Genomic DNA, 288,358 nt, shown 5'->3' on the forward strand with positions numbered 1-288,358 from the left:
GAACATATTCTAACAGTCTTCAAAACTCATTGGGAACTAAAATCCATTCCTTCTTCTTATCTTTCACTTATTTTTCCCTCATTATTGTGAAAGGCAGAATAAAGCTCATGTCCTAATCCCTGAAACCTGTCAATATGCTATCTTACATGGCAAAAGGAACTTTGCAGATGTAATTACATTAAAGACCTTATAATTGTGAGATTATTCTCGATCATCTGAGTGGGCTGAACAGAAACAGAAGGGTTCTTAAAAGTGGAAGAGAGAAGCAGAAGAAGGTGTCAGTTATGAGACATGAGACAGACTGGTCATCACTGGACTTGAAAATGGAAGAAAGGGTTCAATAGCTAAGGAATGTGAGCAATCTCTAAAAACTAAAAGTCACAAAGAAGTGTTTTCTATGAGCCTCCTAGAGAGGACCTCAGCCTTTCTGACACTTGATTAGAGACCTGAGTCTGACTTTTCACCTCCAGAACTGTAAGATAATAATCTTGTGATGCTATTTAAGACAGCAGCAAAGGGAAACTAATATAAACATGCTCTCTTTCTTATTTATCTTGAATCCCTTTACTCATTATTATACTAATCACATTTCCTTTCTCTTACTTTATTATACTCACTTGCTTATTCTAACTCTCCACCTACTTCAGGTCTGTACCCATGCTGTATAATACAGTCACAAAAATTATCTACCTTACTGACTGGTCTTAGGGTTTTAACTGTCAATTTTGGGGAATCCCTAGCTCTATATAACATCCTACTACATTTGTGTAGTCTCCATACCGCCTTACCATTCCAAAGGACGACGTCACATCTCTACAGTCTCCTCAAACCTCTAGGAATTTCTATCCCATCTCCAGGCTCAACCAACTTCCCAGTGTTTTATTTTGCTAAGAAAAAAAAAAACCCAGAAGATAATTTCTACATGCTTTCACAACCACTGTTACACACCTACCAGCTGCAGAACTCATTGACTCTGTTACTATGAGTGAACTCTTTGTCCTGCTAGTAAAAGCCAGCTCTTTACTTGACCCCTAGACCCCAGCCACTGTTATCACTCAGTCATTGCTCCATCTTTGTTGTTAATTCTCCCCCTCTCTTTTTTTGTGGTATGCGGGCCTCTCACTGTTGTGGCCCCTCCCGTTGCGGAGCACAGGCTCAGCGGCCATGGCTCCTGGGCCCAGCCGCTCCGTGGCACGTGGGATCTTCCCGGACCGGGGCACGAACCCGTGTCCCCTGCATCGGCAGGTGGACTCTCAATGACTGCGCCACCAGGGAAGCCCTCTCCCCCTCTCTTTGATCATTTCCATCAGGCAGAAATCCTGCTGAATTGCTCATTTTAAGTAAAACCCTTTTTTGACTTCACATTTAGCTCCACCCAGTTTCTAAAAGATATCTAGATAGATATAAACATAGATATAGATTTTATGTAGTTGATTGTATTTTGTGTAGTTGATCATTCTCCCATTCCTGAAACACCTTTTTTTCCCCCTGACATTGTCTCCAAGAGATCACTATCCCTTTATTATTTTTTCATCTCACTGGCAGTTTGGCAGCTGCTTCTCAGTCCTTTTGCTGATGTCCTTTGATCTTCCTGACTAAATTTTAGAGTACCCCTGGAATTAATCTTTTGATATCTTTTCTTCCCGATACACCCTAACTTCTGGATAATTTCATTCAAATGCATTGCTGTAAATATTGGTTTGATAGTTTCCAAATATATATCTCTACTTCTGAATCTCAGACTTATATATCCAAGTATCTATCTGATACCTCCAAATGGATGTCTAGTATAGGTTACAAATTCATATGTCCAAAATTTAATTGCTGATCTTCTCCAAAACTCCCAATGCACTTCTTTCTCATCTCAGAACAGCAACCCTCTTCTTCGAGTTGCTAAGGCCAAAAAATTTGAAGCCATGATCCTTGGCACCTCATTTCCTCTCACATCCCATGTCAGATATATTAAAAAACCTTGCTCCACAATTTTCAACTTTTTTCCAGAATACCAGAATTACAGACAACATAATCATTACTTTGCCTCCTAGATTGGATCCTAACTGGCCTTATGGTTTTGCAATTATATCACTCTGATCTATTTCCAGCACAAAGCAAAAGTCAGATTATGTTATTTCAGTTTTAAAACTTTTTAACAGCTTCCAATTTCATTCAGAGTAAAAACCAAAGTCCATACAATAGCCTTAAAAAACACCCTAAATATAAAAACAATAAACTGAACTCAAAGCAAGCAGAAGAAAGGGAATGATAAAGATTAGAGATTGAGAATAGAAAAATATTAGAGAAAGTCAACAAAACCACAAGTTGGTTCTTCAAAAAGATCAATAAAATTGATAAATTTTAGCTAGATTGGATAAGAAAAAAAGAAAGAAGATACAAATTATTAAAATTAGAAATAAAACTGAGGACATTACTATTAACTCTACAGAAATAAAGAGGATTATGAGAGTACAATGGACAACTGTCCACAAACAAATTGGATGACCTAGATGAAATTGACAAATTCCTAGAAAAACAAAACTGAATCACAAAACACAAAACTGAAGAAATGAAAAAATAGGAATAAAACTATAATTAGTAAGGACATTGAGTCAGCAATAAAAATCCTCCCCCGAAAGAAAAGCTTTGCACCAGATGGCTTCATTGGTATGGGTGAGTTCTACCAAACAGTTAAAGAAGAACTATTCACCAATATTTCCGTAACTCTTCCAAAAATTGAAGAGGAAGAAACACTTCCTAACTCATTCTATGAAAACAGTATTACCCTGATATTGATATTGTAACTGGACAAAGGCACTACAGGATAAAACAAAGCAAAATAAAACTACAGACCAAATATTCACTATGAATATTGATATAAAAATCATTAACAAAGTACTAGCAAACCAAACTCAGCTACATGTTAAAAGGATTATATTTCATGCCCAAGTCAGATGCTTATTTTTTTTACCATATATGAAAATTAACTCAAAGTAGATAATAAAACTAAATGTAAGAGCTAAAACTATACCTCATGTAAGAATACAGTGGAAGAGCTTCATGACATTAGATTTGGCATAATTCCTTGGCATGATTTCTTGGCTATGACACCAAATGCACAACCAAACAAAAAAATAGATAAATTGGACTTCATCAAAATTAAAAACTTTTGTGCATCACATAATATTATCAACAGAGTAAAAAGCATCCTATAGAATGGAAGAAAATATTTTCACATATATCTGATTCAGGATTTATATCCAAAATATATAAATAACTCCTACAACTTGACAACAAAACTACCCCAAACAACCTGATTAAAAAATGATCAATGAATTTGATTAAACATTTCTCCAAAGAAATTTACAAACAGCCAAAAACACATGAAAAGATGCTCTACATCACTAATCATTAGGGAATGCAAATCAAAATCAAATACCTCTTCACACACATTAGGATGGCTACTATCAAAAAACCACAAAATTGCAGAAACTGACACACCATTGTAAATCACTTATACTCTAATAAAGATGTTAAAAAAAAAAAGCAAGCAATTGGGAAAGAAAAAAAACCCCACAAAACATCAAGTGTTGGCAAGGTTGTGGAAAAATTGGAGCACTTTTGCACTGTTGTTGGGGAAATAAAATTAGGCAACTTCTATGGAAAACAATATAGCAGTTCTTAAAATAATTGAACATAGAATTACCATATGATTCAACAGTTCCACTTCTGGATATAAGCAGGGACCTGAGTAGATATTTGTACACCAGTGTTCATAGCAGCATTATTTACAATAGCCAAAAAAATGGAAACAACCTAATTTTCCACTGACTGATAAATGAAATTTGTTATATATATATGATGGAATATTATTCATTCTCAAAAGTGAATGAAATTCTGACACGTACTAAAATATGGGACAAAATTGGAAGACATGCCATGTGAAATAAATCAGTCAGTAAAGGACAACTGTTGTATGACTCCACTTATATGAGGTACCTAGGATAGTCATTCATAGACACAAAGTACAGTGGGTTACCAAGGGCTAAGGGCGGAACAATGGTTAATAATTATTTATTGGATAGAGAGTTTTAGTTTGGAATGATGACAAAGTTTTGGCAATTGATAGTGACGATGATTCCACAGCAATGTGAATAAACCTAATGCCACTGAATGGTACACTTAAAAATGGTTAAAATTGTAAATTTTATCTTATGTATATTTTTCCACAATTAAAAAACCCTGAACAACATGCACCTCCCTAATTTTACCCAGTATAATTCTAACCTCTACATTATATTCCATGTTTTTTCTCCAACATGCGAGACACTTTTCCATCTCAGAACATGGGAACTTCGTGTTCCCTCTCCCAGAATCTCCCCCTGATATCTTCCTTCCACTTACCTACTTTTATGCTCCATAGTGTGTAATATTATCTGAAAAAGAATGTATTTATTTGTGAATTTATCTACTTCTATCTTTGTCCACTAGCTGTTAAGCTTTATTTACTAATACATATTTTAGTTCCTGCAAGAGCACTTGGTACAAAATACGTACTCAATAATGTTAGTTGAATGGATAATTGAAAAATTAAGGCATAAAACTTTTACTATGTGGGATTTCCATTCCTATCATGCATCTTAACATGTCATTAAGGATATTTTTCTGGCTTGCTTAAGGAAGATTGACTAAACTTTCATTCATACAGTTAGCAGTGTTATTACATTATAGAAAATGATAAAAGTGCTTTGCCCCTCCAGCTCTTCCATTTTATTTTATTTATCTTTGCATTGTTGTATTAACTTCTTTTTCTAATTAAAGAATTACAGTTGATTTGAAAACTGTTCATCTATTCAAGCAGCTTGTGTCACTGTTACTCTGGGAAAAAAGAAAAAATGACCAATATGTTGGAGCAGCACACACATACACACAAAGCACAGAGAGAACAGATTATGTATAATGTTTTTTCATGCAATTTTTTTTCTGGGGCAGTAGGAGAATCATTGCCAAGAAATCAATATTTGGAATTTGTTTAGATCATTATATTTGAGTGACTGCTACCTGAAAATGCACAGAAAAATAGGTCTACCAACTATAATCGTGAGAAGAAAGGAAATATTTTTACTTGCATTACTCCAGGATAAAATTAAGTAGCATTACGGATTAGTAGACAGAATAAGTGCTCTGTCAGTCCTTAACATATTGTCCAAGTAGTACACAAACTCTGTCCCAAGCAAGGCAATTGAACCTGCAAGAATACTTCTAATATGTGTTTGCTTTTTTTTTTTCATTTTAACATCTTTATTGGAGTATAATTGCTTTACAATGGTATGTTAGTTTCAGCTTCACAACAAAATGAATCAGTTATATATATACATATGTTCCCATATCTCTTCCCGCTTGCGTCTCCCTCCCTCCCACCCTCCCTATCCCACCCCTCCAGGCGGTCACAAAGCACCGAGCTGATCTCCCTGTGCTATGCGGCTGCTTCCCACTAGCTATCTACCTTACGTTTGGTAGTGTATATATGTCCATGCCTCTCTCTTGCTTTGTCACCGTTTACCCTTCCCCCTCCCCATAGCCTCAAGTCCATTCTCTAGTAAGTCTGTGTCTTTATTCCTGTTTCACCCCTAGGTTTTTCATGACTTTTTTTTTCTTAAATTCCATATATATGTGTTAGCATACGGTATTTGTCTCTCTCTTTCTGACTTACTTCACTCTGTATGACAGACTCTAGGTCTATCCACCTCATTAGAAATAGCTCAATTTCATTTCTTTTTATGGCTGAGTAATATTCCATTGTATATATGTGCCACATCTTCTTTATCCATTCATCCGATGATGGACACTTAGGTTGTTTCCATCTCCAGGCTATTGTAAATAGAGCTGCTATGAACATTTTGGTACATGACTCTTTTTGAATTATGGTTTTCTCAGGGTATATGCCCAGTAGTGGGATTGCTGGGTCATATGGTAGTTCTATTTGTAGTTTTTTAAGGAACCTCCATACTGTTCTCCACAGTGGCTGTATTAATTTACATCCCCACCAACAGTGTAAGAGGGTTCCCTTTTCTCCACACCCTCTCCAGCATTTATTGTTTCTAGATTTTTTGATGATGGCCATTCTGACTGGTGTGAGATGATATCTCATTGTAGTTTTGATTTGCATTTCTCTAATGATTAGTGATGTTGAGCATTCTTTCATGTGTTTGTTGGCACTCTGTATATCTTCTTTGGAGAAATGCTTTGTATTTTAGATTGTCTATCAATCAGAAGCCACTGTGCTTGGTTATAAGTGGTGTAGGCAGCACCATTTTGTGTCTTTACATTTTTTGCTCCCTGCAAAATGAAATGATTGGTTTGTAAATGTCTTAGTTTCTTTTTCATCTTTTCATAAATATGGTGTAAGTGTTGAAGAAAATAAAAATAAATGCTGAAATAGAAAATGAACAAGTCCTAGAAAATTGTTGAAAGTATTCCCTCTTAACAAGTAACTCATATATTGAGACAAATATAGGGAAAAAAATAATTAACTTGAGTAACCATATTATTTCATCATATTGTATGATCTTCAATGAATATTATTAATAAAGAAAAAATGAAGGGAAAAGTATGAATTTAAAGACAAAGCACTGCTCTGTTAAAGGGTTCAACTGTTTGGACTGAAACCCTGAAGACATCTATGACATGGTAACAGACTGATATTACATATCAGTTTCTCTTTGTTTCTTGTATCTGATTTTGATCTAATTACTGAAGTGTGGTGGCTCTTTTTTTATGATTATACATCTAGAACCATTCATTCTCACAAAGCATTTACTGAAAGCCTAGGAAATACTACATTCTGTGATCCCTATCTGATCACTCTGATACCATGTAGAAGAAAATTATGTATAAACAGAAAATTACACCAAAGCCTCAAGAACCAACTGATTCATGATATTGTGACTTATTGCATTCTTTGCATCATGAATGATTCCACCAATATGAAACACCAGAAGACACTTGACTGATTTTTTATGGCAAAATAAAGCTTTTATTTCATATGCATCTAAAAATGAAAACTTTGTGGATCATAAAAATTCATTCTTTGCCATTTATGTCAATTGATTGAGTAGCTGTACAATTAGTAGTTTGGAGAGTTACTGGGTTGACCAAAAAGTGCCTTCAGTTTTTAAGTAAAGATAAAAGACAAATTTTTCATTTTCACCAAGAACTTTATTGAACAATGTATTCACCCTTTTGTTCCACTACCTTCTGCCTTTTTTCAGACAACTTCATAATTCCGTCTTCCCAAAACTTTTTAATCTTTTTGAGCAAAGAACTGTTCCAGGTGCATTTTACAGTCTTCTAGGGAATTAAAATTTTTTTCCATTAAAAGAAACTTGTAAAGATGAAAATAAATGGAAATCTGAAGATCCCATGTCTGGTGAGTGCAGCAGATAAATCAGAATTTCCCAGACATCTGTAACAGTTTTTGCCTGGTCATCAAAGAAACATGTGGTCTTGTGGTATCTTGATGGAAGATTATGCATTTTCTGCTGACTAATTTTGGACACTTTTCATTGAGTGCCACTTTCAGTTGGTCTAATTGGGAACAGTACTTGTTGGAATTAATTGTTTGGTTTTCCGAAAGTAGCTCATAATAGAGGACTCCCTTCCAATCCCACCATATACACAACATCACCTTCTTTGGATGAAGACTGGCCTTTGGTGTGGTTAGTGGTGATTCATTTCACTTGCTCTACAATCTCTTCTGTTCCACATTGTGGTACAGTATCCATTTTTCACAGCCTGTCACAATTTGTTTTAAAAGCAGAATGTTTTCATTACATTTAAGTAGAGAACTGCATGTGGAAATACTGTCAAGAAGGTTTTATTCACTTAACTTATGTGGAACCCAAACATCAAAGCAATTAACATAACCAAGATGGTGCAAATGATTTTCAATGCTTGATTTGGATATTTTGAGTATGTTGGCTATCTCCCACATAGTAGAATGCTGATTGTTCGCAATGTCTTGATTTGATCGCTATCAACTTCAACTGGTCTACCCAACCATAGAGTATTGTCCAGCAAAATCTCCAGCACAAAACTTCACAAACCACTTTTGACATATTTGATCAGTCACAGCACCTTCTCCATACACTGCACAAATCTTTTTTTGTGTGTGTGTTTCATTTGCGTTTTTACCTTTCTTGAACTAATAAAGCATAATAGGCCAAAAATGTTGCTTTTTTTTCTTCCATCTTCAATATTAAAATTGCTACTCAAAAATTCACCGATTTGATGTCTTTTTTCGAATGCACGCTGATATGACAGCTGTCACATACAACTTAACAAAATTGCTTTGAATGAACTTGAAGACAACTAAGTGCTACTAGAGCTATCTTATAGAAAAAACCTGAATGAACCAACCAGCCAATAAAAAGTCTTATATTTAGTATAGAATGGTAACTACTACTTACATAGTAAAGAGAGTTTCTTTTGGTATAATTTGAAAAATAAAAAGCAGGAAACTTATGAAACATAATTAGTCATTTTGTTTTATTTTATTATTTATTTTTATAATTGAAGAAGAATTGATTTACAATATTGTGTTAGTTTCAGGTATATAGCATAGTGATTCAATATTTTTACAGATAATACTCCAGTAAAATTGTTACAAAATAATGGCTGAAATTTCCTTTGTTGTACAATATATCCTTTTTGTTTACCTATTTTATACATACTAGTTTGTATCTCTTAATCCCATACCCCTATCTTGTCCCTCCCCACTTCCCTCTTGCCACTGGTAACCACTAGTGTGTTTTCTATATCTGTGAGTCTGTTTCTGTTTTGTTATATATATTCATTTGTTTTATTTTTTAGATTCACATGTAAGTGATATCATACAGTATGTGTCTTTCTCTGGCTTATTTCACTAAGCATAATATTCTCTATGCCTATCCATGTTGCTGCAAATGGCAGCATTTCATTCTTTTTATGGCTGAGTAATATTCCATTGTATATATATGCCACTTTTTCTTTATCCAATCATCAGCTGCTGGACACTGGGTTGCATCAATATCTGACTATTTTAAATAGTGCTGCTATGAACATTGGGGGAGATGTATCTTCTTGAATTAGTGTTTTTGTTTTTTCCGGATATATTTAGGAGTGGAATTGCTAGATCATATGGTAGTTCTACTTTTAGATTTTTGAGGAACCTCCATAGTATTTTACATAGTGATTGCAAGAATTTGCATTCCCATCAGCAGTGTACAAGGGTTTACTTTTCTCCACATCCTCTCCAACATTTGTTATTTATAGATTTTTTGATGATAGCCATTCTGGCAGGTGTGAAATGATATCTCATTGTGATTTTGATTTGCACTTCTCTAATAATTAAGAATGTTGTGTATGTTTTCACATGGCTATTGGCCATCTGTAGGTCTTTGGGAAAAAAATGTCTATTCAGGTCTTCTGCACTTGTTTTGATTTGTTTGTTTGTTTTTTGATGTTGAGTTGTATACATTATTTATATAATTTTGATGCTAACCCCTTATCAGTTATATAATTTGCAAATATTTTCTCCCATTCTGTAGGTTGCCTTTTCATTTTGTCGATGGTTTCCTTTGTTGTGCAAAAGCTTTTTAAATTAGGCCCCATTTTAAAAAGTCTTTGCTTTTATTTCTTTTCCCTTAAGAGACAGACACAGAAAAAAAGTATTGCTATGATTTATGTAGAGTGTTCTGCCTATATTTTCTTCGAGTTCCATAGTTTCAGGTTATACATTTAAGTCTTTAATTCACTTTGAGTTTATTTTTGTATATGGTGTGAGGAAATGTTCTAATCTCATTCTTTTACATGTAGCTGTTGAGATTTCTCAGCACCAATTATTGAAGAGACTTTTCTCCATTGTGTATTCTTGCCTCTTTTGTCTTAGATTAATTGATCATAGGTGCATGGGTTTATTTATGGGCTCTCTATTCTGTTCCATTTATCTATGTGTCTGTTTTTGTACCAGTACCATGCTGTTTTGATTACTATAGCTTTGTAGTATGGTCTGAAAACTGGGAGGGTGGTACTTCCAGCTTTCTTCTTTTTTCTCAAGATTTCTTTGGCAATTGAGGGTATTTTGTGGTTCCATATAAATTTTAGGGCTATTTGTTCTAGTTCTGTGAAAAATGTTGTGGGTATTTGGATAGGGATTGCATTGAGTCTGTAGATCGCTTTGGGTAGTATGGCTGTTTTAACAATATTAATTCTTCCTATTCAAGAGCATGGGATATCTTTCCATTTCTCTGTATCATCTTCAATTTTCTTCATCAATGCTGTGTAGTTTTCAAGTATAGGTCTTTCACCTAATTGGTTAAGTTTATTCTTGGGTATTTAAAGTCTATTCCTTGGTAGTTTATTCATTTAGATGCAATTTAAACAGGATTTTTTTTCACTTTATCTGTCTGATAGTTCATTATTAGTGTATTGAAAAGCAATGCATTTTATATCAATCTTGTATCCTGCAAACTTACTGAATTTATTTATTAGTTCTAATAGTTTTTGGGTGGAGACGTTAGGGTTTTTCTTTATACAGTATCAAGTCATCTGCAAATAGTAACAGTTTCACTTCTTCCTTTCCAATTTGGATGCCTTTTATTTCCTTTTCTTCTCTGATTATTGTGGTCAGGACTTCTAATACTATGTTAAATAGAAGTGGTGAGAGTTGGTATCCTTATTGTGTTCACGACCTTAGAGGAAAAGTTTTCAGTTTTTAAACATTGAGTAGGATGTTGGCTGAGTTTTTTCATAAATGGACTTTATTATGCTGGGTTATGTTCCCTCTGTACCCACTTCGATGAGTTTTTATCATGAATTGATGTTGAGTTTTGTCAAATGATTTCTCTGCGTCTATTGAGATGATTACATGATTTTTCTCTTTCCCATTGTTAATGTGGTGTGTGACATTGATTGATCTGCAAATGTTGAACCATTCTTGCATCCCTGGAATAAATCCAACTTGATCATGTTGTGTGATACTTTTTATATATTGTTGGATTTGGTATGCTAATATGTTGTTGAGAATTTTTGCAGCTATATTCATCAAAAACATTGGCCTGTAATTTTCTTTTTTGTAGTGTCTTTGTCTGGTTTTGGTATGAGGGTAATGGTAACCTCATAGAATGAATTTGGGAGTTTTCCATCCTCTTTAATTTTTTGAAATAGTTTGAGAAAAATACATATTAGTTCTTCTTTATATGTTTGGTAGAACTCCCCTGTGAAGCCATCCAGTCCTGGATTTTTGTTTACTCGGAGGTTTTTTTTAAATTTTTTTTATTACAAATTCAATTTCACTACTAGTGATCGGTCTATTCAAATTGTCTGTTTCTTCTTGATTCAGTCTTGGCAGGCTCTATGTTTCTGAAAATTTGTCCATTTCTTTTGGGTTTTCCAATTTGTTGGTATGTAACTGTTTGTAGTATTTTCTTATAATATTTTTATATCTGTTCCATCAGCTGTTATTTCTCCACTTTCATTTCTTTTTTGTTTATTTGGGTCATCTTTCCTTCTTGGTGTGTCTTGCTAAAAGTTTATCAATTTTGTTTATGTTTTTTGAAAAAACAGCTCTCTCATTTCTTTGATGTTTTCTCTTTATCTTGTCTCTATTTTATTTTATTTTTCTCTGAACTTTATCATTTCTTTCCTTCTGATGACTTTGGGTTTCTTTTTGTTTGTTTGTTTTTCTAAGTCCTTCAAGTGGTAGGTTAGGTTGTTTATTAGAGATTTTTCTTGTTTCTTGTGGTAGGTCTGTATCACTATAAACTTCCTTCTTAGAACTGTTTTTGCTTCATTCCATATATTTTGGAAAGTTGAGTTCTTATTTTCATTTATATTGAAGTATTTTCTGATTTCTTTTTTGAATTTTTCATTTATTCATTGCTTTTTTAGTAACACTTTGTTCAGTCTCCACGTGTTTGCTCTTTTCCCATTTTTCTTTCTGTAATTGATTTCTAGTTTTATATCACTGTGTTGGACTAAATACTTGATATAATTTCTATCCTCTTATATTTGTTAAGACTTGATTTGTGATCTAGCATGTGATCTGTCCTGGAGAACATTCCATTTTCACTTGAAAAGAATGTGTATTCTGCTGTTTCTGGGGTGGAATGTCCTGTAGGTAACTATTAAGTCCAACTGGTCTATTGTGCCATTTAAGACCACTGTGGCCATTTTGATATTCTATCTGGATGATCTGTCCAGTGATGTAAGTGGAGTGTTAAGGTCCCCTACTATTATTGTATTATTGTCAATTTCTCCCTTTATGTCTATTTGTATTTGCTTTACATATTTAGGTGCTCTGGATTGACTGCATATATGTTAATGAGTATAATATCTTATTCTTGCATTGATCTTTTTATCATTATATAATGCCCTTCTTTGTCTTCTATTATAGTCTGTTTTAAAGTTTATTTTTTCTGATATGAGGAATGCTACCCTTGCTTTCTTGGCATTTCCATTTGCATGAAATATCTTTTTCCATCCCCTCACTTTCAATCTGTGTGAGTCTTTACCTCTGAAGTGAGCCACTGTAGGCAATATATAGAAGGATCTTCCTTTTTTTGTTTTTTTTTTTTTGTGGTACATGGGCCTCTCCCATTGCGGAGCACAGACTCTGGATGCACAGGCTCAGTGGCCATGGCTCATGGGCCCAGCTGCTCCACAGCATGTGGGATTCTCCCAGACTGGGGCACGAACCCATGTCCCCTCCATCAGCAGGCGGACTCTCAACCACTGTGCCACCAGGGAAGCCCTAGAAGGATCTTACTTTTTTATCCAATCAGCTACTCTATGTCTCTCAATTGGATCTTTAAGTCCTTTGACATTTAAAGCAATTGTTAATAGGTATATACTTATTGGTATTTTATTACTTGTTTTCCAGTTGTTTTTGTTGTTCTTCTCTGTTCATTTCTTCTTAATTTATTTTCCTTGTGGTTTGATGATTTTACTTAGTAATATGTTTGGGCTCCTGTTCTTTTTGTTTTGTTTTGTTTTAGTTTTAGTTTTGTCTATCTATTGTAGGATTTTGATTTGTGATTACCATGGGGTTCCTATATGTTGACCTATAACTTATCTACATGTTTTAAATTGTTAGTCATTGAGTTCAAACACATTTTAAAAGATCTACATTTTTTGCTCCTCTCCCCCACATTTTGTGGTTTTGATGTCATATTTTATATCTTTATGTTTATCCCTTAACTGTTTTTTGTAGTTATACTTGCTTTTGCAATTTTTTGTTTTAATTTTTGTACTGGCTTATTTAAGTGGTTGATGCTCAATCCTTACTATATATTTACCTTTCTTGGGGTATTTTTCCCTTTTCTATAGATTCTTACCTCATTTCCACTTAGAGAAGGCACTTAACATTTCTTTTAGGGTAGGTTTGTATTGATGAACTCTTTTAGTTTGTGCTTGTCTGAGAAGATGTTTATGTCTCCTTTGATTCTAAATGGTAATATTGATGAGGAGAGTATCTTAAAATACTGTTTTTCCCTTTCAACACTTTGAATATATCATGCCACTCTCTCCTGGCTTGCATAGTTTCTGTAGAGAAACCAGCTGATAGTCTTATGGGGATTCCCTTGTATATGATTCTTTATGTTTCTCTTCCTGACTTTATAATTCTTTATTTTTAACTTTTTCAGTTTTAATTATAATATGTCATGGTAGGAGTCTCTTTGAGTTTATATTGTTTGAGACCTGTTTTTTCTCTATGGGGATATCTGTTTCTGTCTTTAGGTTTGGGAATTTATCAGCTATAATTTTCTCAAATACATTTTTGATCCCCTTCTCTCTCTCTTTTCCTTCTGGGACCTTTATAATGTGAATATTGGTAAGCTTCATGCCATTCCAGAGGTATCTTTAAACTACTTTCTTTTAAATTTTTATTTATTTATTTATTTATTTAATTTAAGTCCTTTACTTTTTTTTTAAACATCTTTATTGGAGTATAATTGCTTTATAATGGTGTGTTAGTATCTGCTGTATAACAAAGCGAATCAGCTTTATACATACAAGTATCCCCATATCTCCTCCCTCTTGCTTCTCATCCCCCCTATCTGACCCCTCTAGGTAGACACAAAGCACCAAGCTGATCTCCCTGTGCTATGTGGCTGCTTCTCACTAGCTATTTTACATTTGGGAGTGTATATATGTCCATTCCACTATCTCACTTCGTCCTAACTTACCTCTCCCCTTCCCCTTGTCGTCAAGTCCATTCTCTACATCTGCGTCTTTATTCCTGTCCTGCCCCAGGTTCTTCAGAACCTTTTTTTCTGTTTTTTAGATTCCATATATATGTGTTAGCATAAGGTATTTGTTGTTCTCTTTCTGACTTACTTCACTCTGTATGACAGTCTCTAGGTCCATCCACTTCACTACAAATAACTTAATTTTGTTTCTTTTTATGGCTGCGAAATATTCCATTGTATATATGTGTGTCACATCTTCTTTATCTATTCATCTGTCTTTGGACACTTAGGTTGCGTCCATGTTCTGGCTATTGTAAATAGAGCTGCAGTGAACACTGTGGTACATGACATTTTTTAATTATGGTTTTCTCAGGGTTTATGCCCAGTACTGGAATTGCTGGGTCATATAGTAGTTGTATTTTTAGTTTTCTGAGGAACCTCCATACTGTTCTCCATAATGCCTCTATCAATTTACATTCTCAACAACAGTGCAAGAGGGTTCCCTTTTCTCCACACCCTCTTGAGCATTTATTGTTTGTAGATTTTTTTAATGATGGCCATTCTGACCAGTGCGAAGTGATACCTCATTGTAGTTTTGATTTAAATTTTTCTAATGATTAGTGATGTTGAGCATCTTTTCATATGTCTGTTGGCAATCTGCATATCTTCTTCGGAGAAATGTCTATTTAGGTCTTCTGCCCATTTTTGGATTGGGTTTTTTGTTTTTTTGACATTGAGCTGTATGAGCTGCTTGTATATTTTGGAGATTAATCCTGTGTTGGCTGCTTCGTTTGCAAATATTTTCTCCCATTCTGAAGGTTGTCTTTTCATCTTGTTTATGGTTTCTTTTGCTATGAAAAGCTTTTAAATTTCATTAAGTCCCATTTGTTTATTTTTGTTTTTATTTCCATTTCTCTAAGAGGTGAGTCAAAAAGGATCTTGCTGTGATTTATGTCATGGAGTGTTCTGCCTATATTTTCCTCTAAGAGTTTTATAGACCTTACATTTAGGTCTTTAATCCATTTTGAGTTTATTTTTGTATATGGTTTTAGGGAGTGTTCTAACTTCATTCCTTTACATGTAGCTGTCCAGTTTTCCCAGCACCACTTATTGAAGAGGCTGTCTTTTCTCCATTGTATATTCTTGCCTCCTTTTTCAAAGATAAGGTGACCATATGTGTGTGGGTTTATCTCTGGTCTTTCGATCGTATTCCATTGATCTATATTTCTGTTTCTGTGCCACTACCATACTGTCTTGATAACTGTAACTTTGTCGTATTGTCTGAAGTCAGGGAGCCTGATTCCTACAGCTCCGTTTTTCTTTCTCATGATTGCATTGGCTATTCAGGGTCTTTTGTGTTTCCATACAACTTGTGAATTTTTTTTGTTCTAGTTCTGTGAAAAATGCCATTGGTAGTTTGATAAGGATTGCATTGAATCTGTAGATTGCTTTGTGCAGTAAATCATTTTCACAATGTTGATCCTTCCAATCCAAGAACATGGTATATCTCTCCATCTGTTTGTATTATCATTAATTTCTTTCATAGGTATCTTATAGTTTTCTGCATACAGATCTTTTATCTCTTTAGATAGCTTTATTCTTAGGTATTTGATTCTTTTTGTTGCAGTGGTAAAGGTGAGTGTTTCCTTAATGTCTCTTTCAGATTTTTCATCATTAGTGTATAAGAATGCAAGAGATTTCTGTGCATTAATTTTGCATCCTGCTACTTTAACAAATTCATTGATTAACTCTAGTAGTTTTCTGGTAGCATTTTAGGACTCTCTCTGTATGATATCATGTCATCTGCAAACACTGACTGTTTTACTTCTTTTCCAATTTGGATTCCTTTTATTTCTTTTTTTTCGCTCTAGTTGCTGTGGCTAAAACTTCCCTTGTATGTTGAATAATTGTGGTGAGAGTGGGCAACTTTGTCTTGTTCCTGGTCTTAGTGGACTTGGTTTCAGTTTTTCACCATTGAGAACCATGTTGTCTGTGGGTTTGTTATATATGGCCTTTATTATGTTGAGGTAAGTTCCCTCTATGTCTCGTTTCTGGAGGTTTTTTTCTTTTTATCATAAATGGGTGTTGAATTTTGTCAAAAGGTTATGATGTATCCTGGAGACTGTTCCATGAGCACTTGAGAAGAAAGTATAATCTCCTGTTTTTGGATGAAATGTCCTATAAATATTAATTAAGTCCATCTTGTTTAATGTGTCATAAAGCTTGTGTTTCCTTACTAATTTTCATTTTGGATGATGTCCATTGGTGCAAGTGGCATGTTAAAGTCCCCTACTATGATTGTGTTACTGTTGATTTCCCATTTTACTGCTGTTAGTATTTGCCTTATATATTGAGGTGCTCCTACGTTGGGTGCATGAATATTTACAATTGTTATATTTCTTGGATTGATCCCTTGATCATTATGTAGTGTCTTTCTTTGTCTCTTGTAATAGTCTTTGTTTTAAAGTCTATTTTGTCTGATATGAGAATTGCTACTCCAGCTTTCTTTTGATTTCCAGTTGCGTGGAATATCTTTTTCCATCCCCTCACTTTCAGTCTGTCTGACTCCCTAGGTCTGAAGTGGGTCTCTTATAGACAGCATATGTATGGGTTTTGTTTTTGTATCCATTCAGCCAGTCTATGTCTTTTGTTTGGAGCATTTAATCCATTTACATTTAAGGTAATTATTGATATGTATGTTCCTATTACCATTTTCTTAATTGTTTTGTGTTTGTTATTGTAGGTCTTTTCCTTCTCTTGTGTTTCCTGTCTAGAGAAGTTCCTTTAGCATTTGTTGTAAAGCTGGTTTTGTGGTGCCAAATGTCTTAGCTTTTGCTTATTTGTAACGGTTTTAATTTCTCCATCAAACCTGAATGAGATCCTTGCTGGGTAGTGTTATCTTGGTTGTAGGTTTTTCCCTTTCATCATTTTAAATATGTCCTTCCACTCCCTTCTGGCTTGCAGAGTTTCTGCTAAAAGATCAACTCTTAACCTTATGGGGATTCCCTTGTATGTTAATTGTTCCTTTTTCCTCACTGCTTTTAATATTTTTTCTTTGTATTTAATTTTTGATAGTTTGATTAATATGTGTCTTGTCATGTTTCTCCTTGGATTTATCCTGTATGGGACTCTCTGTGCTTCCTGGACTTGATTGAATATTTTCCTACCCATATTAGGGAATTTTCCTATTATAATCTCTTCAAATATTTTCTCAGTACTTTTATTTTTTCTCTTTTTCTTCTGGGTCCCCTATAGTTCGAATGTTGGTGCATTTTATGTTGTCCCAGAGGTCTCTGATATTGGCCTCAATTCTTTTCCTTCTTTAATTTTGTTCTTCCCTGCATTAGTTATTTCCACTATTTTATTTTATTTTTTATCATAAGAGGACATTTATCTGTTCTTTTTTCTCAGTTATTCTGCTATTGATTCCTTCTAGAGAATATTTAATTTTATTTATTGTACTGTTCATCATTGTTTGTTTGCCCTTTAGTTCTAAGTCCTTGTTAATCATTTCTTGTATATCCTCCATTCTATAGCCAAGATTTTGGATCATGTTTAGTATCATTACTCTGAATTCTTTTTCATGTAGACTGACTATTTCCTCTTCATTTGTTTTGTCTGGTGGGTTTTTACATTGCTCCTTCATCTGCTGTGTGTTTCTCTGTCTTCTCATTTTTCTTAACTTTTACTGTGTTAAGGGTCTCTATTTCGCAGGTTGCAGGGTTGTAGTTCCCGTTGTTTTTGGTGTTTTCCCCCTGTGGATAAGTTTTGTTCAGTGGGTTGTGTAGGCTTGCTGGTGGAGGGGGATTTGTTCCTCTGTTTTGGTGGATGAGGCTGAATATTGTCTTTCTGGTGGGCAGGACAGCATCTGGTGCTGTGCTTTGGGGTGTCTGTGCACTTAGAATGATTTTAGGTAGCCTCTCTGCTAATGGGTGGGTTTCTGTCCCTGTCTTGCCAGTTTTTTGGGATAGGGTGTCCAACACTGTAGCTTTCTGGTCATTGAGTAGAGCTGGTTCTTAGCATTGAGATGGAGATCTCTGGGAGAGCGTTTGCCATTTGAAATTACATGGACCTTGGAGGTCTCTGGTGGACCAATGTCCTGAACTTGGCTCTCCCACCTCAAAGGCTCAGGCCTGACACCTGGCCAGAGCACCAAGACCATGTCAGCCACACAGCTCAGAAGAAAAGCGAGAAGAAAATAAGAAAGAAAGAAAGAAAAAATACAATAAAGTTATTAAAATAGAAAAAATTATTAAAAATAAAAAAGTAATAAAAAAGATAGAAAGAAAGAAGAGAGCAGCCCAACCAAAAACAGATCCTTCAATGATAAAAAGCACTAACAATTATACTAAAAAATATAAGAAGAAGAAACAAAAAACGGAAGTCAGAACCCAAGACAAATGACAAAACAAAGCTATACAGACAAAAATCACTCAACAAAGCATACACATACACACTGACAAATCTATCAATCATAATAAGCTCTAAATACTAAACTAAGATAAACATAAAACCAGAAACAAATTAGATGCAGAAAGCAAACCCTTAGTCTACAGTTGCTCTCCAAATTCCCTACCTCAATTTTGGGTTGATTTGTTGTCTATTCAGGTATTCCACAGATGCAGGGTACATCAAGTTGATTGTGGAGATTTAATCCACTGCTCCTGAGGCTGCTGGGAGAAATTTCCCTTTCTCTTCTTTGTTCACACAGTTCCTGGGGTTCAGCTTTGGATTTGACCCTGCCTCTGCATATAGGTCACCTGAGGGCATCTATTCCCCACACAGACAGGACGGGGTTAAAGGAGCAGTTGATTAGGTGGCTCTGACTCACTCAGGCTGCAGGGAGGGAGGGGTAGGGAATGTGGGGTGAGCCTGTGGTGGCAGAGGCCCACGTGATGACATTGCAACAGCCTGAAGCACACCATGTTTTCTCTCAGGCAAGTTGTTCCTGGATCATGTGACTGTGGCAGTGAGGGGCTTCACAGGCTCCCAGGAAGGGAGGTGTAGATAGTGACCTGTGCTTGAACACAAAATTCTTGTTGGCTCCTGCAGCAGCCTTAGTGTTTTATACCCGTCTCTGGTGTCTGCACTGATAGCCGTGGCTTGCACCCATCTCTGGACCTCTTTTAGGTGGTGTTCTTAATCCCCTCTCCTTGCACACCCCTAAACAATGGTCTCTTGCCTCTTAAGCAGGTCCAGAATTTTTCCCAGACTCCCTCATGGCTAGTTGTGGCACACTAGCCCCCTTCAGGCTGTGTTCATGGAGCTAACCCCAGTCCTCTCCCTAGGATCTGAACTCCAAAGCCCGAGCCTCAGCTCCTAGCTCCCACCCACCCCCGTGGGTGAGCAGACAAGCCTCTCAGGCTGGTGAGTGCTGGTCAGCATTAATCATCTGTGCAGGAAACTCTCTGCTTTTCCCTCTGCACCCTGTTGCTGTGCTCTCCTCCATGGCTCCAAAGTTTCACATGGCTCCACCAGCGAAGGGGCTTCCTAGTGTATGGAAACTTTTCCTCCTGCATAACTCCTTCCCAGAGGTGCAGGTCCCATTCCTTATTCTTTTGTCTGTTTTTTTCTTTTTTCTTTTGCCCTACCCAGGTACGTGGGGAATTTCTTGCCTTTGTGAAGTCTGAGGTCTTCTGCCAACGTTCAGTAGGCGTTCTTTAAGAGTTGTTCCACATGTAGATGTATTTTTGATGTATTTGTGGGGAGGAAGGTGATTTCCACATCTTAATCCTCTGTCATCTTGAAGGCGCCCCTCCCTTAAGTCTTTTCAACATATAGATTCCTTTGTACCAGGAGGCACTGTGTCAACAACTGGAAGGAAAGGCGAAATAAGAGCTGGTCCTTAAGTTTGCAGACTAGATTGAGGGATCCTTTCCTTTATCCTAGCGCTGCCCTCCAGACTTAGCAGGAGGGTGACCCAGGCCACCTGCACCCCAGAGGAAGCTTGTGTATTTGCTTTCTTTTTTAAAATTTGTTTTTGTTTTTGCTGTTCTGATTGGGCAATTTCCATTATTCTATCTTCAAGATCACTTATGCATTCTTCTGTTCACTTAGTATGCTATTCATCCCTTCCTTATTTTACTTATTGAATTCTTCATTTCTGAATAGGTCTTTTATATATTTTCTAATACCTTATTAAAACTTTCATTGTGTTCATCTATTCTTTTCCCTAATTCGTTTAACATTTTTATTACCAATGCTTTGCATTTTTTATATAGTAAATTATTTGTTTCTTTATTTATTTTTTCATGGGTTTTCTCTTTCTCTTTCAATTGAGAGTAGTTCCTCTGCCTTTTCATTTTGCTTAACTTTCTTTGCCCCTCTAAATTTAGGTGAAATCATTATCTATTGCAGTCTTTAAAGGGTGACCACATGTAGGAGCATCCCTATACCAACTGCTTTCTCCCAATGCCTGTGGTGGGAGAGCTGGATTTGACATGGATGCAAGTCAGGCCTTTCCTCTGGGTTTGCTGGTAGCTGTCACCTTTGTATAGGGTGGGGCTGGGGGTGGTGGGACTAGAGCTGATGCTGGGTATAAGGTGGGACTTCCCATATGCTCAGTGGCCATAACTGTGCTATCAGCGGAAGGGGGTTCTGATCCTAAGTTTCTGGAGCAGAAGCTCTGAGGGTCAATGCTGAGTTGGCTCTGTTCCCTTTAAGTGTTTACTTTCTTCTCTTCCAGCATTGGGACACTTGGCCCAGAATAGAGGAGTGGGGCCTGTGCATGTCCTCAGCTCATATCAGCTAAATGTAGAGGTCCAAGCTGTCTCCAATAGGCTGCCTATGCAGGCACCCACAATTTTTTTCCCTCATTCTGCTCAGGTGCATCCTTAGGTGCAAGTTCTCTTTGTCCCTCACTGCCAACCACTGCCCCCAGTCTATGCCTTATAATTAGTCATTTTGTCTAATAAAGTGAATATTTAATATATATTATAATATGTTGTATTGAAAAAAAGTGAGGGTTTTTAAATTTTGTGATTTTGCTAAATATATTTTGTGAAGCAATTTGGTTAAATTGTTGGGGCTTCCATTCATTTCTTTCCAAATGAGCATAGTGATACCTCCATAGGTTTTCTAGACTTCTTAAACGGGATAATAAATTTGAAACTTTTTGGAAATTGGTAAAAGTAACATATTACCCTTGAATTCAGGAGAGCTCCATTTGTGTCACAGCTGGCTCATACTAAGTCACTTAATCTCTTAGAAACTATAAAATGAAGAATTTGGTTGATGATTACTAAGGTCACTTTAAAAAATTAGCAGACTATGAATCTAAGATAAAATCACTATAAAATACAAGTAATTATGATAATACAGTACTAAAGCAACTGTTTTAGTTTAAAAGTAAGTATTTTATAGTGTCGTATTCTCAGGCAAAGCATAATGAATTGGTCTGCTTGTGGTTGTTAAGTGTCTATTTCCAATTTTTCTTTATACAGTGCCTTAGAAACTCCAGTCTTTGATAACTCAAACCACCATGTCTCCAGTTTCAAAAAATATATTAGTGATTTCTCCAAACAACCACAGACCAGACTGGTTTTTCCCTCCATATAATATTAATCTTTGAGTTTTAAAAATACAGAGGATATGTGAAGAACAGAGCAAAATCAAGTTTGGTGTTTTTTCTTGAAAGTCTCAGCTCCAGAAGGCAGTGCTTCCAGGAATGGTAGCACACTGTCAGCTCATTTGTGTTGCCAGTGCTGCCACCTCATTCCCAGAAGAGCATCTGTGGATTTTTGGAGAGAAAGCTATACTTCTGGGAATGGTGCCCAGAACATGTAAGCTTCCGTGTCATTTTAGAAAGTCAGAAAGGGGACAATAAAATCTTCATTTGCTGCAGTCTTTTATGTGCAGTCATCAGTCCTGGGTCTAATAGCTGCAATAATCATATATTCTTATTTGTGGATTTAAAAAAAAAAGACTTTTCCTGCATTGTGAGTGTGGCAGTTTCTCCTCCTCCAAGCTCACGTCTACCCCATCTGCTTTTCACTTTCAAAGTGATAACATGAGCATTAACAATAACCAAGGACACTATTGTCATATGTAAGTGATATGTATAAATCAAATGAAATTATTATATTCCCTCAGCTCAAAGGATCATCTGAAAATATTAAAAGAATTTTAACAGGTAGTATATGTATTTTATGAAAGCTTAAGCTGTACAGATATGTAATCATTATTCTAATATTTGTTTACTTATTTTAATGTACATTAGAAAAATATAACACACCAAGCTTAAGATTTAAGGAATGTTTTGCTCCTTTAGGAACTAGCTAAAGTAAGTAGTGATACAGTAAAGCAATCTGATTTACTATGATCAGCTGAGTACAGACATGGTGCTCAGAAAGTCCAGAAATGGTTAAGCCTTTAAAACAGAATGTTTTACCATTATGGTTTATAAGTATGGATAGAAGGGTGATATAATTTGGAGATAATGATTTTCATATACTGATTGACATGTCTGTTATCTGTTTTTTCATCATGGTATTGGAACTCCATTTCAAGAAGTTAATATTAAGCTTGCCAATTATGGATAAATAAAATAAGTATGACTTGGAATTGGTTCTGTGTTCCATTTTTTGTTCATCTATGTATTGTGTGTGTGTTGATTTCTTCTCTATTAAACCATTTTGGATCAGTGGTTTAAAGAAGAGAATATTAATACATAGAAGTGAAAGTTATTTAAATATAATATGAGGATTCAAACAGTTGATGTGATTAAACAATATCAGGCACATAATATAGATACTAAATTATAGCTATTACTACTATACCTCTGGTACTACTATTATTTTATTAGGTTTTGTTATGATAAAATCTGCATATGTCTTAAGAGAGATACACTAATTAATAACCTTAATTTTTTGTTAGTGTTGTAGAAGTAACAACTGCAATGTAAATATTGAAAATATTATAAAATATTTAAAATTTAAATTTTCATGAAACTGTAAACAAGAAAAAAGTGGTTCCTTTAAGTCTGGAAATGCTCCCAAATTCTATGGCATTATCTGACCACAAGCAGCATTGTGAAACTCCCAAAGAACAAAACAAAGTGGAAAGACGTTCAAGCATTTTAGAAACTTAACACTCTAATTGGATAAAAATGCTAATACTTTAGAATACTCATTTATCATGTTTTATTTACTTGCAAAGCTTATAGTTGCTGGACTAATTTGTAAATAAACTTACCACATCCACTGCCAAAATGGCTTAAATAATAAGCAGGGACAAGCAAAGGAACTGGTGAGATTCTTCTGTCAAATAATATTGTTCATTGTAAAATTATAGACATGGCTAAAAACTTAAGGCAGCAAATATTATCACAACTATAATAAAATTTATTCTATTCACTCTACATGGATAAATCCTCTGGGGTTGTGATTTTAGATGGTATTCAGTGTCATATATGAGCTAAATACTGAGACCATGGAGACCTTTAGTTCTACCAGTCTTGGGCAACTAGCACAACTGGGGTAGAGGTTTTAAACCTTATTAAGAAGTTCATGATATCATCTGGAAGAGATTTATTGGGATAAACACCAATAGCACTAAAGTCACAGTTGGTACAAAATGAGAACTTGTTCCACATAGCCAAACTGTTATCACAGAAAGTAATGCCGCAAATCCTCCATCCCTATCTTCCACCCCACACCACCTCAGACATGTGGAAGACTTAAAAGGCATACATAAGGCTCTAAAAACATATCAATCATTGAAAAGAGAGGCCACTGAACTCTTGAAATGTTTTCTAATATTTGTCTAGAGTTGGGAAATTATAAGAAATAAAGATTTTTTTTTTTTTTACTAAAATCTGTTTTATTTTTTATGCTGAAACTATCCCTTTTCTGTTGAGGCAAAAACAACAACAGCAACTTTAGTGTATTTTTCTTTACCTTTAATACATGACATTGTATGCACTAACAGGGACTGCCTTCACATATTAGAATATTTTCCAGATCTATTAGCCCAACAGGACAGCCTTATTCTTACAAAATCCATTTATATCAGTATTCCACATGCAAGACAAACTGAATTCATTGATAGCAAAAGTGAAGCATCAGCCATCAAGCCTTGATCATGGTATGTTAGATTATTTTATGTATTAGAAAGCCTTAGTTATAAATTCATTTGAAGTACTTGTTGAAAAGTATTTTGAAAATTATAAAGACATTGTGGATGGAGAACAAAAATAAAAGGTCTTCATTTATAATCTTCCAAATTGAACACCACTTTTGTATCGCTAAGAAATGCTTTTGTCCCCTGGTAATGCAAATATTAGCATATTACTTGACATATTTAGAAGAACAGAATTTGGAAAACACTTCAGATGGTTTCTTGGAACAAAAGTTTGTTGTTCAAAGTTGCTCATTTTAGTTCAATTAACAGTGAATTCTCAGTTTCAGAATTAGTCACAAAAAGCAATGAAAAAATTTTTCTAGTTTCCAAATGTGTATGTTTCAATTGAGGTTCTTGGGATTGGTCAATATAAAAAGCAATGAGCTTGTCCTGTTAAATTAAGCTTCATCATAGTGTTTAATTAAGTTTTAAGGACCCAAAACTTGATTGCTGAGCAACAATAGACATTTCCATTCTACTTTTTGAAAACTTAATTTTTAACCACATAATTGTTATATTGATTAAATTGATAGCTATATTTGTTGATTAAAAAATTTTTAACAATTAATAATATTTTGCTATGATGGTATTAACTATTACAATGGTGATAAAACATATATAATATGTTTTGGGGCAAAACATAATACCAAATACTACGTAAAAACAGTAGAACTAGTAAACACATATAGCAAAAAAATAGAGGTTTTATGTAAATGACTTACTTTTGAGATCTAGCCCCTTAAACTAAAAAAATCTTAGTAAGATACAGAAGAATAAATCTTTCTTGACTTTTAATCCATTGAAGATATGACTGAATGTGAAAATCTGGTATAGTGTTTGTCAAGTAGGTAAAAAATCTGGATAACTAAGTTTATACAGGTTCACTCAAATGTTCGTCATCAGACATACAGAATCTTTTGTGAGAAAGATCAGTTTTCTGGATCAAATTTTAAATTACATGAATTTTTGATTCTCATTTGTTAGAGATTTTATTAATCTGCAATGAAGTTATCAGCATTGCAGTTAGTTTAGTAAATCTATTACTATTGCTGATAAAAATATGTGCAACACTTTGTTTTAAAACAAATTTTATTTGTAATTCTTAGGTCATTTGGGGGATACAGTTGTATTCTTTGGAAAGAAAAAGATATATATTGGTTAGAGAACCTGACAAATTTCCTTAGAAATTTAGAAATATTTCCAGTTCTTAATAACAATTGTTTCAAGGATTTGAGACTAAAAAACAAGTGACTTTTGTCACATTTGGTTACTGGACGGATTTCATAGTCAACCTACACACTCAACCTACACACCACACTTGGCATCAAATGTTAGGACAGACTGTGACAATAAAAGTGACACTACAGAGCACAGCCACTTCTTGGCACTGCAAGCCATGATCTTGGTACTTCAATAAAAAGACAACAGTTAAATAAATCTACTACTTTCCTTGGGAAGAGAACACTATCCAGAGAAGGACTTAGAGCTAAAAATGCATATGAAGAAATGTACTTAAATATTTGAAAGAAGAAAAGTATGTACAGAATCAAGCGGTCAATCTCTATTTGCTACAGTATCTACCATTATCTGATCATTGGTTATGGGAAGATAGTGACCCCGGTCATTCAAGATTATTTCATCTCTTTTACCCTAAATAAACTCTCAGGTAATATCTCATATCTCAAGCATTGTTCCCAAAGATAGATTGCTGGATCTGCAGACTTTATTGGTGCTCTGATTTTAAAGATGCTCATATTACAAGGACAAAAATAGAGAGATGCTTCTGGGTTTCTGGCTTAGGAAATTCAGACATCCAAACACCTAAGTGCTCCCAAATTTGATCACACATTAGTTTCTCTTTACTGATACTATAATCTCAAGATAATTAATTCTCATAATATTCATTGCTCGGATATCAATGATTTAACAGTATCTACTATTATTTCTTTTGGTGGGATTTGCCTGTCTATGACTCATGGAGTATAAACAACCACGAGCCTGTAATATTAAAGCCAAAAGGGACCTCATGAATTATTTATTTTAATTTGTTCATTTTTGGACAGTGAAATTGCAACTCAAAAATTGTAAGTACTTTTTCTAATATTGTGATAATTAGTACCACACGTAGCTCCAAAACCCAAGTCTTCCAATTACCCAGTGTTTATCCACTCCTAAAAGGTGTTCTATATTCCTAAATTTAGGGGGTTTTTATAATAAATTTATTTATTTTATTTATTTACTTTTGGCTGCATTGGGTCTTTGTTGTTGCATGCAGGCTTTCTCTAGTTGCGGTGAGCGGGGGCTACTCTTTGTTGCAGTGAGTGGGCTTCTCACTGTGGTGGCTCCTCTTGTTGAGGAGCATGGGCTCTAGGTGCGAGGGCTTCAGTAGTTGTGGCACGTGGGTTCAGTCATTGTGGCACATGGGGTTAGCTGCTCCACGGCATGTGGGATCTTCCTGGACCAGGGCTATAACCCGTGTTCCCTGCATTGGCAGGCGGATTCTTAACCACTGCAACACCAGGGAAGCCTTAGTTTTTATTTATACCAGAAACCTGGCCATATATTTTATTATGTAACTAGTTAAGGGTCTGACATTATGTTGAAGTCACTTCACTAAAGTCTGAACATCAGCAAAAGAGGCACTTAAGTGTTTGGTGTTTGATCAAAAAGATACAGATTTTTATATGTGTATTTAAAGTTAACTATCAGTACTCTGGTCTTTACTACATACCAGACATGGTGATAAGTGCTTGACATATGATAGCTTAAATAGTAGCGATGGAATTGACACAGATAAAGAGGGAGGGACATGCAGGGAATAATCATTATGTGCCAGATATTATATATCCCCCAGATCACGCTTTATAAGGTCAACACTGCTAAAAATAAAAGCTACCATATTTTGTAGTGAATTGTACTAAACGTTAGTCACTTTACAAATAAGGTCATCTGATTTTCATAAAAAACTTCCTTACTTTTATTCCCAGAAATACATTATAGATAAGAAAAGTAAGATTGGGAAATTTTAACTGTGGTCTACTGTCCAGGCTCACTTCCTCAGCAATATCTCACACATGTGCCATATACTCTCAATATACATTTATTTTCATGACTGTAGAACTCATTTTCTCATTCTCTTCAAAATGTCTCAGCACATCAGTTTCCCTCTGCCTGGAAAATCATTCCAGACATCTTTCCCATTTTCCCACAATCTATTTCTCCCACTAGACTAAGAGCACAATGGATTTGGGATTATCTTTCACATCTGTGTCAGGATTTAGCATGGTATTGAACATAGATGAAATACTCTCAACATTTTTTTAAAGAACAACGTTCTTTCACTGGGACTGATGAATACTCTGGTGAATAATTAATAACAAATATCAGTTAGAATGTTTCTAATTACACTCAGCTGGGTCCAGTTATTTAGGAATAATTATTTCACAGAAAATTAATATCGGTGTTACCAAATCAGCCCATCAGTATTTTGGACCTTGTACATCAGTTACCTTTGACCTTATTTATAGAAGTAGAATTCCACCTTGGAAAAGCTCTGTATTTGTCAGGATTCTCCAGAGAAACAGTACGAATGGGGTTGCACTGTTACATATTAACAGGTTTATTTTAAGGAATCAGCTCACATGATTGTGGGGACTGGTAGGCTTGCCAGCTGAAAAAAGACAAGAGTTGATGTTGCAGTCTTGAGTTTAAAGTCCATAGGGCAATCCAGTGGACTGAAAACTCAGACAAAATTTACAGTCTTGAGGCAAAATTCTGTCTTCTCGGGGAAGCATCAACTTTGCTCTTAAGACTTTCAACTGATTAGGTGAGTCTCACCCACATTATGGAGTGTTATCTCTTTTACTTGAAGGCTACTAACTGTAGATGTTAATTACATCTACAAAGTAACTTCACAGCAACAACTAGACTAGTGTTTGACCAATAACTGGACCCCATAGCCTAGCCAAGTTGATGCATAAAATTTATCCGTCACAAGCTCCTCGGGTACTAGCCCCAAAGAGTGCTTGTATGTGAAGGACAGAGAAGACATGAGGCTTCCAGAATATCTTTCTATGCATTGTTTAAACTCTCACTAAGACTGAGGACAGATGGTAGAAGATGGTTTGAGGTGTTATAAAAACAACTGCCCACTAGTAATCCAGCAGAACCTATAACTGTGTGTGAACAGGGTACACTCTGAGCTGAAATAAACCTGGTAAATCTTGGCCACTGGTCTCTGTCAACAATCAGCTCTAGAGGGTACATAGAAGTCAAAACCATCCTCAGAACCCAAGTATTTGCTTAAGAGTATAAGGTGTGATGGTAAGATACTGGGTACTTTTCATATCAAAATAACTGACAAAAACATGTTTGAAATGAGAAAGGAGAAACCTTTCAAGAAATCTAACTACATTCAGGAAGTTTTCACCTGGAATTACCCTGTAAAGTTAATATAGCTTTCAAAGTATTCTTGATCTTTGGAAAAGTAGCTACCCATTGTTGAGTTATGCCCAAGAGCTAAGGGTCTGGCATATTTCTAATTCTGTTTTCAATTTTAAATGCAATACTTAGGGATTAAGCATAGCGCTTAAACAGTGTTTTCTTGTGAACAAATCCTGAATTTTCCACACAGAAGACATTTATCATGATGCATTATCTGTTGTTAAGAAATGCAATGTGATTTACAAAAAAAGTTTTTCTTTATAGGCAGGAAACTCAGGTTGAAATGTGCCCTGCTACTGACCACCCTGTGCATATCTACTTTAAAAATAAGCCAAAGTGAATCATGAGTAATCATTCATGTTGATAAGCCTGTTTCACACAATTCTGCTTTTATCCAAACTTACAATGGATGGGCTGTAATAGCTGAAATTGGCACCAGCATAAGTTGTAGACTTTTATGGAAGTATCCATTAAACAGAAATTTCCAGAGAAAAACTACATATCCATTGACATAAATAAGAGTTAAGGATTAACATAGGATCACACAAAAAAATTATAAAGTAATTGGCATGGGTAGAAGTATGATTATAAATAGGTAATCATAGAATTTACCTAACTTAACTGTTATTCTGACCTGACTTTAATTCTTATTTAGAAAACACTTGATATCTCAATTCAAACCAGTATTTGTTTCACTAAAAAAACTAACATTGTAAGGCAAATGAAATAACATGCAACAGCAGTTTCTTTTCACTGCCACATAGAAATGATGACACAAAAGTCAATAGCTATTTGACATTCTCAGTAGTATCTTCATTCTGACAGATTTGAACTTACTGTATGTCTGTTTTTAGTAAGATTGCAGGCAGAAACCTCTTTTCTTAGTGATCTGTTTTGTTTATTTTCAATATAGAATGAAAACAACATATGGTTTTTAGCCAAACAAATGATGGACAACTTTTTTCCAAAATGTTCTATGAATTATTATTAGTCACAGGGTCAGTTCAAATTTCAGAGAAGAAATCATTAACAGATCTTAAGAGCACAGGCTCCAGATTTTGTGATACACCCCTGCCTCTTTCCTGATTTTCAAGAAGGTGGGAAAGAGCCTATATGTAGTTTCACTAGAAGACCTCAAACTTGAAGAACTCTCCACATTTTTTCTTGTTGTAGTGATTTGACAGGAAGTTTAGCCCAGAATTTTGCATAAATAAAAATATATCTTACTAAAGGGCTAGTTATTGTTTGGGCTTTTATTTTGCCATTACCCTCGGAAGCTGAAGCGGTACCTTCAGTTATTCACCCTTTTTTTTTCTCTTTAAGAAAGCAGATTAGCAAGAAGAGTGGTCCCATCTTCCAGTTTAGAATGGATTCTTTTTCTTGCTTTTTCTTGGAAGGGAGGATAACAGCGCCTTAGCGTGCGTGTTTTCTTTGAATCACCTTTATGCACATTTTTGAACTTTCAGTGAAAATGAATCACACATATAAAACACTGAGCCTATCTCTTTTGCCTTTTCAAATTACCAATTTGAATTACACATGTTGAGCTTGCTAGCATTGGCCACTTGCCTAAGGGAATTATTGTTGAAAGACAATTTAAAACATTGACTTGAAGAGTCACAGTCTCTTAGGATATCAAATATTTCATACAACAAAATCTTATCATTTTGAATTTTAGAGAATTATAGCAACAATTCTATGACCAAGATTTCTTAAAACCATGCTGATGTCTGACTCATGAACGGCTATTTGTTGTGTATGATCTGTATGGAGGAAACAGATTGTTTCTTTTTTCACTTTTATTGTGTACTTGTTAATCTATTTCTAAAGGTATTATGCTAATTATAACACTACTCTTCCCATTTAGAATCCGAATTGCTCATTTTCAAGTTTTTCTTTTTTCAAGTTGTAATCTGTTAATTACTTGTTTAATGGAGTGTGTAATTACCTACTTTAAGTTAGGAAACTGTTTCCATTTCAAAGATGAAAACCTATTTTAGAAATGAAAGAATATAAATGCCATCCTTTCTGGTACAGAATATAACTCTTTACCTCCCTTAATGGTTCTAAGTGAGAAAATTAGATTGAAAAACAGCTCTTATTTTCTTTTTAAGTTTTTGTGCATACCATATCAATCACAGGTGAAATTTATGATGAAGGAAACAGGTTACAATTCAGCTACACTTTGCAGAGTAATTTTGCTCTCTGAGTAATTTATGACACAAATGACTAGAGCAGAAGGAAAATTACTAATCTCCAGAGGAGAAGGAAAACCAGGTTCTTAATGTGATATATTTTTGAAAGTGTTTTCTCTTCAAATACTTGGCCAGAAGAGCAAACTGAATCAAAAAAGAGATTAAGTGTGGGAACAATATATAAGAGACGTGGAATAATTTAGGAAATACAATAATAAATAAGATTAATTGAGTTTGGGACTTACATATGATTTATGTGGTTTATATGGATGAGTTAATTCTATTTAAGCAACAGCAAATACAAGGAATAGCCAGGATAATCTTGTGTCACATATGAGGAGACTGAGCCTTATAGATACTAAGTAAAATTGGTTATTGCCACTCAAGCAGAAGTATAGGCTTCACACTCCAAGCCAATGCCTACAAACAAATTTCTAGCTACTATAATGGAGATAATTGGATTTATATACTCTTAAGGAATAAAGGAGAATTGACTTACTCATGACATTTTGATGAACATTTACTCTCTTGATGGTCTTTAATGTTGGGGGGTTGAAAATTTATCTTGATAGCAAAATCTCTGTATTAAATGGGTAAAGAGCAATATACTAGGGCTTTTGTTTTGTTGAAAATGTCTGTAATGCGGGGACAACTGGCTGGTAACCTAAGTAAATGCCTTAAAATAAAACAGTGGCTATATGGACTTATGTCAGCAAAAAGTAACAAATTAAGAAACTCTAAAATTTCTGTCCCCATAAAAGAAAGGATGACATTGACAAAAACTTTTTCAGATCAACTTTTCCAGGTCACTAGAAATTAACCAAAGGTTTGCAGGAGGGTTGGGTACTGTTTATTTAAAAAAAAAAAAAAAGTTAAATCTCAGTATGAATAATGACATTTTGGCATTTTAGCTTGCTCTGTTCTTAACCCCTTCCCCACCATTTTAGCTTTTTAGTAGCCTTGACCACTAGCCCAGTAGACCCTTAACAAATAGCTCATAAACATACTAAAATCCAGTATCCTTGTGTCCAACAGAGGGAAAAGAAAAGGGTTGGAGCTCCTCAAATTGTCATCCCCAGAGAATCATTGTCGGCTGGAGGTTCCCTGGAAGATTCTGCTTGCAAGGATATCTTTATTTGAACAGAGTTGAAGTTCATGCAATAAGAAAAGGTTTTTCTCTGGAGCTGTGCATTGGAAATGATAACTTAGAGATCACGGTTTACCTTGCAAAGTTGTCTGAGACAGTGGACAATAGTCAGGGCCAAGAACGAGATGGTCAAAATGCTTAAAATGAAAAGCTAGGGAATAAGATGTCCATAGGATGTCCTGGTACTCTAGCAGGATATGTACCCTCAGAAATATTTTGAGAATGTTATAATCTCTCAATTCTGGCTGACCCTGAAGCTCTGAGGAAGCATGAAGTGAAGGCTAAGCTGTCAACTGCCTGTTGAAGGCATGCCTCAACATACACAAAGAGTTTCATCAGCTAGGACTAGGAGAGTTATTAAGAAAATATATGTCCATTTGTTCAATACTTAGCAGACCTCTAAACTAACCAAAGACTTCATTAGCCACACAGAATAAAGCATAGAGACCTTAAAGAATTAGTTCAGAAATGCTAAGAAAAAAAAGAGCAAAAGCAACCACAAACAGCAATAACAACCACCCTGGAGAAGCAAGAGAAACTGATTTTCAGAGTTGTCACATTACATTATTTAAAATATCCAGTTTGCAACAAAAAATTGTGAAGTATGCAAAGAAGCAAGAAAGCATGAACCATACAGAATAAAAAAATGCTATCAATAGAAATTAGCACTGATGAAGCCCACATGTTTGATTTATTAGACAAAGACTTTAAATTAGCTTAAAGCTATGTTCTGAGAACTAAAGGAAACCATGTCCAAAGACATAAAGAAAAGTATAAGAATGCCATCTCACCAATAGAGAATGTCAATAATGGGATAGATATTATTAAAATATAAACTTTAATGTTGAATATATAACTAAAATTAAAATTTTAATGCAGGAGGTCAACAATAGATTTGAGCAGACAGAAGAAAGAATCTGTAAATTTGAAGAAGTTCAACTGAGATTATTCAGTCTGAGTAACAGAGAGAAAAAAAGAGGAAAACAGTGAAAAGATTCTCAGAGATCTGAGCACATCATCAAATATACCAACATCTCATAATGTGAGTCTAGAAGGAGAGAAGAAAGAGAAAGTAGTGGAAAAACTATTCCAAAAATTAATACCCAGAAGCTTCCCAAATTTAATTTAAAAAATTAGTCAACACAACCAAGAAGCTCATCATACATCATGTAGGTTAAACACAAAGAGATTCACAGCTAAGTACTTTGTAATCAAAATGTTGAAAGCAAAGGTAGAGATAATCTTAAAAGAAGCAAAAAAAAAAAAAAAAAAAAAAAAAAAAGGAAGAGACTCACCACATATATGAGATCATCAATAAGATTACAACTAATTTCTCATCAGAAACCATGAATTCCAGGTGGCAGTCAGAAACCATATTTCTCCAGGTGCTGGAAGAAAAAATCATCAACTATAAGTCTATATTCAGTAAAACAATCCTTCAAAAATGAAGGAGAAATTAAGCATTCTAAGAGAAATAAACACAAAAGACTTAGTCACTAGTAAACTAGCCATAAAAAAATACTAAAGGGAGTTCTGCAGGCTCAAGAAAAGGATACTGATAGTGACTCAAAGTTTTGTGAGGAAAGAAAGAACTTCAGTAAAAATAACTACATAGGTATATATAAGAGACAGTGTAAAAACATATTTTTTTCTGTAACCCTTTTTTTTCTATCTGTTTTAAAAGACAATTGTATAATGCAATGTTTATAAAATGTGTTGATGACATAAAATATATAAAGATGTAATTTGTATGGAAATAACAGAACAAATGACAGGAAAAGAAATGGAGGTATACAGGAAAAAAGGGTTTTGTATATTCTTGAATTTAAATTGGTACTAATTTGAGCTATAACTTTATAAATTAATTTTAAAATGATAACCCATATTAACAAATAACTTTAAAAATATAGTAAAAGGGCTTCCCTGGTGGCGCAGTGGTTGAGAATCTGCCTGCTAATGCAGGGGACACGGGTTCGAGCCCTGGTCTGGGAGGATCCCACGTGCCACGGAGCAACTGGGCCCATATGCCACAACTACTGAGCCTGCGCGTCTGGAGCCTGTGCTCCGCAACAAGAGAGGCCACCATAGTGAGAGACCCACACACCACGATGAAGAGTGGCCCCTGCTTGCCACAACTAGAGAAAGCCCTCGCAGAGAAACGAAGACGCAACACAGCAAAAATAAATTAATTAATTAATAAACTCCTACCCACAACATCTTCTTAAAAAAAATATATATATATATATAGTAAAAGAAGTGACAGGGAAATAAAATGTTATGCTAGAAAGCATCTATTTAACACAAAATCAGGAAGTGATGGAAGAATAGAGTGTTAAAAAAAACATATAGTACACATACTCACACACACACACATATGACACAGCAAATGGCAGATATAAGTCTTACCTTACCAGCAATTATGTTAAATGTGGATGGATTTAAAAATCCCAATAAAAGGTAAATGTTGGCAGTACAGTTTAGGAAAAAAGACAACAAAACATGATCCAACTAAGTGCTGTCTATAAGAGATATATTTTAGATTCAAAGACACAAATAGATTAAAAGTAAATGAATGAAAAACGATATACCATGCAAACAGTAACAACAAGAAAGCTGGAGTGGCTATACTATTATTAGGCAAACAGACTTTGAGAAAAAGTTATTACTGATAGAAAACAAAAAAAATTTCACAAAAAAGTCAACCCAAAAGAATATATATCAATTGTAAACATATATTCATCAAACAAATAAGCTAAAAGCACATGAAATAAAAACTCAGAATTCAAGGGACAATTCAATAAAAATAGGTTTATACTTCAATTTTTAATAATAGAACAATTTGAAGATAAATAAAGAATGAAAGGATTTGGACAATACCATTAAACAATTAGACCTAACATATGTCTATAGAGCAAAATCAGCAGAATGCACATTCTTCTCAAGTGCACAGAGAACATTTTTCAGATCAGACAATATAACAAGTCTTGATAATTTAAAAAGAAATAAAATTATACAAAGTATTTTTTCAAAGCTCAGTGGAATGAAATTAGAAATCAATGAGGAGAGACATGTGGGAAATTCACAAATATGTAGAGATTAAACAACACTCTAAACAACCATTGGGTCAAAGAAGAAATCACAGAAAAATTAGAAAATATTTTTGATGTATGAAAATAAGGGTACAGTATTCCAAAATTTATGAGCTGCAGGAAAATTAGTTCTCAGTAGAAAATTTGTAACTGCAAATGCCTACATTTAAAAAAGAATTCTCAAATCAATTCCACCTTAAGAAACTAGAATCTGCAGACCAAACTAGACCTAAAGCAGATGAAGGACCTGATAAAAATTAGAGTGGAAATAAATTAAATAGAAAACCACTAGAGTAAAACCAACACAAATGAAGTTTGGTCTTGAAAAATATCAATAAAATTGACTAATATTTACCTATACTAATCATAAGAAAAGAGAGACTTGAAATTTCTAAAATCAGAAATGAAAGAAGGAACATTACTACTGACATTACAGAAATAAATAGAAATATATGAGAAGACTATGAGTAAATTGGATACTCTTTAAAAAAATGGACAAATTCCTAGAAAACAGAAACTACTGTAACTAATTCTACAAGAAATGGATAAAACTGAAAAGTCCCATAACAAATAAAGAGATTGACTTAGTCAGAAAATTATCCACAAAGAAAAGTCCAGGATCACATGGATTCACTGTTAAATTCTACCAAAAATTTAAAGAGTTAATACCTATCTTCCACAAATTCCTCCAAAATATAGAAGATAAGGAAACACTTCCCTACTCATTCTATGAGGCCAGTTTTAACTTCACACAAAAAAACAGGTTTAAAAATTCACAAGAAGAGAAAACTATAGACCAATATCCCTTTGAATACAAATGCAAAAGTTCTCAATATTCTCTAAAAAATATTAGCAAAAAAAAAATCCACTAATGTATAAAAAGGACTGCACACCATGACCAGGTAAGATTTGTGGCATTAATTCAATGCTGGTTGACCATTTGAAAACCAATTAATGTAATGTACTATAACAATACAATAAAGGACAAAATGCACTCAATCATGATAACACATGCATAAAAAGCATTTGACAACTTGTATCTTTTTTTTTTTTGGCAGTACGCAGGCCTCTCACTGTTGTGGCCTCTCCCATTGCAGAGCACAGGCTCCAGATGCGCAGGCTTAGTGGCCATGGCTCACGGGCCCAGCCGCTCTGTGGCATTTGGGATCTTCCTGGACTGGGGCACAAAACCGTGTCCCCTGCATCGGCAGGCAGACTCTCCTCCACTGCGCCACCAGGGAAGCCCCACAACTTGTACCTTTTAATGTTAAAAACACTTAACTCAGAAGAAATGAGAAATTCCTTAACCTGATAGAGTGCATCTGCAGGAAAAAGATCAGTATACGAAAAACAATTGCATTTTCACACTAGCAATAAACAATAAGAAAATTAAATTAAGAAAACTTCAAGTTACAAAATTGTCAAAAAGAATAAAATATTTAGGAATAAATTTAACAAAACTGCACTGAACACATGCACTGAAAACTACTAAATATCATTTAAGGATAATAAAGAAGATCTAAATAAATGGGAATATATCCCATTTTCTTGGATTGAAAGACTTAATACTGTTAAGTAAACAATACTTCCCTAATTCATCTACAGATTCAATTCCTACAAAAAAAATTCAGCTAACCTTTTTCAGAACTGAGAAGCTGATCCTAAGATTTATATGAAAATTGAAGAAACCTAAAATGGAGACAATCTTGAAAAAGAAGAATAAAGTTGGAGTACTTACACTGTCAAATCTCAAAAACTTACTACAAAGCTATAGTAATCAAGAAAGTATGGTACTGTCATAGGAGAAAAATATAAATCAATGGAATAGAATTGAAAGTCCGGCAATAATTCCATACATTAATAGGCAATTGATTTTGACAAGAGTGCCACGACTACTGAATGAGGAAAGAATAATCTCTTTAACAAATGGTGCTGGTACCATTTGCAAAAGATTTTCTTAACCAATACTGTTTTCCATGAACACAGAGCTCAGGTAAAACTCAACATTGTCAATCTACTATAGAATAGTATATAACTTATTGAAATACCAAAATAACAATTCTCCCCATGGAACTTTTAATGTTGTAAGTATATTTTGCACTCCCAAGACTTTGCTTTCCTTGGTGACAGAAGTTGTAATCATCTCCCAGTTATCAGTTTTAATGATTCTGGCCAAATTAATGTCTTGGACTGAACTTTCCCAGGTCCTGCATTAGTCTTGCATGGCCTAAATGCATACATGACTTAGAGTGTTCTCTACCAGGAAGGTATCTTACCAAGGTCTTTTAAATTATATTTTTCCTTATTTGAACTTTCCTGTTCAATATCTGTAAATTTCTCTTACTTCAAAAGTAGAAGCCACTTTGTAAAAGCAATTGGAGTCATGTGGTTGACAATACAAGTCTCAAGGAAATAGTAAACAGGATACTATGTTTATGCACATTTGTTTAGTTTTTGTAGGAAAAGGCCCCAAACAGTTCAAGGATATTTGAAATATTTGGTGATCCTCAACACATGTCAACATTATGTCTCTGGCCTTCCACATTATGCCAATATGAGTATTTCAGCTTGTGGGATAATTATATTTTTATTAAAAATTAATCGATTAACATTTCAGTATTGTATGTCAGTCTAATAAACTTAATTAACATGAGCCTGTCCTTGAAAATGCAGCCATACTTTCAGTTTTTCTACAATAGCAAATAATAAGCTTGAAAGACTGTGTATGAAGACTTCTTTCTAAAGTCGCCAAATTAATAAATTGGCTTGGGACTAAATCTATTGGTATTAGTAGATACCCCTTAGCATTACCTTTGTTGGACACAAGCATTTTGCTGTTGTTATTTGTATTTTTATATTCTATGTCTTTAAAAAATATTTGTCTGGTAAGTTTACTGTGGTATCAACAATTTGCACAAGTAAGTGAATAGTTAAGGAAAAAGAGCTACGATTGCATATCTTAGACTATTAGAGATTATTAATTGCCAAGAACCTCGGCTTTGTGTTAGATGATTTTGCCCAATTGTAAGCTAATGTAAGAGTTCTGAGCATGTTTATGGTAAGCTAGGCTAAGTTATGATGTTTGGTAATTTAGAGGTATTAAACGCATTTTCAACTTACAGTGTTTTCAACTTAAGATGGGTTTATTGGGATATTACCCCATCATAGGTTGAGGAAGATTTGTATTTGCATTATAAATTAGTTAAGTGCACAAAATAAATCGGTACTACAACCTCAGAGGCTAAAAGTGGGATAAAGTATAATTCAAAAAAAAAAAAAAAAGAATTAGCAACTAGGCTCTTTTTAAACTTAAATGTTAATGATGCACATAGGTAACCTAGCATGCAATGAATTAGGAAAGACCATATGTCAATGTCACTGCTTTTTTTTTTTTTTTTTTTTTATGGAGGTAAAGGAAAAATTTTAATTGTTCCCAGTCTGGTGGGAATTTTCATGTATATATATCAGGCATTGCTAAACGCTTGTTAAACTGACAAAATCAGTGATACTCTGTGTAATCTTCAGTTTCCCTTAAAGGCCAGTGATACCAAATTCATTTACAACACAACTGAGTAATCTCATTGCTTTTTTGGGGAGAAGAGAAGGTTGCTATTAATAAAACTGCTGATCAAAATTGGAGTGTAAATATAAAAGGGGTCGGGGAAAAATCTAAACATGAAACAAGTTTAATGTAAAAAAGAAGTAAAATTGTCTCTATTCTTTAGAGAAAGAAATGTTCTTACAAAATACACAAAAATATATGAAACAGAATTAGGGAATTACTGGTTAATTTGATAACCTGACCTTTGAGCCTAAGGACAATTAAAAAGTGTTTTGTAGATTAAAATTAAAAAATACTGTTACAGACATGTAAAAAATACATGCTTTAGCTATATTTTATTCTTAAAATTGAATAAATGAGAAATTATTAACTTTGTATTCAGAAAAAATACATCTATTTTGATGAATAAATATACACTGTTAGACCTACACACTGATGCATAAAAAAATAATAAATTGAGGTTTCTGTACAAGATCCAAACTTCTATTTACATTGGCTAATTTGTGAGTAATTTTACTGAAATCTGATTTAAAGATTGTCTGAGATTTACATTATTTATATGCATGCATTTATTTATTTAAATTTAGAGAGTAGTAGAATGAAATATTCTGTTTAAAATTTTTTGCTAGGTAAATAAAAGTCAAGTAATAGTGACCAAAAATATTTGTTCCTCAGATATCATCTGCAAATATTTAAAAGTGATTAGGTCATCATAGGATGAACATGAGATAAAATTCCGTAGGTAGTTGACACATAAACTGATTTAAAAGAGGTACTTATTTGGGTAATTTTGATTTTTTGATGGCTTAGCACATATAAAGTCAATTTTAATTAACACGGATAAATATAAAATTCATGCAAATAGCATGAGAATATGCATCTTTATGTTCTTCTCACAAAGCAGACTGAAATGACAAGGTCATCCCTAAAGGTTTTCCTTAAGGTTAATAAATCAGACTTAGGCTTTTTACAACCTTCATCCACCCCCTTTCCCATTTCTTGGAAAGCAGATTTCTGGGAAACCAAATCAGCCATTGATTTTAGTGGTTCTGGCTCTGGTTATGCCTTTCAAAAAGGATTTAAAAGTTTATAAAATATACATATGATATCCTATAAAGAAGTTCTATGCACTTAAATATATGTGTAAAATACCCTAAAATAACTAATATGAAACACATCAAACTTTATAGTAGAAAGTTGGAGGTGAGCTGGAATTATAAGGGAATGATCAAGAGGAATTACATTTATTTAATATTTTACTTTAAATAACAAATTACCCATAGAGTCTTTGTAGACATATTTTACAATATATGTTTAAGTAAATCAATATATATGGATATATGTGTAGACAGACAGATATTTTTCAATGAAATTATTCCAGAACATTAACAGAGTTTAAATCTGAGTGACAGGAGTAAGAATATTGTTATCGTCTAAATTGTATCCCCCAAAATTCATGTGTTGAAGTTCTAACCTCAGAACGTGACTGCTTTGGGAAACAGAGCCTTTAAAGAGGTAATTAAGATTAAAGGAAGTCATACAGGTGGACCCTAGTCCAAGAAGACTGGTGTTTTTATAAGGAAAGATTATTAGGATGTAGAAGAAATACCTGGGACATCCACACACAGAGAAAAGGTCATCTGAGGACACAGAAAGCAGGTAGCCATCTGCAAGCCCAGGATAGAAGCTTCAGGAAAAACCAAACTTGCCAATATCTTTATCTTGGATTTCTAACCTCCAGAACCATGAGAAAATAAACTTTTGTTGCTTAAGCAATCTAGTCTGAGGTATTTTGTTATGGCAGTCTAGCAGACTAATACAGATTTCTATTTCCACGTTTGAATGTTTCTGGAGAGGCCATAGAAAACCTTTCAGGAGTTCTGTGGGGGTCACAGTGATACTTAAATATTATTTGTTTTTTCCCCCTTCTATTGATCTTTGTCATAATGGTAAAAAAGCGAGCATGGGTAAAATATCTGGTGTCCTAGCATCAATCAAGTTAGTGCTAGTAATCAATCAACTGTGCTAGTAACCATTCAGCTCCACACTTTCACAGGGGAAAGAAAAAAAAAAAAGAAAGAAAAAGAAAAGGAAAAAAAACATGATAAAGCAGTAACAACTAATATTTTTATTAAATCTTGATGCCTGAGTATGTATTTTTGTAATATCTGGTGTGACAAAGTAGAAAATATGCATAAAGCACTCTATTGTATACCAAAGTATGATTGTTCCCAGAAAAATCATGGCAATTGTTTGAATTAAAAGCTGAGTTAGTTGATTTTTTTTAAAATGAAATATCATTTGTACTTTAAAAAATGATTTATTGATAGATTATGTTTTTTAGAATTAGATATTTAACAAGCATTTTCTCAAAATTAAATGATGTGAGCCTGTTACATTATGGAAAATGAGTGACAGTGGTTTTTGCCAATATTAAAATTTGAATGTTCAGAGTGAAAATTAGAATTTTGAAAAACTTAAATACACCCCTATGAGTTTCACAGCTTCTCGATACTTAAGGACATTTCTAATGAGACTGGAGGTGATATTTATAAATGTGACTATTTGATATTATAAAATGAAATGTGTAAACATTTGTAGTATTTTAATAGTTCAGTGAACCAATGCCTTCCACATGACCAATGCATAACGTCATAAAATCATGCAAGGGTAAAATATATTTTCACAGTGTATGGTGGTTTCATGGGATTTTAATGTATCAGAGCATGAACAATTAATTAACTTAGTTTTAGGTTCTACTTTGCAACTGATTTTAAGGTAGCCGTTATTTCACAAATTTTGGTGTGGTATAAAAGAATATCAACAATTGTCTAAAAGGCAACTAAACACCCCTTTCTTTTTTAACTACATATTTGTATGAGCCTGAATTTTCTTCACAGACTTCAAGCAAAACAACATATTACAATGGATCAAATGCAGATGCAGATACGAAAATTCAACTGTTTTCCATTAAGCCAGATATGTAAGAGATTGGCAAAATTGTAAAATGATGTTATTCTTCTTGCTGATTTATTATTTTTTAAAAATTGGTTATTTTTATAAAAATATGCTATTTATGTTTTATGTAAAAATTATTGTTATGTTAATAAAAATAAATACATATTAAATTTTTTCAGTGGTAACTTCTAATACAGTAAATATTGATAGTTATAACCTACATAAACTAAAGTCTTTTGCATTTTCTAAGTAATTTCATGAGTGCAAAGGAATTTTGAGGCCAAAATGTTTGATATCTACTGAAAGTAATATTTTTGTGGGGAGATAATTTAAAGAAACCCTGATAGCCTTTTATAGTTGAATATCTCAATACTTCTACTAGCTCTAAGTACATTCCCTTCAGAATTTATTCATATTACAGGAAGTTATATTCTCTAATTCATTTTTTCATTCAGTCAGCAAATACTGGCACTATTCCAAATGATGAAGATATAGTAGAAATTATATCACACACCACCGAATTTTAAGCCACAAAGTATGTAAGTTCTTCTCATTAGTGGAATTTAATTCATAACTGCATGCAAGTGATTCTGGGAAATGTAGTTCTTGGGCTTCCACATTGTGGTGGAGGGCATAGAAGAATTTGGGAATGAGGCTGGTTATTGGAAAATAAAAATAACATCTACTGCAGCAAGATAGTAAATATGCCAAGATAAATGCTCCATAGTGAAAATCTGAAAATAGAAAAAAGAAAAAAATAGCTATTCCTTATGAGGCATCTGGCAATCAAATAACTATTCACATTATAAAAATCTTTTTGTGGTGATTTAATAAGTCAAAAGTCTTAGATAAAATATAAGATTTTAGTAAGGGGGAGAGAATATTACATCACAAAATGACAGCATCTGATGACAGCTTGAAATCATAATGGAGTAATCATAGTTCAAGCATACAAAATGGAGTTGGGTGGCTATTGAGGATCTGGTCTCAGACATGTCCCTGCACCACTGCAAGCTTGAACTTTCTGAGAACTGTACCAAACGCAAGGACACTATCAGCCATTAAAAAAAAAAAAATCTGCTAGCTGCAACCTTGGTGGTCTCAAGGTTGTTCCCCCTTGTAACTATGCAGCCAGTCCAGACCCCAACCAATTCTTGTCAGCTGTATTTATAATTCTTGATGAACAACTCACATAACTAACTGTGGCCTTGAGGATTTTGCCTTTATAAGCTGCCTCCATTTTGGAGGCATAAATAAATGCTTGTTTATTTCAATCTGGTCTCCATTTCTGAAATTTTGGTTAACATAGCTGGTGTAGTTGGCAGGATCCAGATCAGCCCCCCTCAGCAGTCTGGAGCTCCTTTAGACTCAGTGTACAGTAACTACATGGACCCATTGCATGCAGATATCTCTTAGGTGGCTTGGAGGCTGTGAAGTGAGGACTCCTGGATCCAAACATCCCATTTGGTTGAGGTCTGAGTCTATTTGTGTGTTTCTCAGTGTCCACACTAGTCCACCTCTCTTTTTGGGAGTGGGGAGGAGTCTGTCTCGATATTTGGGTTTCAATTTTGTAAAAAAAATTAGGTGTGTACTCAAAATAATGGGAAGTTCTTATAACAAAAATTCAAAGAAACATGAACCCCTCCAAGAACCACTGCCAGATTTATGTGTAACACCTATGGACCCTTATCCTGTGACCACCTATCTACATGGGTCCATTTAACCCAGGATGATTTAGACTTGCACTGGCCAAAATGAGGAACTTTCCAAATCCCAAATTAGTCTTTCTTCATGCATGACTAAAAAATGGATCGAACCAGATAAAATAAGTAGGAAGCATACTTTAATTGGCATCTAGAGGCCTCCAAAGGTAACACTGAGAAAATTACCTCCCTCCAAACTATAAATGAAAAGTTGACTCAGACTGTCTCTAAACTTAAAAAATCAGCAGAAATTTCTTACCCTTCTCTTACACCCCCCTCCCAAATTTGCACTTTCTCCTTCATCCCTTTACTTGCCTTTTTCTGAACTTCCCTTTTATCTGAGGAACTCACTTCCTCCACCTCCATCAATGGACACCCCTGAGCCCAGAGCACCTCTTGATACCTTGTCCTGGCAGCCCCTTTTAAAACTAACCCCACCAGATGAGGAGAAAAACTGACCCATCTCCTCAACAATTCTCCAGGCCTTCCTACAAATAATCAGAAAGTAAATCAGCTGGAAGCCAATATTCAGGGGCTAATAGAAACAACAGTCTTTATCTTGTAAAGTCCTACAAAATCAGAAGTACAACTCTAGAAACAAATCAAAGTCCACTTATATTTACCAGTCCCAAGGACTTGCCTATTCCTCTCAAGAGGATTATAGCTATTTTAAAAGATCAGGATATTAGAGCCAAACTGTCCTGTGCTTAAGAAAAATATTAATAATAATTACCCTAAGACTTATAAAAATAGATAAATATACTTCAAAACTCCTAGGAGTAAACTTACATGTTCTCTTTCTGTCCCTTAAAGTTGTAAATCTTATCATGTCCTTGAAATGTAAACACAGCCCACATCACCTGAGACTGAGCCCAGATTATTCAGTCAGTAGAGCCTGAAAGTAAATTGAAAAAAAAAAAAAGAGAGGGAAATAGGCCTTTTAAAGCACAAACTACTGTTAAAAGGACTCTCTTGTCCTAACAGCCTCCTTAAAATTGCTTGTCAAAGGCAAATGCAGATCTTAAAAATCTTCTCCACAAATAATAAAATACTTTTTAGCCACCTGAGTAAGTAATCTAATTTATTCAATTGTTATTTATAAACTAGTAAGCTTTGTATTATACCTGATTCATAACTAAAGTTTTAAAATGAAAACTATGAGATCTCTGGTTGTGTTTATATGTATATAAGTCTATGTTATAGATATGTTATTTTCCTACCTCCAACAATATTGCCCAAATTAATTTGTAAAAGATCTCTATTTAATTGGCTTAAACTAACAAGTACTTCTATAAGAATTCTCAAAAATATAATAAAAACTAATCCAAAAAAATAAAAAACTAATCTAAATTTGTTTTTCAAATTTATGTGATATAGGATAATTTTTAGTAAATAAAAACTAATTTTAAGCTTGTTGAGTTAATTAATACAGGTGTGTCTACAAAGTTTACATTAAATATAATGGAGATGAATAATTTCTGTTCTACCTGGGTTTACTAGTCAAATGGGCTAATGTCTCTGTTACAAAACTGTCAACAAAGGAAAAAATATGATAACTGCTTAAATATCTCATGATATTTTCATGAGTAATTAAAATATGATTGCTAAGAAAATTTGAATTAAATAAATGTAAATGAGATAAGAGTTTTTAGGTGAACATTTTAACAATAATTGTTTTATGATATGTCTACTTAAATCATTTCCTAAATCTCTTTGAGGATTTACACCCCAAGAGTTTTGCTAAGTCAAATTAAATGATGGAAATACATTGAATATCTAGATCATTTCCAAATAAGGTAAAATATTAAACATTAATTGCTAAACAAGTCTCAGTTTACCTATTTTTGACCTCTTATTACAGACAGACTAAGTATGTTTGGGTCTATTAATAAATATATTTTATGCTTTATTGAAATATCATACTATGAAGTAGGATATTTCTATAAATTATAAAATATATTTATAAGTTCACCAAGCCACAAAATATTAATACAGTTCACAATTGTTTGCTTCTGCATTTTCACTTAAAAATTAAGGTTTCAAAAGATTAACAATTCTAATTAATATATGTGGTTAAAGCTACCAGATATAATAATAGAAATACGATGTGTTCTGTGGTAAGAAAAAGTATAAGATGTGGAGATATTTTTGTTAAGAAAAAAGAAAGTGAGTTTGTTCTAAAGCTGGTTATTTCTAAATGAGAAAGAAAATGAAGGACAAACTAAAATGGATATATAGAGTTATAAAATGTTTGGAAAAGAGGAATCTTTAGAAAGGAATTTTATGTGTGGTCAGGACTGGATAATACTTGAATGAATTTAATTAAGTAAATGCATTTTAATATTAAAAATAAACTGGTGCAAAATTGAAATTTGGTTTTCTCTTTGTTAAAAGAACAAATTTTCCCTATTGTTCTGCTCTTGATAATAAGAGATTATGAAAGGTTTTTCGTTACATTTATTCTACCTAAAAATAAAACATGTCAAAATAATCACTCATGTTCTATATTGTCTTTATCAGGTCTTTGATTACTTAAGTCAACCTAGTTTTCTTACTATTAAGAGCTAAATTTTTCTCAAAACTATATAAACTTCTATATTTGCCTATGATTTTTTAAATTATTTTGGTTAAATGGATAATGTGTCACAGTGACCTATTTGACTAAGTGTTTTAAAACCTTTCTGATATTTTTGACTAACTTTCTGAAAATCAAATTCTAAATGAAGTCTTTTTGTCTTAGAACTAACTTTGAGATATCCTCTCTCCTTATAAAAGGAGAAATATTAAACTAAGGAGGCATATTTGACATGTAAAGTTACATAGGAAGCATTATTAAATAAGAAGAAACATTAAGCCTTCTTTATGTTGCATCTGTATAGGTATGAATTAAAAGTATTCTAGAAATTGTGTGAAACTCCTGGAATTCTTAAAAGTCCTGACATAAAATGTTATCTGTCATCGAAACTGAAGCTCACACTAAAAGGAATGAACCCAAGTATCGGGGAAATTCTCAAATGACATTCATGCAAAGGCAGAAACAACAGAAAAATGTATAAAGATTCTAACACATGTGGATGAAGTCCATTCTATTTCTGAAAAAAACAACAAACAAACCCCCACCCCGAGCCCTCTTTGCCAGATTTTGTCATCCTGATGTTCTTGTAACATGTAACAATTTATTCCTAAATTATTGATACATAAATTAAGATGGGTCAACAATAGCTGTAAATTAAAAAAAATAGGGCTATGGGAAAACCAAGATGGCCACTTGGTTGTTCTCAGCTTCCTGACAAAACCCATTTTTTGCTTGAAGAGTTGAAGACTTCTTTTTCTGTGAGGCTGATGCAATTACAATGAGAAAGAAACGAAAATGTGTTTTCCACCTGGGGTATTCCCTTCCACAGTCTCCAGTGATGAAGGCACCCACTTCACTTGGCAAATGATACTAACCTTAACAAAACCTTGTAAATTTCCTGAAATTATCCCTGTCCCTATCACCCTCAATCATCAGGCAAGTCCAATAGAACAAACAGAAAAACTGGACTCAAGCAAAACGAGAATTAATTACCTGGGATTGAATTAACTGATGAATACAATTATAATTTATGACTCTACTGTTTAAAATATTACTGTATTTTTAATCTTTTGTTTCCCTAATACAAGGAAAATTTTTTTTAAGGCTCAGAAAAATTTGGTAAATTATACCTTTGTAAGCAGAATTGAAACATTTATCTTTTCTCCCTAACTGATCCCTCAAGTATTCACTAACTCTCAAACTAAAACAGCCCTCTCCTTTTCTTTTTTTTTAAACATCTTTATTGGAGTATAATTGCTTTACAATGGTGTGTTAGTTTTTGATTTATAACAAAGTGAATCAGTTATACATATACATATGTCCCCATATCTCTTCCCTCTTGTGTCTCCCTCACTCCCACCCTCCCTATCCCAGCCCTCTAGGTGGTCACAAAGCACCGAGCTGATCTCCCTGTGCTATGTGGCTGCTTCCCACTAGCTATCTATTTTACTTTTGGTAGTGTATATATGTCCATGTCACTCTCTCACTTTGTCCCAGCTTACCCTTCCCCTTCCCTGTATCCTCAAGTCCATTCTTTAGTAGGTCTGTGTCTTTATTCCCGTCTTGCCCCTAGGTTCTTCATGACTTCTGTTTTTTTTTTTTTTTTAAGATTCCATATATATGTGTTAGCATGCGGTATTTGTTTTTCTCTTTCTGACTTATTTCACTCTGTATGACAGACTCTAGGTCCATCCACCTCACTAAAAATAATTCAATTTCATTTCTTTTTATGGCCGAGTAATATTCCATTGTATATATGTGCCACATCTTCTTTGTCCATTCATCTGTTGATGGACACTTAGGTTGCTTCCATATCCTGGCTATTGTAAATAGAGCTGCAATGAACAATGCGGTACATGACACTTTTTGAATTATGGTTTTCTCAGGGTATATGCCCAGGAGTGGGATTGCTGGGTCGTATGGTAGTTCTATTTTTAGTTTTTTTAAGGAACCTCCATACTGTTCTCCATAGGGGCTGAATCAATTTACATTCCCACCAACAGTGCAAGAGGGTTCCCTTTTCTCCACACCCTCTCCAGCATTTATTGTTTGTAGATTTTTTGATGATGGCCATTCTGACTGGTGTGAGACAATATCTCATTGTAGTTTTGATTTGCATTTCTCTAATAACTAATGATGTTGAGCAATGTTTCATGTGTTTGCTGGCAATCTGTACTTCTTTGGAGAAATGTCTATTTAGGTCTTCTGTCCATTTTTGGATTGGGTTGTTTGTTTTTTTTGATATTGAGCTTCATGAGCTGTTTGTATATGTTGGAGATAAGTACTTTGTCAGTTGCTTCATTTGCAAATATTTTCTCCACTTCTGAGGGTTGCCTTTTGGTCTTGTTTATAGTTTCCTTTGCTGTGCAAAAGCTTTTAAGTATCATTAGGTCCCATTTGTTTATTTTTGTTTTTATTTCCATTTCTCTAGGAGGTGGGTCAAAAAGGATCTTGCTGTGATTTATGTCATAAAGTGTTCTGCCTATGTTTTCCTCTAAGAGTTTGATAATGTCTGGCCTTACATTTACATCTTTAATCCATTTAGAGTTTATTTTTGTGTATAGTTTTAGGGAGTGTTCTAATTTCATTCTTTTATTCATTAGCTGTCCAGTTTTCCCAGCACCACTTATTGAAGAGGGTGTCTTTTCTCCATTGTATATTCTTGCCACCTTTATCAAAGATAAGATGACCATATGTGCATGTGTTTATCTCTGGGATTTCTATCCTGTTCCTTTTATCTATATTTCTGTTTTTGTGCCAGTACCATACTGTCTTGATGACTGTAGCTTTGTAGTATAGTCTGAAGTCAGGGAGTCTGATTCCTCCAGCTCCGTTTTTCTCTCTCAAGATCACCTTGGCTATTCGGGGGCTTTTGTGTTTCCATACAAATTCTGAATTTTTTTGTTCTAGTTCTGTAAGAAAGGCCAGTGGTAGTTTGATAGGGATTGCATTGAATCTGTAGATTGTTTTGGGTAGTAGAGTCATTTTCACAATGTTGATTCTTCCAATCCAAGAACATGGTATATCTCTCCATCTATTTGTATCATCTTTAATTTCTTTCATCAGTGTCATAATTTTCTGCATACAGGTCTTTTGTCTCCTTAGGTAGGTTTATTCCTAGGTATTTTATTCTTTTTGTTGCAATGGTATTTGGGAGTCGTTTCTTAATATCACTTTCAGATTTTTCATCATTAGTATATAGGAATGCAAGAGATTTCTGTGCATTAATTTTGTATCCTGTTACTTTACCAAATTCATTGATTAGCTCTAGTAGTTTTCTGGTAGCATCTTTAGGATTCTCTATGTATAGCATCATGTCATCTACAAACAATGACAGCTTTACTTCTTTTCCAGTTTGGATTCCTTTTATTTCTTTTTCTTCTCTGATTGTGTGGCTAAAACTTTTAAAGCTATGTTGAATAATGGTGAGAGTGGGCAACCTTGTCTTGTTCTTGATCTTAGTGAAAATGGTTTCAAGATTTTCACCATTGAGGATGATGTTGGCTGTGGGTTTGTCATATATGGCCTTTATTATGTTGAGGAAAGTTCCCTCTATGCCTACATTCTGGAAGGTTTTTATCATAAATGGGTGTTACATTTTGTCCAAAGCTTTCTCTGCATCTATTGAGATGATCATATGGTTTTTCTCCTTCAATTTGTTAATGTGATGTATCACATTGATTGATTTCTGTATATTGAAGAATCCTTGCATTCCTGCGATAAACCCAAATTGATCATGGTGTGTGATCCTTTTAATGTGCTGTTGGATTCTGTTTGCTAGTATTTTGTTGAGGAGTTTTGGATCTAAGTTCATCAGTGATATTGGCCTGTAGTTTTCTTTCTTTGTGACATCATTGTCTGGTTTTGGTACCAGGGTGATGCTGGCCTCGTAAAATGAGTTTGGGAGTGTTCCTCCCTCTGCTATATTTTGGAAAGGTTTGAGAAGGATAGGTGTTAGCTCTTCTCTAAATGTTTGATAGAATTCGCCTGTGAAGCTATCTGGTCCTGGGCTTTTGATTGTTGGAAGATTTTTAATCACAGTTTCAATTTCAGTGTTTGTTATTGGTCTGTTCATATTTTCTATTTCTTTCTGTTTCAGTGTCGGAAAGCTGTGCATTTCTAAGAATTTGTCCATTTCTTCCAGGTTGTCCATTTTATTGTCATATAGTTGCTTGTAGTAATCTCTCATGATCCTTTGTATTTCTGCAGTGTCAGTTGTTCCTTCTTTTTCATTTTTAAGTCTATTGAGATGAGTCTTCTCCCATTTTTCTTGATGAATCTGGCTAATGGTTTATGAATTTTGTTTATCTTCTCAAACAAGCAGCTTTTAGTTTTACTGACCTTTGCTATCATTTCCTTAACTTCTTTTTCTTTCATTTCTGATCTGATCTTTATGATTTCTTTCCTTCTGCTAAACTTGGGGTGTTTTTGTTCTTCTTTCTTTAATTGCTTTAGGTGTAAGGTTAGGTTGTTTATTTGAGATGTTTATTGTTTCTTAAGGTAGGATTGTATTGCTATAAACTTCCCTCTTAAAACTGCTTTTGCTGCATCCCATAGGTTTTGAGTCGTCATGTTTTATTGTCATTTGTTTCTAGGAATTTTTTGATTTCCTCTTTTATTTCTTCAGTGATCGCTTAGTTATTAAGTAGTGTATTGTTTAGCCTCCATGTGTTTTTATTTTTTACAGATTTTTTCCTTTAATTGATATATAGTGTCATAGCATTGTGTTTGGAAAAGATATTTGACATGATTTCAATTTTCTTAAATTTACCGAGGCTTGATTTGTGACCCAAGATATGATCTATCCTGGAGAATGTTCCATGATCACTTGAGAAGAATGTGTATTCTGTTGGTTTTTCCTTATTTATTTTCATTTTGGATGATCTGTCCATTTGTGTAAGTGGGTGTTAAAGTTCCCTATTATGATTATGTTACTGCCCATTTCCCATTTTATGGCTGTTAGTATTTGCCTTATATATTGAGGTGCTCCTATGTTGGGTGCATAAATATTTACAATTGTTATATTTTCTTGGATTGATCCCTTGATCATTATGTAGTGTCCTTCTTTGTCCCTTGTAATAGTCTTTGTTTTAAAGTCTATTTTGTCTGATAGGAGTTTTGCTACTACAGCTTTCTTTTGATTTCCATTTGTGTGGAATATTTTTTTCCATCCCCTCACTTTCAGTCTGTCTGTGTCCCTAGGTCTGAAGTGGGTCTCTTGTAGACAGCATATATATGGGTTTTATTTGTGTATCCATTCAGCCAGTCTATGTCTTTTGGTGGAAGCATTTAATCCATTTACATTTAAGGTAATTATCCATATGTATGTTCCTATTACCATTTTCTTAATTGTTTTGTGTTTGTTATTGTAGGTCTTTTCCTGTCCTTGGTTTCCTGCCTAGAGAAGTTCCTTTAGCATTTGCGGTAAAGCTGGTTTGGTGGTGCTGAATTCTCTTAACTTTTGCTTGTCTGTAAAGCTTTTAATTTCTCCACAAATCTGAATGAGATCTTTGCTGGGTAGATTAATCTTGGTTGTAGGTTTTTCTCCTTCATCACTTTAAATATGTCCTGCCACTCCCTTCTGGCTTGCAGAATTTCTGCTGAAAGATCAGCTGTTAACCTAATGGGGATTCCCTTATGTGTTATTTGTCATTTTTCTCTTGCTGCTTTTAATATTAGTTCTTTGTATTTAATTTTTGATAGTTTGATTAATATGTATCTTGGTGTGTTTCTCCTTGGATTTATCCTGTATGGGACTCTCTGTACTTCCTGGACTTGATTAACTATTTCCTTTCCCATATTAGGGAAGTTTTCAACTATAATCTCTTCAAATATTTTCTCAGTCCCTTTCTTTTTCTCTTCTTCTTCTGGGAACCCTATAATTCAAATGTTGTTAATTTAATGTTGTCCCAGAGGTATCTGAGACCCTCCTAATTTTTTTTTCATTCTTTTTTCTTTATTCTTCTCTGCAGTAGTTATTTCCACTATTTTATCTTCCAGGTCACTTATCCATTCTTCTGCTTCAGTTTTTCTGCTATTGATTCCTTCTAGAGAATTTTAAATTTCATTTATTGTGTTGTTCATCACTGTTTGTTTGCTCTTTAGTTCTTCTAGGTCCTTGTTAAACATTTCTTGTATTTTCTCCATTCTATTTCCAAGATTTTGGATCATCTTTACTATCATTATTCTGAATTCTTTTTCACGTAGACTGCTTATTTCCTCTTCATTTGTTAGGTCTGGTGGGATTTTGCCTTGCTTCTTCATCTTGTGTGTGTCTATGTCTTCTCATTTTGCTTAACTTACTGTGTTTGGGATCTCCTTTCGCAAGCTGCAGGTTCGTAGTTCCCATTGTTTCTGTTGTGTGTGTCCCCAGTGGCTAAGTTTGGTTCAGTGGGTTGTATAGGCTTCCTGGTGGAGGGGACTTGTGCCTGTGCTCTGGTGGATGAGAAACAGCCCTTTTCTTGATGTCCTACAAACTGAAGCTAGATGATTTGATATTAACTTCAAAGAAATTGCCATAACATCTCATATTTAGACAATATTCACGCCTATTGCTGCATAAGCCACTCAGAAAGTTTACCTGAACATCTGATGACATCACCAGACACATTTTGAACTGCAAAAGATGCTTTGACTTCAACATCTAGAAAACTCCTTGACTGACTGCCCTGTGTGCCCAAAAACTAGTTTATAATTTGGTCCAATCATTATGCTTTGTTTTTCTTTTGTTTTCATAGACATGTCTTTTATTAAATACCCATCACTTGCACCCTAGGCCTAGCTTCGGGAGCCCACCTGCATCAGCATCTCCTAAAATGAGATACAATTATTTAATTACACTGATGTGTCCTCAGAACTAAAAAAGTATAAATTGATGAAAAGATAGCAACAAATTCATTATTTGATTCAAGAAATAATTATTGTGGTGGCACTGTTGTAGACTCTGGGAATATAAAAAATCATAATCACAACATACTCTCTGCTCTCAAGAAACTTACTTCTTCAGAGGAGATAGATAACAAAACAAGTAAACAAATGAACAAACAAGTTAATATCAGTTTTGAGTATATAATCACTTATATGATAGGGACTGACAGGAAATGTGATTTAGATAGAGTAGTAAAGAAAATGCTCCCTGGGCATGTGACATTTGAGCTGAGGTTGGGAGTTTGAAAAGAAACAGGTCATCCAATGAAAAAGGGGCAAAGATGATTTCAGGCAGAGAGAATAATATGTTTCAGGCCCTGAGAGGTGAGAAAAGTCTTTGTATGGCCAAGAAACAGAATGGAAGTCAGAGTGGCTGGAATATACCGAGTAGAGTGCAGTACAGAATGCATTATGTTAGAAAGGTACACAAGAATCAGATCATGTAATGTCTTGGCATATGCAGAGGAGCTGAAGAAAGGTCATTGTAATTAGTGAAGGTGATGAGTGAAGAGAATGACCAATTATGATGATAATGGTAGGCAAGATGAGCTCATAAAGGCACTTGAAGTTCTCATACAGACTTGGATACCTTTTTAACACATATGAGAGGCCACTGCAGGATTTTAAGTATTGGTGTAGAGAGAGATATCACTGATTTAAGATCTATTTAAGGTTTGGAAAGAACAATTTCTAAAATGAAACAAAAACAAGAACTTTTAGATTTCATAGAGAAAAATGTTAGAGAAAAATATTAAACCTTTATAAGAAGATAAAAAGAAGAAAGAGATAGTTTACTATTTTTTTGAGAATTTACACTTTCAATGAAATAAGTAGATGATGAAGTTTAACTAAATCCTCACTTGGCCTTTACTTAAGGTAAGGTCACTTTTGATGAATTACTTACTACTGTATTCATATTTCATTTTTATGGTTTTTAACATTATTTTATATTTGCATGTTTTTTATAATTGGTTGTATTCCTTTATGTAATCATTTTAAATTCAATTTTGCTCATACTACATAATTTCATTGCTCTTTTTGTTGTTAACTTTGTATAATTATTGTTGCCTTTGTTCATTGTTTAGGTGAATTTTTTCCCATGTAGCATCTAAAAGAAAATAATAATTTTTAAATGTTGTAAATAAAAACTGTAAACTATAAAGTAGTCTGCACAAATCCTCTGACAAAGGAACAAAGGGATCATACTGTATATAGAAGAAAGATTTAGGTCAAAATTTTAAAGAGAAAAACCCTAGCATATACTTAAAGAACATATGGTATATTAGAACATTAAGTAATTATAATATTTTATAAGACTTTGTATTCCACAGTAAACTTACTGTATCATTCAGTCTTGTTATTGGTAGTAGTCATCATCACTTTAAATTAATTTATGACCTACTTTGTTTAGATCAGTATGCTGGGCACTGGAAAGAAAAGTGATATTTCTTCTGAAATCAAGCTTAGAAGACAACTTTCCTCTGGTGCTGTAAACTACATTTACTTTGCAGGATTTTACTGTCAAGATTTTCAACCCAAAATACAAAAAGACCAATCTAAATTAAATCTGGATTGAGGACACATATAAACAAATGTTAGAGGAGGCTCAGAATAGAGATAAATTTTGAGAATATATTAAAAATTTTTTAATTTGTTTATACCACTTGTGGGGAGGTTGAGAAATTCTTGTTTTACCTTGTGTTTACATAGCACTTTACAGTTTCAAAGGCTTTATACTCATAATATTTCATATGGGTCTCAGAATAATTCTTGTGATAAACAAGGCAGCCACTTTCCCAACTGTGTGAAGAGTAGGAGCCAAGTAGATGAGGGACTTGCATATATCTTGTATGTGGTAGGTGTGAACTCAGACCTTCACATTCTATTCTCCTTTTCAAAGATCTTTCTGCTATGCTGTGCAGTTTTGTTATTATTTTCTGTCTAGAAAAATAAAGGGAAAAGTAAGTTGAATTATTTGGACTATTAGAAGAAATGAATTGTGAGCCTCATATTTAAGTATAAAATAAAATAAAACTTGCCAATGTTGTTTGGTGTTATATTAGACATTGAAAAATGACACAGAATTTGTTTTATGAAAGTATTTAGAAAACATAATATTATAGGTGCTATCATTTCTTAAGTGCTAACTATGAATCAGATAGTTTCTCCATGGATATTATTTTTGGGTGGGGCAAAATGTTTGTTTGGTGATTTCCATTAGATGGCTCTAGTAGCACTTAGGTTTTAACGTCATTTGAAACAATTTTGTTAGATTGTACGTGACAGCTGTCATATCAGCGTGCATTTAACAAAAGACACCAAAATTGCTGAATTTTTGTGTAGCGCAGAAGCCATTCTGGTTGATTTAAGAACTTTATTTAAGGATATGAGTAATTCTCTAACTCTCTGGGAAAGCCAGGGAATCTGGCTTAGAGGTTGGGCAGCCAGGACCTGTGCCTGCCCTGGGGCATACTTCAGAGACCCTACAGTAGTTGACACAGGCAGAGACCTTGCAGATCACATGGGAGGCCACAAATGGAGCGCTGCCATCCACCTCTCTGTTGTGCTCTGCCAACATTCACCAGAAAATGAATTATTCATAGTGCTTTCTCTTCTCTGAGTAAAAAAACCTCACAAAGGTGCATCTGATTCATTAAGTCTACGTCACATAATAGAATCACATCACTCAGTCATATGAGTGAGTTGAAAGGAAAACTTTCAACTTTTCAACTTTCAACTTGCTGGGAAAGCAAGTTCTCAAGTTCTGGCTTTTTTTTTTTTTCTTGTGAAAATAGTACTGATAAAGTGGTAAATTCCCCAAACAAAGGACTTCTGATTAAGAATGGTTGCCAAAATCATGACACATCTACTATACCACTGTGGTAGATTTAAAAAATGGTCATAAATTCATTCTTTACATAGACTCAGGCCTTTACAATGTGAGTATTGCAGCTCCTCCTATCACAAGGTAGAGCCTCTTTCCCCAAACCTTGAATCTGGGCAGGACAAGAGACCTGCCTGCACAATGCAATGAGGTAGAAATGGCACTGCACCTGTTCCAAGCCTGGATCTCATGAGAACTTTTACACTTCTGCTCTCTAAGAACCCTGCTGCCCCAAGGGAACAATGGCAAGATAATATCCTGAAGAATGGAGACCCCATGAAGCAGACAATGCCATCAGAGCCTTGACCCAGACACCTGAGAGAGTCATGCAGGAGACCCCAGGCAACAGGCAGTTGACCACAGATGCATGCATGAGCTCCACTGAATATACAGCCTGTGTTATATTAGAGGACACACCCAGCCAGCCTGTAAACCATGAGCCCATTTATACTTGACCTTGTAAGCTACTAGAACTTGGGGTGGTTTGTATGCAGCAAAAGCTGTCAGACAGACTTACAGAAAAGTTATTCCATAAGGCATTCCTGTGCAGAATGGGCTTCACATACTAAAATTCTTTTAGAAGGTAGGTGTGGGTAAGGTGAAATTTTCAGATCATATGATCAATTTTCATGTCTCTTTAAGCACACCCATGGCACTCTGCATGTAGCTGGTTTTGGTTCCATTGTGCACTTGATTATCTTAAGGGGCAGCCAAAAAGGGGTTGCCTTCATATGGTTTTAAATTACTCCAATGCCAATAGAGATTTTATCACAGCCCTTTAATGTAAGTTGATATATTTATTTCCTCCTTCTTGTTTAACTGCATATACTGTGTATTGCAGTGTCCTTTTCTTATCTGAATAGCCCCTCAATAGCTGTTTATTGGAGTATTTGCAACTTGGTCACCTCCCTCTGACAGCAGGGTAATACAGCGTAATGAAATATTTGTAAAGCCCAGTGAACTGCACAGAAGAAACGTGCTTTTAAATTCTAAATGATATTTCTTACTAACACCATTAATAATATATTTTCCCCACATTTGTGTAGCTTGTGGTTTCACTCAACCAACCATGCACCTTATAGTCACACCACATGAAATGTTAGGTGTGTGAATGACTCACAGAGACAAATCATCAAAGGAAAACACGTTGTAGAAGTTGTCCTCAACCAGTTTGGGAATTAACTGAGAAAACTGAAAATTGCTAAAATCTTTTCCAGTAATGTTTCTTGTCTTTATGATGATCATGATGCTTTAAAATCTCTTTTTGCCTGGCATTATTTAGATATTAGTATTTAACTGCATTGCATTATTAATGGCATCCAATATCCTTAATGTATCTCTAAGCTCTCCTCCGTTAGTTTCTGTCATATCTGAGATCATGCTGAGACCAATAGATCATACACTGTTGAAGCTGAAATGAACTTTTAAGTTAATACACATTAAATGCTTGATATGATACCTTGAAAGGAGTAATTAGGCAATAAACATTAGTTGTTAGTATTATTATCACTATCATTACTATTATTAAACCCTCTCATTTTAAAGATGAGAAAACTGAAGCATCTACATAAATATTTCCTGTAATATATTCCATAACTTCAGCAAATATCCTCTTATTATTTAAAAAAATACTTTCAGTTGCCTCCTATAGTCACATGTAGGAAATATAGATGAGAAAGTTAGAGTTACTATGTTCCATCTACTGACAATTAACTGGGATCCATGCTTGTACACTTGTAAAGTTGTGTTTTAGACTCCAACTTGACATCTAGGCTGGCTGGCCTTTGTTATAATCCATGTCCTGATAAGGAAGGGTATTATATACTAGCAGAGGGAGGAAGGGGCACAACCGATCTGCTCTGTACAGTGAAGGAGTGAGGTTTTTAAAGCTCCGTGTGGAAAATCTGGGAAGAAGAAAGGGAAGTAAAGAGGAAGGAAAGGGAAGATGAAGAAAAGGATGAGAGAGAAAGGAGGAGGGAAGAGAGGAGGAAGGGAGAAGCTAAGATAGCTGAGTGCTTCTTGAATAGGTTGCTAGAGAAATACAGGAGGCCCAGTTAAATCAGAATTTCAGATCATCTATAAATTTTTTTTGTATAAGGGTCCCAAATAGAGCATAGATATATATACCATTCATGTTTAGCTGATATCCAAATTTAGCTGAGTATTCTGTATTTATATTTCTAAATCTTGCCACCCTACCTTGGAGGAACAGTCATAAAGGAGAAAATGTATACAAATTAGATATAGATATTATGGCATGTGAAAGGTTAATCCCTCCTCTATTTCCTCTACAGTTGCTATATATCTCCTTTTACATGACTGCTTTTATTTCTCCTTCACTGGATCATTCTCATCTCTACTTGGAAATCTCAAAGATAACCTCAAGCAGAATGTTATCTAAAACCAAACTCATGGCATTACTATTCTGGTCTCTGCTAAGTGTCATTCCCAGAGAAATCTGTGAACCTCCTGTTTAAAATAGCTTCCTTGCCTCCCGCATCACTCTTTATTTCATTTTGTTGTTTTATTTGCTCTATAAAACATATAACTTAAACTACCTTATTTATTCATTTGCATATTTCTTTGTGATCTGGCTTCTCTTACTAAAATGGGAGCTGTGTGAAAGCAGGGAACTTGTAGGTTTTGTTTACATTAGTATTTTAGTACCTAGAACAACAATGCGTCACAAATCAATATTGAGTAAAGGTTGAATAAATTGATGAATAAATAAACTACTAACTAAACCTAGTTCTCTTATGCTATTTTCTGTCTCAGAGAATGGCATTACCAAGTACCTAATTTTGCAGGTGCCGTAAATTTGATAGTCTTTGAAATATTTTAGGCTGCCAATGTCCACATCCAATTAATTTCTAAATATTATCTCTTTTACATATTTGAAAAATCAGTGTAATTCTTGACATTTCCACAACGATTACACTGTCTCAGATGTTATTAACTTTCCTAAATGGTGGATACATAACCTCTGAAAGCTCCTTCCAAAGAATTTTCCATAGCGTAGTCAGAGTAATCCTACAGAAAAGGAAACTGAGACACATCATTCTTCCTCACCCCATCCCCAAAAGAGAATTCAAAGCAAATCTGAAAAACAAATAAAGCAAACCTTAATTTTAAATAAACAAATAATAGATGAATAAGACCCATATAACTCATTCATGATTCATAAACTGACATTTAAGAAATAACCAACCTCGGGCTTCCCTGGTGGTGCAGTGGTTGGGAGTCTGCCTGCCAGTGCAGGAGACACGGGTTCGTGCTCCGGTCCGGGAGAATCCCACGTGCCGCAGGGCGGCTGGGCCCATGAGCCTGTGCGTCCGGAGCCTGTGCTCCGCAACGGGAGAGGCCACAACAGTGAGAGGCGCGTACCGCAAAAAAAAAAAAAAAAAAGAAATAACCAACCTCAACTAGCACCATATTGCTTCTCCATGTTTTACTGGGTTGGCCAGAAGGTTCATTCAGGTTTTTCCATAACATCTTAAAGAAAACCCTGAAAGAACTTTTTTTTTTTTTTTTTTTTTTTTTGTGGTACGCGGGCCTCTCACTGTTGTGGCGTCTCCCGTTGTGGAGCACAGGCTCCGGACGCGCAGGCTCAGCGGCCATGGCTCACGGGCCCAGCCTCTCCTCGGCGCGGCATGTGGGATTTTCCCGGACCAGGGCACGAACCCGTGTCCCCTGTATCGGCAGGCGGACTCTCAACCACTGCGCCACCAGGGAAGGACCCCAAAGAACTTTTTGACCAATCTAATTATTCTCTCTCTCTCCTCCCGCCCTCTCTCTCTTCACTACCCCCCCACCATTGTTGTAGGATATTGGACCTTTTTTTTAAATTTTTTTTTTTTACATCTTTATTGGAGTATAATTGCTTTACAATGGTGTGTTAGTTTCTGCTTTATAACAAAGTGTATCAGTTATACATATACATATGTTCCCATATCTCTTCCCTCTTGCGTCTCCCTCCCTCCCACCCTCCCTATCCCACCCCTCTAGGTGGTCACAAAGCACCGAGCTGATCTCCCTGTGCTATGCGGTAGCTTCCCACTAGCTATCTATTTTACGTTTGGTAGTGTATATATGTTCATGCCACTCTCTCACTTTGTCCCAGATTCCCCTTCCCCTTCCCCATATCCTCAAGTCCATTCTCTAGTAGGTCTGTTTCTTTATTCCTATCTTACCCCTAGGTTCTTCATGACATTTTTTTTTCTTAAATTCCATATATATGTGTTAGCATACGGTATTTGTCTTTCTCTTTCTGACTTACTTCACTCTGTATGACAGACTCTAAGTCCATCCACCTCATTACAAATAGCTCAATTTCATTTCTTTTTATGGCGGAGTAATATTCCATTGTATACATGTGCCACATCTTCTTTATCCATTCATCCGATGATGGACACTTAGAGGATGTTGGATCTTAAATGAACACAATTAAATTTTTCATAACTTGTGTTCCTTTCATATATTATCATTTTTGGCTTGTGAATGGCCCTCTCTTTTTGTCTTTTTTAATCTTTAATATAGTAAACTCTTTCTAATCCATCATTCAACTCAAGATCTAGAATACTAACATATTTTACATCTACCTATCTGCTCTTTCCTTGTTCCACCATTCTTTCAACTCCCTTAGCCTGAGGCAACTACTATCGTGAAACTTAGTGTGTGTGTGTGTTTGTGTGTAGATTTTTGCCTGCTGGCCAGATCTCACCTGAGGCCTGTTTCTGTTCAACCAGTGAGCTAATCATATTTTTCACATTTTTAAAGAGTTGTAAAAAGACAATGAAAAATATGCTATATAGAAACAATTTTTCCGCTGAGTAATATATTACTAAAGCCCATTCATATTCCTGCATATAACTATACATCATTTATTTTTACTGCTATATAACATTCCATTAAGAATATACTACACAATTATCTATTGTTCCTCACTGTCTATAAATATTAGTTCTCCAATCAAACTATACATTTTGTTTACATATACATCACCACATATATCAGCTCTTAAAATTAACTCAGACTCTTTCCTTAGATCCCAGCTAAGCCTTCTTTTCTTAGGGAATCATTCTTTTCCTGACCATGTTAATTATCTACATTGAAAATATGTGTACTTCTACATTGAAGTAATGTTTTATTTATGGGTTTTATTTCTTTATTTTTCTATCTGTCTTTCTCCTCCATTATATTATAATCTTCATTAGGGGGAAAGCCTGTGGCTTTTTTTTTTTTTCTGATTATTTATCCCTAGCACTTAGCAAAGTGCTTGGTACTTAGTACATATTTGTTAACTGAATGGATGCAGTGAATATTTCTCACTAATACTTTTGTTTGTGTGAGTAAATTTTCCTGACAACTCAAAGCATTGCTGAACTATATCTAGGTAGAAATGGTTACAAAAACAGATGGAACGGATGAAGGAGCATGAAGATATGAAAACAACTGACATCTGGGTTATTTTGAAAATTAACAAAACATTGGTAAGGACTATATAGAGGCTAATAGGGACATAGAACAGTAATTAGTTCACATTAGGTTTGCAAATTCTCACACATTTGATCTGAGTCAAATGTTGAGAATTGAAAAAGTTTTGTAGAATTTAGCTCCCTCATTTTTTTTTTTTAATTTGAAAAATGAGAGGGCTGGATTAAATAATGTCTAAAGTTTTTTCCAGAGCTTCCATTTTAGGTATTTGTGTTTTGCACACATACTAATTAATTTATAATAATCTTGTTTTCCATCTTAATAAGTACTTTCTCATGGGCAACATAGTTCTATCAATGAACTTATACTTGGTATTACCGTTGTTTTAACTCTGTTTTGCCAGAAGAGAGATACTAACATAAGACTGTATCATCCTGTAGTGTTTCCTGAAGGACTTTGTCATCATCACTGCTTCTTCAGATGAATATTAAAGCTTTTTGTCTCAAAAATAATCTGCTCTATCTCTCTATTATGACTGTATTCATTCTTATTTTTTAAAAAACTTTCTTTTAAAATTAATGGTATCCATGGCCCAATCTGGCTACAGAGAGAGTGAGATTACTCTCTTTATCTACTTCCAGAGAAAGAGACATTCTGTGTTTAAGACCAAGCAAACATAAAGCAATTTTACAGGTACCCTTATTTCAAAAGGTGTTTGAGAATATAAATGATCAGTATTTTTAAAATTTTTATTGGGACATAGTTGCTTTACAATGTTGTCTTAGTTTCTGCTGCACAGTGAAGTGAATCAGCTATATGTGTAGACAAGTAAATAATCAGTATTTAAAAATTAAATCTCTCCAAAAATTTATATTTTAAAACTCTTCCTTATAAGGTTTATTACTATGTCTGTTTTACAATGTACTAAGATCTTGTATCAGTTATACTGTCATAAAGTCAAAGAGGAATGCATTCCTTCATCTGCCATGAACATTCTATTCAGAGTTTACTTGTAATCACCTGGTTTTACCACTAGATGGTGGTAAAACTAGTAAGGCATTCGATGTGCATGGGGTAGGAAACCATAGAATGAGCACAAAGAGGCGAAATTTAGGAGTTTATTGATCATGACGTAATAAATAAGTTAGTAAAATATGAGAAAGAGTAAATTCATGAGCTCAGAATGATGAGGTGTTTTCTTATTCTTATTTCTGTCTCTTAATTCTCAACTGAACTAAAAACTTTGTAAGTATTCTCATTTTCAAACTTAATTGGCAATTGAGCTTTCAAAAAATATTCCCTGGTGGCGCAGTGGCTGAGGGTCCGCTTGCCGATGCAGGGGACGCGGGTTCGTGCCCTGGTCTGGGAGGATCCCACGTGCCGCGGAGTGGCTGGGCCCATGGGCCATGGCCGCTGGGCCTGCGCGTCCGGAGCCTGTGCTCCGCAGCGGGAGAGGCCACAGCAGTGAGAGGCCTGCGTATCGCAAAAAAAAAAAAATATATATATATATATATATATATATATATACTAAAATGTTATTTAATTTTTCTCTTCTCTTTGATTTATATAGTTGTATCATTTCTGAAAAAGTTTCTAGAAGATGGGCTTTGTGGGTTATGTTCTTTAACTGCTTACTATGTGTATATTAATATATGTATAATATGTCTATCTATCTATCTATATCTTATATCCCCAACTTAAAGATTTCAGGAATTATTTACCCTCTCTTAAATCCCCCCCCAGCAACTATTACTGACATGTTAACAGCTAGCTATATTAACATTGTCCAAAGAAACAGAACCAATAGGATATATACAGATATATACAAAGAGATTCATTATGAGGGATTGGCTCACAAGATTATGGAGGCTGAGAAATCTGATGCCCAGCTGTCTGCAAGCTGGTTGCCTAGGAAGCCAGTGGTATAGTTCCAGTCCAAACTCAAAGGCCCAAGAATCAGGAGTACTGATGTTCAAGGGCAAGAGAAGATGGATGTCCCAACTCAAAAAGTAAAAAAGCAAATTCCCTCCTTTTTGCTCTGTCAAGCTCTCAACAAATTGTACATTGCTCACTAACATTGGTAAGGGCAATTTCCTTTACTCAGTCTACCTATTCAAATGTTAATATTTTCCAGAAATGCCCTTACAGAAGCACCCATAAATTATATTTTACTAGGTACCTGGGCATCCCTTAGCCCAGTCTTATCGACACACAAAATTAACCATCACACCAGTGTTCCATAAATGCTTGTTGAAAGACATGCTTCTCTGATTCCTGTTCAAATCTTTAGCCAGTAATGTAATCTATTTTTAAAGGTCATCTGACCCTAGGGCCTTTGGACTATTGTCCCTAGGAAATGTACGGGCAATGACCTCTAAGAAAATTAGCAAGGCCAAATCTTGGAAGTGATGACTTCATTATCTCCCTAACTTAGACTCTTGAGGCAGGACATGCTATAGCCTATTCAGTCTTCTGCTAGAGTATGTCCACTGCTCCTCCCTCTTACTGTTGTACCACTTCTAGACCTCACTGTTGGTTGTTCAGTTTTGCAGCTTTGTTACTTTTCAATAGAGGGCTTTGCCTTTCTGTGGTGGGTGTTCTTAGCTGAGTATAATTACAGACTTTCCCACACATTCTTTCATCATGTCTTCCAATATATCTCTAACATAAGTTGTTAAAGAAAGTAGGAGGTGAGTGGGTGAGTTCTTAATGAATATCATCTGTAGCCCCATACATTCCAGAATAATATGCAAAGAAATGGACAGATCTTTTGAACAGCCAAATATTTAACAAAATAGCAACCTGTACTATAATAAACCACTCTTCACCCAGGAAGCATGAGAAAAATGTCTTGCTAGTACATTTTCTTCTTTTGGGCAACACTTCCTCTTTTACTGTTCCATAACACAGCAGTTAAAACAATGAAATACACCATACATTTTCTTCATGAGACTCTAAATTCCTAAAGGCAGAAAGTTTAAAATTTGTATTCCTATCTTCTAGATCAGAAGTACAAACTACAGTCCCATGGGCCTAATTTGGCTCACTACCTGTTTTTGTCAATAAAGTTTTAGTGGCACAAGCCACATCCATTCATTTATTTTTGCCTGTTATTACTTCTTGCACTGAAATGGCAGAAGTGAGTAGTTGTGACAGAGACCATGTAGCCTGTAAAGCTTAATATATTTACTTTTCTGCCCTTTACAGAAAATGTTTGCCAACACAGATTCGGTTCTTTAAAAAAAAAGTTTGTTAAGCAAGTGAATTAATGGAGATTATCACCATATTGATGCAAATCTTGACTATAAATGAAAATTCTTTTGTTAAAATTGCATTTTTCCTTAAAATATGACTCAAGAGATATTAGTAATTTATCTACAGAGAATACAAGATGAAATGCTTTACTTGATTTATCAGCTTAACAAAATGACTGGCTATAGGAACTTTTGTTTATTTGTGGGTTGTTTTGGAAACTGAAATTCTGAGTGTTTTAATTACCTTAACAAATTGTGATTCATTTTTGTGTCATATGGACTAAATGTTACTTAAAGGTGTTAGTAAGGTTATTAGTTCCATGAAGAAAAAATAATAATTTCTTGGCATACAAATCACAAAAGCAAGTGAGATAAAATGTTTTAATATATTTTATTTATTTATTTATTTATTTTTACAGCAGCTTTAGTTTCACAGCAAAATTGAGCAGAAAATTCAGAGATTGGGCTTCCCTGGTGGCGCAGTGGTTGAGAGTCCGCCTGCCGATGCAGGGGACGCGTGTTTGTGCCCGGGTCCAGGAAGATCCCACATGCCGCGGAGTGGCTGGGCCTGTGAGCCATGGCCGCTGAGCCTGCGCGTCCGGAGACTGTGCTCCGCAACGGGAGAGGCCACAACAGTGAGAGGCCCGCGTACGGCAAAAAAAAAAAAAAAGAAAGAAAGAAAGAAAATACAGAGATTCCCTATGTACCTCCTACCCTCAGGTAGCACCACCTCCTCCACTCTCAACATCTCCCCCATCCCCCAGTGGTACATTTGTTACAACTGATGAACCTACACTGACATATCATCCAAAGTCCATGGGTAATGTTCAGGATTCACTCTTGGTGTTGTATATTCTGTAGGTTTTGACAAATGTATAATGACATGTGTCTACCATTATAGTATCATACAAAGTAGTTTCACTGCCCTAAAGAGAACTCTGTGCTCTATTTATCCCTCCTTCCCCCCAACTCCTGGCAACCACTAATTTTTTTACTGTCTCCGTAGCTTTGTCTTTTATAGAATGTCAGATAGTTGAAATCATACAGTATGTAGCCTTTACAGATTGGCTTCTTCCACTTAGTAATATGCATATTTTACTCCATATCTTTTTAGAGCTTGGTAACTCATTTCTTTTCAGCCCTTTGAAAAATATTTTATTGTCTGGATGTACCATGGTATATTTATCCATTCACTTACTGAAGAATATCTTGGTTGCTTCCAAGTTTTGGCAATAACGAATAAAGCTGCTATAAACATGCATGTGCAGGTTTTGTGGACATAAGTTTTCAATTCATTTGGATAAATATCAAGAAGTGCAATTGTTGGATTGTATGGTAAGACTATGCTTAGTGTTGTAAGAAACTGCCAAATGGTCTTCCAAAATGGCTGTTGCACTTTGCGTTTCCACCAGCAATGAATGATAGTCCAGTATTTGTTGTTGTCGGTGTTTTAGATTTTCACCATTCTAATAGGTGTGGTTTTGTTTTTAATGATAAGATTTTGCAACCCTTTTAAAAATTTAAAAATAAGCTCTGAATATTTGGGGGTGTGGTAGAATATACATTTCTCAAAATTGATCACTGAAATGTATTGCTGTAGGATATCTTATAAAATGGATGTTCTGGGCAACTGCTGTTAGCCTTTTAGTGTCTCTGTGCCTAGCATCATGCCTGGCTCATAGTAGCTATCTGTAGATATTTGCTGAATAAATGAATACCTGAGGTTGGAACTCAGAGAGAGATCTGAGTCGGCTGAAGTCTGGATGAATCCAGATATAGTGGGATAATCTTGGGCCTGTTTACTAAAGAGGAAGCAAGGAAGTCCCAAGGCTTCAACTGAAGCTGTTATATAAATGTTCTATTTTAATAAAATGGGTTAATTAAATGGTTAATTTTAGCATTCAAGTAGAAATAGACATATGAGACCAATTAATTACTTTTTTTGAGAACCCATACATTTGGCCAATACTTTGTAATAATGCAGTTTTGTTTGGCAGCCAGCAGTTGCTGATGGCAGTTTTCTTTGTCAGAACTGTTATCAAACTGTGCTATTAAATGAGATTTATTTGGTGAGATCTGGGTGGATCTGTAACAAATAAGCAAACAGTCCAAGCTGTTGTCTAAAATACAGGAATTTGGAGAGACTTTTCTTTATCCTCTTGGCATAAGCCACATTTTATCATATTTTGAATATGATCTGATTAGACCTTCTTAAATGCATCTCATACAATTATATATTTAAGTTAGCATTTTATTTTGAAAAGAATGTTTATATAACTTTGTATTTGGCTTCATATATTCATTTAATACAGGATTTTAGTTGGCTTAAACTCTTTTCCCCAGTTCTTTTCCTAAACAGCAAATTTATGTTATTCCATTTTAAAAAAGGGGAGGCTAAATTCTGGAGCAGGCTTCAATGTTATTTTAACACTAAAAGTGTAAAATGGAGTGGTGTTATAATTCAAAAAGAGTCATGTATCACACTGTTCATTGCAGCACTATTTACAATAGCCAGGACGTGGAAGCAACCTAAGTGTCCATTGACAGGTGAATGGATAAGGAAGATGTGGCACATATATACAATGGAATATTACTCAGACATAAAAAGAAACAAAATTGAGTTATTTGTAGTGAGGTGGATGGACCTAGAGTCTGTCATACAGAGTGAAGTAAGTCTGAAAGAGAAAATCAAATACCGTATGCTAACACATATATATGGAATCTAAAAAGAAAAGAAAAATGGTTCTGATGAACCTAGGGGCATGAGAGGAATAAAGACACAGATGTAGAGAATGGACTTGAGGACACGGGGAGGAGGAAGGGTAAGCTGGGACGAAGTGAGAGAGTGACATAGACATATATACACTACCAAATGTAAAATAGATAGCTAGTGGGAAGCAACTGCATAGCAGAGGGAGACCAGCTTGGTGCTTTGTGACCACCTAGAGGGGTGGGATAGGGAGGGTAGGAGGGAGATGCTAGAGGGAGGGGATATGGGGATATATGTATATGTACAGCTGATTCACTTTGTTATACAGCAGAAACTAACACAACAGTGTAAAGCAATTATACTCCAATAAAGATGTTAAAAATAAATAAATAAATAAAATAGAGTGGTGTTTCAGAATTTATATGTTGATCTACCTTTTTAGCTAAATTCGTGTGGAAATTCAATCTTATGGTTTTTAATTTGCATATGGTTTTTTACCCTTTATGACAATAAACATATTATGATTATTTTCCCTATCAATGTTCAAAAATTCTGAAATGATTTAGCTTTTATTTTCTTCGTCAAGTTGTTTGGAGGGTTGTGGAAGTTCTTACAGTTGTTGTCCCTTGGTATCTGTGGGGAATTGGTTCCAGGATCCCTATGGATATCAAAATCCTTGGCTGCTCAAGTCTGTTATATAAAATGGTGTAGTATTTGCATATAACCTATAGATATCCTCTGTAAGCTTTAAATCATCTCTAGATTACTTATAATACTTAATGCAATGTAAATGCTATGTAAATAGTTGTAAATACAATGTAAATTCTATGTAAACATTTGCTGGTGTGTGGCAAATTCAAGTTTTGTTTTTTGGAAATTTCTGGATTTTTTTTTTTTTCCCTGATCCTTAATCAAAGGTTGAATCCTCGGATATAGAATACTTGGATGTGGAATCCTCAGATATGGAGGGCCAACTATATTTCTATTTTGAAAAACTTTACAAATACATCCAGCAAGATAAAGAGAAGTAAATTAAAAAAAAAATTTACAACTGCTGCTGGAATATAAATTTCCATGCATTTACTTTTAATTTTTATAATTCTTTTCATATTAATACATAATATAATACATAATTTCACATTTTCAAAATGTACATTTTGATCAGGGAAAAAATTCTGATTATGTACCAAGAGGCTATAAAATGTGTTAGAATTCTTAAACATACAGTATGCAAAGAACATAAGTTAAAATTAAAAAAAAAAATCCTACAAATAAAATTTAGCAGAAGTGATTTGTAAATCACTTTTTTAGAACACAATCAATTTTCTCAAGGGGACAATGCTATGAGTAATTGTTTTGGATTGAACTAGTCCCACAGGCTTATACAATCCATAATAAACAATACACTGTCAGGAGGGTCCTACCTGGGGATAAAGCTCAAGAGGAAGAGGTAAGCCTGCTGGTGGGGGGCTTGGTGTGCCATGATAAAATGTGAGAAATGGACTGTGGAAAATGGGAATCACTAAAGGTTGTCTGGAGAACTGAACTGGTTTGACTTGGCTTTAAAAATGAGTCTGTATGGAGAGCCTTGTACATAGGTAAGTCTAAAGTTAAGGATGACAAATTAGGAATCTACTACAAAGTTCCAGAAATTTCACAGAGCCTAAACGCTATCATAAATCAAGGTATAGATAATGCTGAAGGAGTTTCCAAATGTTTAGTGAGAAAAAAAGCAACTGGAGAGAAAGAATAGTCTCAAAGGAAGAAGGTAGTAGGAAAATGTGAGAAGAGTGAATAATCAAAGAAGCTGGGGCTTCCCTGGTGGCGCAGTGATTGAGAGTCTGCCTGCCGATGCAGGGGACACAGGTTCGTGCCCTGGTCCGGGAAGATGCCGCGGAGCGGCTGGGCCCGTGAGCCCGTGAGCCATGGCCGCTGAGCCTGCGCATCCGGAGCCTGTGCTCCGCAGCGGGAAAGGCCACAACAGTGAGAGGCCCGTATACAGCAAAAAAAAAAAAAAAGAAGCTGGACTGTAAATAGCCAAGACTGGAGAATGGATATGGGAAGAAAACTGAGGCAGTACTCCTCTGTACGGACCACTAAAGAAGGCTGTAAGAAAGAGACATTGAATCAGGAAGCTCTCCCTTTAAAGGCCCACACCAGATTGATTCTTACACAAATGGAAAGTTATCTGTAAATTTTGATATACAGTTGCTACCTCTGTGATTGTAAACCAGATATTTGGGTTTCAAGGAGTGGCTGTACAAATATTCTCCCACCAAGGATATTTTAAGGTGATTCCAACATTTGTTGATTTAATATCTAGCACCTCACATGAGTATATTTATAGAAAAAATATCTAGGTCTCTGTAGAAGTTCTTTTAGATCTTGCTATATGAAATTGCTAAATGATTTAATTGTATGGTTTTCATTTATGAAAATCTTATCTATGAAATTAATGAATTTAGCAAGATGACTTTAGAGTCTCTCAGAAATATGACTCCTTGCCTAATTTAGAACTTACTGCTGTAACATGGCACTGTCAATAAGATACCACATGGTGGGTTTTGAATTGTCTCACATTTAGTTGAATTTATATATTTATATATATTATATCTATATATTTGATGATATGCTGAGCTGAAGAGAATCACTTATGTTCTAATCATCTTTTCTTATTAAAAAGAATGAAACAAAGGAAGATTTAAGATACTTTCTATTGATATTCTCATTTTTGGATCTTGTCCATTTAACTCTTACTTATCTGGGCTCATGTGTTGGAGAAATTTGGGAAAATAATCAAAGATGACATACAATGACTCATATACTGACTTTCTTATCTGACTTAGCCATGAATCCATTTGAAACTATGTGTGTAATGTATCTTCTGATACATGAACTGAACAATAAAAGAGACACAGGCTCTTGATAACAGGCTCATAGATTAATTGACTGCGTACTTTCATTGGCAACTGTTCACACATTAGTTTAGCTAAAGTTAGTTTTACATTCTCAAATGTTAGGCTACCTGGGACTCTAAACCTACTGGATCTACAGCATATCTAAGTATAGTTTATGTGGAGCGTTATGTGGTTTTGGTATCTAGTAACAGTTTAAAACCAAACAGTAATGATTACAATGGCAACATGGATAATATATCTCTTGTGTGATACCATGAAATCTTTTTTATACTATTCAGATTTTCTTCTGGGCTTTCCTAAATTAGTCTCATATTAAGCATTTCCTCCTCATTTTGTTTAACCCCAGAGCCCTCCATTTTCTGGATAAGATCAATTCTTGCCTTGTTTCCAAGTTTCCTTAGCAGGGAAGATGCCTTCAGAAGGCAGGTGGTAGCTCCAGATTTCCACAAACTCTCAGAGCTAGAAGGGCAACTCTGAGATCCCCTTGGTCTATGTGAGTCCAAACTTCTATTATTCCCCAAGCCTCTGATACAGATACACAAGTCAGGAAGTGGGGAGTGACAAAGTTCTGTGTAGTGTGGTTTAGAAGGATCATTAACAGGAGGGAAGCAGGGAATCATGGGATTTTCATATTTCTGCCAAGACTTAGAGACCTATTCCCTCAGACTCACAGTCTCTCACTATAATCTGACTTTAAATCCACCAGGACTGATCCAATCATGCCATTTATCCCAGTGTGTTTTAGTACCCTCTATAAACCCAAGATCTGAGGTTATCTCTCATGACCTGGACATTTATGCCTCAGTAATTTTCTTAATCTCACAATACTCTTTGATTTTGAAAGCTTCCCATGTGTCCCCTGGTTTTTGTCTGTCACCTACAAAATCCCCTATAGCTTCAAACTCTTTAAATATTTATTTTATTATGTTCAGACACTACCCTGAATGAGTAGATGAAAGAATGACTAAGCAGCACAGGAATTGAAACAATTTGTTGTGCAAGGCTTTCTTCTTCCTTCATTTTTTTCCTGTAAATTCTTTGTTTAAATAAAATGAGACTCTTATTGTGTACCCCTATATATATGCAAAAGTTTAAAGTGTTGGTTGAAGCGGTGCAGATAATCTTGTTTGAACACCTTGGGTTCATTTAATATGTTTTGAAAACCAATAGTTTAAACAAATTGGCCTTATAAGAAAAAGCTTAAGGAAGTTTCTAGCCTCCAAATGTTAATCTTTAGGGAATGAGTTAGCAATGATATTCAACTCTTTGAAACAGTATTTTTTTGAGAGTGCTAAATTATGTTTCCTTGTTTTCACTATGGAGATGGGGACCAGGTTTAAATTAGAGCATAATAAATTTAAGCTCGTTATTGAGAAATCCTGAAACTGCATAGATAGCAAATGGACCCTGCTGAATATTAAAAATACAACTAGATCAATTACAATATATGAAACTAAAACAAAACCACTCTAAATGACTGATCAAATTTAAACTGTTAAATCCTACCCTTGCAGTACTGGGAGCCCAGAGTGTTTAGAACATTGATTTGTAAGCATGTTGAGGAATTTGTAAAACTTCTTTTTTGGGGAAAAAGAAAACAAAAGCCTTCCTGAAACATTCTCCAAGCAAGCAATAATTTAAAAATTTGAAATAATGTCTACCTGAGAGTAGAAAGTCAAGATGTGTAATTGGTCTGTCCAATGGGATCAAGAGAATCGTTAAGCAAAACATTCCCTGAAGCAGTGTGGATTGCACAGTTCACAATATGATGGATGGAACACAGCAAGAGTCCACTTTTGTTCTGCAAAAGAGTCTGCCAAGGTGCTCAATACAAACAAGAAGGCTATTTTATCAGTGACATTATCTTACAAAAATCGTCAGTGTGCTCTCACATGAGCTGAAAGCTCTTGTAAGCCTTCCTGGGGAATGCAAAGTTTAGCCAATTGAGAGGCTGACATTCACTCCAGCAGCATGAAGTAGACGGTGGATGAATGAGTCAGACCAGTGCCTTCAGCAAATTTAAGCTATAATTAGTATTTTGGAATCTCCATCCATGTTTGACTCTGACAAAGAGAGGTGTCAATATTTTCTCTTTAAAAAAGAAAAATCTCTCTCTCTCTCTCTCTCTCTCTCTCTTCTTTTTCCAGCTGTAGTAGTAAAATGTGTGTGCAAAAATCCTGTTACTCATGAAATCTCTGGATCTGTCAGAGGACTTCAGGTGTTTTCAGGCTGTTAATAAATAGGCATCCATATCTGTGTCTTGCACCTGAAGTCAGATGTCACAGTTAATGTGCACTGAGGATTACAGTATGTTCCAACAGAGCATACAAGACACTCCAATAGCAGCACCCCTGGTCCCTTCAGGACCAATAAGTAACAAGGACCTGAGGTGGTATCCTATGTGATTCTAACTCAATTGACTGACAAGAATAGAAATTGGGACATAGTGCTGAGCAATGTCACCCAAATATTTTAATTTTTTAATCAATTTTCTATCATTTAAGCATCTGTAAGATACATGTATATGTGTACACACATCTATTTACATATATATGTATATATATATATGTAATTTTTCAGGCTTAATGCTATTCTAATGTCAGAATCCAAAATAAGTAAGATTTTGTTTCTATCTTTGAGCTAAGAATCTGCTATGTATAAAAATAATTTGACAAGTTTATCTTTATGATCAGTAACAACTGTTATGGAAGGAGGAAATAAACCCTTACACAGTACACTATTTTACCTAAAGATGAAATGTCCATCCCTGTGATGGTTAATTTTATGTGTCAACTTTGTTGGGCCATGATGCCCCGATAGATGATTAAACATTATTCTGGTTGGTTCTGTGAAAGTGTTTTTGAATGAGATAAACAATTAAATAGTTGGACTTTGAGTAAAGCAGGCTACCTTCCATAATGTGGGTGAGTCTTATTGAAGGCCTTAATAGAATGCAGACTGACCTCCCCTAAGCAGGAAGGAATTCTGCCAGCAGACTGCTTTTGGACTCAAAGTGCAACTCTTACCTGGGTCTCCAGCCTATGAGCCTACCCTGCAGATTTTGGACCTGCTTTCACAATCATTATATATTTTATATATTATATACTATATATTTTATATACACACACACACACACCCTATTGATTCTGTTTCTCTGGAGAACATCAATTAGAATATATAACTTTTGAGTATTTGAAAATATGGTTTTGTTTGTGAATTTTTATGCAATGCAACCAGTGTTCATACCACTATAGACTTAAGCTAACAATAAAATTGCATTTATAGAAAATGGCTCTAGAGTTTGGATTGAATGAGTGGAAGAGAAACAGAAATTGAAATAATTATAAGATAGACATTTATAAGGAACACAGATAAAGAGCAAGTGACCTAAATATTCAGTGGTTCAGTGGAAAGAGGAAAAAAAAAAAAGAGGAAGAGAAATGCAGAAGAAAGAGAGGATTTGAACTTAGTTACTGAAGACCAAGTTTAGAAGAAGACACACTTCCATTTGTACCAGGGACAGGATCCTAAGATTCAAGAAAGGCACATGTTGTTCCTGGTACCTTGAACTAAATGCAGAAACAATTTTTAATAAGAGAATAATATGATTCTCACATAGCTCACCAGGGAATACTCGAAAGGGAAAACACTGGGAAATCCGATGGTGATGAAATTTCATATTTGTAATGTGGAATTTATGTAAACTTTCTGTGTTGATAAATGAGCACTTGCACATAGACTGACATTTGAATAAATTACAAAATACACATTTTCTTCCCTCTTTACTGATATGGACATGTATTTCAGCACTAAAAAAAATAAATTCTCCTTAAACAAAAACTTGAAAAAGAAGCACTAAAATTTGCAGAAATCAGCAAGGGCCAGATGTTGCACTTGTCCTTAACATTGACTCTTTTGAAAATAGCAATAATTATTCAAATCTGTAAATAATTGTTACTTTGTACTTTTAAAAACTTCAGCTTTATTGATGTATAATTAACATAAAAAATTATAAGACATTTAAAGTGTATGTCATGGTGATTTGAGATACTTTTTTTAACATCTTTATTGAAGTATAATTGCTTTAAAATGGTGTGTTAGTTTCTGCTTTATAACAAAGTGAATCAGTTATACATATACATATGTCCCCATATCTCCTCCCTCTTGCATCTCCCTCCCTTACACCCTCCCTATCCCACCCCTCTAGGTGGTCACAAAGCACCGAGCTGGTCTCCCTGTGCTATGCGGCTGCTTCCCACTGGCTATCTATTTTACATTTGGTAGTGTATATATGCCCATGCCACTCTCTCACTTTGTCCCAGCTTACCCTTCCTCCTCCCCATATCCTCAAGTCCATTCTCCAGTAGGTCTGTGTCTTTATTCCCATCTTGTCTCTAGGTTCTTCATGACCATTTTTTCCCCTTAGATTCTATATATATGTGTTAGCATACGGTATTTGTTTTTCTCTTTCTGACTTACTTCACTCTGTACGACAGACTCTAGGTCCATCCACCTCACTACAAATAACTCAATTTCGTTTCTTTTTATGGCTGAGTACTATTAAACTCGTAGAGGAAAATACAGGCAGAATGCTCCATGACATAAATCACAGCAAGATCCTTTTTGACACACCTCCTAGAGATATGGAAATAAAAACAAAAATAAACAAATGGGACCTAATGAAACTTAAAAGCTTTTGCACAGCAAAAGAAACCATAAACAAGACCAAAAGACAACCCTCAGAATGGGAGAAAATATTTGCAAATGAAGCAACTGACAAAGGATCAATCTCCAAAATTTACAAGCAGCTCATGCAGCTCAATATCAGAAAAAAAACAACCCAAACAACCTAATCCAAAAATGGGCAGAAGACCTAAATAGACATTTCTCCAAAGAAGAAGTACAGATTGCCAGCAAACACATGAAAGAATGCTCAACATCATTAATCATTAGAGAAATGCAAATCAAAACTACAATGAGATATCTCATACCAGTCAGAATGGCCATCATCAAAAAATCTACAAACAATAAATGCTGGAGAGGGTGTGGAGAAATGGGAACCCTCTTGCACTGTTGGTGGGAATGTAAATTGATACAGCCACTATGGAAGACAGTATGGAGGTTCCTTAAAAAACTCAAAATAGAACTACCATACGACCCAGCGATCCCACTACTGGGCATATACCCTGAGAAAACCATAATTCAAAAAGAGTCATGTACCACAATGTTCATTGCAGCTCTATTTACAATAGCCAGGACATGGAAGCAACCTAAGTGTCCATCAACAGATGAATGGATAAAGAAGATGTGGCACATATATACAATGGACTATTACTGAGCCATAAAAAAAGATACTATTGATATATACATTATAAAAGGATTATACTCCCCCACTCCATCTAGTTAATTAACACATCCATCACTTCACATATTTATCTTTTATTTTTATTTTTTGGTAAGAACATTTAAATTCTAATCTCTTACCAAATTTCAATAATACAATACAGTGTTATTAATTATAGTTATCATGTTATATATTAGATCCTCATACCTTATTCATTTTATAGCTGAAAGTTTGTGCCCTTTTACCAACCTACTCCCCAGCCTCTAGCAAACATATTTCCACTCTCTGTTTCTATGAGTTTGACATTTTTGTTTTTTAGATTCTATATGTAAGTGATACCATGCAGTATTTATCTTTCTCTAGATGGCTTATTTCACTTAGCATAATGCCCTCAAAATCTATCCATGTTGTCATAAAAGGCAGGATTTCCTTCCTTCTCATGGCTGAACAATATTCATATATATAAATCTATATAACTTTATAGATGTATATATGACCTATATATATCTTCTTTATCCATTCATCAGTTGATAGACATTATTTTCACTTGAAAAGCGTAAGTAAACAAAACATTCACTAGCTACTATGTTTCCATAATGTAATCAGTTTTAAATTTGGAATGTGATTAGTTTATATAATTTATCCTATTTTGATTAATGTCCCAAAGTGTATCCATAACCTATGATAATATTTATAGACTTAGCATTATGGATAACGGTTGCTGATAGATGTACATTTATTAAACTTTTCTTAAAAATATGAAAAGCATCTCTATTTTTGTTCTGATATTTTAAAGAAGAATAAAACTAAAAATAAAGTGGGGAAAACAAGGAAAAGAAAAGAAAAAAATCCACCAAATAACTAAGAAATATAAGAGATGAATAAACAAGTAAATGGAAGGAATATGAGAAAAATTTTGTGCTGGCTGATGCTTTCCTAAAAGGCAATATATACATAAATCCAAAAAGAGTACAAATATACAGTTCAAAAGCTATCAAGATGAAATATTACATAGATATTTGTATTATTTCCAAATATAATCCCTTTGACTTCTCTATCTTGTGTCTTACCACGTTATCTATTCTTCATACATTTAAACAATGAAACCATAAAAATTTGTCTATGGCTTGTAAAAATTAGAACATTGGCCTGAAGAAAATTTGGGCAAAGATTCTAAAATATATTTGTTGTAACTCTCCATTAAAGAAAAATATCACCTAGTATAGGGCCTTATAAATGGTTATTCAAAATACAACTGTTCAATTGAATTACATTGGATAGTATTGAAGAAAACCACTTCTATTTTGCTACTTTTTGGTTGGGTTGAGGAAAAATTGACATCTTTTCAATATCCACTCTTCCAATCCAAGAAAAGTCTTTCCTTCTTTTATGTGGGTCTTAAATCTCTCAGTAAAATTTTATTGTAACTTCCTACAGTTTTATATACCTTTGTTACATGTATTTCTAAATATTAGTTTTATGTTATTATAAATATTATATTTTTATTTATTTTTTAACAATTGCTGGTTGGTGTATAAAACACATTTTAATATTTCATACTGATGCTGTACCTAACAAAATTTACTAAACTCAATTTTATTTCTAAAACATCAGTAGTTCCATTTGAATTTTCTACATAAATATTCTACCTGCTAATAATGAGATTATTATTTCTACCTTTCCTAACCTTATAACATTTATTTCTTTTTCTTGTCTGACTGTGGTGGCTAGAATCTCTTGTAGAAATTTTGATAGAACTCTCAGAAAGATAATTTTCAACATCTTACCATTAAGTGAGATGTTGGCAATAGTATTTTTTCTTTTGTTTGTACCCACCCTTTATCAGAATGAGGATATTACCCTTTTGCTTACAGTGTTATTAAATTAATCAGACATTATTATTATCATTAACAAATATATAAATTTTATCAAAATAATTGGCTTTTTGTAAAACTACATGGAAACCAGCTAGGTCCAGTGTTTAATGTAACCGATCCTGGTCATTTGCAAGGTGAAGATCCTCATTTTCTGATTGTAGGCAGGTGTTTCACAACCATTAAACCTGTTTTGAAGCTACATCCCACAGCCGTAACACAAGGCTTTGACTTATCACACCAAAGGAAGGTTTGGTGCTTCCATCAACCATGCACACTCTGTTGAGAGGGTAGGTCTGGTCTTTCCTCTTCCATGACATAATTCTGTAATATCCTGCTCATATCAGGTGAGCTATTCAAGGCACTATTACTCCTTTCACCATGAATTTACTCTCAGTAGTGCTGCTCCAGTGGGCTTGGGTGTGTGATACTTTCCCTACTTGCTCTTGTTTAAAAGACATATTTTTAAAGATTGTTGAGTTCAATATGCTAATAATTTCTTCAGCATATCTATATTCATGGGTGAGATCTGCATAATTTATCTTTCTAATTTTTGTCTTTTTTTAGAATCAGAATATATTAGCCTAAAACAAACAAACAAACAAAAACATGCAAAAATTACTAGATGCATAGAAGATAAGTTAATTCATTACACATTATAGATGTCCTGTGGATTGCACTTAGTGTTCTTGTGGTCTCTGGTTTAGAAGAGGTGCCTCAAATTTTAATTTACTTGATATTAGTATTTGTAAACCAGATTTTGTTGTTTGGTTGGTTTTAGTGTGATATATTTTTTTCTTATACATTTAGTCTTTGCCTTTATATTTAAATGTCTCTGGTGACATATTTCCTCTTTGATTTTTCTTAACACTTTTATTGGAGTATAATTGCTTTACAATGGTATATTAGTTTCACAAAGTGAATCAGCTATACGTACACATATATCCCCTTCTCTTGCATCTCCCTCCCACCCTCCCTAACCCACTGCTCTAGGTGGACACAAATCACTGAGCAGATCTCCCTGTGCTATGCAGCTGCTTCCTACTGGCTATCTATTTTACATTTGGTACTGTATATATGTCCATGTCACTCTCTCACTTTGTCCGAGCTTCCCCTTCCCCTTCCCCATGTCCTCAAGTCCATTCTCTACATCTACGTCTTTATTCCTGTCCTGCCCCAGGTTCTTCAGAATTTTTTTTTTTTTTTAGATTACATATATATGTGTTAGCATACGGTATTTGTTTTTCTCTTTCTGACTTACTTCACTCTGTATGACAGACTCTAGGGCCATCCACCTCACTACAAATAACTCAATTTCATTTCTTTTTATGGCTGAGTAATATTCCATTGTATATAGGTGCTACATCTTTATCTATTCATCTGTCGATGGACATTAAGGTTGCTTCCATGTCCTGGCTATTGTAAATAGTGCTACAATGAAAATTTTGGTACATGACTTTTTTTGAATTACGGTTTTCTCAGGGTATATGCCCAGTAGTGGGATTGCTGGGTCATATGGTAGTTCCATATTTAGATTTTAAGGAACCTCCATAATATTCTCCATAGTAGCTGTATCAATTTACATTCCCACCAACAGTACAAGAGTGTTCCCTTTTCTCCACACCCTCTCCAGCATTTATTGTTTGTAAATATTTTGATGATGGCTATTCAGACCAGTGTGAGGTGATACCTTATTGTAGTTTTGATTTGCATTTCTCTAATGATTAGTGACTTTGAGCATCCTTTTATGTGTTTGTTGACAATCTGTATATCTTTTTTGGAGAAATGTCTATTTAGGTCTTCTGCCCATTTCTGGATTGTGTTGTTTGTTTTTTTTGATATTGAGCTGCATGAGCTGCTTGTAAATTTTGGAGACTAATCCTTTGTCAGTTGCTTCATTTGCAAATATTTTCTCCCATTCTGAGGGTTGTCTTTTGGTCTTGTTTATGGTTTCCTTTGCTGTGCAAAAGATTTTAAGTTTCATTAGGTCCTATTTGTTTATTTTTGTTTTTATTTCCATATCTCTAGGAGGTGGGTCAAAAAGGATCTTGCTCTGATTTATGTCATAGAGTGTTCTGCCTATGTTTTCCTCTAAGAGTTTTATAATGACCTATGTTACACGTAGGTCTTTAACTCATTTTGAGTTTATTTTTGTGTATGGTGTTATGAAGTGTTCTAATTTCATTCTTTTAATGTAGCGGTCCAGGTTTCCCAAGCTGTCCAGTTTTCACAGCACCACTTACTGAAGAGGCTGCCTTTTCTCTATTGTATATTCTTGCCTCCTTTATCAAAGATAATGTGACCATATATATGTGGGTTTATCTCTGGGCTTTCTATCCTGTTCCATTGATGTATATTTCTGTTTTTGCACCAGTACCATACTGTCTTGATTACTGAAGCTTGGTAGTACAGTCTGAAGTCAGGGAGCCCGATTCCCCCAGTTCCATTTTTCTTTCTCAAGATTGCTTTGGCTATTTGGGATCTTTGGTGTTTCCATACAAATTGTGAAATTTTTTGTTCTAGTTCTGTGAAAAATGCCATTGGAAATTTCATAGAGATTGCATTGAATCTGTAGATTGCCTTTGGTAGTATACTCATTTCCACAATGTGGTATATCTCTCCATCTGTTTGTAACATCTTTAATTTCTTTCATCAGTGTCTTATAGTTATCTGCATCCAGATACAGGTCTTTTGTCTCCTTAGGTAGGTTTATTCCTAGGTATTTTATTCTTTTTGTTGTAGTGGTAAATACGAGTGTTTCCTTAATTTCTCTTTCAGATTTTTCATTGTTAGTGTATAGGTTGCAAGAGATTTCTGTGTATTAATTTTGTATCCTGCTACTTTACCAAGTTCATTGATTAGCCTTTGTAGTTTTCTGGTAGCATCTTTAGGATTCTCTATGTACAGTATCATATCATCTGCAAACAGTGACAATTTTATGTCTTCTTTTCCAATTTGGATTCTTTTTATTTCTTTTTCTTCTCTAATTGCTGTGGTTAAAACTTTCAAAACTGTGTTGAATAATAGGGGTGAGAATGGGCAACCTTGTCTTACTCCTGATATTAGTGGAAATGGTTTCAGTATTTCACCATTGAGAATGATGTGGGCTATGGGTTTGTCATATATGGCCTTTATTATGTTGATGTAAGTTCCCTCTATGCCTACTTTCTGCAGGGTTTTTTTTATCATAAATGGGTGTTGAATTTTGTTGAAAGCTTTTTTCTGTATATATTGAGATGATCATAAGTTTTTTTTCCTTCAATTTGTTAATATGATTTATCACATCAATTGATTTGCATATATTGAAGTATTCTTGCATTGCTGGGAGAAACCCCACTTGATCAGGGTGTATGATCCTTTTAATGTGCTGTTGGATTCTGTTTGCTAGTTTTTTGTTGAGGAATTTTACTTCTATGTTCATCAATGATATTGGCCTGTAGTTTTCTTTTTTTGTGACATCATTGTTTGGTTTTGGTATCAGGGTGATGGTGGCCTCGTCAAATGAGTTTTGGAGTGTTCTTCCCTTTGTTATATTTTGGAAGAGTTTCAGAATGATAGGTGTTAGCTCTTCTCTAAATATTTGATAGAATTCACCTGTGAAGTCATGTGGTCTTGGACTTTTGTTTGTTGGAAGATTTTTAGTCACGGTTTCATTTCCAGTGCTTGTGATTGGTCTGTTTATATTTTCTGTTTCTTCCTGATTCAGTCTTGGAAGGTTGTGCTTTTCTAAGAATTTGTCTATTTCTTCCAGGTTGTCCATCTTATTGGCAGATAGTTGCTTGTAGTGATCTCTCATGATCCTTTGTATCTCTGCAATGTCAGGTTTTACTTTTCCTTTTTCATTTCTTATCCTATTGATTTGTCTTCTCCCTTTTTTTCTTGATGAGCCTGTCTAATGTTTTATCAATTTTGTTTATCTTCTCAAAGGACCAGCATTTAGTTTTATTGATCTTTGCTCTATTTTTTCATTTCTTTTTCATTTATTTCTGATCTGATCTTCATCATTTCTTTCCTTCTGATAACTTTGGGGTTATTTTTTTCCTTTTTTTTCTTCTTCTTCCTCTAATTGCTTTAGGTGTAAAGTTAGGTTGTTTATTTGAGATGTTTCTTGTTTCTTAAGGTAGGATTGTATTGCTATAAACTTCCTTCTTAGAACTGCTTTTGCTGCATCCCATAGGTTTTGGGTAGTTGTATTTTCATTGTCATTTATTTCTAAGTATTTTTTGATTTCCTCTTTGATTTATTCAGTGAGCTCTTGGTTATTTAGTAGTGTATTGTTTAGCCTCCATGTGTTTTGTTTTTTTTTTTTTACATTTTTTTTCCTGTAATTGATATCTAGTCTCATAGCCTTGTGGTCGGAAAAGGTACTTGATATGATTTCAACTTTCATAAATTTACCAAGGCTTGATTGGTGACCCAAGATATGATCTATCCTGGAGGATATTCCCTGAACACTTTGAGAAGAAAGTGTAATCTGCTGTTTTTATATGGAAGGTCTTATAAATATCAATTAAGTCCATCTTGTTTAATGTATCATTTAAAGCTTGTTTCCTTATTTATTTTCATTTTGGATGATCTGTCCATTGATGAAAATGGGGTGTTAAAGTCCTCTATTATGATTGTGTCACTGTCCATTTCCCCTTTTATGGCTGTTAGCATTTGCCTTATGTATTGAGGTGCTCCTATGTTTGGTGCATAAATATTTACAATTGTTATATCTTCTTCTTGGATTGATCCCTTGATCATTATGTAGGGTCCTTCCTTGTCTCTTGTAATAGTCTTTATTTAAAATTCTATTTTGTGTGATATGAAAATTGCTACTCTAGCTTTTTTTGATTTCCATTTGAATGGAATATATTTTTCCATCCCTTCACTTTCAGTCTGTCTGTGTCCCTAGGTCTGAAGTGGGTCTCTTGTAGACAGCATATATATGGGTCTTGTTTTTATATCCATTCAGCCAGTCTATGTTGTTTGGTTGGAGCATTTAGTCCATTTACATTTAAGGTAATTTTTGATATGTATGTAGTTATTACCATTTTCTTAATTATTTTGGGTGTTTTATTGTAGGTTTTTCCATCTCTTGTGTTTCCTGCCTAGAGAAGTTCCTTTAGCATTTGTTATAAAGCTGGTTTTGTGGTGCCAAATCTCTTAGCTTTTGCTTGTCTGTAAATGTTTTAATTTCTCCGTCAAATCTGTATGAGATCCTTGCTGGGTAAAGTAATCTTGGTTGTAGGCTTTTTCCTTCTCATCACTTTAAATATGTCCTGCCACTCCCTTCTGGCTTTCAGAGTTTCTGCTGAGAAATCAGCTGTTAATCTTATGGGGACTCCCTTGTATGTTATTTGTTTGTTTGTTTTTGCTTGTTGTTTTTAAATTTTTTTCTTTGTATTTAATTTTGATAGTTTCATTAATGTGTGTCTTGGTGTGTTTCTCCTTGGATTCATCCTGTATGGAAGTCTCTACACTTCCTGTACTTGATTGACTATTTATTTTCCTTTATTTGGGAAGTTTTCAACTATAATCTCTTCAAATATTTTCTCAGTCCCTTTCTTTTTCTCTTCTTCTGGGACCCCTATAATTTGAATATTGGTGCACTTAATATTGTCCTAGAGGTCTCTGATACTGTCCTCAATTCTTTTCATTCTTTTTTCTTTATTCTGCTTTGTGGTAGTCATTTCCACTATTTTATTCCCAGGTCACCTATCTGTTCTTCTGCCTCAGTTATTCTGCTATTGATTCCTTCTAGAGAATTTTTAACATCATTTATTTTGCTGTTCATCATTGTTTGTTTACTCTTTAGTTCTTCTAGGTCCTTGTTAAACGTTTCTTGTATTTTCTCCATTCTATTTCCAAGATTTTGGATATCTTTACTCTCATTACTCTGAACTCTTTTTCAGGTAGATTTCCTCTTTCCTCTTCATTTGTTTTGTCTGGTGGGTTTTACCCTGCTCCTTCATCTGCTGTGTGTTTCTCTGTCTTCTCATTTTGCTTAACTTACTGTGTTTGGGGTCTCCTTTTCACAGTCTGCAGGATCGTAGTTCCCACTGTTTTTGGTGTCTGCCTCCAGTGGCTAAGGTTGGTTCAGTGGGTTGTGTAGGTTTCCTGGTGGAGGGGACTGGTGCCTGTGTTCTGGTGGATGAGGCTAGATCTTGCCTTTCTGGTGGGCAGGACAGCATCTGCTACTGTTCTTTGGTGTGACCGTGAAATTATGATTTCAGACCACCTCTCTGCTAATGGGTGGGGTTGTGTTACTGTCTTGCTAGATGTTTGGCATGGGGTGTCCAGCACTGGAGCTTGATGATCGTTGAGTGGAGCTGGGTCTCAGTATTGAGATGGAGATCTCTGGGAGACCTCTTGCTGATTGATATTATGTGGGGATGGGAGGTCTATGGTGGACTAATGTCCTGACCTCGGCTCTCTCACCTCAGAAGCTCAGACCTGACACCTGGCTGGAGCACCAAGTCCCTGTGAGCCACATGGTTCAGAAGAAAAGGGAGAGAAAAAAAGAGAAAAATTAAAAAAATAAAATAAAAGTTATTAAAAACATTAAAAACATATTAAAAGAAAAAGAAATGTAATTTTTAAAAAAAAAGAAAGAAGAGAGCAACCAAAGCAATAAACAAATCCAATGATAACAAGCACTAGAAAGTATACTGAAAAAAATAAAAAACAAAATAAAGGACAGATAGAACCCTAGGACAATTGGTAAAAGCAAACCTATACAGACAAAATCACTCAAAGAAGCATATACATACACACTCACAAATAGAGATAAGGAGGAAATATGTATATATATATTTTTTTTAAAGGAAGAGAGCAACCAAGTCAATAAACAAATTTACCAATGATAATAATGTCTAAATACTAAACTAAGACAAACATAAAATCAGAAACAAATTAGATGCAGAAAGCAAACCCTAAGTCTACCGTTGCTCCCAAAGTCCACTGCCTCAATTTTGGGTTGATTTGTTGTCTATTCAGGTAGTCCATAGATGCAGCATACATCAAGTTGATTGCGGAGGTTTAATCCACTGTTCCTGAGGCTGCTGGGAGAGATTTCCCTTTCTCTTCTTTGTTCACAGAGCTCCTGGGTTCAGCTTTGGATTTGGCCCAGACTCTGCATGTAGGTCACCCTCTGGCATCTGTTCTTCACCCAGACAGGAGTGGGTTAAAGAGGCAGCTGATTGGAGGGATCACTCAGGCCCGGGGGGAGGGAGGGGTACGGAATGCGGGGTGAGCGTGCAGCAGCAGATGTCAGCATGACGTTGCAACAGCCTGACGTGTGCCATGTGTTCTCCTGGGGAAGTTGTCCCTGGATCATTGGACCCTTGCAGTGGCAGGCTGCACAGGCTCCCAGGAGGAGAGGTGTGGACAGTGACCTGTGCTTGCACAGAGGCTTAGTGGTGGCTGCAGCATCAGCTTTAGTGTTTCATGTCCATCTCTGGTGTCCATGATGGCTTGCGCCCATCTCTGGAGCTCATTTAACCACTGCTCTGCCTTCTGTGGGCAGATGGGGAAGGAATCCCCTCTCCTTGCACACCTTGAAACAATGGTCTCTTGCATCTTAGGCAGTTCCAGACATTTTCCCAGACTCCTTCCTGTCTATCTTTGGCACACTATCCCCCTTCAGGCTGTGTTCACACAGCCAACCCCAGTCCTCTCCGTGGGATCTGACCTCCAAAGCCCAAGCCTCAGCTCCCAGTCCCCACCCAACCTCGTGGGTGAGCAGACAAGACTCTCAGTCTGGTGAGTGTTGGTCAACATCTATCCTCTGTGCAGGAATCTCTCTGCTTTGCCCTCTGTGCTGCTGTTGCTGTGCTCTCCTCTGTGGCTCTGAAGCTTTCCCCTGGCCCACTCCCTGTCCTCGTGAGTGAAGGGGTTTCCTAGTGTGTGTGAACTTTTCCTCCTTCACAGCTCTCTCCCAGAGGTGCAGGTCCTGTCCCTATTCTTTTGTCTCTGTTTTTTCTTTTGCCCTACCCAGGTATGTGAGGAGTTTCTTGCCTTTTAGGAAGTCTAAGGTCTTCTTCTAGCATTCAGTATGTGTTCTGTAGGAGTTGTTCCACATGTAGATGTATTTGTGGGGAGGAATGTGATCTCCACATCTTAATCTTTTACCATCTTGAAGGTTCCCTCTTGATTTGTTTTAAAATGTATTTATTTAACATTCATTTTTGAATTACAGAATTATACAGAATTGTACAGAATTATATGCTGGCAATTAGTTTTATCAGAAGGTGAAACCTCTTAGTTTTCATCATTTCTATTGAAAGATCCTGTTTTTACCTTAATTTTTGTTCATTTGAAAATAATGTCTTTTTCACCTGGCTGTTTTAAATATTCTTTCTTTTGGGTTTTTCAAAAAATCAGTCTTATATTATATGTCTAGTTGTGCTTTTCTGTTGTTTTCTTATGTATTTGTTTTATTCTGGTTGATAGTTTCCTCAATAAGAATCTTAATATCTAGGTTAATTTTGGAATATTCACTATCTCTTTAAATATTGCTTTTGCCTGATTCTTCCTCTCCTCTCATTCTAAATTTTCAATTGTAAGTATACTAGAACTTCTCACTCTATTCTTTAGTTTTCTTATTCTCTCTTTTGTTTCTCTGTGAAGTTTTTTTTTCATTCCATGCTACATTGTAGACATTTTCTTCTGACCTATGTTTCAATTCAATGGTTCTCTCTTCAGATGTGTATAATCTGTTTTGAAACCCAATCATTAATTTCCTAGTTCTACAATTTCCACTTTTTCAATATTCCACTTTTCTGTTGAAAATTTCAAACATTCATTTTATTTCCTTAAAAATATTAAGCATCGTTTGTTAAAAATCCATTTCTGATAACTCCAATTTCTGACACTGTTATGGATTTGTTCTAGTTGTCATTTGTGTCCCTGGGTTTTCAATAACAGAGTCTTGTATTATTGCGTGTCTGGTTCTTTTTTTGTATTGGAGATTGGAAATTATGTTTGAAGAAAAATGTAAGGATAATGTGATGGTTTGGATAATGTTATATTCTTCAGGGAGAATTTACAATTTGGTCTTCTAGATGGGATAGATGTCCCCAGAAAACTCAGTTCATTTTCAACCACTGAAATGAGTTGAAGATGGGCTTCTTTCCCTAAGAGTGTTGGGCTGTTGCTTGCTTGTTCACCCTTATTGCTGTGGTAATCCCCTTATAATCCTCTTCCAAACTGTGTGTAGGGGGGTTAGTCAGCCCTCCCCTCTCCTTGAAAGATATCAGGCTTAAAGTTTTATTCTCCTAACCCTGTAGAAATAGCAACAACTCTGCTTACCATCTCTCCTTCTACTTCTAGATTAGCAGAGGGAGGAAAATTAAGTTACTTCAAATGTGAAGCTCAAAATTTTGGTATTTCTTCTCAATTCTTGGTCCCACAATTCTTCACTAAGTTTTTTATCTTATACCTTAAAACTCTTTCAGTCTCTCCTTGCCCCCTGCCACCCACACCTCTTGTTTTCCTGGTTTTATACTTGTTGTCAATTTTAGGATTAGTTTGCATTTCCTTTTCTGAAGTTACTGAAACTGATAATTCTATATTTACATGAAAATAATGTTCACCTTTAGGACATGGATTTATATAACATCCTGGTATTTTTCAGGTTTATATTAATTAAAAAATTGCTTAAATTTAACAATTAAATAAAACTCCTAGGTAACTAAGTAGATTCACAAGAAATAATAATAATAGCTAATAGCTCTTGTTCAGTTATGCCAAACCCTCTTATAAGATCTTAAGAAATAAATTCTTGAATATTCTTACCAAATTTGTTAGTTATATTCTGTTATTATTCTCATTTTACTGATGAAAACTGTAGCCCAGAGAAGTAGTACTAGCATTTGAACCCAGTATTTTGGTCCCCAAGTTGTCATATACTGGGATATACTCACAATTTCTGAAAATTATTGATATAAACATGGATGCACAGTTGCATGTTACACACACACCGCACATAAACCGCTGTAGTTAAACTCTTGTAGAGAGGCAAACTATCTAGCAATTGCACAAATCTCTTTTGATCAGACCAAAGTCAGTTCCTCTAATTTCTTCATTGATGGAAAGAGCTGAACTAATAATAGTCACTAACTCCTAACTCTCTCCCCTTAAGTGACACCTTATTGAAGTTCATTTACATACAATACTTCTGTCATGATACTCTCTTGGCACCTGAGTTACATGACTCTCCCTTAAAATTATCAGAATATGAGTTTCTTTGTGAAAAAAATGTTATTTTTCTTTTTTTCCCCCATAACACATCAGAAGCAAGCTTACATTTTTCAAAAGGAATTTTACTAAATACATAGGAAGAACAAAAAGGGATGAATAATGTACAAGATGCATTAAAAACTACACTGGCTTAGGAAAAAAAAAAAAAAAGTTCTCTGATCCTGTAACATTTAAGTAGCTTACCAGGCAAAAAGCTCCTGTTCTTTTCCCAGGAATGTTATGCTCCAGCCTCAAATGGCTGGAGCCACTTTGCAGGCAATTTACTTGGCTACAGGCTCTTTTGCCTCCGTGGTTTTCTTCATAGGGTGAACACCATCTTTTCTGCAGGGAGCTGGTCAATTGCCCAACATGTTCTCTCCATAATAACTGCAAAAATAAAATATTCCAAACCTGCTGCTGACCTAGGATGCTCCCACTCAGTTCTACTTTCTTTGTGATTGGCAGGCCTACAGCCTTCATGAAGGGAGTCACACATAGACAGCAGTAAGAGGCTTAGTCTCCCACGGTTTTCCAAGTGGGTAGTAGGGAATGGGCAATAATGAGGTAGTTGACTCTGAATCTATATCTCAGCTTCCCAGCTACTGGAGAGCAAACACCAATTCATTAAAAATCACTAGTTCCTGAGGAGCTGATATAACCTAATTAATTTCATGAAAGACTAATGTATAAGCCTTAATGGTAATTGTATAATTTTCACTGAGAAAAATAACTATGTGATCAAAATGACCATACTGCCATGCTGTTCTCATCAGCAATACATTCAAAAATCATCACCAAAAGAGTGACACCTCTTCACCATGTCCTCGGATTTTCAGGATATACACAGTTTGAAGCTTCTGACCTCCATGTATGTACGAAATCAATATATGCTTAACCATTCCGAGACATTCATTATACCATTCTATAGAACTAACAATTATAATGCATGATCACATTTACACTATTTCTATTTCCTTTCTAATAAAAAACATTATGAAGTCTCTAATTGATTTTTAGGAAACCATATATACCTGTTTGTTTTTTTTTAATTATCAGTATCATAGAAAGGATAGCCACTGATTTAACTATTACAAATATATTCCAGACTGCTGGCTGGTATAGAAGAATTAGAGACATTTGTCAATTATCCAACTAATTATCTCAATGTATGATAGCCAAACCAAATAACCTCAGTCCCCCAGTGAACATTCTGAACTGAATAGTCTAGATAACTATGCATGCATATTCAATACAAATTTTGAGGATATAAACATTTCTGTATTTGTTTCATTAATTCATTAACGAATATACCTCCAATGTGTTCATCCTGGGCTTCCAGAATAATGATCACAATAAAAAATCATAAGAGCTGGCATTTATTGACTGCTTAATATGAGCCAGGCAGTGTGATAAGTGCTTTCTATGCACTCTCTTTTAATTTTACAAGTCTATGAGGTAGGCGCTAGCATACCTGACATAAAATGGAGCCTGCCTTCCCAAATAGCTCTTTAATTTTACCTCTGTAAACAGCTTCAAACATATATTACTCACATAAAATTCCCTGTGTGTAATACGTAGATGTGTTCTTTTATACACAGTATTTTTCCTTTTTCTCAAAAGCAAATAAGTTTTCTTTTAGTCATCTTTTTGGCATTTTTTCTGATTCTCATATCCTTTCATTTACTCTGATTGCTATCTTGAGTACAATGCCTGTCCCTGATGTTGAGTGATGCTGAAAATCATGAATATATACATGCTATTTAGAATGTTATATAAAATTTTATTCCTTTATATTTCACAGAAATTGCCATTTCTGTTAGCATTAAGAAATAAAACACCAAGTTATGTATAATAATGTCTAGTTGTAATGGATTCTTCATACCTGGATAGATAAAGGTTTGGGGCACATAGAATGTTTGGCAGGCAGTGGTTACTTGTTTAATTGGTATCAACTTTTGGCTAGGAATGAACCATTGAGGAATACAATTTCCCTACAAGTTAAAAGACACCTAGGCACAGAGAATCCCAATTTATTAAAACTGATGAGTAACAGATAGCTGTTAAATGCTCAAACACGTTGTTAACAGGACACTTTTAAAAATGATGTGCTGGAAGTTGCATGCCTGCTTCAGCCTGCTGAAAAGTGGTTATCTTTAAGGTGTTCCTTAGTTTAATGGTAAGTCATAAAATATTGGAAAATACACAGAGTTTAAAGACAACCCTGAATTCAAGTCCCAGTTTTAATGATTATTGGCTTTGGGGAAACGTATTTAATTGTTCTAATTACAAAATTAAGATAATAATGCATCTAACCTCTGCTTGACATCCTTAATCTGTTTCAGAGAAAGTGTTTGCTGCTAGTATATTCATGGGGAACACTTTTTCTTTCTTTCCTGGGTACTGCATTGCTTGAGCTCTCTCTCTCAAAGTTCATCCTAAGTAAATTGTTTTTACAGAAGCAAGTAATAAAATTAATTGTATAACAGAAACAAAATGTATTAGATTTTCACCTTGGTTGAGGAAGCAGAAGGAAGAGTAGGGCTGGAGGAAGTCCATCAGTAGTATTATTAAGGGTATCACATTCCAAAGACCATGAAATTTTGTTTCCATTTAGTGTTACTATTATTCAGGTGAACAGGTAGATACCTTGGTACAAATACTGATACTATGAATTCTTAGCTAAATCTATAAGTAGGAGAAAAAATCAAGGGATGACAGACCTAAGAACTGGGAAACTTGGGGACTTCTCTGGTGGTCCAGAGGTTAAGACTCCATGCTTCCACTGCAGCACTGCATTGGTCATGGGTTCTATTCCTGGTTTTTAAAAAAAAATGTGAAACTTAAATTTGTCAAAACTATCCAAAATATGTACTCCAAAGAGAATTGTTATGGAATTCTAAGTCAAATGAGTAAAATAACTACAAATGCACAGACTCACTTTCTATTCAGTGAAAGCTAAATCAATGAAATCCAATTATATATCAGCTAGATTATTTTTAATGCCCCCAGCAGTCATTTGATTACTAGGGACTGTTGATTTTACTACTACATCATATCTCAATATTTACATCTTATTCTCATGTTAAACTGACTACACAGTATCTTTAATATTTCTGGCTTGAGGTGAGAAGGAAGGGATTAAGATATATTCATTCTCAGGAAGTATATTCAAGGAGCACTGAGGAGTCAATGTTTTGTTGCAGAATGAAAGAGTGGAAGTTTGAAGATAGGAAAAAACTATGTGATATTAAGGGTGCAGTTCAACACGGGGGTAAGAGGTATGGCAAGTAGGGGGTCATGCAAATGTGGGAAGTGGTTTTTGACCACTTATAAATACAGGGTCTCATAGATAAATATGTAGAAGACAATGCTGAGATTTCCTATTAGTGATTTACATCTTTATATTGTGACCATTTAAACATCTTGGCAGAAATGCCCTTGTACAATATATCTCCATAATTTTGTGGGTTTTGGAACTTATTTCTTTCACATCAAGAAGATTCCCAGGGGTCCACCAAGAAAGTATTTCATTCTCCATGGGAATATTGCTGGCAATGCCACGGAATTCAAATCTTGTTTAATTGACAAGGGAAAGAGGCCATTTAATAGGTACAAAAACAAACCTTACAGGTAAAACATGGAACCAAGTGAAATAACTAAAATTTTAAATAGGATGATATTTCCCAGTATCATAATATTCTTCTTTTTTTTTTTAACATCTGGATCTAAATTTACCTCACTCAGGTTAAAACCATGCAAAGGTTGAATGCAAAGATTTATTTTTACAGTAAATCAAAGTCTGATATATAACTGAAAAAATAAATGTATATCTGTTTTAGCCTCTTTCTGGAACAAATTCAATTGGTTTCTAGCTGGAAACAATAATTTTTGGATTATAAAACCAAAAAGTTTATGAGATACTAGGTCTCTATACCCCCAATTTTGAGGGTATGGAAAGATGAAAAAGGGAAAAATAATAACCATATTATTGCTTTTTCCTATTTACCCATTATAAAAGTATTTGTTGAGGACCTAAAATACACCAGATTCTGTGTTAGGTGAGCAGTAGTGATTAAAACAATGGACAAGACAGTTACTGTCATGGTATTATAAATTTTTGTCTGATTAAAGTATCAAGATATAATGAGAATAAATTATAAGGTATTAAAAAAGTGGGGAAGCAAGCACACGTAATTTCTTCTAATAATGATAAAGAGGCAATTAAAATTTTTGGTAAAACAGAAGTAAAAGAATTTGTATAGTCTGAATATGAAGCAAACTGTAACATTGATTTCAAAATATTAGGGAATTGAGACAGCATTTGTCACATAGTAGGTGCTCAATAACTATTTGAGGAATGAAAGAATTAATTCATACAATAAAAATGTACTTGAGTAGCACAGGAATTGTAAAATTAGAACAATAAGAAACAATATGTACCCAAACATATAGTAATTGGTTCTGCAGTAACAATATTTACTTAGTAAAAGCAATGTAGATATTATTCAATAAAAAAAAACTTTTGAATAAATCTTCACAAACAGTATGGAAGAGAAATTTCAGTTACTGAACAGAATGCACAGGTGATCTGTTTTGTAAATATTATACTTTTTAGACAGAAACTCAATTTCTGTCCTAACTACTTGCTATGTGTATGTAAATGCATACTTGACAGATACTTAGAATTGGAAGTAGATAGAACAAAGAACTGTAAGAAATGAAGCAACATTGTAATATTCAGTTTACAAAGTTCTTAATGATTACTGCTCAACATTTATAGACATAGGAAATAGACCAAATAATAGATTATTAAAACTTATAAAATTAATTTTAGAACTAACCTAAAGTTTTTGTTAAAAATTCACTCTATATTTGATGATTATTTTATCAAGGAGATGTATTGATTTTAAAATATATATTTAAATAAATGTAATAAAATAAAGATACATTATAGAAACTTCAGAAAATATAGAATGTACAGAAAAAGATTTAAAAATCACTTTGCAATCCAATAAATCAAAGATTACTGTTGTAATTTTGACTTTCTTTTCTAGTAGTTAAATATATGAATATATTTTGGTTTCCCAAACTTGTAATGACACTTGGATAGTATTTTTCTCAGCATAAAAATTACATCAAATATTACCTCAAAATATTTCCCTCCTCTGCTGATGTTTTGAATTTTAATGACAATTTAATATTAGTTTATAGTATGGATAAATATATTTTAACTATTACTCTTTTGAACACTGAGACTTTGGAGCAATGATTACTTTATCATTCATTTCACAGAAGTCAGCTTACTGGTGTCCATGGTTATTTTGTTTAGTTAAAATTACACAAATAATTTTAACTAAAATTAAAATTTTAGTATATGTAAGTAAGAGATACTTACATATACAGTAATTTATGGCAGAGAAAGCCCTCCCAATGTAATGGGAATAGCATGGCTTGAATTCTTGCCAAAATTTTCTCTAACCTCCTGGAAGACTCAGCTTCTTTAAATATATGTCATTCAACACACGCAGACACACACAAACACAAATACACACACATTTAAGAAACCACCTAGTAATGAAGTCTTCCACAATGACTTTGGCCCAAATGAATTAGTTTAAATAGTTATTGAATAGCTACACTATTCTTTCAAGATACTAGATTATTACATGTGATATTTCAGTATCAGGGGAAAGTTATACATTGCATGGACAGACAGTACACTTCCCACATGAGGGGGTTATATTCCCACACCCAGCCATCGTGTCCTTTTTGAAAACTGTGACACATAAATTCCACTCATGTTGGATTATACTATTACAATTTATCATCAGATATTCTTTTGTTTGGGTACTTAAGTCATAGCCCTCACAGACAATGTTATGGTTTATATAACTTACTTTTCTCATGGATTCCTCCAACAATGTCTTAGTCTGGGATACAAAGGAAATAATTCAAAAGCACTGGTGGCTTCAACATTACATGTTTTGCAATGAATAGGGAACAGTAGTTTCACAGCAGAGGCAGGAATGCCTACCTCTTTTACCCATTCCATTACTTTCTAAAGTATTCAAGTGGTTTAAGTGTTTGGTTTAAAAACATGTGAAAATGGAGTAAAACTCTGCGATATTAGAGAAGTATCCGGTTTTACAGTTAATCAAAAGGTCAGGGAGCCTTTTGTATTATACAAGTCTCATCAGGGTAGTTCATTAACACAATTAGACAAAATGCATTTTCAGTTTCAGCCCTCTATTCATTTTAAGGCATTTTCTGCCTTGCTGAATCAAATTTAACATGGGAGATTTTTCTGGCTACATAATCAACATGTAAATTAAAATGCACAGGGATCTCCAAAGAATAAAACACTAATTATGTAATCGTTTTTTTCCTCTGTGTATTGGGTTGAGAATGGTTAATTAAAAAGAGAAAAAAATGAAAGTGAATATAACTTTAACATTTGTTTATTTCTCTTGTATGAAAATGTGACTATAATTAATGTTAAAATGACAACATGGAATATTGAACTTTCTGCCCAATTTTAATAATAGGGATTTTGACTAATCAAAGGTTGTAATTTTAACTGGAAAACTTAATTGGTGGTGACACAATGTGTTTTCACAAATATGGAAGATAGTTTTAAATGATATTTTCTTTTCCTATAAAAGTGGCCATGCGTTTATTAAGCGGTTTGCCTTTGTGAAAACTGAACATATTGCTGAGGAACAAAGAGACAGACTGAGAATTCATTTGACATTTTATTTAAAAAGTTCAGGAACAGTTCATTTGAACTTTAATTTGCCATCCATTGAAGTTTATACAAAGTGTGGTTATTGATTCTCTATCTATGCAATTTCCATCTGCACAGATTATTGTAGATAAATTAATTTTCTAGCCTGACTTTTTTTTACTTTATATTTTTTGTATATTCTCAAAAATGTTAAAATGTTGAGTTCACACAAATGTTAGTAATCTCTGTTCCCTTTTTAGTTTGCATAATCTTGCATAATGAGAAGGTCTTAGGTCATTTATTTCCCTCTTGAGTGTGACTGCTGTGATGTAAATCAGTGAAAATTCACTTAATATTGTGTTCAGTTATTCACTTAATGATGAAATAAGTTATCCTTTACTCTTAGAGATAACGTTCTTAACTTCAGAAGTGCCAACCGGTAAGAATGACCCACCTAACATATTTTATCCAACTTTTTAAAAACAAGTCTTACTGGTGATTCAGGAATATTTTCTGAAGATCCCTAGGGTTTTGTACTATATCAATGCACTTTGCACTACATCTCAGAAGAAAAAGATATGTATAATGTATTTACATGTGGAAAGTTTACTTTTCTACATGCCATATGTATTTTGACAATGGAACATTCTAAGTGCTCTTCAATACTAGCAAATTAGGGCCCCACGTAAGATTCATTCAATGACCACTTAAAAATTTTGTGTGATTGTTGTTCTGGACAAAAATGTATGAACATAAATAAGAAGTGATCTTGCCCTTGAATAACTTACAATTAAGAGAGAGAGCTAAAATCAGGCTACCACAAGGGGTTGCCTTTTGGGATGGTGGAGACTGAAAAAGCCTCAGATCTTTTTGAAATTCAGTAATATTGGTTACCAGGGAAAAATATTAACATAATGAGATGAAAATTTTAGGCCACGATGTTCCTAAAAGGTAAAATGATCCAACTACATAGTTAAAATGCATATATGTGTTCGTATTCCCCTATATATACATATATATGTATATGTATATATATAATTATACTTTGTGTTTAATTCATATAAGAAAAAATTCTAGCTGTAGGTGTTCTTAAAAGATAACATAGAACAATTATGTAACTATATATATATATAAAACCAATAACAGCCATATGATCTATATATGATTTTCATTTCCACTATACGGATAATAAAGCAGAAGTACAAACAGTTAAGTTACTTGCACAGGTCATATACCTACTAAATGGGAGAACTGGGACTTGAACCCCAGTAGTCTGGAAATAAGTGGAAGAGTTTTATGCGACAGACTAGGGAAATAAAACCCTGTCTTGCAGTAGAAGGACACCATTAACTACTTCCAAGCAAAGGTGTGATAAGCACCAATGGGTAGTTCAGAACTTAAGGGCAACTGTGCTATAGAAAGATAGATTTTTTTCAGTCCTGTAAATATATAATATACACACAAGACCTCATTTAAATATAGTTTAATTGTTTTTACTTAGGGAGTAGTCTTTGGAGTAGGAAATCAATTTTTATTAAAAAGCATCCAAAAAGAAAAAGACTAAACAGGAAACAGCTTTGAAATGACATTTGGTTTTGGCAGACTAAAGCAAGCCACTGTGAATGTTTCTGAAAGAATGTAAGCAGACAAGCAAATGCCCTAGAAAGTATTGTGAAATTTCAGGTTAATGTTGAAGTATTGTGGCTTTTTGTTGTTGTTCATCATTTGTACTTATAAATATTCATGAACTTCTTCAACTGCACACAGAACTAGCAGGCGCCATGGAAGAATACTTTGTACTGGTTGGTGATTGACCAAGTTGAAAAGTGCTAGACTAGAGAGACCAGGTATTTCTCAATGGGCTGTTTGCACAGTCCATGTTGTCAGATATATCTATATAATACATCGACTAGAAGGAACCTTCCTTTTGTTCTTTTCATTTTTAACAATTAGTTTTGGAGAAGGGAGGGTGCTGTCAGATGGTAAACTGGACCTTTAAAATTTCAGATCCACCGTCTAAGGAGTAAATTACTGAAACTTTCCAATTGTACAGGAATCATATAAAAGCCATGACTTTATATTATTTACCCAAGTAAAAACAACATTCTTTAGAAGAAAACAGGCAGTTTTACTAATAAAAAATGTAAATTCCAGCTTCATGTGTTATTCATGAATGCTCTGATAGCACAATTGTTATTTTCAAGTGTTTAGCTACTGTGAAAAGGATCTTCAGCAATGATGTTGGAGGTTGACTGCTGAATGTCAGAAATAATGATCTAGCTGCACTGTAATCTTTGCTAAATGAGGTCTATTATGTGTCATATTTAGAAGAATATTTGTGTTGTTGAATGATTTTAAACTAATTATCTAGTGCAGCTTATATTTCATAAAATATAATAATAACCATGCAAAAGTTTACTGTTAATATTAAGTCCAATTTTATACATCATATTTGAGAAGTAATAGTATTGACATATTTATCAGAATCCAAATATATTGTTATTGGAATATGAGCACAACATATAAATGTTTTCTTTGCTTTCAGAAGAACTCAATTCCAAATCACTAGTAATAGCATCTATTTTATACTGTTACAATGACTATATTATTTTCATATGAAAAACTTAAGTGTAAACACTGTGAAGTAGCAAGGGTTTCTTTAGAGTTTCTTGGCTACTCCATTACCTCTCTCTGCCAGGCCAACTGTCTATTACTTTGTAATCAATTCGCAGACGTGGGTTCAGCAAATAAGATATCAGCTTGAGCTAAACCTTCATAAAAACATTATATTTGCTTAACATTGTTTAACATGATGGGTATATGTATTAAAATAAAGATTATTTTATTTGTAGTAAAAATAAACCCATTATATTGTCCTCATATTTTTTGAGATTTCAAAATATTTAATATTTACTGCTTTCTTGATTGTTTGGCTTTTAAAAATGGTAAGACAATGAAGGAAGGAATTTAAGTGTTAAAACATGCTTATCTTGAAAAAGGGAACATATTTGGGTGTGCTAATTTTCTTTTTCTATTACCTTCCTACAAAGCTAGGAAAGTAATAGAAAAAGAATGTGGTAAAATTAATGTGGTATTGGGCTTCCCTGGTGGTGCAGTGGTTGAGAGTCTGCCTGCCAATGCAGGGGACACGGGTTCGTGCCCCGGTCTGGGAAGATCCCACGTGCCGCGGAGCTGCTGGGCCCATGAGCCATGGCCGCTGAGCCTGCGCGTCCAGAGCCTGTGCTCCGCAACGGGAGAGGCCACAGCAGTGAGAGGCCCGCGTACCGCAAAAAAAAAAAAAAAATTAATGTGGTATTAATCGAAGGTAATAGAAAAAGAATATGGTAAAAAATATAGTGGTATTAATAAAGGAAAAAAGAGTGTCAGTTGAGGGCAAAAAATGATGTTATAGTTGTACTATGAGAACTGGTGAGGTATGATATGAGAAAGATGTAAATGCTTTGGCTTGGATTTATCCAAATTGAAATTGTAAACTAATGATGATAAAAAGAAGGCTGCTCAGTTCAAGGAGCATTTCCTTCATTCCAGGAAGTGCCTTTGATGCAATGGAAGTGTCACCCTGTCATCTTCTCTCGCTAGAGTCTCTGTTGCCTCTTTGGAAAATGTCTTTCAACTTCTGAGAATCTGAAAGTTATACTATAAGTAATCACAAATCAAACCATGGCAGTGTTACCCCATTCTTTCTTTCCACTTAAGGAACCATGACAATACTTGAAGAAACTTCAATATTGACAGTGTCAAACAAGAGAAAGGCAATGTCCACGACAAGGACTCCATCTCTAGATACATGCAAATACTCCCAGTGATACTTGATTGGCAGGGATGGACAGTGAGAAACACCACATGTACGCAGAACTGGGGACAGGGACACTTACTTGGCATTACACATCATCCAGTGAACTACTGTGGCAGTTCTACTTGTGTTTAGAGACTCACAAATTTTCTTTTTCATGATATCATCAGTTTTAGTCTTCTAAACTATGAACAGAGATAAATGGATACTGGTAAGTGAGAGAGAGAAAAAGAGAGAGAGGGAGAAGACAGAAATATAAAAAAAGAGACAAAAGGAGAAAAACATACATACAGACAGACATAGGTGCTGATTGAAAGGGTCTGTGTTTGTGTGTGTGGTGGGTGGTTAAAGGGAAGTTGGAATCCATAAAAAGGAAGGAAATGTGTCATTTACTTCAGTGATACCTTAACACAGTTACTGGATTAACCAAAGTTTTCACTTTCCAATAGATCATTTTGATATGGGAGAGGGTATCATAAGAAGTTTATTAATAAAAGCAAAGAGAACAAGAAGATGGTACATATTTAAGGTTCAGGCAATACTGAAATTATACCCATTGCCAGATGTATACACATTCAACAAATTAATGCAACAGTGCAGTTCTGGGACCAAGTTATCCACTTTGCATTATTCCATGGATTATGACTATATACACTGTATTTTTTCATTTTGGAAAAAAGCACAAATATCATCACCCCAGTAAACCACATATTGCCCCAACAAACACAAACACACACACAAGTATTGAGTTTTCCTATTTACCTGCTACAATCAAGACTACTCAATAATGCCCCTTAGTACTTCTCTGACAACTTTCGATTTCTAATCTGCATTTAATATGAAAAAATAGTCTATTTAAAATTCAAATTAGGTTTATCTATATATTCTATAAAGACAAAAAATATATTTGTTGATCCATGAATAAACACCCAACATAAGCATCATAAATAAAATCTAGATATTCATGTAATCTAGTTAGTTACAACTGTCACTCAATAATAGAAAAGAAACATGGTGAAATCCATAATTCTAGGAATCTTTTTCTAACACAGGGTCTATTAGGGACATGCAAATACAGTATTCTTACCAATTATTCTTTAAAAATTTATGGTAATAAACAATCATCATTTAACCCTAAGACATCAGCTTTCTATCCACAAAATAACAAACTCATTGCCCCAAACAGTGAAGTAATGTATTTACCTGTATTTACATATAGGTCTTGAGACAACAGACAGTTGATTTGACTGAATTCTTCATTTTCAATCACATGGTTTGTGTCCTGGAAAAAAAAAAGAAATCCTAAAATTACTCTTTAGATTATGTAATAACATAACCAAAATGAGTTTTTAGATGCTTAATTTGTTATTTGTTATATAAGACAACTAATTTATATCTGAAGATGATAATTATAAAAATAGTTTTTACTAAGCTTTTAATGCTGAGTGAAACCTAACTCTTAGGAAAATATCCTAACAAAATTTTCAAATGTCTTCCAGCTTTTTACATTTTGGAAATAGCAGAGCTTCTACATAATAGTCTGTGATAAGCTACATGAGAAAAGAATCTAAAAAAAATGAATATATGTATATGTATAACTGAATCACTTTGCTGTACACCTGAAATTAACAAAACGTTGTAAATCAACTATACTCCAATAAAATTAAAATGTTAAAAAAAGAAATAGCAGAGCTTGACCGATTAAAGCTGAAATGTAGAGAAGTGAAATTTTATCCTATTTTGCCCTTGTATTCACTCCTTTAGATTATTTCCCATAGATGTAATATATTGTAACTTACATATTTAAAGTAAAACTTGCCACATTCACAACTATTCTTGTGATGATTAAATTATAATAAATAATAAACTTATTCTGGCAATATTTTAAGGGTACTGTTAATAATGGAATATGTTAAAATCAAGGGATAAGACATACTTTTCTCTAGTGAATGGATCAGAACTAAGAATAAGACTCATTTTTTTCTCAATAAAAAAGTGCATGGGCTCAGAGGATCACGTATAAAATTTACAGTTAAAAAAAACATTGCTTATCTGGAAAATGCATGTGACTAATAAAAGAAGGAGAAATTTAATATAACAACTATCCAAGTTTATGTAGAGAAGAATACATGTAAGTTTGTCAGAAATTTCTGTTAAAAGGTCAAAGTTCTGAAGTGCTTTTTATCTAGCTCTAGAAAGCATATGATGACTGCATCAAAGAGTGAATAAACTGGTCCACATTTATGGAAAATAAAGCTAGCTATATTCAATAGCACATTATTAAAACAGGAGCATGTTCACACATGCATACCTGTACCCACACTCACACCATATCATTAAATTTAAGAGTTGGTCGTTTGCTAATTCAATTCAGGCAATTCAAACACATGTTGGGCATCCACTATATACCAGAAATTCTTCTATGTCCCAGAAATAGATAGGACTAAATAATTCTCCCTTCCCTGAAGTGACTCCCATTGGAGTCAGAAAGAAAGGCTCATAAAACCAACTACTATATAATCTAATGATGTTTTGAGTAGAATTAAGTACAAACTGCTGTGGGAACACAGGAGCATGAGCAATTAATTCTGCCCGGTCCTTGTCTTCACTCTTAAGTGTTTCAGTTTAGTTTACATTTTGCAGATCACAATATCACCATAATGTCAAAAAGTTTCACTTTCTTACTCAATAACTCTTGAAATAATTTGCCTGTGAATTCATTGACATCCCTACTCCTTGGTTCCTCTACTGTTCTCTTAACAACTCTGTTCCATCTTCACAATGTTCTCTAAAAAGATCACTACCTGAATAACTCCTTTCTCGTTATTGATTCTTTGCATTATTTTCACAGGAATTACATGGGAAAAATCTTACTCTGGCTTCGTCAAACTGTTTAATTTGTTGGCTGGAGACAATGAGTACTACCAAAGAAACAGACTAGTGCAGCAATAAATCCCAGATCAGTAAGTGTAGTCCTCTGTATAAACCTTACTATTTTATCCATTCCAATAACTTCAATTGTTGTACACATGTTTATAATTCTCAAAGCTGTGTTTCCAAAAGAGATTGAGAAATTTATCAACTGATTGATGAATTTTGTCTTTTGATTACCTACTGGACATCTCTACTTTGATCTTCCATGGCCCCTTCATAGTAACATATTTAAAACAGGTATCATCCTTTATCTAACTGACTTATCAAATGTCAGCAGTCAGGTCAGTAAAGCCAGTAGTGCCAGCACAATTACTGACTACTTAGATTTTTATTTACAGTAAAGCTTCTATAAGACAGCAAATTTGAATATGCTAACTCTAAAGGCTCAAGTTCCAAGCCTAAAATTCCCATATTGGAAAAAAATTCCATATAAAACAAGGGTAGTTTTGATTTACAATTCAGGGAATATTTACCTTTAAAATTTTTAAGATCCACTTATTTGAGTCCCTAGAAAGTTCAAATTCAAATAGCATTAAAGAAACATTCTTTAGGTTAGGGCTACTCCACCAATCAAATGGTTACCCATCAATTAGCAGATGAAACAGGAAAAATTTCAGTTGACTAGACTGAGATATCTTGGTCTTTGTGTGGTAGTGATTTGAAAATGACAGCTAGTAGTTAATTTTTTGATTTGACATTATTTAAAATAAAATTCTGAATTCATCCAAACCATGTGTAGGAGTCTGAGTTGTGTGAATGTACAGTAATTAACAAGAATCACAAACATCTGTTCCAACTGGTGAACTGATACAAGTTTGAAAAGCAACTGGAAACAAAATGTTGATAGATTGTGGTCATTATCCTCATGCTGATTAATCTTATTCATCAGTCTGTAGAATATTAGGTCACTCAAAAACATAATCTATTAATAGTGACATAAAAAACATAATTGTATACATTTTCAAAAACTTCTGTGTTTTCTTAATTTCTCTGAAACTGCATTGGGAATTAGCGTGCTTAATTTACTGCACTGGTTGAGTGAAGTCACTTCATATAATATGAAGTCACTTCATAAATATAATACAAGGTAATAGAAATTCTGTGGATGTAACAAAAACGAGAATCCTTATTTCAGGAAAATTGCATTGCTATCACCACAGGAAAAAATTCATGTCAATATTTATGTCTTATTGAGTTGTCTGGACTTAATAATAATGTGCAAAGATGATAGAAGAGACATTCTTTTAACTTTGCCTTTGAAAAATATTTTCTGTCATTATTTACAGAAAAGACCTATTGTTTAACATTATACTTGTAGTGCAGTTTTTGTCTTGGCCCTATCCAAATTAAATAGCAGCTTAGCCCCGGTAGTAGAATTTATGCATAGTTTATTATGTGTATTACCATGTGAGAAAAGATGTGCTTTAGAAAAATCTAATAATGTGTTTAGGTTGAGGGTTCTTTAAGGCAAAAACCACAATTTTTCAAAATTTAATATGTGGCCAGGATAAATGCAGTTTGAACCATCATTGGTAAAGTATCAAGTGCTTTATGTAAGCAATGAGAAAACTTTCTAATTCAGCCAAAACCAAAGCCACAAGTGAGTTATAAAGGTCTTAGCTCTCAAATGAAATCAATTACAACATACCTACAAACACATGTTACGCATTTAGTTTATCCCAGAGAAACAACAAAAAAGGTTTTATTTTCCTTCATAATGTCTAGTGGGAAATTGTTTATTTGTTCTGGCTTCATTGCTTATAGGCTGTTTGTAATCTTTCAATTAATCTGAAAATTGCTGTGCAAAGCTCTTTCTACACTACTCCCTGTATCCTTTGCATAAATATTAAATTTGAAAACATCATAAAATTCTATATGTTACTATTTTGCCCATCCTTGAGTTTACTTTCAAGTTTAAAGGATCTATTATTCAGTGGTTTTTAGGAAGTAGGTGAAATATTTCAATCTTTTTTTTCCAGTAAACAATCCACACAGCTTCTATAATACTTGACTCAAAATGCAAATATCAAACCAAACCAACCAACCAACAAACAAAAAATAAAACATAAAATAACCTCTGAAAAATAATAGTCCCAAATAAAATATTAACTTATATTAAAAACTCTACAGGATATCATGAAGGTAAACTGTTTAAAGACAGGCATTTTCAAATGTTTTATTCACTGCTGTATCTTGAGGGCCTAGAACAGTTCCAGGTACATCTTAGATAACAACAATTTTTTTTAAAAGACCGAATAAGTGTCTAAATCATGTGAATAAACTACTTTTTAATTTAAATGAGATTGTGAATTATTTCTACTTTCTGTAAAATGCATTTGATAGTAATAATTAGCTGCCTGAAATCACTCCTCCAAATGGTAAAAATCTGAGCAGAAAAAAAACAAATAACATCTATAGTATGTACAATAGTTTGAAATTCTGTTGGTTACTAAAATAGGGAAGGAGATCAGAATTAGTATGTTCTCCTGGGGATTATAGTGTCCTCAAGGACTCAACAGAGTTTAAAGAAAATTCTTCAGACTATCACATGAATAAAAAATACTGGAATTTTTTAAGTGCTTGATTAACCCAGGTATTTAATATAGGAAAGAAAATCCAAGTAATAAATAGTTATAAATGTGACTACAGGGAAGCAATCATCAAAAGGTGGTGAGAAACTCTGAACTGTATTTGTGTAGGTCATAAAGTCTTAGAATTGGAATTAAACAGGAAGTTAGAGGTCATTTACTCTAATCTCTGAAGAAATAATTCTTTCTTCAGTTACAATATACACAATTACAGTACATTTTCATTTATCTGGGTTCTGAGTTACTAGAAAGCTCACCTCACTAATTTATTTTCCCACTTGACTTTCATGAGAAAGAAAGAAATTATAATAATAGGAAAAATAATTAATACACCTAAAGATGACTCTGGGGGTACTTCAAGACCATGAAGTGTCTTTTCTGTCATCAGGAAAAGATACAATTATCTTCAGTATCATTTTAGTGCTAACTCTTTGACTTTATACCCAGGTGTGGAAACTCTACCTTATATAGATGTTCTGCACTGTAGGATTTGCCATGGAATATGTGAGTGTTAAATAAATAGAGCAAGAACCAAGACTCAAATGATGCTGCAGAAAGAGAAGAGAGGCACCACAGAGAAGAGGGTAAGCAGAAAGACTATAAATTGTGACGAATCTAGAGAGAAACACCAAGAGAAAGAAAAATTAAAAATTGAAAAAGCAGGTATGGTAAGAGATAGATGGGACTGGAAAATTCCTGATTCTGGGGGTAAAATATAATGTTACTCTTATCTCAGATTCTCTTCCCATTTTCTGAAAGAATGTTATTCAACTACTAAGACACTTTCTTCCTAATGTTTCCTTACAACACACCCCAGTCACCAAGGTAACCTTAAAAGGGTCTCTGTTGCTCACAGCCTTACCCTCCTTATAAAAGTATGCCAGCTAGGACAGAATTCTCAGATAACATCTCTTGGTCTGATAATTACAACATCCGTAACATGTGAAATGATAGCTTTTGATTCAATTACTTGTCATAGGAGTGCCTCTATGACCCCAAAATTCTTTTAAAAATGTTCATAATGTTTCTGTTCTCTTCAAAGTACTAAAAGGTTTGAACATTTTAATGAATGAGGTAATGAATCTTACTCATTTCTCCTTTTCCCATCCTTTTTCTTCTTTTCACCTGTGCCTGCCTCATCCATCTCCCAACTCTTCCTGCTTATCCTCATGTTCTTCACGTTCATCTTTTTCTCCTTGGCCTTCTCTTTGCCAAATCTCTGCCTTCCTTCCCTTCTTCTTCTTTCTGAATTTATAAGTTGTTTAAATACAGTGCTAAAGTATATACTTGAATAAGCTGTGCCAACATGTTAAATACTAGTTATAGAGGCTCCCCGTGTGTCACAATAATTATTCAGTACATGCAGTTAAGACATTCTTAAACAGTAATCATTATTACTTGCTAAGAACAGGTAAAGCTATTAAGAGGTTCTCAAACTCATCTGAGCAATAACAGAGTTTGTAGTACAATTTATGAGGTTTCAAATCCCAAATCCTCACTTTGAGAAAAGAGCCTTTTGGGTGGTATTTTCTACCCTCGAAGGACCAACTATTGCTACTTCTCTATTTCACTATTATTTGAATCACTGCTATAAAATGTTTTTTTCAAATGAATTAGAGTAGCATAGACAATATGCCCCCTAAGTTTTCTTGACTTAAATGATGCTGATGAGCCAAAGCACTTCCTATAAATCATTTCTAAACATTATGTAGTTAAAAACCATGTGGACTTTGATTGCAGCTCAAACTCTGATTCAACAGCCAATGTTGCCATTTACTACCTTGTGGCCTTGACTTCATCTCCTTGACTATAATTCCTTCATTTGTAAAATTGGAACAATAAAACTGACTTTGCAGGGCTATAGGTAGGAGAAATTGAGATATTCTTTAAACGTCTCTCAAATAATTGAACATATATTTGTATATATGTTATTTATACATATTATAGATGGAAGGAGTAGTTGGTATGTGGATGGAAAGCTTTTAGTCTGAAGAGAAAGTCTGAACAGTGGTGTCACAGTAAAATGCTGCAGGGGTGATCTATAAACTGACATTTGGATGGAGAAAAGGCCATAGACTTGACCTTGGAACAACACAGGTTTGAACTGCATAGGTCCAATTATACACAGATTTTTTTCAATACATGTAGTGACCACATTTTTGTTTTATAGATCTTTAAGTGTGGGGGAAAGTTTGTGTTCAATCAGAAATCAAAACATGTGGAATCAAAAGAACTGGGGTATATGCATGTATGTATAACAGAATCACTTTGCTGTATACCTGCAACTAACACAATATAGTAAATCAACTATACTTCAATAAAAATAAATTTTAAAAAAAGGAAAAAAAGTTGGAGATTAAAAAAAAGAACTACAGTTTAAGTCTTGATTTTATCCAAACTATTTTCCTGCCCTTGGGTGGGTCATCTATCAGTTCCTTTGTTTTTGAGGCAGCGATGGCAGTACGTGGATTTTCAACAACATGGGGTCAACGTCCCTATGCCCAAGATGTTTAAGGGTCAATTGTGTAGAGGGGAGAAGTGGACATTAAAGCTGGAAGATGTGAATGAAGAAATTCTACAGCCATGAGAGTACTTTAAATTTTTAAAAGGATAAACCTCTGAAAGCACAGACCACCTGACAAAGTTTGACAGCTTAATCTTTACGAGACATTTGAAGAGGTCACCAGAGCTGTCTGAACCCGAAGAACTGTGACTTGTCTGTCCCTGAAACAATCCTGCTGAGTTTCAAGCAGCCCGGGAAGGTTCTGCTTAAACGACTGCATGAAATCATTCTTAACATATGGGGCTCTAATATAATGCTGCATGTTGTCAGATACACCGGTTATAACTGTCTCCTGGAGCAAAGGTAAGAGCATTAACTACACCACATATCATGGCTTCTTTCTATTTTTGTCACGGTCAAGATCTACCCAGAAGCTACTGAACAAAATGGTTGACTTGAGTACCTTCATCCTTGAGAAGGTGAAGCAGATGATGAAAATCATTTCTCAAGGTGTGGCAGAGAAAGGGAGAGGTAAATTTTGAGCTTTCAATTACACAAGACAGTCTCATGCTCTTCTGAGAAAGCTTCAATACAATGTCGTATGAAACTGATGCACCTTTACTAGTCAAAAAGGAAAATGATACTTTTTAAAAAGAAAAGCAATCTCAAAAGTTTGGCAGGGGACTTCCCTGGTGGTCCGGTGGTTAAGACTCTGCACTTCCACTGCAGGGGGTGCAGGTTGATCCCTGGTCGGGGAACTAAAATCCCACGTGTCCCGCAAGGGTGCAGCAAAAAAATAAATAAATAAAAGTTTGGCAGAATTAGGTCTTTGACCTTCAGGAAAACACGGGAGCCAGGACAGAAGTGCTCCATGTTCCTCTGTTCTTTCCTTCCCTCTGTTCTGCATTATTACTTACTAAATCAATTGCAGCTGCTTACCTCGGTCCAGTGCATTTAAGCCCTTTCCTGGGGCCTCTATAGCACCCTTTGAGAATTTCACCTATAACTCCTTACCAATTCCCTAAGCTGTCTTGACTTCTCTACCAGAAAATTGTTATTATATTTATAACAGCATCCTGAGAATATTTCACCAAGCTGCTTACAAGACTCTGTTTTATACAACCAATGAATTATGCTTTCAATGTCTTTTTCTCTCTGCATGATGTCTTAGATTAATGCATTATGTTTGTAAATGCAAATATGTTTCTTCTTTAAAAGTCATTAAGAGGATTTTAATTAACATTGAAATGATCAATGTGTTAATTGGTTCCAGATAATGTTTATCAAATATTTAGGAAGAAAAAATAAAGTACTGTATGGCAAATAATCCAATTTAAGCAAGTCATTTTATTGGAATAAATTTGCTTAAATTGGGATAGAATTTCAACACTGAGAGCTTTTTAAAATACAAATGGGAAAAAGAGGTAAGAATTAGCTTAAGTAAAAGTCAATGGAACATTAGTTTTGCAAATGCAATTGAACAAAGTCAGAAAATTTGAAGTTTGTGTTACAAGGGTAAATTGAAATTATGCTCTTTGGTTGTGCATGATAGGCCCCATGGATTTTACCTTTAGTAGTATTATTTGTTAATATAATGCTCTACATTGCAGAACTGATGACCTAAAAAATAATTTCTCCTGATTCTGAATTTGAGGGCCTGTCTGGTTATAGGGAAAATAGTCATAAAACACAGGTCAAATTTAATACTTATCAAAAAAAATCATGTTTTTTTCTAAATGTGAATTTAGCAGAGGAATAACATAAAGGGGAATTCTACACTTTAAGACTTGATTTATGGGATTTCAAGAAAATAAATGTTTTGGGTGATGCAGTGAGAGAAAAATGAGAAAAATCCAATAAGTCAGATGTAGATATGACAGAAATCCTATATTTTATTATATACATTTTTACTGAATTTTCTGTTGTATTTCCCTACAGTGTAAGAAATAGTTTCTCAGACATATGGTGGATTGTGGCACAGGTGATGTGTTCAATTGTATGATTCAAGAGTACTGGAAGAAGAGCAGTCAATTTGGAATCCATAGTATGTAACTTTGATTTTGTGTCCTAAATATTTGCATTGATTTAGAATTTTCTTTGTTGTTGTTAGTGCCCAAAGCCTACTGATTTCCCAAACACTGTGAATGAGGATTAAATGTTATTTCTCAGTGTTTGCAACCCTAAAAGTGAAGGTAAAACTCTATTTGTTAAAGTCAGCTTTCCCCCAGAATCCATAAAAGAAAATAGCAACATTATGCATTATTGTTACTGAAAGTTTTGAAAAGAAGTTGCTAATTTTAAATATTGGAAAACTTTTAATATTAGCCATATTTTGTAAATATAACCACATTCAAATTTATAAGCCTTTGGAATGTTTTTAATAGTTATATAACTTACTTTCAATATTTATTAATTATGCATATAAGCATGAATGGATTAATATATGTTATATCTATAAAACTTAGGACAATCAATAATGGAGGTACTTGTGAACTTTAATATCTTCACCTAAATTTTATTTAAAATGGAAAGAAAACAACAAGAACACATTTCATCTACTACCAAACACTGATACAATGTCTGTATGTTAAGAAATATATATATATATATATATATATATATATATATTCATAAAACGTTAAAACAAATATATCGTCTGGTATATTTTACTTCCTTCAAATCATGTAGAGGATTTTTTTAGCAAACAGTCAGGGACAGTAAATTGTTCTAACATACTTGTGTGATCCTCAAACATAAAATACTTCTGCAAAATTTGAAGGTTCAAGAAGCTTCAGCAGCTGCCAACATACTCCTCCAATCTTCAGCCAATTTCCCAACTATAGTGTTGGAATTATACTTTGAGAGTTCAGTGATAAAGAAGGACAAATCATTTTTTATTAAATATCTTTTGTCAAGGAAAATAATTTTCTAAATTTTAGAAATTTAAATGGTTGCTTATCAGAGACATCAATGCCCTCAGGGAACAAAGTCCTTAAGAGAATTTTTTCTGTGTTTTTAATTCTCCACTTCCACACAACAGGATTCAAGATGCAATTTTTTTGATTTTTGCATCATTCTTTTGGTTACTTCAAAATAATGAGCTTGATTTACATAATTTTTGGAAACAATTGAAATATTTGTGAATAGTAAGTGCATTTACCTTGGAAATGGTTAAAACATTTACACAAAGACATCCTTTTTGTTTCCCATTCTTAAGAATTTTATTTTGCCTCTGACCTTTCACCAGGCCATCCTACATACTTCCCTTTCCAATGTATAGTTTTAGGCTCTGTTAACAGACAATCTGAAATATAGTAGAACAATTTCTAGTTTAATTTGTGGAACTGCATCAATCTGGAGTTTCAGAACAAATCCTTTTATGTTTTCTTTTTAAATACACTTTATTTTTTAGAGCAGTTTTAGATTCACATAAAAATTGAGCAGACAGTACAGAGTTCCCAAGAGTCCCTTCTCCCACACATAAACATAGTCTTCGCAGCTATCAACTTCCTGCATTAGAATGATACATTTGTTACAATATGTGATTTTACTTTGACATCATTATCACCCAAAGTTATAGTTTATATTAGGTTTCACTCACTTACATTAAGGTTAATTATTGATTGAATTCCTTCAATAGATATAGGTCTATTCAGATTGTCTATTTCTTCTTGTATGAATTTTAGCAGATTATGTCTTTCAAGGAATTAATCCATTTCATCTAGGTTATCAAATTTGTGAGCATAAAGTTGTTCATAGTGTTCTTTGATTAGCCTTTTGATGTCCATGGTATCTGTAGTGACGTCCCCTCTTTCCTTTCTGATATCAACTTGTGTCATCTTCCCCCCCCACCCCCACTTTCCCCTCTCTTTTGTTCCTTAGTTAGCCTGGCTAGAAACATATTTATTTTAAAGATCATTTCTAAAAACCACCTTTTGGTTTCATTGTTTTTTTTTTCTTAATTAATTTCCTAATTTTAATTTCATTAATGTCTGCTCAAATTTTTATTATTTCTTTTCTTCTGCTTACTTTGGGTTTAATTCGCTCTTCTTTTACAATTTACTAAGGTGGAAGCTTAGATTACTGATTTTAGATCTCTCTTCTTTTCTCATATATGCATTCAATGCTGTATATTTCCCTACAAGCACTGTTTTCATTTGATTGCACAAATTTTGACAAGTTGTCTTTCATTTTCACTTAGCTCAAAATATTTTTAAATTTCCTTTGAGATTTCTTATTTGACCCATGTGTTAATCAGAATTATCCTGTATAATTTCTAAGTACTGGAGATTTTTACTAGATCTTCTTTTTTAATATATTTTAGAATTATTTTCTTCCAGAAATCCATGAATAAAATTATGATTAAGCATATTTTGTTTCCATATATATTTGATTTTATTGTACAAAATACATGACTTGATTTTTTTTGATAAAGATAGAGGTAGCATATGATTATATATTATGTAGGCTTGGTTAACAGATGGTTTATGAGTCATATATCCATTTAAGAAGGAAATTGCACTGCACATTAAAATGTTTATGGACCTCATAGGAAAATTTAATATTTAGTACTACAAATTCTTAATCCCCCCACCTTGGTAATTGTGGAACTACCCTATAGGGTAGATATTATTCACTTCATAATGTTACTCAGAGAAGTAATATTTTCAGTGTTGAACAATTTTAAGTAAAAAAGCCAAGATTTAAACCCTCATTTTAAAATTTGTATTTTGCTCCCTGTTTATGAAAACATATAAACAAGTAAATATACACACTTATGAACAAATACTTTCGATGCTCTATAAGTTAAAATCAGTGGTTAAACAGTGAGAAAAAATTTAAGTATTTATGTTTCTGTTGTTAATCTTTGAACAATGCTGTGACAAAGACAGTGACCCATGTTTTGCACTGATTTTCTTATCTGCTCTAGATTAGTCCTGTCCAATAGAAATAAAATGTGGGCCATGTATATAATTTTAAATTTTATAATTATTTTTATGAGTAAAAAGCAAATAAAATTAATTTTAATAAAATATATAACCTGATATATCCAAAACATTATTTCAATATAAATCAATATAAAATATTGACATTTTATATTCTTTTTTTGGTACTGTCTTTGAAATCCAGTGTATTTTTTACTTAAAAATATCCCAATTTAGATGTCAAATTTTCATCAGAAATGCTTTACCTCTATTTAGATTCCATGAAATTTTCAGCTGAATATATAAAATTGGACATCCAAATTCTTCCAAATATGTATTTATCCAATAAAGAATAGATTAAAATAATTTTCCATTGATATTTGCATTTATTTGATAAAGTTGATTTATCCTTTTAAGAATAATTGATTTTAAGCTAAAACCACGATTTAAAAATTACACTTAAGTAGTTAAATAAATGTACTCCTGGGTCACTGTGTTTTATTAACATTGAATTCAAAGCAATACTGTTTAAATTAAAAAGCAACTCAGTATATCAACAGAATATTCTTCTAATTTTTCTTATAGTTTTGCAGATAATTTATATAATGCTGTTGGTTAAAATGGAAATTGTTTGCCATTGATTCATGTCAGAATATTATGTAAAATCATTATTAGTGTATTGAAAAGTTGAGATTTCATCATAAATTGTCATACTTGTCTCTCTAGGTAACACAAGGATCTTCCTCTACACGAAGCATATTTGTATTCATTTGATACTGATGAGAAAATGCAAATCACAGTGCCTTTTTAAAATTGTCTTTCATTGTTGAATATTTAGCAAGCTTTCTTTTTGTTTCAAGAAAATCGTGAGTTGGAGTTAACAATACGGTGAATCCTTGTAAAACTTTTCCACTAATCAAAGAGTGAGTCTTGACAAAATACACACCATCATTATCTTTTATTTCTTTCTACAGTTCCATAAACTGGTGATGGTTCAACATACTTGCACATATATATATGGAACAATTTTAACCACTAAGCTCATGATTTTCACAGGCTCTGTTTCTGTTCAGTGAGTACAGGTATTTTCCATATGCATTAAACAGTGGAGGGAAGCACTAAAGAAAACTTCAGTCTCTTAGATATTTGGGGTTTCTTATGTCATGACAGAAATGTTTTTTTCATATATCACTGAATTTTTTCTTTGGCAGACATAAAAGTATTGAAAATATCTATTCCATGAATTTTTTAAATAGGCCTTATTGATATTTCTTCACAAACTTGGAAGTCCTTTGAGACAAAACATGGCTCATCTAAAGCTAAAGAAAAGTAATTACTATTTATCAAGTTTTGAGTCAATTGACCTTTGATATTATTGAAAAAAAGATCTTGTGTTCTACTGGTAATTGCTTGGCAGCTTAACTGAATTTTTTTTAAAAAAATAGGATATCTTCTTTGACCTTTTCATAATTTTCTTTAAAAATCACCAATATTGAAATGATAATTTCTTTTACCATCACTCTATAAACAATGTTGTTTTTACCTAAAACTCATCAATTTTATAGCTAGCCAAACATATAAGCTCAGATCCTGTTAAATTTTTTTATATTTAATTTTGAATTCAGGTTATAAATTTTATCATTTTCTTTTTGACTATTGAGAGGAAATTTCTCAAGAAATTTACCTTTTTTGCTGAAAAGGTCTGCTGCTATTGTATACTGTATTATTTTTAATATTATTTTACCCAACAAACCAAAAGGTTTTCATTTTATTCTGTCATAACCAATTGCAGTTGACACTAATCATGAAATTTGCAGTCTTTTTGATTTTTATTACTGATACGGTAGTTGTGGTATAAGTTCAGGTGTTCTGCATCAATACTATGCCTTTTTTAAAAATTTTAAAACGTGATTATACTTTTTTCAATTTGGAAAATAATTTAATTAAAAGAATCAATCTTTCTGTTTAATTATTAATTATAATTTATATACATATCGATGAAATATGCTGTTTCATAGCATATTTGAAACTTATTACAATGTTAACATCTGTGCATAAAAAAACAATTGAACTGAATTAATGTGTTGACACTGTCAACTTAAAAAATGCACAACCTAAAAAGTTGAGAATTATGTTTTCTTTGGCGGACAGAACTGAGGATCTAAGCCCAGGACATTGCATCTCAGACAACTCTGAAAGACTGCTCTGAAGAAGCAAGGAGGGGAAACAGAATATATAGAAGTTTTGCAACAAAGACCGGGTAGTCAGAACATCAAAAGATTATTGTTAATTAAAGAAAACCAGATATCTCAAGTTAAGGTATTTAGCACTTTTCTATGTATGGGAAGATGCAAGAATCTGGGCTCACTGAAATAATTCCTTTGATAAGCACCTAGGCTATCTGGGGCCAGTGTCCTGTGTCTTCCTTTTTTTTCTTTCTTCCTTAGTTGTTTGGAAACTGCAAACATTTGGGGATTAAAATGACATCTATTGAAGTGGAGCATCTTGCATAAAACATCTCACCTAGAGTGATCAAATAGTATTATGATGTGCATCCAGAGGAAGCTCTTAACATACTTCAACAGACTTTTCTGGCCCTTGTCACTGAACTGTGAATCCTGCATAAGGACATCATAGAAGACTATAAGGTCAAAAGTGAAATATATTACTCTCCAGATGAAACACTGTAATGTGTGTGCTGATTATAATTAGCATCCTAAATAAGGGTATTTTGGAATGCCACAAAAAATATGTTCTTTTATGCTCTTTTAAAATCTTTCATCAGATTTGTGGGGTGGGAGTGCTAAAAGCAGTTAATGCTTTGGCCTTCTTTTCTATAGACATAATGTAGATGATTCTATGTTTGTTAAAATATCTCAAAGTAAAGCAGTCTTTTAATTGCACGTTAGTGTAGACATTTTTTTGCTATGTTCAGTTTAAGCCATGTCAAATAATTCTCTATGGAAAATAACAAATAAAAATCACATTATAACTACTAATTCTTTACCAACTTTTTTTTCTTCATCTGTTATATTAATATGATAGGAGGAAAGGTACTCAGTTATTTCTGTTAAAAATCATAAAAGAGAAATGAGCAGGGAGGCAGAGGAAAGAACAAAAACCTAGAATCACATGTACCTGCTAGAATATGTAATTGAATATACAGTATAGTTTGCATTTCCATATGATAGTCCAATCAGGTAAGTTTCTCATTTACAGGTATTTCATTCCTCTTTAAGAGAAGTGAGCTATCCTAAAACCTGGTGATTGAATTTTTTGTTCTTTTGGGCACATCATCTTACCATCAGAGTTCATTAATTCCATCTCATCCACTGCACCCATTCTGTGTAGTGTGTGGACATTTTTATTTCAAGAATACCCATCAAGGGTTGGCAAATGACAGACTTATGTCCAAATCTGGTGCTTGGCCTTTGTATGTCTTACCTCTAGCTATGAAAATTTTTAAATATTTAGGGTTGTTTAGAAAAATAAAAAAGGAAACAAAATAGTATGGGGCAAAGACCATAAGTGGCCTACAAAACCTAAATTATTTACAATCTGGCCCTCTACAGACAAAAGTGCCAATCCCTGATTTATGGGGGAAAAAATCCTAAACTGACAGCGTTATTCTTGGATACAATGTCTCATGCCTAGCCCCCTTTGCGTAGACATTTTTTGATCATGACTTTCTAAAAAATTTTTAATAAAAAAATCTAGTATACTTTTTTCTGTTTATTTTCTGAAACTCACCAACTTGTTGTGTGTACTTACACAGTGTGGTCACTTTGTTATTACTCAGTTTTTCAGAAAGCTCATGCTCTTTACTCCATCGAAACTGATTTCAGCCAGTAGTCTAGTAGATTTTATATTTATTTTATCTACTAAAATAATACACACTTGCTCACACAGCATTGCTGTTTATATACAACCCCTCAGAATATAATTGCAGATAGATCTGTAAAAATAATTTCTATTTGGTCACTTTGCTTTTAGGATTTAATGTGTTATTTTCATATGTGAATTATTACCTTAGATCGCACCAGTAACCTAGGAAGTGACATCTTGTTTTTAACGTAATAATCAAAATGTGGACAATCTCTGATTCTTTAAAGAAGCCAAATTGGTTCTTGAAGTGTTAACTTACTGTCTGAATGTACAGAATCCATTATTTTCTTATCGCTGACCTGCATTACCATCTGATCTTTAAGAAAGTCGCATTATATGAAATGACAGATTTGACCTCAAAACCTCTCTTCTGTCGTGCATGTCACAGTGTTCTTAAACTAGAAGGACATTTCATGTTTAATATAACTCGTTCTAACATATAAGACTAAGAATTTGCAATAATTAAGTTCATTTTCTCTACATCAAATATTAAAGTTCTATACATAAAAAGCAGTTTTAATAATAATATAAAATACAAGCTTATTATTTCTTTCTCATAGTAGAGAGTGTTGCCAATCAACATTCTTTCTCAAACACTTGTAGTATCTTTCAATACTGTTTCCACTATATTTAAAGATCCTAAAGACTCTGATTTGCCATATGATTATTTTCTTTCAATTTAGTCAGGTTATTAGAGGATTAAACCACCTGAGGACTCAGCACTAATCAACCTAAATGATCATGCCTAGAATGGGGTTATTTAGAAATACGGAGATCACTTCTATAATCCTTCAAGTCCAAGCCAAAAACACCATTAAAGTTTAAATTTCAGATTCCACAGTTCTGTAGGGGTCCTAATGACACATTTCCCCTAAAATTATCATTCTTTCCTATTAAAAAGTGAGAGCTACTAAAATTCCTGAGAGCAAGTTAGGACTTCAGCAACCCAAGATTTCCTAGAAAACTTTAGCTTTCGAGAGGTAATTCTAAGAGAACTTGTCAACAATGTCAATCTGTCTTCTTCTCTACTCAAACTGACTTTTCCCTAGTACCAGAGAGAAGTATAAACATTCCATTTCAATACTCATTCCTTTAAGTTTGCAAAATGAACTTTCTGAAGATCTCTCATTCTTCATTCATTACTTCTAACATTATCGCTTAATAGATGTTTTTTATATGTTGAAATCCTCCTCCATACAATGACATTATATGAGATAATTATTATTTTTTCTTGAACCAGAGCACTTATTCTTATTTTTTTAACATCTTTATTGGAGTATAATTGCTTTACAATGGTGTGTTAGTTTCTCTGTATAACAAAGTGAATCAGCTATATGTATACATATATCCCAATATCTCCTCCCTCTTGTGTCTTCCTCCCACCCTCCTTATCCCACCCCTCTAGGTGGTCACAAAGCACCGAGCTGATCTCCCTGTGCTATATGGCTGCTTCCCACTAGCTATCTATTTTACATTTAGTAGTGTGTATATGTCCATGTCACTCTCTCACTTTGTTCCAGCTTACACTTCCCCTTCCCCATGTCCTCAAGTCCATTCTCTACCTCTGCATCTTTATTCCTCTCCTGCCCCTAGGTTCTTCAGAACCATTTTTTTTAAATTTTAGATTCCATATATATGTGCTAGAATTCAGTATTTATTTTTCTCTTTCTTATTTACTTCACTCTGTATGACAGACTCTAGGGCCATCCACCTCATTACAAAAAACTCAATTTCATTTCTTTTTATGGCTGAGTAATATTCCATTGAATATATGTGCCACATTTTTTTAACCATTCATCTGTCGATGGACACTTAGGTTGCTTCCATGTCCTGGCTATTGTAAATAGAGCTGCAGTGAACATTGTGGTAAATGACTCTTTTTGAATTATGATTTTCTCAGGGTATATACCCAGTAGTGGGATTGCTGGGTCGTATGGTAGTTCTATTTTTAGTTTTCTAAGGAATCTCCATAGTGTTCTCCATAGTGGCTGCATCAATTTACTTTCCCACCGACAGTGCAGGAGGGTTCCCTTTTCTCCACACCCTCTCCATCATTTATACTTTGTAGATTTTTGGATGATGGCCATTCTGACCAGTGTGAGGTGATACCTAATTGTAGTTTTGATTTGCATTTCTCTAATGATTAGTGACGTTCAGCATCCTTTCATGTGCTTCTTGGCCATCTGTATGTCTTCTTTGGAGAAATGTCTATTTAGGTCTTCTGCCCATTTTTGGATTGGGTATTTTTTTTTTTTTTTTTTTTGATATTGAGCTGCATGAACTGCTTGTATATTTTGGAGATTGATCATTTGTCAGTTGCTCTGTTTGCAAATATTTTCTCCCATTCTGAGGGTTTTCTTTTCAACTTCTTTATGGTTTCCTTTGCTGTGAAAAGCTTTTATGTTTCATTAGGTCCCATTTGTTTACTTTTGTTTTTAATTTCCATTTCTCCAGGAGGTGGGCCAGAAAGTATCCTATTATGATTTATGTCATAGAGTGTTCTGCCTATGTTTTCCTCTAAGAGTTTTATAGTGTCTGGCCTAATATTTAGGTCTTTAATCCATTTTGTGTTTATTTTTGTGTATGGTGTCAGGGAGTGGTCTAATTTCATTCTTTTATGAGTAACTGTCCAGTTTTCTCAGCACCACTTATTGAAGAGGCTATCTTTTCACCATTGTATATTTTTGCCTCATTTATCAAAGATAAGGTAACCATATGTGCATGGGTTTATCTCTGGGCTTTCTATCCCTTTCTGCTGATCTATATTTCTGTTTTTGTGCCAGTACCATACTGTCTTGATGACTGTAGCTTTGTAGTATAGTCTGAAGTCAGGGAGCCTGATTCCTCCAGCTCCATTTTTCTGTCTCAAGATTGCTTTGGTTATTCAGAGTCTTTTATGTTTCCATAAAAGTGAACAATTCCATTGTGCAATTTTTTGTTCTAGTTCTGTGAAAAATTCCATTGGTAGTTTGATAGGGATTGCATTGAATCTGGAGATTGCTTTGTGCAGTATAGTCATTTTCATAATATTTTCAGTCCAAGAACATGGTATATCTCTCCACCTGTTTGCATCATCTTTAATTCCTTTCATCAGTGTCTTATAGTTTTCTTCATACAGGTCTTTTTCTCCTTAGGTAAATTTTTTCCTATTTTATTCTTTTTGTTTCAGTGGTAAATGGGAGTGTTTCCTTAATTTCTCTTTCAGATTTCTCATCGTTAGTGTATAGGAATGCAAGAGATTTCTATGCATTAATTTTGTATCCTACTACTTCAGCAGATTCATTGATTAATCCAAGTAGTTTTCCGGTAGCACCTTTAAGATTCTCTAAGTATAGTATCATGTCATCTGAAAACAGTGACAGTTTGCCTTCTTCTTTTCTGATTTGTATTCTTTTTATTGCTTTTTCTTCTCTGATTGCTATGGCTAAAACTTCCAAAACTATGTTGACTAATAGAGGTGAGAGTGGGCAACATTGTCTTTTTCCTGATCTTAGTGGAAATGGTTTCAGTTTTTCACCATTGAAGACAATGTTCTCTGTGGGTTTGTCATATATGGCCTTTATTATGCTGAGGTAAGTTTGCTCTATGCCTACTTTCTGTAGGGCTTTTATCATAAATGGTGTTGAAATTTGTCAAAAGCTTTTTCTGCATCTACTGAGATTATCATATGGTTTTTATCCTTCAGTTTGTTAATATGGTTTATTGCATTGATTGATTTGTGTGTACTGAAGAATCCTTGCATTCCCAGGATAAACCCCACTTGATCATGGTGTATGATCCTTTTAAGGTGCTGTTGGATTCTGTTTGCTAGTATTTTGGTGAGGCATTTTGCATCTAAGTTCATCAGTGATATTGGCCTGTCATTTTCTTTTTTTGTGACATCTTTGTCTGGTTTTGCTATCAGGGTGTTGGTGGCCTCATAGAATGAGTTTGGGAGTGTTCTTTCCTCTGTCATATTTTGGAAGAGTTTGAGAAGAATAGGTGTTAGCTCTTCTCTAAATGTTCCATAGAATTCACCTGTGAAGCCATCTGGTCCTGGGCTTTTGTTTGTTGGAACATTTTTAGTCACAGTTTCAATTTCAGTGCTTGTGATTGGTCTGTTCATATCTTCTATTTCTTCCTGGTTCAGTCTCAGAATGTTGTGCTTTTCTAATAATTTGTCCATTTTTTTCAGGTTGTCCTTTTTATTGGCATATAGTTGCTTGTAGTAAACTCTCATGATCGTTTGTATTTCTGTAATGTCAGTTGTTACTTCAGTTTTCCTTTCTAATTCTATTGATTTGAGTCTTCTCTCTTTTCTTCTTGATATGTCTGGCTAATGGTTTATCAATATTGTCTATCTTCTCAAAGAACCAGCTTTTAGTTTTATTGACCTTTGCTATCATTTCCTGCATTTTTTTCATTTATTTCTAATCTGATCTCTATGATTTCTTTCCTTCTGCTAACTTTTTTGTTGTTGTTGTTCTTCTTTCTCTAAGTGCTTTCAGGGTACATTTAGGTGTTTATTTGAGATGTTTCTTGTTTCTTGAGGTAGGATTGTATTGCTATAAACTTCCATCTTAGAACTGCTTTTGCTGCATCCTGTAGATTTTGGATCATTGTGTTTTCATTGTCATTTGTTTCTAGGTATTTTTTGATTTCCTGTTTGATTTCTGCAGTGACCTCTTAGTTATTTAGTAGCGTACTGTTTAGCCTTCATGTTTCTGTGTGTTTTACACAATTTTTCCTGTAATTTATATCTAGTCTCATAGCATTGTGGTGGGAAAAGATACCTGATACAAATTCAATTATCTTAAATTTATCAAGGCTTGATTTTTGCCCCAAGATATGATGTATCCTGGAGAATGTTCCATGAGCACTTGAGAAGAAAGTGTATTTTGTTGTTTTTGGATGGAATGTCCTATAAATATTAATTAAGTCCATCTTGTTTAATGTATCATTTAAAGCTTGTGTCTCCTTATTTATATTCATTTTGGATGATCTGTCTATTGGTGAAAGTGGGGTGTTAAAGTCCCCTACTATGATATTGTAACTGTTGATTTCCCCTTTTATGGCTGTTAGCATTATATATATATATATATATATATTGAAGTGCCCCTTATATATTGAAGCTCCCCTAGGATGGGTCCATAAATATTTACAATTGCTATATCTTCTTCTTGGATAGATCCCTCTGTCATTATGTAGTGTCCTTCTTTGTCTCTTGTTATAGTCTTTATTTTAAAGTCTATTGTGTCTGATATGAGAATTGCTACTCCAGCTTTCTTTTGATTTCCAGTTGCATGGAATATCTTTTTCCATCCCCTCACTTTCAGTCTGTATGTTTTCCTAGGTCAGAAGTGGCTATCTTGTAGACAGCATATATACAGGTCTTGTTTTTGTATCCATTTAGCCACTCTATGTCTTGTGGTTGGAGCATTTAATCCACTTACATTTAAGGTAATTATCGATATGTATGTTCTTATTACCATTTTCTTAATTGTTTTGGGTTTGTTATTGTAGGTCTTTTCCTTCTCTTGTGTTCCCTGCCTAGAGAAGTTCCTTTAGCATTTGTTGTAAAGCTGGTTTTGTGGTGATGAATTCTCTTAGCTTTTGTTTATCTGTAAAGGTTTTAATTTCTCTGTGGAATCTGAATGAGACCCTTGTTGGGTAGAGTAACATTGGTTTTAAATTCTTCCCTTTCATCACTTTAAATATGTCCTGACACACCCTTCTGACTCGCAGAGTTCTGCTGAGAAATCAGCTGTTAACCTTATGGGGATTCCCTTGTATTTTATTTGTTGCTTTTTCCTTGCTGCTTTTTATATTTTTTCTTTGTATTTAATTTTTGATAGTTTAATATATGTTTTGATGTGTTTCTCCTTGGATTTATCCTGTATGGGACTCTCTGTGCTTCCTGGACTTGACTATTTCCTTTCCCATTAGGGAAGTTTTCAACTATAACCTCTTCAAATATTTTCTCAGACCTCTTCTTTTTCTCTTCTTCTTCTGGGACCTCTATAATCTGAATGTTGGTGCATTTAATGTTGTCCCAGAGGTCTCTGAGACTGTCCTCAATTCTTTTCAGTGTCTTTTGTTTATTCTGCTCTGCAGTAGTTATTTCCATTATTTTATCTTCCAGGTCAGTTATCCGTTCTTCTGCCTCGGTTATTCTGCTATTGATTCCTTCTAGAGAATTTTAGATTTCATTTATTGTGTTGTTCATCATTGTTTGTTTGCTCTTTAGTTCTTCTAGGTCCTTGTTAAATGTTTCTTGTATTTCCTCCATTCTATTTCCAAAATTTTGGATCATCTTTATTATCATTACTCTAAATTCTTTTTCAGGTAGACTGCCTATTTCCTCTTCATTTGTTTGTTCTGGTGGGTTTTTACTTTGCTCCTTCATCTCCTGTATATTTTTCTCTCTTCTCATTTTGCATAACATGCTGCATTTTGGGTCTCCTTTTCACAGGCTGCAGGTTCATAGTTCCCCTTGTTTTTGGTGCCTTCCCTCATGAGTTGGTTTGGTTCAGTGAGTTGTGTAGGCTTCTTTGTGGAGGCTACTGGACCTGTGTTCTGTTGGATGAGGCTGGATCTTGTATTTCTGGTGAGAAGGACAGTGTCTTGTGGTGTGTTTTGTGGTGTCTGTGAACTTATTATGATTTTAGGCAGCCTCTCTGCTAATGGGTGGGTTGTGTTCCTGTCTTGATAGGTTTTTTGGCATAGAGTGTCCAGCACTTTAACTTGCTGGTTGTTGAGTGGATCTGGGTTTAGCATTAAGAATGAGGTCTCTGGGAGAGCTTTTGCCATTTGATATTACATGGGGCCAGGAGATGTCTGGTGGACCAAAGTCCTGAACTCAGTCTCTCACCTCAGAGTCTCAGGCCTGACACCCGGCTGGAACACCAAGGCCCTTTCAGCCCCACAGCTCAGAAGAAAAGGGAGAAAAAATAAATAAATAAAATAAAATAAAATAGAATAAAATAAAATAATGTAAAGTAAAATAAAATAAGTTATTAAAATAAAAGGTTAAAAATATTATTAAAAATAAAATAATATAAAAGTAATAATAAAAAAAGAAAGAATGAAGAGAGCAATCAAACCAATAAACAAATCCACCAATGATAACAAGCACTAAAAACTATACTTAAAAAAAAAAACAGACAGACAGAACCCTAGGACAAATGGTAAAAGCAAACCTATACAGACAAAATCACACAAAGAAGCATATACATACACACTTACAAAAAGAGAAAAAGGAAAAAAAATACATATATTAAAAAAAAGGAAAAGAGCAACCAAATCAATAAACAAATCTGCTAATGATAATAAGCTCTGTATACTAAACTAAAATAAACATAAAACCAGAAGCAAATTAGATGCAGAAAGCAAACCCCAAGTCTACAGTTGCTCCCAAAGTCCACCACCTCAATTTTGGGAGGATTCATTGTCTATTCAGGTATTCCTCAGATGCAGGGTACATCAAGTTGATTGTGGAGATTTAATCCACTGCTCCTGAGGCTGCTGGGAGAGATTTCCCTTTCTCTTCTTTGTTTGCACAGCTTCTGGGGTTCAGCTTTGGATTTGGCCCCACCTGTGTTTGTAAGTTGCCTGAGGGCATCTGTTTCCTGCCCAGACAGGATGGAGTTAAAGTATCAGCTGATTAGGGCACTCTGGCTCACTCAGATCGAGGGGGGCAGGGAGGGGTATACAATGTGGGGCGATCCTGCGGTGGCAGAGGCTGGCATGAGGTTGCAACAGCCTGAGGCACACTGTGTGTTCTCCTGGGGAAACTGTCCCTTGATCACGGGACACTGGCAGTGGCGGTCTGCACAGGCTCTAGGGAGGGGAGGTGGGGACAGTGACCTGTGCTTGCACACAGGCTTCTTGGTGCCTGCAGCAGCAGCCTTAGCATCTTATGCCCATCTCTTGTGTCCGTGCTGATTACCATGGCTCACGCCTGTCTCTATAGCTCGTTTAGGTGGTGTCTGAATCTCCTTTCCTCGCGCACTCCGAAACAATGGTCTCTTGACTCTTAGGCACTTCCAGGCTTTTTCCCAGACTCCCTCCCAGCTAGCTGTGGAGCACTAGCCCCCTTCAGGCTGTGTTCTTGCAGCCAACCCCAGTCCTCTCCCTGGGATCCTACCTCTGAAGCCAGAGCCTTAGCTCCCAGCCCCCACCCGCCCCAGTGGGTGAGCATACAAGCCTCTCAGGCTGGTGAGTGCTGGTTGGCACCGATACGCTGTGCAGGAATCTTTCCACTTTGCCCTCTGCACCCCTGTTGCTGTGCCCTTATCCGTGGCTCTGAAGTTTCCCCCTGCCCACTCCCTATCCCCGCCAGTGAAGGGGCTTCCTTGTGTGTGGAATTTTTCCTCTTTCACAGCTCCCTCCCAGAAGTAGATGTCCTGTCCCTATTCTTTTGTCTCTGTTTTTTCTTTTTCCCTACCCAGGTACATGGGGAGTTTCTTGCCTTTTGGGAGGTCTGAGGTCTTCTGCCAGCATTCAGTAGGTGTTCTTTAGGAGTTATTCCACATGTAGATGTATTTTTGATGTATTTGTGTGGAGGAAGGTGATCTCCATGTCTTACTCCTCTGCCATCTTGATGGTCCCCCTGAGATAATTATTGATATTTTATTTTAGAAAGTAGAAAATGAAGGCTTGAATGATAGCCTAAAATTATACAACTACTACTCTACAGAACTGACATTTTATTCCAAATGCTTCCAACTTAAGCAGCCATGAAATTGTTCACTACTTTACATTAAAATTCATTCATGGGCATGTTACTTGCAAAAGAGACCATATATTTCATATTCTTGTGTCAGTTTGGAGCTTTTAAGAAGCAAACACAGTATGAATTAAAGATGGAAAAGACTGGGTGAAATGCCTGTGAAGAATAAGGGGGAAGAAGCAAGGTGAGCTTATTGGTTTGATGCAAGTCTGGCACCTCTGAAGAAGAAAAGAAGAAAAACTGGGTATTAAGAGTCTTGGACTATAGCATAATTCTAAGAAAGGTTCATGGAGGTGGAGATGAGTGTGCACTTGAGCCAAAGTTGCCTCACCTTGCCAGGATGAATGCACTGTCTGAGAGGAGCTTGAAGGAACCAAGTCTCAGCTTGAAAGTGGTGGGGATGACAGTTACACTGATTGCAGCAAGAGACCTAAGTGATGCGTTCTGGCGGCTGCCAAAATCCTCAAAGAATGATGGGTCATATTTTTCAAATAGAAATTCAGGACAAAGTGATATTTATGAACATGCATATGAATTATGTTCTATTCATTTCCTTAATTGGTGCATGTAGATGTATGGGTGGCAGAGTAGGAGGCCAAGATTAGAGTTCAAGAGGGAAATGCTGATGCAGGTATCTCAAAAGAGAGGCTACAAGAGCAAATATCTCTTGCTCAGCTCTGTAAGTACTAGTTCTGGTCAAATTCAAGGATGGGGGAGTAATTGAAAGGGAGATCTTAGTTCAGGAAGTTACAGTAGAGTCCATTTTTTTTTTTTTAAACCACAAGAGGCCTGAGTCAGAAACAAGTTGCAAGACTCCAAGATTGAAATGAGATGATTTTCAGACCCAAGAGTAGTGGGTCCATTGGGCAACAGCCCTGGTGAGCTTGGGACGGTTGGGTATAAAGAACACCAGTTTTTGCAGGCCAATTTCATGTAAAGGGACAAGGACATAATGAAACTAGAAAATGAAAGATGCTATTTAAATTCAGATTTGTTCTGGAAAAATCTGGTACGAATGGTGTATATAACATCTTCAATGCATTTGTGGTTACTTCCAGCATGTTTAATAATACCTAAATATGAGCTCATTATGTAAATATCTATCTATCTATATATTTTTTCAAATACTAGCTCCTCTCCTGAACTCTGCCCACACTGTCTTAGCTTTGTGTCTTCCTAAAGTCACTCATCTTTGCAAGACTTTTTATCCCCCAATCTAAACTTTACCAAGTATTTGTTGACAGGAATTTACTAGTAATTAAGGTTAGAGATGATGAACAGTGCTTCTTATTGATCTTCCTCTCAGGGAACTGCATTATATTAGGCTAGTTTTGGAATCTCAGAACACTTTTCTAAGATCTAAAGGGAAGACTCTCAAATGAGCAAATGATCTGTAATTAGCATCCAGGGTGAATAACATTAGATTGAGTTGTGACTCTAGAAACTGCTGCTTACTTGTGCTATTATCTTGCTTTAAGTATTTTAGGGGAAAAAAGTTAACTTGTAAATGTGATTTTGAACCACATATGGTTAAACAAAAGTAAGCACAGTAAAATTCAATATTAAAACTTAAACAATTTCGATAAGGAAATGCTGCTGTTACAGATACATGCTTTATCTGATTTTTGACCTAGTTTCTTAGTTTGAAAGTCACTCCCTCTACTTATTTGTCTCCGCAGCGTTTTTGATGTGCACTGTTTTAGAGCTGCATACTCTCATTTGCATTCCTGCATGTCCAGAGTACAGTTTAGCTAATCTTTTACTGTCACAGTATTTTCTTCTGTTAAACAGTTGTCTAAATGTCAGGCATCATAGAAGTGTTTTCAAAAAATTAAATTCTCAAGTTCTAAATCCTAGGGCAAAACTATTAAAAGCCTTCAGGATGTGATTTAAATCTTAATTATCTTCTAGTTTTCTTTCCATTTCTAACTGCTGGCTACTGTTTAAAGGAGTTAGGAGGCATTTTAAACCTTTTTTCTCTTTTTATAGCCTTCCCTCTCCCCAGCCCGAACTCTTCCTCAAGTTAGCAGACCGGGGCTTTTCCCCTAAAACCTCCCCTTCTAAATTGCAATTTGGAAAAGAAGGGAAAAAAATCAGGCTTAAAAATATTTATTTCTTAAAAGTGACCTTTATATAGCAATAAGGGTATGTGCCATTTCTTTCACACTATAAATCAAATTTAAATGTGAGCAAGGAGACCAAATGACATTGAAAATTAGAGTTTTTGCAGCACTTGAGTAACTTACAAAATTTCCCTGCTGCTGAATGTAAAGTCAGGTATGTTTCTCTGGCTGATTGATCTAGATCCCACTTCTGCATCAGTCAGATTCCTGTATAAATGATCAACTCTCTAAGATGTATTACATGTATAGACATAATCAGAAGATTATAGATTTTAGTCGTAAATTTGCATTGTTGTCAGCACTTCATTTAACCAGTCCTCATGATCCATTTTGTAATTATATCCTCTTTCCTCTATTAGCTCTTTATTTTCTCCAGTTACATAAAGTTTAAAATACATAAGTCTTTATCAGTCAGTTCATGATTTTGATTACTTGTGCTATCTAGATTTTTCCTCTCTCATGTAACAGTAAGTATAAGCTAAACTTCAATATCCTAGTACAATATCAAGTCATACAGTCCAAAAGATGAATCATGTTGTTATAAAGGAATATCCCCTTCAAAATTTTAGTATGGCCTTATATAGGACAGACAGGACACAGCTGCATTAACCAGCTAGTTGCGAATAAATATCTCACCCTGTATTCCACTTACTGTGCATTCTTCAGTCACACACTCATCTGCCAAAACTTAGGACTCTGAATTATGTTAACAATTTTGGTTGAGGTCAGTGCACACAGTGTAGACACCTACACAATAGCCTGTATTTTTCTTCCCCTATTGAAAGTCTCCTTCAGCAGGATAGATACATTTAGAAAGCTAAAAAGGAGAAGTAAGTCTGTGGCAGACTTAGTTATTTTCCTTAGTTATTTTCATTTGAGCTCACATACTGTCTGACCTATTTTATGTACGTTGCAGAAACATTTTGAGAAATCCTTTAAATCTTGAAAGTGCAGTTATAAAAAACATAATGTACACACACACACATAAAATGGAAAAATGACTGAAGTGCCAAGTATCATATATTTTTTGGCTAATTTCTGAAATAGAGGCACACACACATAAACAACTATTGGCAATCCTAAAAATATCAAGGACTCCTTAGCTATAAAAAATAATATATTGTGTATGGAATGCACTGAGTCGATTCATTGCTTTTCAGGGGAACGTTCCTATTTTGATCCCTGAATAAATCAGCTAATGATTTATTCCTAAAAACTAAAACTGATTTGTCCTTTCCTTACCTTAAGTATAAATGTAATTAGTGTAGACATCATCAGCCTCAATATTCCCCAGGTGTGGGAACTCCTGTGGGTTGATGCTATGTGAGTAAATGTATTTGAAATAAACTTAATTATTTAAAAAAGTGTTCTCTTTTTTTAAGTAAGTACTCAAACATTTGCTGCTTTTCAGGAGAAATCTCCAGATTATCTTTTTATATTCATAGGAGGTTTTTTATTTTTCTTTTTGCGGGATGCGGGCCTCTCACTGCTGTGGCCTCTCCTGTTGCGGAGCACAGGCTCCGGACGTTCAGGCTCAGTGGCCATGGCTCACGGGCCCAGCCGCTCTGCGGCATGTGGGATCTTCCCGGACCGGGGCACGAACCCGTGTCCGCTGCATGAGCAGGCGGACTCTCAACCGCTGCGCCACCAGGGAAGCCCCATAAGAGGCATTTTAATTAAATTTATAGTCCTACATGTTGTTTTAACAAAGTCAGGGAAAAAAAATAACAAAACAAAACTATTATTGTACTTTTTCTCCCACAAATAATGTGGAGTGAATGACGCACAACAGAGTAATAAAATTTTACATTTAAAAAGTAATCATTTTGCCATTTTAGCTCCAACATGTAACGAACTTGGAAGTTGTTGTTCCTTTCCTTATAACAGCAACAAAAATGCTGGACAGATAATCAATGATTTTTCTTGCACCCATTAGAGAACTGAGGTTGCAGAGCAAACTGTCACCTTGAAATCTGGAGAGATAGACCCATCTGTTGAGAGACAAACCGAATCTGCTAACCTGGATCAGGAGTCACTGGAGACCTAACCCGATAAAATATTCTTAAATGGTAATTTTGTCTAATTGCTAGAGGCTGAGTGTGGACTGGCTTGAGAATGAGAGACCGCTGGGAGCTGCCGTCTTACTTGTATGTGTTTTGCTTCCAGGAATCATATTAGATTCTTACAATGAATATCTGATAAAGATTCCCTCCTGACTCTATCAGAGAAAAGGGTAAGTAGTGATCATTGTGAAATATACCCCAAACCTTCTCAATAACACACAGATACTCTCCAAGGAAAAGGACTTTGCTTAGGCCTTATTCCAGCTGCGCAAGGGAATTCCTCTCCCTTCAATCCCTCCAGGCTTCCTGTCTGTCTGACAGTGCGGGGCTGGGGGGACCAAAAGACAAACAAACCCCAAAACAAAACAAAAAGCAACAATAAAACATAGTCAACAGGGGTCAGAGTTTCAAGGAAATAAAGAAACAGATTGGGAATATTTAGGAATTCTACACCCAGGGAAGAGAATAGGTAACGGGAGGAAAAAGCTATCCTACTGAAAAAAAACCCTTGTAGAGGTCATAGCCCAAGGACACTGCCCCATTAAAAGACTGAGATGTTATCAGATGATAAAATGCAGCTCCTCCCCCATACCTTACTGCCACACCAACAGGACTTCAGGTAATAACAGTGGGTTATATCTGAAAAAGCAGCAAAATATAGACTTCCTCTGAGGGAGAGTACTTAAGGAAACCCAAAGTCAGCAGGGTAAACAAAAACAGGAAGATTAAAGGAATTTGAATCTTCTGGCACCTACAGCTACAGCAAACATCAAACACGCCCCAACTCCTAGCCAGATTAACATGAAGGCTCACAATAAAGGCCTAAATACATCAGTTCCTATTACCTAATATATGTCCAGCTTTCAGCAAAATAATTACAAGGCATGGCAAAGGCAATAAGAAACAAAGTCTGAAAAGAAAAAAGAATCATCATAACCAAACCCAGATAACAGCACATGTAAGAATTATCACACAGTGAATTTAAAATAACAATGATGAATATGTTAAGGGAACTACTGGAAAAAGTAAACATCCATGCAAGAATAGATGAGTATTATAAGCAGAGATATAGAAAATGCTAGAAATCAAAAACACTGTAAGGGGCTTCCCTGGTGGTACAGTGGTTGAGAGTCCGCCTGCCGATGCAGGGGACACGGGTTCGTGCCCCGGTCCGGGAAGATCCCACATGCCGCGGAGCGGCTGGGCCCGTGAGCCACAACTACTGAGCCTGCGCATCCAGAGCCTGTGCTCCGCAACGGGAGAGGCCACAGCAGTGAGAGGCCCGCGTACCACAAAAAACAATTAAACAAACAAACAAAAACAAAAACAAAAAAACTGTAGGAAAAATGAAGAATACCTTTGATGGACTCATAAGTAGGCATGGCATGGCTGAGGAAAGAATCAGTAAGCTTGACAATAGGTTAATTGAAATGGAAGGTAAAAAAGAATAAAAACCAGAATAAGAAAGAACTGTGAGAACATTTCAAGACAATAAAAATGCACAAAACTGGAATAGCAAAAGCAGAAGAGTGAACAAATTTAAGTAATAATGGCAGATAATGTTCCAAAGTGAATGATAGACACCTAACCAGAGATTCAGGAGGCTAAAAGAGTGACAAGCAGGATAAATACCAAGACACAAACATATATAGGAATATCTTATTCAAATGCAGAAAACTAAAAACAAAGAAAATCTTGAAAGGAGCCAAAGAATAAAAGGCCTTATTTACAGAAGAACAAGGGTAAGAATGATAGCTGATTTCTTGTCAGATGCTGTGCAAGCAAGAGAATATAGTGAAGTATTTAAATTTTGGGAAAAAACACCAGACATGAATTCTATAGCCAGTAAAATTTAATTTCATAAGTAGAGAGATAAAACTTCTCCAAAAACCAAAAACAAAATAAAGGCTTAGGGAATTAATTGTCAGCACACCTGCCTCCAAGAATGTTAAAAGAAGGTCTTCAAGCAGAATGATCAAAAAATGACCAGAAACTTGGATAAACTTAAAGAAAGGACAAGCATCAAAGAAGGAGTAAATTAAGCTAAAATAAAGACTTTTATTTTTCTCACTCTTAATTGACATAAAAAACTTTTAAAAGCAATAGTACTAATAATAGCAATGTATTACTTGATTATAAAATATGAAGTGAAAGACATCAATGTCACAGGAAAAGAGGGAGGATCGGAAAGACTCTGTTGTAAAGTACTTGCCCTACATGTGAAGTGGCAGAATGCTACTTGAAGGTGAATGCAGGTGAATTAAAAATGTATAGTGCAAATTCTAGGGAAAGTACTAAATTTTTTAAAGTATGAGAGGGGATAAAATGAGAGATTCTAAAATCAACCATACCAAAGTAGCTATGAGCAAATCTCACATCTGGCTCTTTTTTTAATAATATTTTAATAAATTTAATTTTTTTAATAATATTTTTTAATAATATTCTTCAACTGTGGAAACTGGGACTCCCTGAAGAAATGACTGATTCTAGAACTGGGACAGGGGATATACAAGATGAGCCTGGAGTATCCTACAGCACAAGAAAGTACGAAAGTGCTCAAACACACACACACATACAATCATGGGAATTATAGGCGGGGGAGAGGGGTGGGAGGTTGTCAGATGGATACTGGAGCAGACTGAAAGAGCCTCCAATAGTCAAAACTGGAAAACTTTGCATCACAAAATAAAGTAATATTGGATTATGACCCAAAGTATAAAATAAATGTCCATGACATAAATATGTGATTGAGTAATAAATAAATCAGAAAGAATAGACAAATCTCTTTTGCAGCCAAATTCCAAATAATTGATGCAAGTATTCCACCCTCATGAAGGTGGAACATAGCTCCCTACTCCTTAAGTGTAAAATGCTTCTAGTAACTTCCTTTCACAGAATACAGTAAGTAAAGGGTGGGGGGCAGGGAGAGTAACTTTATAGTGCAGGTCTCTGTGCAACAATATTGCAACCAGATGATCAATGATTAAATCAGCTGTGATGGGTCAGGTTGACAGCATGGTGATATGATGTGATAAAAATGGCAATTTCTTTACCCCTTTGGGAAGGAAGTAGTTTTCTTTCCCAAAGCCAATATCCCCAGTCTAATCATAAGAAAAACATTCAGAGAAATCCCAAATTCAGGATATCTTATAAAATAGCTGACAAGTGTTTCTCAAAACTGTCAACGTCATCAAAAACAAGGAAAGTTTGAGAAACTGTCATAACCAAGGGGAGACTGATAGACATGACTGAAAGTCACATGGTGTCCTGGATGAGACCCTGGGGCAGAAAAAGGACATTGGATGAAAACTAAGAAAATCTGATAGAGTCTTTAGTTAATATTAATGTACCAATATTTTTTATTAACTATCACAAATAAACCATACTCATATAAGAGGTTACTAATAGGGGAAACTGGTTGTGATGTTTATGGGAACTCTCAATGTTCTTTGCAAATTTTCTATAAATCTTAAACTATTTAAAAAAGTTTATTAAAAGTATAATATGTGGAAATGGCTTGGCATTTAATATACGATAAAAAGTAAGCATTTAAAATGACTTATTTAAAATGTGTTATTAGTTTCACAAATTATATATAACATTCGACAAACCAGTGACTCACCAACAAACCTCTGTCTCATTTTACTGTAAAATTAGATCAAATAAAACAACCTAATGCATATAATTAATATGCTAATCTTAATAGTCCGAAGAGCATGCCCAAGAAGAAATGGTATTTTGTTATTAGTATATGCAGAAAGCTTTAAAAATTTTTAGAATGTCAAAATATATATTTATTATTTTTAAGGAATTACTTATGTAAAGTTAAAATGCAATTTAAAATATATTGGGTCAATCTCCCAAAACAGGGCTAATATACAGGAAACAGAGAAAATATTTTAAATAACCATTGTGAAATATTTTTCTGTCTTAAAATATTTGGGACATCCTGAAACTGCCTAAATTCCAATAACAGGGAGATTACTAGCTTCTTTTTAAGGTCTTTAAAGTCTGACTGATGGCACAAATATTATAAATGGACTCTTTGGAGAAAGATATATGTACATTCAAAATAATGAGATAAGGTTAAATAAACAAACTATGCTGTTACATTTCTTGGGCTCTACACAGATCTGGAGAGAAGTAGGAAGACATTAATTTGAAGTCTCCCATCATGTATGTAACTACTGTCCTGTCTTATATGCAGCCAACTTGGTCAAAATGGTAAAATCCTCTCATTTAAATTGACTTTAAAATATACTTAAGTGGGTTGTTTTGCCCTTTAGATTAATTTTCAATGTTTCTTTCATTGCTAGCTGATTTGAAAAAGTCCACTAAAATGGCCAAATTAAGGTTAATTCCCAACAGCTAAAAATAATTTTTTGAGTCAGTGAATCTCTGTTGCATCCTTAGAATTTCTCATTTTGAAAATGCCAAATTGACAGATCACTTCAGTTGCTGGGGGTAAGGGTGAACAATCATATACAATTTAAAAAAATGTATTTATGACTAGGACCACATATGTGAGATTCTGTTTTTGTTTGTTTTGTTTTAATCTGAATTATTCTTGACAAAGGAGTTGGTTGTGTTTAACACATAATCAGATCTTTAATTCTTTGCTTATTATATGTCTGCTATTAATTTCTTTCACCTTTATTTCTTTTTAACTAAAAAAAAAAAAAATTAATTAATAAAATAAGATCTGGTGTTTAAACCCAATGACTCAGGGACACCTGAGAAATTATTCCCTCAGAAAAGCCACAAAGACCCTTGAGGTCACAGATATAAAAATGATTTATTTAGCTTTTTTAAATGGTCATTTTGCTCATGCACTAATCTAAACATGTTGGTGTAATTTCCTTGAGAAAATCATATAATCTTTATACAGGGAATTTAAAGAAAGTCAGAAACTGGTTGTCCTCATGGTATATTACACTTATGTATATGCTTTTTAGGCTCATACAGGTGTGTATATGTTTGTTTTAGTTGCTGTCACTGAAAAATCAGAATGTTTCACATAAAAATATGAATTTCTAGCTTCTTTGGAAAGACAAACACACTGGCCAACAGCACTCTTTCTCTAAAACAATGTGTTTGAGCTTCCTGGTACTAGTCCCATTTTGTAAGGCTGTTTGGGCCATTTGTAAACCAGCTCCTAGAAAAGATTCTGTGAAATTTATGACAGTATTGATTTTCTTTACATATTTAAGGGAAAAGAGTCCAAAGCTTTCATGTCCATAGCTTTAGAGAAAAATGGCACCACTCTAAATCTATTGCTGTTAAAAATCAAGCATATTTGCATAGACACTTTTATTTTATCTTTCTTCCATTCTTTCATTCTCATAGCTCGATTCCAAAAAATGCTTTCAGCAAATAGATAAGTATTTATAAAGCTTCACTCACAACATTGTTAATCTGACCTTAATTTTTCTCCTGACACACAGAAAAAATAACTGAATCTAATATTTACTGAGCTTTCTTACACTGACTTTGCTTCTCTTCTGTTTGACCTATAGCTATATATCATTGCTCTTATACCATAGCAACACATGGTTTTAAGACCCTATTCTAGAGTTCCCTCACTCTGTAATGTGTGACTTATTTATTTATTTATGTATTTATTCATTTAGTGTGTGACTTTAAAAAAAAATGCTAACAGGAATTAGTGAAGCAGCAAAAGTAGACACAAATATAAACAATTCATTAGTTCACAGGCCTAAAATGTGTAGCTTTAAAACATTTAGTTATAAACAAAAATACAATTATTAGTTACTGTCACACCTGTTAATCCACATTTAACTTTTTTCTTGTCTTTATTGTCTAGCTTTTCTCCTCATTTCACTTACACAATCTGAAGTCTGAGTATCGGTGTCAGCATTTCTATTTGCCTCGTAAAAAAGAAAGAGATGTTTTCCTATGTCAGTAGGCTTGTCCTATTTTAGCAAACTGTCAATGAGAATTTGTTGAAAAGAGTTCTTATTCTTCACTAAACTTTTGGATTCATCTTGAGTAAATCCATTGACTTATGATCCAATTGGCATTCGAATTATTATTTTTAATTTGGTCAGAAATCCAGTGTAGACATTTCCAAAGTAGACGTGCCCAAATTTAGTGTAAAACTGCTCCAAATTAACTATTAGAATATGCTATTTAGTGTCAATGATTTAACATTTATAAGACAAAATTAACTGGACTATGTAAAACAATATTTGAAGGAAATCATACTTAAAAGTCTATTTTAAAAAGCAGACAAAACTGGGCTGTAAGATTAGAACACAAATTCCTCCATAGTGCCTCTTTCACTAAATGGCCCCAGCAAGTTCTATACAGCCAATAGAATTTGAGAAGTTCTAATTCAAAAAGATTGAGTTAAATAATAGTGGGGTATTTTTTGAAAAAAAATTAATTAAAGTATAATAAATAGGTTATTAATTTCAGTGTTATTTATTTTTATGAGTACTTTAAGAAAAATTTAACACTAAGGGGACATTAACAGCACTTGGTAAAATGTCTCCATCACAATGAAATTAACAATAGCTCTTAGGCTCTTGGTCTATTTTTAAAATAGATTTCCAGTATTTACAAATTATTTCTTTAATGATTATCTTGTTTATTCCTCATAACAACTGGGTAACATGGATATATTTATCTACATGTTATAAAACTGGAAATGTATTTAAGTGATTCTACCATGTGTCTAATATGTCACTAGGAATGAGTTAGAAAAACAACCTAGTTTTTTATTTTTTATGTTCAATTTCCATTTAAAGAGTTATTTATGATCACCTGTCATTAGCCAAACAGTTTTCTGAATTCTGGGAGGTAGAAAAATCAATTAGGATATGACTCTGCCCTCAGTGAGCTCATAACTTCATAAGAGGGCTGATTTTTAACTGTAATACTGGTGGGATATGTGATATAATAAAATTATGTGCAAAGAAATAGTGTGCCAGGAAACCAGCTCTGGGGTAGGGGGAGGGGAAGAGCCCTGACTGGCCAATATTTATGGTGTAAGTATTTCTATCATGGCTGTCTAAAAGTTCCTGGCAATTTAAAAGTCAGCTTGAAAATTCCTGAATATTTAATAATAAGGAGTTATGATTTCTTTATGTAGAAAATGGGAGTCTCTGGAGGGGTCCACAAAACTTATTTGAAGAACAACTAACAAAACAGCCCAAGCACAGATGGATTCTGCCAAATGGCCAGACCCTCTACAAACACGGCAATCTATGTATTTTTAACAGAATTTAAATACTCAGACCACAATCTCTCTCATCCTTTCTCTTATCTCTTCCTCTGTATTTATTGGACAAAGGAATATAAGGAATAAAATATATGGTGTGAGATTTAGAAGGAGAATGTAATCATAGTTCCAAAAAGCACATTAAACTGGAGAATTAAGCAATAAATGCAACAGATTGCCCCGAAGGCTAATAAATAAAACTCCAATGTGAGAAAATATTTTATTCTTGACAAGCTTTAAATTTTTATTAAAGAGATTATAAAGCAGGGTCTGGTATTCTGAATTTTCACCTCTGGGCAAATAAGCTTTGGATGTTTTGTAGACTGTAACAATATTACACCTGGTTTCATCTAAACAAGAGTCTATGAAGTTGATTTTTTTTTCAATGGAATTAAACAGGTTCCACAGAAAAGGTATAATTAGGATCAAATAAAGGTCATTTGACTGTTAAGTGTTATTTCCCTTTCAATTCTAAGATTTCTCTAGATACTATTTTCCCAGTGACCTAATATCCCTCTCCTAGTCTTGCTGATTGGCTAGCCCAAAGATTTATAATCCAATTCCAAAGTTTACTTCCAATATGTTGGGAGAATTTTCATTTTCTGTCTTTTATTTATGCTTTTATCTTATCCATTTGGAACTAGTTTGGAGTTTAATTGCCATAATTGCAAGGATAGCAGTGTTGCTAAAATTACTTTAGGGTAAATATAATTGTGGAACTCCATACATATATATTTTCCATAGAAGCAATAGTAACAACTCACTTATTAAGTCATCCTTTAGTTCCTTTAAATTTCAATAAACACAAGTGCCTGTAAGCTTACTGAAACTTACAAAATGAATGACTGCTAAATCCTACAAGCCAATCTGATAACTTCTCTAAACAATGGATCTTAGAGTTTGTAGTCATAACCTTTTTTAGCAAATTATTGATGAAATGTTTTCAATGTTGCCAAAATCTGAAACAAATTTTAAAACATAATTATATGATGATAGATACAATTATCCATTCACCAATCTCTGCCTTTTGATTAGGGTGCTTTTTCCATTTACATTACTGTAATAGGATGTGTCTGCCATTTTGCTATTTGTTTTCTATGTATCTTATGTCCTAATTTTCTTCTATTTCTTCATTACCAGTGATACTTTCTAGTGTACCATTTTAATAACCTTATGATTTCTACTTTTAAAGTTATTTTTAGTAGTAGTCCTGGAGATTAAAATTAACATATTAATTTAAGACAAATTAATTCAAATTAATTTTGATGGCATAACAAATTTTGCTTCAATATAGTTTCATTCCCTTACATCACCTTTGTGCTATTACTATTAAGCAAATCACTTTTTTATATACCATGTGTCCATCAACAGTTTTATAATTATTGTTTTATGTAGGTATTTTTAACTTTGCCTTGCACACTAAACTTTAAGACTGAATGATATCGAAAGGATGAGAAATACTTTGTCTGGAATGGGGTTGCTGATCTAGATAAGAGAGAACGTGGCTATCCCAGGCCTGTATATATATTCTTTGGATTGAATTAAAAACAGAAAGAAAATTTTATTTAAAAACTTACAATAGGGGATTTTCATCACTCTTTTCATATTCGCTCACCTTATATTTTCCAATTAGCGGCTGTCTTCATGAGTCAAGTCCTACTAATATCTGTATCACTGCTCTTGAACTGCTTATGGTGCAGTCAACACAATGGGGTAAATTAGGAAACAATGGGATCAGTAAAAAATCTTGACTTATGCATTAAGAGAAAAATTCTGGTCTTTCCTCCATCCCCACTACAGCGTGCAGTGTGTACATCTTTCAATGCTTGTTGGCCTCGGTTTTCTCAGCTCTTGTGGTAAAGACCAAAGGTCGGACTAAAAGGCGGTTTGAGTTTGAGTTCTAAGTTTCTATAATTAAAAATATATTTCTTTCTTCTAGAAGCTCTTTGCTTAGCTTTTAGTAGAATAGAAAAAAATCTTTCCCAAATTGTCAAAACCATGTTCTTATGAGGAAACATAATTTCTTTTTCTCATATTATTTTTATTATATTTTATCTTGCAGTGTCCCATATTTATTATATTTATGTCTATATGCTGGCATCCTCTGTGGCTAAGAAGTGCACCAAATCTCAGGTATAGTGTGGTAAACTATTTTTAACCAAAGCATCTAGATATGTCTCCAGTAATCTGTGTATATATTTACTATGCTTTAATTATAATCAATTTAGAATTGATTGTGGCCCCTTTCTCACTCAAAAGTGGTTTTGGAATGTACTAGGTCAAGGAGATATTTTCCTAAATATTGTCATACTTTTGGCAAATGAGTATATCACTTAGACCTCTGCAAACCCCCAAATGTTTGTATATTCTGCTTTTAGACTCTCCTGATGATATTGAGGTTGAAATGTAACTATAAAATCTGATGTTATTTCTAAGAAGGTCACCTTTAAATAAGAATGTGCATGTGTGTGTCTTTTTCATGTGTTATGTATTTGCTTGTTTCTTTTTCATACTTTACTTACAAGTTTTATTTTAGCTTCATTTAGTTTTTCCTTTTTTGGTTCCTTATATTTTAAAGATTGAGCAAGTTTAATATAGAAGTGATATAAATTGTTGCGCTCCTTGAATTTTCATATGTGTTAAATGAGGAAAAGTGAGGAGACTAGGACTAGATACTCTATAAAATCATGCAACACTAACATGCTTTGCTAATTTTATAAGGGTTACGAATAATAGTAACAATCAGCTTAAAATAATACCAGGTACCATTCTAAGTGCTTTGCATATATGAGCCCAGAAAACAACCCTGTGATTTTAAAAAATTTCACAACAACCCAGTGAGGTAGGTAAAATTATTATACTCATTATACAAATGAGGAAGCAGAAGCACACTGAGGTTAAACATTTTGCCTAAGGTTACACAGAATACTCATACCCACTGTGAAAGCATATAAACTACAACAATGGAAGAGACTAGACAAGGAGACCAAAACAGAGGCCATTGCCCTTCCTTGGCTTGCATTGCTACGTTTCCTCCTTGCTCCTTTGGGTCTTCAGGAAAATTAACTCTCCATCCTATTTGACTATAAAATCAAGCTGATATCCATGCTCTGGCTACAGTGTCAATCTCTTGTCTTCCTTGCTCTCTGAGCTGATGTTTTAAAGCCAATATGCTAAGTGAGAAAATCTGGCTGACTCTGTTTTCCCATCAATTTTAAACATTTTTAGTTTGCCAATTCTACATTCATTTGGGTTTTACTTGAGGCATATGTAAACTTACAGTATTGTAATATATTCCATGGATTTTCATAGGACTGAGTTCATTTGAAAAAATAAAAATTCTCCCGTTTTTCTTCTACTAGTTCCATAGTGTCCCATTTCTTTCTGTAGATTTGTACTTACTGCCTATTTTAGGCAAACTCCTACATATGGCTTCTACTGGCTGAGAAAAGGAAAAGTGTAAAAATGCCTCAGGCAAATACTAGAATTAATCTGATAGGACAGGCAGGCCAATTATGAGGGCATGGTGATATATACACATATACTTTTTATTTTTTCCAGTGGGGAAAACCAAGGTAGCAAGTTGCAAGATGACTGGTCCTCAGGAAATCTTTGTCTATCAAAGTAAATAGTGGAAGAAAGAACCAGTGATGTCGTCATTATTTAGTTGTTACATAAAACTAAATCTGTAAACTGCTTTGTTAACGTTTTGGGATAGTTTGCATATGGAACTTTTGAAGTAAGTTAGTTTCCTATCTTCATTTAAATATAGTAAATCAGACAAAACTAAACCATAATATCCCTTTTTCTTAGAAGACGTTGAACAAGTTCCAGTACACACACAATATACATATATCTGTATGTACTTTTTTGTTGTTGTTAGGATTGCTAGGATACTCCAAACCCTTTTACTCTTCCTGAACTTGCGCTGCAATTTGAGCCATGAGATGGAGGTTTGGTGACTGTATTGTGAATGTCGTAACTATCCAATATCATTTGTATATATTTAACCATTAATTAATTAGAAACAGGCACTAAGTATATACTTTATGTCAGGCATTGTATTGGAACTCTAAAAAGAAATCAGTTCAGGTCACATCTTCATGGATCTCACATGAGGAAAATAAAGCAAATCTTAGATAAAGTTGCAAATTAATGTAAAATTTCAGCTGTGATTAAATGTTCTAAGGAAGGAAGAAATGTAATGCTATTAGAATCTACAGTATGTACTCTAGCCAGAAGGCATTTGTGCAATCTGAAGGAGGATAGAGGATAAGAGTGTGAGACAAGCAAGTTTGAACGATCAAGGTGCTTCCTTGAGAAGATGAAAAATAAATCTTTGAATAAGAGTGAAGGAAAGCTGTGTGGTTATCTCGGAGTAGAGTATTTCAGAAGGAAAAGGAAATGCTTCCTTTGAAGCATCCTGTATACTTGGCATGTTTGAGGAATAGCAGGAGGCCAGCATGAGTGACAGAGGATAGTATTGTGACAAAAATTCTCTCCTTGACCAAACTCTAGCGAGGCTCCTCTGAGCCATCTTCTCTATAGCCCTCCACCTCGGCCTATAAAGAATCGAACACATACTGACATAGATTCTAACAGCACGAAGCTGCATCCTTATGATGACCCTAGCCTCCCTGAGAAAACTCAAGGCTGGCAAAAGAATTTACTGTTTATTCTAGCCAACAACTGATGACAGATGGCAGAGTGGGAGCTTAACCTTGATATGTGCCTGTGAGTAAACTTAGATGGGTTTCCCATGCACCTCCTCTCTCACTTTTGGTAACTTTAATGTCCCTGACTCTACTCATGCTCTTTCATCGTCCCTTCCTACTCCCTCATCCTCCCTTTAAAATGCTCAGTCACCTCTGCACAGCTTGGAATGGAACTTAACTCTTTGTCTATTGTTAGTAGTTAACTGAATAAGTCTGTTTTCACCACTTGAACTAATGTCTGGCTCTGTTTATCTTTATAGTAGGAGGACACAAAGTCATAAATAGTAGATGGGAGCCTGATCACATTGAGGCTAGTAGTCAATAATAAAAACTCTGGATTTTACTTAAAGTGGGAATCCATTAAAAGATTTGAGCTGAGAAGCTGAAAAATAAGACATGTTTGCAAAGAAACCATCTAACTGCTACGTGAAGAAATGCCTGCAGACAGACAAGGGGAAATGCAGGGAGACCAGTTAGGAAGCTGGTGGCAAAAAATGTGAAATGACAAATTTTGGATATATTTGAAGATAGCACTAATTGGATTTGCTAATGCACTGTTAGAGTTAGATTTTAATATGTAAGGATTACTTATATACAAAAGGAAAAGTAAAATATGATTTTACACTCTGCTCAAATATCTGTGTCAGATTTATAAATGATGATGATGTCTTTCCAAAACAATTATTCCATGGAAGAAAAGGCATCATTAGCTAATTAACAAAATCAGATATATGGTATACATTTCCCACTTGATTTTTTCCAGATCATTCAAAAGTGGTTAGTGACAAAGACAGACAAATTCAGTGGACTAATTAGCAGATAATGAAAGGACAATATTATTGAGGCTCTCTTATATAAGATGTCCTATTCTGTTTCCAAAGAAATACTTGCTTTTTTCCCCCAGACATTAAGAAAAATAGGAAGATATATTTTGTGTTTTCAGAAAATATTTTTATATGAAAAACAAACTCAGTAAGTGGTAATAAGTGTATTACCCACTGGAAGTTAAGTTTCTAGTTTGGTAGTTACAGCTGTAGAAAGTAGAACAAATAACTAGAATGCCTGGGTCTTTTTTAAGAGACAATTTATGAAAAAAATCTGTGCTTTATTTATAGTGAATGTCAAACTTCATCCTAATTTTATTAAATAGCACACAATTATGATCCTTTTCCAAGCACTCTGAATAATTATACATTTACTTTCATCCAGCCACCTATCCAATATTACCTAATGACCATGAAGATTTGCTTAATATATTTTTCATTTTTGCAGTGGAAAAGGCATATATCTGAAACTAAAGTAGGAAAATGGTTTGAAATAGCATGTCCTATTTATATTTGAATAATTGAAAATCTATTATTTTTATCATGAAAAATACAGGAAGGAAATGTCAAAAATATGTTTTAAATGCTTAATTGAAAGTCTATGAATTCATACTAACCAAGTTTCTTCAGGGAAGTTAAAGTGTGGGAGTATGATTTTTATGCTTATCCCAAAAGCAGAAACTTTAAAGGAATTTATTTACTTAGCAGATGGATCTGAGTTGGAATCCTACTTCTATCATTTATAAGTTGAGGTTCTCTGAACTTCAGTTTTCTCAAGTCTGAAATGGGGTTAATAATTGCATGAGATTCTTGTAAGAATTTAATGTGATAACACAATAGAGTGCTGGTCAACCTCCTTGATTTTTTCACCTGGGTCTCGGCTCCCTCGGAGTGATGGAGCAGGGCACTGGGAGATGGGACATGACAAATCTCTCTAGGATAGTAAGTTACCATTGAAATCCTTTCTGTTAATTAGTGTTGTTTTTCTTGACTAACACTGAATGGTATTCTCTGTATTTATATAACAGCCATTCATACTCTCCCAAATGGGTCCGTGTGAGAATTCCTGAGAGCGTTTCTCAAGGACCCTCTCTACTTGCCAATTCCCTATATTTTTCTTGCTTCCCTACCTTAAGCAACCACCTGCAAGGGTACAATCCCAATCTCTTGCTGCTGGAGGAAACTTGTCAGCTTTTTCAGGTAAAGTAAAAGTTTAGTGAATGTTTGATGTTCCAACCAGATCCAATTATCAGCTTGCTGGTGTTCCAACCTCCAGCTCCTGAAAGGGTTAGCAATTAACAACCCACAGTTGTACCCTCTTATGGCAAAATTTCCTTGGACAAATTGGAACTGTCTCATCATAGAGGCTATGAACCACCTTTTCCCTTGTTCCCCTCTGCCAAGTGGGGGAAAAGACCTCAGCCAATGACTAACATCAATGAGGTCTAAAATTTCAACCCCTTCTGTTGAGTTGAACCCACTCTTTTGGCCCATTTGTGTTTCAGAGTTTTGCCTGGATCAGACCAAAGTGAGTTTTCAACTGAGACCACGTTATTGCTTAGTTTTAAATCCAGTATGCTATCCTGTTTCTTTCAGTCTTCTGTGAGCACACCCCCAATACATCCACTTAACAAGAATCTTGTTCTGGGCTCTGCTTCCAATCTAAGACAATAAGCAGTGTGATTGGAGCCTGACTGGTTTTGCGATGTCCAGCCCATGGGAAGCCCATGCATTTGAATGTGGCTGCTTCCAGCAGAATATGTCTTCTGCAGTTTTCTAGAGTCCTACTGCTCTGTGCCATCTTAAAGCCAGTCTAACTTATATATTAAGGAGCACATGTGAGACATTTCTGAGGACTCCTAGAAATAATAAAGTTTGAATAAGCTCAGAACAGGTATTATTCCATATTACTTATGATTTCATAGGAGAGAAAAGCCTTATTTCCAATCATGTGTTATTTGACCCAAATGTTATTTGAGAAAATTCTAGATGGAGCCTAACCTGGCTGTATTACTACAGCTCAGAAAGGGTTACATTATTCCTGGTTAGATAACATTTTTGGATTCCACAAGTATTTAACAATTTTTGTTGCATATTATGAAATACAAGTCTTAGAGTTCTGGCTGATATCCTCCTTGGCTTATATGCTGCTAGCAGGCATAGATAGCACTTTTCTATAGTTTCTTCATTCTGTTGATCATAACGCAGGTATCTTTCTCATGACGTCCTTTTTCTCAGCCTCTCAAATTAGAGATAGAAAGATTCATGTATAGCCATGAGATAAGAACTATCACAGGAAGGATGATTTTAAGTATTTCTAAAACTACTCCCTTGTTTTACATAATAAGAACCCTCTCCTTTTGTCTCACATTTGCTGCCTTGATTTCCCTGTGGAAAGACACATATTTAGGTAATATTTTTAATGCTTTTATTTCTCAGTTAGAAAAATAAACCCTTCATTGCAGTTATTCACACTTCTAAATAGCTCGTTCACAATTTAGGAAAATTTAGGTTGAACTTGATAAAATACCCAAATGGAAATAATTCAAGGAAAAGGTGAGTTTTATGGGAAGAAAACTAGGGCATTTCTTGAAATCAAAGAAGAGTTTAACAACTAAACATCTGGAAGTCAAGTATGGCAAATGTTTTTCTCTCTTTCATCTTTATTCTCTATGGAGGTTAGTTTATGCTTTTTCCACGTCATAAAATAGAGTTGGTGACAGTTGCTGCACATTATATCTTACAATTCCAGTGGCAATACAAAGAATGTTGTGGCTCTTTTTGGAGTCTAACAATCCCTGGGAAAAGTTTTATTGGCCAGGTTGGCTCAGGCGCTTACTCCAGGACTAATCAACTGGGAACAATGGGTGAGATAATGTTATGCTTAATGGAAGTTCTCGTGATAATCCTGTGAAATCAGTAGGGGAGAGTGGGCATTACTATAGAAAAGTGCAATTCATTAGAAAAAAAAATCAGGTATGCCAATGCCAACCAGTACACACTCTGTGCTAGTGCTGGCCTCTTGGGTGCATGAGTTAGTATAATTAATCTAAACAAAAATTGGAGGCCACTATTTCCATTATATGAGTGTCCTAAAATGAAGAACCTTGAAAGTGGGAGCTATCAAATTGCCAAGCCACTGTGAAGCTATCTTTTTTTCTCCTAAATCAGATTTCTTTTACTTTACTTTCTCCTGGTCTATGGTTTAAATGAAAGACAGCTCTTTATGTTTATTAACCAAAGGGTGGCCCTCTTTAATATCTTCCTTCTGCATACTTTAGCCTTGTGTTTCCTGGAGAATCACATACCACAGCCCCACACTTTGTAAGTCCAGAAGTTTTATCAAATTTTCTACTTTCATGAAGTCATAAACCCGAGCAGGAAAATTAGAAAAATGTGTTTCTAATGGCTTTTATCTACTGACAGGCATTATTCATAACAGACATTTGTAATATCAAATGTTTGTTACAGAGAATATTTTAAAATGTAGATTTGCATAGTTATGGCTTCTCTACAGATATAGATAATTCTTAATTGGATTGGAGTATTAGGCTCTTATGAAGAGCTCATAGTTTAATGAAAGAGTAAGGTAAGTTACGTGTGCAGGGATTAAATAAGAAAAACACTGCAAAAGAAAGGTAAGAATGTAAAGTATTTTGGTGTAGCTAAAATTAGTTGTCCAATTTATGGTTTTATAGAAGTAGGCTACACTATAAAACCGACACACACTTTTTCTTCCAACTTTATATGTTCTCTTTAGGCTAATATGGACTTGATATTCAGCAATACCTTTTATCTGCCAAACATCCAATATTAATGTTTTCACTTGGGAATAAGCTAATGATTATACTTAAAACTTTGGTTGCAAGTTGCCTTAAAACTTTGAATACTAGTTAGAACATTTTTACTCAAAACACAAAGTTATGCTAAAATGTCTTTCATATTTGATATTCTACCAGAATAATTTGTCAATAGATCTACGAATTTAAGAGGTACTGTATGTTCAAAGTATCTGTGGCATTATTCATTAGTGATAGATTTTTATTTTATGAGTAAAAGAAGTGAATGGAAACACACATTCAGCTCTAACATGTTACTGATATGTGAAAGAATACTGCCACATAACCTTTTGTCTTGAATGTGTATTTTTTTTAAAAGTATCTTTTTCTTCAATTAAATGCTTATCACAATATATAAAATGGACAAGATTTTGTTTTTCTTGGCAAAATGAAAAATATAAACTGTACAAACATTAGATCGTCAAACAAGTTGTGTTATTTCGTACATAAAAGTGACCTTATATAAAAATCTCTTTGAAAACTATTGGACAAATAGATGTGAAAAAGAGTGCACTAGAGCAGGGTCTCCATAAGAGATCTCAGTCAAAACTCAGTTTACAATTTTATTGCTGGTATGAAGGTAAATGAGAATAACGATGGCAGGTCAATAGTTTCTTGCTTGTTCTGACACTTTTATTATTAAATAACTTAGAAAAAATTTGAGTTATAAACCTGCTATGTTGAGAGAAATAATGGAGAAACATTTTTTTCTTAATGAAATAAAATGAAAGACAGCTATAAAAGATTATTATTCAACCAATTTGTTGTCAGAAGAATTTGGGTGATACTAATCTATGTAAAGCATATCCTATTATTAACTCTTAATTATGAGCTTGGAAAATAAAGTGACAGGAGCAAAATGTATGCACATTTAAAATAATTATGAATCAACAAAATTTGCATACCTTAAATCAACAAATAGTATGTCAGTAACGTCTCAATGCTGAGAAAAATAAAAATTCTTTCACTGATTACAAATGTATCTGTGTGTATGTGTATGTCTGCATGCATGTATATACAAACATATATGGAGGTAGTGTGTAAAATGGTTCAGAGAAAGAACTCCAGTCTGGGTATGAATTCAGGCTCTGGCATTTACTGGGTGACTTTGATATTGGACAAGTTACTTAATTTTCTGTATATCAATTTCATTAGGTGTAAAATTGTAAAAAAAAAAGTAATATCTGCTTTGTAGATTGTTGAGGTTAAATTTAAAAGCCTAGCATAAACACTATATAAATTTTTAAAATACAGTATATATATGTATATATTATACATATTTTTACTTTTCTATTTCTGAAGTCCCATCATAGGTATTACAAGAAATACAACATGTGCATTTTGACTCTGAGACTTGTGTTCTCTATTCTGGCCTCACTTCTCACTTAATGCAACAGAGCATCAGGAAAGAGAAAAAAAAAAGATCAATTGAAGTTCATGATTTTTCAGGTTCATTGGCACTTAAAAAGCTAAAGCATAGACAGGCAAGGCTCACAGCTTGGTATTTCAGCCATACACATCTCAAAGGGGTAGGGCTTTATTTAATTAGCAACTGACTTCCCAGAGCTGCAATGATACTCTGCTGAGCTTTTAAGTGAGGAATGTGAACTTGGAGCCTACAATCTTGAACAAAGCCAGATTCTGTATCTCCATTTGCTGTTTTAGCAATGTTCTCCATCAGGAATGTGGTATATAGGAAGAATATAAAAGTTTCCTAACTCTGGGCTCCTCTAGCATAAACCTTTTACCTTGTTACTAACCGGGTGAACTACTCCAATGTGCTCAATCTCTTATGTCTACATTTCCTCAAATTTGTCATAAAACATTGGAGTATTAATGTATTCTATAAAAATAAGTCTTTGTTTTGCTGTATCGTTAATTCTAGTAGCTTGCTAGAATCATGATTTTCTTCTTGCCCATTTTTTTTGTCCATATCTCTTTGTGATTTAATAGTTCAATTGTGTTTACCCTAGTTTGGAGGTTGCTCCCTCTGTGTTTTATCACACAGGTTCGCTACCATTTTGGGCCTGCTTGATGTTTGTGCAGAGACTGAGATGGATAAATATTGCAAATCCATGAAATAAACCAGAGATCCAACACTTTACTGGAGAGGAGCTCTTTTTTGTATTTGCTGAAAAACGGATTGACTGAAAGTAAAACATAGTAGTGAAGTCCTTTCGTAAGAAGGAAAGCTGCTTAACACTTGTTAAATATGTAGAAAATGCCAGGCACTGTGCTGGACATTTTTCATCCATTGTTCCATCTAATTCTGATAACAAGTCACTGTGGTAAGGTTGAGTAACCCAATCTGAAAGTTCCTAGTTGAGAACTTATGCTCTGCAGAATATGGGTAGCCTGCTCATGATTTCACCTCTAAATGGTTAAAGCTCAGTGTTTGGATGTTGTGTCTTTATTTTTTTTCTCTTTATTGCAGAATAGTGCTTCTGTGGCATGATGCTCTTGGTGAAATCTGCTCAGGGTGGTTTGGGCCAAGTACGGAGTTGTTTTTGAGAGTGAGCAAGGGGATTTCCCTGTCCTTGGGATCCCTGTGTCTGAGGGAGGTGGTGGACAGTTTGGAGGTGGTGGTGTTAAGTTTCAGAATTATAGAAATAAACCATGAATTAGCTAACAATAGAAGTGTTCTTTAGAAATTGCTAGCTTACTTGTGAAATATGAATTTATAAAAGAATTTTAGCAGCTTTACTGAAGCATAATTTACATGCCATAAAATTTACCCACTGTATATGTAGAATTCAATGATTTTTAATAAATCTACAGAGTTTTGTGACAATCATCATAATGCGGTTTTTGAACATTATCATTCAAAAAGTTTCTTCATGCTCTCTTTCAGTCAATCCCCTCTGCCCTAAGAACAAGGCAACCCTTGATATGCTTTTAGTCTCCATAGATTTACCATTTCTACATATTTACCATAACAGTACAATATATAGCCTTTTGTGTCTGGAGTTTTTAACTACTGTGATGTGTTGAGCATCATATCTGTTTCATCATATATCAGTAGTTTGCTTCTTTTCGTTAGTAGTATTCTATTGTATAGGTTTACCACATTTTGTTTATTCATTCACTGGTTGAACATTTTGATTCAGTTCTTGACTATTATGAACAATGCTGCTACGAACATTTGCAAAATGGCTTTTCTGTGGACATTATGTTTTCATCTCTCAGATAAATTCCTAGTTGGAAAATTTCCAAGTCACATATGAAGTTTAACTTTTTTTAAGACACCACTTTCCTAAGTAGCTATACTGTTGTGGTAGGCAAAAGAATAGCAAGCCCCCAAATATGGCCATGTTCTACTCTCTGGAACCTGTGACTATGATATATCACGTGGAAAAAGGGAATTAAGGTAGCAGGGGGAAAATAGCTGAGCTTATCCCAGTGGGCCCAATGTTAACACTAAGGGTCCTTAAAAATGTAAGAGAGGCAGAGGCAGGAGGCAGAGAGATGGCAGGAGGCAGAGAGATGGCAGCATGAGGATTCAATACTTTTTTGCTGGTTTGAGATGTAGGGGTGGGGGGAGCTATGCACAAGGATTGAAGAGAGGCCTCTAGGAGATAAGGATGCCCACCCCAACCGACAGCCAGCAAAAAACAAAGACCTCGGTACTACAATGGCATGGGACTGAATTCTGCCAACATTTGAATGAGCAAGGAAATGTATTCTCCCTAAGAGCTCATGAAAGAAATAGCGCTGCCAAAACCTTGGTCTTAGCCCAGTGAAACCCATATCGAACTTCTGACCTGTAGAACTGTAAGATAATAAATGTATGTTAAGTTGATATGTTTTTGGTAATTTATTACGTTTGTAATAAACCAGTACAACCATTTTACATTCCCACCAGCAATGTATGAAGGTTCTTGTGTCTCAACATCCTTGCCAACACTTGTTGTCTTTTTAATTATAACTACTCTAGTGGGCTTGTAGTGGTATGTTACTGTGTTTCTAATTTGCATTTTCCTAATGAATAATGACATTAAACATCTTTTTGTGTGCTTATTTGCCATTCGTATATCTTTGGTGATTTCCTTTGGTAAAACATCTATTTGAATTTGTTACCCATTTTTTAATTAGCTTGTCATCTTATTACAGAGTTTTAGGTGTTCTTTATATAATGCGGAAACAAGTCTAGCAAATAAATGAGTTAATTTATCTATATAATGTGAGGTATTCAATTGTCCCAGTACCACTTATTTTAAACAATTGCCTTGGAATCTTTGTCAAAAATAAATTGAAGATACAAAAACAGATTCATATCTGGATTCTTAGTTCTATTACATAGATTTATATAATCTGTAATGACAACCCTTATACCAATACCGTGTTGTTCTTATTGCTGTAGTCTCATAGTATGTCTTTAAAATGATTAGTGTAGTTATATAACTTTTTGTTTTCCAAAATTGTTTTGGTTATGCTAGATCTTTTTATTTTCGTATGTATTTTAGGATTCACTTGTCAATTTATGGAAAAAAACAACAAACTAATTTTGACAGAGATAGTTTTGAATCTGTATATTAACTTAGGGAGAATTGCCATGTTGAATCTTCTTGTCCCATGCTCATGCAATGTCTCTCAATTTGGCTAGATTTTTAATTGTCTCAGCAATGTTTTGTAGTTTTTATTTTGCAAGTTTGTACTGCTTTTATTAAATTTATTTTCAGTATTTTATTCTCTTTCATCCTATTGTATATGGAATTAGATGCTTAATTTTATTTTTGGATTATTTATTTCTAGATTATAGATATAATTCAGTTTTTAAAAATATTGACATTTGTCTTAATTTCCTGGACTGTTGGGATAAACAACAACAAATTTGGTGGCTTAAAACAACAGAAATTGGGCTTCCCTGGTGGCGCAGTGGTTGGGAGTCCGCCTGCCAGTGCAGGGGACAGGGGTTCGTGCCCCGGTCCGGGAGGATCCCACATGCCGCGGAGCGGCTGCGCCTGTGGGCCATGGCCGCTGAGCCTGCGCGTCCGGAGCCTGTGCTCCGCGACGGGAGAGGCCACAGCGGTGAGAGGCCCGCGTACCGCAAAAAAAAAAAAAAAAAGAAAAAAAAAACAGAAATTAATCCACTCACAGTTCCAGATACCAGAATTCTGAAATCAAGGTGTTGTCAGGTGGATGCCCCAAATTCCTTGGTATTGCTTGGCTTATAGAAGTTATCACTACAATCATTGCCTCCATCTTCACCTTCTCCTCTGTATGTCTCTTCTCTTCTGTCCATCTAATCAGGTTCGTCCTCAAGTTCAGTAGATTTGTATGAATAAATACTTGTCTATTTGTTGTTTTGTCTTTTGTCTATTTTCAAAACTCTGAATTTGTTGTTTTTGACAATTGTGTCTAGTTTCATAATTACTTTATGGAGAGGTGATTTGCCAAACTTTTCATTTCACTGTAGCAGAAAATGCCCAACTTGTAATATTTTATATTTGAGTCTCATGTAAAGGTAGGTAAGTAGGAGAAAACAGAATAATTTTAAAAGTCAAAAACAAATGTCTCTTCATTTGTCTAAATGGTACTTTTCCTAAAAGACAGCCTGTAGTTGGAAAACCAGAAACTAATGTAACTAAATTTCAGTGTGATTATTAGCCATGTAATTTAGAAAAGTTTACTTAAATTCTGTAAGTTTCTTCATCAATATAGAGTTGAAGGATAAAGATATTTATACACTAAGTTTGTTGAAGTATTTATTAAATAGCATACAAATGCACAGTGGTAATCAAAATATATATGTGTATATATACACACATATATGTAAATATATAGATATATAAAACATATATGTATAATCATTTTTTTGTTTTTTACATCTTTATTGGAGTATAATTGCTTTACAATGGTGTGTTAGTTTCTGCTTTATAACAAAGTGAATCAGTTATACATATACATATGTTCCCATATCTCTTCCCTCTTGTGTCTCCCTCCCTCCCACCCTCCCTATCCCACCCCTCCAGGCGGTCACAAAGCACCGAGCTGATCTCCCTGTGCTATGCGGCTGCTAAAACAAAAAATGTCATAACAACAAAAATTCTCTACTATTCATTTTCTTCAAAAGAAAGACATATTAGCACCTCAGTGTCTTGATTTTATATTATTAAGTTACTCTGTGTTCCTTTAAAGGAAAGCTGCATGAAAGTGAATATAGTAGTCATTAGGGCTGGTTACAAATATGTCCTTTTCTCTTTCTGACACATGGTGAAACTATACTTCCCCAACCACCTTGAGATGATTTGCTATCCCCATGACTTGTTTTGGGAAGGAAACAAGAAGGAAATGAAATGTGATATTTTGAGACTAAAATTTTCAAAGCTAGATATGATTTGTCACATCCCAACTCCTATGTCTTGGTGATCTCGAAATACAAGTCCAGCTGAAACAGACTCTTTTGCCAACCCACCATGGGCGTGAGTTATGAGTGAGAAATAGGCTTTTATTTTTCAAAATATTGTGATTTTGTGCATGCTAGTTAAAGCAGCATAGTTTAGCCTGATTTGACTAAAAGAGTTTTTCAAAATATATAAGATTTACTGGTTTATACCCTTTAATATAAGTAATGCCCAGTAATATGCTTTAAGAATTCACGTACTTAGAGTAGGGTTTTAACTAAAATCTTAAAGTATGCAAAAGTTTTATAAATTTCTTTGGGGAGCTCAGTTAAAGAGCTTATGTTACATTGCAGATGAATTCTGCAGTTACAAAATAATGGTAAACATAAACTGGTAGCTGAAAACATCCAAGCTAAAAGTTATTAAACTAAAATAAGTACTTGATAATGAATATAGACTCAGATAAATTCATATATTTAATCAAACGTTTCTGAAGGTGCTTTCTCTAACTGCTAAATTCAGAAGCACAGAAATAAATGCAAGTAATTTGAGTGCTCTGCACTGGCATTTAAATACAAGAGAAGAAATGTTAATAGGATAAGTACCAGAAAGGATTAAGTGTCAAACACCAAAGAAGATTAGTTATTATCCTGTCTTTACAGGCACCCAAATTTCATGTGGCCAAGTAGATAGGAAATAGAAAGCCAATGCTACAAAATGGGACATTTTTCTTCTCTTTGCAATAAGCTTATACTGAAATCAGTTTCATTATGGCACATAACTAAACAAGTAACACAATACTTAAGCTTTCCTATGAATAATCTAAATTATAGTACTTTTCAATGTATTTTAGGAAAATTTAAAATTTTCCCATTTAAGATTACATTAAATAAACACATGAATTTGCAATTAAACAACATAGCTTCTACTTTTGAAACCAATCATTCATACCTATACACTGAGTTAAAGCTTTCTGAATTATTCAGAATAGTAACTGCAGAGATTTACTGTATTTTATTTCATTTACTGTATATATTTCATTGCAATAAGATATAAAATATATACATGTATGTATGCATATATATATCACATACATAAATATATATGTATGAATGTAAACAAACACATTCATCCACATACACACATACAATATTTACATATCTCTGAAATTGAGACGTATCTTACACTAGTGGAAGACTTAAAGATTATTTGAGATAGTAATGAGAACCCTGGCTGTTGTATGAGAACCTTAAATTCTTCAGTAGATCAAAAATGTACCAGCATTAAAAATGTATAGAAGTGTCATCAGTGATTTAGAAGGAAATGTTGGAGACAATTATGGAAAAGTCTTAGGAAATGCTGTATCATCAACGCTCTTGACAACACAGTGACCAATGTTGTGTGTAGTGATTCAGTGACAATTCTGAATCAAAAATAAATTCAGAAAAATCACCTTTGGATACAAAGAAGATTTAGAAACATATGAACCAATTTAGTTTGCTCATATTTTCTATTGTGTATACATATAAGAATGATACAAATTGAAAGAACTATCTCAGTAATTCTAAAAAGAACTCTTTTGACAAGAATACAATTGAAAAAAAATATAAGTGCATTGTTGTTTACATGTCAGCATTTTTTCTTTCTTAGTGTTCATAAAATAAGGTGCAGCTTATAGTTGATGACATCTGCAGTTCATGAAATATGGTAGTTTATTGACTGTGGTTTCTTACATTTTAACATGAAAGGCAAGTGCTGTTGGCATCTTTACTGGAAATGATATTCTAGTCGTTCAGGTCACTCCACATTACCTCATTTACTGAGGGTGAAAAAGTATAAAAGACAATATTTGAAACTCAAACTAGTTTCCAATTATAGTAAGACGGCTAGAATTATTTACTTAGTTGTTATATTTTACTTATCAAATTCCTATCAACAAATACCAAAGACTTACTGAATTTTATTCACTCATTCCATCACTGAATATTTATTTGCAGAGTTCCTAATATGTGCCAGAAATTGTTTTAAGTTAGGATTGCTATTTTACAATGATATTTTTGGGGAGTAGTATCAGTATGTTACTATTTGAAAAAAAAAGATTTTGATAAAGAAAATTTCAAGAGGGAAAACTGTTTATTTAATAGTATTATGCATGAAACACTCCAAAGATATACCTTACTGAATTCTCTTCAGTGAGAGCAGAGACTTACGCCTGTGCTAGTCAATGATATATGCCCAGCATCTGGCCCAGTCCTGACAATTATAGTGTATGTTATTAAATAATTGCTGAATAAATGTTATCTTTACCCCTAATATCAGTAACACCGGTCAACTTGGAAAAGTTCCAATTCTTAATCACAGTAAAAAATAAGGAAAAACAAAAGTGTATAAAAATGTTTTAAAATATACCAAGCTAGGAAATCACAGAGAGAGGAAGAGAGTGCGTGAGTGTGTGTGTGTGTGTGTGTGTGTGTGTGTGCAGTTCAGGTATCCAATGGTGTCTAGTCATGCTGCTACACTTGGTACAAAAAGAAATACAGCTTGTTGCTTTTTCCTTTTTTTCTAATATGAAAGTTAAACTGCCAAATAGAAATCAGCAGGTGACATACTCAATAAATGTGCTGCATAAATGAAATTTAAGATGACTAATTCCAGAGTTACCAAAGGAAATATGGTGGTACTCTACATAGAATGACAAGTCCCAATTTACTGGGGTCATTTTCAGACTATGCCTGTTGTAGCAGCATAATTATTAAAAAGTGTCCCCGGGCTTCCCTGGTGGCACAGTGGTTGAGAGTCTGCCTGCCGATGCGGGGGACACGGGTTCGTGCCCCGGTCCGGGAAAATCCCACATGACGCGGAGCGGCTGGGCCCGTGAGCCATGGCCGCAAAAAAAAAAAAAGTGTCCCCTTTCACTATCCAGAATGTCTTCATTTGTCTAGGAAGTTTAATAATCATCTGTTATTACTCATAACAACCCTTTTATGACAACTAGATATTTCATTCTACTTTTGATCACTAGAAATCTGTTTAGAAGGAATACATGGCATAGTTAGTTATGATATAAAATCTCATAAACCTCTTTATATTTTTATCAGATGCTTTCTGGTATATAGAAAGTATACACATTGAGTAGATAAATAAACTTGTATTTCTTCAGATGAAACTTGATTATAAAACTTCTTAGAGATTTAGTGAGAGCATTAATTTTATAGTACAGCTTCAGTTTTAACTCTTTGTGAAGACAAATATCTATCAGTACAAATAAGTAATAATTTGTATACATCAACACATGTAAAGGAAGGAAAATATTATGAATAAGGGGTGTACAAGAATCATTGTCATATATCCATGGGCAGGTAAACACATAGTATAAAATAAAGGCATGCTTCTAAGTGCTAACGGAAAGAAGTCCTGACTGCCTATGGAGTAGTTTACAAGGGAATCTCATTAATTTAGATTTTTTCAAAATTCAGACCATGTCAGATAATTTTACTTTTTCCTAAGAATATCAGAGTTATTATTAGAACTTTATATTTTGAAACATATTTTACCCCCTCCCTAATGTGGCAAGATCTCCTACCAGAAAAAGATATTTTTAAAAATTACCTTGTTTCGAATTTTAAACACAAATGCATAAAATTTTCTTCGAGTTTCAGCTTCAACTTGTAAAGAACTTGGATGTTATCAATTCTCTTCTTAAAACAAGAAAACCCTGAATAAACTTAAAAGCGACACCTTTTCTTGCATCCATTAATGCACTAAGACTTCAGAATAAACCGCCATCCGGAAATGTACAGAAACGGCAAATCCAGAGAGTCATGGTCAACATCTGCCATAATTGATAAGTTGGATTTTATTAAAATTTCTGCTTTTTGAAAGATGCTGTTAAGAGACTCAAAAGACAAGCTAAATAAAGACTGGGAGAAATTATTTGCAAAGCACCTATGTGATAAAAATATGTATCCAAAATATGCAACAGAAATTCAACAGAACAGAATCAAACAATGCAATTACAAAATGGGCAAAAAATCTGAACAGACACCTCACTGAAGATTTACAGATGTTATATAATCATATGAAAAGACCCTCAATATCATTTGTTATTAGATATTGAAATTAATTAAAATTAAAACAGCAACAAGAATTAACTTACACCTATTAGAATGGCAGAAGCCCAAAAGATGGCCATATCAACTACTCGTGAGTATGAGCAACAGATACTCTTAGTAATTGCTGGTAGGGATGTGAAATGATACAGCCACTTTGGAAGACAATTTTGCAATTTTTTACCAAACTAAACATAGTCTTACCAAAATATCTAGCAACTGTGATCCTAGTTTTTACTCATATTTTTGAAAACTTATGTCCACACAAAAGCCTGCACATAAATTTTGAAAACAGTGTTATTCATAATCACCAAAAACTGAAACAACCATGATGTCTGTCAATTGGTGAATGGATAAACAAACTGTGGTACATACATACAATGGTATATTATTCAGCAACAACAACAAAAACTTGAGCTATTAAACCATGACAAGACTTGATGAATCTTAAATGCAAATAACCAAGAGAAAACTAAGAGAAAGGAACCAGTCTGAAATGCTACATACTTTCTGACTCCATACATATAATATTCTGGAAAACGCAAACTATAGAGATGGTGTGCAGATCAGAGGTGATGGAAGTTTAGAGCAGAGGATGGAGTAGATTGAATAGACGAAGCACAGGCTGTTTCCAAGGTGTTGCAACTGTTCTGTAGGATACTAGAGCGGTGTATACAAGGTATTAAACATTTGTCAAAATCCACAGAACTTCACAGCACAAAAAGTAAATCTTAATGTATGCAAATGAAAACAAAGAAGAAGTCAAAGAATCTCAGTTTAGAAGGTAGATGTGACAAAGAAACCACATGTATTAAAAAAGCAATGAAACCCCCTCACTGAAGGAGATGAGGCTGGTGGAAGGTGCTGATATAAGTAAATTTGGAAATGAGTGGAGTGTGTAAGACTAAAGGCTAGTAGAACTCTAATCACTGCACTTAGTTGATAAATTTGTTTCCCAAGAAGATAGTGGTTAACATTTCTGATACTGTTATAAGTGTATATTGAAACTGAAAAAGTAAGTAAATGTTTGGTGACTAATGGGAGCCAGATTTCTCTCTATTGTAGGGGGAGGTTAAAGATAGGCAAGAAATGGGGCTTCCCTGGTGGTGCAGTGGTTGAGAGTCCGCCTGCCGATGCAGGGGACACAGGTTCGTGCCCCGGTCCAGGAAGATCCCACATGCCACGGAGCGGCTGGGCCTGTGAGCCATGGCCACTGAGCCTGCACGTCTGGAGCCTGTGCTCCGCAATGGGAGAAGCCACAACAGTGAGAGGCCCGCGTACCACACACACACAAAAAAAGATAGGCAAGAAAGGGCTTCCCTGGTGGTCAGTGCTTAAGACTCTATGTTTCCACTGCAGTGGCCATGGGTTCGATCCCTGGTCAGGGAACTAAAATCCTGCATGCCACGTGGCAAAAAAAGAAAAAAAAATATATATATATATAGGCAAGAAATAGGAGGTTAGAATAAATACATGTGGTAATATTAGGATTAGAGTTGGAGATGGGAGTATGAACGCATGTTTAGATTAATATAGATACAGTTTTCATATATATATGTGAGATGGCCTAGAATAAATTATACCCCATTAACAATGAGTACAGCTAGCAACCAGATCTTGGTTTTTAATACTATTATCTAACAAAAGAAACCAAGATTCCTTGAAGAATTAGCTGATTGCAGGAATGAGTCAAGAACTATACAACAGGAGATGGCAGCATCTTGTAGTGGCAGAAATAAAGCCACCCCCCAAAAAAATTTCTACACCCACCACTGATACAATATGTCAAAGGGATGCATGAGCCATATGAAAGTCATTTCAACAGCTAAAACGAACAATTTGAGCAAGAAAGCAAGTAAAGAAGTATCGGATTATAACCCAAAGGATAAAAATTCTTGAAACTATACTGACATAAACACATTATTGGATAAATAAGAATAGACATATCTCTTCTATAGAAGAATTCCAAAGAATTTGTGTACATATACTATTCTTAAAGAAGTGGAATATAATTCTCCACTCCCTAAATGTGGTCTGCACATAGTTGCTTTCTTCCAAAGAATACAGTATGGAAAGTGAGGAAAAAAAAGAAAAAAGAGTAATTTTACATTGAAAAAACCTGACAAATGCTAGCTCAAGCCAGGGGGATCAAGGTTAACAACAATAAGTCGTGTTAATTTTGTGTACCTTTTATATATGATGAGAATGACCTCTGTGATCTTCCTCTTAAAAAACACATTATCCCAGTATAATCTTAATTAAAATGATTACACATAAATCCCAACTGAAGGACATTCTAAAAAATACCTAACCAGTAATCCTCCAAAATGTCAAAGTAACCAAGAACAAGGAAAATCTGAGAAAATGTCACAGTCATGAGGAATGATTAAAGAAAAATAATGGCTAAATGTAATGAAATATCTCTAATGATACTGTGGGACAGAAGAGAGACATTAGGGAAAAACTGAGGAAATCTGAACAAAGTATGAACTTTTTATCAATAAATATCAATATTGATTCATTGTGACAAATGTTAATCTCTTTTTTAAAAAATTCCCTTCTCTTTCCTTTCTTCCCCCCTTCCTCCTTTCACCTCCCTTTTCTCCCTCCCTTCCTTCTTTCCTTCCTTTTTCTTTCTCTTCTCCCTCTCTTCCCTTTCTCCCTTCCTTTCCACTCATTTAAATTCTTGGAAAAAGCTTGACGTAGCTGAGACTATTTCTTGTTTAACTACCTGGAAGGAAGTGAATTTAAAACTATCTGCACAGTATTATAGAATTGAAAACTGGTGGGAAAACATTTAGTTTGCAAGTAGGGTAAAACTTCAGAAATTTCATAGGTCTTGCTGCACATGTTAGCCCATCGTATTTTTCCAGAGAACCCAACTTTTTCCTGTCTCCATCCAGCCAAACTCCCAGCTGAATGCAGCTGCATGAGTAACCTCAGCTATAGCCCAGGGAACAAAGAATTCTCCAGCTGAGTGCAGTTACGTACATGAGCCAGAGAAATAATAAATTGTTGTTTTCAGTTACTGAGTTTTAGAGTGGTTTATTATAGAGCAGTAGAAACCAACACAGTAACAAAACGTAGAACTTTTAAGTCAATACAAATATTAATGGCAATATATAAATAAGAGACATGAGCAAAGTATTCATATAAGAGGATCTCTACCAGAGGATAAACATGGAAATATGCCTAAATTTATGACTAATTAGAGGTTAAAAATAAAGTTTACAATATTTAATACATTTCAGATTCTAAGTGTTTGTGATTATGAAGCAACACAATAGAAAAATGTCCAGTGTTTATAATAGAAAAATTTAAAACAATCTGAACTCCTTAAACAAAAAAATATATAAAAGAAAGTGACATTCAGAGAAGTGAAATCAAATCAACTAGAGCTACATGTATCAACCTCATGAAACTGTAGAAACATAATGTAAGGTGAAAATAGCAAGTATTAAAAAGATATTTATATAGTATAGTACCATTTAACTATAATTTTTGAATAATGCAAAGAACTACATATGTTTAGTGAGCTTGTGTAGGGCATGATAATCCTTGGTGAAGAGGAAAAAGTAGATTGAAGAAGTCCTCCAAGACCAGCTGCAACATTTGTAAATATCTTTTTCCTGAGAAATTATGAAGCAAATATGTGACAATGTTTAATTTCTTAGAGTTATTCTTATAAAAATACCAACAGAATATTCATGTTTTCAAGGTAAGCAATAAAGAATGTTATTTCTGAACCATACCATGTTTTCTTCCCTTCCAAAAAACTACTGATTTGCATGGACAAGTATTTTTTGGTATCTTCCTGGGAGTTTTGTCCTTAGCCTGAAGTGCCCTTATAATTGGATAGAGTATGTGTAAAGTTTAACATCTCTCTGGACTGATTTGGGATGCCAGCTTACTTATAGAAAGTTCTGAATTCAAACGCCTCAATTTTCTTTACCTTCTCTTGAACATGAATCAATTGGAGTATCTTGTTGCATGTATATTTTCTCCCTAGCCTCTCTTCTTCATTAAAATGAATTCAAAATAATTGGAAGCTTTTTGTTTTATTTCCATCTTTCCGATCCAGGCATTTGGTGGCAACAGTGACAGAATTAGCCTCAGAGAGATCTTCTGCTTCATATTCTGAGAACACATCACAACTCCACAATGTCCCTCATGAAATATTTATTCTCTCATTCTTTCTTTGACTTTCTCAAGGGTTCCCATGATCTCAGCATCAACCTATTAACTAAGACTGACTTAAATGAATAGAATAAAATCTCCTCAATAGCATACCACTATCATGTAAATCTACAAACCATATTTCTCACAGTTCAATCAAAAATTGTTTCATAACTGCCTAAGTCACTTTTACAACAATCTCAAATTCTGAAGAAAAAAATGTATACTGAATATTCATATCTTACAATTTGCTTCACCCAAGCTAAGCCTTATTTTTTCATCTATTGCTCCACTCTCAAAAATTGCTACCCATCTCTGTGGATGTAATTTCTTTCTGTATTCAGCTAGTTCGTTAGTCTCCACACATCCTGTAATATTATTCCTAACAACTTGGGCAATTTCTGTCACTAGCCCTATATTCTCAAATCCTGCCAGACTATTCCATTAAGTAAACAGGAAAACAACACTACTTCTTTTGTCATGAATAAGGAAAACTGGATATTTGTTGTGTCCTCGCTAAGCACTTTTGTGGTCCTGGTAATGTCACTAAGGCTTCTGGGGCTTCAGTTTCCTGAATTTAAACAAATTAAATTCAGTGGTACTTAAAATTCTTTCCAGTTCCACACTTCTGCAACTTGGCTTCAAATATCACTTCAAAATAAAATTTATAAATTAGATTTATTGACATTGTTTGCTTCTTTCAAAACAAGAAATTCACAGGAAAGGATAAGTACAGTTTATTTATCTGTATTTATTTATTTATCTGAGGTCTATTTTCTAAACAACCGTTCCTTGTAAAAATCTGTAGGGCTTTATCCTTTCTGAAGCAAGATTATTTTGGCATTTCTAGGTTTATTTCCTGAGGAGGAAAATGAAGCCCTTATTGAAAGTTATCTCTCCTAGGACATATCACTTCCCATTTGTCATTTTTTTTTCCTAGCAAAATGGATTCATTGATTTATGTTCCTGATTCAGACTCTTTTTTTTTTTTTTGCATGTTTTTGAGTCTGATAATTATGACTCTTCTCATCAGTGGTTCTGAACATCAGGTTTGAGGTTATACATTTGTGCATGCTTTTTGAATTCCAGTTTTACTTCTGCATTGTGCAAAGAAATAAGTTTGTTTGACAAGGCTCAATTGCTTTGTAAAACAAAGTAATTAACTAACAAGTAAGAGACACCGCCACACTAGAGAATTCTAGATAATTTACTTTTAAGTATGTTTTAAAGGAAGCTGTAAAACTCAAAAAGAAATTGTCACAGACTGGAGAAGAGTACAGAGACGTGATGATGAAATGCAATTTTGTGGTGTGCTGGATTGAATCCTGGAATACAAACCACCTTAGTGACAAAACTACTGAAGCCTCGATGAAATCTAGATTCTAGTTAATGGTAATACACTAATGTTAGTTGCTGAGCTAGGACAAGTTTACCATAGTTATATAAGATGATAACGTTTGGGGAAATAGTGCAGGAATATGGGGACTACTTGTGCCATTTTTACAATTTTTGTGAATCGAAAAATATTTCATGATAAAAGTTTATTTTTAAATTATTGTACCCAGAATTGACCTTTTTCATGGCATTTTGGAATGGTTTTCTATGCTAGGAAATCTGTGCAATGACTAGACTCTCTTGGCTTTAAATACTCATCAAGTTTACTATCAGTAGTAAATTTTCCCCAAATATTATAATGTGATAAAAGGGAGACTATTTCCACAGACAAGCATCAACCACACAATTTATTTTATTCCAATCTGAATAAGGAAGAGTTCTAAGAAAAAACAAATCCATCCTCTATTTTAAATATATTCAACAATTGCTTTAGACAAAACTAGTCCCTTTAAATCCTAAAAAGCAAACTTATATTCTAATATAACTAATTTTTATTTACTTAGAAAAATCAAACATATTAGTACAGAAATAAAATTCAACTGTGAAAAACTGTTTCTAATTTCTTAAGTTTTGCAAAGTAGTGATGAAATAAATGGACAAACTTGTCAAAATTGATCAAACTACATTAGGTTTTTAATATTATCTAAGAGGTGGGCAAACCTGTCAAAGTCAACTAAACTAATCTATATTATTAAAAAAACAATCCAAGTAGAGAGTCTATCAAATTGAATACATGGTATTAATATTTTAATGATATAGAATGCTGTAACTACACAATTTTTTTTTGCAGGCCTCTCACTGCTGTGGTCTCTCCCATTGCGGAACACAGGCTCTGGACGCGCAGGCTCTGTGGCCATGGCTTACGGCCCCAGCCGCTCTGCGGCATGTGGGATCTTCCCGGACTGGGGCACGAACCCGTGTCCCCATCGGCCAGCGGACTCTCAACCACCGCACCACCAGGGAAGCCCACTACACAATTCTTAAAAAAATATGTTTTACTCAGGATTTTTGGGTGGCATTTTTGGTAGTTTTCTTTTAACCTAGTAGAAAAACGCCAACCAGTGTAGTGACAAATATCTGTGCTGTTAAATACTCAACCAAATTATGCTATCAATTCCTAACTTAATGGCGTAAAGAAAATAATCCAAATATCACTGAGAAATCAATTGTTATCTTTGCAATGTCAAATACTTACAGTTGGATAAAAGTACAGATGTTTTAAACATGTGTCAACTTATGGCATTTGCTAGATTCTACTTCTATAAAGAAGTAGAATGCCACTTTGTGTGTGTGTATGTGTGTGAAATACCAAAATAATCATGTATCAAAAATATTCTCAGTAATAAATTTTTTCTAATAAAAATTGTACAAGTCTAACTTTGTAACCATTGAGAAGGCAATACCTTTGACTGGGTACCAAAGAGCAGGAAAAAAAACAGTGGTAAGTTCATATATATATATATATATATATATATGGTACTACATATAAAATGTACTCTCTCCGTCATCCTTCACTGCATCATAAGTCTACTGAAAAAAAAACCTTTAACAATAAGTATATCTTGAAATTATTGAAATATTTTTATTGTGAATAGCATTCATAACACATAGAAGTTCACTGGGTAGTTCTTAGTGCAGTTCTTAAAGTTGTCAAATTTAAAGTGGAGATTTTCTTTTACAAAATATGTGTTGGAAATTTGCTGATTTTAATAAGTACTATTACTAGATACTGCTTAGCTGCTAATTACAAAAAAGTTACTATCTATTCCTTTGAAGTGAAGATAAGGTTTTAAATAAGCCTTTTTTTGAAAGAAACAATTGTCATGGAGACAATATTTTTGAAAACAAGTAGTATTTGGAAATGTTTCTATAATTATATAATTTTCTTCCAGAAATGGTATCATCTGTAAAAACTTTTTTTGTCCATGTAAAACACTTAAAAAGAGATTTCTAACCTGTTTAAAAATCTTTCAAATTAAGAGTGTCATTGGGTTTTGAATGCACTTGATAAAAATATTAAAATGCAACAGAATCTAAATCTAGTTGACACTTGAACAATGCAGAAGTTGGGGCACCAAGCTTCTGTGCAGTAGAAAATTTACATATAACTTCACAGCCTGCCTTCCATATCTATGATTCTGTACCCACAGATTCTACCAACCTCAGATCATGGAGTATCACAGTACATACAAAGTGAAAAAAATCTGTGTATAGGTGGACTGGTGCAGTTCAAATCCATGTTGTTCAAGGTAAAATGTAGTGTGAAAAAATAATGGATGGACTTAGGGAAGTTAGAAAGTACTCAACAACAACAAAAAACTGATTAAAATAATGAGCAAAAGGATTGAATAAACATTTTTCCAAAGGAGATATGCAAATGAGCAGCAAGCACATGAAAAGATGCTAACATCTCTAATCATTAAGGAAATAAAAAGCAAAGTGAGATGCCACCTTACAACAATTAGAATGACTATCATTAAAAAAAAATAAGTGTTAACAAGAATGGGGAGAATTAGGCATCTTTGAGCACTGTTGGTCGGAATGTAAAATTGTCTAGCTGCTATGGAAAGCAGTATGGCAGTTATTAAAAAAATTAAAAATAGAATTACCATATGATCCAGCAGTTCTGCTTTTGGATATATACCCAAAAGGATTGAAAGCAGGGTCTCAAAAAGATATTTGTATACCCATGGTCGTAGTAGCAGTATTCACAATAGCCAAAAGATTGGAAGCAAACCAACTGTCTGTCAATGGATGGATGGGTAAACAAAGCATGGTATATACATGAAATGGAATATTATTCAGCCTTAAGAAGATGAGAACTGTGACACATGCTATAACATGGATAAATCTTGAGGACATATGCTAAGTGAAATAAACTGGTTGCAAAAAGAAAAACAGTTACATGAGGTACCTAGATCAGTCAAATCACAGAGATACAAAATAAAATGGTGGTTGCCAAGGGCTTGGGGAAGGGGAAATTGGAAGTTGCTTAATGGGTATATAGTTTTCAGTTTCAGTTTCAGTTTTCAGTTTCAGTTTCAGTTTTCAGTTATAGTTTCAGTTTTGCAAGATGAAAAAATTTCTGTAGATTTGTTGCACAACAATATGAATGTACTTCACACATTTAAAACTGGTCACTGTGGTCAATTTTATGTTATGTTCACACAACTAAAAAAAACTTTTATAATATTTACAAGTTAAATATTTTAATATTAAAAATATGTTTATATAATCAAAAAGAATTGGTTTGTAATTCTTCCATCAGAAATACGTAATGTTGTGAGGTGTCTTTTTCAGCTATGATAACCAGTATCATCAAATATAGAAGAAAACAAAGTTTGTTTAGAATTCTGAATTGCTTTTTTGCATGTTTTTTTTTTTTTTTTTTTTTTTTTTTTGCGGTGCGCGGGCCTCTCACTGTTGTGGCCTCTCCCGTTGCGGAGCACAGGCTCCGGACCCGCAGGCTCAGCAGCCATGGCTCATGGGCCCAGCCGCTCTGCGGCGTGGCATTTGGGATCTTCTCGGACCGGGGCACGAACCCGTGTCCCCTGAATCGGCAGGCGGACTCTCAACCACTGCGCCACCAGGGAAGCCTGCATGTTTTTTTTTAATTGAAGTATAGTTGATTTACAATATTCTATTAATTTCAGGTATACAACATAGTGAGTGATACAATATTTTTTTACAGTTCATACTCTATTTAAAGTTATTATAAAACATTGGCTATATTCCCTGTGCTGTAAAATATTTCCTCGTAATGATTGTATGTTCATTGAAAATTTTTAAAAATAATGAAGCAACCACATTCATCATTAATACATTATTAATGGTACCTTTTAGTGAAAATATTCAGTGTTATTGATAAATAAAATAATTGTAAAATAATTTAACTATATCTCACCTTTTAAATTCATATTTTTATAGTACACATAATTAGCACATTTATATGTTAATATATATGAATATGTATAATACATAGATCACATTATAAATAAATATGCATCTATTGAAGTTCTACTCTTAAAATATTATGGAGGCAAATATCAAAATTCTATTATCTAGATTCCATTATCTAGAACACATAAAATAATTCCAAACTGGAGTTTACCACACAGGCACTCATATCTTGCATATAAAAATTCAAAAAGCGATTGTTTTGAGATACCTAGAATGGATGTGAGATTTGGCTGTACATTTAGAACTTCTTGGTGAGTGAGGTATTTTAGCTGACACTCAACTGTCGTAACATGAAGCTATGACTCATTTCTGTTAAATTTCTTTCACTTTTACTCTTCAAGTATGTAAAAATTACACAGGTCAGGTTAATAGTTTCATATTAAAATTATAATTAATGATCTCAGTTGGCCCCAAATCTTACCCAATAATTAGACTAAATATTTTTAACCCTTCATTCTCCGAGAAGATTCTTTTATACCTTCTCCTCACTTTTAAAACCCCTGATGTTTCCTCTCATTATGGTGCTCAGGAAATCTTTCTCTTTCCCTGAGAAAATACAACCAATCAAGAGAGAATTTATACAAGCCCCCACCATCACCAAATGTACCAGCGTAGCTGTACCTGGACTTAATTTTTCTACTCTTCCTTCTAATACTATGAATAAAAAAAAATACGTTCTTCTAGAAAGGCCTCCTTCTAGAAAGAGCTCCTCTCTTGCACTAGATCCCTAATATTGTCCCTAGAATACTATTCTAGCAATTCTCATTTCTCTTTGATGTGTGATTATTTTTCCCTTGTCTATTGGATTAATCCCATCAACAAACACACACATATCCTACAAACAAACAAAAATTCCCTCTCTGTATTCAAATTCCTCTCCATCTAACATCACTCTATAACATGAGTGTTTATACATGCTATCTCCTACCCTGCTCATTTATTGTTTTTTGAACCCACTGCAATTAGACTTTCTCCCCTAGAACTCTAGTAAAATAGCTCTGGTCAAAATCATCAACAACCTCCCCATTGCTAAATGAGCAGTTTTCAGTTTTCATCTTCACACAGCCAAGAGTATTGGATCACTTCTTTCCTGAAACATTTTCTTCATTGGGCTTCAAGGAAAACATATTCTCCTAAGTTTTTCTCCTTATTACCTTTGCTAACTCTTCTGTTTTCTTTTTTTCCTGACCCCAATTTTCACTCAGTCCTTTGATGATTTCATCTAATCTTATTATGTTACATTCTATTTATACAATGATAATCCCCAAATTTGCATCTCCAGCACAGACATGCTACTAAAATTCAGATTTCTGAATTTCTGAATTCAGATTCAATTGCTTCCTCAACATCTGCACTTGCATACCTCATAGGCAGCTCAAACTTTCATTTCCAGAATCAAATACTAATTCCCTGAAGTCTTATTTTTCTCGATAAGTATCTTCATCATCTTTGGAGGCACTCTTGATTTCTCTTTTTTGTTTCTCTCACCACATCCAATCTGCTAGAAAAGCCTTTTGGTTCTACCATGAAAATATATGAGTCTGTCTACTTCTTGTTTTCAGTTGTAAGGATTAACACCTGTAATAATCAAGTTATATTCTAAGGTAGCTTTTATTTGTTGCCTGGTAGTTTGCAGTTGGCTCAGAACTGATTTACCACTATTGCCTTTTATCTGTCCTCTACAGTCAATTCATCACACAGAAGCCAGCAGTTTCTTTTAAAATGTTATACCATGCTAGTTACTTATTTGGAATCTCCTAGTATGTTGCTATATCATACAGATTAAAAAAACAAAGTCCCTATGCTTCCAGCCCTTACCTCCTCTCCCCACCCTCATGTATCTGACATCATCCCCCACAAATCCCTTACTTTCTTCTTGGCAGCCACAGTGGCATCTTTGCTGGGTTTTGTCTGGAATCTTCCCCCAGAGCTCCTTGGCTTATTTTCTCACCTCATTCAGATCTGTGCTCAAACGTCACTTTATAAATAGTGCCTTTCCTTACCACTGTTCCTAAACTAGTAACCTCATATGCATCTCTCCCTCTGTTTCCCTCCCCCCTCCACTCCATTTTTTTCTCCTTAGCACTTATTTCTACTTGACTCTTCTCTATTTTATCTTTTTCCCTGTCTTTCCCTCAAAAGTATGTTTTATCAGGGTAGATATTTTTATTTATCAGGGTAGATATTCAGGTTCACTGCTGTATTGTTTGTGCCCAGCACAGTTCTTTATGCACAGTAGTTATCCAATAAACATTTGTCAAATAAATTGAGAAAAGTATTGAAACTGATAATATGTGTTCTACTTCTTAATGTACTGAAATACATTACTCTTTTTTTTCTTTAGTAGTGTCTTGTCAAATAAGAAATTGTACATTATCACTTGCCTTGTTTAGTATAAAGAAGTTGGATCAATAGGGAGTGGTGAGGGCTTCTTTAATTTATAAAATTCTCTATAACTAAAAATTTTAAATTGCCAGCTGGGCTGATCATTGGAGAAGAAAATTACCAGACAGCTAGGCACTATTTTTTTTGTTGTTGTTATTAAGAATTATTTTCAAATGTAAAGATGAGCAACTTTTGTAATTGTAGTAACAATATTCATAAATGTGAAATTGCAATGCTCAAAAATATATGTGTATTTTAATTTCAGGCCGCTTTTATTTCATACTATACATACTATAACATAAAAGCTGTTTCCAGTCAGATGATGTCAGAAGGCTATAGATGTTGAAAAAAGAACAGAAAATACAAAATCTCTTTTGCAGACCCTTTTGCTATTAGCTGAAGGTATTAGATAACCATAGCTATAGCTATGACTAAGGTACATGGCACATTAAAAAAATAAATCCTGGTTCTACCATACTTACTGCTATGGTAGGTACTGGCACTACCATAGCACTAACTAAATTTTCACAAACCGAGATATCTGACTTCCATGTAACAGAAGTATGAATAGCAGATGGTTGTGAGGGAGCAAATTTTGGATAATTTGTAAGAGGATCTTTTTCTATGACTTTCTAATTAAAGTTTTTGTCAGGATTGAATTGCAAAGTCATACCATGTTTTTATGCAACTTGCTTTATTAGCATAATACACAGATGACATTTGCAAAGATTATATATACAGGATAAGAATAAGTATTTCTAAAGCACACATAACTGAATAGTGAGACTTGGTAACCATGAAGTCACTGGAGTTCAAATTTCTTGAATGTTAGGGTCCTAATACTAAAAGAAATAATCCCTTCAACTTGGAATGCAGGCAATGCAGTGTCAAATTCTGGCTCTGCCACTACCTAAATGACTTACTTTGGCCACGTTACTTAATCTTCTGAGTTTTGGTTTTGTCATTTAAAAATGGAGACAATAATATCTACTTAAGTGAATTGTTCAGGTATTTAAATAAAAGTGTGTCTAAAGTTCTTAGCATACTGACAAGCATATACAAAGTACACAATAAAATTTATCTATTTTCATCATAAATTAGGCAACAAATGTATAGTTGAGGAAACAGATGCCTCCTATCTAGATATATTCTCTTCACGTTTTAATTTTTTGTTTATTCACCAAAATTGTATTAAAAGCATACATGAATATGATTTAGGCACTTATTTAATAAAATTTTATTCTCTAAATTTTCCTACATCTCCATCAATCCCATGATCATTTTTTGTCCATAGCTTTGATTTCCTGGTGCTCTATCCCTTACCCAGAAATCCTACCCTTCTGAATGCCCAACTACCCAGATCCTAGCTGTGTTGGAAGGTATACGTTGAGTCTCAATTTGCCCAATTATCTTTCTCTAATGGTTGAGCTTCTCTTCATTCCCTGCTGTTAGGTATTTATTCTCAGTCCTAAAAAGGTCAGCACTTTGTTTTTTCTTTTAAAATCATAGTGGGGAATGTACAAGATTTATGGTTGTAATATATGGATTCAATCTTATCACTTATTCATGTAAGGCAATCAAGATGAGGGTGGATTCTTTTATACAAAACAGTCATAATACTAGCTCTCTAAATGCATTTATGAGTACCGATCAGTTAAAAATCACTGGTAAAAACAAATTATATTGTTGCTATAACTGTATTAGTATTGTTTCTTGTAAACTTGAGTGAAAACATTTTAAAAATACAGAAATAAGGATAATAATTTTTTTCTAATTTTCTTATGCAGTGAAAAGTATTATTGCTATTTTGTTGCATATTATCTTCTTATATATAATATGTATATGAATGCACATGTATACTTCTAAAATCAAAAATAATATATCTAATGAACTGCTTTTTAAATAGTTAATGTTTGACTACTTCTTCCCCGGACTCCTTGGTAATCTGTTAGTGGGAGATCTTTGTGGCTGTCCCCTCACCTCCTCCAGTGCCACAGAACCCTACAAGTCTCAGCCATGTGTGAGTGCATTTCCATTCATGTTGGCCAGGCCGGTGTCCCCATCAGCAATGCCTTCTGAGAGTTCTACTGACTGGAACACGACATCCAGCCCAATGGCCAGATGTCAGGTGACAAGACTATTGGGGGAAGGGATGACTCCTTCAACACCTTCTTCAGCGAGACAGGCACTGGCAGGCATGTGCCCACAACAGTGTTTGTAGACCTGGAACCCACGGTCATTGATGCATTTTGCACTAGCACCTACTGCCAGCTCTTCCACCCTGAGCAGTTCCTCACAGGCAAGGAAGATGCTGCCAATAACTATGCCCGCAGTCACTACCCCATTGGCAAGGAGATCATTGACTTTGTCTTGGACCGGATTTGGAAATAGTATACAGGTCTTCAGGGTTTCTTGGTTTTCCACAGCTTTGTTGGGGGAACTGGTTCTAGGTTTACCTCCCTGCTGATGGAACGTCTCTCTGTTGATTATGGCAAGAAGTCCAAGCTGGAGTTCTCCATTTGCCCAGCACCCCAGGTTTCCTCAGCTGTAATTGAGCCCTACAACTCCATCCTCACCACACACACCACGCTGGAGCACTCATTGTGCCTTCATGGTAGACAATGAGGCCATCCATTACCTCTGTTGTAGAAACCTCGATATTGAGCACCCAACCTACACTAATCTTAATCACCTCATGAGCCAAGTAGTGTCCTCCATCACTGCTTCCCTGAGATTGGATGGAGCCCAAATATTGATCTGACAGAATTCCAGACAAGCTTGGTGCCCTTATCCCCACATCCACTTCCCTCTATCTACATATGCCCCTGTCATCTCTGCTGAGAAAGCCTACCATGAACAGCTTACTGTAGCAGAGATCACCAATGCTTGCTTTGAAACAGCCAACCAGATGATGAAATACAACCCTCACCATGGTAAATGCATGGCTTACTGCCTGTTGTACCATGGTGATGTGGTTCCCAAAGATGTCAATGCTGTCATTGCTACCATCAAGACCAAGCATACCATCCAGTTTGTGGACTAGACAGGCTTCAAAGTTGGCAATAATTACCAGCCTCCCACTGTGGTACCTGGTGGAAACCTGGCCAAAGTACAGCTTGCTCTGTGCATGCTGAGCAGCGCCACAGCCATCGCTGAGGCCTGGGCTTGCCTGAACCACAAGTTTAACCTAATGTATGACAAGCGTGCCTTTGTTCAGTGTTACGTGGGTGAGGGTATGGAGTAAGGAAAGTGTTTTGAAGCCTGTGAGGACATGGCTGCCCTTGAGAAGGTTTACAAGGAGGTTGGAGAGGAGGTGGGAGAGGATGAAGGTGAAGAGTATTAACCTGTCTGCTACAGTTTTACACTCTTGTCTTAGGGTTGTCTTATTTGTGTTCTGTGGAGCTGCCCTTTGTGGCCCTATTTTGTCAATAAAAGTGATATTTCTATTTTCAATGTCAAAATAAATAACTAGTTAATGTTCAATGCTAAGAGACCAGGTTGGAGACTAAGAACAAATTAATAGATATTCATTGCCTATCCACAAACAGTACAGAGATGCTACAGGCTCTGACATACCATCTCCATATATTCATGAGAGCTCATTATTAATGAATCTTAAAATAGTGTCAAGGCAAATGAAGTTTTCAGATCAACTTCATGAAATTAGTTAGGGTGGGCATATGCAAGCAGCATTTCACAAATTATATGTGAAAAATCATATAGCTTTATAGCATACATTTCTTTAGAAGACACAAATTTGACAATCATACAGTTGAAAATGAACCCATTGATTCAAGATTTAAAAAGACATATTCTTTGTTCTTTGTTATCTCTAAGCTAAATAAAACTGCGTGGTATTTGTATCCTCCCTATGGAGAGGAAAGGCTGCATCTAATTGGGGATAAACCAATGCAGAACCATTCAGATAATTAACTCTTAAAAACATAAATAGCTCATCTTCAGGAACATATGCCTGGAACCTAGTGGGCACTCAGAAGATTGTCACCACATGATAATAGAACTTTAAATTTCTCTGATTATACTCAATCAGGATTTCTTTAGAATTCAAGATATTAAAGTAGTTCATTGTATTCTGGTGCAGGAATCTCCACTAGAGTCTTAATTCCTTATTAAAAGATATTTATTACAACATAAATTCAGGTTATTCTTATAGTAGAGGAAAGACAAGTTGGAATCTAGAGAAACTATAGGTAAGAGGCCAATGGATACTGGCTATAGGAATTTAAGGGAAGAGGCATTTTTCCATGAGATAGCCTTGGCAATACGTCAATTTCCTATTATTCTAAGGAGCAGGAAAATAAAAATTTAGATCCTAAACACCCATACAAAGACAGAAAAACTGTATTTGTAATGGGCATTTTTTTTACTATATATTTTTGAAATCAGTGTCTAGCTCATTCTAGCACTCAATTTAGTTTTGGATTAAAAAAACACAATTTTGTAGATTCAACCTAGAAAAAGAAGTGCATGATGTCACTTGTTTTTGTGTCTGGCTTATTTTCACTCAGCCTAATGTCCTCTAGGTTCATTCATGTTGTTGCCAAAGGCAAAATCTCCTTGAAGATCTACAAGCAGAGAGTAAAACTGGGGAGGGGAGGTGGAGAAAATGGGGAGATGTTGGTCAAAGGGCATAAAGTTGCAGTGATGCAGGATGAAGAAGTCTAGAGATCTAATGTACAGTATGATGACTATAGTGTTTTTTTTTTTTAACATCTTTATTGGAGTATAATTGCTTTACAGTGTTTTAATTTCTGCTGTCAGAAATTTGCTGACAGTAGATTTCTTGTGCTCTCATCACATGCACAAAATGGTAACCTTGTGAGGATCTGATATGTTAATTAGCTTGACTAGTAATCATTTCACTCTATGTATATCAAATCATAAATGTATCCAACCTTTATTAAAAATAAAAATACTTCGTATTTTTTGTTTAAAGTAAATTAGAGTATGAATAAATTAATAGTAATCATTTCAACAGATGATCTTTAAATCTTAACAATGAAAAGAACAGCTCTCTAATTCTTGGATATTATTTTTGAATATATGAAATTATAAGGGAGAGAAAGAGAAATTAACCAATATTCCCAATATACATATAATTACTATGAAACTGTAGAGTAGGCACAATACCATTCTCATGATTGCTAATTTCTTCCACGACTAAACTTTTCCAGGACTAAAAACTGAATGATTATAGCCCTCACCAAGTTTCATTTTATTTTCTTAAGTAAAACAATTTCACTTTAAACATGTTCTCAAAGATGAGAAAACTACATTACATTGGAAAGTGCACTGAGTGTGAAGTGGTGGCATGGCTTTTGTTTTTGTTTGTTTTTTAATCTTGGTTCTACCACCTGATAGTTATAAAATTCTGGAAAAATAACGTTATTGTCCTATACAGTAAAATGAAGGGAGAAGATAAGAGAGATAAATATTTTATTTATTCCTCATTCCAGCCATATGACTTGGTACTATGAGGGGCAGTACAGTTCAATAATTAGTAGTCCAGGCTCTGTGGTCAGGCAGCCCTATATCACCAGTAAATGCCAATCAACCACAGAGTCCTGAAGAGTCAAGACTGCCTGACAGAAAAGTGCATGCCTGTCCCAATCTAACCTTCTGTGGTCTAATAAAAGGATGACTGTGAGAACTAATCAAACAGCATTGGAGAAAGAAGAACAATATCCATCCTTTACAACCGTTAATATTTCTGCTTATGAACAATACTGTGAAACTGTGATTGTTTTTCCCAAAACTGCCTGTGTAGAATTCAGAATTTGTTTCTACATTTGTTTGGTGCATGATACTGGAATGCTGCCTATGAAAAATGAATATTTTCAGTAAGAAGTATGTTTCTCTCACATCAGTTCAATTTAGCCTTATCAGAAAAAGTCAGAAAAGGGTACTATTCAATAATGAGAAATATATGTGGCTTAGAGTCACACAAATATAAGCTGCTTCTGGGTGATTTACAGGAATAGTAGAGAAATCAGTGTTTTAAAACAGATATAGCAGTATGAAAATAAGAAAAATATGCTTCTTCCTGAAAAATAATTTAGTTTTTTAAAGGATATCTTACAAATTATATATATATATAATATAAATATTATATATATATATATATATTAAAAGAATTCATCATTGTTGTCTGATCACTTTTTCTCTTTTAAATAAACATCTTTCTCCTTGGAAGAAAAGCTAATAGGAGATTTACCATCTATTTTTCCAGCAAAACTTTTATGTAGAAGTGTGAGCAACTGTTTAACAAACATAAAACATTACTCTCAAACAGCACCAAATGCTTCAGGTTGTGTTGTAATTATCTTGGATGGACTTTTGCACAAAGTTCCAATAGATACCTATATATCAGCTAACTCCAACACTTCTTATCTCTGTCACCTTTCACTACCTTGAGATGCTAAATCAGTTTAACAATCAATTCTTTTTGAAATAATACCTATTATTCCTCTAACTTATGCTCCCACTTCTGTCCTCTCTGCCAGATTTATGCTTTTTTGATCTGTTAGCTGGTTTCACTATAAATCAACTACAATGGATATTCTTTCTGTCCATTCTTTCCTTTTCTTATACAAACCCTAGTCTCTGCGAAATCAGTGCCCTCTCCTGTGGTCCATTCAACTTCATGTTGATGAGCTTCTAGCAATCACACATTGATGGCAGGGATGAGGCTATCAACAACAGGAATGCAGATGTTGTTCTTATGATAGTTACTATTTCAAACTATTAATCTTTCATTCTTGAGAGAAACTTGAATTCAGATCATCTGGTCATAATACTGTCTTTCACTCTTTGTCATCACTCTTACTCACTGAAGATTAAGTCACTGGCCTTATGGATGTCTTTAAGTACCACCATTATCTTAGGAGATAAGTGTCTTCATTAATTGATATTTAATCCACATGTTTTATAATTGTTTCTCTTCCTCAACATCAATGGCTCTAAGCTTCATGTCACATACATCCTCATATACCTCTTGGCAACAACCTAAAACTTTGTCATAATCCAGAAATAGCCAATTAATATTTATACTACAAAATTCCATTATCTGATCTCATGCTTTTCTAGTTCTCAGTCTCTCCTATTCAATATATCTACTTTTTAAACTCAGAGACATCCTTTTTTTTCACCAACCTGTTTCCTACCAATCTATTAGCTATATTCTAGCTTTCCTTTCTTCCTCATTCAGGATTCGAAAGCATGTCAATTGCTGTTGTAATTGTTTTTATTGCTGATTTTCTTATCTGCAAGTATCTCTCAAGCTTTGTCACCTAGCTCATTTAGCTGAAAAAAGTCAAAATGATACAAAAGTATGACATACAAATCCTACTTAGTACCATTTCAAAACTTGCTTAACATGTGTATTTCCAAGAATAGAGAGTTTTTAAGGTTTAAAATTGAGAGAAAGGTACACAGACTTCTCATATACTCCCTGTCCTCACACATGCATAGCCTCACCCATCATCATTTTTTACAAGAATGGTCATTTTTTTCTTTTGAACCAAAGATGAACCTACACTGACACATCATAATCATCCAAGTTCATAGTTTACATTATGTTTCACTCTTGGTGTTGCACATTCTGTGGGTTTGGACAGAAGTATAATAACATATATCCATCATTATCAAACAGTATTTTCACTGACCTAAAAAGCCTCTGTGGTCCACCTACTCATCTCTTCCCTTTACTTGCCCGTCCCCCACAATCACTGAACTTTTTCTCCCTAGTTTTGCCTTTTCTGGGATGTCATATAGTTCAAGTCATACAGTATGAAGTCTTTTCAGATTAGCTACTTTCACTTAGCAATAGGCATTTAAGTTTCTTTTATGTCTTGACAGTTCATTTCTTTTTAGCTTTGAATGATATTCCATTGTATGGATTTTCTACAGTTTATTTATGCATTTACCTACTGAAGGACATCTTAGTTGTTTCCAAGATTTGACAATTATGAATAAAGCTGCTGTCAACACATGTATGTAGGTTTTTGTGTAAGCTACACAACTTGGGGTAAATAACAAGAAGCAGAATTGCTGTATCGTATAGTAAGAGTACATTTTGTAAGAAACTGCCAAACTGTCTTCCAAAGTGGTAGTACCATTTTGAATTCTCACCAGTGTGTACAAAAACTATAGTTAAGCATATTTAAAAAATAGGAATATCTACCGAATTGATTTTTATTTGCTACACATAATATCTGTGCAAAGAAAATAGTTTTTTATTTAATTAAATATATTTATGCTAATTTTTCTTTCTTTTTTTTTTTTTTTTTTTCGGTACGCGGGCCTCTCACTGTTGTGGCCTCTCCCGTTGCGGAGCACAGGCTCCGGACGTGCAGGCTCAGCGGCCATGGCTCACGGGCCTAGCCGCTCCGCGACATGTGGGATCTTCCCGGACCGGGCACGAACCCGTGTCTCCTGCACCGGCAGGCAGACTCTCAACCACTGCACCACCAGGGAAGCCCAGAACTTCCTCATTTTTAAGGTACAGATGAAAATAGAACCTACCTCAGAAGGACGTTACAAAGATTAAATGAGATCAATTAAAAATGTAGAATCCTAAAGATGCTACCAGAAATCTACTAGAGCTAATCAATGAATTTGGTAAAGTAGTAGGATACAAAATTAATGCACAGAAATCTCTTGCATTCCTATACACTAATGATGCAAAAATCTGAAAGTGAAATTAAGAAAACACTCCCATTTACCATTGCAACAAAAATAATAAAATATCTAGGAATAAACCTACCTAAGGAGACAAAAGACCTGTATGCAGAAAATTAAAAGACACTGAAGAAAGAAATTAAAGATGATACAAATAGATGGAGACATATACCAGGTTCTTGGATTGGAAGAATCAACATTGTGAAAATGACTATACTACACGAAGCAATCTACAGATTCAATCCCTATCAAATTATCAATGGCATTTTTCACAGAACTAGAACAAAAAATCTCACAATTTGTATGGAAACACAAAAGACCCTGAATAGATAAAACAATCTTGAGAAAGCAAAATGGAGCTGGAGCAATCAAGCTACCTGACTTCAGACTATACTACAAAGGTACAGTAATCAAGACAGTATGGTACTGGCACAAAAACAGAAATATAGATCAATGGAACAGGATGGAAAGCCCAGATATAAACCCACGCACATATGGTCACCTTATCTTTGATAAAGGAGGCAAGAATATACAGTGGAGAAAAGACAGCCTCTTCAATAAGTGGTGCTGGGAAAACTGGACAGCTACATGTAAAAGAATGAAATTAAAACACTCCCTAACACCATACACAAAAATAAACTCAAAATGGATTAAAGACATAAATGTAAGGCCAGACACTATTAAACTCTTAGAGGAAAACATAGGCAGAACTCTCCATGACAGAAATCACAGCAAGATGCTTTTTGACCCACCTCCTAAAGAAATGGAAATAAAAACAAAAATAAACAAATGGGACCTAATAAAACTTAAAAGCTTTTGCACAGCAAAGGGAATCATAAACAAGACCAAAAGACAACCCTCAGATTGGGAGAAAATATTTGCAAATGAAGCAACTGACAAAGGATTAGTCTCCAAAATTTACAAGCAGCTCATGCAGCTCAATATCAAAAAAAACAAACAACCTAATCCAAAAATGGGCAGTAGACCTAAACAGACATTTCTCCAAAGAAGATATACAGACTGCCAACAAACACATGAAAGAATGCTCAACATCATTAATCATTAGAGAAATGCAAATCAAAACTACAATGAGATATCATCTCATACCAGTCAGAATGACCATCATCAAAAAATCTTTTATAGAAACAATAAATCATTTATAGACACAATAAATGCTGGAGAGGGTGTGAAGAAAAGGGAACCCTCTTGCACTGTTGGTGGGAATGTAAATTGATACAGCCACTATGGAGAACAGTATGGAGGTTTTTTAAAAAACCAAAAATAGAACTACTATAAGACCCAGCAATCCCACTACTGGGCATATACCCTGAGAAAACCATAATTCAAAAAGAGTCATGTAACACAATTGCAGCTCTATTTACAATAGCCAGGACATGGAAGCAACCTACGTGTCCATCAATAGATGAATGGACAAAGAAGATGAGGCACATATATACAATGGAGTATTACTCAGCCATAAAAAGAAACAAAATTGAGTTATTTGTACTGAGGTGGATGGACCTAGAGTCTGTCATACAGAGTGAAGTAAGTCAGAAAAACAAATACTGCATGCTAACACATATATATGGAATCTAAGAAAAAAAAGAAAAATGTCATGAAGAACCTAGGGGCAAGATGGGAATAAAGATGCAGACCTACTAGAGAATGGACTTGAGGATATGGGGAGGGGGAAGGTTAAGCTGGGACAAAGTGAGAGAGTGGCATGGACATATATACACTACCAAATGTAAAATGGACAGCTAGTGGGAAGCAGCCTCATAGCACAGGGAGATCAGCTCGGTGCTTTGTGACCACCTAGAGGGGTGGGATAGGGAATGTGGGAGGGAGGGCGATGTAAGAGGGAAGAGATATGGGGATATATATATATATATATAAATATATATATATATACATATATATATATGTATAACTGATTCACTTTGTTATAAAGCAGAAACTAACACACCATTGTAAAGCAAATATACTCCAATAAAGATGTTAAAAATAAATAAATAAAAGGTAAATAAAAATAAATGTACTGGGCACATAAGTGCTCAATAAATGGTAGTTATTTTCATCTTTGTTCCAAAGACTGATTGATTTTACCTGTTTCATTTATTTATTTAGCAGAACTGCCTGCTAAATTTTGTAGGTAAATTTAGGCAAGAAGAAATCCTCACATTTTGGATTTGTTTTATTCCTGCTTTTCCTGCTGCCAGTGGAAAACAGAGAAATCCATCCAAGTCTTCTGAAGTATGATTTGTCCAGTCTAGTTCTGCTGAGAGACTACCATTAAATGCAAAATTTATATACATAAAATATTTATTTTAATTCCTGTTGGTTGCAGATATTTGTCACCTCTTAAACCGCACTAAGAAAGGCCCTGTGACTGATCAATTGCCTAGCATTCTGTTAGGGCTCATTTATATCTTAATAGTATAAAGAGAATATTTTTTGTGTTCTTTTTTAAGCCCAAAAGAGACCAACAACAAAAAGTCAACATTTGAGAACTGGGACTTTGCATTATATTTTTTTGTATGACAAAGTCTAAGTGAGCATCCTTAAAATAGGCATGTAGAACAACTCCTTAGTCAAATGTAAAGAAAATAGATCTGGAATAGATGATAGTGTGATACCAAGAGATAAAGACCAAAATGTATAAGATATATATAGGGAAATACGTATTCTCTTTTTGGAATTTTGTTTAGGTTAAAACTGATGTATTTTAATATAAAGTTGGAATTAAATTAGGAAAAGTCTGGAATTCTAAAGAGTGTAAATTTTTCTGTCAGCAACCAAATAAAACAAAATATGCCTTCTTGGTTGTTAATTTGTAATGCTATGATCATGAAGTGTACAAGGATAAGATTGGCAGGGATTAGAGAATGGGGATAGGCAAAGGGTAGAAGTAATTATCAGGGAAATGCAAATCAAAATCACTATGAGCCATCACCTCATAACTGTCACAATCGTGATTATCAAAAAGACAAAAAATAGGGCTTCCCTGGTGGCGCAGTGGTTGAGAGTCCGCCTGCCGATGCAGGGGACACGGGTTCGTGCCCCGGTCTGGGAGGATTCCACATGCCGCGGAGCGGCTAGGCCCGTGAGCCATGGCCGCTGAGCCTGTGCGTCTGGAGCCTGTGATCCGCAATGGGAGAGGCCACAACAGTGAGAGGCCCGCGTAACGCAAAAAAAAAAAAAAAAAAAAAAACAAAAGACAAAAAATAGCATGTGTCGGTGACTATGTGAAGAAAAGGGAATCCTCTTGTACTGTTGGTGGGAATGTAAACTGGTGCAGCCACTATGGAAAAGAGTATGAAGTTTCCTCAGGAAAATTTAAAAAATAGAACTACCATTGAATCCATCAATTTCCTTTCTGGATATTTATCTGAAGAAAATGAAAACTGCATGCCTAGAAAAAATATCTGCACCCCTATGGTCACTGCAGCATTATTTACAATAGCCAAGGTATGCAAACAACCTAAGTGTTCATTGATGGATGAATGGATAAAGAAAATGTCATATATATATATATATATATATATATATACACACACACACATATATACATACATATAGAGTGTAATATTATTCAGTCATAAAAGAGAACGTGATCTTCCCATTTGCAACAACATGGATAGAACTTGTGGGCATTATGCTAAGTGAAATAAATCAGACAAAGGCAGATACTAAACAATCTCATTTACATGTGGAATCTTAAAAAACCCCAAAAACGAACAAAACAGAAACAGACTTACAGATACAGAGAACAAACTGGTATAGGCCAGAGAGAAGAGGAGATTGGGAGATTGTGCAAAATAGGTGAAGTGGATTAAGAGGTACAACTTCCAGTTATAAAATAACTAAGTCATAGGAAAGAGTCAATACATTGTAATTACTCTGTATGGCAATAGATGGTCACTAGATATTGTGGAGACCATTTCAAAATGTATATAAATATAGAATCACTATGATGTAGACCTGAAACTAATATGACATTGCATGTCAATTATATGTTAATTAAAAATAAATAAATTACACTCCCACAAAAAAGTAATCTTATTAAAATTTAATAGGAATTCCAAAGACAGGTTAATTACATTTTCTTAAGTAATACGGAAAAAAAGGTTAAATTTTTCTTTAGTCTCCAAATCCCATCAACCGACTTTACGTTTCTTGACTGAAAGAAAAATGCACAACCTAAAAGCTGAGAATTGTGTTTTTATTTGGTGGACAAAACTGAGGACTGAAGCCCAGGATGCAACCTCTCAGATAACTCTGAGGGACTGCTCCAAAGAGGTAAGGGAGGAGCCAGGATATATAGGATTTTTTTGCAATAAAGACCAGATAGTCTGAACTTCAAAAGATTACTGTTAAAGAAAACCAGACATCTAAAGTTAACGATGTAGTAGTTATGTGTGGGAAGATGCAAGAGTCTGGGCTGATTGAAATCATTCTTTTGATATGCACTTTAGCTATCTAAGGTCAGTATCCTGTTCTTTTCTGTCCTGAGTTCCCTCAGGGTGCACCACTGGGGGTGGCTGCAGTATCTTGAGGGTTGCAATACCCTTTGTTTCCTGATATGGCAGGCAACATTTTTCTTTCACACTTTTTTCATTTGAAAAATGAAAGGCAATCGTACTCTCCCCTTGGTTAAGGTGTGTGTGTGTGTGTATGCACATATAAACATATCCTTCTCTAATGTTTGCCATGGTTCTACCCTCAACACATTTATTCAATGATACATTTTGTTTTTCACTGAGTACCTGCAAATCCAGGCATTTGGCAGATATTAGTAAATATAACAGAAAAAGATACCATCCTGTACTCTAGCAGGGGAAGGCAAAAATAACTAATATCATAAAGCTAATAACCATAATAATATTGCCAGGTGATTAGTAATCTGCCATTTTCTAGAATTAGCCATGGTCTCAGTACTGGGGTTCTCCCCCTCTGATTTCTTATCTTTGAAAAAGGTATACACACCTATTTGAATGGCCAACACCTAGGAAAGGGCAATATCACATATCGCATCTGCAAGATGCAGATTTTTGCTATTTCAAGCCTCCTATATTTTAATGAATGTAAAATTGGAAATTTAAATAAAAGTGTGGTTATAAATCTGTATTCAGCAAATATGGGGGCATGTTTCTGGCATGTGAAAATGTATAAAGACATAAGAAAACTTGCAGTTCAGGTCATGTGGAGGCCTGCATCTCTGAAGATTAGGTCCATGTAGATAATCAAGTACTCCCTGTGAACACGACATACTTTTATTTTAGTGGAATTTGTTTATTTATATATCTTGTTTCTACTTATTCCTGTGAGTGCCTCATGGACAGAAACCCTGTGATTCATCATCAAACAAGCTAACAGCCGCAATGACATCAGAGAGTGGCTCAGATATAAGAGATTAACTTTATGAGAATACACCCATAACTTTTACTTTTAATGCAGTTGAGTATTTTCTCTGTCTTTCCTGTATCAATTTCTACCATTCAGAAATAAAAACCAGTATTAAATCAATTTTTTTAAAAAATGTATCTATTCTTGTTATGGGTTTTTTTCCCCTCCTCTATTTCTCTCTGATATCTTCCTTCCATTCTTCACAAGTCTTCATTTTCCCTAGTGAACTGGCTCATAGAGAATCCCTCAGTCTCTCCCACTGGATCCTCTAGTATCAAGCTTGGCTTTGCAACATTGATAATTGAAGTTTTTTGTTTGTTTAATTTTTATTGGGGTATAGTTACCTTACAATGTTGTAATTTCCACTGTACAGTAAAATGAATCAGCTATATATATATACACATATCCCTTCTTTCTTGAATTTCCTTCCCATTTAGATCACCACAGAGCATTGAGTAGAGTTCCCTGTGCTATACAATAAGTTCTCATTAGTTATCTATTTTATACATAGTAGTGTATATATATCAATCCCAATCTCCCAAGCCATCCCACCCTCCTTTCCTGCTTTGGTGTCCATGTTTGGCCTCTACGGTTGTCTCTATTTCAGCTTTGCAAATAGGTTCATCTGTACCATTTTTGTAGATTCCACATATATGAGGTAATATATGATATTTCTTTTTCTCTTTCTGACTTACTTCACTCTGTATGACAGTCTCTAGGTCCATCCACGTCTCTGCAAATGGCACAATTTTGTTCCTTTTTATGGCTGAGTAGTATTCCATTGTACACATGAACACATCTTCTTTATCCATTCCTCTGTTGATGGACATTTTGGTTGCTTCCATGTCCTGGCTATTGTAAATAGTGCTACAATGAACACTGGGGTGTATGTAAATTTTGTAATTATGGTTTTCTATGAATATATGCCCAGGAGTAGGATTGCTGGGTCATACAGTAGTTCCAATTTTAGTTTTTAAGGAACCTCCATACTGTTCTCCATAGTGGCTGTATCAATTTACATTCCCACCAACAGTGCAAGCGGGTTCCCTTTCCTCCACACCTTCTCCAGCATTTATTGTTTGTAGATGTTTTGATGATGGTCATTCTGACCAGTGTGGGGTGATACCTCATTGTAGGTTTTTTTGTCTGTTTGTTTGTTTTTATTAACATATTTCCATACAAATAACCCAAAGAAAGTTTAGTATTAGTTGTTTTGTTGGTATTTATTTTTAATTTTGGAATTTTATTTTATTTATTTTTTTATATAGCAGGTTCTTATTAGTCATCAATTTTATATACATCACTGTATACGTTAATCCCAATCACCCAATTCATCACACCACCATCCCCACCGCCCCACAGTTTTCCCCCCTTTGTGTCCATATGTTTGTTCTCTACATCTGTGTCTCAACTTCTGCCATGCAAACTGGTTCATCTGGACCATTTTTCTAGGTTCCACATACATGCGTTAATATACGATATTTGTTTTTCTCTTTCTGACTTACTTCACTCTGTATGACAGTCTCTAGATCCAACCACACCTCAACAAATGACCCAATTTCATTCCTTTTTATGGCTGAGTAATATTCCATTGTATATATGTACCACAGCTTCTTTATCCATTCATCTGTTGATGGGCAGTTAGGTTGCTTCCATGACCTGGCTATTGTAAATAGTGCTGCAATGAACATTGGGGTACATGTGTCTTTTTGAATTATGGTTTTCTCTGGGTATATGCCCAGTAGTGGGAGAGATGGGTCGTATGGTAGTTCTATTCTGAGTTTTTAAGGAACCTCCATACTGTTCTCCATAGTGGTTTTATCAATTTACATTCCCATCAACAGTGCAAGAGGGTTCCCTTTTCTCCACACCCTCTCTAGCATTTGTTGTTTGTAGATTTTCTGATGATGCCCATGCTAACTGGTGTGAGGTGATACCTCACTGTAGTTTTGATTTGCATTTCTCTAATAATTAGTGATGCTGAGCAGCTTTTAATGTGCTTCTTGGCAATCTGTAAGTCTTCTTTGGGGAAATGTCTATTTAGGTCTTCTGCCCATTTTTGGATTGGGTTGTTTGTTTTATTTGATATTGAGCTTCATGAGCTGTTTGTATATTTTTGAGATTAATCTCTTGTCAGCTGCTTCATTTGCAAATATTTTCTCCCATTCTGAGGGTTGTCTTTTTGTCTCATTGATGGTTTCCTTTGCTGTGCAAAAGCTTTTAAATTTCATTAGGTCTCATTTTTAAAATTTTTGCTTTCATTTTTATTACTGTAGGAAGTGGGTCAAAAAAGATCTTGCTGTGATTTATGTCAGTGTTCTGCCTAAGTTTTCCTCTAAGAGTTTTATAGTGTCCTATCTTACATTTAAGTCTTAAATCATTTTGTGTTTATATTTTGTATGGTGTTAGGGCGTGTTCTAATATCATTCTTTTACATGTAGCTGTCCAGTTTTCCCAGCATCACTTATTGAAGAGACTGTCTTTTCTCCATTGTATATTCTTGCCTCCTTTGTCATAGATTAGGTTACCATAGGTACTTGGGTTTATCTCTGGGCTTTCTATCCTGTTCCATTAATCTATATTTCTGTTCTTGTGCCTGTACCATACTCTCTTGATGACTGTAGCTTTGTAGTTTAGTCTGAAGTCAGGGAGCCTTTCTTTCTCAAGATTACATAGGCTATTTGGGGTCTTTTGTGTTTCCATACAAATTATAAAATTTTTTGCTCTAATTTTGTGAAAAATGGAATTGGTAATTTGATAGGGTTTGCACTGAATCGGTAGATTGCTTTGAGTAGTAAAGTCATTTTTATAATACTGATTCTTCCAATCCAAGAACATGGTATGTCTCTCCATCTGTTTGTGTTGTCTTTGATTTATTTCATCAGTATTTTATAGTTTTCTGAGTACAGGTCTTTCATCTCCTTAAGTAGGCTTATTCCTAGGTACTGCCTTGGTGGCAAGTTTGCTTCAGGATAAGAAAAGGAGGAATACTTTCTTTTCCCTTAGGAAGTGAGATGACCAAATCCTATGATCTAAAGCCTGTGGTAGCAAATAAAATCTTGGCATGCTTGGTCTTGCTGGTTCTCCTATGAATAATGTTATTGAGGAAACGTGGCCAGACCCCACACCAAGCCCCCACTCTTGTTGCTAACCAACTATATTCCACTGAGTGTTAAAGATACAAACTGTCACTAACTCTATTTTACTGGGGTTTGATGATTTCTTTAGGATAATAGAATTATAGTTTTCAATTTAAGGCCAAAATTTTCACCTTATAAAAATAATAAGTTTTAGGAAGTCCTTGATGCCATTTTTCTTTTCCTTCCTATTTTTAAAGCCATATCTATATGCTTCTTAATGCTGGACTTTTATAATTGAATTTCTCAACCGAGTCAGTGAAATAACAGTCAATTCAGAAGCTATCTAATCATGCACTTGGAATCATCTAGGTATGGAAAAATACTCTTTACAATGTTTCTGGGCATATGGACGGAACTGACTAGTAGGGTTTCTGATGTCAGTGGGGGCAATTGTCAAAGCCCCAACTTTAAAGCAATAAGCTGAGACTCTAGGAAAGACCTGAAGGTAGAGAGTATTGCCAGTCTTGGCTTTTGGTGGAAAGTCCAAGCTGATAACCAAAGCTACACGTACAAACTGTATGCCAAGATAGCTTCCTTCCACATTAGTTGGGCAGTCAATAACAGGTGTCACAATAGGGTGGCAAAATATCACAAAAGGCACTAGTAAGTCCACTTAAGGTAATTAATTTCAAATTATGAAAGGCTCTCACATAATAATAGTGTAATAATAGTGTGGCTTTGGGCAAGGAACAGTTTCTCTGATCCTTGAGTTTTCATATCTACAAAAAGGGAGAATAAAAATGCTAGCATCATTTATTAGCACCATTTATGCAAAGTGGACTTATAAGTGTTTGAATACAGAGGATATTTTGCTTAAGATCTGAAAGTCTAATGGTGAGAGCAGACAAAACTAACAGTAAATATTTAACAGTACAATAGTAATGCTTTGCTTTTCTATAGTGCTTCACTCTTTAAAAGAAAACAAATTTCCAAACATTTTCTCAGATCCTTATGCAGTATATAGGATGTAGTTTATTGTTTTAAAGTTGAGGATTTAAAAAATCTGAAGTTAAATAAGGCTTTTACAGATCTTTAATTTGTAAGAGAAATAAAGTAAGACTTAAAATAGCTTGAGTTAAAAGATATTTTATTGGTGTATGTAGTAACAGCCTGAGATTAGGGAGTCTTTCAGGAATGATTGGATTCAAGACTAAGAAGAAAAAGTTTTATCCAATTTCTCAGAAATATCAATACTTCTTATATTTTGTTTCATTGCCAGGCATGGAGCTGTATCCTGTACTGGCTCTAAACATCCATCCTCTAAACATCCATCCTGTACTGGCTCTAAACATCTATTTGGAGATGGCTGTTGCCTCTCCAAATAGAAAGTTATCATAAAGGTAAATTCAATTTTTTCAATAATGTCTGTAAAATTCCTGAGAGTAAGTCTGATTTGAAAGGCTTGCATTGCAGGCCCAATCCTCAACCAGTAGCTGGATATAGAGGAATGTGGTCTGCTGTCATTCAAGGGCTCAGTGCATGGAACAGAGTACAGGGAGGCAGAACCCTCTCAATTTGATTATGTGAGCTAACTATCCTCACTTTTTGGATAAGTGGATAACCAAATAAAAATTGGGACTGATGCTCAAGGCGGAAAAGATGCTGGGGATGCCAATTGAAACACCTGCCTCTGAAGATGAACAGTTTAAGGTATAGGAGGTAGGCAACAACAGAATGCAGGCACTCTGCATACATAGAAAAGAATAATTTTTCAAATTAGGGACTGGGAAAAATGTATATGTGCAAGTATGAAGTGACTACAAAATTGAAAGAAAAAAATAGTTGCAACGACTTGAGTAACTGAAGTTACTTGAATCATAGTAAATGAGCTCTGAAAAACTTCATGAAAGGCATTCCACTTAAAGCATTACACAGCCCTCCTTTGGACTGTCTATTTGATATGTGAAATTTTGTCTGAAGGTATGACCAAATGAATTCCATAGATCATATTTCAGAGACAGACATATCCAGGGAAACTATTTTTCTATTCAATGTATTTTTGGCTGCCTCATTTCACCAGACTACATGCATTAACAGGTTTAAACACTATTCAACAGTGATAGAGATTGGCACTCGTCTTTGAAATATGAGCGTAACTAGTGATATTTCCCACTGAAAGCTATCAGCTCTATAACTCTGAAGTTACAGCCCATAAACGTAGGACTGGCTCCTCAGTAATTACTCTTTTCTTTCAGATCAGAAGGAAAATAACCTCATATATTTATAGCCAACTATATTAGGTATTCAATGATTTTTTTTGATTCATGCATTGAGCTTTTCATACAGGATGTTGTTATTTGAAGGAATTTACTCATGGGAAAAGATCTAATTGGATTGAATATATAAGCAGCTTGGCCTTCATAAATAGCTGACATGTGCTATCTCTTGGTATTTGCAGATGTAGATTAGAGAGGAAGGAGGGAGGGAGGGGAGAGAAAAGGACTGATAATACAGTTGGTTAGCTTAGTTTATTGATAATCTGTAGCCTTGCCAAAGTTGAGATCAGTATATAAGTTTGTATACTTTTTAACAATATGTGATGTGAATAAAAATAAAAGATGGAGCTAAATTGGTTACTTAAAGAAATACATCATATTGATAGCAGCCAATCCAAACTATTGCATAAAAATTGACTAAGCATAGAGCTTATAATACTAAAGTGATTGTGTTGAAGCAACTTTGTGGCCATATAACTCTGGAAACATCTTGCTATATTGGAAATAGATAATGATGGTAAGTGATTTAGCATGGTCTTGACAACATACTAATATAACAGGAAAATTTGTTAAAATTGGCCTAAAGAACTTTATGGGGTTATTTTGCAAACATGACCATAAATCCTAGTGGTTCTATTAACCTCATTTGGAATTGTTTGTTTCTTAGAATGTGGAAACATGACAGCATTTAAGAATATAGGCCAAATCCTTTGAATGTGTATTCTGTCATCACTTCTTTGGCCCTAGGATAATTTAGAATATTTTTCATGCTTCCACATAGTCATTTGCATATAGACAGATTATTTTAATTTGACAGGATACAATGCCTAAATGTTTTAATCAATACAGACTACTAGCAATGTGACTATCCAGGACACAAGCTCTAGGCAAAAAGGAGCTTTGGACTGTAGAATTGCAGAGTGGGTTAAGAGGACCAAGTCTACCATATTTTCTTCTCTGCTTAATTCTAAGATGAGTCTGCTGCTATGAGTGAGATTAAAAACAAACCACTGAGTATTGGGAAAGCTGGACAGCCTCATATGAATCAATGAAGTTAGAACACACCCTCACACCATAGACAAAAAATTAACTCAAAGTGGCTTAAATGTAAGACATGACACCATAAAATTCTTAGAAGGGAACATAGGCAAAACATTCTCTGACATAAATCATACCAATGTTTTCTTAGGTCAGTTTACCAAGGCAATAAAAATGAAAGCAAAAATAAACATATGGGACCTAATCGAACTTACAAACTTTTGTACAGCAAAGGAAGCCATAAACAAAAACTACCTATGGACTGGGAGAAGATATCTGCAAATGATGCAACCAATCAACTGACTAAGGCTTAACTTTTAAAATATACAAACAGCTCATACATTTCAATAACAACAACAACAAAAAAAAAACAATGAAAACTGGAGAAGACTTAAGTAGACATTTCTCTAAAGATGACATACAGATGGTCAAGAGGAGGCAGGTGAGAAGATACTCAATATTGCTAATTATGCAAATAAAAGTGCAAATGCAAATCAAAGTCACAGTGAGGTACCACCTCACACCAGTCAGAATGGCCATCATTAAAAAGTCTACAAATAAATGCTGGAGAGGTTGTGGAGAAAAAGGAACCCTCCTACACTGTTCGTGGGAATGTAAATTGATGTGGCCACTATAGAAAACAGTATAGAGGTTCTTCAGAAAACTAAAAATAGAGTTGCCATATGATTCTGCAATCTGATTCCTGGGCATATATCTGGAGAAAACTTTAATTCGAAAAGATACATGCACCCCAATGATCATTGCAGCACTATTTACAATAGCCAAGATGTGGAAACAATCTAAATGTCCATTGACAGGTGAATGGGTAAAGAAGATGTGGTACATATATACAATGAAATACTACTCAGCCATAAAAAAATAAATAATGTCATTTGCAGCAACATGGATGGATTTAGAGATTATCATACTAAGTCAGAAAGAAAAAGACAAATACCATACTTCATATGGTATCACTTATATGTGGGATCTAAAATATGACACAAATGTACTTACCTGCAAAACAGAAACAGACTAACAGAGAACAGACTTGTGGTTGCCAAGGAGGAGTGGAGTAGGGGGAGGAATGAATTAGGAATTTAACAGATACAAACTATTATATATAGAATGGATAAACAATAAGTTCCTACTGTATAGCACAGGGAAATATATTCAATATCCTGTGATAAACCATAATGGAAAAGAATATGAAAGAACGTATATATGTATAACTGCATCACTTTACTGTACAGTAGAAATTAACACAGCCTTGTAAATCAGCTATACTTCAATAAAATAAATTAAAAAATAAACCACTGAGGGTTCAACTATATTGTATTTTTATTTATAGGAATAAAAGGAAATTTTTAAATAAGGAAAAGGTAAATTGTGTGAAAGTTTAAAATGATGAAAGTGAGGAAGGGAAATGGAAAGGGGAGGGAAGAATTAGGAAAACAGGACTGGGGAGATGGAAAAGTAGGAGATAAAAATATATCTTATATCCTTGTTTTTCTAAAAGGGAGTCAGACCCAGAGGTGGCTGAGATACCACAAATTTGTTCTATCAGGTGTTTCTCAAAGGGTCTACTTATTTGTTTCCTAATCTATTGATAGACCACTGTTTTCAAGCTCAACCCATTTATTAAATATACAATCAATTTCTTCAAGAGATAGAATAGTGAAAATCATTAACAATGTGACTCCTGGAGCCATAACAACTGAATTTGAGTTTTGGCTCTGCTACTTAATTGCTATTACCTTGGACAAGATTCGTAACCACTCTATGCAACAGTTTCCTCGACTATAAAATGGAACTATTAATATGATCTCCCTATGGATTTGTTGTGTTTAACTATATGTTATGGTATTCCATGTATCTAGATAAGTACAGGGCACAAATTGTTTGCTATTACTATCACCAACCTAGTGCACTATTACTAGAAGCGCTTTTTTTAAAAAAACATTTTAATTAAAATTTTCAACAGTTTTATATTTATAGATAATTTGAGAAGATAGTACAGAGAATTTCTCCCATTCCACAGCCAGTTTCCCCTATTAACGTCTTGCGAATGTATGGTAAATTATAATTAATAAACCAAAATTGATATGTTATTATAAAAGAAAGTCTAAACTTCATTCAGATTTTCTTAGCTTTGACCTAATGTCTTAGTACTCTTCCAGGATCCCACCCCAGATGCCACATTACATTTAGTTTTCATTTTCCTTGTGCTCCTCTTGGCTGAGAGTTTCTTGGACTTTGCTTGTTTTTGATAGCCTTCATAGTTTTGAAGACTAGTGGTAAGGTCTTTTGTAGTATATCCCTCAACTGGGATTTATCTGAAATGTTTCTCGTGATTAGATGGGATTATGGGTTTCAAGAGGAAGACCACAGAGATTAACTGCCATTTTCATCACATCACACCAAGGGTGCATGCTAGTAATATGACATCACTATTGATGTTGAATTTGAACACCTGGTTTGAAGTAGTATCTGTCACGTTTCTCTACTGCAAACTTACTCTCCCCCTACCCTGCCTATACTGTACAGCCCACCCTTAAGATGTAGGGATTTGCATTTCACAGCCTCAAGGCTGGAGTATTTACATAAATTTGGAATTTTTCTACATAGGAGATTTGTTCATTCTTACCCATTATTTATCTGATTAAACAAACATTTATTTTTATCATAATGGAATCATGGATGTTTAATAGTTTTGGTTATAATTCAGTACTTTGATGTTCAAAGTGCTTCACCTTTGGACAATACAGGTTTTTCCATTTGGCTTCAGTGTTCCTTTGACAAACCACCATCATTGTGCATAAGAGGGTGTATGTGTGTATTTAGCACATCCTTACTTTATGGAACTGCAAGATGCTCCAAGTTCTTGTATATTTCCTATCCCAGACTTAGAATCAGCCATTCTTTAAGGAGCAATGGTTTCTTTTATTAGAGAATGGTATTAGGAATCAAGATCTGAGTTCCATGTGTGCTTACTTCTTCTAGGCTTTCTCAGCTGACAGAGCAGAAAAGCTATGTGTATACTAGTCCCTGCATGTACAAATAGATATTTTCTAAATGTAACCATCTCTATCTATATTAAATTACACATAAGTTTATACTGATGTACTCAGCTTTAATCTATTACCACAAGGATCATTCTATCTTCCTCCCTTTACTTGTTACCTCCCATTCCAAAAGTGAGAAACGTGGCTCCCATCATCCATTTAATTAATTATTCAATTCATACATATATACACACACACACATATATATAATATTATATATGTATGGTATCAGAAATACTCATGCATACTAGCATGGGAAACAATTTTATCAACTAGAACACAGAACACATGTACTTTTTCTTTCTTTCTTTCTTTCTTTCTTTTTTTTAACACTAAATCTTACACACTCTGCCCATTTCCCAAGATACTCAGGTCAGTAACCTCCTCCCTCCACCACCACTTCACTGAGGTTATTGCATGCACCTTAAATATAATTAGATAGTTTTATCATATTCTTCATTGCATCATGAATTCTCCAACATTGTAAATCTTCTCAACTTTTAAAAATTTCATATACTGTTTCACTCTTTGTGCTGTATTTCCATGGATATTAACAAATTCATTATATCATATGTTCACAATTATAGTATCATAGAGAATAATTTCACTACCCCAAAATTCCCTTTTGGTTCAATTATTTATCCTTCTTCATCTTCCACCTAAACTCCTGGTAAACACTGAGATTTTTAATGTTGCTATAGTTTTGCCGTTTCCAGAATATTATAAAATTGAAACATGCAGTGTGTGGCCTCTTCAGACTGATTTCTTTCACAAAAGTTCTTGGCACACTTCTTTCACATTTAAGATTCACCTAGTGTTTCATAGCTTGATAGGTATTTTATTTTAATCACTAAATAATTACTACTGTAAGGTTGTATCATAGTTTTTTCATTCACCTACTGAAGAACATCTTGGTTGCTTTCAGTTTTGAATGATTATACCTAAAACTGCTACAAACATGTAAGTTTTTATGTTAAGACTAAATTACTCTTCTTTCTCTAGTATCCTAAGGCAGAAGCTTAGGCTATTAATTTTAGATCTTTCTTCTTTTTTAGTACATGCCTTTAATGCTGTATATTAGATTTCCCTCTAAGTGTCACTTTGGGGGCTTTTTACAAATTTGGTGCATCCTACAAATGTCACACGTTTGAATTTCACTTTTATTTAGTTCAAAATACTTTTTAATTTCTTGTGAGACTTCTTTGTCACATGTGTTATTTGGAAATGTGTTGTTCAGTCTCCAAATATTAGAGATTTTCTAGCTATTTTTCAGTTATTGATTTGTAGTTTAATTCTACTATGGTCTGAGAACTTACATTATATAATTCCTAAACCTTTAAATTGTTAAGGTATGTTTTATTAACCAGAATGTAGTCTGTCTTTGTCAGTGTTCCATGGGAGCTTGAGAAGAATGTTTAATCTGTTTCAAAAGGAGTATTCAATAAAAGCCAATTAATTGGATTGAGCGATTGATATCACTCTTGAAGTCAAATACATCCTTACTGATTTTCTGCTGGCTTAATCTATCAATTAATTAAAGAGGCATGTTTAACAACTTTAATAATGGTTTACTTCATGAACAAGACAAGTATGCCCCTCTTGTCACTTTTATTCAACATATTGTTGGAATTCCTAGCCAGAGAAATTAGGTCACTATTAGCAGAGGGTATGATGTTATGTATAAACAACCCTAAAGAATCCACCAAAAAACTGTTAGAATAAAAAATTAAGTTATGTTGTAAGATACAAAATCAATATATAAGAATCTGTCACATGTCTATACACTAACAACAAGCTATCAGAGATATTAAGACAATAATTCCATTTATAATTGCATCAAAAAGAGTATCTAGGAATAAATTTCACCAAGGAGGTGAAAGACCTGTACACTGTTAACTATAAGAAATTGACATAAGAAACTGTAGATACCAATAAATGGAAAAATATTCTATACTCAAGTATTTGAAGAATTAATATTGTTAATATTTATATTACCCAGAGAAATCTACAGATTCAATGCAATCCCTATCAAAATTCCACTGGCATTTTTTTTCACAGAAATAGAATTTATGTGGAACCACAAAAGATCTCATATAGCCAAAGCAATCTTGAGAAAAAATCAAAGTTGAAAGCATCATGCTTCCTGATAGTAAACTCTATTACAAAGCTATAGCAATTAAAACAATATGATATTGGCATAAAAACAGACACAGAGATCAATGGAACCGAGAGATGAGAAATAAACTCACGTACATATGGTCAAGTAATTTATGGCAAACAATCTAAGAATATATAATGGGGAAAGGACAGTCTCTTCAATAAATGAAGTTGGATAAACTGGACAGCCACAGGCAAAAGAATAAAACTGGACAACTAGCTTACACCACATACAAAAGTTAACTCAAGTGAATTAGACTTTAATGCAAGACCTGAAACCCTAAAACTCCTAGAAGAAAACATAAGCTCCTTGACAATGGTCTTGGTGATGATTTTTCGGATCTGATTCCAAAAGGAAAGGCAACAAAAGCAAAAATAAGTGAAACTATGACAAACTAAAAAGCTTCTGCACAGCAAAGATCATCAACAAAATGAAAAGACAACCTACTGAATGGGAGAAAATATTTGCAAGTTATTTACCTGGTAAGAGGTTAATATTCAAAATATATAAAGAACTTGCAACTCAACAGCAAATAAATAATCCAATTTAAAAATGGGCAGGGGAAGGGGGGGTGGGATGAAGTGGGAGATTAGGATTGACATATATAAACTACTAAGTATAAAATAGATAACTAATAAGAACCTACTATATAGCACAGAGAACTCTACTCAGTGCTCTGTGGTGACCTAGTGGGAAGGAAATCTAAAAAAGAGGGGATATATGTACATGTATAATTGATTCACCTTGCTGTACAGCAGAAACTAACACATTTTAAAGCAACTATACTCCAATAAAAATTAATAAAAAATAAAAATGGGCAGAAGGTTTAAATAGACATTTTTTCAAAGAAGTCATACAGATGGCCAACCGGTACATGAATGTATAGTGATGTATAGTCAATATCACTAATCATCTGGAAAATGCAAATCAAAACCACAATGAGGTATTACCTCACACCTATTAGAATGGCTATTTTCAAAAAAGAATAATAATTGTTGATGAGGATGTGAAGAAAAGGAAACACTCCTGCATAATGGTACGGCCATTATGGAAAACAATATGGAGTTTCCTCAAAAAGATAAATACAGAACTACCATTTGATTCAGCAATTCTACTTCTGGGCATTTATCTGAAGAAAATGAAAACACTAATTATAAAAGGTATCCACACCCCAATGTTAATTTCAGCATTATTTACAATAGCCAAGATATGGGAACAACTTGTGTCCATTGATGGATAAATGGATAAAGAAAATTTGGTATATATATACACAATGGAATATTATTCAGCTATAAAGAAGAATGAAATCTTGCCATTTGTGACAACGTGGTTGGACACTGAGGATATTATGATAAGTCAGATAGAAAGACAAATACCCTATGATTTCACTTATATAGGGAATAGTAAAAAAAACAAAACAAAACACACAACTTAACTCAGAGAACAGATTAGTGGTTGCAAGGGACAAGGGGTGGGAGGTTAGCAAAATTGATGAAGGGGGTAAAAACGTACAAATTTTCAGTTATAAAATAAATAAGTCATAGGGATGCAATGTACAGCACGGCAACAATAATTAATATTGCATTGCATATTGGAAATTTACTAATAGAGTACATCTTAAAAATCCTCAACACAAGAAGTGTGTAGCTTTGTATGGTGATGAATGCTAACTAGATTTATTGTGGTAATCACTTCACAATATATACAAATATGAAATCATGTTGTACACTTAAAACTAATATATGTTTATACCTCAATAAAAAAGATACAAAATAAAATGATTAATATAGTTGGATTAATATCTACCATAACTATTTTCTATTCATTTTATATGTTCATTGTTTTTCTTCCTCTTCACTTGTCACCTCTAATTTAAATTAAGCATTCAAGATTATTGCATTTTATCTTCTTTCTTAACATACGTTATACTTACTTAAAAAAATGTTTAGTTGTTGTCCTAGAATTGGCAATATAAATGTTTAACTAATCTAAGTCTACTTTCAAATAGACTTCCAACATCTATATCATAGCTGGGTCTTGTTATGATGAATACTTTGTCTCCTTAGAATGTGTTTTTTCTTGCCTTCTGGCATGCCTTGTACCTTTCTGTTGAATCAAAACATGATGTATCAGGAAATAGATACTGCATTATATATGGCTTTAGTGTGAGGATTTTTGTTACTCTGGTTTGAAGTAGTGTTGTGTTTAATATTTGCTATAGTTGCATACATGCCAGAGAATAAAAATTCCCCTCCTATTCTTGTTTTTATCTCCAACATTGTCTTTAGGCTTCTCTAGTAATTCCTTCTCAGGGTGAGTCTGCATCTAGCAGCTTTATTAGCTATAATGCACTGCTATTACACTGGAATCCTGTTGATTATATGAAGATGAAGTAAAGTGTTGTATAATGTTATAATTAAATCTCAGTCTCTTAGTGGCCTGATTTCCTTGCCATGATGTTCACACATATCTTAACTTTTTATCCCCAATTATGTAAGATAGGAAGGCTAGAGGGATGGAGTTGAGAAGTGATCTTCCCCCAGATGGGACAGCACTATTTTGTCTCCCCCCCCACCCCCCTTCAGATTAGACCTTTGTTATGTGTAAAGCTTTGGGTGTATTTCACCATGGTTAATTTTCCCTACACATGACTAGAGCCAGGAGAGTAACTTTCTGGATTCCTCACAGTGAGAGAATGGTGGGGCTCCTGCCGGTAAAACCCAGAGAAATAGGAGTTCCCCACTTACACACAGTATCCAGGAGTTTCTCACTCTCTGTCTAGCTCTACTTCACAGTCAGTCTTTGGCACTCAAAGTTACCTACTCCTGTCTGTTTATGTCTCCGGCTAATTCTGCTCCAGGTGAATAGACCTTGGCTGTGAATTTTAGAATCATTTGTCTCTCCATATATTCAGGCTGTCAAATTGTTGTGACCTTAGTTCTCTGATGAGTCTAAGAAAGGTTATTAATATTTAGTTTAAGAGTTTTTAGGAAAAAAAAACTAGAAGAACTGGCATGATTTCTTCCAAACTCTTTACCTAGGAACTAAAGCCACAAAAAGGACATTTTTAAAATGAAAAATAACAGATTAAAATAGAGTACATCATATTTAGTAAGTAAAAGAAAGAAATGTTTCAATTATATTTGTGTATAAGTAATATATCAAAATTAATTAAACTTTTTAAAAAATCTGAGAAATACTGATCTAGAGCACTGGTCAGGTTTGTTTTTCTGTGATGGTATGCATTTGTATGATTGATGTACCCATTTCTTGAATTAAATTAGTATTGAACCATAGGATAAAATATATTTTGGCTTCCGTATAATCCTAGTGTACTGGCTATAATGCCACAGCTTCTCAAAACCAGAATTCTGCAATGGTCCCTAGAGAAATACTCCTGCAGACATTAATTCACTTTTGACAATGTTACCAGAAAAATACATTAAAATTAAAGGACTACAGGAAAAAAAAAATGGACAAGGTAAAGAAAAAGCAAAAAGCACTATAGAAAAAAACCCCAGTACCTCGACTCATATTGAAGTTCTTCACCTTCTCAAATTAGTTTTTTATTGTTTCATCATTCTGTTCTCACTGGGGAATCATAACCTTATTCATGCTAGTTAATTTCTACATACTTCAAGGTTAATTTTTTCTACTTAAAAAAATTAATATGTATCATTTTAAAAATGTGTCTTATTTAAACACATGAGGAGTTGGATTGGAAGACTTTGTGTAGATCACTCCTCAGCATCAACCACTTTATCTTGAGTCATCCAGCACTGAGGCTCTATCCTGTTTGGGGTACTAGACTCTTTTAAAAGCCCTTCTCTCAAAATTCTTCCCTGGAGTGTACTCCAAGACTCTTCTTATTCCCAGAAACAGGAGTTCTTTCTCTGATATCCAGGTTAAAATCAACCTGGATATCAGGTTGATTCAACACCTGCTGACAAACTTTGCAAAGGCTTCAAATCCCAGGAAAATGGGCTCTGTGATTCTCATCTTTGCACTTGACCTACTATTGCTGCTTTTGCTACTGCTCCTTCTACTCTTGATACTAGTTTAATGATATGATTACATGATATGCATGAGCATATTTATCTTTCAAAACAATCTATTTAAGCCTTTTCAATGATGAAGTAATTGAGTCTCATAAAAGTAAAGTAACTTCGACACAGATAAAAAATAATTGCCCAAATAATAGAGTTAGTAAAAGGTAGAACTAAATATTAAAACAAAACTATCTAATTCCAAGATATGTTATGCTGACCACTGTCTTCATGGCTATAATTAGCTTTCGGAAGAAATTATTTGTTTTCTCCTTTTTGACTGGACATTTCAATAAAAATAAAATGGCAAAAACTCCAATTTGTAGAACAATTGGTCCCTTAGAGTAGTATATTCAAAATTGTTAATGCAAAAGTATATTCAAAAGTCTTGTTTACCTCAGAATTTGTAAAATAAAGAAAACAATGTAAATCAAGGAATATTAGAGAAGTCTTTTCTTAAGTGAACCCACACAAAATACTTTTAAATTATTTAAGATTTCTAAATATTTATGTCTTTACCACTATATAAAATTGGATAGGAATTTTATGGTAAAAAATATAAAATTAATCAAAAACATATTAGAATAATTACTAAAGTGATAATCTGAAAACTTAGATCCTGAACAATCATGTAATGCTAGATGTTTTTGTCACTGTGGATAGAAATGACCATAAATCTCTATTTTCTTTTCACAAAGTAAAGAGGGTTAATTAAATTATATGAGTAAGTTCCTTCCAGATCTAAAGTTGTACATCTGGTTTCATTAACACATTAACTCTTTCAGAGATAGTAAATCTTCAATTTTATTTTCATTATATATTTCTTGCATTTTCATATAAGAAAGAAAACTGGCCAAATTGCTGCTGGATATCAAACAACTCATTATTAACAATGTGAATATCTATGTGTTTTATTTTTCCAGTTTTACATATCTAAAAAATAAATGTCATTTATACTAAGAAAAATTATTCAATATTTTTTCTTACTGAATTACTATATTTTACATTTATATCTTTGTGTAGAAAGTCTTGATTCTTCTTTTAAATAAATAAATGTGCAATTGCCAACAACATTCTCAAAAACACAACTGTTTTCACAGATGATCATAAAAAGGCTAGAGGAAGCTGATAATGCAAAAAGGGACTACCTGATAGAACACTTTCATTGAATGTGCTCATATGAGACAATTCTTGATGAAAATGTAGTGGAAGAGATGACTACCATTGCATTCAAAAAGCAGAGCTCGTGTATCTGAAATTCAAACTTTCTCAAATATGTTCCTATTTTATTTTCTGGACTTTTGGAACTGTCATTTTAACTATCTGAGTGTATACACATGATTATCTTGATCATTATACCAATAGTTAATTTTGTGTTGTAACAACTCAGTTCAATATGTGGTGGCTTAAAACCATAATCATTTATTCAGATCCATGGTAGGTGAACCTGCAGTTTGGGCTGAGTTTATTTGTATAAGTTTTTCACTGGTCTTGGCAAGATTCAAACAAAAATCTGTAGTCAGCTGTCAGCATGGCTGGCAGCCAGTTGGTCTAGAGGAGTCTCTCCTTGGATGTTTTATTTCTGCTCTATGTGATCTCTCAATATCCTGTAGGTCAGCCCAGATTAATGCAAATGGTGGTGAGATTCACCACAACAGCAAGAGTGGAAATGGCAAAGTCTCCTGAAGTCTAGACTTACACTTATTACATCAGTTCTCTTGAATTCCACATTTCAGAGGAAGTCACCAAGACAGCCCAGATCCAAGGGACATAGAAATAAACCACATCATTGATTAAAAGAATTACAAATAGTGCAGTCATTTTTTCCCCCACTGCTGATAAATTATACTGCTGATAAATTCACTTATCAGCAAACTCATATATGTTACAAGTTTTAGGTTAAACTCCAGACTCATCAAAAAAAAAAAAAAAAAAGGGAGAGGATTGAAATCAATAAAATTAGAAATGAAAAAGGAGAGACTACAAGTGACACCACAGAAATATAAAAGATGATAAGAGACTACTACAAGCAACTATATGCCAATAAAATGGACAACCTGAAAAAAATGGAAAAATTCTCAGCAAAGTATAACTTTCCAAGACTGAACCAGGAAGAATTAGAAAATATAAACAGACCAATCACAGGTAATGAAATAGAAACTGTAATTAAAATCTTCCAACAAACAAAAGTCCAGGACCAGATGGCTTTACAGGTGAATTCTATCAAACATTTAGAGAATAGTTAACACCTATCTTTCTCAAACTCTTCCAAAAAACTGTGATGGGAGGAATACTCCCAAACTCATCTATGAGGCCACCATCACCCTGATACCAAAACCAGACAAAGATATCACAAAAAAAGAAAATCATAGACCAATATCACTGATGAACATAGATGCAAAAATCCTCAACAAAAATACTATCAAACAGAATCCAACAACACATTAAAAGGCTCATACACCATGATCAAGTGGAATTTATCCCACGGATGCAAGGATTCTCAATATATGCAAAACAAACAAGGTGATACACCATATTAACAAATTAAAGGATAAAAAACATATGATCATCTCAATAGATGCAGAAAAACCTTTTGATAAAATTCAACACCGATTTATGATAAAAACTCTCCAGAAAGTGGGCATAGAGGGAACCTACCTGAACATAATAAAGGCCATAATGACAAACCCACAGCAAATATCATTCTCAATGGTGAAAAACTGAAAACATTTCCTCTAAGATCAGGAACAAAACAAGGAGATCCACTCTTGCCACTCTTATTCAACATAGCTTTGGAAGTCCTAGTCATGGCATTCATAGAAGAAAAAGAAATAAAAGGAATACAAATTGGAAAAGAAGAAGTAAAATTGTCACTGTTTGCAGATAATCCTAAAGACGCCACCAGAAAAATACTAGAGCTAATCAATGAATTTGGTAAAGTTACAGATACAAAATTAATGCACAGAAATCTTTTGTATTCCTAAACACTAACAACAAAAATCAGAAAGAGAAATCAAGGAAACAATCTCACTTACCATCGCAACAAAAAGAATAAAATACTTAGGAATAAACCTACCTAATGAGGTAAAAGACCTGTACTCAGAAACTATAAAACACTGATGAAAGAAATCAAAGATAACATAAACAGATGGAGAGATATACCACGCTCCTGGATTGGAAGAATCAATATTGTGAAAATGACTATACTACTCAAAGCATTCAATAGGTTCAACACAATCCCTATCAAATTACCAATGGCATTTTTCACAGAACTAGAACAAGAAATTTTACAATTTGTATGGAAATACAAAATACCCCCAAATAGCCAAAGCAATCTTGAGAAAGAAAAACGGAGCTGGAAGAATCAGACTCCCTGACTTCAGACTATACTACAAAGCTACAGTAATCAAGACAGTATGGTACTGGCACAAAAACAGAAACATAGATCAATGGAACAGGATAGAAAGCCCAGAGATAAATCTAAACACATATGGTTACCTTATCTTTGACAAAGGAGGCAAGAATATATGATGGAGAAAAGACAGCCTCTTCAATAAGTGGTGCTGGGAAAATGGACAGCTACATGTAAAAGGTTGAAATTAGAACACACCATAACACCATACACAAAAATAAACTCTAAATGGATTAAAGACCTATATGTAAGGCCAGACACTATAAAACTCTTAAGAGGAAAACTTAGGCAGAACACTCTTTGACATAAATCACAGCAAGATCCTTTTTGACCCACCTCCTGGAGTAAGGGAAATATAAACAAAAATAAACAAATGGGACCTAATGAAATTTAAGAGCTTTTGCACAGCAAAGGAAACCATAAACAAGAACAAAAGACAACCCTCAGAATGTGAGAAAATATTTGCAAATGAAGCAACTGGCAAAGGATTTATCTCCAAAATATACAAGCAGAACATGTAGCTCAATATCAAAGAAAAAAACAACCCAGTACAAATATGGGCAGAACACCTAAATAGACATTTCTCCAAAGACATACAGATGGCCAATAAATGCATGAAAAGATGTTCAGCATCACTAATTGTTAGAGAAATGTAAATCAAAACCACAATGAGATATCACCTTACACCGGTCAGAATAGACATCATCAAAAATATCTACAAACCATAAATGCTGGAGAGGGTGTGGAGAAAGCTGAATCCTCCTGCACTGTTGGTGGGTTTGTAAATTGATACAGCCACTATGGAGATCAGTATGGAGTTTTCTTACAAAACTAAAAATAGAACTACCATATGACCCAGCAATCGCACTACTGGACATATACTCTGAGAAAACCATAATTCAAAAAGATACATGTACCACAATGTTCATTGTAGCACTATTTACAATAGCCAGGACATGGAAGCAACCTAAATGTCTATATACAGATGACTGGATAATGAAGATGAGGCACATATATACAATGGAATATTACTCAGCCATAAAAAGAAACGAAATTGTTATTTGTAGTGAGGTGGATGGACCTAGAATCTGTCATACAGAGTGAAGTAAGTCAGAAAGAGAAAAAACAATACCATATGTTAACGCATATGTATGGAATTTTTAAAAGCCGTACTGATGAACCGAGTGGCAGGGCAGGAATAAAGATGCAGACATAGAGAACAGACTTGAGGACAAAGGGGTAAGGGGAAGCTGGGATGAAGTGAGAAAGTAGCACTGACGTATATACACTACCAAATGTAAAATGGATGGCTAGTGGGAAGCTGCTCCATAGCACAGGGAGATCACCTCAGTACTTTGTGACGACCCAGAGGGATGGGATCGGGACGGTGAGAAGGAGGCTCAAGAGGGAGGGGATAAGGGGATATATGTATACATATAGCTGATTCACTTTGTTGTACAGCAGAAACTAATACAACATTGTAAAGCATATGTACTCCAATAAAGATGTGAAAAAAAATCAGTTGCATTTTCATACACTATAAACAAACTATCAGAAGGAAATTTAGGAAATAATGCCACATAAAATTTCATCAAGAAAGAATACTTAGAAATAAATTTAACTGAGGAGATTAAAGATCTGTACACAGAAAACTATGATAATGATGAAAGGAACTGAAAAGTATACAAATAAATGAAAGATATTCCATGTTCATGTAATATTAGAAGAATATTGTTGAAATGTTCATACTACCCAAAGCAATCTACAGATTCAATATAATCCCTATAAAAATTTCAATTTCAAAAATTTCAAATTTCACATTTTTCACAGAAATAGACATAAGCATGGAACCACAAAGACCCCAAATAGGGAAATCTTGATAAAGAACAAATCCGAGACATCATACTTCCTGATATCAAACTATATTACAAAAATATTGTTATCAAAAGAGTATGGCATTGGCATAAAAACTGACATAGATCAATTGAACAGAATACAGAGCCCAGAAATAAACCTATGTGTATATGGTCACTTAATTTATAGTCAAGGGGTCAAGAATATACACTGGGGAAAGGACAGTCTCTTCAATAAATGTTGTTTGTAAAACTGTACAGCTACATGCAAAAAATGAAACTGAACCCCTATTTCTCACCATACACAAAAATCTACTCAAAATGGATTAAAGACTTACATTTAAGACCTGAAACCATAAAACTCCTAGCAGAAATACAGGCAGTAATCCCTGTGAACTCATTGATGATGATCAATTTTTAGATTTGACAGCAAAAGCAAAGGCAACAAAAGTAAAAATAAACAATTGGAACTACATCAAGTTGAAAAGCTCTGCACAGCAAAGAAACCATCAATAAAATGAAAAGGTCACCTACTGAAAGTAAAGAGATATTTTCAAATCATATCTGATAAGGGGTTAATATCCAATATAGTTAAATAACTCACACAACTCAATAGGAGAAAAACAAACCATCCAATTAAAAGATGGGCAGATGATCTGAATAGACATTTTTCCAAAGAAGACATATAAATGAACAACAGGTATATAAAAGGTGCTCAACATTACAAAGTGTAGGACCCTAGCTCTGCTTTTAGCTCATATTAGAGCTATAATTTTAGAAAATGACTTTAAGTGGGGCTGCTATTTAAACTCAATGCTGCTGTAAATTTTTTCTGGGAATCAAAATATCTTCTCTAATATAGTCATCAGAAAATTATAAACAGAAAAAAGATCTTCTCTAATATAGTCATCAGAAAATTATAAACAGAAAAATAATCAACATAGTGCTAAGAAAATAAACATAGAATATCCTTTTTACATAACTAGAAATTACTATGCTCAAAGAATGTTTGAAATATATGGCACAATTTGTAAGAAATTGAAAAGAGATGGTGTTTCGCTAAGGAGAATCAGAGACCATTTCTCCAACAATTGATTGCCGCTTAATACATCACAGTGTGAAGTGGGCTTTTGATGATTTGAATACAAGTCAGTCAGGGTAGTCTTTATAAATTAATATTTTCACCACTTAGCAGAAATTTAATTTTGAAAATCAAAATTTATATTGACTTTTTAGATTAACCAAGTACCAAAGGAACAGAGACACTGTATATGACATTCAGTACAGAGTTGAAAAGTTAACTGAACTGGCACATAACATTTCCAATACCAGATAAATATAATACTGAATTATTCTGATGTTCATGAGCTTCTCTCCATAAAATGACTTATTTTTTTTATTTGTCCAGGTGAAATAATAAACATCAAGATACAAGTAGCCAATATATGATTTTTCTTTTGAGATTAAATTCTGTACTAAAAGTACAGAATTCCCAATTCATCAAGGAAGGTATTAAACTCTGATTGATTACAATGCAACTGTTATTGGGACTGAATATGTCAACAAGGAAAATACATTTTATCAAGTCACTGAGAAATTTAAATAGTCATGATTGTAATGGTTTTCTTTAGGGAGTTCTTACCTTGGGCTAAGTACGTTACATGATACTAGCTAACATACTACATAGTCACTACTTGTCAGATTCTGTGCTAATTACTTTTTCTTCATAAAAACAGTAGGCAAAATTCTAATACTGTCCCCAAGATTTCCTATCTTGCTTTACATAATCATTCACTTGAGTTTGGTTGGGATGTGTGAATATGATGGGATATCACTACCATGATTAAGTTACAGTATAAGGCAAAGATGAAGGAATTTTGCAGCTATAATTGAGGATTAAAATCTTTTGGAGTAGAAAGGGAAATTTTTCTGAGTTGACCTACTTAATTAGGTGAAAACTCTTAAAAGATGGGCAGGGCCATTTCTGAAGAGAAATTATCTTGCTGACCTTGAAGAAGTAAGCTGCTATATTATGAAAGGGCCTGTGTGAGTATCCCCAAACTAAGAGCTAGAAAAAAAACAGATGCCAGTCCTATAACCATAAGAAGATGAATTCTGCCAACAACTACATGAGCTTTGAAGAGGACCACAAATTTCAGAAAGAAATAGGTTGGGTAACACCTACATTGTAGCCTTATGAGACCCTGAGTGGAGGGCCCAGGTAGCCATGACCAAACTCCTGACCCCCAGACTCTGAGATAATGAGCGGATATTGTTTTAAGCCACTAAGTATGTGTTGATGCATTATCAATTGAAAATGAATATAACCATCTTATTTAATCTTTATAAAAGTGCCTTAGTTTGTTCAGGCTGCTATAACAGAATGCCATACACTGGGTGGCTTTTCAACAACAGAAATTTATTTCTCATAGTTCAAGGCTGGGAAGTCCAAGATCAAGATACTGGCAAATTCAGTGTCTGGTGAGGATCTGTTTCTGGTTTTTATATGGCTGTCTTCTCCCTGTTTCCTTACATGGTGAAACGGGCAAGGAAACTCTTTTGGGTCTCTTTTATAAGAACATTAGTTACCTCCTAAAGGTCCCACCTCCAAATATCATCACATTGAGAGAATAGGTTTCAACATATGAATTGAGGGACACATTCACTCTATAGTAGAAGGATTGTAAAAATCAAATGCAAAGGAAATATTAGCACTTATATGATATATATGGGGCTCAAAGAGGTTAAATAACTTGCTCCAAGAATATAGTTTATTACTGATGAAGCCAGAAAAATCAGAGTTCAAAGTCACCCTCTCTAACTCTAACATTACCCATGTTCTTAACAATTCAAACAGTAAATTCTGCTCATTTCATCCTTTCAATAATCCTATGAAATTGGTATTAATATCCTCATTTTACAAAACAGGATACTGCTCCAGGGATATTAAATAACTTTTCCAAAGCCACATGAATACACTGTGGAAATGAAATTTAAACACAGGACTAACTGGCTACAAACTTTACCCTCAAGCAACATATTATACATGAGAGTTACTAGCCTATTTAAAGTGTAAGATGAAGGCAATCTAGGAACCATGCTTCTGTCCACTTAAGCTTCTATTTTCTACCTGTGATGAGTTACCCACTGTCCTTTGGGACCCAAAGATTTTTTGTCTCCCTGGAGTTTTAAAGTTGTTATTTCTACGGTTCCCATTCTTATTTTTTCTTATTAAACACTCACATTTCCTCAGTAAACATGAATGTCATGTGGTAACCTGATAAGCTACATATCGAGTTTAAATATCAAGTTGAACAATCTTACAGTAAAGCTGTTGCTTTTGAATAGTTACCCAAGGAATAAAGCACCATTAAAATAATGTGATTGACCGCATGGAGTAAGGTCTTTCATTTTATTTCATAGTAACTTAAGATGCATATAAAAAATAGAGTGCTACATTGATATATCAACAAGAAACTTCCCTTGATATAAGGATCAATACAAAACTTTGGAAAATAATCAAATATAGGTTTCCATTTGGACCTTCATAAGTCTTTTTTTTTAAAATTATATCACTAACTAATGGCTGTCTTAACATTGGCAGAAGACAAGAGATTGCTTTGAAAACCACAGTCACAGAGCAGTAGCTAGCAATACATGTCTTGTTTTTTCTAAGTCATTTTATTTTATAGTGTTCACTTCTTTGCTGTCATTACTATTAGTACTCAATAAAAAGATATATTAAGACCACAGAGGTTATGTTTCCATGAAACCTAAAAAATAGAAATGTGAGAAGGAAAAGAGTCAAGGAAGAAATACAAATAAGAATAAATGAGAAAAAAATAAATATTATATTTAGTGTTAAATTCGGCATTAAAAGTTTTAGAGTGTGAATGCCAAAATATCTTGCTAAAATCTCCCAAATTCAGAGTTATGGTATGGGACTTCCAGAAATCAAAATCGTGGTTAACTGTTACTACTTTAGAAATGAACTGTAGGCTTAGATGTATTATAAAGGGAATATGTTCAACACTTAGTACTTGACATGACATGTAAGTGGAAAGATGAAACAAGGGATAGAAATATTTTAAATACATGGTAGAGGAAATACTTCTCTTAAAACACACTCTAAGCCTTTTTAGATTAATGGGAAGTACGTTGGCCAAAAACTGTAGCTAAAACTTGTTACTAAAAAATCTCAACAGACAAAATTTTACATTTCTGGTGTCTAAATTTCATTAGGAAACCTGTTTTATTTTATTATTTCTAACTCACACTGACAATCTCACAATTACTGTCCTCTGCCAAAATGTTTAGGTTTGTCACCTCCTTTCTAAGGCACACACAACGCTATAAGCCTTCACAATTTGCCCTTAATACGGAAGAAACCTTTTGGAGAAATCACTCTGTTCAATATTTCATCTTTGTATGTAATTAAAGAAGACTTTTCCAAATAATGATTTACATTTAAAACAGCCTAGAAAAATGATATTTTCTCCTATACAAAGAACCTGGAAGAAGTATTACATTGTAGTAATTTTTAAAGTGTTTTAATTCCTTAAGTTTACTAAATCATTTTTCTTTCCAAAATACTATTGGGTCACCATGAGAGGTCATAATGAAACTATGAAGACTGCAATTGAAATTTACTTTTAGAGATTAGAAAAAAATATTGCTAAATCTGCATCCTGGATTATACTAGACTTCTTAACATCTCAGGATTTTTCACATTCCACATTTATCCTTTAACTTTTAAAGATGGAGGTACTCCACAAAAAAGATAACAAATTTAGAGAATTCTTATCCTTGCTATTCAGACAGCCAGGGGTAAGGTGACATAAAAGAATCTCAGAGAAGATTAAAAAGCTTGAGAGCTGCTGAACAAGATAAAATGTTGACATTTAAATATATACCCACTTCCACAAACATAGGGGCATGAACTCAATTCCTGCAGCCCTATGAATTTTTAACCAACCTTTAGGCTTTTATGACAGTGAGTCCTTTTTAGAAAAATTACATTCTTCTATTTAAATTCTATTTTAATAGCTTGAAATTCATATTTAGCATAGTTGTTTCTAGTTTCTAAAGACAAAAGTTTCAATGGACATATGAGAGGAAAAGATTACTGGCTATACTCCCCAGAAAGTGAAATAAATGAAATATAATCTGACAGTTTAAATTTAATCAGTATGTCACCATTTTGCCTTAATAGAGCAAATCACCCTAGGTTGAGTACGTAATTTACTCTCAGCAGCTAGAGGTGGGTAATGAAAGCAAGAGTCACTCACTAGTTGGATACAGAAGGTGGTGCAATTAGGGCTGCTTCATAACAATTCAAATTAGATCTGAATTGTGGAAGGGATTGCTAATTTAGATAAGTATAACTTTGGAAGCCTTCATGGCTTCAGCATTTCAAGTATGCATGGCAGGTATTTCTTGATTCCCTGACATTTTTAAATCAATAGTTTTAAGGTGTCGGTAATGTTAGTTTGCAACGCACAAGGGTTTGTAATAAAAAAAATACACACCATATGTGTGTACAAATAAGGTTTGCTTCTTTTTTCCTCCCATGGCTACACTTTCAAATACTGAAAAGGGCAAGGGGGAAGCAATCAGTTAGTAGAGAATGTCACAAGTAAAATTATCCATTTTGTCTAGATAACAAGGGAATAGAGTTAGACTAAAGAATTAGGCAAATAGTCTGAGATAATAATCTGAGATCATATAGATTCTATTATGGGATTTGGTGCAAAATGAAATGTTTGTAAGGAAGTTACTTTATTTTGCTAATCATTTGCCTTTTGTAGAGTCATTAGGAAATTTACTTTCTAGTACATTATGAGATGAAATTTGTTCATACCAACACTCAGTGGTAAATCTGGATTAAGAATACTTGTTACATGAATAAACGATATCAAAACAAGGTACCTCATTTCATATGGCTTTCTCTGGCAATGTTTTACAACTTGGAAGTGAATAAGGTTCCATTAAAATAATTAGTGAGTTGATGCTGCTAAAGTTTCTAATAAATACTACATTTTCCAGAGATTCCTAATTGTTGAGAGTCAGAGTAAGAAACCTACTTGTTTGGGAAGGTTAGTGAACATTTATTATAATTAACCAGGAGAGTTCAATTGTTCAATCTTTTATGCAAATTTTAATGTACAAACTGGAAAGTATATAATTTTCTATGTCAATTCCCAGTTACTGATGTGTGGAATTATGGATTTTGCATAGCAAGGTAAAGAATTTTCCCTATCACTACAGCTCTTACCCAAAAGAATAAATGGTTATCAGAACCCAGGTACAATGACATAAAAATTAGGTAAACTGTTAGAATGTTGGTTTGCAAAAATAAGATTCTTGGTAAGATACCATTAGAGTACAGGATGTAGTATTGAAGGGAAATTGAGGAGAAAGAAAGCCAGTGCTAATCTAGAAGGTATTTCCAAACTAAAGATGGAGATGTCCTGTCTGATCTGAGAAGCAAAAGAACATATCAGATAATTTTCATGTTTAACCTCACATACACTTAAAGAGATATAATCTCTAAATCTTTCTTCATTTCAGTGGTGCCAATAGCTTTCTTTCCTTTTGTACCTACAATAATGTAGTAAGTTGAACATTGTTATTTTGTGTAATAGGTAATCATAACATATATTGGGTTTTTTTTGCTTACTAGATGACTGATATGTAAAGCACTCAAAATTAAAATCATTTAGTTATTAAATATATTTGTGTTTAATGGAGTCAGTCACATTCAACTAATATGTATTAAAAATCTACTGTGCACATATCATGTTCTTGGGACACAATGGGCAGAAAAGACATAAGTCACTGCCTCCTTGAAGCTTACATTCAAACAATCAATAACCAATGAAGATATATATATATTGTATAAGGGGTTAAGTGATATTGGACAATAAAAGAAATAGGAGTATATCAGGAATATATGTGTATATATTATCCTTGGGGATTGGTGGGTGTAATTTTAAGCAGGGTGATCAAGGCAGGCTCCCATGGGGAAGCTCACATATGAACACTAATTTGAAGGAAAAGAAAAGAGTTAGTTATTCAGATATCTGGAGGGAATATTTCTTCTAGAAGAAAGAGCATCAGGAGTAAGCATCCTAAGGCAGGAGCATTCCTGGCACCCCAGGCCCAGTGGGAGTGCATCAGAATGAGTTTGGAGAGAAAGAAATAAGACTCAGGGGAGGAGGGGAACTGTACAGAGAGAATGTTTAGACCTTTGCAGAAATATATGAAGACTTGCCTGTCATCTTATAGGGCCCTATATAGACAAGATGTTCTAGTGGTCATTATATAAATCAGGGTTTCTGAACCTTGGCTCTAATTGACATTTTTGGGTTGGATAATTCTTTGTTGTGCAGGGCTGTCTTCCTCATTGTAGGATGGTCAAGCATCATAGCTAACCTGTACCAGCAGATGACAGTAGCACCCACAAATAAAATGATTCCAGATATTGCTAAATGTATCATAGGTCGTGAGGGTTGAAAACCATTGATATAAATAAAAGGTATTGAGGCACAAAAATGTTAAATAACTAATCCAGAGTCACACAGCTAATAAACAACCCTGCTTCCAGATGCCAGATATTTAATGATAAGACACATTTACTCCATTCCTTGGCTGTACCATTGATTCCTTTTCTGGTTCATTTGAATCAAAGACAGTTGACTAAAGTCACCATGCTGTAAACTCTTGAACAGTTTTTATTAGCCTCACATGAAGTAAAAATTAGCTTTAACTTGCCAGATGTGTTTACCTGTAATGAGGTCCTGGACTTTAGCCAGAACATCAACTCTGAATTTGTGTTCAGAGCACTAAGAGGAACATGGATCACAATGGGATATGCCGACAGTTGGTAGGAGGTAGGGAAGAGAAAAAGCTTTGGTACATGAAAATGCAATTTCCAGTGAAGCACTAGAGTGGTGGCCAGCAGGGAACCCATGGTATATGACTAACCAAGCTGGTACGCTGCAACAGCAAAAGGTATTTGCCCTTGGTTTGAGCAAAAAATTAAGGAAAGACACTATTATAAGTTGCCAAGAAATAGGTCCTGGAGTGAATATGGTCATAAGGAGAACAACAGAATTCTGTTTTATATATAACTATACTATATACCAATAACTAAATACTTGTAGGTATGTTAAGTATATGCATGTGGAGAGAGAAGGTTTGACCTATATTTTCCCATTCAGCACATTGACTAATAATGCTCAATAACTCTATGTGCTTCTACATTCTATTACTCATACAGTACACATTACATGCAACCATAATTTGTAATTATCCCATATCATATTGTCCTCTACCAATTTACCATTTTTAGGAGAGGGTCATCAGAGTTTCTGCTATATATATCACAGCAACATTTAGCATAACTTACATATTAAATGATGAAAGTAAACATTGGTTGAATACATTAAAAATGACCAAATCTGTCTTGTTTCGATAAATAGGTGGGATCCTTCCAAAGCAAAATATATGTTGATTACTTCTTAACAATTAAGAGCAATGCAAATACTAAGTTTAATTAGTGAGCTTATGGAAGAAACAAAGCATTTAAGTCATTGAATGTCTCTCTCTTACACACATATGCACATACTCCTTTGAGAATCTTATGTCTTGATCAAAGAAGAAATGAACTTTTCTGTTTTTCAGGAAGGCCTATCTCGATATTTGAAGATGGAATGAGCTGTCTACAAAGGGAGATTTTTTTCTCATTTTTTTCCCATATAGTTGTAACACACATAATAGTGTATATTATTGTTAGCAATCACATTTATAATGTATAACTCAAGAGCATAATTTGTTAATGTTTCATTATTTTGATTGACAACCTAAAATGTATTAAATTACCTACCAGAGACTATATTACCTAGACAAAGAATGTATGATTATTTATCAAGTATATCCTAAGAATAGTGCAGTAGAGTTTTTTCAAAGTCTAAAAGCTGATCCATTATTTTTAAAGATCTGAGAGATACTGTGCATATATAATTAATTCCACCATTCCCATAGATGGACTTTAAGGTCAAATTCTTACATATTTTTTTTTTTTTTTTGCGGTACGCGGGCCTCTCACTGTTGTGGCCTCTCCCGTTGCGGAGCACAGGCTCCGGACGCGCAGGCTCAGCGGCCATGGCTCCCGGGCCCAGCTGCTCCGCGGCATGTGGGATCTTCCCGGACCGGGGCACGAACTCGTGTCCCCTGCATCGGCAGGCGAACTCTCAACCACTGCGCCACCAGGGAAGCCCTTACGTATGTTTTTAAGGCAACTTCATTAGGTGTGCTTAGAACAGGTAAGACAATTCCTTTCTGTGCATGTATTATTTTGCTTTTCAGAATAAATACTTATATTTGGAAGATAATCCAATAAAATTTTTTTAACTCATTAGTTAACTTGTTTTATTAGTATGACTACAAATGTTTTTTTTTAATTTCCCATCATTTAAAAATGTGTAACTTCTATACCTTATACAAAATACCCTATTTTAGATATGTGTATTTAAGATATTACCTAAAAAACACAAGTAATTACATCTTTATAAGATAGGCTTATATATTTCATTGAGCTCATGGGCACTCAAACCAAGTCTGGATTTTCAAACTTCAGGTCAGTAAGCCTTTTGTTCAAATGAAACTGTAAATACCTTGTGTAAACTCCTTCGAGTAAAGTGATTAAACAATAAATTTCAGTGAATTCAGAAGTACAATTCCTCTTGCTTCCATTCTACCTAAGATGGCCTGACCATCTTCTATTTCACATTACAACAAATTGAAGCAGCTCGTCTCATGGACTGATGTTTGTTCTAATTTCATGCAATAAGGAACAGGGCACTTTACTGAAGTTATTATCTGTACTTCCTTGTCTGCTGAAATACCAAAGGTGTTGATTTGGGACTCTCCAGTTCTGATTCTGATACACCTATCTGAGTGACAAGAGAGGACAAAGGCTCAGAGAAAATATATTGAGGGAGAAAAGGGAATATAAGGTATTCAGACAAAAAAATAGAGAAAGGAGTAGAGAGAGAGAAAAAATAACTTAATACCCTGTGGACACTACATATCATCCTCATTTTCATTTTGTTAAATTGGCAGGTACAGTATATGCCTGTAGGAGCTATGCCATTTTTCTTTTTTCTTAGACACTCTGACAGCAGGAACAGTGACTCCCTGCTCAGAGTAAGTAGCTGATGTGACTGTGGAAGTTGTGAAGCTAAGATTGGGAAAGACACCTGTCATTGAATCTAAGAGACTGTTTTGATCCCCAAAGGTCGCTCTGTTTATTATAAATTTTGAAGACTCTTTTCTGTTCTTTCTGGCAAAAAGGGTGAAAATATCCATAACTGACCTTCCCTGCCTATATAAAAATCCTCAATCAGGCAGAGTTTTCAGAAGACTGAGCACAATTCATGGTGACAAAAGAAAAAAATTAGGGTGAGTACAGCAGTAAAAGACATCAAGAGGAACTAGCTCTTAAATGAGCTAAAAATGTTCGTATTTTTTCCATCCCCTTTAGTTTCTCTTCCTTTCATATCTACTATGGAATTCCTATATGCATGTCTTATAAGTGCAATTATACAGAACAGTTTATTATTTTGACTGAAAATTATAGTCATAACTGAAAAGTTTTGGAGTTTGCCTTTGTTTTTGATAACTACTTCAAAGATGATTCCTATGAATAAAGATAATTAGGTCTTCTTTGGGCATGACTTAGATTTCAAGTCAGGTCCATCTAAAAGGTTTTGATAAAGAGACAGAACTTATATCCAATTAATTGTTTCAGTTCTCCCACTTTCAAAATTAATGAAGCACTATGATGTGCTTTTACCTAAGCACAGTAAAAGGGGTATTATTAACTGAATTGTTTCCCCAAAATTCATATTTTGCAACACTAACCCCCCAGTGTGACCCTGTAAGACCTATATTTGGAGATAGGGTCTACAAGGAGTTAATTAAGATTAAACTAGATCATAGGGGTGGGGCCCTAATCCAGTAGGATTAATGTCCTTATAAGAAGGGAGACCAGGGAATTCCCTGGCTGTCCAGTGGTTAGGACTCCAGGCTTCCACTGCGGGGGCATGTGGCCAAATGGCACAGGCAAAAAAAAAAAAAAAAGAAAAGAAAAGAAGGAGGCCAGAGCACAGCCCCTTTTTCCATGCAAACACAGAGGAGGGCTCAGGTGAGGACATAGTGAGAAAGCGACTATTGACAAACGAGAACTCTCAGCATGATCATGGACTTCCAGGCTCCAAAACTGTGAGAAAATAAATGTCTGTTGTTTAAGCTACTCAGTCTGTGCTGTTTTGTTATGGCAGCCTTAGCATACTAAAAGCAGTAATCTGTAACATCAGCTGTGAGTAGTAGGGACATTTGCTTACATTGCAAATGGGTTCATACAAAAGCTGGCGTTCAGTGTAGGTTTGTGAGCTGTAGCAGGTCATTGGGTTTCTCAAGTTAATTTTCTCTACAATATTAAGTGATGGCATTGTTATTTGCAAGGTTTTTTGCTTGCAAATGTCTAGGGATCTATAATCACATAACTTGACTTACTTTTTCTGCCCTTTGAACAGGATTCTAATCAAAAGAATAGATTTGAAATGGAGATTCAATAGGATTTGCAAGCATCATTATAACATTTTCTAACTTTGTTTTAGACCAGTAATATAAAGAAGAGAACTATCAAAACTGGGAACTCACCAAGTATATATGTTTCCCAGGCCTTCTGTAAAAATTACCACAAACATGATGGCTTCAAAAAACAGCTATTTATTCTCACTCTGTTTTGGAGGTCAGAAGTTCAAAAATCAAGGTTTGGCATGACCATGTTCACTCTAAAGGATCTAAGGAAGAATCCTTTACTTCTTCCAACATCTGGTGGCTCTAGGCATTCCTTGGCTGGTGGCTGTATTACTTCAATGTCTGTCTCCTTCATGTGGCCTTCTCTTTGAGTCTCTACTCTGTGTGTCTCTTATAAGGGCATTTGTCATTTGATTTAGGGCCCACCTTGATAATCCACTATGATATCATCCAGAGATTTTTTTTTTAATTAATTAATTTATTTTTGGCTGCACTGGGTCTTCATTGCTGCATGCGGGCTTCCTCTAGTTGCAGCAAGTGGGGGCTACTTTTTGTTGCAATGCATGGGCTTCTCATTGTGGTGGCTTCTCTTGTTGTGGAGCATGGGCTTCAGTAGTTGTGGCACACAGGCTCAGTAGTTGTGGCTCGCGGGCTCTAGAACACAGGCTCAGTAGTTGTAGCACACCAGCTTAGTTGCTCCACAGCATGTGAGATCTTCCAGGAACAGGGCTCAAACCTGTGTCCCCTGCATTGGCAGGCAGATTCTTAACAACTGTGCCACCAGGGAAGTCCTCAGAGATTCTTTATTACATATGCAAAGGCTCTCTTTCCAATTAAGGTCACATTCACAAATTCCAGAGGGGGAGCACCATTCAACCCACTATATCAGGGAAAAATTGTTAAAAAAATTTGAAAAAAAACCCTTCCTCATATAAAGAATCAGATCAGGAATGAAGTGAGTGAGTGGCATGGATTTATATATACTACCAGATGTAAAATAGATAGCTAGTGGGAAGCAGCCACATAGCACAGGGAGATCGGCTCAGTGCTTTGTGACCACCTAGAGGAGTGGGATAGGGATGATGGGAAGGAGACGCAAGAGGGAGGAGATATGGGGATATATATATATGTATAGCTGATTCACTTTGTTATAAAGCAGAAACTAACACACCACTGTAAAGCAATTATACTCCAATAAAGATGTTTAAAAAAAGAATTAGATTTTAAAAATAAACATTCAATTTTGATTCTCTATGGCAACATTTTAAGTCATATTCAATTTAATTTAAAAAATTTTTATTACTAGCTGGTAAAGTGGTAATCTTTGTTTTGATCTTCCAAAAAGATCAAATTTAAAAAGTGAAGTTTTAGGTAAGTGAAATTCCAGTAAGAAGGGCTTTCTAAAATTTTTAAATAATGCCTATGCTATTAAAGACAACTGAAATCTCTAAAAGTCAAAACAGAGTATTTTGATATAATATTTTTCTTTAAGTCCAAGACTCTTTTCATAATTTGCATATAAAACATTTGACCTACAAATATACTTCTTGCATTAGCAATTTTGAGACTTAATTTTTGCCTTAAGTCCTAAATAAGAAAGGACAGAGAATTTGCAGTTTCCCGAATGAGATCAAAGGGGCTCATTAGCTAGCAAATTGAGATGTTATGAAACATTTGTTTGGGAGAGAAGATTCATATACACCCCAAAAATGGGACTAAGCAAAAAGGTGTGTTATTAAAATTCAGCTTCCTTGAGGTATATACCAATATTGATTTTTATTCTTAAGTTTCTTTCACTTGAAAACACATCATGAATTCTCTTAAATATATAATTAATCTTCATAAACACATTTTAAAGACCATTTAGGAAAGATATGAAAATTAATATATTTGAAGTTAAAGAACAGATACTATAGATTCTTTGATTTAGGTAAAGATTAAAGTAATGGTTTTGTATTCTGATCTAACCATGATTAGGTGGGGAAAAAGGCACTTCTCTGTGTCCCCCTCGCCCCCCAACACACTCTACTCTTTGTTATCCATTTTATAGATCTTGGAATCCTACTATACACAAGTTCTTTGTGATCCATTTTCTTTTAAAATATTTAAAACATAGGTAGCCAATAATATATTACCTATATTATCTATGGTTTTATCCTCTTGGAATCCATATTAGTCCTTAAATATATTTCAAAGAAATGTTTTCTTTTTTCTCATCACTTTCATAAGTGCAAGTCTTATAACAACTCATACTTTTCATTAGATATTTCTAATATGCCACATTTAAATCATATGCTTATATATAGAATATTTACATTTAAGATACATTTCATTGATTCAGTGGGCAAAGATAGTTTTAGAAAATGTAACTTCAGGGTAACATTTAGTTTAAACTATGAGTTCAACTCTGATATACACTTTAAAAACATAAAACTAGAATATTTTGTTGGCTATGGTATTTTCCTCCCTTTCCTGCCCCACATTAATAATTCTCCAATTAAAAAAGGAAACTGTCAATTTGTTGAGTGTTTCAGTCTGCTTGGCTGCCATAACAAAATACAAAGACTGGATGGCTTAAACAGAAATATATGTTCTCGTAGTTCTGGAGGCTCGAAAATCCAGGATGAAGGTACTAATGGATTTGGTTCGTGGAGAGAGCACTCTCCTTTGTTTGCAGAGGGTCATCTGCCTTCTCACTGTGTCCCAGATGGAGGAGTGGGAGCCCTGGTATCTCTTCTACTTATAAGGGCACCAGTCCCATGAGATCAGGGGCTCACCCCATGACCTTAATTAACTTTTGTCACCTTCTGATAGGACCTATTTCCAAATACACGCATACTGGGGATTAGGGTCCCGACATGAAGTTTGGCGAGGGTGGAGGTGGAAACACAGTCAACAACATCATATTGTACAGACGAAGTGAGGAAGAAGAATAATATTTTCAAAATCTTGTCCCTGTCTTCAAAGAATACACGAATCAGTGGGGGAATAGATAAGGGAAATAGAAATGATTACAGATGATTAAACTCATTACATTATAGGACTTTAAAAAACTAAAAAAATAGGGCTTCCCTGGTGGCGCAGTGGTTGAGAGCGCGCCTGCCGATGCAGGGGACATGGGTTCATGCCCCGGTCCTGGAAGATCCCACATGCCGCGGAGCGGCTGGGCCCATGAGCCATGGCCACTGAGTCTGCGCGTCCGGAGCCTGTGCTCTGAAATGGGAGAGGCCACAACAGTGAGAGAGGCCTGCGTACTGCAAAAAAAAATAAATAAAAAAAACTAAAAAAATAAAAAATAAACTGTTTAAAACAAAATGTAATGCTTATGCAAGTCATGATTATGTCTGCACTTTCTTATAAGTCTTATAAATAAGGGTCAGTATTTTTAGTTTGGTAAGTTAAAATATAGCATTGTCAACAATGATAGAGAACCAAAAGCTAGAATAGAATAGAATCATTATTGGTTAATTTGAAGAGTTTATTTCAAGATAAGAAAAGCAGGATAAAATAGTGGGAAACATCATCATGCAATTCAAAAGACTGGGCAAGTTTCCTAAAGATGTTCATTCGTAGCCTCCTCATTCATAAAATGGGAATCAAAATATTTGCTTTACTTACCAGGTGTTGTGACAAACAAAAATGCTTCAAGTGGAAATTTTTTTTTTAAAAAGTCCACCTGTCTATGCAAATGTGGTTATATACTAAAGGCTATGCTCAATTAATTCTTACTGTTAGAGGGTACTATTAGAGGGTACCTTAAAATTTTACATCTGGATCTAGAATTTCTGAATATCTGTCAAAAGAAAAGGTTAACAGGAAAAGGTTAAAAAGTTAACAGGAAAAGGTTAAAAGGCTAACAGGAAATGCTGTGAGTACTTCCTAGTGTTGTGCAGCAGGATAATGAGATTAGAACCCAGGAAATAGGCCACACCCAAAGGTTCACACACAGAAATAATAGGTGATGTACTGGGGGCAGTAGATATTTCCTGGGAGATAGTATAAATAAGACAGGAAAAGAAAGAAAGGGGTATGTGGGAAGATTAAAAAGTCTAGGTGGAAACCCCGGACCTGTCTACATTTGAAGAGCACACAAAATACAGAAAAAGCGGTGAAAATCACAATCCTAGGAAAATATGAATAGTGAGCCATGAGACAAAGTAGATAAAAGCATCAGAGAAGATAGCTCAACTATTAACAAGTGCATAGACTGGTTTAAGAAAAAGTTTTTGAAAAACTGAGTAAAGGGTAAAAAGAGTTTTTTCATTGATCTAACCAAATCAATTTAAGATGATTTAAATTAATATGAAAGAAGACTAGTCAGATTTGAAACTCTTACTATTTTAAACTATTGCTTCTAATTAGACTTTCAACTCCCAGAACATATTATATATATCCTCCAAATTTATTTTTATATGTATATCATTGTTTCATTAATTAAATCTCATCATGGATATAAAGAGAAAGGAAATAAGCTGATGAAGACCTGGACTAAAATGACAGTGAAAGTGACAGGAAGACAAAATTATAGGCATGTTTTTTTTTTGTCGTTGTTGTTTTTCCTGTACGCGGGCATCTCACTGTTGTGGCCTCTCCCGTTGCGGGACGCGCAGGCTCAGCAGCCATGGCTCACGGGCCCAGCCACTCCGCGGCATGTGGGATCTTCCCAGACCGGGGCACGAACCCGTGTCCCCTGCATCGGCAGGCAGACTCTCAACCACTGCGCCACCAGGGAAGCCCATAGGCACGTTTTTTAGAGGAAGAAGTTGTAGCAACATTGATGACAGGTGATATAACATATGGGGAAGGAAGAACAAAAAATGGCCAGTAATCTCACCTGCGAAAGTTACAAAATAGTTACTGGTATAGTAAGAGATGGGATATTTCAGAAGGAGGGAAGAAACGGAAAGGCCATTTGATAAGCTAATTTTGGGCATGTTAAATTTGAGAATAAACAAAAATCAGTCTGCAGGTGACTTGTCTACATGTGAACCCAAAAGAAGCAGAGTTAAGGATTGAGGATAGATTTACTTGTTAAAGTAGAAAAGTTTTTATTATACATAACAGTGCTAGACTAGAATGACAGTTTAACCTATATGATAGCCTAATAAATTGATTGCCTAATTATGAGACAACCTACTTCACATAAGTTTCAACCTAAGCAAATTAAAATAGTTGCCATTTATTTAAGACTTGCTATTATCTCTATTTTACAAATGAGGAAATTGAGGTTCTGCCTCTTTATGTAATCTCCCAAGGTCAAAAGTCCTGTCATTGGCAAATTAACTTTGAAGCCAAGATCTGCTGGACCCTAAAGCCTGTGGTCCTTCCACTGGCTGAAAGAGTGAAAAGTATCGATATAATGGTACATAACATGAAGAGGAAGAAGTTGAAATTCTCAGACTTCTTGGTGATAAGGGGGATGAAATTAGAAAAAAAGCTTTGTTATTATGTATAAATGAAAAATTCTGTTCTTTCACTGTAGAAAAGTCAATTCTTTTATTGTAAATTCACCTTGTAGGAATCCTGTCTGTGAATAATCCATCACAAAAGATAACTTTCTCAGATTACAAAATGTATATCATACGTTGGCCCCCAAACAATAAATAAACCTAAGAATACATTTAAGCTAATCTTCTTGTTAAAGGATTTGAGACAGCATAAAGAGAAGCTGCACTTATTAGGGTCACATATTTATTTTTAACAGAAATTCTCAGTTTATTCTCATGTTCATCTTCCTCCAAGTTATTTTAGTTTAAAAATATTAAAAAACACCATGATACTTTCTTCAGAAATAGATCGTCATACCTCTACCTATGAAATTGTGGACATAATCTCATCCATCTTGTAGGACATTCTTGACAACTATGTGCATTAAGCCTTATTTTTGGTATGCATAAAAGCATTCCTTGAGATAGGTCTAACAGCATTACATGATAATGTTTTCATATTGGTCAAAAGGGGATAATAACCTATAGCTGTAGAGTCTCTCTTTTCATTTGATATTGATTGTATTAAAAGTATCTTTGCTCTTGTATGAGTCTTAGTACTACAATGTGCTTGCTTATCTTCTTTTCCATACCTTAGTATCCTATATGGAACACTGAACTATCAGTAATTACTACTGGTTTTAGCCTCATTTCTATCATCCCGCCCCAAAACAAATAATCCTCCCCTAATAAAAAATGACATCAATAAGATAATACTTCCCTTTGTCTATTCATTTCCCGTGGCATATGTTAGTGGCATAAGAAATTAAAATACCTGGATTACAATTATCTTGGATTTTTCCCTCACTTCAATCTCCCCTCACTTAGATTACCTTTAATTAATTTATTTAACCTTATAACCTAATCAATTACAGAAAAATACAGGAATCATGCTTTTAAATACTTTAAGATATTCATGTCTATTATTGGCATGCTTTTAACTGTAAGAGTTAGAAATTCATCTCAACTGGGCCTTAGGCAAAAAAGGGACTTTTTCTATATTACTGGAAAGTTCTTTAGAATAAGTCCTGCACAGTGGATTCAGGTACTCAATGAAAGCCAGAATCTTCCACCACCAGCTTTTCCCCTCTTCTTTCCTCACTTTCAGATAAACTCTTCTCATAAGGAAACAGATGTGAACACTGGAAGATTCAATCCACAGTTTAGCAACTGGTCAAGACTATTAGAACCTTGCTGTAGAAAAATTTCCCACAACCTTAGCCAAAGTCTTGGGAAAGATTCTCAATTACCTGGATTGGACAACAGGTTAACTGGCAAACCATCACTACCATCATCTGAAATAACCAAAAACAAGGATAATATGGCCAATTTTGTTTAACCATATTTACAAATAAAATATACTACTATTTAGCAAAGTTTAGTGTAAAGGGAAAAAAATGCACTTTTTCCCCCTGGCAAATTCACAGGCTTGATTTTGTAAAAAACTATAATAAAAGTCAACGTTAACCTTAGTTTTGTCTCAGTCACATAATTAGTAATCAAATTCAGTGGCCAGTGAAAATGCTGACTCTCTTCAGATACCAGGACACAGATTCCCTCTGCTCCTTTTAGATCAGTGATTCTCAAACTTGGCTGTCCATTGAAATCATCTGAGGATGATTAAACTGCTTCCTAGGTTCCAGCTCCAGTGATTCTAATTTAATGGATGGAGTTTTGGCCAGGATATCAGGAGTTTCAGATCTCCTAGTGATTCTAAGGTACAAATTTGAGAACTTTGGTTGACGTTCTATTGTTTCCCTCTCAAATCCTTTCAAAAGTTTTAGGAACTAATAAATACTGACATATTATACCCCAGAAAACACAGTTCTCTTAGTTGATTAGGATAGCCTACCTAAAGATAAAGTCATTTTTCTGTCCTTCCATAGATTCCCTAGCTACTTACCTGCATTGTAGCTTTTATCATGCCAGGTAGCAAGTCCTTGTTTGTTTTTTTTCCTTTCAGGAAACTGGTAGCATTTGGAAGTTCTGCCCTGTGGTTTTTATAACTTTGGTTTCTAGTACGGTGTTATTTAAAAGGTACTTTAGAAATGTTTGATCCACAAATTGTTAAGACTAGCTGAGTTTTGTAGTTTTATAGCTGAGTGTATATCATAATAAATTATTACTTCTATAGGATATGTTAAAGGCAAACTCACTCTCTGACTGTCCAGTACAAAACGTTTCCTTCCAGATAATTCAAACTGTTACCAATAACATGCTGCAATACAAAGTAAGTGGGAAAATTAAAGTTCTTATACGAACATTATTGGCAGTTAGAGGGTGTTACGTGCACAGAATTTAAGAAGTCCAGTGAAGAAAGAAATAGTATACCACATGTAAGAATACTTGGAAGTTGCATAAAAATGCTTTTATATTTAGTAACAAAAAGTAAAGTAATAAGTATAAAAAAATAAAAGAAGAGAAGACTTCCTGATGGAGATGAATTGCAAAAGTTTAGATTACATATGTGTAGCCTGATTCAAAGCTATCTGTAAGCAGAGACCAGGTCTTATAAATTTTGCACACTTTCTTCACCAGGTCCACCCCTAGGGTGTGTCAGGCCACAGGCAACTATTTTTGTGGGGTTCCTATCTAAATAACCAATCTGATTAAAAAAAAATCCAATGCACTCTTTGGGAGGCACCTGACTAAAGCATACTGAAGGTTTTATTTTTATCTTTGCCAACTTGGAATTGATTTAATATTTTGAACATGACATGAATATAGGTGACTTTCTTCTGAAAGATATTTGAAGTTCCATGGTACATAAACTAGTGGCTGCACTGAAGTACTGTTCTTACCAACATCTTAAACCAAGGGGGTGGGGATGGGAAATTAATGAATATTTTTTCTTCTTTTTATCTCCCTGCTTTTCTTTCTGAAACAAATTTTCAGAATAGAAGGTAAAGAAAGTATATATATAGTTGATAAATTTCTAGGTTCTTGAGAATCATTTTAATCATGTTATTCCATCACTTGACAAACATTTATTGAATATATATTATGCTTAATTATGCTAGAAAATTGTCTTTTTAAAATCTGGTTCTCACAATAATCTTATAAACTATTATTATGCCCATTTTACTGATGAAAAAAAGCTGGAAACATAACAACAAAAAAACTTGCCTGACATTACACAACTAGTGTTCAGAAAGATTTAACTCAAGGATTTCTTACTCTGAAATCCATGTTCTTCCTATATTACCATAAATGTAACTCTTAGCATGCTTCTAATAATTGTTAAATTTAAGTCTTTTCATTCTTAATTCTGCAAGATTCTTTCCATATGTTAAGTAAAATTTGGATTTGTCATTTGTGTTGAGGGCAAACTAAAGCACGGTGGAGAACACAGTGCACATAGAGCCCTCTGACTTGGTTCAATCCTGCCCCGAGGCACTGGGGCAGCCTTTTTCCTGGCACATATATGTATGGCTGGTTTTGTATCACAGCATCACAGCAGTATGTCACACATAAGGACAAACAATGAGATCTGTGATGGAGTGACTCATTTAAAACTGACAACTATGAGATTTCTTCCTGTCCTTTACCATGTATTTAGTTAGAAAATCAACCTTTCATAACTGATATCTACATGAAGATTTAATAGAGTGATTCCTGATTATGAACTGATATCTTTAAACAAAAACATTTTAGTTATGACACAGTCAAATTTACTGTGAATGATTTTTTTTTAAAAAAAACACACAGTAAATTAATTTTTGTGGATTAAATTATCTAATTTTTCTAGATGAATAGTTTACAACCAGAGGATATTTTGCCTCTCAGGGGACATTGAGCAATGTTTACAAACATTTTTGATCATCACAACTGGGGATGGGGTGCTACTGCAACCTAGTAAACAAACAATTTAGTGGGTAGACTACAGTGGCCAGGGTACTGCAAAACATCCTTCAATACACAGGATAACTTCCTACAACAAAACATTTGACAATCTAAAATGTCAAAGGTTCCAAGTTGGGAAACTTTATTCTGGACATATTTGTGTGATCAAAACCAAAGTTATATTCCAAATGTTTTTCCATCTTCTCTTAGCTGCTGTACATGGTTTAATAGAAGGAAACTTTTTGGAGCTTACAACACTTGACAGACAACCATGAATTAAAATATTGAAGAAAGAACCTGCATCAGCATTTTTAAAGCATTGTCTTAAATGTGGAAATTAGAGAATTGTGCATGAAAAGAGGTAGCCAAATTCTATCTAGCAGTGTGCTAATGGGGAGTCCTAGAAGTTTGCTCTTAAAGGGGAAAGGATGGCCTTTCATTCTTCCATCAGCATTTCCTGGAAGCTGACATAATGAAGGAAGAATCTTTATGGACATATTTTGTTTGCTGGCTAGCCAGAACTGACTATCCTGACCAAAACAGATGTGACTGGTCAGAAATAACCACTGCCCCACAAAAAGCAGCAAAACGTAAACTTTTCTAACTTGTAACTTTTATAACCTGGATATCTAAATACTTCACATTTGCTCTTTTAATCGTCGATTCACTGAAGTGACAGAGACTTTAATGCTCCTTTTTAAGTCAAAAGAGATGTTTTCCACAGCGGGTGCTCTCCATTTATGTGAACTTAACGTGTTCCTGCCCTGACAGTTAAAAAAAAGGGAAAAGACAGACCCATAGAAAGCAAAAGTCATTTGCTGCTGCTTACCACCTGGGGGAAAAACCATCCTGTCCTTTCTATTACCCAAAGTAAAAATAGCATAAGTAAATTTACTTGAAACTTTGACCTTAGCATTTGACCAACTATCTCTGTCTCTTAAGAATACACTAAGATAATATTTCTGATACATCAGAAGACTAAAGTTGAGATAACTGATGCAGAAGTATTACATTCCTATCCATAAAATTCTCAGTTTCAAATCCCTTATTTGATATTCAAAACTAATTCTCTTTTAAAACATTTATCTTTAAGCCAATTTCAGTGGCCTGTGAAAATGATTTCGTGCTTTACCACCACTTCTTTTAATACTCTCAATAATTTATTCAAGTAATGCATTATCAAGGTAGATAACAATCTAAAATATAGAAACTCAAAAAGAGAAAAAAAATTGAAATGCCTGAAGATTCATACCATCAAAGATAAGCATAATACTTTTGTGAATATCCTTCTGGAATGTGATATGTAAAACATTTGAATCTCCTCCTCATCAATTTCACTTATATATATTGTCAACAGATAGTTAAATCAATTGATATGTCCTACGTCACTTTAATGACATTTAATACTTTTTTCATAACTATAAATTATTGTATTAATCCTGTATTTTTGAATGTTTAAATTATTTCTATTATAAATAATGCTTTAATGAACACCTTTCATACATCTTTGCATATATTTCCTGAGGACAATACCAAAAAAATTGAATTGTTGGGTAGAAGTATGCATTTTTATGGGTATTAATGAATTACAAGAAAATTTACATCAAGTTATATTCCTTTCATTTGGGAATTTGAGTACCTGCTTATTAAAAGTTCACTACCACTTAGTAGTATCTAATTTGACTTATTTAAAGGCTGGTTTGAATTAATATTTGTTGATTAATAGTGATGCCAAGCTCTTCTTTGCATATATTTGTTTCTCATTTCTATTTATTAATCACTGTTGAATTACATACTCCTACTAATGGTTTGAATCTGTAAGATTTGTTTAGAAATATATAAAAACATTAATTTGTTCAACTTCTCTGATAATTTATTTATTTCACAAACACATATTAGCATTCACTATAAGCTACACAGTGTCCTAGTGACATTGAACAACAGATAGGGAAAACTAACAAGCTCCCACTCTCACTGAGCCTACAGCCTGTGGGGCAGAGGTGGTTATTAATTAATCACTGAAAATGAATGCAAATTATAAATATAAATATTTTGATTGAAATATTGCTATCCTTTAAAAACATAATTTAAGGCAATACTTAGACTTGATGAATCAGGAAAGACTTCCAGTAACTTTATGCTTACAACAAGCCGACAGGTGAATTGGCAGAGAGCATTTCCAAGGGACTGGTCAGCTCAAAACTAAGGCGTCCCCTCCCTGTATGTTTCTCAAACTAATTCAAGTTTGCTTTCTGACAGTCCAGGGAAAAATCACACATAGCATATACCAGGGCAAAGTTACCATCTAGAAAAACTCCAGACTTTACCAAAGGCCTTTGGTAAAGGCCTTTGCTTTTGTGTTGCTTTCTCCTAGAAACCACTATGACAAGCTAGTAATCTATACCAATATGTAAGCCACTTTGGCACCAATCTATAAATTGTTTTTTCTTTTTTTTTAATCTTGCTGATGGCATTGACAACATTGATATCTTAGGAAGCACAGTACTTCAGTACAATGGAAAATAAGCCATGTATTAACCACAGGGAAGGCTGCATTTCACCATCTGGATGGCTAAATCACATATTTAAAACAAAAGCATTTCTGCTGCAGAAAGCTTTCTCAGTAGGGAAAAAGAGAGACCTGGGTAACTATGAATAAACTGAATAGAAATAGGGTATTATATTTGCCTGAAATTCTGATAGTTGAATGAATTAATAACATAATGGCATCCTCAATATTAACCTAACAGGTAAATTGTTTTCATAATTTTATACTCTGACAAAAATAAAATCAATGTTCTTATTTTTCTTTATAGTCGAAGTTCATTGAGCTCTTAGGTATTAATTTTGCAGGGCTGGAAAACTTTTTCTCAATTCAAGGTAGTGTCTGATGATCTACTCCCTTTATTTTCTTTCTTCACAAGCTAATCTAAATGCACAGTAGGTTTACATATCATCTGTGGTGTGCTGGTAAATGTTTAACAACTGACTCTCTAGAGGGAAGTGGGGGAAAGCCCCGATCTGTCAAGTTTCCAAGTTCATGGTGTAAATGCCCTCACGATGGCCAGTCTTGAACGTCCAACCAGTCATCACTGAATGCAGAGTTGGAAAGAGGTAGCCACAATGGGCTCTAATGAGCTGGTTTGCACCACCTCCAGTATATCAGTCTTTATAGTTCCAATTGAGGAATGCTTACGGTTTGAGTACTTCTGTCCTCACTGGCCTCTCTATGGTCTAGATTTTACTACTTGATACAGACAACTGGCTTTTGTTTTCATCATGAAAGCCACCGGCTTGTGTTTTATCCAATGTATGAACAGGCAAAGCATGGTGACACTTCTGGAAATAACACAATTATCCCTTTGGATGACTTTGCCCCAAACTTGGCTCCTGATCTCTTTATAGCTCCTGCCATGGAATCCATAATCCCCACAACAATTTTATGGCAGCTGGGTTAGTATATAGTTCTCTCTGAGACTTGGATCTTAGGAATTTGGGGATGTTATCTCTGCCCAAAGTAAGCTGAGGGAGATTTGGAATGCAGGGGGTCTATATCAGACTCTCATTGCCATTTCTACTCTACTGCAGCTACATTGGCCTAGGGCTTTCTGCATTTATGTATCCTTTTCAAGTGTTCCAGATGACCACCAGTCAGATGATCAGTAGCCCAGAAGTCCCTTATTCTTTCAGATTCCAAACCTAACTATTGACTTCAAGAGATGCCATCCCCACTACCATGCCAGGGTTTGGGCCCTAATGGCGGTTGGAGGAGAGGAGATCAGCACCTATGCCAGAATCTAAACTATATTCTATTTTACTAATCCCCTTCAAACTTCTAATCCCAGCAGAGATTTGTCTTAGTCTTGCTTTCAGGCAAACTGCTCTAATTTAATTGCACATTATTCCTGATCTGTAGCTCATGGTTATAAACTCTAACTCTTAGGCTTCTCAGGTTTAGCTTATGATAAAGAAATCCTGATCATTAGAATTCCATTTAAAAACAAAATATTCTCACCCAATTGCCTAGCTCTTGAGAATCAAAAGCAGATTGGATTTCACCTTCCTGTTTTATGATAATTTAAAATATATACATTTATAAATCAGAGCTGAGTGATACTTTTTTTTTTCCATAGCTTGCCTTCTTTCCTTCTGAGGCAATGAGTACCACTACATCAATGAAATGTGAGACTTTAAAAAAACAGGTTAAAATTCCCTATACCATGCTAAAATACGTATTCCCAATGGTAGTTAAATACTGGGAATACAGTGATGACCAAGGCAGACATGCCACCAGACTTTATAGAATTTACAGTCAAATTAGTCAAATTAATCAAAACAGTCAAATTAAAAAAATACAGTATGCTAAATGGGAATATAAGAGAAGTGCTGGGTCCTGTGGGAGCTCATATTTATCACCCCAACCTATCCTCAAATAGTCAGCAAAAAATGTTATTGAAAACCAAAATGAAGGACTGACTAGTAAACTGGCTCAGGTTAGTGTACATTAGAGGTTGTCCAAGTTTTTTTCTTCCCATTTTATTGAGATATAATTGACATACAGCACTGTATAAGTTTAAAGTGTACAGAATAATGACTTAACTTACATATGTCATGAAATGATTACAAGAAGTTAAGTGAACATCCATCACTTCATATAGATACAAAATAAAATACAAAAAAATACAAAGTAAAAAAAGTATTTTTTCCCTCTGATGAGACTCAACTTTCATAACATAAAACAGTATTAATTATATTGACCATGGTGTATATTACATCCTTAGTACTTATTTATTTTATAACTGGAGGTTTGTACCTTTGGCCACCTTCATCCAATTCCCCCTCTCCCCACTCCCCACCTCTGGGAGGGCAGCACAATTCTGACTTCACTTTGCACCATCAGTGTAAATGTCAAAATTAAAAATCGCAAAATTATCTTATTGTGAGGATATTTTTAATCTAGCCTTGCCTCTAGAAGTTGTACTGGGTGCTCCCTCTGCCTAGATCAGTCTTTCAAGATGTCCAAAGGGCTCACTCCTCAATGGCTAAAGCTAATTCAACCATTGTTCAAACATTGCCTTACCAATGGGGCTTCTCTAACCACGCTATTTAAGACTGCAGCTCTAAGAACCGATTTGACTTATCATGCTCCGTATTTTCTTCATAGCGTTTACTACATTCTATTGTCACATTTAATATAGTGTTTATTTTCTATCTCCCATTATCAAAATAGCAACTCTGTGATGGCAGGGATTTTTGTTTTGTTTATTGCTGTATCTCAAATACCTAAACTGAGTCTTCAGCATGGTAGGTGTCAATAAACCTTTGTTGATTAAGAGGACGAATGAGTCCAATTGTATATCTTCTTGCTTAATAAATTTTATTTTTCATATCTATCTCAGAGAAAATAAATATTAATATCTCTTGATAATTAAGTCAGCAGAAAGTTTAAACTATATTATCTTTTTGCCTCCAAATTCCTTATTCTTGTTTTCTTTTGATTTTTCCTGTTAGAGATTTCTCAAATATCTAATGAGCTCTTTCTCTTCATCAATACTTAAGAGTGAGGTATTAAAAAGCTTGCTAGATGCTCTAAACACATGTTTTCATTGTAGGACTTCACTTTAGATTGATCAGGTGGAGATGGAATAGTTTGGGGTCTCCCAAGCAGCAGTTTTAAGTAGTTCTTGTCTGATGGATAGTTAGTATCCTCAGAGGAATTTTCTAGTCTTCACTTGGATAGCATACATTTTTCTCTGTCTGGTTAATATACATTTGATTATACCAAATTGGGAAAGATTGCTAGTGATATTACTCTTAAATGTATTGACTTTAATTTGATGCAAAGCTCAGCAAACTACAGCCTGTGGGCCAAATCTAGCCTTTTATTATAAAACTTTATTAAAACACAGCAATACCTATTCGTTTACATATCATCTATGACTTCTTTCATGCTACAACTTCACAATTAACTCATTGCAACAAACGACATGAACTGTAAAGCCTAAAGTATTAACTATTTGGCTCCTTACAGAAAATATATGCCCCCCGATTCCGGTATGGATGCTCTCAGCCATTTTCCCTGTGCCTTGTTACTTGGTGTGCAGTAAACTCTGGTTTAATTTCACACAGGGAACATGCATTTCCCTGATGGGTGTGTGGGAGGTAGATCTTGTCCTTACTGGATGGAAGAAGATGTGTGAGTTCACCTGCTCCAATAATCTTCCCTTTTTAGTCTCACCTCTCACTTTTACCTTTCAGGCAACAAAATTCATCCCTCCCTCCGTCTTTTCAGGAAAAAGCAGCACAACTTCTTTTATGCCATTGGTCCTGTAAGGCACTTTGGTATCATCTATCTTTTTTTTTTTTTGATAAAAGACTTACTGTCCTTCTGTTCACTTTTGTCCTCTCAAGAATGTGTTAACATCTCTGGTTGCTTGATTGACCTTTTCTATTTTTTTGTTATGAACTTAAGTTTTTGTAAGATTCCTTTCTTTTTGTTTGCTGGAAGGAATATGGATTAAAAGTTACATCAAAACCATCGTGCTTAATTTGAAGTCACCAGTACTATTTTTAATTTGCTATTCTTAAGATGTAATTGAATTTTTACTTGTAGCCTAATTAATCGTAAATTGAAGTGACTTTTATGAGATTTTAGTGTTCTACTTTTTTAAAAAAATTCTGACCTGTGACGTATAAGTGTTGTGTGTGGCAGTGTGTGTGTACTTAATTAGCTAAAGACTAAGAAGGGTATTTAAGTTTGCTTAATATTTTTATCAGGCTTTATTTTATGTGTCTCAATGCAATTTAGTGAATAAAAATTCATGACATTTTTAACTGGACTGCACTTCAACGATAAAAACTGGTTCCTTGGGTCCATTTAAGTCTTAAAATTTTTATTGTGCATAAAAGGAAAATATTTCCAAAGGGCTTTTACTATAAAAGCTCAAAATCATAGCTCTCTTTCCTGTCCTGTTCCCCAAGAGAACCTCTTTTAACTTATTTAGTAATTCTTTATGATATTTATGTCCATATAAATATCTTATACATTATATGTAATTATTTTAACATTTGTGTTATACTCACATGTATGTATAATTATCCATTGGGGTAGCATAATGACCATCCCCTTCCCAAATAGGTCTATGTCTTAATATGTCTACATGCATGCCACAAGGTACATTGCAGATATGTGGAAAGGTAAAAACCTTAACATAAGATTATCCTGAGACCGTGAAACAACTATTTGTTTAGAAGGAAACAGAAGAATCTAATTATAACATTTATATGGAAAAAACCCCACTAACCTGAAGGAAAAAAATTAAACATTACAATTAAGAATTTGCATTTATCAAAAAAACTATTAATAGAGGAAAAAGGAAAGCCAGTGTTTGAGACAGGATAATTCTAATATATAATTAATAAAGGGCTCAGAATATTTAACAGAATTCTACAAATGATTAAGAAAAAAAATGCATAAATGGCCAAAAGGCTCATTCGATCACTACACATACTTGAACATATGAGAAGTTATTAAATGTGTGCTTCATTACAAAAGAAATAAATGCTAAAAACCCAATGCAATACCACTGAACAACTACCAGAATGATAAAAATGAGAAAAACAGACATTAAAAGGCCCACACCAGCATTGGGAACAACTGGAACTGGTCTCAGTACTGGAAGTGTGTAAACGTGTAAAAAAAAAAAAAAAAAAAAAAAACCCACTTTGGAAAACCATGTGAAAGCAATAAAGCTAAAGAAATGCTTACCCTATGATTTAGGGATTCCAATCCTAGGAACCTACTTCAGAAATGGGAGCCCAGGTACTCACTCAAAGCTCTGTATTAGAATATTTATAACAACTTCATTTTTAAAAGCTGAAAATTGAAGACTACTCAATGTTCATCAACATTGGGATACATAAATGAAGTCTGGTACAGTCATGCAGTGCAGATTCTATACAGCAATATGAATGAGTGAGTTACAACTACAAGCAACTTCTTGGATAAATCTCACAAAAAATAATATTAAGCAAAATAATCCAGATGAAATAGTTTTTACTGCATGCTTTCATTACTACAAGTTCAAGACAGGCAATATCAATCTATGGTATCAGAAGGCAGGAAAGTGATTACATTTCATTGGGGGCAAAGCCCAGAGGAGGAGAAGCAGGTGAGGGTTTCTGGGGTGTTAGTTTCTGTATCTTGAGCTGTGCTCTGGTTTTTCAGTTTCTGACAGTTCACCAAGCTGGATTCTTACGAGGTGTGCACTTGCCTGCACTCATACATTTCAATAGAAAGCTTTCTATTAAAACTCCTCCCCCCAACACCTGCACCAGTTTACCAGTGAGTTATACCAAATATTTAATGCTATTAAAAAAATAAAACCCTGCCTATATTTACCCCTAAGAAAATTAAAGTCGGATCCTGCAATCAAGTGTTTATTAAGCACTTTATTATTTGCACTATTATTTACTGTGGCAGTGAATGCTAAATAGAACCTATATGTTTAACATATCCTGCCCCTTCCAAATTGCCACCTTTCCCATCATTAGAAGATGGGCAAGGAAATTACACCTGGAAACAAATGAAAGAAACCCCTGAAACTATTTCTTACAACTTGAGAACACACACCCCAAATAAAGAAATATAAACTTGTGAATTTGATACCATTAAAGAGCTCAAATAAACAACGAGGATGTGAAACATGGTTCCCCTTGTGATATATTTTAAAACAAAATGTAGATTAAGTCATTATTAACTTTACTATTAGGTAAAATAAATTACTGTTAAATCATCATTTTTTTTTAATGCAAGTCTGGGGCATCACACCTATAATGTAGTAAAATTTTAATGATGTACAATTTCTCATCATTTAACATCTTGCTAGACATTTTTCACATAAACATAAGTGATGAAAACTTCCATGAGGCTTATGACTTTTCAGCTCTACTTCTCCGTAGCAGGAGAAAGTTTTGAGGCTACACAGTTGAGTAATGCCTGCTGCATTAGTATCCTATTGCTTTTATACAAAATTACCACAAATTTAGTGAATTTAAACAATAGAAATTTATTATCTTACAGTTCTGGAGGTCAGAAGTCCAAGATGAGCATCACGGGGCTAAAATCAAGGTATCAGCAGAGCTGCATTCCTTTCTGGGGTCTCTAGGGGAGAGTCCATTTTCTCGCATTTTTTAGCTTCTAGAGGCAGCTTCTCCGACTTCCTGTGCCCTCCTTTACTTATAAGGATGCTCGTGATTACATTGGGCCCACCTGGATAATCCAGGCAGCTCTCTCCATCTCAAGGTTAGCTAATGAGCCACCTTAATTCCATCTGTTAACACAATTCTTTGCCATGTAACAGAATGTATTCACAGGTTCCAGGGTTTAAGGTACAAGCATTGTAGGGGAGTCATTATTCTACCTTCCACACCTGTCAGTACAATCATTTAATGATGCTTTATCCCTTGTTATGTATATGTGTTAATAGTGTAAAAAATACACAAAAAAGCTTATGCCTATGTTGTTGAAATTCAGACATAATCATGATAATTGCCATGGTCATTTGACAAAAATAATTTGATGTTCTATTTCATTTTTATTGAGATATAATTGACATATAACATTATATTAATTTCAGGTGCACAACTACTAATTTGATATATGTGATGTTCTATTTCTGATGGAGTATATTTTAAAACACTGCAGAAAGAAATTGAAAGAAAGTCCATCTTAAGAAAAAATAAAACTGAGGACAAGTTCAAATTTTAAAGGAAACTTTAACGTATAATCCATATTCATTCATTGTAATTATTCAGGTCATTAATTCTTATTTTTATTGCATCTATCTCTACTGAAGATAGGTGGAAAGTATACAGTCTTGTATATATGCTTTTCTGAATGGAACGTTTTAACTTTCAGATTGAATGGATGTATAAATATGATACTCAATATGAAAATATAAAATCTATGATTTATTTCATTTCTAATGTAATGTAAAATTAACAGAAAAAGATACTTAAAAACAGAGCTGAACATATAATACATATAATATATACTTATAATACATATGAATACATACTATATGCATAAATATATATGTGATTATATATACATATTTGTATGTTCATATACATATAACCACATATATATGTAACATATTTTACTAGTCTCAATTTTTCTTTTTCTGCTTGTGTATGTGTATACATGTGTACGTTTGACTATATATAGTACATAATTATAATGTATTACACAGTACATTCAATTCTCTTTCCAATGCATCTTTTCCTGCTTGTGCATATTTGCATGTGATTTTTAATACTGGCAAATATTCAAAATACATAAACTGAAATAGAAAATAAATGATTTGTTTCAAGTTATTAAAACCCTCAAAACAAATATACAGAATCTTCCAAGGCATTCATGGAATGCTTTAAAATCCAGAGAAAATGGAATAAGGATTAATCTTGAACTGTTCTGTAGAGGATAAGGATTTACTATGTGACTAGTTAGGAGTGCTTCAATTCAAGCAAAACATTAAATGATAGTGTCAAATCCTTATCCTTGAGCTTATTTATCATCAAATTTCTTTTCTTTGTAGTAGCATTATGGATGCATTAATAAAAGGATAAAATACGTTTAATACTATAGGAAGAAAAAGTTAATGATCCTAAAAGATGATCATAGGTGCTTGTCATTGAGTATTTAAAATAATTTTTCTCACCTGGAAAGTTACAAAACTACTTCTAAAATATTATTGGATTTCAAATGAAAGGTAAATCCTTTCATTTCCCAAGAGCATTAAAGTGGGCAAACCCTCAAACCAGATTTAACTTTTACTGTCCTGTCTGTATGATGATTGACATCACTTACTTTTTTAGATATTTTAAGATCAATGCAGACGGAGGCATATATTTCTTCTGAAGACATTTGCCTGCATTGACAGTAACCTGTAGCAAGGTGTGGTTATGGCCGTCTGGTCCAAATTCCTTTTTTTTCCCCTTTGAGCCAGGTTAAACTGAGAAACAGAATTTGTATGCTTTCTCACTCAGTGATTTCTTTTAGTCAAAAGTATAGTGCTTTTTTTTTTTTTTTTTTGGCGGTACGCGGGCCTCTCACTGTTGTGGCCTCTCCCCTTGCGGAGCACAGGCTCCGGACGCGCAGGCTCAGCGGCCATGGCGCACGGGCCCAGCCGCTCCGTGGCATGTGGGATCTTCCCAGACCGGGGCACAAACCCGTGTCCCCTGCATCGGCAGGCGGACTCTCAACTACTGCGCCACCAGGGAAGCCCGAACGTATAGTGCTTTTATTGAAACAACTAAGCTTATATTTTTACCACTTTATTGAGGTATAATTGATATAGAAAACACTACGCATATTTAATATATGCAATTTGATGAGTTTGGACATATGCATACAACAAGTAAGATATTACTTTATACTTATTAATAAATGATAATATATAATTAAGACAAACATTTAGCAAATATAAACACAAAGGTATCTCTTTTTTTTAAACTCTTTTCAGCTTATATGAATATTATTTCTAACACTGCCATTCTGATTTTTAAGAAAGAAACAATTAATCTTGAATGCTTACACTGTCATTTCATGTCTCTGAGCTTATGTACTAATCTATCTTTTCATAGGAAAACTACTTCTCAAGTTAAAACTGAAACAGTGAAATTGGTGTTTTATATTCCCATGGATTAGTCTTAGCCCTATTGGACCTAGAGCATATCAAGTACCATTGATTCCAGAACATCTATATTTCTAAAAGCCTTGCATTCCAAAGGATAACATGACATTTTTGAAAGAGTTAAATCCTGAAATAATCTATACGCTTATTTATTTTATGCGTCTTTATTCATTTTATTGTCTTTGTTGTCATTTGTCTCTTTTCTCCTCACCTTGTCTCTTCCCTCCATTCTTTTCTCCCTCCCTTCCTTCCTTCCTTCCTTCCTGTCTCTCTTTCTCCTTCAAGTTATCAAAGACTAAGAACATTTTAAATGTTTTTTTATAAATTTGACCCCAAAGCTAGTCAATCAGAATTTTGACTGTTATATAATAATTCATATTATATGTATATGCACATATTCTCTCTTTACTTTTTGAGTTCATTGTTATTTAAAGTAGGATTTCTTTGCACTAGATTTTATTATTGCAAGTAAAATGTCCTTTGGCAATCAAAAATTGTCTATGAGCTTTTGTTTGACAGTTTGCTGAAGATCCCATCAAAACATTTACTGGAGGGGACTAAACTTAGTTGCCCAAGAAGTACATCTCATGAATATCTAGTTTGATAAATTTTAGAAATACAGTGTAAATCTTACATTGTGATTAAAACTTCTTATATGGAAAACCTTATTTTTTAAATTTACTAATTCAATTAATTTACTAATTAATTAGATTACCATTATTTCTAAAAACTGCAGTTATGAGAATGTAAATATGTGTTCATCTAAGTTGAATTATATTATAGCAAGTATCTTTTTATTTAGTTATTTTATTCATTTTATTTTTCGCTGTGTTGAGTCTTTGTTGCTGCGTGTGGGCTTTCTCTATTTGCGGCAAGCAGGGGCTACTCTTCATTGTGGTGTGCAGGCTTCTGATTGCAGTGGTTTCTCTTGTTGTGGAGCACAGGCTCTAGGTGCACAGGTTTCAGTAGTTGTGGCACGTGGGGTCAGTAGTTGTGGCCCACGGGCTCCACAGTGCAGGCTCAGTAGTTGCGGAGCACAGGCTTAGTTGCTCTGTGGGCAAGTATTTTTTTTAAATGATCTTTTTGAACTTCAGAGAGTACTACAAGTCAATTGGAAACAGTTTACTCCACAAAGTTAAAAGTTAAAAAAAGACATACTGTTCTCTCTCTCTCTCTCTCTCTCATCCACTCTCTTGCCCTCTTTCCATGCCATCCACCTGTTCCAAGGGCCAGCGGTTCTGAAAGTTGAATTCTCTTTTAGCATAATATGTTTTATAATTACAAATAAACAAAACTCTGGCAAAAATTATAACATTTCATTTGACAAAACTCTCTTTCCTTTTATAAGTGTCTGGTAGGGAAAATGCATAATCAATTTACTTCTGAGTCCCACATGGACAGCTGAAGGAATTATGGTTTCCCAATGTGTTTCTGAAATATTTTGTCTAAGGTTATAGTGCCATTTTCTGTGAGATCTATTCTAGCTTTCCCAACTTTACAGGATTTTGGCTTCAATGTCTATGCTCTTACCTGAGATATGTTTACTGCCAGAGTAGATAGGAATTATGTCAGCTTCCTCAAGAATTGCTCTGTCTAGATCAGAGTGGGTTACCAAAAATATTTTCTGAACAGATACATGGATAGACAATATGGGTTGGTCCATATCGTGGCTCAAACACCACACATTCCACAGTAAGGGGTGCTCCACTTGATGACCAGAGAGGGCTAAGTGGGATGAGTAAGATTTTGCACAGTAGATCATTTTCTTTTTATTTGTGTAATATGATGACTATAATTATCTTATATGTCCTTCATGGGTCCAACCCTTTCGAATCAGCTGCTCTTTGAAGTTTCCCATCCTGACAGAACATGACTTGTGTTTGTATTCAAGCACTCTTGGACATAATAAATTGGCTACCTGATATATCTGGTGGAAAAATACCCACTAGGATTCTCCTTCTATGTGTCATTAGGAAGTAACCATCACTACCTTATCCAACACCCTTTTTGGAACTTGACACTTGGTTAATCCTTTTGCATTATGACAGATAGGAGTAATATCCTTCTTTTTACTATTATTAAGTAGTTTGAGTGAAGGGAAGAAAACTCTTGGGGCAAAGTAATTATGTTGATTTGCATGGTCATACTAAACAGAACTAATTACAGTTCAATTACATTTAATGCTCAAATAGAATTATCATTTAACTGTTTCAATAACCAATACCAGTTGAAATGTAAATGTGTGATTATGTTGACAAAAATGGATTAGGAGTTACTTTTCAGAAATCAAATGTGACTAAAAGATATGAGGATTACAGTATGGTTCAGGCTTCTGAGAGTTACTGACTAGTATATTTGGACTTCAAAAAATTTAATGTCATGTAAATTGACCTTAAGGAAAGGGACTGACTTGAATTGTGAGATATGCTAAATTTATCTACACTTGTTAAAATGAAGCTGTGTTGTTCATAAGTTCACTCAGTCTAGAAAATGGTCCTAAAAATGGCATTAAAAATTACCTGCAGTGAATTGTGACTGGTTCTCTATAGTCTCCCTGCCATTAAAAACTGTTAAATTGAACACAATGTATGCTGCAACTGTTTTCAGGCATTGGACAAAAGGGAAATGTACATTATGAGCTCTGTATTTGGCCCATGTCTCTATCTGTAGATAATTTCCTGGCTGTGGCACAAGGAAGTACCCCACAGCAGTCCTGTTAGAGAAGAGAATGAGCTCAGAGACTGAAGCTGCTGATGGAAACTCTGGAGCATGGCACTAGAGAGAAGGAAGCAGGTCAGTATTCAACTCCGACTGGGGATTTTCGGCAAGAACTTGGTTAAGGACTGGGCTGCATAGATTCAGGGTGAGACAATATAAAGTTTACCAGAAAGTAGTTCTTATAGACTTAACAGTAGAATAGATGTACTAAAGATCAAGCAGTTCCTGGAGGTATTAGAATTCTTACCAAGTCAGAATGGAAGGACTTCATTAGTACCAAGGAATCTAGCCGGCACCTGAGAAGGATCAAACTTTGGAGGAATGTCCAAGTTCCAGAAAAGGTCTACTCTAGTCCTAGTCTAAGAAATTCTAAAATCAAATCTAAACAGATTCACAGGGAAACAAGGGTTTTCACTCTGAGTACTGCCAAGTTAGAGGATAGGTAAATACCTTGGGCTTTCCACAAATCTACCTTAACAAAATATTAAAGCAAACTTACACAAGCTCAAGGTGGTAGCCAGAAATTGAACTGCCTCTTGAATTTCAGTGCTTTTCTGAGGAAAATAAAAGAAACTAAGTCTCTGCAATGGATTAGTCACTACTAAAGCAATAAAAAACAATTTAAAAGTTATTTAAACCTAAACTGAATGAAAATCAAAAACAGAATAAACAAATCTTCCAAAATGTCTATTTCTATTCCAATGATACCCAAAACCTGCAACTAAGTACAGATTAATGTTATGCTGGATTTTGGGTAGCATATAAAGATTTTTTATTTTGTTAGCTCTCATTATCTAACAGATATTTTACCATTGTCTGGAGATTTTTCATGGTAAAGTAAATCTAACAAAGTTTAAAATTTTAGCAGATATTTATTTTTTCTAAGTTCCCTGTTTCTGGTAATGCTTGAGGTACAGGTTAGTAACTAAACTTTGCATATGGAGTCATAAATGTAATGACAGACCTCTTAAAAACAATAATTGGAAATGATTTTTAATATTTATGAAATGAAAAAAATTAAACTATTTAATAAAAATAGCAAACTACAGTCTTTCTAGATAACGACCTATAATAAATCAATAATAAATCAATGATGGGTTTAATGTTATTCTGATGTCTTTTCACTGAGTGGTTCACCATTAGGACATGGATTAAAATTTCTTTACTCTTTCAATCTCTGGAATCTGCTACTACTTCTGTTGTCTTTATATAACATGAATGGTCAGAGAAGACATATTCTTTTCATTACTTTACTGCATACTTAGAAGTTTCCTGAGAAAGAAGATTTCTGCTCCCTCCAGAATAAAAAGAAGACTATATTAAAGAAGTTCCTGACTTAAAAGGAACGTGATGTTTGAGTTCTCCAAAATATGTTCTTTTCAAATAGATGTTCAACCTATACGAAGACCTTTAGGGATGGAAAGCTCATTTCCTCATGAGAAAGCTTATTTTATCTTTGAACAACCCTGATTGTTACAAGTGAACTGGAATTAATTTTGTTGTTGTTGCTACAGTTGCTGCTCATCATTCTAACTCTTGTCAATTGTCTAACCATGATGGTGTTTATGTTCAGACATCACCTACAACATTGACTCTTCTCATAATTAGCCCACTATCCATCTGCCCCTATCATCTCTAACTCTACTCTTACACCACATAAGAATGACTTTTTGTCTAATAAGGTGGTTCTTTATTTTTTTCTTCTATTGACCTCAGCTTTATCAAAGTTTAAAAATCATTTCTTTTCACTATTCTTACTACTATAGAGATTTTTTCCATGTAATAGCAAGTCGTTTGGTCTGAATATAAGTTTAGGCAGAATTTTTCATTTTATGGTGAGAAATGCTATGAAAAAGTTATATTTCTGAAAAGACTGTGATATACTAAATATTGTTTATAAGCATTTTAAGTTTTATTTTCTCTTTTTTTCTCATTCTCAAAACATATTTTGAACAACCGTGTCTCTGAAATTCAAGGCAACTATAATGAACAGGATAGATATGGTCTCTGCCTTTATAGAATGTACAGTTTGGTGGGAAAAGTAGACATTGAACAGAAAATCACATAATTGATTAATTACAATTGTGATTACCAATTATATAGGTATAGTAGAGGGAGATCTAGTCTGAAGGGTCACATATAAAAGTATCAATCACATATATAAAATATTTGGAAAGCTTAAAAACATACAATTTCTCTGCAAAACTCTTCATAGAAAAGAATTTTGGTATCCAGTTGCATTAAATGAAGTTAGTAAAAAGAAGAGTTTTATTCGATTTTTAGCTTTTGCCTTTCTGAAACATAAAGTCTATGATAATGTAAATGTAAGCAAACACAACTGAGAGATACACTTCACTACATAGTCAAAATAGATGCATTAAAGTTTCTGTTTTGTATTGAGACAATAGTGAGTAGTAAACAGATAGTAAATCATATAACTTGTCTTTTCAGAGAAATAATAACAATAATAGAAAAGAAGAAAGTTAGCATATATGCCAGTATTATGTTAAGCTTGACCTCATTCTCCTTCTTTCTTTTTCTCTCTTCCCTTCTCACCTTCCCTCTTTCTCTCTCCTTCTATCTCTTTATCTCTCTATAATCTCATTTAATTCAAACAATAACACAATATATAAGTAGCATAATTTCTCCTGTTTGACAAACTAAAACTTTGAGACTTTTAAGTAATTGGCTCAGAAAAAAAAAAATTCAGTAAGTGGCACAGGCTAAAATTCAAATGTAATTCTCTCTGATAAAAATCTTGTACTCTTACATGATTGGTTGTGCTTTGACAAACATTTATTAAATGCTTACCTTGGACTACAGGTTATTTTAGGCAAGAGAGCAATAAAGATGTGTTTGATATGAGTCTTGACTGCGGGGCAGTATCCTAGATACACATAGTAGTAAAAGAGAGCAATAATTTCTTAAGAGAGGAGAAGCAGAAGTGCCAAATCACTAAGGGTTAGAGGGTTCAAAAGGTCTTCACAGAAGAGGCACCCTTAAGCTAAATCTTAAAAGTTGGAGTTTGCCCTGTAGAAAATAGCTGCATGTGAAAGGACATTGCAGGCAGGATGAGTAACACATAAAGTAAAATTAAGGACTCAAAAGGAGACTTATATAACTGAAGAATGGTATGTATTATTAGAACATTTTTCTGAAAAAAAATTATATATAGGGAGCTAGAGAGCCAGTGTCTTTGCAAACAATGGCAGAGTTTTAATTAATAATTGGTTGTTGATTCTCAATATGAGAACGAATTTATTATATTCTTAATTTTTATTTTAAATATTAAAGAAGTCTGCTGTCTTAATTTCTTTCTTAATATGCAATTTATCTAAACCTCAATTTGGAAAAAGTCTCTCAGTTGGGTAGGAATGTACATCTGTTTTGTGGAAAGAGTAATAGATGACTCAAAGCAATCGATTACACAAATTGTTTGCAGTTTCAAGTTTGCTTTTTCTATCTATTTATTTATTAAATGGCTTTGAGAGAATTTGTTTGACATGAAATCAAAAGAGGTTTGTGGAAATTGTATTATCTATTTCATGACAATGCATAATGAGCTACAGAATGAAGTATTAGTTACCTCTGTCACTGAATAGTTATAGGGAATGTAAGTTTATTTTGTTGTCAGCAAAACACATCAACTTAGGTGTTCTTTGCATATTTTGACATTCCAAAAGTGTTTTTCTTTTGCAGTAGATAACATCTAAATGCTTTATCAAAAGCCAAGATTACTCTTCATCTTTCCAGTTTGGCATGTATTTCTATTCAAGAATATTTTCATGTATACCAAAAGGCTGTTTGAGCAATTGCAATTATCATTTACTGCTCCTTGTGCCCTCATCCATACTTAAATCATCAACCCTTGTTAGTGAGCCAGTTATTTCCAAAGGGAGTGTTATTCTCCTCTTTCTAAAGATGGAAATAACAGGAATGATTAAAGCCTACATGGTAAATGTGAGATTACAATTCAATGTTGCAATGGATTGAAATGTGTCGTCCCCCACCCCCCAAAAAAATTCCTATGTTAAAACTCTAGTTCCCCATGTGATTATATTTGAACACAGGGACTTTAATGAAGTATTAAATGAGGTCATAAGGCTGAGCCTCTAATCTGATAGGAGAACTGTCCTTACAAGAAGAGAAAGAGACAGGAGAAGTCTTTTTCTTCCTGTGCACAGAGGAAAGACCATGTGAGAACACAGTGAGAAGGCAGCCATCTGCAAGCTAGGCAGAGAGATCTCACCAGGAACAGAATCAGCAGCCACCTTGATCTTGGACTTCCAGCCTCCAGAACTGTGAGAATAAATTTCTGTTCTTTAATCCACCCAGTCAGTGGTATTCTAGTATGGCAGCCCTAGGAGAGTAATTCAAATCGTTACTAGGCATTTTTTTTTAATTGGAGTATAATTGCTTTACAATGTTCTGTTAGTTTCTGCTATACAATGAAGTGAATCAGCTGTATGTATACCTATATCCCCTCCCTCTTGGACCTCCCTCCCATTCCCCGCCCCCATCCCACCCATTTAGGTTGTCACAGAGAGGCATTTTCTAAGATACAGGAATAAGAAAAACTTAACCTCCCACAATTTAGGAGCTTCAGTGGAAGTACCTCTGGCAGCATTTGCAGATGGGTTTATAACACATAGAATCTGTAAAGTGGGTTTAACTCTACAGAATTTGTCTTTGTGTAGTTTCAACAAAATATAGAGTTGTGCTACTCCAGACTGACCTCTGGTGTTCACCCTCTGAAGCTAAGATACATTAGCCTCTCGCCAATGAATCACCAGCAAATAAGTCCTAGGTGCAACTTATACAACTGTTTTCCTGTTCAAGTTGTCAAAGATCTGGAAAATGGATTAACAATTTTATAATGTTAAAAAAATGCTACCATATATAAGATATCAAATAATATCTACAATTATTAGTTTGACAGATTATTTAGCATAATTGATTGGAAAAATATAGTCAAATACTTGATTTCCACTTTCAATTTGTCTTTGAGAAAGTGATTCAGTAAAAGTTTTTTTATCAAAAAATTAAAGAAAATAACAATCACTACCTGGATTTTGTGATGATTAAATAAGAAAACTACATAAAGCACATATTAAGTATCTGATACATAATAAGAGGTCCATCAATGCTTAATATGAACCATTAAGAGAAATGTACTGCAATATACATTTTGAGGTGTGTAGGGACACATCATTATGTTTTCTTCTATTATGATTATACGTCTCTAGTTCTATGCGTTATTCTTTTATAAGAAAAATTCTAATTAATTCAAATTTCCTTAATGTCGATTTCTTATTCACCTTATTCAAATATGACATTAAGTAAAGCACCCCTCTGGAAAATAAATGATTGGTACATTTAGAAAAAAAATGAAAACGCTAAAATCCTGAGGAATATTTACTTGGTTTAAATGTGCCATTAAAAAATACCACAGCATTGAATCTTATCTTGACGAACTCTATAACCAATAATCATAGTTCCTGAGATAATATTATTAAACATAATTATTTTCATATTAAATTAAAATCATGGACTCAAAGATTGTGGATGATTAAAATTATAAACAAATAATTCTATTCGTATGGCATTGATGAATTTTTCTCCCCATAGGGAGTGTTAATAACTACTGCCATAAGAGCCTTAAAATATTTAATACTTTATCTCATTTTGTTCTTCAATCAAATTTATTTCCACTTAAAAAGTGAAGGATCCAAATCTAAGAGAGTGAAAGTTGCTATTATTAATAGATTAAACCGAGGTATATTAAATTTTTAAGAGTTTCTTTGAGCAAAAATTGATTTGAATGGAGCAGCATCCAATCTAGTAAATAGAAAGGGGGTTTGTGGAGCTCCTCCAAAATGAAAGACTTTGATAGGCAGAAGGGAGCAGGAACAAGTTACACTAAGCAAACAAATGGGTCAGTGATTGCAAAGTTAGTTTCCTTTAGGGTATGGCAGGAGTCTGTCAGGCAGATTACTTAACTAGTGCTGATCAGACAGCTGATTGACTGGTTTAAGATTTCATTTCTGAGAGAGCCAAAACTGTAGTTAAGTCTTGGTCTGGTGACCTGGGCTTAGCACAAGCCAATCCATTTTGGGCCTGTTGTCTTGTTTTTGATACTGTCAAGGTTGAGAGAATTTTGGACTATCTCATCCCAATACCCATGCTCTTTTTACAGCTGCTACAAATTTAGATTTAATAAATTGTTTTTCACACACAATTCTTTTTCAATATGTGTTTTTTTTATTATTTTGATTCCATTTATTATAACTGACATTGAATTGCCTGTAAACAGTTTCAATTGATAATATATCTGAAATGGAAACAAAATATAGTGATGTTAGCTCTTAGGAAAGTGACTGCAAAATTCTAGTGTATTAATAACATCATTTATAATACATGAGTCTTTAAAAATATAAAATAAATTATAACTGAGAAATCTTATTTTTAAGAGAATGGGTCTGGGTAAAAAAATACTGTTAGTGTCTGCAGCTCAGATAAAGTTAATATTTCTAGCATCTGGAATTACATGTTATATCTAAGTATAAGTGAACCTTAGCTGAGCTTATGGAAGAAAACTAGAATTGTAAAGAAAACTCAGAGCCATTAATTTGCTAAAGATAAAAAAGAATTTTTAGCACAAATTTTCTTCTGTTCAGATGATTATTTAAATACAATGTCAAAGATTTCAGATTTTACAAACTCAGATAATTAAAGTAGGTGATGCTGACACCATTAGACTGGGTTCTCAAGAGATTAGATATTAAAGTATTCCAAGAGATTCTCTTGTTTTAATCAATGGAAGACCATGCAAAAGGTGAATTAAGTATGGCATTATTTTACTTAGTTTACATGTGATTAACCTTTAAAGATAAGAAGATACAGGTTCAAGTATTTGCTTTCAAATTAACGAGCATTCATTTTTAAATCAAAGGAAGTTCTTTTTTAGGAATATGAATGGAATATTTATTTCATAAAAATTTCTTCTGAGGCTTTTATAACCACCATCCCAAAAATAGATCCTAAAAATATACAAAAATAAATGAAAATACATGAAATCATGGATTAGATGAACAATTTCAGGATTTCCATAGGATGGCCACATACAATACCAGACACACAGTTACATTTGAATTTCAGACAAACAATAGATACTTGTTTAGTATAAGTTACAAGCTAAATGGTATTCCCCCCAAAATCATGCACTGAAGTGCTAAACCCCAGTACATCCTAATGTGACTATATTTGGAGATAAGGCCTATAAAAAGATAATTAAGTTAAAATGAGGTCATTAGGATGGGCCAATATGACTGGTGTCCTTACAAGAAAAGGGAATTAGGACATAGACATGTACAGAAGGAAAACCATGTACAAACACAGGGAGAAGATGGCCACCTACACGCTAAGGAAAAGGGACCTCAGAAGAAACCGGTCCTGCCAACCAAAGCCTTGTCTTAGACCTCTGGCTCCCGAACTGTGAGAAAATAAATTTCTGTTGTTTAAGCCACACAGTCTGTGGTATTTTGTTTTGGAAGTCCTTACAAATGAATGCAGTATATTTTATTTACTAAATTGGCAATCCTAATTACGAAAAGTTGTAGTTGAATATAGTGAAGGCAATACTTGCAAAGAACCAGATAAGCACCTTAGCTTTTAATTTATTGTCATTAACATTCATGCTTGTAATCTTTTCTCCAGATTCTAATCTCCCTTTCATGAAGGGGAGAACTCAAGTGTTTTATATTTACTTATATTTTGTATTTACATTTACTTTAAAAAAATTCCATGGACAGAATTCAACTGAATTCCTATGTTCAATACTTAAATATAGTTCCGTACTCTCTGAATGTAAGATACAACTTGTTAGGACCTTTCTAACCTCAAAGTTCTGGGATTTTATGATATGGACCTGAAGGGAAAAAAATATCCACTTTATTCATTTATTTGTTACACTGTTTCTTATTCTTTTAAATTCAATCTTTTCCTGTTCATAATAGACTGTAGTTTTTGAAGGAAACTTGTAATATGGAGAACAGAAGAAAGTAGAAAATAAAAATTATTGTTAATTCCACCACCTCAAAATAAGAATTTTAACATGTTTTTGATCATTTGCTTCAATTCATTTCATTGTATTCAATGAATGTTTTGTAGAAAATTATATTTTTATTAAGGGAGGTGTGTGTGTGTGTGTGTGTGTGTGTGTGTGTGTGTGTGTGTGTAGGTGACTATACATCCCCTTCAAATACCCCCAGCTCCCAACACATACAAATATTATGTGGAACCATCTATAATGAGAGAATGAAAACCTTTAACACTTTTATCTTCTGTAGTGACCATGAGAATGCACTTTTCAGATTTCCAACTGCAGAAAGAAAATTCACCATGCAGCCCAGAACTGAGCTCTTAATTCCATCACCTGATTGGCACCAAGGCTGTGCTTCCCTCTGGCTGCTTTCAGCCGATGATTAAGCATGGCACAGATATGAAGGCAAGCCAATTTCTGGGGATCATGACCCCTCTGATGTTGTGACCCCACTGCAGCTAAGATGTTTCTGCCCAACAAATTTTCCTCCCTCCCTCCCCTCTCCCTTCCTTTCTTCCTTCTCCCTACCTTCTTTCCTTCTTTCTCTCTTTCCCTCAGGGTCCTGTTTTCCAGAGGACTCCAACTGTCACAGGAGTCACAGCCAAACTGCTTCAGGGGTTTAGACTTACTATTGGAAATGCAATGGTGAAGAAGGCAGACAAGGTCTGCCTTAAAACAGTTCATATTCTAATTAGGAGAAACAGATAATAAAACAGTTCATATTCTAATTAGGAGAAACAGATAATAAATGCATAAGTACATATAAATGTGCCAAAAATACTAGATAACAATAAACGCTACGGTGATATTATGGTGATTAAGGGGAAACTATTATAGATTGGGTGGGTAAGGAAAAAGTCTCAATAAAAGTGGCAGTTAAGGGAGATTTCCCTAATAGGAAGTAGCCCAAGTAGTCAGCCTTGTGAAGGTCGAGGGGAAAATCTTCCAAGTCAAAGATCAGGGCAAAGACCACAGGGCAAAAACTAGGTTGGCAAAATAAAGACCAGAAAGTAAGGCAGAGAGAACTGAGGTTAGAGACACAGGAAGGAACAGGACCAAAGAAGGCTTTACAAAACAGGATATTATATTTGGACATAAACCAGGATAATATGTCTGGATAAGGGATGAGGATCCTTAGGGGAATTTAAGAAAGGGAATTTTAAGGTATGATTTATGTTTAAAAAGACCATGTTATCTGAAAAGGATAATCAGAGGCAAGAATAATAAATAAAATATTAGAAGCCTATTCTAATAGTTCAGAAAAGAAAAGGTTGTGATTTCACCTGTAGCAATAGACAAGGTGAAAAATGGACTAGTTTAGGATGAGTTTTGGAAGGAACTTGCTGATGGATTGGATATAAGGGATGGCAAAAAGAGAGATGTCATGGACAATGCCTAGACTTGGTGTTTACAGATTGGCTGAATAGAGGTCCTGCTTACAGTGACAGAGGTGGGTAATATGTGTGTATATTTTGGACATACTTTCCCCCCTTGATACACAAGGAAATATATACTTATGACCAGGCACATGTTCTGTGGCAGGGCTAGGCTGCTGCCCGGGCAGAAGATAAACATCAGTGAAAGGGCCACATAGCAGGAGAGGTGATGCTTGTTCATACCAGGATGGAGCCAACATGAGAGTAGTCCAGTGTCCTCTGGCCCCAGGAGCAGCCTCAGAGCTCGAGAGCACACAGATAGATTGGCAGATGGCTGGCATTGCAGTACATTTGTGAAATTGGCATTGCTGGAGATATTCCTGTTTGTACAGCTTGCTCTGCCCAACCAGCATAAGACAAAAGCAAATCTTTTGGCCACAGGGAAAGCAGGCTCAGCATGGAAGAATGGCTGAGTGGTGAGAAGGAAGGGGACCACTTTACTCATCACAGCATTTCTAAACATAGCATAACATATATAGTCAAGGGTATGTAATAAATTTAGCATTAAATAAACTGTTACATATGCTATATCCCAAAGAGCCTTCTCCCTTTAGTATATTATATTTTTAAAACTAGAATTTTTATTATAGTCAGGTTAAAATAATTCATCAGTTGTTACTCAGAGAAGCAGTTTATGAGGTACTGTTAATAGTTATTACCTGGGCATGGGCAAAATTAGTCATGTGAAACACATATCTATGTAGTCAGCCATCAGCTGCCTTAGATTGTTTGCATTGCTATCACCATATACATTTAAATTTAAATTAGTAAAATGCAATTTTACTTTAAATGTTTTCAAAAAATCACAGCATGGTGCAGTATTGAAAGAAGTATGAGCCTGGAGAAGAATGTCACAAACCAGGCAATGCAACGAAAGCCCGAATTTTTACGTCTTTCATAGTAGATCCCAGAAAAATCATGGCTAGAAGTCCGTGTTGGTATGTCCGGCAAAAGCATAATTCTTATACCGAATATCTGTTAAAAGCCTCTGGATGACTCTTAACACATATGTTTAACTTTTAATTATGTGTAGTTCAATTAACAGAATAAAGTGAAACTGTTTCACCTAACAGGAAATGCAGACAAAATCCTAGAATTGCTCATCTGCTTTGAAAATATGCCATGCATTTTAAAGAAACTAAAGAAGTCAAGGCCCTGAACAAGGTATAGAAAATAAAACCCATCACTGTGAAGTCTCAAGTAATTCAGAAGACTATTAAAACTTGAGAATTTGAATAATATTTAAACTTGATTTTGTTGTTACTAACGGGAGAAGATACTAATGGGAGAAGTTTTATGTAGTAGTAGATTGTTATCTGGGATATTTTTTATGAAGTTAGGTATATTACATATAATATTTCCATTGTTATAGAATAATAACTACTTTCATGAAATAAATGTATTACTATTTATGCAAAATAAAAATATTATTTAAAAATAATAGGTTTTACAATACCTAGGATCTAAAGAACAACGATGATTCTGGACCTAACAAATCTATTGCTAAATCCCTGTGTGATTGGGGGTAAGGGACTTCATCTTTCTGACCTTTAGTTCTACATTCATACCTTCTACAAGGCTTATTCCACAGACTGGTGAATGAAATTCGTGAATCGTGAAACACTGAACACATTAACAACTAGAAAAGAGCCTCTCAGTAGCTGTTTAAATATTTCTGGTTATTAATCCTATGGTAGTAGCTAGAAAGTAGTGTCATTTTCTTATTGATATTTATTTAATGAAGTAATCTAACCTTTATTAATAAAAAATGTTTTTCATGGAATATAATAAAGTTATTTTCTTTTAAAATTAAAAACAAGTAGTCTGTAAACCTTTTTACTTTTCCTGAAATAGCACTTTGAGTAGACAGTTTCTTCTCATTATACTGCCTTTCTCATTTTATATTCTTCTAGCATTTCCACACTCTCATATTCGTTAAAAACATGATTATAAAGGCTGCATAGTACTCTGTTACAGAGATGTGAGATAACGAGCATACCTATTGTCTTGTTGGACATAGATACTGCTTTTAATTTTTACTCATTAATAATGCTTCAGTGAATGTTGATACACATAAATTTGTGTAGGTGTTCAATTCCTTGGGAAAATTAACAGGAATGTTATTGTATCAAAAGATATAAACATTTATCAGACTTCTGATACACACTGCTCCATTTCCAACAGAAAGTCTATTAGAGTTTACAGCTCCACCAGTAGTATCTAAGGGGTCTCTTCCAGTGAGTGCACCCTCATTGTGCCACTATCAACTGTGTTACCTTAAACATACTTTTAACATCCTCTGGGGGCTTCCCTTCCCTGGCGGCGCAGTGGTTAAGAATCCGCCAGCCAGTGCAGGGGACACGGGTTCAATCCCTGGTCCAGGAAGATCCCACATGACATGGAGCAACTAAGCCTGTGCGCCACAACTACTGAAGCCCGCGCGCCTAGAGCCCGTGCTCCTGCAACAAGAGAAACCACTGCGATGAGAAGCCCGCGCACCGCAACAAAAAGTAGCCCCCGCTCGCTGCAACCAGACAAAGCCCACGCGCAGCAACGAAGACCCAACAGGCAAAAAAAAAAAAAAACCCTTGAATTTTCTTGTCTTTTTTAAAAATAAATTTATTTATTTTATTTATAATTTTTGACTGCATTGGGTCTTCATTGCTGTGCGCGGGCTTTCTCTAGTTGCGGCGAGCGGGGGCTACTCTCTTGAGGTGTGCAGGCTTCTCATTGCGGTGGCTTCTCGTTGCGGAGCACAGGTTCTAGGCATGCGGGCTTCAGTAGTTGTGGCTTGCAGGCTTCAGTAGCTGTGGCTCGTGGGCTCTAGATTGCAGGCTCAGTAGTTGTGGCGCATGGGCTTAGCTGCTCCGTGGCATGTGGGATCTTCCTGGACCAGGGCTTGAACCTATGTACCCTTCATTGGCAGGAGGATTCTTAACCACTGCGCCACCAGGGAAGCCCTAATTTTCTTGTATGAAAAATGAAATAAGCACTGCTTACTTCAACATAGTCATTATGGGCATTATACGAAGTAATATACTAATAAGTCATAACCCTCTGCTCTTTCTGTTATATGTCCCTTCTCTTTTGGATACCTGATCTGTTTTAATGGTTTCACATACACATCACCTTTTTCACTTTTCTGATGTCTCCCAAGTCTCTCATTGAAATTCTTCTCTAGTAACTTGAAATTGTTTCCTGGATATATTTTTTTGTATAGTCCATGGTCACATGAAATACTAAACTTCAATTATTTCATCAGTTCTTCATCTTAGCTTTGTTTTCTCTTTCCAAATAATAGTTAAATTCCCAGTAGGTAATGCAAACCATAAAGCCATCTTTAACTCATTCTCTGATTATACCTAATGCATATTCTTTTTCTCACTAAATATTGATATTTATGATTTATCTTTTGAAATAGCTCTTTTATATTCTTGTAGAGTCTCTTTGTCACTAGTGTTTTCCAGGGTTTCATGGACTCATGTTTGGATGTGGCAGCACTTTTCTAGTGAGCAGCCATAATTCATTCCCTTTCCATTTATTTATAGCTTTCATTTATTTATATATTGCCAATTCAAAAAAAGATGTGTATTATTTTATCTCCCAGGTAAAATAAAACTGAAGATATAAGTAAGGACAAGTGTAAACTAATGAATAGTTCGGGGTGTTATATATGTATACTTTTTTTTTCAAAAAATCTAGGCTAAGTGAAATTTTAGATCTGAGAACAACAGTTAGCTTTGAGTTATGGCCCAGACTCAAAAACCTTCCAATTCACTCTGCACATAGTTTCAGGACAGAAAACTACCAGAAATGTTTTAAGTAATGTTGCTCCCCAGGGTAAAAATCTTCAATGACTCCCTTGTCCTATCACAGTAGTCTCAATTATCTAATTTTAAAGCTGCTTATAATTTGATTTCATACAATATATCTAACTTAATTGCCCACACACAACCATTACTCTCCAGTCTTGCCAATTTCCCCATTATTCCATGAGATTGCTATAAACTGTCATGCTTTCTTTTGCTTAATTTGTCACTTACTCTGGAATTCCTTTCACCTCCACTTTTTTCTTGGACTCTTTATATTTCAACATCTTTCTAGGTTCCTTCTAGCCTTACCACCTCTGCAAAAAATGCTCAGACTATTCAAGCCTCCATTGGTTCCTTTCTCCTATTTGTTGATTCATCATGTATTTTTGAGGATCTATTTATCATAATGTAAAGTCTTAGTAATAATAACAGCAAGCCAAACATGATTTCTGCAAATCACATAGTCTATTGAATATATGAATGGTGTGTGTATATGTATATTACATAAATATATATATATATATATATAAATTCAAGATATATAAAATATACATATATATGTTCAAAAATTAAAAAATATATAAAAATTCAAAATATATAAAATTATAAGCCGTAATTTAAACCATAAAGTAAGAAGACAAAGTACTATGATGGCTTATAATATAGACATCTTAACTATTCTTAGGGACCAGATACATCTTTCTTAAGGTGCCGACTTTTTAATTTTTTCCCCAGCACTGGCTTTTGAGCTGAAGTCTATCAGAACTTTTGTGTCTCAAGGCATTTAGGTACAGTTCAAAGTACAAGATAAGATGCTTAATAAACTTATAGTTTATTTATATTATGAAAAGAAAAAAATGCACATATTTCTGTTTTAACTTACTTAGAAAATAAAAATAATTTTAGAACTACATTTAAGATACTAGTGATATTGACACTTCCAAAAAGGTTAGCTTCCTGGCATTAGATTTGTGAAAACTACACATTCAAAATGATGATTCCCAGAGGAGTTTACTGTGCAAAGGAAGAATTACACTTTATAGGGCAAGCATTGCCTGATTCTCTGGAAGGACTTTGGTGTGGACATTGGAAATGTGGAGTGCACATCTCACTTTAATTTGGATCAGTTACAATACTAAGAGAATGATAAATGTGATATTTGTGAAGACAAAGGCCTGAGCTGGTTAACAGATGGCCAGAATGCTTAATAAGTTAGAAAAAGAACATCTCTCTTAGTTGGCAGCAACCAAGTTTGAAATTACAAAATTAATAGAAAGAGAGAGATAATAAAAATGAGTGAGGCAAGTAGGTAAGGATTGTAGAGAATCCCAAGGAGTGACAATATCAATAAAGAGGTAACCAAAATGATTAAAGAATATTACTCTAAATTAAAATAAAAGAAGATAGAGATGTTTCTAAACTTATAATACCTTATATAACACTGTGCACTCTAAGACATAACTTTGGTTAATTTAAGTGATGAAGAACTATAATTAAGATAATTTAAAAAATTATTGGTGTTTGCCTTTTGGAGAAGTGACCACATTTTATGTTTATTGTGAAATATTGGCTCTATTTGAACTTCTTACTAAAAAGCATTTCTGATTAACACTGAGACAGCCAAGTATGAAAAATGGAAAGAGAAGCAGTTGTTGATAATTGAACAAATGAGAAAAGTTACAATTTCTATACATATTCTGTAAAAGATTAATCAGTTAAGATGTACTGATTGAAATGTGTGTGAGTCAGAATGCAGATTATTATAGCAGAAGTTTGTGCCACGTTGTCACAAAAGTAAAGATCTTACCTATCTAAGGTTCAATTTTAAATTAATTCTTAGGATTTTAGAATTTGAGGATAACATTAAAATTATGTGTGCCTATATCTCACATATACAAAAAGATATTTTAAAACTCAAACATTAAAAAAGAATAACTCAATTAAAAATGAACAAAGTATCTAAAAAGACATTTCTCTAAAGAAGATACACAGATGGCTAAAAAGCATGTGAAGAGAGGCTCAATGTCATTAGCCATCAGAGAAATGCACATCAAAACCACAATGCATTAGCACTTCACAGCCACTCTGAAGGCTACAATAGAAAAGACTGGTGATCACATGTGTTGGCAAGGATATGGAGAAACTGAATCTCTCAAACACTACTGGTAGGAATGTAAAATGGCTCAGCCATGTTGGAAGGCACTCTGGCAGTTCCTCAAACGGTTAAACTATATGGCCCAGGAATTCCACTGTTAGATATATAGACCCAAGAGACCTGAAAACATACATTCTGGCAAAAACTTCCACATGGATGCTTATAGCATTATTGTTCAGAGTAGCCAAAAAGTGGAAAAGACCAAGTGTCTATTAACCAATGAAAGGATAAATAAAATGTGGCATGCCTACATAATAGAATATTGTTTGGCAATAACAAGAAATGAAGTACTGATACATGCTACAACATGGATGAACCTTGAAAATATTATTCTTAGTGAAAAAAATCCAGTCACAAAGAACCACATATTGTGTAATTCCACATATGAAATGTCCAGAATAGGAAAATCTATAGACAGAACGTAGGTTAGTGGTTGCCTAGGGCTGGGAAGATGGGGGTTGCAGAGTGATAGCTAGGTAGAGTTGGGATTTTGGTGGGAGGGGTAAAAAATGGTCTAAATTGATTATGGTAGTGGATGCACAACTCTGTGAATGTATTTAAACCGTTGAAATGTACCCTTTAAGTGGGTAAGTTGTATAGTATGTGAATTATATCTGAAAGTTTTTAAAAGCTGTGTTTGCATGACTAAAACAAATTACATCAAAAATAATTATATCCCATCAGATTTGATACCAGCTTTACAATTTAGAGTACACTTTTTACATAATATCAGAGAAAATGGTAATCAGTAAAGAACCAGTGATCGTCTCTCTCCAAATAGGAACAATAAGATTAAAATGGCTCTGCAGTAGCCCAGTTAGTTTAATCATAAGCAGAATAAGAAATGCCACTTTCAAAGTAGTATTTCAGACTGAATGAACTAGCTCAGGTTTTAAAATCGATCATTTTATTCTTGTAAAGTTCTCGATGTCCTGAGAAACTGTAGTTCAATGTGTTGTACTTGCCCTGATAGAAGTGATTCTGATTTTTCATACTTAAAATCTGTACCTTGGGATTTTAGGCACACCTAAATGATGGGCAGTGTTCTTTTGATAAAGTAAACTGGACGTTTTCATGTGGTTTTTTAATAACATTAATTTTAGTTTACAAATAAAGAGCAATTAAAAAAAACTTTCCAGCTTCCTGTTATTCATTTCTAAATATTTTATTTTACAAAAGAATAGTGGTTCTGCTGTGGAGAGTAATGACCATTTTTAAGCTTGTTTTTGTCTTTTTCATTTTTAATTTGTCAAGTGAAAAAATGAGGATCTTGCTAAGCATTTAATAGAATGTAGAATTTCCCTTCAATTTTGAATCAGTAAAATAACACAGTGAAGCATGTTCTTCATAACCTCGAGTCAATAACAGTGACTCAAATCTAACAGTCTCTTTTTTTTTTTTAGAAAATGGAAGTATTCTCTGCTTGTGATTAGGATTGTTTTAAATATGCCAAAGGACACCCGTCACCATCACTTCTTGAATAAATATTTCTATTATTGATAGCTCTCTATAAAAATGTATATTTACCATGTTTTCTTCTTTTTTCCTTTTTCCTATTCTTTTTGGTTGATTTGAAAGTTCTAGTTTCCACATTTGTTCTTCCTGGACTTTTCTCATATCTTTAACATGCAAACTTTAATTTCTTCAAGTATTCTGGAATTTGGTATTCTTTCACTTAGAAATCAACAGACTTTGAATAATTTTATGTCTCACTGACATCCATCAATATATATTTATACCACTTGTAAATTCATGAATGTATAATTCATAAATTCAATCTATTATTAACATTTAGACTTTAACTGTAGTTTAGTTTTATTTTTATGTAGCACTTTGACAATATTTTCTCATTCTTCTTGTATCAAATATTGCTGATAAAAATACAATACTACTCATTTTCATTCCATTGTTAGTAATTTGTCTTTACATCTTGTAGCTATTAGAATTTTATTGCTATAGCCTCAAAGTTTATATGAGATTTACTACAGTGTGTCAATGTATGCGTTTTCCTTTTTCCTTTTTTTCTTCTTCTCAGTTACTGTTCAACACTTGCTGAGTTTTCTTGTACAAGAAATCTTCACTTTTTCAGTTCTAGAAAATTCTTAACTATCTTTCCTCCCATAATTTTTTCTTTTTCTTTTCTGAAAATATTATTAGATAACTATCGCTAGTCTGGCTCATTGGACATTTCTTGATTTCATCTGTGCATATATTTGCCCTGAATTCCAGGAGAATTCCTAAGCTTGATCATTAGTCACCAGTTCTCTCATCAATGGTTCCATTCAGCCTATTTGCCTCATATTTTTAATTATTTCAGAAGTTATACCTTATTTTTAAGAACTCTTCATAGTTTATTGTATTGCTCCTTTTCCCTTTTGTCATAATTTTATGTTTTTATTTCATAATCTTCATTTATTGTTCCAAGGAAGTAATTCCTTCCTTTGTCTTTCTGAATGTTTGTTTGAAAAACCTGTTCAGATTGTTATATTAAGTATTTTCCTTTGAGTGTAAGTTCTTCCATTTCTTTAAATTTATTTTTTATTGAAGTATAGTTGATTTACAATGTTGTGTTAGTTTCTGGTGTACAGAAAAGTGATTCAGTTTTTTATATATATATATATATTATTTTTCATATTATTTTACATTATGGTTTATCACAGGATATTGAATATAGTTCCCTGTGCTATACAGTAGGACCTTGTTGTTTATCCATTCTATATATAATAGTTTTCATCTGATGCTCCCAAACTGCTGATCCATCGTTCCCCCACCCCCTGCCTTGGCAACCACAAATCTGTTCTCCATGTCTGTGAGTCTGTTTATGTTTCATATAAATAAGTTCATTTGTGTCATATTTTAGATTCTACCTATAAGTGATATCATATGGTATTTGTCTTCCTCTTTCTGACTCACTTCACTTAGTATAATGATCTCTAGGCCCCTCCATGTTGCTGCAAGTGACATTATTTCATTCTTTTTTATGGCTGCATAGTATTCCATCATATGTATATACCACATCTTCGTTATCCATTCATATGTTGATGGATATTTAGGTTGCTTCTGTGGCTTGGCTGCTGTAAATATACTGATATGAACATAGGAGTGCATGTATCCATTTGTTGAGTATTTTTTTTCCTTCTTTTCATTGTTGATCTTCAAGTGTTCGTCATGTTGGACTATGCTCTTCTCTTCTGCAACATAATTCTTGCACTTGAACATGAGACTTTTGTGGTTTCCTGTCACGTGAATAGCCTCAGTATCACGTGAATAGCCTCAGAGTTGGGATAAACTCAGTTTAATATGAAGCTTCAATAACTCCTGCTTAATTGAGAGTAGAAGTGTCTTCTTAATTTCTTTCTTTTTTTTTTTTTTTTTTGCGGTACGCAGGCCTCTCACTGTTGTGGCCTCTCCCGTTCTCCCGTTGCAGAGCACAGACTCCGGACGCGCAGGCTCAGCGCCCATGGCTCACGGGCCCAGCCGCTCCGTGGCATGTGGGATCTTCCCAGACCGGGGCACGAACCTGTGTCCCCTGCATTGGCAGGTGGACTCTCAACCACTGCGCCACCAGGGAAGCCCTGTCTTCTTAATTTCTGATGAAGACAGATTGATCATAGCAAGATAATACTTGATCATCTTCCACAGTATCTTTACCAAATGGATTTTAAACTGCTTATGGTTGTGGAAGTCCTTTGTAAGATATAAAAACAAGATTTAACACTTACTTGAAGGCTTCTGAAAATAATCAGGACATGAAGAGGAATAACTCTGCCAACAAAGCACTGACATCCAGAGTATATACATTGTATTCTGTTTGAATGTTTTATTTTTGTTTAGACTAAAGGCCAAAAAAACAAAAGCATGTCTGGCTTTAAAAAACATCTACATTCAGATATCAACCACTTTATACTTGCTCCACACTGACCTAAGGGTACAGTTTTGGGAGTGCTGTAGTCTACTTGTAAATTATTTACCTTCCAAAAAGAATAGTATAAAACCAAAAAGCTTATTGTGAAATGCTTAGACTTTTTTTTTTTTTTGCCTGTCAGAAGAGAATAAAGATAAATATAAACAGCTACATACTAGATGATACAGTATAAAATGCTAATCTTTCATTTTTCAAGATAAAATTGGAAAGATGTCAGATGTATTGAACAGCCACAGCTTACGTTTAAAAAGAAAATCACTAAACACAGAGCACATTAAGGTTTACAGCACATTTTAGTACATGTGAAATCCTGATCCTCTAACTCAAAATTTATAGTGTGGGGAGAAATATGCTTCTGCAAATAAGCTGAAAGCCGGTAGTCCATTCTTGTGTTTTAATTCAATAGCCAGCATCACATCAAAATTTTACAGAGGAAAACAAGGCATATAGCATCAACAATCAATATAAAAATAAAACCACACAAAAAATATTATGTGACTACACTTTTAGTATCACATGGGGAAAAATCATCATTATTTTGTCAATATAAAAAAATTAAAATTCCCATATATGCCTTAGAATTCTTAGAATTTCCGTCACTGTCAATAAATACAGCGGTAGTTAAATGGATGAAAGGCATGATGGCAAAAAAGAGAAAGAAAGGAAAGTTGGCAAACCACAAGCTGAAGGAATAGATTAATATTAAAATATTTACAGAATTTTGGGGGGAGTTTGGATAACAGGGGCCCAGATTCTACTAATAAAAACAACTTTTCCTCAAAATTATCAACCTCATATTAACCTCTACTTTATACATAAATTTTTATTTTTACATTTCTCTTCAATATTACATACAAAAATACTAATAAAGTAGGAGTAAACATTAAAGATAAAAATATAATAATCCATTTTAAAGAAGAGAGAATAGTAACATTAAAATCACCTTGTATACACATCTCAATCTTTTTCCACTTTATCATTAACAATTAACTGAACGTGGGACTTATTTTAATTTATTTTTTAGAGGTTTACTACTTAGGTTTATATCACTAGAAAGTTTATCTAATTTTGGAAGTTTGGGGAACTTCATGAAAATGGAATAATTTGTCTTTTTTTTCAATGGTGTTTCTGATGTTCAGCCATGTAGCTGAATGCAGCATTGATTAATTCATTTTTACAGATGTATAGAATTCTTTTGATTAACTATGTCACTCTATTTATCCATTATACTCATGATGGTTATTTCCAAGTTGTTTTCACCCAACCAGTGGGATTGAATATTTTTATACATGTTTCGGTGTGCATACATGTAAGAGCTACTCTAAGTGTAAAACTAGGTGTGACTTGCTTATGTAAGGGGTATTTATATATTTCATTTTATAAATTAATGCTGACTTGTTTCCAAAAGTAGTTACCTCAAATGATACTCACACCTGTGTGTAATTAGTAAGTGGTCTCACTGCTTCATATCCTCTATAGTACATAATTATTGTAGTTTAAAATTTTTGTCAATCTGGTGTTTGTAAAATGGTGCCCATTCTGGATTATTATTTAACATCATTGATCATTTGACTCTCCTCTTCTGTTTTGTTTTTCCCTTCCTTGCTTTTTTTGGTGATGGATTTTTTTTTTAATTTTTTATCTTATTTCATTTTCTCCCTTTACTCCTTTTCTTTTAATGATTATTCTAGAAACGTTAACCTGACAATTTAATATATCAAACTCTAAAGTTTTTAAAAACTTCATTCTTCCAGATATTTCAGGAATATTGGAACAATTTAATCACTCTCCCTCTAATTTATAAAATTATATTGTTATTAATTATTTCTATTATAGACTTTCAAGACATTAGTATATTATATAATTAATTGAATTATTCATATGCTTACCTTTATCCTTATCTTACTTTTAATACCTTTCACTGAAATTAATGTCATTTTGCCTAAAGTACTCTTATTTAGAATATTCTTAATTATTAAACTATATTTGCTTAAAAATTCTACACTATAGAATTTCCTGTTGAAAAAATCTGTTCTTGGCAACTCTTGGGTTTACCTGTCTGAAAATGTGTATGTTACTCTCATTTTTCCCTCATATTGAAAGTGTTGTTTTGTATTGTTTTGTTTTTGCTATTTATAAAATTCTGAGTTGACAGTCTTTGCATGTGTTGTGAGCTCTTATTCACTGGAATTTTACTAGTGAGAATTATTTTAAACCTGATTGTGAAGTAGTTTTTTTCTATTTCTCAAGACGATTTATATTTCCTACTTACTGGACTGGGGACACTGACCACCCACGAAAATTTTAAACTAAGTGTTGCATTATTATTTTTTTTGTTCCACATCCTCTATCAATTGTTACTTTAATTTCAGACTTGGCTTATAGCTAAGATATCTCACTGGAAGATTATTTTTCCATTCATTTATTTTTTTCCCCTCTACCACTAGCACAAGTGCCCAAGACAGGCGTACTCTTCCCTTCTTACCAACAGGTACAGGAATATGGGAGTTGGTGAATAATGTCTTTCTGCTTCACTCTTAGGCCAATAATAAATAACCTCATGGGGTTCTTGTTTGGGAGAAACCTAGGTTTTACCACCTGTGTCTTTTCTCCCAAAAGGAGGCAAAAACTAAAACTAAAGATCACAATTGGGCAAATAGCCTCAAGGTGAAGGCTGACCTTATGGTTTACTTACCTCTGTGAGTTCACTTATATTTTGGCCTTAAGATTCCAATTTATTGGCCATTGATAAAATGAAAAGTTATTTTAAATGTTTAATAATCAAGGATTTTTAATGGTTTCAGCAGAAGAGTTAACAAATTTTTCATTGGTTATCGTCAGCTATAATTCTGGAAATAAAGTTATTGCCAAAATTTATATGCTTCAGTAAGAGTTTTTGTTTTCCAAGCCTGAGTGGTAGCAAAATAATGAGGGTTGAAAGTGAATCTTTACAAAAATGTGAACTTGTTGGACTCATGTTTGTTTCTTATGTTAAGAAGAGTGAGATACAGGCAAGGAAAGACTGAGAAGTAGATTTAAGGCTTTTAGTCTTAAATCTTAAGTCACAGATTGTGACTTTTAGTATGCATAGTTTATTTTTCAGTATGAAAATAGGAAAAAGAAAGAATATACAATAATTTCACACAAAAAAATTTCCCCAACACAGACTTTATAGGATGTGCCAATAGCTCCGCTTTTGAAAATAAAGGAGCTATGTAGATTTGTATTTAGAATAAAAAGTGGAAGAACTGCTGAGAAAAATAAGGATTTACCTGGGGAAAACCTGGAGCAGTTAAGAATGGTGCTGCACATATGGTGGAACAGAATTGTGGATGCAGGCCAGAGCCAGGAACACTCACGGGTTTCTTTTCCTTTATTTTTCTTTATTACTGCATTGCTGACACTAGTTATGGTGGCAGTAAAAGTAGCAGATCAGCAGGGAAATTAGTCACCAATGAACTGACCTCATTTATATATTTTTTCCACTATAACTAGGACGCACACTTTAGGTTGAGTAAATTATTAGCGTTCTTGAAATTTATCTAAATTCTAGAGGTATAGAGAAGTGCTGTCCCAGAAGAGTCAAGAATGTTATTTCTGAGACAGATGAGGTGTTTTATTTTAATATTAAGAGATTAAGATCTCAGTTTTGTATCCTTAATTGGACTGAAGGAAAAAGAGAGAAAGAAAGGATAAAGACAAAAAATATGTATTTAGGATGATTTAATGATGGCTTTGTAGCAGTGTATATGTATACATAGCAAAATGCATCCAGTCAATGGCCATTGTCCTCATGACTCATATGTGCATAACCACTTTGCTAGGTTTTTGTTTTCATTTTTTTGCAGAACATCTGTAGGTCTGTTTTTTTACCAATTTTCCTTAAGATGCTTGCTGATTTTGGAGCTACACATCTAGCTGAATGGGTGTAAAATGTTTTCAAAATTCTACATTTATTATGTTCTTTATAGGAAAATAGTGGAAAAAGCATAAGCAAAAACTGGGAGCAAAAATTGCCATTGTGAAATATCTCAGAATTTGAAGGCCTTGATCCAATTATCTTAGGGAAATTTCAATGCTAAAGAATTTATCTTGATAAGATTTTCTTTTGACAATCAGCACTATTAACAGTAGAGCTTTTAGTTCTTTTGAGACACTGAAAAATATTGGGCAGTTTACATTTTCCTCATTTTCAAAGAGAAATCAGCTAAATAAAAGCCTTTCAGAGATAACATTATTTGTCAGTATGGCACAGGAATAAAACAGCAATAATGCTTCAGATACATATTTTTAAAAATACACTGGTTCAATTTTCAGGCTAACTTAGGTTAGATTCAAAAATTCAAGCAGAGCGGAAATGATCACAAACCTAATTCTTAAAGTGCCTGACTTCCTTTCTAAGTTCAATGTGACAATTCTATTCCTTGTGTGCCATTATTTATGGCCTATACTGATGTGGTACTGAAATATAAGGCATTAATAATAGATATATTTAAATTAAATGTATACATAGTACTGATATTTTACATTAGAGGGTTGTGTATTAGCTTGATAAAAACATGCTTTCTCTCTCTTTATATTAAGTCCTTAAAATTGTTTTTATGCACAGAATCTATTTTTAGTTCTTTCTAGAACTAAAATATTTTTAGTTCTTTCTAGAAAAATCTATTTTTAGTTCTTTCTAGAAAAATATTCATACTTATCAAAGAAACAGCTTATACTATTGATTTGGAAAAGGTCAGTCAGCATAGGCTAAATTACTCTGTAGTAACAAACACCCTCCAAAAATCTCAGTGACTTGAAAATCACAAAGTTGTGTTTCCTACTGTCGATGATCCCCACTGAGGCTTGCTCAGTCACTCTACTCCTCATAACCACCTATGACTTTGGACACCATCTCAAATTTTACTGGTCACTATTTCAGAGTCAAAGGAAGTTACACATAAGCCCTTCCACTCACAACTTAAAAGCCATATCCAGTTCCGTGACTATACCCACTTAGAAGTGGGTTAAAAAGTGTATCCTACCAAATCCCGAAAAGAAGAACTAGAAACATTTTCTGACCAGCACTTATATCTACCTCAGCTTATCTTTCTGCTCATCAAATAGCTCATTCACTCTCCTTTCTGCATATAATGTATACTTACTCGATTCTCAAACTACACAACCTGTAAGCACTAATTAATCACAATATTAGTCTAAAACCTGAGAATCTTTGGGTGATACATGCTGGTTTTGCATTCAAGTGATATGTGAAATCCTCTATCTTAAAATCAGAAATTACTTACCTTGATCCAGATAAATACATGTTATCTGTCCCCACAACCTGATATGTAATGGTCTAACAAATACTGGAAAACTGCAATCAATACTCTCATTTAGAAAAAGGAAGATGTGAGACACAACATGTAGTAATATATAGCAATTCTGAAATCACCACTGGGCAAACTTTTTGAGGTATCACTACCCTAGAGGTAAGGAATGTTTTTTGAATATTCCCTGATTCTGCTTTGTGGAATGAGTGCTTTAGTCTCTTGTTCTCTATGGCTCTTTGCAGCTCTTTCAGAGATTTTACCCTTTGTTATCATTCTCGGCCACATGTGAAGTTCAAATTGGAAAAATATATCCTCCCGGGGGCTGAGTAGCATTGTCAGCCCGATTTCTTTCCGGAGAAAAATCATTTTAAACCTTGGACAGTCAGTCTTTTTTTAGTCTAGCTTATGGTTCTTTTGGCACTACAACTCTTTCGATAACTTGCCTTTTTAACAATTGGAGTCCCATCAGTGCCAATAACTACAGTCATAGTTCTATTTGGGACACCTCTTTCTCTTGATTTAATCACAAAAAGTTTATCAGTTTTAGTGGGTATGTTATACCACTAAACCTTTTCCTAAACCATTTTCTCAACAGAAGAGATTTTCTGGGAACAATATTAATTCTTTCAGAGGTTTTAACAATCAGTGTAATGGTTCTCCAATTGATGTGATCTTTCTGCAAGTTATACCTTAATTGATATTTTTGCTTATATTTCTCATTTTAATATTCTTCTCCTTAGGGTTGAGAAGCTGTAGCCACTTCCTACTTAAAATTTTCTCTATATCTGAAATATCTTTATACACCCTTTTATCTCTGTTTTCAGATGGCCTAATTATTTACTGAGGTCATTTATTAATTGCAATATCTTGTCAAATGCACCTAATAGCATCCAACATTGGCTACTATCATTCTAATGTTCAATCTTTTTTCTGAACACTACATTATTAACTATATATTCTGAATTTCAAACTATCTTGGGTGATCGATTAGCCAAATGTATTGCCACTACATTACATAGATTTCTATTTTTCAGTTTCCTTATCTTCAGATGACCCATCCTTAAGACACTGCATGTGTTCAGGTTTGTTTGTTTTCTTCAGAAACATCTCTCTTCTGGTTTTGATTTCTGTGTCATTCAGGATAGACTAGGTTATACTGTGGCAACAGTCAATCCTTAAATCATGGTGGCTCAATAAAGAAATATTTATATTTGCTCATTCTACATGTTCATCATAGATGAACAATTCTGCTATTTGTGTCATTCTGCGACCATGACTGCCAGAAGGGCAAACACTTTGAATATTTCCAGTGACCTTGCCAGAGTGGAAATGGAGCTCTGAAGGATCTCACAATGAAACTTAAATGTTCTGCTCAGAAGTGACATGTTTCACTTATGCTCATGAATCTTTGGCTAGAAGTAGTTACAAGGCTTAACCCATCCTCACATGGGGCAGGAAATGAATTCTTACTTACTCTGAGGCAAGAAAGAGGGAAAACTAAAAAAACAAACAAACAAAAACAAACAAACAAAAAAAACATTTATGAGCAGCATTAATGTGAACTATATATGTATTCTGTGTTGGTCATGGGTGCAAAAATCACAGATAGGATTTTAAAACAGCAGTGAAATATGTACAAGATAGATAGCACATGCAAACATTTGTTTGAAACTGAAAGTTCTCCAACCCAAAAAGCATAAACTGGTAAAGTACTAGAGAAAGACATGTTACCAAATTCATAAAATATTTGCAGTTAAATGATAAGCTGAAAAATTCCCGTGGAGATAAAAGGCAGTGCTCCAATAGAGTAGGAGGTATTTTCACATTTAGATAGTTCAGAAAACCTTGCCAGTAACTAAACAGGATCTTTTTCAACAGAATTAATACTTTGACATCAGTGATGAAGACAAAAATGCTGAAAGATGTTGGTCAAGATGGATACTACCAGCATGATAGTGATCCAGTTAAGCCAGTTAAAATTGGTCATTTAAAAGATTAGATACAGCTGTAAGCCATAGGCTGTTCGGCTCTTGGAAGCACTATATTTCAAGCACTTATTGATTCCCTGGGCATAGGAGTTTACTCTTTTGTTTCAATTAATACTGAAGGCATTTAATTCAATTCAATAGATATACTATTCTGTGTCTCAATGTTTTTTGTCTGGTGGCTACAAAACATCAAACTATACAAATAAGTAAGACCCTCAAGTAATTCAAAGACTAGTGTGGAAGTGGGGAGAAACACAAAGTGATATTAATATATAGAATGTGAGTGGTAGAAAATGGCCTGGGTATTCAGCAGTGAGGAATAGTTCAAAAGAATCAGAAAATGATTTCTGCAGGATGTATATTTTGAAACCAAAAATAAGAAATGGATATAAAATCAAGGCAAAGAGATGAACCTTAGTGTGGGAAAGAGAATCAAAGGCAAGGGGGCAAAGACGCATTCCAGAGGTTGGGGAAATAGTAAGTAGGTTAGCTGGGCTGTAGAGAGAAGCAAATATAAGGAAACAATGGTTACAAAAAAGATGCGTAAAATCATGTAGAGACCAGTTCTTTTCCTTGCTCAATATCTGAATAAATTTTCTATCCTGGCTGATTCTCTCCACTACGTAAATCTTCACTGATCTCTTGACCACTAAAGTACTTACAGCACATAATTTACAATACAATTATGAATGGTGTTTGTACATGTGTATATGAATATTTAATTTTTGCCCTTCTGTTGGTTAGAACTCTACATAGATTTTCTTATATGCTCATGTTATATAGCACAGTATAGACTATTGATTAATTTTTTAAATGTTAAAATTGCTGTGTAAAATATAGTTCAGTGCCCACTGCTTATTATTTAAAATAGAATTTTATTGGAACACAGCCACATTCATTTATGTACTGTCCATGACTACTTTCATAATAAAATAGGAGAGTTGAGTAGTCGAGACCAAGACCATCAGATCTGCAAAGCACAAAATATTTACTATCTGGTTCATAACAGAAAAAAGTTCACCAAAACCCACTTATCTAGTGCATTTATAAATGTGATCAATACATAAAAAGTACTTTCACATACATTTTATATGTAAAAAGTATTTTCTCATACATTTTTATCCTGATAACCAACAGTTGTTGATATTTCCATTTTATAGCTTCTGAAAACAAGAAAGATATTTTATGTATTGCAAATTATTTTGAATAAGTCTTTTTACCACACAGTTTTTTAGGTCATTATTGTTAAAAGGAAAGCTAAGAAACTATGGACCTAACAATTATTTAATGAAAATAATCAATGTATATTTAAGATTTAGTTATCTAATAGGAAGAGAGTAGGATGACCAAATTGTTAAATGGTAAAGCAATTGATGTTTTGCTAAAAACTCTATTGGGATTTAAGATTCTATCTAGCCAACATGCTACCACATCTACTTGATTTTCCTCTGAGGAAAGAAAATATACTTCCAAATTTATTGATAAGGCAGAAAACCTTTTGCTTTATTAATACAGCTATTCTTACTGAGTTCAGCATAGCAATGGTAAAGATAAGATGCTGGCCTTAAAATTTCTAGTAAAAATAGTCATTGTTTAAGAACTTCACAGATTCCCAGTAAGATCTTAAATCCACAGTGTTTGAGAGAAGTGAGATCTAATCAACACAAAATACAGTTGTAGAAACATTAGAACGTTCACTGATGAGAGATTGCATGCACAGGTTGTAACTAATATTTGTAACTAATATTCTTTAAATTTCGCTCCACATTATAATGTATATTATAACAGAATATTATATTGATTTCATTTAATAATTAATTTTCTGTAAATATGTAAGTTAAATAAAGAAACCTAATGTTGATACCAAAAAGTATAATTGAAGGAATAATGTGCTAATATCTATTCATAGTTAATTATCACTCAGAAAAACTGTACTTTTAGACATTAACATAAGTAATATAGTGAATGGTTAAGTGCATAGGCTCTAGAATCAGATAACCCTAACTTAAAATTCTGGTTCCTTCTGCATTTATCTGTGTAGCCTTGATCAGTTTAGGAATCTTCTGAGCCTCAGTTTCTTCACGAATAAAATAAAGTTAATAATAAGACCTAACTCACTGGCTTGTAATTAGGTTTAAATGACATAATGAGCACTTGGGAAAGAATCAGCACTAAATAAATGTATGATTGTTGTTGTCATTTACATTGTTATGGTCTCTATCTATTTGGTGGAAGACTATATTAATTGGATTTGTTATTCCTAGAAAGAAATGAAATGGTTGGTTAAAAAGAATAATAATAAAAACACAACATGGCAATGCACAGCATATTCATGAAAATAGTTGGTGAGAGAAAACCCTTGTAAATAAGTAATCTTCAAGTTCATTTTCTTCTTATGCTTAATCCACTCATATTTTACTATTACATTCTTTTCAAATTTTGTCACTGGTTGTACTATTATTTTTATCTCTAAATTAAGCTTAAAAAATAATAATGAACACCTGATTGTAACCAAGGAAGCCTGTGAAATGTGCTACACACAAAAGATACAGCAAAGCAAAAACTAGTCTTTTAAATTTAAAATTAGATTAATTTCTCCACAAGGAAACACATTAAAATACGTTATTTTTAATAACTACATATAATGAGACTAGCATATCTACTCTTTTGAGCAAATAGTGAAATGTACTGATATCAGTGCATTTCCAAAAATGAAAAAAAAGTTAAATGAAAAAGAATATGCACTAAAGTTGATTGATTATAGTTTTTATCATGTTGTGCCTTTTGAAGATTTTGAACAAAAGTCATGTCTCTGTATTACTTGAAATTTAAAAACATGAAACACCAAGCCTTTCTCACATTACAATATACCAAGTTTTAATTTTCTAATGTCTAATGAAAATAATATGATTACACTGAAACACTTATGAACAAAAGGGATAAATAGTTCAAAACAAAGTAATTTATTCTAACAGTACATGGATAAAACACACACATCAAATTGGGAATGTGCCTCTATGTAGTTCTCTTCTTTTCAACTGCTTGAAAATTAACGGATTGGAAACATTTTAGAGGATTAATTGGTGAATGCTCATAGTTCATCAGAGAAATATTTAAATATGTTCATTATGGTACTTTTGAACTTGGTGTCAATTCAATTTTCTTATGGGAATCACTAAATGAGGAACTACATTAAAATAATCTCAAATCCCAGTTTAACCTTTTCTGGATGGTGTATTTTGGAACGTGTTAATCACATATTGACAAAGAAGACAAGCTAACAAACAAAGAAACCCTTGTTGCATTACACAAGGGGCAAAAATAACTAAGTTGCAACCTCCATGAAAAATGTGTGTATGTCTGTGTGTACTTGAGCTGGGGGTGGGTGGTGTGGAGAAAGTGTCTATATACCTGATTTAGAGTTAAATTTACATTTTTAAAGTTATAAACTAAATCAAAGCCCATTTGATTTTCTTTTTAGACTTAGCCAAAGTAAGGGGAATAGTCCTAGCTTTATTCTAAAAGCTGTAAGTACATCCCCATTGGGCTAGAATTTTGTGAAGAAGATACAAAATATGTGGAATGTACCACCGACAGAGACAGCATCACTCTACAGTTACTTCTTTAGCCACTGGCAGGATTGAATATGATGGCTTCATTTCTGTCAGGCTTGTGGAAGAGGTGATGGCAAAATAACTATAGGTTTCTGTTCTGATACAAGGAAATCCTAAAAAAAACAAAAACAAACAAGCAAAACAGAGTAGACAGCTTTCTATGTAATACGTTTGCCCTGCTATTGAACAATTTTTATAGAACAAAAGTATCTGCCATTTATCTGCCATTCATTTGAATTATGAGGGTTTTTTTTTAACGTTTTTTTAAGACAATATTTTTTAGAGCAGTTTTAGGTTCAGAGCAAAATGAGAGGATAGTACAAAGATTTCCCATATGCTTCCTACCTCCCATACATGTATAGCCATCCCTATTATCAACATCCCCTACCAGAGTGATACATTTGTTAAAATTGATGAACCTACATTAACACATCATAATCACCCAAAGTCCATAGTTTACCTTACAGTTCTGTCTTGGCGTTGTACATTCTATGGGCTTGGATACACATATAATAACATGTATTCATCATTATGGTATCATACAGAATATTTTCACTGTATTAAAAATCCTCTGTGCTCCACCTACTTATCCCTTCCCAGGCTCAGTTCCTGGCAACCACTGATCTTTTTACTGTCTCCATAGTTTTGCCTTTTCCAGAAGGTCATATAGTTTGAATCACATAGTATATACCCCCTTTGGATTTACTTCTTTCACTTAGTAATATGTATTTAGGTTTCTTCCATGTCTTTTCATGGCTTAATAGCTCATTTATTTTCAGCACTGAATAATATTTCATTATCTGGTTGTGCCATAGTTTATACTTTCTTCTACTAAAGGACTTCTTGGTTACTTCTAAGTTTGGACAAGTATGAATAAAGCTGCTATAAACTTTCATTTGCAGGTTTTTGTGTAGATATAAGTTTTCTACTCCCTTGAATAGACACCAAAGTAAGTTTTATAAGAAACTGCCAAACTGTCTTTGAAAGTGACTGGACCATTTTCTATTCTAACCAGCAATTATTGAGAGTTGCTGTAGTTCCACATCCTTGCCAGCATTTTATGTTGGCAGTGTTCTGAATTTTGGCAATTTTAATAAGTGTGTACTGGTGTATCTCACTGTTGTTTTAATTATTGTTTTTCTACTGACATGACTTGGAGCATCTTTTCATATGCTTACTTGTCATCTATACACCTTCTTAGCTAAGGTGTCTCTTAAAGTATTTGTCCCCCCCTTTTTTTATCAAGTTGTTTTCTTAATGTTGAATTATACTGTGGATAAATCTCCTTTACAAACGTGTCTTTTGAGCAAATATTTTCTCCCAGTCTGTGGCTTGACTTCTCGTTATCTTGACATTGTCTTTCAGAACAGAATTTGTTTTGTTTTTTTTTTGGCTGTGCCAGGTCTTAGTTGTGGCATGTAGGATCTTTAGTTGTGGCATGCGAACTCTTAGTTGTGGCATGTGGGATCTAGTTCCCTGACCAGGGATCGAACCCAGACCCCCCTGCATTGGCAGTGCAGAGTCTTAGCCACTGAACCACCAGGGAAGTCCCAGAATCGAAGTTTTCAATTTTAATAAAGTGCAGCTTATCAATTATTTCTTTCATGGATCATGCCTTTGATGTTGTCTCAAAAAGTCATTGCCATACTCAAGGTCATCTAGGTTTCTCCTTTGCTATCTTCTAGGAGTTTTATAGTTTTGTTTTTCATTTAGGTCTCTAACCCATTTTGAGTTAATTTTTGTGACAGGTATAAGGTCTGTGTCTAAATTCTTTTTCTTTGCATGTGGATATCCAGTTGTTTCAGTCTTATTTGTTGAAAAGTCTATATTTTCTCCATTGTATTGCCTGGGCTCCTTTGTCAAAGATCAGTTGACTATATTTATGAGGGTTTACTTTGGGGCTTTCTATTCTATACCACTGTTCTGTTTATCTGTTCTTTCACCAGTACAATATATACTGTATAAATCTTGATTTCTGTATCTTTATAGTAATCTTGAAGTTGGGTGGTGTCAGTCCTTCAAATTTCTTCTTATATAGTGTGCTATCTATTCTGGGTCTTTTGTCTCACCATATAAACTTTAAAATCAATTTGTTGTTATCCACAAAATAACTTGTTGGAATTTGATTGTGATTTCCTTGAATCTATAGGTCAAGTTGGAAGAACCTACATCTTGACAATATTGAGTCTTCATATCTGTGAACATGGAATAGCTTTCCATTTATTTAGTTCTTTAGCTTCATTCATCAGAGTTTTATAGTTTTCCTCATAAAAATCTTGCCATATTTTGTTAGATTTATACTTAAATTTTATATTTTTTGAAGGTGCTAATGTAAATTTTGTTTAGAATCCATTTGTTCATGTTAGTGTATAGGAAAATTAATGACTTCTGAATGTTAATATTGTATAGTGCAACCTTGCTATAATCACTTATTAGTTCCAGGAGGTTGGTTTTGTTTTTTTTATTTTGGGTTGTTTTCTCATCAATTCTTTTGCATTTTCTACATAGATGATCATGTCACCTGAGAGCAGACAGTTCTATTTATTCCTTCCCAATATTTTTGCTTTCTTATTTCCCTTTATTGCCACATTGTTTTGGCTAGAGCTTCCAGCACAATATTGAAAAGGTCTGGTGAGCTAGACACATTCTTGTCTTGTACCTGATTTTAGTGAGAAAGCTTCAAGTATCTCACTATTAAATATGATATTAGCTGTAGGTTTTTTTTTTCGTTTTTTTTTTTTTTTTTGATACGCAGGACTCTCACTGTTGTGGCCTCTCCCATTGTGGAGCACAGGCTCCAGATGTGCAGTCTCAGCGGCCATGGCTCACATGCCCAGCCACTTCACGGCATGTGGGATCTTCCTGGACCTGAGCACGAACCCGTGTCCCCTGCATCGGCAGGCAGACTCTCAACCACTGCACCACCAGGGAAGCCCAGCTGTAGGTTTTTTGTAGATATTCTTTATCAAGTTGAGGAAGTCCCCAATATGCCCAGTTTTCTGAGAGTTTTTTTTATGATGAATGAGTGTATTTCATCAAATGCCTTTGAAAGGTTTAACTTTCTATAGAATATTTATAACAGTATTCATAAAATTAAAGAAAGAACATTTCTCTAAAAATGAAGAAAAATTTGTGATTAAATATGTGGTGATGCCCTTCCATTTTCTTCATATTTCTTTGTGCATATTTTGAGTTCAGTATATCAGGAAAAAATGTCATTTAAATAGCATCTACTTATTAAAATATATACTACAAAATAACTGTTGGTTTCATAATAAAAAATCACCTTTTATTTAATTCCTACTATGCACTAAGCAGTATTCTAAACCCCATACATAAATTATTTCACTAACCTCTCATTACAAAACCATGAGATATGTATCTCTATCATCATCATCATCATCTTAGCCATTTTCAGTTTTTTAACTGTTTTAAAATTTTTATACCTCTTTATTGGAGTATAATTGCTTCACAATACTATGTTACTTTTTGTTGTACAACAAAGTGAATCAGCCATATGCATACACATATCCCCATATACCCTCCCTCTGGAGCATCCCTCCCACCCTCCCTACCCACTCCTCTAGCTCGTCGCAAAGCACCGAGCTGATATCCCTGTGCTATGCTGCTGGTTAGTAGGGGACTTTAACACCCCACTTACACCAATGGACAGATCATCCAAACAGAAAATAAATAAGGAAACACAAGCTTTAAATGACACAACAGACCAGATAGAGTTAATTGATATTTATAGAACATTCCACCCAAAGTGGCAGAATACACTTTCTTCTTAAGTGCACATGGAACATACTCTAGGATAGATAACATCTTTGGTCACAAATCAAGCCTCAGAAAATTTAAGAAAATTGAAATCATATCAAGCATCTTTTCTGACTGCAACACTATGAGATTGAAAATCAATTACAGGAAAAAGACTGTAAAAAACACAAACACATGGAGGCTAAACAGTGTGCTACTAAATAACCAAGAGATCACTGAAGAAACCAAAGAAGAAATTAAAAAATACATAGAAACAAATGACAATGAAAACATGACGACCCAAGACCTATGAGATGCAGCAAAAGCAGTTCTAAGAGGGAAGTTTATAGCAATTCAATCTCACCTCAAGAAACAAGAAAAATCTAAAATAAACAATCTAACCTTACACCTAAAGCAACTAGAGAAAGAAGAACAAAGAAAACCCAAACTCAGTAGAAGGAAAGAAATCATAAAGATCAGAGCAGAAATTAACGAAAAAGAAATGAAGAAAACAATAGCAAAGAATAATAAAACTAAAAGCTGGTTCTTTGAGAACATAAACAAAATTGATAAACCCTTAGCCAAAATCATCAAGAAAAAAAGGGAGAGGACACAAATCAATAAAATTAGAAATGAAAAAGGAGAAATCACAACTGACACTGCAGAAATACAAAGGATTACAAGAGACTACTACAAAAAACAATATGCCAATAAAATGGACAACCATGAAGAAATGGACAAATTCTTAGAAAGGTACAATTTTCCAAGACTGAACCAGGAAGAATTAGAAAATATAAACAGACCTATCACAAGTAATGAAATTGAAACTGTAATTAAAAATCTTCCAAGAAAAAACTTCCAAACAAAAGTTCAGGACCAGATGGCTTCACAGGGGAATTCTATCAAACATTTAGAGAAGAGCTAACACCTATCTTTCTCAAACTCTTCCCAAAAAATGCAGAAGGAGGAACACGCCAAAATTTCTATGAAGTCACCATCACCCTGATACCAAAACCAGAAAAAGAGAGCACAAAAAAAGAAAATTATAGACCAATATCACTGATGAACATAGATACAAAAATCCTCAACAAAATACTAGCAAACAGAATCCAACAACACAGTAAAAGTATCATACACCATGATCAAGTGGGATTTATCCCAGGGATTCAAGGATTCTTCAATATATGCAAATCAATCAATGTGATACACCATATAAACAAATTGAGGAATAAAAAGCATATGATCATCTCAATAGATGCAGAAAAAGCTTTTGAAAAAATTCAACACCAATTTATGATAAAAACTTTCCATAAAATGGGCATAGAAGGAGCCTACTTCAGCATAATAAAGGCCATATATGACAAAACCACAGCCAGCCTCATACTCAATGGTGAAAAACTGAAAGCATTTCCACTAAGATCAGGAACAAGACAAGGATGTCACTCTCACTCTTCTTATTCAACATAGTTTTGGAAGTCCTAGAAATGGCAATCAGAGAAGAAAAAGAAATACAAATTGGAAAAGAAGTAAAACTGTCACTGTTTGCAGATGACATTGTACTATACTTAGAAAATCCTAAAGATGCCACCAGAAAATTACTAGAACTAATCAATGAATTTGGTAAGGCTGCAGGATACAAAATTAATGCACAGACATCTCTGGCATTCCTATACACTAACTACAAAAAATCAGAGAGAGAAATTAAGGAAACAATCCCATTTACCATCACAACGAAAAGAATAAAATACCTAGGAATAACCTACCTAAGGAGGAGAAAGACTTGAACTCAGAAAACTATAAAACACTGATGAAAGAAAGCAAAGATGACAAGCAGATGGAGAAATAGACCATGTTCTTGGATTGGAAGAATCAACATTGTGAAAATGACTGTACTACCCAAAGCAATCTACAGATTCAATGCAATCCCTATTAAACTACCAATGGCATTCTTCACAGAATTAGAATGAGAAATATTACAATTCATATGGAAACACAAAAGACCCTGGATAGACAAAGCAATCTTGAGAAAGGAAAACAGAGCTAGAGAAATCAGGCTCCCCTACTTTCAACTATACTACACAGCTATAGTAATCAAGACAGTATGGTATAGGCACAAAAACAGAAATACAGATCAATGGTATAGGATAGAAAGCCCAGAGATAAACCCACACAAATATAGTCACCTAATTTATGACAAAGGAGGCAAGAATATAAAATGGAGAAAAGACAGCCTTTTCAATAAGTGATGCTGGGAAAACTGGACAGCTACATGTAAAAGAATGAAATTAGAACACTACCTAACACCATACAAAAAGTAAACTGAAAATGGATTAAAAACGTAAATGTAAAACCAGACAGTATAAAACTCTTAGAGGAAAACATAGGAAAAACACTCTTTGACATAAACCACAGTAAGATCTTTTTTAACTCACCTCCTAGAGTAATGAAAATAAAAACAAAAATAAACAAGTTTGGCCTAATTAAACTTAAAATCTTTTGCACAGCAAAGGAAGCCATAAATAAGACGAAAAGACTTCTCTCAGAATGAGAGAAAATCTCTTAGCCATTTTTAGATGAAAATTTATTTTTAGATAAATTAACTTATTTAAAGTTACACAAAAATAAATGGAGCATATTAGAAAAAAACATATGCACATAATTTAAAATTCAGTGGTATTACCAACATTCATGCTTTATGATTCAGACTGTACATGAAGTTCTTCAAACTGTGGAGCAAGTTTCTATTTTGCTTGCTCCCCTCATGTTGCTCATGGTATTTTGCTACATATGAACAATGTGCGTTCAACAATGGCCTGTTAATTAATGGTCAGAAGTACACAATTTTATTATAATTTAGAATCTATATAAGCCAGTGTAGTAGTAATTGTAAAAGTTTTTCCTTTTGTTGTATTAGGAGGGAAGTTTTGAGATGCAGTTTATTATTTTCAAAAACGTTTCTTTTTTTGTTACTGGAATGGCATTCTAGCAATAGTATTTAAAAGAAATGTTGGTTTATATATGCCCAAATTGATGTTTCATCACTTCTTATGTATCCCATGAGGACAGGGAGTTCACATGTCAGTGCATAGCTTTACCCATGTAACTGTATATTGGAATCTGGAAGTTATAGAAAGTCATTCTCATACTCACAAGCATTGAGAAGTAAAAATCTTCTCCTGTTTTTTTTTCTTGGCTGCAGCAGTAACACCCTGCATGACAAATGTACACTCAAGTAGGAAGAAGATAAAGACTAAATGACCAAAAAACAGCTATAACATTTTATTGAAATATTTGAAAAATTACTGAAAGTTGTATTTATCACAATTCTTTAATGTAAATTGACTTTAATAAAAATAATATATTTATCATTTAGATATCAATCAAGTATTCTTCCCCTTATAATGTTTCTTTTTCCTTTCAAAAGGACAATGAAAATAAAATGAATATTTTATATTTTTCCACTAATTATGACGATTAATTCTTTGTCATATGAATATTTTATTGTGAAAAGCAATAATGTTGCTGTTCAATAAATAGGATAATCATAGCTATTCTTAGGCAACTAAAGTCATTTGTGACAGTTCATACTTCAATGTAGTAGCTTTGAAAATATATGTAACTTCATTACATTTTAGTCAAAGTTTCTAGTAAGATTCTTCTCACTGACACTTAGATCAACACACTGCACATGATTTTGAGTTAGTCTCCCTAAAGCCATATGATAAACCCAAGGACACATTGAATATTATGAATAGTTAGTTAGCTCTGCCTGGAGTACTAGTCCCTCCTCTCATATACTAAAGACCTAACCCACTCGCCCCCAAACTGGGTTCTGTAGAGCAATATTCCATGTAATCAGTAATGATAATGAATAAGGCTTAAACTGTGCTGTACCCATTATGTACTTCTTTTATTTCCTCCTTGCAGCAACCCTATGACATGGCTATTATCTCCCTTTTACAAATGAGGAAATCAAGAATGAGGACAGTGGTAAGAAGCAGAGCCTGCATTTGTGCTCAGTCTAACTGATTTCAAAACCTATGTCAAAACCCTCTGAATCTCTTCATTGCAACAAAATTAATTATAGCCTATCCACTAATTTTACACTCCTCCATTCTGAATAGAATAGAAAAATAATGATAATGTGAAAACATCTTTTAAAATATTCATAGCCATAATGCCTCATGTATCTCATGTGTTATTTACTTATGTATATGCGTATCTGTATGGGCGGTTTTTTACACATGTATCTAATATCAATTACATCTTTTCTGATTAATCACTTTTAATAGTTGGTAATTGTATATATGCTTTTCCTCAAATTATATGGTTTTTGTCAAAACTTCTTCATAATTGCTTTTGAAAACAGTAAAAATCAACTATAGTAATTATAATAACTATATATAAAATATTTATCAATATTATGTCTTGTCACTATGCTAAATACAAAGGTTAGATTCATATATGCACTTGTAGTCTTTCAAAACATTTTTAAGGATGCTACAGCCAGAAGGATTTAATCTAGATCTCATAATCCCCTGCCCCCAGTCTTTTTAATCTCTCATCCTCATTGTTTTACAGGAATTTGTACTCCAAAGAAGTGACAGTAAAGGGACTTAGTGACAGACTCAGATATTGAATCAAGACTAATTAACTCATTTTTTATAATTTTGCATTACCCTGTGTTATTTCTAAGCATTTTGATAAAAATATACTTATTTTACCCAATTTTTTTTCCTTACATTTAGAAAATGAATGCATAACTTGTTAACAATGGTATATTTTTAGGGTTAAAATATTTTCATCAAAAATGCATTGTTCTTAAATTTGGTAGATATAAGATGTTTATCTAGCTATTTTTTCTTTAATTTTGCTGACAAATTAATAAATAGAAGAATGGGTTCAAGCTAAAATGAACTTTGTAGAACAGGTGCTTTTGAGTGAATATTTCCTTAGATGAAAGATAGCATACTTCTTAGTGAAAGGAGGTTAAATTATGTGAGAACACTAAGAAAAAAGCAATCAACAAAGTTTGGTGATAATAGAGGAAACATCATTTGGCAATATTAGTAATGATTTGATCAGAGGATTTTTTTTAAAGCTTCACTTTAGATGCCAATAAATAGAATAGCTTTTATAAGAGAGCCACAAACTATATTGAATTATAACTTTCTCTTGGTTATATGCCTCTTAAGGAAAAATGATGGGTGGAAATTATTGTAAATTGTAGATCAATAGAAATGTTGAACAATGAAACTGCAGAAAGGCTAGAGACCAGGTTGTCCCCAAGTGCTCTGCTGTACAAAGCATGTCTATCTTCTTTTTGCTTTGAGGCACTCTCATTTTGTATCAACACAATTTTAATGTATGTGTCTTTTTGTTCATGCTTCAAATTACTAATGGATATAGAATCTGACTGGCTTAATTTACTCCAGGAGTTTTTATTCAGTTACCCATCACTAGCAGAGTGGATGAGAAATAGTCACTGGAGGAAACATTATAAGCCAAGCATTCACATTAAATTGTAATGCACAAATAACTCAATTTTGTTCCTTTTTATGGCTGAGTAATATTCCATTGTATATATGTGCCACATCCTCTTCATCCATTCATCTGTCAATGGACATTTAGGTTGGTTCCATGTCCTGGCTATTGCATATAGTGCTACAATGATTCACTTTGGTGTACAACAGAAACTAACACAGTATTGTGAAGTAATTATACTCCAATAAAGATCTATTAAAAAAAAAACTGTGATGCACAAAGCACTTGATGACTAAGTACTCGGAAGCAATATATAAACAATAAGTATGATTCTAACATGAAGGTGTGCAGTATATTAGAAAGGCAGACTCAAGTAGGCCTGGCGCATGGACGAAAAGTACAGGATGGAGCCTGCAAGCCAGCTTCTCAGGCATCCACTAAGTACTACTAAGAAGGTAGCTACACTCTTTCTATCCCTCACTTTTCCATCTGGAAATTGAAGATAATAACAGTACCCTGTAGTTTTGTCACAGGTTTGTGTGTGTGTGTGTGTGTGTGTGTATGTGTGTGTGTGTGATTTAATGAAATGTCTCTAAAGGCATTTTCACTCACTAAAATAAAGGTATTGTTTTCTCAAAAATGCTGAATGTATTACAGAGGAAAAATAGAGAGTTCAGGATTAGAATTCCTACTTGTCGATTCATTTTTGAAATAAGTAAGTAATTGGTATTAAAATTAGGTAGAAGAAATATCAGGAGATTGCAGGCAATGTCTTAAAATCATGATGATTCACACAAGCTGAGGCCCACTATCTTTGGATGTACAAAGATTTGGATTTTTCTATCTCTGTCCTTGTACCTCTCTCATAAGTTTTGGTAAAGGTAGTAATTTCTTTGGATACAGGAGTATACTGATAAAAATTGTAAGTTACTCATGACAGTATACTAGCATCTAGGTCAACAGTAAGTCTAACAAAATATAATTAGGTAGAGTAACTAAAGTACAGATGGCTTTTACATAACTGTGACCATATATATTTGAGCCTTTGCAATTCAAGTCTTGCAAATTATTTCCCAAAACAGTTTGTATGAACGTGTACCAACATTTACTATGCAGTAGCCTCCCTTAATTTGCCACATCCTTCCTTCCTTCCTTCCTTCACATATAACTAGGTTGAAAGAATGTATGCAACTTCTCTCAATTAGTTACCCCAGGAGTAAACACAATCATGGAGACTTCGAGGGTAGCAGGTCAGTCTATTCAAATAGGTCATTTCATTAATCAAAAATTAACATTTCTTCTGGAATGAGTTTAAATTGTTTGGTACTATTAAACATGTGGGCAAAAACTATATTTTTATGACTGTTAATAATTCTCTCTCTCTCGTGCTCACTTTCTCCCTCCCTCTCTTTCCCTCTCATTCTCTCTCTCATGTCAAGTTTTGAGCAGTTGGCATTGTTCTGTGAAACTCTTCACTACAAACTAGAGAAGTTGAGCACAGTTTGTGGAGCAGAATTCAATTTAGTTTTTACTTTAGGATCCAGAGGCCAATATCTAATACTTCTTTCCTAACTCACCTTCTACAAACCACTTGTCTTAATTTTATAGCCAAAAATGTTTGATGAGAGAAAATCTAGAACAACTTGGAGCCACCATGTGCCAGTGAGTCAGAAAGGCCCTGGAAAAGAATGAGAACTGGGCCTGGCTGCCATGAAGAAAGCAGCTCTGTGGCTGAGAGCACGCCTGGCATCCTCAGGGCATGAGACCAACTTGCACTGGGCAGTGAGTTCTCTCTAAATCAGCCGGATCTGCTAGCCAGGAGGATAGAGACAACCAGGTCTTTGAAACCATTGCCTCTACTTGTCAGATGCTCCATCAGATAGTGTTGGGAAGCCAGGAGAGATTGTTTCTGGAACTAAATCCTTCTCACTCAGTTTTTTTTTTTTTTTTTTTTTGTATTTAAGTCATAGTTATCTCTGTTTCCTTCTTAGTGCCCAACATTGAGATTTTTAATATAACAATTTTTAAGATATAAATTTATGTTTTTAATATAAAGTACTATATAAATATGTCAAAATAAATGTATATAATAAAGCTCAAAGATCCTTACAAGAGGGCTTCCCTGGTGGTGCAGTGGTTGAGAGTCCTCCTGCCGATGCAGGGGACACGGGTTTGTGCCCCGGTCCGGGAAGATCCCACATGCCGCGGAGCGGCTAGGCCCGTGAGCCATGGCCACTGAGCCTGCGCGTCCGGAGCCTGTGCTCCGCAACGGGAGAGGCCACAACAGTGAGAGGCCCGGGTACCGCAAAAAGAACAAAAAAAAAAAATCCTTACAAGAGACCATATTTCTAGGTATGAATAAATAAATGAAAGTGATTTTCTTTTCCCCAGGAGAATGTGTCCTTCCTTTTTACCCATCCCAGGGCTACTATTACTTGTTTTGAGGTGCGATTTTACTAATGTTGGAAAGATGTCCTTCTCTGAAACTCAGTTTAGTCTGGTAATATTTTCAGCAATTCCACCACTTACAGATAAACATGTGAAATTAAGATACTAACCAATCAATGGCAGGGACATTTTTCTATACACCTTGAGACACAGACAACAAAAAGTGTCCTTTGGAAGGAATGTAATTGTAAAAGCTGCTTTCTCTGTATACAAAACAATAAAGCCAGTTCATTTGTTAATATTTCTTTTCTCAAAGGACTACATGAGATCCAGCTGTGTGGAGGAAATAGGAGTTAATGAAGGGATGGAAATGGAATAGATTTAATTTCGCAGCCAGATATTTTGAAATAGGTCAGGCTGATGACAGGGGTCTTTGGTCAGAAAACAAGAAGGGAAAAATGAGGAGCTGGGAGGTATGTGCTTAATCTTTATAACAGGAGATGAGGAAAGCTGGAGAGTGAGTAAAGCAAGGAGTCAGGAAGATGGATATTTTTCTTCATGATTTTGTAAAACCACCACACAAACTGTGTTTTTTTAAGGGTTCTATTGAGCTTTCAAACTGGGCCTATGTGGAGTTAGTTGTTGCTGCTTATGTCACCTCATATGTGGTACTCCTTCAAACCTGATCTGAAGGCTAAAGCATCCTGACTGAAATATTCTCAGTGGTATCTTTAATATAAATTCATAGTATGGTCCTTAATCTCACCTAAGAAATGTAATAATGTAAACTGATAGCTCCTTATTAATTATGTTTTGTTGAGGTGGTTTTGTCTACCTGTCACTGCCTTGTTTTTCTTGTGAATGTAAAGCTTATTATGCAAAATATTTTTAGTGAGAAGAGCACTCATTAGTTTTCAAAAAGCAACAAGAAGCAAACACTTCGAATTTACAGTCCCCATCTGAATTCCCAGAGCCCCTCCTCCCATTTCGCTCAACCACATGTGCTCCATTAAACCTGAAGCAGCACCACAGGAGCCTCTCACATACTTGGGATTTTATATGTATTAGGTGAAGTCAGACCTAACAATAGCATGACACTCTGCATCTAGTCGAAGCTGAATTCATGATTCTGGATTTTATAAGTTAGTGAGGGAGCAGAATGATAACCGTAACAATGTCATCACAGAGTCGAGCATACGACACAGTCAGATGGAAGGAACACATGTACAGATTCAGAAATAGAAAGATTCTAACCATGTCTTTGCCTAGTTCCTTTGATCCCATCTATTTCTACTGGAAGATGAAAAATTTTCATGACCTAAAATTAGCAAGAAATAAGTTGACTTGATTTTTCCAATTATCCATCTGTAAAAACTTCAAAGTTATTGAAATACCAAAGAGGTGTTTTCAATGGTTAAAGTAAATAATGTAAAGCATCATTTCAAGTCTGCCTTAAAATAAAATAAAATAAAATAAAATAAAATTGTAAATCTACATGGCTTCATCATTCAAGGAACATGCTATTTCTGGGCTTAAAACCAAACAGAAAGTACTTCCTTGACACAAAAAAATGTCTCATAGGCTGACTGGGGCATTATATCAGGAATCCAGACTCCACCTGTCCAAGTTGCACCTGGCATGACAGGAAAGCAGAGTCAGCTGAAGTCTGATCTTCCATTAGGCTGCAGCAAATAATTAAGAGCACGGTCTGTTGTTCTAGGGTCAGAATGCATTATGTTTCTGCTTTTCTCTCCGCCTTCTTAGGTTGAGACTTTCTTTGCTAAACAGAAATAAATAAGACTAAATAGTCTTATAAACTATCTAAAAATTGGAAAAGTAGACAGACTAAAACCTGATTAGAAGGACCACCCCTAGTGTTATAAGTGAAAAGTTCTACACTTAGGGATGCTATATAGCTTATTTTCCTCTATGATGCTTCTATCTTCCCTGAGAATGCTGGCCATCTGTGACCTCCCTGTGCCTCTTGAAGCCCAGCACCCACATTCACTTGATTGTCAGGGAGGCAGATATGGCGCAGTCATTTAATCATTAAATTCTGGGGAGAGTGGAGAGCCTGTGGCTAGAAACCCAACAGAGCCCAGGGCAGTCAGTCCATACATCACTCTGTCAATTGCCCCAGGCCTTCCTCTGACCACTCCCTTCTTCCCAGCAGGCCTACCCTACTTGTCTCCTGCAAATACTTCATGGATTTTCTACTCCATTTATCTGATTCCATCTGCTTTCTATCCTCTAGGAATTTTTGAAAACAATGTTGGCCCATGGATGGTAATAGTTCTTATTTTCTGGCACTGCTGTTAATATATATTTTGAAAGAAAAATATTCTCTGTCATTTTGAGAGATGATATACATGCTAAGCCTGTAATCTTGATCCCAATACCCTGCCAGCCTTTCTTTAATTCAATCAAAGTCAGGTTATCTTTAGTAATAAGCTCCTAGGACAATGGGAGGTTATGGTGTTCAGATGTTCATGTAAATAATCCCACCACATTTAAGCCCAGAATGTACCTTCTCTAAGTGGGATGGACAGCACACTTTTAAAGAGGTGAGGTTTATGATTTTTAGGGTTTCTAGAAGACAGAGACTATGAATACCTGGCTTAATATTAGGTTAAAAAAGTGTGTTTCTTCCCATGTTACACACGAATGCATATTTGAAGAAAAAAGAAATCCTATCTAGTTTCACCTAACCCCTTGTATGGACCGGTTTTTTTGGCCATGGGTGTAATTTGTATTAACATTAACATGAACTGCCTCCGGAGGGCTTGGCCTAACATTTCCTAAGAGATCATCCACACTGTTCAGCACATTTTATGCACTAGGAGGCACAAACACAATTAAAATAGGACAAACTGATCAAAATTATGAGTGTGATGGTGAATGATCCATCAGTCTGAGGTTCATAAAATCTAAGTCTGACCAAGCCTACCTGAAGATTTCATCAAAATTACTAAATGGAAGAGAAATCTTATTAGACAGACATCACACAGACACTGGTAAACTGTTATTTTTTTTTTATAAACTTATTTATTTTTGGCTGCATTGGGTCTTCATTGTTGCATGCAGGTTTTCTCTATTTGTGGCTAGTGGGGGCTACTCTTTGTTGCAGTGTGCGGGCTTCTAATTGCGGTGGCTTCTCTTCTTGTGGAACACGGGCTCTAGGCACGCAGGCCTCAGTAGTTGTTGCACATGGGCTCAGTAGTTGTGGTTCGGGAGTTCTAGAGCACAGGATCAGTAGTTGTGGCGCATGTGCTTAGTTGCTCCGTGGCGTGTGGGATCCTCATGGACCAGGGCTCAAACCTGTGTCCCCTGCACTGGCAGGCGGACTCCCAACCACTGCGCCACCAAGGAAGTCCCAGGTAAGCTGTTAAAAATGACCATCAATTAAGAAGGTAAACAAACATATAAATTATGCATTTGTCTTAGTGAAGTTATGTTTTGAAAGGTGTGTGTATGCTTTCATACATGGGGACAGAAAATATATTAAAATCAGTACCATTTAAAGCTTTTCTCCAGTAATTTTTTTTTAAATTCTAAAATGTGCATAAATCTCCAGGATTGATTCCTAACTCTGATTTGCTATTATGTTAGATTAGCTTCCTTGTTTTTTTGAAATTCTTAAATGAATTATATCAAAGTACTTCAGAAATATTTTAGAAAGAATTGTGCTTGCTGAATCTAACAATGTTAAAATACTGGATCACTGAACATATTGAAATACTTTTCCTAATTATAGGAGGATTTCTACATTGGAATACTATTAATAACCATTTGGTTCTCAATTGTTTTATGTCATCTTTTAGATTATAAATTTTCCCCATTGAAGAAATATTATCAGTAATTGTCCAGTTAACCCACAGTACCATTTATATAATACACATTGCTAGTACGGGTCCTAAGAATTAGGATGACAATGTTCTGTGCCTGTGTCCCTTTGAGGCGTAAACCTCTTTTCAGTACTAGTAGTATTTAAGAGTCAAATCAAATGGGGGCTTAGGGAACTCACAAAACAGAGTCATGAAAACAAAATGGAAGTATGTGTTGTTGGCTATTTCCAAAGAAGCATGGACGGAGTCAAAATGGAAAAATAAAACACTAGGCATTTCCTTGCATTACCATATCTTACAATTAAGTATCGTTTTTTTTTTTTTTTTTTTTTCCAATTTTCAACTAAATGTATTGAACACTCAATGAACTACAGGTTGGGAGCAACAATTACATAGATAAGCCATAGACATTTCCCTCAAGGGCTCACACATTACTTGGGAAAGAGACACGTAAAAATACTGTACTACAATATGATATAGTCAATTAGTTCATATAAGTTACAAAGGTTTCTAACTGGAAAAATGTGAATACCTCTATGTGGGGTAGCTCTGGAGAGTTTCTGGAGGAGCTGATAAGATCATTGGAAATGAAAGGAAAGCCAGGTTGTTATCCACTGAGAAACGAGCCAGAAGGGAGGAACTGAAACCCAAAGGTGCAGATGCCTCTTTTAAGAAGCCTGGCTGAAGGGAAAGGAAGTCTTAGTAGGTTCTTGATTGTGTTCCTTTGTTTTAGCATTAAAGAAACTTAAGCACTAGGTTAGAAAGGAAATAGGAATGCTATATGATAGAATTTGATATTTCATAATTTGAACCCACCTTAAGAAAAGCAAATGAAAAAACATAATTGTTCAATTGTTTGCATTTTGTTTTTTATACTGACCATTTAAATTTTATTTCAAAAAATTCTGATTTAGTGAACTATTTTTTCCTTTAAATATAACAAATGATGCAAATACAGTGATCAACTTTTAAAGCAGCCATTTTATCAAACTGCTCTACTTAGAGTCCAGATTTTTAAAGAAAAACATTAAGAAGTACTTATTAAAGGAAAAGCAGGCAGCAGTTATTAAACTGAGGACTGCATTCTATCCATTATATACTATTAATAATTCTTAGGTTGTATGATAAAATTAATTTAATCAAAATAATAAAAGTAAATTATTTGTTGACTTAATTCCCCATTGACTTTATTAATTAATTAATTTATTGTTTTATGGCTGAGTAATATATATATATATTTTACATCTTTATTGGAGTATAATTGCTTTACAATGGTGTGTTAGTTTCTGCTTTATAACAAAGTGAATCAGTTATACATATACATATGTTCCCATATCTCTTCCCTCTTGTGTCTCCCTCCCTCCCGCTCACCCTATCCCACCCCTCTGGGTGGTCACAAAGCACTGAGCTGATCTGACTGTGCTATGAGGCTTCTTCCCACTAGCTATCTATTTTATGTTTGGTAGTGTATATATGTCCATGCCACTCTCTCACTTTGTCTCAGCTTACCCATCCCCCTCCCCATATCCTCAAGTCCAGTCTCTAGTAGGTCTGTGTCTTTATTCCTGTCTTACCCCTAGGTTCTTCATGACATTTTTTTTTTCTTAGATTCTATATATATGTGTTAGCATACGGTATTTGTCTTTCTCTTTCTGACTTACTTCACTCTGTATGACAGACTCTAGGTTCATCCACCTCACTACAAATAACTCAATTTCATTTCCTTTTATGGCTGAGTAATATTCCATTGTATATATGTGCCACATCTTCTTTATCCATTCATCCGATGATGGACACTTAGGTTGTTTCTATCTCCTGGCTATTGTAAATAGAGCTGCAATGAACATTTTGGTACATGACTCTTTTTGAATTACGGTTTTCTCAGGGTATATGCCCAGTCGTAGGATTGCTGGGTCAAATGGTAGTTCTATTTGTAGTTTTTTAAGGAACCTCCATACTGTTCTCCATAGTGACTGTATCAATTTACATTCCCACCAACAGTGCAAAAGTGTTCCCTTTTCTCCAGACCCTCTCCAGCATTTATTGTTTCTAGAATTTTTGATGATGGCCATTCTGACTGGTGTGAGATGATATCTCATTGTAGTTTTGATTTGCATTTCTCTAATGATTAATGATGTTGAGCATTCTTTCATGTGTTTGTTGGCAGTCTGTATATCTTCTTTGAAGAAATGTCTATTTAGGTCTTCTGCCCATTTTTGGATTGGGTTGTTTGTTTTTTTGTTATTGAGCTGCATGAGCTGCTTATCGATTTTGGAGATTAATCCTTTGTCAGTTTCTTCATTTGCAAATATTTTCTCCCATTCTGAGGATTGTCTTTTGGTCTTGTTTATGGTTTCCTTTGCTGTGCAAAATCTTTGAAGTTTCATTAGGTCCCATTTGTTTATTTTTGTTTTTATTTCCATTTCTCTAGGAGGTGGGTCAAAAAGGATATTGCTGTGATTTATGTCATAGAGTGTCCTGCCTATGTTTTCCTCTAAGAGTTTGATAATGTCTGGTCTTACATTTACATCTTTAATCCATTTTGAGCTTATTTTTGTGTATGGTTTTAGGGAGTGTTCTAATTTCATACTTTTACATGTACCTCTCCAGTTTTCCCAGCACCACTTATTGAAGAGGCTGTCCTTTCTCCACTGTACATTCCTGCCTCCTTTATCAAAGATAAGGTGACCATATGTGCATGGGTTTATCTCTGGGCTTTCTATCCTGTTCCATTGATCTATCTTTCTGTTTTTGTGCCAGTACCATACTGTCTTGATTACTGTAGCTTTGTAGTATAGTCTGAAGCCAGGGAGCCAGATTGCTCCGGCTCCGTTTTTCGTTCTCAAGATTGCTTTGGCTATTCAGGGTCTTTTGTGTTTCCATACAAATTGTGAAATTTTTTGTTCTAGCTCTGTGAAAAATGCCAGTGGTAGTTTGATAGGGATTGCATTGAATCTGTAGATTGCTTTGGGTTGTAGAGTCACTTTCACAATGTTGATTCTTCCAATCCAAGAACATGTTATATCTCTCCATCTATTTGTATCATCTTTAATTTCTTTCATCAGTGTCTTATAATTTTCTGCATACAGGTCTTTTGTCTCCTTAGGTAGGTTTATTCCTAGATATTTTATTCTTTTTGTTGCAATGGTAAATGGGAGTGTTTTGTTGATTTCACTTTCAGATTCTTCGTCATTAGTGTATAGGAATGCCAGTGATTTCTGTGCATTAATTTTGTATCCTGCTACTTTACCAAATTCATTGATTAGCTCTAGTAGTTTTCTGGTAGCATCTTTAGGATTATCTATGTAGAGTATCATGTCATCTGCAAACAGTGACAGCTTTACTTCTTCTTTTCTGATTTTGATTCTTTTATTTCCTTTTCTTCTCTGATTGCTGTGGCTAAAACTTCCAAAAGTGTGTTGAATAAGAGTGATGAGAGTGGGCAAACTTGTCTTGTTCCTGATCTTAGTGGAAATGCTTTCGGTTTTTCACCATTGAGGACAATGTTGGTTGTGGGTTTGTCATATATGGTCTTTATTATATTGAGGAAAGTTCCCTCTATGCCTACTTTCTGGAGGGTTTTTATCATAAATGAGTGTTGAATTTTGTCAAAAGCTTTCTCTGTATCTATTGAGATGACCATATGGTTTTTCTCCTTCAATTTGTTAATATGGTGTATCACATTGATTGATTTGCGTATATTGAAGAATCCTTGCATTCCTGGAATAAACCCCATTTGATCATGGTGTATGATCCTTTTAATGTGCTGTTGGATTCTGTTTGCTAGTATTTTGTTAAGGATTTTTGCATCTATGTTCATCAGTGATATTGGCCTGTAGTTTTCTTTCTTTGTGGCATCTTTGTCTGGTTTTGGTATTCGGGTGATGTTGGCCTCATAGAATGAGTTTGGGAATGTTCCTCTCTCTGCTATATTTTGGAATAGTTTGAGAAGGATAGGTGTTAGCTCTTCTCTAAATGTTTGATAGAATTTTCCTGTGCAGCCATCTGGTGCTGGGCTTTTGTTTGTTGGAAGATTTTTAAACACAGTTTCAATTTCAGTGCTTGTGATTGGTCTGTTCATATTTTCTATTTCTTCCTGATTCAGTCTGGGCACATTGTGCATTTTTAAGAATTTGTCCATTTCTTCCAGGTTGTCTATTTTATTGGCATAGAGTTGCTTGTAGTAATCTCTCATGATCTTTTGTATTTCTGCAGTGTCAGTTGTTACTTCTCCTTTTTCACTTCTAATTCTATTGATTTGAGTCTTCTTTTTTTCTTGATGAGTCTGGCTAATGCTTTATCAATTTTGTTTACCTTCTCAAAGAACCAGCTTTCAGTTTTATTGATCTTTGCTACTGTTTCCTTCATTTCTTTTTCATTTATTTCTGATCTGATTTTTATGATTTCTTTCCTTCTGCTAACTTTGGGGTTTTTTTGTTCTTCTTTCTCTAATTGCTTTAGGTGAAAGGTTAGGTTGTTTATTCAAGATGTTTCCTGTTTCTTTTTTGTTTGTTTGTTTTTGGTTTTTTTGTGGCAGGTGGGCCTCTCACTGTTGTGGCCTTTCCCGTTTCAGAGCCCAGGCTCCAGAGATGCAGGCTCAGCAGCCGTGGCTCATGGGCATAGCCGCTCCCTGGCATGTGGGATCTTCCCGGACCGGGGCATGAACCCATGTCCCCTGCATCGGCAGGTGGACTGTCAATCACTGCACCACCAGGGAAGCCCGTTTCCTGTTTCTTAAGGTAGGATTTATTGCTATAAACTTCCCTCTTAAAACTGCTTTTGCTGTATCCCATAGGTTTTGGGGCGTCGTGTCTCCATTTTCATTTGTTTCTAGGTATTTTTTTATTTCCTTTTTGATTTCTTCAGTGATCACTTCGTTATTAAGTAGTGTATTGTTTAGCCTCCATGTATTTGTATTTTTTACGGATCTTTTCCTGTAATTGATATCTAGTCTCATAGTGTTGCGGTTGGAAAAGATATCTGATACAATTTCAATTTTCTTAAACTTACCAAGGCTTGATTTGTGACCCAAGATATGATCTATCCTAGAGAATGTTCCATGAGAACTTGAGAAAAATGTGTATTCTGTTGTTTTTAGATGGAATGATCAATTAAGTCCATCTTGTTTAATGTATCATTTAAAGCTGTGTTTCCTTATTTATTTTCACTTTGGATGACCTGTCCATTGGTGAAAATGGGATGTTAAAGTCCCCTACAATGAATGTGTTAGTGTCGATTTCCCCTTTTTATGGCTCTTAGTATTTGCCTTATGTATTTAGGTGCTCCTATGTTGAGTGCATAAATATTTACAATTG

At 34.4% G+C, this 288,358-nt stretch overlaps 1 long non-coding RNA gene and 1 pseudogene across 4 annotated transcripts; one reads left to right on the forward strand and one right to left on the reverse strand.

The window, feature by feature from the left end:
- Positions 1–33,421: 33,421 nt before the first annotated feature.
- LOC132597348 (uncharacterized) lies at positions 33,422–232,061 on the reverse strand. Of its 4 annotated transcripts, none has more exons than XR_011377479.1 (4): positions 231,888–232,061; positions 123,404–123,544; positions 99,323–99,401; positions 33,422–33,514 (listed from the first exon to the last, which is right to left on the reverse strand). It is a non-coding gene; the product is annotated as an uncharacterized lncRNA (long non-coding RNA). The 4 variants fall into 4 exon arrangements; XR_011377482.1 differs by lacking the exon at positions 33,422–33,514 and adding an exon at positions 44,225–44,333; XR_011377480.1 differs by lacking the exon at positions 33,422–33,514 and adding an exon at positions 81,362–83,822.
- LOC115865908 (tubulin alpha-1C chain pseudogene) lies at positions 168,857–170,183 on the forward strand (annotated as a pseudogene).
- Positions 232,062–288,358: the final 56,297 nt, after the last annotated feature.

Source organism: Globicephala melas, chromosome 5 (genome assembly GCF_963455315.2).
Source record: "Globicephala melas chromosome 5, mGloMel1.2, whole genome shotgun sequence".
NCBI lineage: Eukaryota > Metazoa > Chordata > Mammalia > Artiodactyla > Delphinidae > Globicephala > Globicephala melas.